Source organism: Mustela lutreola, chromosome 10, assembly GCF_030435805.1.
Source record: "Mustela lutreola isolate mMusLut2 chromosome 10, mMusLut2.pri, whole genome shotgun sequence".
Classification (NCBI taxonomy): domain Eukaryota; kingdom Metazoa; phylum Chordata; class Mammalia; order Carnivora; family Mustelidae; genus Mustela; species Mustela lutreola.
This window is the reverse complement of record NC_081299.1, coordinates 16,558,396-16,825,196: the sequence shown is the minus strand read 5'-3', so window position 1 is coordinate 16,825,196 and position 266,801 is coordinate 16,558,396. Positions and strand designations below refer to the sequence as shown.

Sequence of the window (266,801 nt, the reverse complement as noted above, 5' to 3'; positions counted from 1 at the left end):
GTAGTCTGATTTTGCTTTCTGTATGGTTTACTTATAGCTAACATGAAATGAGTGTTTCCTTCCCTAAGTGTGCAGTTGGGGAAGAAATTGGAAGCCAGTCTGGAGGCACACATTTGCAGCAGATAATCTGTATCCACGTGGCAAAAATGCTTCTAACTGCATTCAGTCCAAGAGCAACAGCCTCTCTAAAGGAAAAAAGCTATAAGTAATCACAAGTCTGATCACCTTCACCATCATCTGCTAACAGATCAGATAAGGCTTCACGAAGGATATTCTGATGGTTTTTAGATTGTCAGGAAAGTATATACAGAAAATGTGCCCAAGACTTGTTTTTTTCTGGCTCCCTATTCTCCTGATAATAGTTAGCATTTCACAACTAAAATAATCTTAACACTTGAGCATAATCTCTTAAAATGCATTTTCATGAGCTGGTGTGGGCACAACTTACACGTGACACTTGTTTACTCTTAGAACAGAGCATCCCCAACCTTGGAGACGATCGCTCTTTTAGACTTGATGACTGTTTTGCCTCAGTGTCAACAAAACCTAGCCTGCACAGCGTTCGATTTTTCTCTTTGGCCATAAGCCTGAATTTAGAATCACGTCAAGAGAAATGAGTGGAAGTATTGGGACAAAGCCAGCAGCTATACTTAAGATACGTTTAAGTCAAGTGTTGTGGAGGGTTTTTTTGTCGTTTTGTTTGTTTGTTTGTTTGTTTTTAGAGATAGTTAATTGAGCCCACCTCTGTTAGGGACACTGAATTTGGGGTTTAAATAAAATGTTACTCATTTTACATTTTGAAAGTAGTATTTCAAAGAACTAAGCAAACACTTAAAAATGTAGCTAGATTTGTTGCAGGCCAGAGAAAATAAGGCTATTATCATGTGATTCTTGATTACTTACATCATAGAGGACAACACAAATACAAATACAGCTCAAGGTAATTTGAAGGGCACTTTTTTATGTGGGCTAGCTGATACCCTTGGACTTTACTTCGAATGAATGATTGGTAGTATCTGTGAAAACTTGGCATGAGGACTTACATTTTTTCTCATCTCCAGTGTCCACTTCTATAAAGCAGGCATGAAGAGAAACAAAAAATAGTTTCGCAGATCACGAGGTTTATTCTGTAAAACCAGTAGAATGGAACAGGTTTAATTAACATTTCTTAGAGTCTTCCCTCCTCACACCCCAACCACCTTTTGAGTCTACAGGAAGAGTTGAGAGGTCGGTCAGGCTCCGAATAAGTGTATTAGGTTATAGTCGAGGATTTTGAATACGGAAGTATTTAGGAGGACAGGGTTTATGACTGACCTTTAAGGTAAGATTTACCATGAAGATTCATAATGAGCAGTTTCAAAATACAGACCGTGAAATTTAAGAATTGTTGGCTATTAAACAGTAACAAAACACTAGAGACCAGGGTATCTAAGAGCAGAGGTCTATTGCTGACTCCCGTCTGTTGGTAACTTTAGCAGATCTAATCCAGATGCTGCTTTAGCCCTATAGCAGACAGCAGTGTTTTATTTTTGCCTTATTTCCAGATAGGAGTTTAACCTGGTGCTTTTGCCACTGTTAAACAGCTTTGAACAGTGTCTTGCTTCAGAACGATTAACCTGTGGATTTGTCTTTTCTTTGAATGTTTTTTTTAACTGCAGACTAAAACATTTAAAATGGCCCCAGCATTCATGTAACTTGTTCTCAAACAGTTTTTACTTAATTTCTCAGGTCATTTGAAATAAGGATTCCTTTTTTTCTTTTTCTCCCCCTGCCCCCCACCGAAACTGAATTTTGCTTTTTTGTCTCTTTATAAGTGAAAACATGAGTCCCTTCTGTGCTTTGCTACCAGAATCTGACATCAGGAGCAGCTGTTGCCATGTCTGATTTTCATGCATGGGTTTTTCTGGGATGGGAAGCCTATCAAATCCAGTGTTTAATAGGACAGCTTGAACAAATTCACTGGCTTTCCTTGCTGCTAGCCAACACCTAACCATTTTATATTCCCTATGTTTCTGGAATGCCAGTCCAAAGGTAGACATTGTGGGCAGGAAAGGAGTGCACTTTGTCCTGTCCGATAAACAGACATTTTGAAGTTGGTTGGTTGGTTTTTCTTTAAAAATCTAACTCTTCCGGACCAGATGTGTTCATTATAGGTTTTTAAAAATTGCTTATTATGTTTATCATTTGTGAATTAGTATTCTGCCCTTGTCCCTAAAGGTAGTTTTTTATGCTAACTTTTGTTTTGCCTTTCTAGCTGCTAAGATAGATAATGGTTATTGCAAAGTGCACGTTTTTAAATGGTCTCCAGTGTCGACTGCTGAGCCAGTGATGGAATGAGTACTTGAGGAAGAATGTGTCATTTGGAATCCAGGACCATTCAGCAAGAGTAACTGCCTGATATATGGTCAGAATGCTCAAACTCTTATGGCGTATCAATGGCTTTCTCTTCCATTCCCCTAAAAGCAAGTTTTCTTTGCCTGAGTTCCCCTCATCTAGCTATCCTCATATCCATTTCCAGAGTAGTGACCTAGTTCTGTCATTTTGAGGTTGAAGTGTCAGTGTGTGAGTAAAGCAAACATATTTAATGATTTATAGAAAGCAGAAAAAAATTGGGAACTACTAAGCGTAGAAAGTTTTAATTTTCAGTTCATGATTTTGCAAAGCATAAAGACATTTCTTGGTTGTTAATTCTACATGAATTTTTCAATACTTTTTGCCTCTTGCCTAGTTAATTTTAATGCTAATTCCCTATAACTAAGAAAGCAGTTGAACAACCTTTTAATTTAAAGCTTGTACTAATGATGGAGAAAGTTCACCTTTTTTCTGATTTAAGTGGTATGTAAATATCAATTTCACATTTGACTGGCAAATTAGAAAATCACTTAGAACAGTTTGGCATTTTTTATTCCGATTGTTAGAACTGTTTCTCCTTTACATTTATACTGCAAAATAAATCAAGGACATGGACTCATGCTAAAATGATCAACTTGTATTTGGTCTTCGTAGGAGTTAGGTCTTTTTTGTTTGTTTTTAAAGTAAGCTCTGTGCCCAATGTGGAGCTTGGACCCATGACCCTGAGATAAGACTTTTGCATGGTCTACTGACTGAGCCATCCGGGTGCCCCTTCTTGGAAGTCGTCTTTTTTCACTCAGCATTTATTAAAGGAGCAAACAAAATTTTAGGCTGTCGTGAACTAATTCCCTTTAGCTTGACTAAGCTGATTTTCATCAAGGGGTAGAACATGTATTTCATTTCCACATACTTTAAGGTATGACTCATCCCTATTGAAGTTGTGAGACTCAAAACTACGCCCGAATCATTTAATTTTATGTCCTTCCCTGTTTACTGTGTCTGACCTTCAAGATTTCGTGGCTGCTGCTGAAATGGAAGCCAACCAGTGCAGAAATTTGGGGGAAAATGAACCTGAAGAATGCAAAGGGAAGTAGGAATTCATTTCTAGCATTTCCAAACCTGCTTTGTCATGTCAACGCCACTGCAGTCAGAGGAAAAGAACTGAGTTCATGGAAATTACCAGCTAAGTCTTACATCTTCTTTAATGTTTTTAGGAAATATTCTGCAAAGGTAAGTGAAATATCTGTTTTGAAGAAAGACTCTATTAGGTATTTTTAAACTAATTGTTTCATATTAGTAAAGACAGACAGCTGCTTAATTCCCAGCTTCAGAAAGTCTTGCTCCGGTTTGGTCTGGTTCCCAGTATTGTGGAGAAGGAGGGGTTCGGCCAACATGGAGCTTTTCCTCTGCTTCTCAGCAGTGAAGCTGAAACTTGCATTGAAATGTACAGAGTGCTGATTTTTGTTATTTTGTGCTCACATTCTTTCTTGAACTGTATCATAGTTTTAATTTTATCCCTCACTGTATCTATAGAAAACTATTTTTTTTAATTTTTAATTTTTTATAAACATATAATATATTTTTATCCCCAGGGGTACAGGTCTGTGAATCACCAGGTTTACACACTTCACAGCACTCACCATAGCACATACCCTCCCCAATGTCCATAACCCCACCCCCCTTCTCCCAAACCCCCTCCCCCCCAGCAATCCTTAGTTTGTTTTGTGAGATTAAGAGTCACTTACGGGAAAACTAATTTTTTTAATAGAAACTTTTTATGCTTCAGAGTTACTATGAGAACTACATTTGCGTTGTATGCAGTGAAATTACAGGTTTTTATAGGTCTCCATTCACCTCCACCTCTACTGGTTTTGTAAATGATTTTTTAAATTGCTAGGGTTAAATTATTTCACATTCATTACACTCCTATATGTCTGGCATTGTGCCAGACACTGGAATACAAAATGGACTAGCACACAGTTCCTGTCTTGAGAAGCTTGTTTTTTACTGATAATGATAGAGATGGAATTCTAGTTTAGGAAATAAAAATCTAACAAACTGAGGCTAGTTAACATTTCTGCATCAAACAGTCCACTCTAGCTTGTGAGTCTGGATATGACAGATTATATTTGAAAGATCCCATGTATGTGTGCCCTTGAGAGAGAGAGAGAGTGTGTGTGTGTGTGTGTGTGTGTGTGTGTGTGAGAGAGAGAGATTTGCAAAAACACTTCATATGTGTTAAATACTCCTCTAAGCTCTTCACATATATTTTTTTAAATTCTCACAACTCTCCTATGAGATAAATGCTACTAAAGCCCATTTTCTAAATCATTAAGGCAGAGAAGTTAATTAACTTGCCTAAGTTGGCACAACTGTGATCTAGGATCCGGTATTTGAACCCAAACAGGCAGATTGCAGAACTTGCACTCTGCAGATTGCCATACCTAGGTGAGTACCCATGGAACATTCCAGTTTTTTTGTTTTTGTTTTTGTTTTTGTTTTTTATTTAATCTCTACACCCAACATGGGGCTCAGGCTAATGACCCTGAGATGAGAAGTCAGTGCTGTACCAACTGAGCCAGCCCGGTACCCCAAAAACATTCCAAATTCTTCATGAAATTTTTGAAAAGGAAAGTTCTAATAGCAATTCTCCCACCCCCAACGGTATGTGCACACGCAAAATTGAAAGACCTGAAACCGAGAAGCAGAGCTTGCCTCAGTTTTATTTTATGTCCGATACCTGTTGTCCCTCGAGTTTACTCCTTTCTTTTTGGAATGTGGACGTTTTCTCTAGCTGCTAAATCATGAGAAAATACAACTGCCAAGACTTTTCCTAGGTTTCTTTAAAAAGTAGATTAGGCTCCAGTGCAAAAGTAGAAAACTGCTCTAAGAACCCCAGGTAGGTAACTTACGTCCTGTTGTTTGCACAGTTTATCTGAAGTTTCTGCACCTCTACCCCCTGTTGTTTTTATACTCCTGTAAATCTGATTTGACCTTTAATAAAGTGTTTTCTGAAGTGAGTGCTTTTTTGGTCTCATTTCCCATTTGGCTTTGTATCTCCTTTGGTCACCTGCTGTATGTTACTGCCACCCGTTTCAAAATCGGTGGTTTCATTAGGCAGAGCTGCTGTATACCCAGTACTGTCGAGAGTTCAGAAATCTGTATGCCAAGGTTTTGCTCTTAGCTCAGTGCAAGTGCTACCCAGTACTAAAACGGACAGATTTGTAGAGAAACCAGATGTTATAACATGAATGTGAACAGTGGTTGAGTATCTGAAGCAATTTCATCAAGAAACATCTGGCCTGGGGAAATCAAGTTAACTATTCCATGATTGATTAACTGGAGAAACGAATTTGATCTTATTCTAGATCAGTGCTTCTCAAACCAGCTTGTGTGTGAATCACCTGTAGTTGTTAAAATACAGATTTTGATTCGCTAGGTCTGGGGTCAGCCTGAGAATCTAGATTTCTTTTCTCAACAAAAGTAAGTTTTATTGAAATAAAATTCATATAAAATTCGCTCCTTAAAAATGTACAATTTGGAGGGTTTTTTGTTTTGTTTTGTTTTGTTTTAAGCATGTAGTTATGCGAGCCATCACCACTGTCTTAATTTCAGGACATTTCTTCCTGCCAGGATAGAGATCCTGTACCCGTTAGCTGCTGTCCCCAGTTACCACCACATCTGCCAAATTTCTGGCAACCACTGATCTACTTTCTGTCTCTGTTTACATTTCACATAAGTGGAATCATAGGTTACATGGACTTCTGTAACTGGCTTCTTTCATTGAGTATGTGTTCAGGGTTCCTCCCAGAAAGGTGTATCAGGTCCTTTGTTCTTTTTACGGCCGAATAATTTTCCATTGCATGGACATAGCCTACCACATTTTGTGTATTTGTCAGTGGATGGACATTTGGGTTGTTCCTTTTGGCTACCATGAACCCTGCTGCTGTGAACATTTGTGTACAAGATTTTGTGTGGACATGTGTTTTTGTTTCTATAAGGACTAGACCTTTAGGAGTGGAATTGTTGGGTCCTATAACTTAAAAAAGTATTGTGGTAAGGACATTTATGAGATTCACTCTCTGGAATTTTTTTGACCTTTTTTTTTTTTTAAGTAATCTCTACACCCAGTGTGGGGCTTGAACTCACAACCCTGAGATCAAGAGTTGCATACTTTACTGACCCAGCCAGCCAGGTGTTCCAGCTCATTTTTTTTTTTTTTTAAGATTTATTTATTTATTTGACAGAGAGATCACAAGTAGGCAGAGAGGCAGGCAGAGAGAGAAAGGAAGAAGCAGGCTCCCCGCTGAGCAGAGAGCCCGATGCAGGGCTCCATCCCAGGACCCTGGGATCATGACATAAGCCAAGGGCAGAGGCTCAACCCACTGAACCATCCGGGCACTCCTAACTCTTCATTTTTAAGTACACGCTTCAGTATTGTTAACTTCAGCACAGTGTTGTGCAGCAGATCGGTCATATGTTAACTTGAGAATTTTGAGGATGTGCTAAACCCCTCTTCTAAAGGGGAGGTACCGTTGGAGAATCTGCATTCCTGGGGAGCTCCCAGCTGATGCTGAATTGCAGGCTCTAGGTTACATCTGGGCACTATCGAGTAAACAGGGACATGGGCTTAGTTCTACCAGCAATATCTGGCCAGCAGCACAGAAGATGTTTGGGCTCTCACGAGGCCTTGGTGCCTCGTCTTGTTCCTTCAGACGTCCGTGTCACCACACTCAGGCTTACTCCTCTAGCCTTTGAACTCTTCATATAAACTGGTACATCTGATCTCTAAGAGGGAAGAGAATATGCATTTTTAGTTTAAAGGCAGCTCTAAGTTGAGAATGCCCATAGAATTTGGCAGAATATTTATAAAGCTCTTGGATGGTGTTCTACAAAATTTCTGGGTGGATCTTCATTTCGGGGAACAGAGACAGAATGAGCGGGGTACGTACATGCCCTTCGAGCTGAGCACCCTAAATGCAGGTCCTTTGTTCGCACAACTAAGATTTGGCGTATTGTGAGAGATTTGGATTCTGGGCTTTGGTTTGCAGTTTGAAAGGTAAGACTAGATGAGCAAAAAAAAAAAAAAAAAAAAAAAAGTAAGTACAACGCCAGAAAGGGGATCAAGGTTAAAGATCTGTGGGAGTTCAGATGAGGTAGGGTGATGCTGGAGGTAGGAGGTGGTAGAAATTAGAAAACATTTCTTAGAGATGACAGTTGAAGTAAGCCAGGATTTTAGAAAGAGCTGTGTATGAGAAAGGTGCATCCTAAGATGCTGTAGGAGAAGGCACCAAACTACTGAGGTCGTCCGTGGTAGCCTGTGTACCAGCTCTTACTGAGTATCTGCCGTACTGAGCCTTGAGTGTACAATAAAGGAACAGAGCAAGGCCTCTGCTCTCATCATTATCGATCAAGTAGATTTCAGGTGTAATACAATGTGATCTGTTTAAAAATAGCATAAGATTTCAGAAGTAGTTTCAGAAAGATGTCATTCTTGGGACTGGCCATTAGTTCTGTTTAGCTGTAGTCAGTGGCGCCTGAAATGAAAGCAGTGAGAAATACAGATGTAAAAAATAATAATAAATGAGCATGTTATTTATTGCCTTCTGCTTTGAAGAAGTGGCCTAAAAGTCTGAGCAGGAGGCTAGTAGTAAGGGGAGACAGCAGCAGTCTGGGTCTGGGCTCTCTTTCTTTAGTGCCTGTGTGGCTCTCCACTGTGACCATAAATGAAAATTAGGGCTTTAGTGGAAACGCAGGGTACTTGGTCTGGTCCTCAGTTTTTTGTTTTTGTTTTTTTAAAGTGAATTATCTAATACACTCTAGGGCCCAACTTCTACACTCCATAGTTGGGGTTTGTCAATTGTCCCACAAAGATTGTTCGATGGGGTACTTTTCAAGTTTGACAGATATTTCAGCCTCAAGAGTCTGATTGCTGTCTCCATTCCAGTGGATTATGAGCTGTATTGAATAGGATTTTCTTGTGCATAGCTGCATTGCAGACTACCCCCAGAACTTAGCAGCTTGTTTGTTTATTAAAATGTAATATAAGGTTAATTTTAGGGGATAGCTATAGACATCCATGCTTCTACTTCAAGAATCCTAAAAATTACCGACCTAGTGGCCCAATCTTAAGAAAGAAGTATCGACAAAAGTAATCCCATAGTCCTAACATTGATACTTTTTAATGCCAGTATACATGATCTGGTGGCCACACAGGGCAGAGCCGAGGCTGAGGCACCCTCCTGTTTATCACGCTCTTGGGATTTCCCTCCAGTGTGAATTCTTGCATGTCTGTAAAGACAGGAACCACTGACAGATTTTTCAGAATTAATATCCTCGTTGGTTTTGCATCCAGGGAGAATTTTCCTAACGTAAGAGACACCATGAAAAGCTTTCGCTCATTCTTGATATTCATAAGTTAACTCGCCACAGGAGTTCTCACAAGTTCCCTAAGGAATGTAGGAAAACGGGAGACTTTCTGATACTGATGCCATTTCATGGGATTGGCTCTCTGAACAAATTCTCACATTCCTTAAAAATCGAGAAAGCATTCAAGGCTTGCCCACAGGCACTCCATTCAGAGTACTCGACCATCATTTGCCCAAGTCATGAGAATCCTTGTGCTGTAGGGCTTTCTTCATTCTTACAGAAGGGCCAGGCCTGTTCAAAACAAACCTTATTATCTCATACGGTTACACTGGGCCAAGAACGCAAGAGTGGCTTAGCGGAGTCATCAGGCTCCGGGTCCTGGGGGGTTGCCATCAGCTGAAGACTCGATGGGCTGGAGATTCTGCTTCCCGTGTGGCTCACTCCCGTGCCTGGCAGTTCATGCTGTTGTTGGCAGATGTCACTCAGTTCTGACCCAAATGGACCTCTTCACTGGACTCATTCGAGTGTTCTCAGGCCGTGCAGAGCTAGCCTCCCGCCCCCCGCCTCTGCCCGAGTGAATAAAGGGACAAGGCTCCTTCACTTTCACAATATTACGTTGATCACCCAGGTCACCCCCATTCAGTGTGGGAAGGGCCTCCAGAGAGGCAAGAATACCAGGAGGCGAGAATCACTGGGGCCCTTTTTGGGGCTGGTTGCCACAACTTGAGACGGATTTTAATATATTTGCTCTTTTACTAAAGCAAGTTTATAAAGCTGGCCCTTGACATGCAGACTTAGAAATGTCTATTAATGACTCCTAGGACATCTTAATACTTTACAGTGAGTTCTCCAAAAGTGTTTTGATCTAAAGGTCAATGTTTAGTAGGTGTATAGCATTTTTGACCAACTGGGTTGGCAGACATTTTTCTAAGATTTATAGGCTGCTTAATATCTACACATTCTAAGTGTGCATAAGGCCCTCTAAGTGTGCATAAGGCCATCCGAGCTGACAGGAGGAGTAAGAATTTTCCTTCCCCCTTGGACTTATTTGATTAGGTAAATACAGGAATTGGGGGAGGGGTGTGACTCAGGTGTGGCTATGGGGTTTCTAATGGGATTATCTACTAGGTCATAGCTCTGCTGATTTAGGGATGCAGGAACATGCCTGGGCTTGAGAGGGAGTGACTTGGGAATCGGACCACAGTTCGTTGGGTGGGTGTGTGGAGATATCAGAAACGAATCCGGACATCTATCTACAGGTAGTCCGAAGCTTGTCAAGTGAGAGTCCAAGGCTGTAAATCAACCTCCAAGAGAATTAGGAAACAGGAGCAACCCTTAGCCGAAGCAGAGGAGTTTCACAGAGAGGAGGCTGACAGGGCCAAATACAGCGTGGAGGGTGCGAAAGGCCAACGAGGCGCATCCACGGAAGTTGGCAACGTGGGTGTCCGAACAGCGCGGGGAGGACAAGGGACGCGCCGAGAAAGAAGTGCGAGGTGAGGGGCGGGAGTGGCGAGGGGTACTCAGGCTTGTTGAAAAAGGAAAGGAGAGAGGAAATGTAGCTGGAGAGGGATGGAGGGAGTTTTGTTGTGTGGGGTTCATCTTTTGTTTTCAAGTTCGCAAGGGCCTGTTGAGAACAGGAAGGGTTAAAAGGGGGAGGGGGTCATGACTCTGGCGCCGAGGCCCCAGGGAAGACGGGAGTGCAGGGGGTTGGGCGGCCCTGGTAAAGCAGCGGGCCTTGGACAAAAAGACATCACATCCTCTGACACCGGAGGTAAGAATGTGTAAGTGCAAGGTAACAAGGAGAGGTTTGAGAGGTTGCCGTGTTTGCAGCTCACTTGCTTTAAAGAATGCCATTTTCAGAAATAATGATTCCACTTTGTTCTACAAGTCCCCAGAAGGAGGAGTGCACCATTGACTGTTGGCATCTTGGGTCAGAAAACCCTGTTACAGTTAAAATTAATGTCTGCAGGCTTCTCAGACTGACGAGCTATGAGGCCTGGGGCATGCCCCTTGCCCTCTGAACCTCTGTGCTGTCGTCCCTAGAAACAGAAATGCACTATGTGCTCCTTGTCCTGTGTGTGATTAGCCCAGCTTCGTCCCCTTTCTCTGTGAATATGCAGCAGACACCCAGCTTGGCTAACTGCTCTCAAGTACATTTCGGTGATACCTCTAGATGACTCTGTAGGGTCGCACTGGCTCTAACATGCCATGTGTGCAATTTGCAAGTCAGACTCATTCCCAGAAACACGAATCTCAGTCGTGCTGTGTGACTGGGCAAGTTATTGAACATGTCTGAGCCTCAGGTGTCTCCTGTGTAAAATGTGAAAGGGTTGATGCCTGCCTTATTTAATTTTGACCACAGGTCTGCTGTAAATGTAAAACAGTCCTAGCGCGAGAAACACTGCAAGAATTCAATAAACAATAGGTCCAGAATCCCATATTCAGTATCCCTGTGGCCAGATGTGTTCAACAATTCAGAAATGTTCCCATTTCAGGGAGCTACCCTGGGGCACAGGTACTTAATATCGTGTATTATGTTACCTCCCATTTGGGTCTGGGCAGCATCCCAGGCCATAGTTCTAAACCACAGCATCCCATAGTCGAACACATGAATATTTCTACAGGGAAATATGATGACTAACTATGACTAACCGCATGTGAGTTCAGGTTTTGCCTCCAAGTAACTTGTATACCAAACTAAAAAAAAGTTTTCTTGGTTTTCCTTAACATTTTGGGTTTGGGATTGGCAATAAGGATTACAGACCTGTGCCAGTCCGGTGTCACGGTAGGCCCCGCTCTGTGGCCGGCTCTGTCTAGTGCTGCGAGTATCACAGAATAACCCTCGCGACCTGTCCTCCCTTTGTGCTGCTTGGGGCGTATCTCGAGCCCCTTGTGAGGTGCAGCATACAAAGAACAGGGTTAACTCAGTAGAAAACGGGGAAAAAGGGGCGCCTGGGGGGCTCAGTGGGTTAAAGCCTCTGCCTTCGGCTCAGGTCATGATCCCAGAGTCCTGGAATTGAGCCCCGCATTGGGCTTGCTGCTCCGCAGAGAGCCTGCTTCCTCCTCTCTCTCTGCCTGCCTCCCTGCCTACTTGTGATCTCTGTCAAATAAATGAATAAAATCTTTAAAAATAAAAAAAAAGAAAGAAAACTGGGGAAAAGACTGAAATCATGAATCCGCACATCATGGAAGCAGCTGTCCCAGTGATTGCCGAACATAGGAAAGTGCTCAACTTCGTTTGTAATCAGGGAAATACTATCAAAACCACCATGACATGCGCCCGACGGGTGCAGAGAAGTCTGACGGTGGCAAGTGTTGGTGATGGAGCCACGAGACTTCACCGGCTGGTGGCAGAGCTAATTAGAACAACCACGTTATAAAACAGTTTGTCTTTTGAAATCAGAGGGAGACAAACTAGAAGAGACTCTAAACTAGGGAACAAACTGGGTGGCTGCAGGGAGGTGGGGGGGTGGGGGGTGAGGGGTACCCAGGGGAGCGGCATGAGGGACGGCACGTGATGGAACGAGCTCTGGGTGTTCTGTGCAACTGATGAGTCACTGACCTGTACCTGTGAAACTAGTCATACACTATATGTTAACTGAATTTTTAAAAAAAAGTTTGTCCTTACCGTGAATTTGAAGACACGTATGGATATGCCCCGTTTTCCAGCATTGCCGCTCCTTAAAGTTAGCCCAGAGAAGCTTGTGCACACGTGTGTCAGAATACATGTATGACAGGTTACAGAACGCACAGAAGGTTCTAGCTCTTGGTCTGTGGTGCTTTCATGGTGGTTTGCTTTATAATTCATTAATCTACTTTTAATGCCCTTTTTTGTATTGGTGTTCTATTTCATGAAGGTATTTTTGAAAAATGTATGGATTTAAAAATATATATATGGGTTTTGGAGCCAGATCTGTGTCTAAACGTACTGTGTGATCTTGAGCAAACTACTTAATGTCCTTGCAGGACCATCGTGATGGAGCCAATCTATCCTCATGCCAAATGTGCTACCAGTGGTAGGGTAGCGGCATCTTTTCGTGTACAGGCATAGTGTAAGCACTTTAAATGAATAATCTAACTTAATCCTTGAAATATCCCTATGGGATTGATGCTATTTATTTATTTACTTTTTTAATTAAAAAAAAAAATCAAAGACTCAGAGAGGTTTTCAGCAAACAGGTCTATTTACTTACTGGCCAGCTCACCAAAATTATTTTTTTTTCCCTAAGAGGTCTTTGCTTTTTTTCTTTTTTTTTTTTTTTTAAGATTTATTTTATTTTATTTATTTGACAGACAGAGATCACAAATAGGCAGAGAGGCAGGCAGAGAGAGAGGGAGAAGCAGGCTCCCTGCTGAGCAGAGAGCCTGATGTGGGCCTCGATCCCAGGACCCTGGGATCATGACCTGAGCCAAAGGTAGAGGCTTTAACCCACCAAGCCACCCAGGCGCCCTTGAGACCCCAAAATTACTTTTTTCCTCCAAACTTTCATTATAAAATTTTATAATAACTCACTTGAGCTCAATAGTTTTAATAACTTTGACCAGTTTTACTTGACCTGCCTTCATTTTAAGTGTTTTGTTTTTGTTTTTGTTTTTTAAGATTTATTTATTTGACAGATCACAAGTAGGCAGGCAGGAAGAGAGAGAGGCAGAAGCAGGCTCCCTGCTAAACAGAGAGCGTGACATGGGGCTCTATCCCAGGACCCTGAGATCATGACCTGAGCTGAAGGCAGAGGCTTAACCCACTGAGCTACCCAGGCACCCCTTTGACCTGCCTTCACTTTTATCTTCAGTCAGCTTTTGAAGGCATCTTCCATGTGTTTCTTCTCTAACTCCCTGCTGTTCTGCCTGCTGCTGTACCCCGAAAGTAACTGAAGCAGTCCTCTGCCCCGGGGAAGAAGGGCGGAGAGTCAAGCTAGGCGAAGGTGTTAACTAGAAGACATAAAAGATTTAGGATCAACAACTTTGTGAAGTAGGGTGGGCCGGTGACCTCTAAACAAAGCTGACTCAAGGGGAGTGATTTCCCAATCACCTGCGTAGTGAACTGACAGGTTTCCGAACCCAGGTCTGGTCCTTTCAGGTACCACTCCTCTCTGGGCATTCCTGTTTTAATCCGAAAACTGTAAGAATGCAGAATCTTACCCTAAGAGAGGAACTGTTTAAAGGTGGGGTTTCCCATGTCCTAACCAAGAGGACTACGGTTGATCCTTGAAAAGCATGGGGAGTTAGGGGTGCCAACCCTGGCACAGTAGAAAATCTGTAAAAATGTCTAACTTTTGACTCTCCCCAAACTTAATTACTAATACCATCCTGTTGACCAGAAGCCTTACTGAAATACATACATACGACCTTTTCACCATGAAGTAAGCTAGAGAAAAAATGTTATTAAAATCATAAGGACAGGAAAATACATATACAGTACTTTAATTTAAAAAAATACCTTTATGGAAAAAAAGTACCTTTATGTGTGTATGTATGTAAGCTATACACCCAACACGGGGGCTCAAACTCACAACCCTGAGATAGAGTTGCATGCTCTACTGAGGGAGCCAGCCAGGCAGCCCTGTACTGAATTTATCAGAAGAAATCCATACAGGAGTGAACCCATGCAGTTCAGACCCATGTTGCTCGAGGGTCAACTACAATCCTCTCACATGAAGGCATAAATGGAAGGTAGTTGGGTCTCTGGGCCTCTTTGTCATCCCCACCCCCAACACTGGCTTTATTGAGATATAATTAACATATAACATTGTGTAGGTTTAAAGTATACAATGTGGTGATTTGATACGCATATATTTTGCAAAATGGTTACCATCATAGGGTCAGCTAACCCCTCCATCACAGCACATGACTGTCATTCTGTGGTCCTTCTGATAACGAGCACGTCCCGGTGAGAACTTAGTTCAAAAATACTTACTAGAAGGGGGCGCCTGGGTGGATGAGTGGGTTAAAGCCTCTGCTTTTCGCTCGGGTCATGATCCCAGGGTCCTGGGATCGAGCCCCGCATTGGGCTCTTTGCTCAGTGGGGAGCCTGCTTCCTTCCCTCTCTCTGCCTGCCTCTCTGCCTGCTTGTGATCTCTATCAAATAAATAAATAAAATCTTAAAAAAAAATATTCTAGGGGGGCGCCTGGGTGGCTCAGTGGGTTAAGCCTCTGGCCTTCGGCTCAGGTCATGATCTCAGGGTCCTGGGATCAAGCCCCACATCTGGCTCTCTCCTCAGCAGGGAGCCTACTTCCCCCTCTCTCTCTCTGCCTATCTGCCAACTTGTGATCTCTCTCTCCATCAAATAAATAAATAAAATCTTTTTTAAAAAATACTACTAGGAACACAAGGGCTATAAAACGGTAGTATGGCAGCAAGTTCTTTTGTCTGCAAGTTCTGCTTTCTTTCTAGTATTCCAGAGGTTCCTTATACATTTTTGTCTGATAACTATAAGGAGTGGAAAAATAAAGGCCTAGTAGACATTCAAAGACAGCATTGCCAGTCTATTCCAGACTCTGGCCACCAGGTGGCACCATTGTCACAGCTACCAGTTGCTTTCTAGCTGAGAGCTATTACTCCGTGCTATTACGGTATGCTTCGGTAGCTCACAGAAAATTCTTGTCTTCAGATTTCAAGGATTTATGTTATTTTGTTTTCTTTTTTTATTATTTTATTTTATTTTTAAAGATTTTATTTCTTTATTTGATAGAGATCACAAGTCGGCGGAGAGGCAGGCCGAGAGAGAGAGAGAGAGAGAGAGAGAGAGAGAGAAGGAAGCAATCTCCCTGCTGAGCCGAGAGCCCGATGCGGGGCTCAATCCCAGGACCCTGGGATCATGACCTGAGCCAAAGGCAGAGGCTTTAACCCGCTGAGCCACCCAGGCATCCCTGTTATTTTGTTTTTACCTTGAGACTCACCGTTTTGAACTTTATAAAGGAATGAGCAGGAGCCTCGAAGTTTTCCGACTATGTATCCCACTAGCCCCAAGTCTGGAATGAGAGGCTCTCACATTCAAAAATCTCTCCGTTTTGGACTTCCTGGTGAAAAGATCCTTGTTTACGTCTACTCTGCCCTTTGTAAATGCTAATTTAACTAAGCAACTGTTAGGACAACCATAACATCAAGTGGCATCAGTAACTTTTTACAAGTTTTTTGGGGTTCCTTTTGACACCAAGATATATTTCAATAATTCTAATGGAGTTCCATCAAAATCCTCTGCTTTAAGCAGCTCTCAGGGCTAAAGGTGAGAAAGAAAAGGAATCAACTTCGGGACAACACTGAAGATCTGGCTCTTCTTTCATCTCCCTTTTTCCCTCTTTTCCTATCACCTTGTTTCTCGATGTTTCCTTTTCTTCCCTGTTCTCTCATAATGTGATAGATACGCCTACAAGTTTACTCCCAACATCAAATTATGAAAAGCTCAAGTTCTGAGAAAAGTGGAAAGAATTTAGAGTGACAACCCCATTCCAACCACTTGGATTCTACAATTATTTGACTATTCCTGCCCGATACATGTCTATGCATCCTGCCATCAATTAGTTAGTCTTATTTCTGTGATCCCTTTCAAAGTAAGTTGCAGACGTCCATACACAAATAATTCGGCATAGGATAGGTCTTCCGGTCTATCTGCCAACATAAATTTCATAGGTTTGCAATGTGCTGTGTGTACTTTTAGTGAAGTTTAATGGAAGTTCCTTAAATTTGATGGAGCTTAAGGTCTTAATTTCTTGCCTTGGTTTGGCCAACCATCAAAAAGCTTCTTGCAACATAAAGAGTCTTTCTTGGCAGAGATCTCTCCTTGGAGCCTACTCAAGATGGCCAAGGACTGGTTAGTCATTCAGTGGTGACCACGTTAGGTTCATTGTCTTTGTCAGGCCAAAGTCCTTCATAACCATCCCGACACTTAACACTCCAGAACGTGTCTTCTCCCACCTGCTGTGAGTTTTCTGGGAGAAGTTCATTTTCCTTCCCACATGGATTAGGGAACAATGGTTTTCAGAACAGAGTGTTGCTATGGGAACCTAAAGTTATTTGGAGTTGCAAAACGATAGCGAGTAATCAGTGACGCTACCTGAAACACTCCGTAATTGTCCCTGGAGAATAATAGGGTAAAATGTTTTATTCTTAGATGAGGGAACTTCTGTGCTTTTGTCCTCTGGAGAGCTCCTGGGAGACAGTGATGAGCTGCTGAGTGAGAAAGACGGGGGTTGGGAGAAGGTGGCTTCTGGTGGCTAAGACAGATACCTCGTTGTCCCTGGATTGTGTCCCTTAGACAAGTCATTTATGCTTACTGAGCAGCAGTGGTCTGTTCTGGAATATGGGACATCAGTCTGAGCGCGGAAAGGGACCTGGGAGATAATCTGATGTGTGATTCACTGAAACAGACAATGCCTGCGCATTTTGGTGGGGAAAACCCTATAAATGAGAACTCAGCAATAAGGGGAAAGTCTGGACACATAATTCTGGACTTTACTGTGCCTTTCACACAACGCACACATTCACAAGCTACACATCGGCGGTCCTTAACATTTTCCTCTCTGTGCAGTCCTCAGGACAGCCTGTGACTAGTGCCATTACACTATGGTGTTCATTATTAAACGTGCAGTCCAAAAAATGGGATGCTTGCATTTGAGAAGATAAGAATGCCTTTTTTCGCAGATAATTTTGTTCCAGTGTAGTTCACAATCTTCATGAACTTAAAGGTACCGGTAGGAGACGAAATCAGGGAGCTAACAAGGGTAAGGTCTCTAGGACCGTCGAGGCTGCTTCGAGGATTTTTGAGAGAAATGGGAAGCCAGGAGAGCATTTTGGGCAGAAATCGGAGATCCTCAGCTCACGGCAGCTGCAGTGGCTTCCTTGCTGCTCCTTGAAACTGGGCAGCACGGCCGTTCCTTCTGTCTGGATCGCCTCCCCTCCACGGATGTCTGGAAAGCTCACTCACCTCTTTTAAGTCTCTGCTTCTCCACGATAAGCCTTTCCTCATGGTTGTTTTTAAATTGGCAGCCTGGCCGACCGTCCCCTGCACCTGCATATCTCATCCCTCATATCCTCCCCTGCTCTCGCTCCAGCACTCCCATAACACGTGATTTAAACCCATAACACATGATTTAATAGTTTAATAGTTATGTCCGCTGTTCCTTGTCTGTGTCCCTCCGCTGGGACATGAGCTCCCCACGGGTAGGGAGCTTTGTCTCTGGTTCACCAAACACCCAGAAAGTGTCTGGCACATAGGAGGCTCCCATTCGTTTACTGAAAGAATGGCTTAAAGGAGTAAGTTTTGATTATGTGGGAAATTTAGCTAAATTTAATTTTTTTTCCCTCACAATGGCTAGATGGTGATTGAACACTCAGGACAGGGAAGAATCTCTGAATCATTTCAGAGACTCAGTTCTGTTCTTCAGAGGTGTTTGCCGCACCAAGAAGGTACACTCCTGTTCAAGCGATAGTTTTAGTGCTGCAGGGGGAGATGAAAGATGCGGGGCCAGCTACTTTGATTATTTACCTTTTTTTTTTTTTTTTAAAGATTTTATTTGACAGAGAAAGAGAGAGAGATCACAGGCAAGGAGAGAGGCAGAGGGAGAGGGAGAAGCAGGCTTCCTGCTGAGCAGAGAGCCCGGACATGGGGCTTGATCCCAGGACCCCGGGATCATTACCTGAGCCCAAAGCAGACATATAACTGACTGAGCCATCCAGGTGCCCTTATTATTTATTTTTATATAATTTCTAACTTACCAAAAAGTTGCAAAAATAGTACAAGGAACTCCCTATAACATCCATCCACATTCCTCAATTGCTTTTGTCCTGTTTGCTCTACTGTTCCCTCTGTGTCTGTGTTCCTGCCACCTGAGAGTTAATTGGAGACACGTTGTCCCTCACCCATAAATATTTCATGTGTATCTTTCAAGAGCAAAGACATTTTCTTGCTTAACCACAGCACAGTTACTGAAATCAGGAAATTGAACATTGATAGAATACTATTGTCTAACCAAAGCTCATTTTCAAATTTCGTCAACACTCCCCAAAATGCCCCTTACGGCTATCTCCCCCACCCCCCGGCCCCCCAGTCTTGGATCGGAGCCAGGATCACACATTACCTTTAGTCATTAGTCTCCTCTCATTTGAAAATGTCCTTTCGCCTTTTTTGTGTGGCGTTTTTGAAGGGTCCAAGAGAGTTATTTCGTTTTTTGTTTGGTTGGGTTTTTCTAAGATTTTTATTTCTTAGGGAGAGAGAATGCACGGGGAGTGGAGGGGCAAAAGGATTGGGAGAGTCCTTTTTTTTTTTTTTTAACAAAGATTTTTATTTATTTATTTGACAGAGATCACAAGTAGACAGAGGCAGGGAAACAGGCTCCCCGCTGGGCTCCATCCCAGGATCCTGAGATCATGACCTGAGCCGAAGGCAGAGGCTTTAACCCACTGAGCCACCCAGGTGCCCCTGGAGCGGGAGAGTCTTAAGAAGACTTCTTGCAGGGCGGGGAGCCTGACCTGGGGCTCAAGCTCTCGACCCTGAGATCATGCAGGACCTGAGCTGAAACCGAGTCAGGTGCTTAACTGACTGCATCACCCGGGCACCCCAAAGCCAGTTATCTTGTAGATTATCCCTCAATTTGGGATGGTCTTGATGTTTCCTTATGGTTAGATTTAGATTATTCATACATATTTGGGAGAAATACCCTAGGAGCAGGGCACCTGGGTGGCTCAGGGGGCTTCCCCCTCTCTTTCTGCCTGCCTCTCTGCCTACTTGTGATCTCTCTGTCAAATAAATAAATAAAATCTTAAAAAAAAAAAAAAAAAAGAAAAGATATACCGCAGAAGTGATCTCATATCCTCAGTGCATCATACCAGGAAGGACATTTGTTGGTTTGTCCCAATATTGCTGATGTTAGCTTTACTCATTTGGTTAAGATGGTGTCTGCAGATTTGTCCGTTGTGGAGTTACTGTTTCTCCCTTTGAAATTAATAAGTAATTTGTGGGGATATCCTTTGAGACTATGCTCCTCATCAAACTTTCATCCACTGGTTTTAGCATATTCCTTTTGTGTTTATTACTTATTAATCTACTATAAGGAAGGGGCGCCTGAGTGGCTCAGTGGATTAAGCCTCTGCCTTCGGCTCAGGCCATGATCCCAGGGTTCTGGGATCGAGCCCCGCATCTGGCTTTCTGCTCAGCGGGGAGCCTGCTTCTCCCTTTCTCTGCCTGCCTCTGCCTGCCTCTGCCTACTTGTGATCTCTCTCTCTCTGTCAAATAAATAAATAAATAAATAAACCCTTTTTAAAAAAATCTATAAGGAAGAAATTTCCCTCCTCCTCTATTAATTTAGTTAGTGTGGACTCACGGATTCTTGCTTTATCTGATGGTTTATAATCCATTACTATCATTCATTATTTTATTGCTCAAATGGTCCCAGGTTTCTGGCCAGCCCTTTGCCTTGAAAACAGTTTTACATAAACTGTAGTCCCTAGTTAAGGATTTTTAAAGAGGAAATGGTAGTCCAGATAGAAAAGGTAGAATTTAGATTACCAGAAGGTAGAAATAATTGCATAAGGAAATATCACCTTGGGCAATGCACAGCCACAAAAGGCCCTATATGCTGGAGTGTGTTAAAGAAAAATAATGTAGCCACTCCACACTGTTCAGAGCAGTGGTAGTCTAGGGGGTGAGGATGGGTGTGTCCCTATTAGAGAGAAGACAGACAAAAGTGCTGCTTGAGTGGGTGGCTTTAGCCCTGGAGCCGTGGGGTGGGGGGCGGGGGATGGGGGTGCACGGAAGCTGCAGGAGGAGTCATGGCCACTCCAAAAATCAGAATGTCAGTGCTAGCGAAAATCTTAAAACCCATCCGGTTCAGCTGTCCTTAAGCTCTTTGAGGAAGCACCCAGCCTCCTTTGAGGGTCTGATGGAAGCTGTGAACCCTGAGTCTTCAAAATGCACACACAGTAACAGGTACAAATTTGAAGCAGCCAGAAATTTATCCAGGGATCTGAGTCTACTCAATTAACTTCCTTTTCGCCTCCCATAACCTTATAATCAAAGAAGAGTGTGGTTTTCACATTCTTAGAACAAGCAGAAGTGTGGTCTGTTTCACCATGAGGTCATCTAGATTTTATTTTACTCTGATGCTTCTCTGAAGGCTCAACAATCAGGTACCAGCCAAGAGTTTATGTCTTCAGAGACTACTCTTTCCACCCAGTGGGAAAGAACTGTACTAGAGCCCTTCAAACTGCTGACACTTTAAAGAACAGCCTCTTTGCCTCTTACAGGCTTCTGGTGCCCCCACTTAAACAGCTTTCACACTGTACCAGGGGGCCACGTTAGGATTTCCAGAACCCTTTAGATAAGAAGGAGACAGCTTCGTGAGATTGCTAATCTAAGATCTAGATGCCATATTGCCGCTGTAACAGATGATCACAAACTTGACAGCCTAAAACAACATAAATGCATTATCTTACAGTTCTGGAGAGAAGTCCAAACTGGGTCTCACTGGGCTAAAATCAAGGTGTCAGCAGGGCTGTGTTCTTCTAGAGACTCCAGGGAAGAAGAAGGCATTTCTTTGCCTTTACCAGCTTCTAGAGGCTGCCTACATTCCTTGGCTCATGGCCCCTCTCCATCTTCAAAGCCAGAAATGGCTGTCGAGTTTTTCCAATGATGCCCCCTCTCTGTTCTGACTCTTGACTAGCTCTTCCCCATTTAAGAACTCTTGGGTGGGGGCGCCTGGGTGGCTCAGTGGGTTAAAGCCTCTGCCTTCGGCTCAGGTCATGGTCCCAGGGTCCTGGGATAGAGCCCCGCATCGGGCTCTCTGCTCCGCGGGGAGCCTGCTTCCTCCTCTCTCTCTGCCTGCCTCTCTGCCTACTTGTGATCTCTGTCTGCCAACTGTCTGTCAAATAAATAAATAAAATCTTTAAAAAAAGAAAAAAACTCTTGGGTGGTTCAGCGGGTTAAAGCCTCTACCTTTGGCTCAGGTCATGATCCCAGGGTCCTGGGATCAAGCCCCACATGGGGCTCTCTGCTCAGGGGGGAGCCTGCCTCCCCCTCTCTCTCTGCCTGCCTCTCTGCCTGCTTGTGATCTCTGTCTGCCAAATAAATAAATAAAAATCTTTTAAAAAAAAATCTTGGGATCCCATGAGGTCCCCCCAACAAAACCCAGAAAGATTTTCCATCTCAAGGTCATCTGATGAGCAACCTTAACCGCCCCCCCCCCCCATGTAACATGATGTATTTATTCCCAGGGGTCCAGGGATGAGAACATGGCCATAGTGGGAGGAGAAGGTCACTCTTCTGCCTACCCCAGGGCAAGGCCTTAGGAGACTTGGTGGTGCGGTAGGAAAGGGCGCCGCCTGGAGCAGGAGTCCGCACACTCCTCCCTCCAGAGCAAGCCCAGCTGCCACCTGGTTTTGCCGCCCTTGGAGTGAATTTTACATTTTCAAAGGGTTGACAAAAATTAAAAGATGGAGACTATCTTGTGATATGAAAATCCACATTTAAAAAAATGTATTTATTTGTCAGAGAGAGTGAGCACAGGCAGACAGAGTGGCAGGCAGAGGCAGAGGGAGAAGCAGGCTCCCCGCCAAGCAAGGAGCCTAATGTGGGACTTGATCCTAGGACGCTGGGATCATGACCTGAGCCCAAGGGAGCCGCTTAACCAACTGAGCCACTCAGGCGTCCCTAAAATTCACATTTTTATGGCGATAAATAAAAATTTTTTTGAACGTAGATAAATAATTTTTTTTTTACCTATTGCCTGAGGCTACTTTCATACCCAAAGGACAGAGCTGAATAGTCAGAACAGAGACAACATAGCCCACAACCTGGCCCTTCAGGGTCAGTTTGCTGAGTCCTGGTCTTCTTGCACACACTCTTCCGGGGTGTCCGAATCTAGCGGTTGCTTGCTTTGAGCTATTTTACAACTCTGTAAATTGTAGAGAACTAAGAGATGGGTAGAACACCGCTTGTCTGTCGACACACAAATTCTGCCCGGCAGAGGTCCTCTGACTTTACTTGCTAACGGCGGAGAAGCTGTTTTGCTTTGCTTTGTACGCTCATCAATATTTCTGATCAATAGCTATGTCTATTCTTTGGATTCCCCTTTGAACAGATTTTAATATCCTACCCGTTCCCTCATGAATAATGAGTTCAATAAAATCTTTAACGTGTGTTCATTTTATCCCCGTGTGCAGATCATGATTTTACCCATTTTTGGAAAATGCTCCTTTAACATGGGCTATTCGGGGAGGGATGCAAACATGAAAGAGGCCCGGGCTCAGCCCCTTCCAGAATCGAAACCATTCTGCTTTGGGGTTTATCAAAGGAGTGGTGTAGCTAATACCTGCACCATGGTGTCCCAGAGAACCACGTGCAGACCAGAACCCATCCAGACGGGACCAGAAGCCTGCGGACCCAAAAGCACAACAGACGAGACTGTGTAAGGAAGCATTTCGCACGGTAGCAAAGCAGATGGCCTCCAGAGTCCAGCAGCCTGGTGCCTGTCCTAGTTCTGTCATCCTGTGATCTTGGACAAGAGGTGTTAACGTCCCTGACCCCATTCCTTCTGGAAGGTAGGCATGACACAGGTGACTTGCAGAGCTGTTCTGAGAACCCCAGAGAGGACACTGCACCTGGTCCCAGGGCTCTCTCATGGCAAACAATAAATACCGATCGATAAACGTTATCACCGTGGGGCTAACAAGCAGCTGACGAGGATGGGAAGCAGGAGTGCTATTTTCCGACGGCACAAATCGTCGGTGGCGGCTCCCGAGTCCTCCCTACAAGGTAGGTGGTCACTCAGTCCTCACCGCGGCGTACCTAGAAATAGGCCCAGCTGCTCTAGAACATCGCTGGTTCAAGCACAGCCTCGGGGAGAAACAGACTGGCCTTATCCGAGTGCCTCCAAAGGCCCACATGAACCCCAGCTGGTGGGAGTTCACGGAGACAAGGGGGAGGTTCCGGGAAATGCTGTGACCTCAACGCTGTTGCGCAACAATGGAAACGGATGTGAGGTCATGAGCTCCCCATCACATGCTGTAATCAAGCAGGGACCGTACAAGCTCCAGAGAACCCTGAAGATGAGGTTTACATGTGCTACAAGGCTTGGAGTTTGGGCTAGCTGACCCCCAAGACCCCTTTCCATTCAAATTCTGGATCACTTTCTTTGCTACCTTGTCACTGATCCCCTTGGCCCCTGTGCCTCGTGCTATACCCTGAGCCTTCTGTACCACTCAGAAGCCTTCTATTCCATGTGGCCTTTAGAAAGTGTCCCAATGTCATGTTCATTCTGTGGTCACAAACTGGAGCACGGGCACCCCGCGTCATGTGTCCCCAGCAGCCTTGCCTGTGACGCCCCCTTTTTTCCAAAACAGGTCTCCTCCCCTGCACCATCATGAGGGGCAGGGTTGACCCCAGCAGCGCCGCTCATGATGCGGTGACAGGCCAGGTCCATCAGTAGACCTCCCCAGATTTTTTTAAAGCTGGAGCTTGGGAGAGAGGTTTTCTTTCTCCCTGGGGACTAAACTAGAAGGCAAGAGCTGAGTTGCTTGTGCCCAGCATCCCGAACACGTGGAAAGAGTCGTGACGGGGTGGGATAGAATATAGCAGTAATGTCGGTGACAAAAAAGGGCAGAAATGCAAGATCCGTGCTGGCACTGGAGGCTCAGAGCCCACTTAGCCCTGCTCTTCCCACAACTGGGTCAAGGGACCCCAGCATCTCAGTTTGGAGCTCCAGCTTTGCTGGGTTACTTCCAGCCAAGGGTTCTCTTCCATGAGCTTACCCTTTGGCATGCCAACCGGATGAACAACAGGCATTAATGTATCTGAAGTCTAACGTGCATTACAGTTCTTTTCTCCGAAAGCGCTGTGGCTGATCTGCTATTCCCTCCTCCATGCTTGACCTTGGGGTCAAGAGCTCAAGTCCCACGTTGGCCCTAGAGTTCACTTACAAAATAAAAAGTCAAAAAAAAATTATAATAGAGGCACCTGGGTAGGTCAGTCATTAAGCATCTGCCTTTGGCTCAGGTCATGATCCCGGGGTCCTGGGATCAAGCCCCGAGTTAGGTTTCCTGCTCAGCAAAGAGTCTGCTTCTCTCTCTCTCTGTGTGTGCCCCTCCCCACCACTCACGCCCTCAAGCAAAATTTTCTAAAAAATTATAATAAAAATGAAATGGAAACTGTAAAGAATTTAAAGTCATCCGTATGAAGGCAAGTCGAGTGTCCCTCAGTGGGTGAATGGATAAGCAAAATGGGGTGTGTCCATACAGCTGTATTTTACTCAGTTAAAAGGGCAGGAAATTCTGACCCCTGTGCCACCGCGGTGGGAACTGAGCATACGACACTAAGTGAGATAAGCCAAGCCCGAAGAGAAATATTGTATGATTCGCCGCTATGAGGCAGAGTGGTTGGATTTGTAAAGACGCAGAGTAGAAGGGAGTTGCCGGGGGCTGGAGGGCGGGGGAGACCAGGGGATTCTTGTTTACTGGGGCAGAGTTTCAGTTTTTATAAGATGAAAAGTTGTGGAGCAGGACGGTGAGGAATGTTTGCACCACATTATAAACGTACTGAATTCCTCTGAACTGTACATTCAAAAATGATTAAGATGACACATTTCACGTTAGGTGTATTTCACTACAATTTTTTTAATTGGAGGGAAAAAAAAAAAAAAGACTGAGTTATCTGAATCATTCCCCATCTGGGCAACTCCGAACATGCAGGTCAAGGAGGTACCACCATTGCCACTTAACCATGCCAAGAACCTCATTTCCGTCTTGACTGTGGCTTTGGCCGTGACTCGGGAACTAGGTTAATTTGCACCCGTCGACAGAAGGCAGAGAGAGGTGGATGTACCAGATCTTTCCCATGCTCTCCTTCCCTAACTCACTGCAAGCTTCCCTCGAGAGAGATGGGCTGTGGCTTCCGATGTTTTTGATGTCTGTGGGCCACCTCCCCCAGAAGGACGCAGGCGGGGCGGGGGACAGAGGGTCTGGGGGTTCCATGCCTCATTCACCCCAAGTGCAGCAAAGAGTGAATGCAAAGCTTCCTGGCGTGGGGCGTGGGAGACGATGCACGGAGGAGGGCAGCCTGAGCAAAGCGAACAGAAACGTAGTCCTCTCCGCACTCCTGGTGAGGGGAGGAGCTGGGGCAGCCACCCTTTTGGGTTTCCTAACTCGAGGGCACAGTGTAATGCGGCTGGAGGGGGGTGGCGGGGGTGTTGGTGGCCTGGAGAATGCCAGTGTCTCACGAGATGAGAGAGGGGGGATCTGCAGGAGGATCCCAGCTCCACGGTGGAGGGGGACTTGCTTTTGGAGAAGCTGAACGTCTCCCACACTAGTCCTGCGGCTGCAGCAGAAGCCCCTGCGGCCCTTTCCCCACCGGTGCAGCGGGGGCCCAGCCTCTGCTCTGTGCAGGGAAGCCCCAAAGAGGGCTGGGACCTGGAGAAGAGAGCAGGGATGGAGTTGGGGAGCACGGGAGTGTCAGTGCGGGACACCCTCTCTTGCCATTCGGGTCACATTTGTAAGCCAAGAGCTGGGCGCCCCATTTCCTGCTTCCCCAACCCCCATCGCCAGGGCCAGAGACCATCTGGCCCAGGAGGACTGTGTTAACTCTTCAGGTTCCCGAACTCTGGTACAATTTCTCTCAGCTGGGACACTATCGACGCGTTGAGCGAGATAAATCCTCCTTGAGAACCCGGCTCTCGCGAAGGCGCGGGTGCATTTACACCATGGCTAGCGACTCCCTGGCCTCAGAGCCCCTGGTTTGCACCAGCTCCTTCCAAAGGCCCGGGAGAGGCCCGCAAAAGGTGTCCACAGAGTAAGTATCTTGTAAAATTTGCAGAAATGAGATACGTTAACTGCGGTTAGTTCAGAATGCTTCCTGTCTCCTTTTCCTCTAACATTTTCCTCCTCAAATTTGTTTTTAATTTTTTATCCTTTTTTTCTAGAGATTTTATTTATTTATTTGACAGCGAGAGCACAAGTAGGCAGAGAGGCAGGCAGAGAGAGAGGCAGAAGCAGGCTCCCCACTGAGCAGAGAGCCCGATGCGGGGCTCGATCCCAGCACCCTGGGATCGTGACCTGAGCCGAAAGCAGCCACTTAACCGACTGAGCCACTCAGGCACCACTCTTTATCCTTTTCTTAAACGCGGTCCCCTGATGAGGTTCAGGACAGGCTACCCCCAAATATAGCATTTGCACCTATTGATTATTTTCAGCTGAAGGAGTTTGGAAAGTGGCAGAGCGGGAAGGTCACTCTGACCTTCCCCTCCTCTTCCTTCTTCTCTGAAACAAGTCGTTGAACCCACCACGGGTGAGAGGTGCCCTCCCCAGACCCGGAGGAAAGGGGCGCCCTGATTCCCCCAAGACAAAGGGATGCCAAGAAGAATCCTGGCATCCTGACCCTGTGGTTCTACCAGACTCAACTCACGCTCCTGAACTTGCATTTCTGCACGACTGCCCGCTCTCCATCCACGTCTGACTTTTCTGCAGGTCGCGCTCTCCCTGCAAAGGCTCCCATGTCCTCTAAGACTTGTCTTTAAAAAAACGTGCACGCTCTTCTGTTAATCTTTGGCAGACCTCGCCAGGGACTCTAAGACGTTTGGGGAAAACTTTTTCCTTCCTTCACCCACCAAATAACCCAAGCTTCAGGCTCCACAAGACTCAGCTCTGACCCTGGAGTTGGCCAACCCTAGGTTCAAGTCCTGACTCCAGTCCCGTCCTAATTCATTCAGGACTTTATCATCTCTTTGAGACTCAGTTTTATCACTTGAAAAACTCATTAATGGTGATTCCTCTTAAAATTCCTGTGAACAGCGGCGCCTGGGTGGCTCAGTTGGTTAAGCCACTGCCTTCGGCTTAGGTCATGATCCCAGTGTTCTGGGATCAAGTCCCATATCGGACTTCCCATGCTCTGCAGGGAGCCTGCTTTTCCCTCTCCCTCTGCCTCTCCCCCTGCTTGTGATCCCTCTCTCTGTCAAATAAACAAAACAAACTCTTTTAAAAAATTCCTATAAACACTGGGAAAATACATGTGAACCTCTTAACCCCCTGCCCAGAACAACAGAACAGCCAGCAAACCGTAATTGTTGGCAGGTGGTCATGTTCGCTCTTCCTCTTGGTGGGAACCAAATGTGGGGACCGTTTGAGGGGGAAGCACTAGCAACTTCCCCACAGTGGGAGACGTGTGACATGGAGGGGCTCAAACATTTGCCAGAAGTGCCACCAAGGAAAATGTCTTTTTCTGAAGATGATGATGGCGTGTTCAAACTTGGTGTCTTGGCTCCACCCAGAGAACCACAGAGAACAGAGAACCGAGAAGACCTTCATGAGTGTCTTACCAGGAAGAACATTCTTTTGATGGATCTCCTCTGTGTTCCATGGGCAGTTGACTCCTCTGCAAACCCCCACTGAGTTATTTACGTATTTTAGAGAGATCGAGGTGGGGAAGGAGCAGAGGGAGAGGGAGACGAGCAGACTCCTGCAGAGCAGGGAGCTGGATGTGGGGCTCGATCCCAGGACCCTGCAATCACGACCTGAGCCCATCATTAGTTAGATGCTCAACTGACTGAGCCGCCCAGGTGCCCCTGGCGGACCCCCATTTAAATAGAGGCAGCAGTAGGGGCTTCAGAGATATTGGTATTAATTCCACTTCTGAAACCAGATGGCGGGTTCAGGGATTTCAATATGATTCTTCCAATAGTAAGAGATAGGGGCATTCAGCTGGCTCAGTGGGTAGAGGCAGTGACTCTTGATCTCAGAGTTGTGAGTTCGAGCCCCACGTAGGGTGTGGGAATGATTTAAAATCTTTTAAAAAGAATAAACAGTAAGATCTATTATATACACTTCCTTTGTGTGTATGGTATATTTTGCTCCTTTTTAAGCTTGAAAAACAAATATGCAGGGGTGCCTGGGTGGCTCAGTCAGTAAAGTGCCCACTCCTGACTTCGGCTCAGGAAATGATCTAGGGTCCTGGGATCAAGTTGCACTTGAGACCCATGTTGGTATTGGTGCTCCCTGCTCAGCGGGGAGTCTGCTGGAGGATTCTCTCCCTCTGCTCCCCCCTCCCCTGACTCACGCTCAACCTCTCTCTCTCTAAAATACATAAGTGAATCTTAAAAAAAAAAAAAAAAAAAATATATATATATATATATATATATATATATATATATGTCATAGTTCTCCCTTGTCTCTGCCTTTGGTTCACCATAATCTCCTGGGCCTCAGTTTCCACTATGTAAAATGGACTCTCTAGGGTCCTCCTGGATTTAACAGTGTCTAAAAGCCTATGAAAGTCCTCACCAAACTGGAAAGAACATTAAGAACTTGAATCTGACAGCCCGTCTGAATGCCTCTCCACTTAGCCGCAAAATGTATTTCTGTCTTGACATCTAAAACGGAGGCTTCATCGCTGATAAGCGGCTGACAGCCGGCAACTGTTTGGGAGGCTCAGGAGAAGTGCGTCTGGAACCGGTGCCCGGCGCTGCTTGCGAAAGTCGGGCTCTCGGGGAGTGAGGTGAGGCGCCTACAGGTGGTCGGAGAAGAGCAGCCTGGTCCTCCCCTGCCCCTCAGCAAGACGGGACAGCAGAGATGAGATGTGCCATTTAGTTATATTATTTTTTGAAGATTTTCTTTATTTGACCGAGAGAGAGAGAACAGAGAGAGAGAGCACAAGCAGGGGGAGTGGGAAAGGGACAAGCAGGCTTCCCACTGAGCAGGGAGCCCAGTGCGGAGCTCCATCCCAGGACCCTGGGATCAGGACCTGAGCCGAAGTCAGATACTTAACAGACTGAGCCACCCAGGCACCCCCATTTATTTATTTTAAAGATTTCTACTTATTTATTTGAGAGAGCCCACACAGGGGGAGGATGGGCAGAGGGAGAGGCAGAGGCAGGGAGCCTGACGCAGGACTTGATCCGAGAACCCCAGGATCACAACAAAAGCAGACGCTTCACCGACTGAGCCAGCCAGACGCCCCAACATGTCCATTTATAGGACGCTTGGCGCCCCCCCCGCCAGCATGGCCCTGACTGCTTTTGTGCTGCGCTCCGACAACCCCATGGTGATCCCCAATGATGAATATCCTTCACTGAGAACTTCATGTGTGTCAGGACTGAGCCTAAGCATTTGATGTAAAATACCTCTTTCAATCCTTACGACTCTATGCACGAGGCTCTCTGTTATCCCCATCTCACAGATGGAGAAACGGAGGCACAGCTGCCAGGCTCTGCCAGTTCAGGCACAGTGCAGCTGGGATTCGAACCTGCTCGTCGCCCATGCTCCCCACTCCTGGACCCCTGTCTTTCTGGAGGAAGTGCTATTATTATTTTCACTTAATGGAAGATGAAACCGAGGCTCACCGAGGTTAGGTGACTCGCCTGTGTGCCCGCAGGCAGGTCACGGCCCCTCTCTGGGCCGAGTGCCATCTATAAATGAGAGGTTTTATTTGTGTGTCTGGGTTGTGGCTGGGACGTGTCCAGAGACATGGCTGAGGAGGTGAGGGTCTGGCACAGAGCAGGAGAGGAAGCTTCGCATGACCCAGCTGCTTCTGACACCGCAGGAGGACAGGGGACCTCCAGGGTGAAGGACGTCCCCTTGCCTCAATCAGGGAAGCCCCTGATCCCAGTCCATCCCTACCTGGAGGAGAAAGACCAGGAAAAGGGATGACAGGTTCATGTCCTGTGACCGCTGTCACACAGAGTGCCACTGACCTGATGGGGTGCCACAGCTGAGCTCAGCCTCTCACAGTTCCTGGAGCCAGAAGGTGCCAGCAGGGCAGTGGAACCTCAGGAGGCGCAGGACAGAAGGCTCCCAAGCTCCAGCTTCCGGCGGCCGTGGCCATTCCCCTGCTGGTGGCTGTTCTCTGCTCCATTTCACATCTACGTGTCTGCCTAGTCTCCGTCTGCCTTTCTTCTTATGTTTTTACAGCTGATTTGTGACTTGGTTGGTTTTTTGTTCGTTTTTTGAAGTAGGCTTTATGCCCCACATGGGGCTCAAACTCACGACCGTGAGATCACCACTCACACGCTCTACAGACTGAGCCAGGCAGGAGCCTCTTATGACTTTATTGTTAATTCCATTGCTGTATTTTTTGCTTATGGATCTTTTCCCCCCAATTTTTTAATTGTGGAAAAATACGCGTAACATAAACTTTAACCATGTGTAAGTGTGCCGTTCAGTGATACGAACGGCACTCGTGGTGTGCAGCCAACCCCACCGGCCATCTCCATTAACCCCTCGTCTTCTACAACTGAAACTGTATGTGTTAGATAATAACTCCCGTTCACTCCTGGCAACCCCATTCTGCTTTCTGTCTCTCTGATGCCGATGGCTCAAGTCCCTCACAGAAGGGAAGCCAGTTGGGGTGCCTGGGTGGCTCAGTGGGTTAAAACCTCTGCCTTCGGCTCAGGTCATGATCTCAGGGTCCTGGGATCAAGCCCCACATCATGCTCTCTGCTCGGCAGGGAGCCTGCTTCCCCCTCTCTCTCTGCCTGTCTCTGTCTACTTGTGATCTCTCTCTCTATGTCAAATAAATAAATAAAATCTTTTTTTAAAAGGGGAGCTAGTCAAATGGTGCTCATCTTTCAGTGGCTGGCTTATTTCACTTAGCATAACGTCTTCCAGTTTCTTCCACATTGTAACAGGTGTCAGAATTTCTTAAAGTTTTAAGGCTGAGTAACATTCCACTGTATGTATACACCACATCTGCTTATCCGTTCCTCCGTCTGTGGACAGCTGGGGTTGCTTCCGTGTTTTTGTTACCAGATGTTACACTGCGATTCTGCCTCTGTCTCTTAGAAGGTCACTTGTGATTGCTTTTAGGGCCCCCGGGATAATCCAGGATCATCACATCAATCTCCAAATCCTAAACTGAATTACATCTGCAAATACCCTTTTTCAGAGCAAAGTTACCTGCAGAGGTTCTGGGGATTAGGGTAGGGACATGCCTCTGGGAGTACTTTGCAGCCTGCCACAGGGTAAGACAAATGAGAAAAGGAGAGTCATGAAGGGTCGGGGGTGTGGTGTCAGGGGTGCGGATTGCAGGGCCCTCATCCACGAATGCCTAAGAACTCTGCTCTACCGCCTTGTCTGCTTCCATGGTGAGTCTGTGCAAATCTCATGACGCTCCTAGTGAAGTGTCCTCATTCTGTCCTTCCAAGGTCCACGGCACGTGGCAGAAATGCCACAGTTCCCTCAGGTTTGGCTTGCTGCTGCTGATGGACTGGGTGGCATGTATATATATAGGGCCTGGGACCTGGGTTCTAGGCCTGCCTGTGTTCCTGGCTTTCTGCAGGACCTTGAGTGAGATACCGGTCTTCTCTGAGCTTCACTCCCCCACATGCTGTTCCCTCTCCTTGGATCTCCTTTCCACCCTCTCTCCTCTCAAATCTCAGCTCACATATCTCTTCCCAAAAGCCTTTTCCTGGCTCTCAGGGTGAAGCTAGCGGCCTCTTCCACGTCTTTGAAATGGACTATTTCCTTGTCTGTCGTCCGCGCAAACACACCAGACTGTGGCCGCTCCAAGGACAGCCATGCAACCAATATGGTGGTATCCAGTCCAGGTTCTGCTGTTTGCTATCCCCACGGCCTTGGGCAAGTTACTGATCATTACTTGCATGCCTCAGTTTCATTATCCGTAAAATGCAGTAATAATAACATCGTCACCTAGCGTGACTGTGATGGTTAACTGAACTATTTTATCCATAATGTGCTGAGAACAGCACCGGATGTAAGGCAAGCACACATTTGGTACCTATGATGATCAGTATCCTTTGCTCCTTGGGGTCAGGCACACAGCGGGCGCTTCTGGAAATGTCGATCAGAACCAGGTGATTCTCACATTCTTCCCGGTTCTCCATATTTTCCGTTTTGTGTCAATGACCATTTGGAGCAGGAGAAGCCAGGCAGGAGCCACAGCGACAGTGATTGGAGCGCGTCCACACTCGGGAGTCTGGCAGGGAGCACCGCCGAGCACATCATCTGGGATCCCAGGTCTGCCCAGAAAGGATTCTGCTTCCTCTGTTTCTCGTTTCAGACTCAGCCACCCCTTTGGATGCCCTCTGAAGAGCCACAGTCTGAAAGCTCTTATGAGCCTGGGCAGGTCTGAGGCTGTCCGCTCCATTTCCTGGGGAGGCCACAGTGGTGAGTAATATGGGAGGAGGGAGGCTAGGCCAAGGGGCCTGCAGCCCTGCAGGGCGGCCTCGGGTCTGCTGCCATGGAACAGTTCCCTGCCTTCTCACGTCTCTGCCCGCCTCCCCGCTACACACACATTTGCCACAGGCTGAAGTTCTTTTTTTCTTTCTGCTCAAATGACAAATCTTGGAAATTATATCAGTGGATGGAGAGCTAGAAACACACATGACTTGAATGACCCATAAGAAGGTTTCTGTTATTTTGGGCACCTGGGTGGCTCAGTGGGTTAAAGCCACTGCCTTCAGCTCAGGTCATGATCTCAGGGTCCTGGGATCGAGCCCCGTGTCAGGCTCTCGGCTCAGCAGGGAGCCTGTTTCCTTCTCTCTCTCTCTGCCTGCCTCTGCCTACTTGTGATCTCTCTGTCAAATAAATAAATAAAATCTTAAAAAAGAAAAGATTGATACATTCAAGGACATTTTTAAAAAAGAAGGTTTCTGTTATTTTACTTATCTTTATATACTCTTCTTTCTTCCAAAAATAGATTTGAAGTGCCATGAGTTTGTTCAGAGGGACCTAGACTAGGCGGGCACTTAGCAAATCTGTGTTTCCATCTTGCTGCCCCCAGCACATATGTGTCCCTGCCCTAGACCCCTAGATTGTGCCCTTCTGAGCTGTAGGTCATCTCAGTCCTGCTGAGGTTTGACCGGTCATGACCTTTCTCGGAGGGGTTTACATTTGAAAAGCAAGTGCAAGGAAGCCCAGGCACCCTAGTTCTTGCAGGCTGTGGTTCCCCGGAGCCCAGTGTTCTGGAAGATGGTCCCAGATAACCTTTCACACATTCGGTCAGCAAATATTCACTAGTGCCACGGTCAGGGATACAGAGGAGGAAATGAGAGTCATGCCTTCAAGAACTAACCAGTTTGGGGGAGACAGGCAAATTACAAATAACGTCATTGCAGCATTGGAAATGGGAACAAAATAACATAGGAAGCCAATAATAGGAGCTGCCATTTCCTGAGCACTTATTATGGTCAGGAGCTCTGCTGTGTGCTTTATTATACATTAATTAGCACCTCAAAACCTCACAAGGACCCTGTGAGGTCCCCTTTTACAGATGAGCAAATTGAGGCTCAGAGAGGTGAAGCAATCTGCCAGGTTCCACAGCTCTGAGCCAGACCTGTCAGACTGAAATCTGCCTGAGAAATCAGGGAGGCTTCACAGAAGAGGCAGCTTTTACACTGATACTTGGAGGGTGAGTCACGAGATGGCCAGGGGGAAAGGCTGCGGGGGTAGGGGGAAAAGATGGCATTTCAGTTGGTAGGAACCAACTAAAGCTCAGCACTTTTAAGGAATGGGGGGCGGGGTAGTGACTGCTTCTCCTTCCTCCCTCCCAAAGCCCCATGCCCTGGGATTCCCTAGCCCCAGTAAGGAATCTACCCGGGATATCCAAACCAACCAGGAAGCTTGTGTCTTCTCAAGAGTAATGTTATTCTCTCTGGCTGGAAGCATTTCTGGGAGACTGACAAGAGCACATGCCTGGGAAATAAACCCACCTGGGTTCAGATCCCAACTTTGTCATGTCCTCGCTGTGTGGGCAAATTGCTTTCCCTTCCTGAGCCTCAGTTTCCCCATCTATCATAGCGGGATAACACCATGTGCTAAGCTTGCTCTAATGATTAATTGAGAGGATGTGGCCAAATCTCCTGGCGGTGGGCATGGTACAGTAAGTGGCAGCTGTTATTCTTATTAGGAAGTACGTGTATGAAAGCTTCAATTCCAACTGGTTAATTTGGGGGCCGAGACATTTTCCATGGGAGCAGATGCCCGATGGTGCTAATGACAATCTGTGGGCAAAAATCTCTGCAGGATGTAACGAGGATGAAATTGAAGGAGGAGATTCATGTATGCAGAGCCCTTAGTCTGATGTCTGGCACGTAGGGGGTGATGCTCCAAACACGAGAGCTCTCCCTGATATTTATAATTCAACAAGCTTCCTTGTGCAGACTTAAGAACGGCTTTAGCGCAATGTACATAACCATGATTTACTGAGGATTTTTTTCAGGAGTCATCTCATGCTCTCTCTCCGGGGACCTCTACCTTGTATAATCATTTTCTCTCTCTTCACAAACCTTGTTAAGTTCTGTGTCCTTTACAGAACAAGTTACTTTTCTGGCAAGCCTGAATTTGTAACTGGAAAAGGGATATGATTGCTTTGGAACCTGAGAGCCCATGTGTGAGGTTGTCATGGAAACGGTTTAATGTAAGTTTTCTTTTATGGTATGCCCGACTAAGTAAGTGATCAGGAGGGAAGGGGAGACTCTAGAAGCCGTTTCCCCCCAAAAAAGAAGAGTTGAAATAACTAAAGAAAGGCTAACAGAATGAAGAGAAGTCTTTTTCTGCTCAGGAAAAAAGAAAAGTTAGAAGGGTCATACCACTGGAGAGGACAGAGACTGCATAACTTGAAGCTTTCTCTTCTCGTTTTTTTTCTTCTGTGTATGGATTGAGATGGTGGGAGTGAGGGTGGGGTGGGGTGGGGTTGGAAAAAAGAGTGAAGGGAAAATAGTAAAGGTAATTAGCACTCCCGACTAAAAGTAGGGGGTATTTATGGCAGTAAGGACACCACTGGCCAGTAGGAAAAAAACACTTGTCAGGGCTACTTAGTAGGGTGTTTGAAAGTCCAACAGAAGTATGTAGATGTACACCCCAGGAAGTTTTAGATGGTTAAGAAATGAAAAGTGAGTTGAAGATATTTTCTCTTGTAGCCAGAGCCCTGAGCCAAGGTTAAAGCTTTTGGTAATAGATAACAGTGAAGGATTAGTGATACCTGGCTACTTGTGTTAGTTAAACTAATTCTTCCTCTAATTGCATGTATTTTAAGATATTATTATATAGAACATTAACATCTTACTAGTGTTTCATTGGTCTTTTTAAAAAATTGCTTCTCAGGGGCGCCTGGGTGTCTCAGTGGGTTAAGCCTCTGCCTTTGACTCAGGTCATGATCCCAGGGTCTGGGATTGAGCCTCACATTGGGATCTCTGCTCAGCAAAGAGTCTGCTTCCTCCTCTCTCTCTCTACCTGCCTCTCTGCCTACCTGTGATCTGTCTGTCAAATAAATAAATAAATAAATCTTAAAAAAAAAAATTGCTTCTCGGGGTACCTGGTTGGCTCAGATGGTGGAGCATGGGACTCTTGGTCTCAGGGTTGTGAGTTCAAGCCCCACATTGGATGTGGAGATTACTTAAAAATAAATCTTAAAAAAAAAGTAAAAAGCAAGGCTTCTCTATTCACTGACCATACCTTCTGTCAAACTTTCAAATTATCTGTCAGTTGACAGAGAGCCACCGAGTGTCTAATGGGCACTAAGCCCCATGCTCGGCCAATGGGTAGTTAGAGATAATCAAAGAAAACAGGATCTCTTCCCTCATGGGTTTTATAGCCTAGTGAGGGACGCAAATATTCAGTGAAAACACACAATGAAGTGCTAAAAAGGACAAGTTCAGCCATGTGCAACTCTGTGTGAGCAGAATAAGAGAAGTACTAAATAATAAAATAATAAATAAAATAATAAAAACAATCAAGTACTAAAATATCACTCATCTGGAACATGAATCCCAAAACTTCAAGGCATGAAAATCAAGAATTAGAACTCGGGGGGGTGGGGGCAGGCACCTGTGTGGCTCAGTTGGTTACGTGACCAACTCTTTATTTTGGCTCAGGGCAGAATCTCGGGGTCCTAGAGGAGAGCCCCAACTTGGGCTCTGCAGATAGTGGGGAATCTGCTTGAGATTCTCTCCCTCTCCCTCTGCCTCTCCCCAACGCACCCACCGCCCCATCCCCTCCTCATATGCACATGTGCACACATGCTTTCTCTCTCAAATACACAAATAAATCTTAAAAAAAAAAATCAGGGCGCCTGGGTGGCTCAGTGGGTTAAGCCGCTACCTTCGGCTCAGGTCATGATCTCAGCGTCCTGGGATCGAGTCCCGCATCGGGCTCTCTGCTCAGCAGGGAGCCTGCTTGCCTCTCTCTCTCTCTCTCCCTCTCTCTCTGCCTGCCTCTCTGTCTACTTGTAATCTCTCTCTCTGTCAAATAAATAAATAAAATCTTTAAAAAAAAAAAAATCAGAATCCTGGCGCACCTGGCTGGTTCAGTCAGTAGATCATATGACTCTTGATCTCAGGGTTGTGAGTCTGAGCTCCACACTGGTCTTAGAGATGACTTAGGGAAGTAAAAGAATTTTTTTTTTTTAAGATCTATTTATTCATTTGGGAGAGAGTGTTCATGTGCGGAGGGGCAGAGGGAAAGGGAGGGAGGTTCTTTTAAGCATGGAGCCCAACGCGGGGCTCAACCCCATGACCCCAAGATAATGACCTGAGCCAAAACCAAGAGTAGGAAGCCCAACTGACTGAGCCACCCAGGGACCCCAAAATTTAAAAAATATATATTTAAAAAAAAAGAATTATAATCCTACTCACATTTCTGAATTCAGCAAATTTAATTTTTTTAACTTTTTTTTTTTTTAGTATCCTTCATAGACAAGGTATCCAACAATTGTGATCTTTGCCCGCAACAAGCTTGCACTGTAAGTGAGGAGACAGATATGTGGTAATGACCTATCTGGTTCTGTTCTTAGCTGACAGTTCTTGAGCCATTATTATGGGCCTGATGCTAAGCATTGACACACATTATCTCAGTTAAACTTCACAATAACCCCATTATATTGGTGTATCATTATCCCCATTTTTCATACGGAGAAACTGAGTCACGTGTTGCTGAAACACCTTACTCAAGGTCACACAACTTGTAAGAGGTAGAGTGGGGATCTGAACCCAGGCAGTGAAGTTCTAGAGCCTAGTTACCAGCCCACGGTCAGCTGCCAATCAGGATGTGGGGGCCTCTATGTGAACCTACTTTAATTCCTTTTTTTTTTTTTAAGATTATATTTATTTGACATAGAGTGAGCGCACTTCTTCAGCAGCAGGCAGAGGGAGAAGCAGACTCCGCACTGAGCAGGGAGCCCCTCATGGGGCTCGATCCCAGGACCCCAGAATCACAACCAGAGAAACAGGCAGATGCTTAACTGACTGAGGCACCCAGGTGCCCCTGTTCGAACCTACTTTAGACACGGATATTGGTCAGGAATTTGGAAACGTCATACTAGGAAGGGTTGGGAATGGCCAGAATTTGGAGCAAAAATTCCCAGAACTCAGAAGGGCTCTGGCTTAAGAAGAGAATCCTTCGCAGTGTTGGGCGCCTCTAGTCCGCCTGCTCTTGCTCAGCGGCACCATCGGGCCTGCTCTGACACGGCTGACAGGCAGAGGGAAGGTATTTATGCGGCCTAAAGTGCTGGAGGGGAAAAGGCTCACGGGGACGCCCGGTCAGCTGGGCAGGGGCCAGTTTCCATGTTTGCAGCAAGAGAGCAGCCACCATGCCCCTGTGGCCGCTGGAAGTGGGCCTGGAGAAAGGAGAGAAACATAAGAGGCTCTGGGAAGGAGGGCACGGAGGTGACAAACCCGGGTTGGGACCCTTGAGAGTCCCGTTCGCCAGTGACCACTGTCCTCCCCTGGGCCTTCTTCTGGAGGTTCCCACTGTTTCCACAGAATGATGTTTCCAAGTTCCTGACCAACAGCCTACGGTGAGGAGATAGAGTCAAGATGTATGACCTTGTTGAAGGTCACACAGCCAAGGTGTGAGGGGCCTGACCGCAAATCCTGTCTTGCCACCCCACTCCCCACCCGGCTGTCACTGCCCTTCCGGGCCTCAAAGGCCCCCACACTGAGCCGGCACCCAGGGAGCAGAGGCCAGAACCAGGCACCGTCCCCTCCCCTCCCATCCTGCCACTGAGCCCTCAGCCAAGTGGGTCTGTGACTGACGGAGGCAACTATTTCTCTGAAAAATAATTAAAGCCAACTGGGCACTTGCGGCCTCAGCTGCTGGGGTGACAAGTGCTGCCTTGGTTATTTCTGAAATAATTAATGACTGTGCTTGTCTAATCTCACTTGAGGTGTGAGGAGAAGGAGCAAGCCGGGGGTGCGGGTGCTGCCTCTGCCCCATGAGGGACTGGGAGGGTTATTTTTATAAACTGAGCCTGGGAGCCTTTGTGGAGACAGCCCCTCCCTTCCACCTGTGCGGGCTACAAGATGGCGGACAGGCTGCCTCCCCGTCTGGCTGAATCCACCTGGGGTGTTATGCCGTCCCAAGAGATGGTTCTAGACACTCTTTCCCTTGTGCTTAGGCCCACAAATTCCCCCACAAAAGCACCTGTGCACTGTCCCTGACCAGCCACACCCATGGGGTCACACCATTGGTCATAGTACAATTAGTGTATCCCTTTCAACAGTCTCACCCCCTTGCCACAGCCCCACAGTGTCACCCTCCTTGCTGTAACCCCACAGCGTCACTCCCCCTCCCCTACTATAATCCCACTGTGCCTAAGGCCAGCGACTTGGCTGTCACGTCTACCACATGCCAGGCCAATAGCATCATTTCCTCTCACAGCATCTTCCTGGAGTGAAGTTTTATCACCCTCATTCCCCTTTTGCAGATGGGGACACTGAGGCTTCGATAATCACTGGCCCAGAATCCCATAGGTCGCATGCAGCAGAAGTGAATTTGAAGGCTGGAACTGTTGGACCCCGGAGCTCTTACCCAGTAAGTTAATCTCAGAGAGCTCACAGGTCGGTGGAAACCAGGCCGCCCAGAAATCCCACCGGGAGGAACCATTTGAAATTCAGCTCTGCCCTTCACACTATGAGAGCAGAGTGTCAGAGGGATGTCACTGGAGAAGAACGTCACCCACGAACTCCTCCAGAGTTCATGAAGATGGGACTGTCAGGAAGACGGAGCAGCTTTCCAGGGGCCATACTCATGCACAGCCCTAGGCAGCTGGAAGGGCCTCTGTGCAGCTCAGAGCCTGGCACAGCTCCCAGAAGCCTCTGCTCCTCACCCTGCTTATGTCTCACATAAATACATGTGAGTGTATGTGTGCATAGTATTAGTGACCACTCTTTCCTTCCCTTCTTCCCTCCCTTCTTCTCTCCCTCCCTTCCATTCTTCTTCCTTTTCTACCAAAAAAAAAAAAAAAAAAAAAAAAAAAATCATTCTTTATTCTTCTGGAACATATTTTTTTCATTCAACAATATATTGTGGACGCCTCTCCAATATATTTGGAACTGCATATCCTTTCGGATTAATCTAAAATGTTAATAAGTAATGCCTTCGCATGGGTCAAAATTCCAAAGATACACGAAAGCATTCAAAGCTGGATTTCCCTCCCACTTCTCTCCTCCGGGCACCCGGTCGGGTCTCCAGATGCAGCTAGTGTTGCCTTTGTCATGGACCGCCTGGAGCTATATGAAGCATGGGTGAGAAAATACTTACTGTCCCTCCCGTTTTCCGTAACAACATATTATCGTATGTACAAAACATACAGTATATCCTGTTCTGCTTCTTTCCTCTTTTACTTAATACCATGTCTAGAGGTCATTCCTACCCATATGCAACACTTTCTTTCTTTGTAGTGGTTAATAACAGCCTATGGTTAATAACATCCTATGGAATGTGGACTAATATAGTCAGCCCTTCTCTCACTGATGGACCTTTAGGTTGCTTCTAGTTTTTTGGTTCTTCTGTTATAAAAAGAGTGTTTCCACGAATCTTCTGTATACCCATCTCCTTGGGTCTCCAATTACTGGGTCAAAAGATGGGTATACTTGGGGGCGCCTGGGTGGCTCAGAGGGTTAAAGCCTCTGCCTTCGGCTCAGGTCATGATCCCAGGGTCCTGGGATCGAGCCCCGCATCGGACTCTCTGCTCAGCGGGAAGCCTGCTTCCTCCTCTCTCTCTGCCTGCCTCTCTGCCTACTGGTGATCTCTGTCTGTCAAATAAATAAATAAAATCTTAAAAAAAAAAAAAAAAGATGGATATACTTTAAATTTCTTTTTTTTTTTGGAAGATTTTATTTATTTATTTGAGAGACAGAGGGAGAGGGCACAGAGGGAGAAGAAGCAGGCTCCCCGATGAGCAGGGAGCCCCATGTGGGGCTCGATCCCACGACCTGAGCCAAAGGCAGACGCTCAACAGATCACCCAGGCGCCCCTGTACTTTAAATTGTAATAAATAGCACCAGATTAAATTTCCAAAGGTTGTAGCAATTTGTGGGTTCACACTTATTTTTACTTATTTATTGTTTTATTAGTTGCTAACATTGTTGGCAATCTGATGAGAGAAAATAGCACTTCTAGTTCTGAATGTGCATTTCCCTGACTTCTCTGCAAGGCTGAGTATCTTTTCTCAAGCACTCTGGCCATTTGCATCACCTTCTGTGACTTGTCTGTGCCCTGAGCCTATTTTTCCAGTGAGTTCTTTGTCCTCCTCCTAGCTACTTCTTGGATATCCTTCCTTTGTTTTATGTAGAAATATGTTCCCCTAATTTGTTATTTTGACTTTGTGTATAGTGTCATGCACCATGGAGAACAGTTTATTTTTTGTGTAGTCAAATCTGCCAAGCATGATCATATTTTGAGGAAAAGAAAGTTATTTTTATCTTAAAAGATAAACATTTTAAATTTGGACAGTATAATTTCAGCGTGAATGCTGATTTCGCTTGCCTGCCAGATGCTTTACTATTCTAGGTATTGTGAAAGAGAAAATAGCAGAGATCAATTGATACATGGAATCTTTTGATACTGTTTTGTTTCAAATGGTCCCCCAACTCCCAGTGCTGGTGTTGGTGCTGGTGCTGGTGGTGCTGGTTCTGGTGGGAAGTTCACCTGTTCTGGGTTAGGGCTATGCTCTCTTCTTAGTTATGCTATACTCTACAGTATCTTGTGTGATCCTTATGACAGCTTTTGGAAGTCAGCTTTTTTCCCCCCTTTTTTTATTGAAATATAATTCACAGGTCATAAAATTTACTTTTTTTAAGTGCACAACTCAGTGTTTTTTTTATTTGTATTTTTATTTTTTAAAAAGATTTTGTTTATTTATTTGACAGACAGAGATTACAAGTAGGCAATAGAGGCAGGCGGTGAGAGAGAGGAGAAGGCAGGCTCTCAAAGAGCCTGATGTGGGGCTCGATCCCAGGACCCAGGGATCATGACCTGAGCCGAAAGCAGAGGCTTTAATCCACTGAGCCACCCAGGTGCCCCAGTCAGTGCTTTTTTTAAAAAAAAATGATTTTATTTATTTATTTGGTAGAGAGAGAGAGACAGCGACAAAGGGAGAGGGAGAAGCAGGGTTCCCGCCCAGCAGGGAGCCCAGTGCGGGACTCCATCCCAAGACCCCGGGATCATGACCTGAGCTGAAGACAGAGGCTTTAACCCACTGAACCACCCAGGCGCCCCAATAGCTTTTTATTTAAAGAGAGGGAAGTGGAAGGGAGGGACAGAGGCAGAGGGAGAGAGAAGATGTCAAGCAGACTCCCTGCTGAGCGTGGAACCCAATGCAGGGCTCAATCTCACCAGCCTGAGATCATGACCTGGACCGAAATCTAAAGTCAGATGCTTAACTGACTGAGACACCCAGGCGCCTCTAAATCCAGATTTTTTTTAAAGATTTTATTTATTCGTTTGACAGGGAGAGATCACAAGTAGGCAGAGAGGCAGGCAGAGAGAGAGAGGAGGAAGCAGGCTCCCTGCTGAGCAGAAAGCCCGATGCAGGGCTCGATCCCAGGACCCTGATCATAACCTGAGCCAAAGGCAGAGGCTTAACCCACTGAGCTACCCAGGCACCCCCAGAATATTTTTAAACCCAAAAAGCAACCTTCTGGTAGATACAGTTCTCATCCCCATTTTACAGACGAGAGAACAGACTCAGGGAGGTGATGTAATCAGGTCTGGATTTGAACTCAGCCCTATCACCGGTCCTGGCCTCCTCTTGACTGAGATCCATGATGCTAGACCAGGGATTGGCAAACTTTTTCTCTTAAGAGCCAGATAGTAAATATTTAAGAGTTTGTGAGTCACTCAATGGGTAAGCGTTTTTGAATTGAATTTAGAGCAAAAATAACTCCATATGAGGAAGTGTTTCTAAATGTCTGGTTGTGGGTGAAGGTTTTGCGGAGGTATTCACTTAGAGGGCAGACAAGTAGAAACAGTTTCATTTTGTTTTAATTGTGGGGGGGGGGTGGCTGGGTGGCTCAGTTGGTTAAGCATTTGCCTTCAGCTCAGGTCATGATCCCAGGGTCCTGGGATCTGACTCATTGCCCATCAGGGAGTCTGCTTCTCCTTCTGCCTGCTGCTCCCCCTGCTTGTGCTCTCTCTCTCTCTCTCGTCTGTCAAATAAACAAATAAAATCTTTTAAGGATTTTTTATTTATTTGACAGAGAGAGAGAGAGAACACAGAGGGAACATGAGAGGGAGAAGTGGACTCCCGCTAAGCAGAGAGCTCCGTGCGGGGCTCAATGCCAAGACACCGAGGCAGATGTTTAATCAACTGAGCCACCCAGATGGCCTAGAAACAGGCCAGGAAAGAGTCGGATCCAGGAAAGACCTAGTGGAGTCAGATTCCAGTTCAAAGTCAGGAGCAGCAAATGTCTGAGACCCCTCCCATCCCAGCAGCTCTAGTGCTGAGGCATGTGGTAGCCCTTTACAGGGTGCGTTACAAGGTCTAAAGTATTCTGTGCCACCCTGGCATCTTTGAGCTCACAGGGCCTCAGAGGCCTGCTCCACTACTCCATATATGCCCCCCATCCAGCAGGAAAGGCTCCCCAGCCTGCTAGTGCCCCCATCAGCAGGGCCAGCTGCCCCCACAGTCCTCAGCCTAATTGATTTCAACTCCCTGCCAGCCTGAGAAATTATTCAAACGAACCAATCACATCCTCTTGAGGAAACCAGGGGTCACTCCACCCTCGGGTTTACTATAAAGCCCGCCTTCCACCGCCCCTGCTCATTCAGTCTGTTCCTGAGTGCAAGCCCTGGGTGGCCCTGGGTGGCCCTAGATGGCAGGCTATGTCTTCCTCTAGGGCTCTGGGAGTATGTTTGATTAATAACTTCCTGTTTGGGTTCATCTGTCTGGTGTCAGGGTCATGGGCTCAGCCGTCTCATACTAGTTAGCATGGGGACCCTCCTTCACCGAGCAGGTGAATAGGAGGCAATCGAAACAGAGATCAGCTGCTGCCCCCTCCCAGCATCCATGTCAGTGACCTGATTTTCCCTTGGGGCAAGGGAAAAATCCCCCTCCCCAAGCCTTGTGGTTCAGGTAGGACTGGCTCCAGCTATTACTCAAGCCTATTTCATGCATTTTGCCTCAGTAACTGGTTCAGAGACAAATACATGACCTAGTTTGATCCACAGAGGGCTACTTTCAGGATTTTTTTCTGAAACGATTGAGAAAGAGGCACTTTTTTTTTTCTGCTGAGGTAGCTAAGCAGGTGAGTCAGTCATCTGATGTTGTTAGTGGCTGCTTTATGGAGGGCCTGTCTGAGATGAACCTGATAGAACAGAAAATAGAGCCTGGATCCAGCTTTACCTGAAGTGGTGCTACTCTTAGACTTTTCCAGTTATGTGAGCCAATAAGTACCCTCCTCACCCTCCATTTGTTTTTTGGTTTTGTTTTGCTTTGTTTTTGTTTTGTTTTGCTTAGCTCAAAAGAGTCTAGACTGACAATACACTCAATAAATATAAATTGAATGACTTCAATTTATACTGAAAGAAAATTTATATTGTAGTGCTTGCTACACTCCTTGGTAGGTCTTAGTCTTTATTAAATGAAGTCTTCCATTTAAGAGAGAAGAAATCGTATCTACTGAAAACAGAGCCAGGACTAAGATTTAAAAAAAAAAAAAATGAAGATGGTCTGAAAAATTGTGGGTTGCATGTTTTCATGCAGTCAAGCCACACACTGAAGCCACCAAGAACCAGAAAGGACAGGTCTACCCAGGTGGGACCTCCATGCATCAGTATCCCATGTCTCTTAGCGGTCCTGTTCCCTTAGATAGATCATTCAAATAAAAGGTATTTTCCCTCAGGTGTGCATAATAGAGTTGGAGAGCATCACACACTTGGTTAAACATTTGCTCTCCAGTGAAATAAGCCATTGGTAAGTTACCAAAGCACGACAGTGTCTGATTTCTGATACAGCTTAATCTAGTGACCATACTTAACAGTTCAGGCAGGGTGTGTTAATTTCAGGACACCCCCCCCCAAGAGCTCCATGGACAGAATTCAAGCAGGACACAGATTCAAATAAAGGAAAATTACATCTATGTTTTCATTATCTTCTATGGGAAAGTTAGAATCAAGTCAGTTATGAATGAAGGCAATAAACTACATATTAGTAGCAATTCCTGTGGCTTTGTTTCCAATAAAAATCATAGATATTTTAGTATCACATTATGGTTATTGCAGATATCTTGAAATATTGTTTATGATCATCACGACTCTGAAATTAGGATGGTTCTTAGACCCGATGCCAGATCTTGTTATTTAATGTGCTCATAAAGAAGTACTTTTATTACATCATGGATTTAAAAAAAATACATTGTGACAACTCCATTTCATTATAACTTGTTTCCTTTGCAATCCTATGTATTTTATTTTTTGCAATAAAATCATGTTCTGAGGAGGAGTCTGTAGGTATCCCCAGATTGCCACAGCCCCAAAACTGGTGTGGACCCCCTAAGCTAGCCCTTCTGTGTTGTTACACCCTGAATCCAGTTCTTAGCCTCGATGAACCTCAGTCTGCCTGTCTATAAAACAGAACATTAATGGCTATGTTACAAGATTTTTGTAATGTTTAAATGAAGTAAATACAGTGTCTCATCCCTGTTGCTTAACACATAGGAGGAAATCTGCATATTTATTTTTCTTTCCACATTTCAAGCAGTTCCCAACTGGTAGTGCAGCATGAAGCATAGAGATCTCATGCCAAAGCTCCCTGGGTTCAAATCTCATTGCTGTCTTGATCTCAGCTCTCTAAATCTGTTTTTTCACCTTTTTTTTTTTAAGTTAAGATTTTATTTATTTATTTGACAGAGAGAATGAGAGCACAAAAAGGGGGGAGCAGCAGGCAGAGGGAAAAGCAGGCCCTCCCCTGAGCAGAGAACATGACACGGGGCTCAATCCCAGGGTCCTGGGATCACGACCTGAGCCAAAGTCAGTTGCTTAACCAACTGAGCCACCCAGATGCCCCTGTTTCCTCATCTTTGAAATGGGGTCATTCCTTTCCAGCAGCATTACAAGAGTGAAAGATTGTATGGATGCAAAATCCCCCACATAGTCCCTGGCCCAGAATGGTTAAAAAAAACAGAAGCTACTGGGTGCCTGAATGACTCATTCAGCTAAACGTCTGTCTTCTGCTCGAGTCATGATCTCAGTGTCCTGGGATTGATCCCGGGTGGGTGGTGGGCTCCTTTCTCAGCAGGAAATCTGCTTCTCCCTTTCCCTCTGCCCCTGCCACCCACTTGTGCTGTCTCCCTCACACAAGTGAATAATAAATAAAATCTTTAGGGGCACCTGGATGGCTCAGTCGGTTAAGCGTCTGCCTTCAGGTCAGGACACGATCCCAAGGATCAAGAGTTGGGCTCTTGAACAGAGTTGGGCTCCCTGCTCAGTGGGGAGCCTGCTTCTCCCTACCCAACCATGCTCCCTGTGGCTCTTTTTCTCAAATAAATAAATAAAATCTTTTTTAAAATCTTGAAAAAATAAAAAAAAAGTACAGAAGCTGCTATTATCATCAACAGTCCCATCAATTTCTGTATGAAAAAAAAAGCTGGACAAGTTGTCCTTTCTTTGCCAGAGAGCTATCCTCATTCTCAGCCCACTCCTTAATAGTCCCAGTCAGACTCTTCCCGTGATGAGCAAGTGTCTGGAGATTTCTACTCCCCTGCAGTCATCCCATCAGGAAGAGCTCTGGAGACAGCCTGGTGGTGTCACCCTGCATCAGATACTAGCTGGCCAGGGAGGAAAATGTCCTTAAGACCTTGTGTTATAGGGGCACCTGCCTGGCTTAGTTGGTAGAGCATGTAACTCTTGGTCTGGGGGTCGTGAGTTCAAGCCCCACATTGGGAGTAGGGTTTACTTAAAACAAAAACAAAAACAAAAACAAAAACAAAAAACCCTGGTGTTCTAACTGGGAACGCTGAGTCCCAGCAGGTGAAGGGACTTCCTCCAAGATCAAGCAGATTTCCTTCAGTGACACAGATTAAGTTGCTGTCCTTTCTAGACACTATTTCACTTCCTCTCTGCATCCTTCCTGCCCGAGAAAGAATGAGGGGGTCAGCGTTTCCGAAGAGGGTGCATGACAATAACGGGAAAAGAAACAAGAGGAGCACGAACTCTCCAGCACATAACCCAGCCTGGCCTTTTGTTGTGGGTTATAGGGATCACCCCACTCCTCCTCACTTCAACCTATGAAGTGAGTATTACTGTCCTCATCTTACAGAGGGGGAAGCCCCAGGGAGGGCTCTATGTCTTGTCCAAGGTCACGTAGCTTGTAAGTGGCAAGACCAGGCTTTGAATGCAGAGCTGCCGGCCCCAGCACGTGTGCTCTTGCCATGATGATATCCCAGCGTCCATTCTGCTTCTCATGTGTATTGGGTTGCACGGGGTCCACACCAACCAGGCAGCGCGCCTCCCCCACCCTGACCTGCCGCCTCTCCCTAGAAGTGCACTAGGCCCTGCACCCCCACCCCGCATGGGAGCGCCCCACGCTCCGCCTGGAACCCCTGCTCTGAGGAGCCCTGGAGCCGAGCCAATCTGCTGCCCACCCGAGGGGCCTGCTCTCCCTCTTCCTCTGGCCGGCAGGGCCCCGCATGGACCTGCTAATTGTGTTTGTATTTGGGCTGATTTGTATCAGTGCTCAGCATGCACCCACACCCCCCACCACGAAAGCAGATGGGCGCGTTGTGCTTTAGAAAGAACCATAATTAAGGCAATTTAGCATCTTCCTCAAAGGACACTCTTCCTCCACATGGAGGAAATGTCTTTGGAGCGTTGCTTTAGAATGTCTGAGGTTGAATTCTGCGGGTGCTTGCAGCTGATCTGATGGCGGGGTTTGGGGGTGTGGAGGGGGTGGGGTGGGGTGTGGAGGGGGTAGGGTGGTTGGGGTGAGGGTGGAGGAGGTGCTGAGGGGGAAGAAAGAGAAAGCTTTCTTTTGCTCCGGGCCTGGGGCGGGAGAATAGGAAACTCCAGGAGTGGGGGAGACCTGCTTTGTGACTTTGAGGTCTCTTTCCCTTCCTGATCCTTTAGGTACCACATTTGTTTAAAAAAAAAAAAAAAAAAAAGTACAAATAAAATAACTCAGCAGTAGCTTGAGAGAAGCCTTTTAGATTCAGAATCCCTGGAGATGTTTGACAAGACTCACAGATGATCCCCACTCCAGGCAGGTTGGAAAACCTTTTGATTAGAAGTATTCTCTGTTTTACTGAAAATGCTTTTTTTGGGGGGTAGAATTTTAGAGCCAGAAGTTACCTTAGTAACCTCTCTTATATAATGTGGAAGGTGAAGTTTGCTGATGTAAAGAAGCAGCTTGCTCAAAAGCCTAACAATTAATTTTTTCTTTTATTCACATATATTCATGTCAATATATTTTATATAAATAAAATCCCATAGTTACACATGCCAACAGGACATGTAAGAGAGTAAAAGTTGGAAGTCGTTCGCCACCACGCCACCCTCCTCCGTCCCCAGCTGACCACTGTGAACAGTCTGGTTCCCTCCCAAGCTACTTTTCTAGCATTTATGTGCATTTTCATACTTGTAAGTGTACACAAATGTAGTTTGAATGAATGCATGAATTAAATACATGAATGGGATCTCACCACACAGACTCTTCTAGAACTTGCTTTTGTCACATAATCTTTTTCCACCCAGAGAGTTTATCATATTGATACCCAGAAATCTACCGAGTTATTTTTAACTGCTCTATAGGAACTCATAATGTAGATATAATAATATCATCGATTGGACCAAATGGAATGGAAAGGCATTTCGGTCATCTTCATTTTCTTCCCCGCTGTGACAAACACACATCCGTGTGCATGGGGGAGAGTACTTTGTTAAGCTGATCATTAACAATGGCGCTGTTAAAAGGCATCCTCGCTTAACCTTTGGAGAGTTGCTGGCAAGTTGTCCCAAGTAAGTTCCGAAAAAGACTATCCCCGTATCTCTTCACCCAAGGACCCCATTTCCCCACATCCTCGCGGATGCTGGATGTGACCAATCGGTTCCAATTTCTCCAGTCAGATGGATGAAAACCAGCTCCAACTCCCCAAAATTGTCTTTCGGGAATGAACTCTGATGTCTACATGGAATTTGGAGGTTCTGTTTTGAAGGGAACACCTGAGATTTCTATTTTTAAGTCATCTCTGCGCCCAACATGGGGCTCGAACTCACGACCCTGAGATCAAGAGTCGCATGCTCCACGGACTGAGCCAGCCAGGTGCCCCAAGGGAACCCCTGAGGTTTTAAAAGGATCTTGGGAACCTCAGATGTGTCTGTCAATTAATTATCCATGCCAGAAAGTTCCCTTAAATTTCAGAGACTGTCAAACTACCTTGTCTTTGGAGAGAGGAAAGCTGTTCTTTCCACAGTCCCCGAAGACTAAATTTGGAAGCAGCACCTATTTTTTATTTTATTTTTATTATTATTATTATTAGGAAACCACGTTTTAGAATTAAATCCTGCCTTTCGGCTTTGCTCAGTCCCAGCGGGCATGGTAGGAGGGTACAGACAGGTATACGAGTAGGATTACGGCATCAGCCCAACTTCTCTCTGTTCAGTTCACATTAAAGAACCCCTACTTACAAGTTTCCTCTCTGTAATGAAAATTAAACACACACACACACACAGAGGAAAAACACTGGAGAACCAAGGGGCTCGTGGGCTTTAATTTAGGGATGCACCTGGGAGAAGGGAAACAACTGTGTGGAGGGAGCCGGCTGTCCGCGCGCCCGGCCCTCTCCTGGCCTCTGCCTCCCATCTTTCCTCTCAGTTCTGCTGTAGCAATCCCCCGCTCCCTACTCCATACCTTTCCTCATGCTTCCCTGAGAATTAGGACCTCACGCATCCCCCTCATCTGAGTTCTGAATCCTGCTTCATAGCTGGACAAATACACAGGCCGAGTCAAGGGGGTGGGCCCTGCACCACTGGCCTCCTGTCACGCATTAGCTGTGAGACCTTGGGCAAGTCACTACTCTGTCTGTGCTGTCTCCTTGCCTGAAAAATGGGACGAATAAGTAAAGACCTCATGCTTCTCTTGGGAATCGTGTATGGAAAGTGCTCTTCACGGTGCCTGAGCGGTTAGCAGACATCTTCCCCTCCTGCTCAAGGGGGGCCTGGGGAGTTATCTCAGCCCTCTGAGCCTCATATTGTCCATCCATAAAATGGGGTTGCTAATTCCCTCCTCAAAGGCTCTTGTGAAAGTTAAGGAATTATTTAAGCACTGTGCCTGGCCCCTGTGGCCAGCCTGGCCTCATCTCCTTCTCTGGCTTTAGCCCCTTCTCTTATTGATTGAAATGTTCCTAGGAGGACTGTCCTGAAATGCTCTGTTAGCTCCGAAGAGGACAGGAATTACGAGCTTGTGGAGGGTTGGCGGGGTTGGCTGACGATGCTCTCTGAGTCTCTCCCTGAGTCAGGGACTGGTCCACTGAGTATCTAATGTGTCTCTCAGAAACGGTCCTAATTTCCCTCCCCTCAGCTACCCCGCAGCTCCTGCCTGCAGTCAGGTCCCACACGTCTTCCCACAGCCTCCCGCCTGGTCTCCTTCATCTTGATCCCTCCTATCTGCTGGTTCTGGAGTTTTCTCCACATACAAACCAAAATATGGAGTAAATCTTTCCTTTCAATCAACTACTGTCTGTTCAAATACTTGATTTTTACTGAGCACGTACTAGGCATCTTGCACTACGCTAAACATAGTCCTCCTCTCAGGTGCTCCTCACGACGCAGGCAGACACTTCTACTGTGCCCACTTTACAGATGAGCAAGGTCACAGAGCTGCAAAGCGGATGAGTGGAATGTAGACACACGGAAATCCTCACCACAGTCTTTGAGGGCAAATCATAGCCTCGCTGTACATCATTTTATTCATTCAAGAAATACCTACCGTGTGTCTTGGGCGCCTGGGTGGCTCAGTGGTTTAAGCCTCTGCCTTCAGCTCAGGTCATGATCTCAGGGTCCTGGGATCGAGCCCCACATATGGCTCTCTGCTCAGCGGGGGGCCTTCTTCCCCTTCTCTCTCTGCCTGCTGCTCTGCCTACCTTGCGATTTCTCTCTGTCTGTCAAATTAAAAAAAAAAAAAAATACCTACCGTGTGTCTAGCATGGACAGCATCCATTAGGTCCCGGGGTAGAGTGGGAAGCAGGGTAGACAATGGTGGATCGAGTACGACAGGGCTGGAGTGTGAGCAGGAGAGGGTGCTGGGAAGGCTGCCTGGAGGAGGAGGTGGCCAGAGGAGAGCTGAGTGACCTCATGGGGACAGGAAATAAGCAGAGAGATGATGGGGTCCTGGCCCCCAGCACCTGGTAAGAACTAAAGGCTGGGTGCACGGAGCTCAAAGCCAGCTTCATGGTGTTCTCTGTGTTTTATCCTGCCTCCGTTGGCCCTAGGAGATTCCTAAGTCTACCTGAGAGGCTAGAGGCTTCCTCCTGGCTATGGGTGGCAGAAACATCAAGACAATTCTCAGATGGCGTTGACCTGAGTTAAGCCGAGATCCCAGAAATTCAACCCCTCTGGGACGGGGGTGCCTACCTCCACTCACAAATCACAAATCCTTTTGGCTGAAATGACCGATCAGTGCTGGCTAAGCTGAATATTGCTTTTTTTTTTTTTTAATTTAATTTTTAAGTCCTCTCTACATCCAACATGGGACCCAGAGATCAAGAGTTGCACCCTCTACTGACTAAGCCGCCAGGCGCCCCACTCCAGATCCCCCACTGCACACTGCACATCCTTTAAAAAAAAAAAAAACAAAACAGAAATGACGAGTGGATTTTTCGAGGGTGACTAACCTGGTGCCAGCCCCAGTCTAAGTTGGCCCCACGGAGGAAAATGTGTCCTCCTCTTCACAAATGTCTAAGTCTCCTGCGCGGCCCCTCCGTGTCTCAGAGAGTAGAGGGGTAGGAAGTTATTCCAGACCACAGACAATCCCTCCTCAGAAACTCCTTCTCCCCATGAAGGATCCCAGGGATCTGGTGGTGGCGGAGCGGGCGAGGGCTGTTCACATTCAGTGAACATTCGAAGAACACCTGGGAAGCCAGGGAAGATGTGAGGCCTTTCCACCTCTTAATTCATTCCGTCCTCACTATGATGCCGTGTAGGGACTAACATCCCCATTTCACAGACAAGAAAACTGTGGCTCAGAGAAGAGCCCCACCTGCCCAGGCTCACCAGCCAAGGAGCAGCAGAGCTAGAATGTTCTACCAACCCCAGGGCCTAACCCCAAGCCCATGCCCTCTTCTCCTTTTCCACATCCTGTCTCTTTTAGTCAACTCTGCAGGAAAGATATTATTCTCATTTTACATGCAGATGGTGTAAGAGTCCGTGGAGTTGTCCCGATTCTACAGATGAGGATTCTGAGGCTCAGGGAGGTAAAAGGTCTGAGTTTGAACTCAGGCCCACGGGCTCGCCACAAATCCCCAGCAGGGCCAGGAAGACAGGGGGAGTGGTTACAAGTGGGAGCCATCCAGAATACCACACTTTGCCTATTTCCTTGGCTGATTTCAACTTTTTTCTATTTGTACCGCAGAATCTAAAATTTCTCCAGTTCCGAGAGGGAAAGAGTCTCGCCTCGGGGTCAGACCAGATGTCCGCTGTGAGCTGAACTTCTCTGCAGCAGCTTAAACCCTTCCCAGAGCTGAGTCAAGGGAGGTGCCTCCCTCCTTTCCTGGCGGCCACCAGCCTCAGCCCTGCTGTCCCCTTGGATTTCTATTCCCTGGGTGAAGCCATGGAGCTCTTAATTAAATTCTCTGGTTAGAAGTCAAGCCCGAGGAAAACAAACAGAAACCTCTCCTTTGGGACCTGTCTTCTCCCTGCTCCGAGGTTTGATGCTGGAGATGGTATCACGGCTGCCCCTAGGACATCCATTCCTCACTGCTCCGGGGAATTTCCTGTTGGCTGATTCCAGAGGAAATTGCCATGGGAGGTACGGGGATGTTATCAGGAGTCTGGGTGCTGTGTTCCAGTTAGGAGTGAAGGGGGATGGTGAGGGGCAGGAAGGAGGCACAGGAAGGAAGAAGAATGGTGGGAGGCAATGAGATATGGGCTCACGGACATCTGGACACTTGTCCCCAAGGACAGCAGACACCTCATCACATGTACCTCCCTTCCTAGGTGACTCCCGTTTTCCCCCTAACCACACTCAGATGGACACAAGGAATAATGGGGCTCTGGAAAGAGCACTGAACTGTGAGTCAGGAAGTGCAAGGTTTACTGGAGATCTGTTACTAACTCAGTGTGTGACGAGTTCATCATAATCACAGCAAAATGTCGTCATGGGGTTATAGGTTTCGTGTTATGCTAAACCCCCTTCATGAATGATCTCACTTAATTCTTGCAATTTGATCCCCTTCCTCAAAGAAACTGAGGCCCAGAGAGGTTAAGTGACCAACCCAAAGTCACACAGCTGATAAGCAGTAGAGCTGAGATTCAAACCCAGTGGTCTGCCTCCAGAGCTCAAAGCTCCCGACCATACTCTCCAGTTAGTTCCTCCTTGCCAGACTTATCTGTAAATTCACAAGATCAATAAGCTTGAACTTCAAAGGTCCTTCCAGCTCTGACAATGCACGCTGCATTCCACATTCATTATATGGCAGGCACTGGGCTGGGAATACAAAGATAAATAAGGCTTCACCTCTGTCCTCAGGTTATAAACTCCTTGAGAGTAGAAATCACATCTGAATTATCCTTGGTGTCCCCTAGACTTACCACGGCCCTGTGCAAAGAGCAGGTGGTCAAAATATTCATTCACTAGATGCGTGATTCATGGTGAGAAGCGTGGGCTTGTGGAATTAGATATAACTGAAGTCCCACTCTGTCCCAACGTTTGCAAGAGAAAGTCACTTAACTTCTGTGTCTGTTTCTTTATCTAGTGGCAGTACAGCAGTCGTTTCCTCTCAGGATTATGGAGACGACAAGGCACATTAAGCCAAATAGTGCTTGGCATGTAAAAACTACTCAGTAAATATTGGTTCCCTTCGTTGGTGGATTCTCCATCCTTCCCTTTGCCCTTGTTCCTACCTGGTGAAGGGCCCCCTCTGTTGTCCGGTGAACCCATTTCCACTGCTGGGAGCAGGCGGCAAACTTGCTCAGCGAACTTGGGAGCAGCAAGAAAGAAAGGAGGGAGAAGGCTGGGCTTCTCGGTCCCTGAAACGCCCTTGCCTGGATGCTGATTCCCATGCAGTCCTCCATCCTCCCTGATGTCCCCTCTGTCTAGACAGATCTCTCCTGAGAAATTACAAACCACAGATTGTCTGATGACAAAGCTTGCCCCGGACACCGGTCCACTGACACAGGATTCATTCAACCCTGTTCAGAAAAGGGCAAACCTGGCTCCCACCTCTCCTAAAGCTGGGGGTCTTCTTCAATCAGTTTGTCCATCCATCCATCCATCCATCCATCCACCCATTCATCAGTCTTTGGCTGAATGCCTACAGTGTTTCAGACCCGATGCTAGCATGGGACATACTGAGCTGAATAACCCCTCCCCTTCCAAAACTCAATGTCGGGGGAGATGGACTCCAAGTAATTCTGAAAGGTATGGCATCCCAACTATGATTACGGTGATAGGAAACACTCGTGGAGGGCTTACTATTTTCCAGGAGCTACACGAAGTACTTTTGGTACATGGTTTCAACCGTCCTCATCATGACCCCATGAAGGGAGTACTACTATTGTGATCATTTTACACACGAAGTCTGCTGAGGCTCGTGCAATTGAAGCCACCTGTCCGGGGTTGCACGGCTACTGAGTGGTGAAATCAGGAGTTAAAACTCGGTCTGATCACTGAGTCGACCCTTTTAACCCCCACTCTGCCATCAGACCTGCTAGGAAGGAACCACCACTTCCGTTCAGGAGGAATGGGATGGCCCCTGCAAAGAAGCGTATCTCAGAGCCGGGCCTGGAGGGGGTGAGTCATGGTAAGTAAGGAGGTATGAAATATTCCGGAAACAAGAGGGATTCTGACTCATGGAAATGGGGATGAAAACTTTGGAAATGGAAGGAAAAGCATGAGCCCGTTACTGAAGGCAGGACATACAGAGGGGGAGCGGAGCGGGAAGAGCTTGGAATGCCCTGGGGCCGGGGGTGGGGGGGCTGGGGAGCGTGGGGGGAAGCTGGGACCTCTTCAGGAGCGGTGGTAGGTGCTGGAGATGTCCCAGTCAGGAATCCACGTGTTTCAGGAAGCCTGTCTTAAGGAAACGTGGAGGATGGTTTGGAGGGGGCAGGAAGCTGTCAGGGAATTGCCGTGGGCTTTCCTCAGTGTAGGAACAGTGACGGGGACTATGATAGAGTTGTCGATGATCCCATCTAGGGATCAGGGTTCAGGGTACAAAGACTGCCCACCTGCCACTGTCCAATCACACCACTTCCTTACTCAGAGCCCTTCTCTGGCTCCCATGGCTCTCAGGATAAATCCTGGTGTCCTCCACCTGCCATTCAAGGTTCTTAATGAGCTGGCCCCTTCCTGCCTCTCCAGCCGCATCCTGACCTCTTCTCCCTACTCTAGCGATATATACCAACACGCCAACACGCCGTTCCCCTAACCAAATTCTTTTTTTTTTTAATTTTTAAAATGGCTTTATTTATTCATTTGAGACAGAGTGATACAGAGAGAGAGAGAGTATGTGTATGAACAGGGGGAGAGGCAGAGGGAGAGGGAGAAGTAGGCTCCCTGATGAGCCGGGAGCCCAACGTGGGGCTCCATCCCAGGACATGGAGACCATGACCTGAGCGGAAGGCAACCACTTAACCATCTGAGCCACCCAGGCAACCCCCCTACAACCGAATTCTTTTCTTAATGTCTGTGCCTTTGCACATGCTGTTCTTTCTACCGGGAAATACCTTTGTTCTCCCTCCCCCTTTGCTCAAACGCCTGCTACTCACTCTTCAGGGTTCAACGCAGGATGCCCCTCCCCCTTCAACCTCTCTCCCTTCCCAGACACCATGCGGAGCTTACCTGCATGCACGTTTCTCTCCTGGACTGTAAGCTTCCTGCAAGTGGAGAATGGGCTTACTTAACACATGGTTTTATTTATTCTTAACGCAGAAGTGTTAAGCATACTTGACACAGAGGGTGCGGGCTGAGAGGCTGCAGTGACCTTCAGCCTTTGCCTTAGACCAACTTTCCAAAGGCAAGATTTACCATCGTGGGCTGCTTTTGGTGTTAAATGCTGTCAGCTGACTAGAGCACACCGAGATGTGACACAAAGTTTGCCCCCCCCCCCTTCGCTGTTTCTCCTCCCTGGTCAGGGCAGCTTCTGGGGCTGTCTGGGTCTTTTCTTTTAAGATTTTATTTATTTATTTGACAGAGAGAGACACACGGCGAAAGAGTGAACACAAGCAGGGGGAGTAGGGGAGGGAGAAGCAGGCTCCCTGCTGAGCAGAGAGCCCAATGCAGGGCTCGACCTGAGATCATGACCTGAGCTGAAGGCAGGTGCTTAACGAATGAGCCACCCAGGCGCCCCCTTGTCTGGGTCTTTTCATTGAGGACACTCCCTAGCTGTAGCTACTCTATGTGGGTTTTCCAAATCAAGGACCTCAGGCCAGGACCCCAGTGGTAGACAGTCACTTCTGCTGTGTAGACAGGTCCCCTTCCTCCTCTAGGACTGTTCCACTTGGGGCAGCAGTAGCAGCAACACCTATTTTGGGAAATGTCTACATATGGCAGCATTCCATCTTCCTATTTCCTATTTGGGAAAATAGCCCAGGACCTGAGTAGAGCGAAGGAGGCTGAGGTGTGGCTGCCCGTAACTTCTGTCTATTTGCCAGTGATTTACTTGCCTGTGATTTGCACTAAGACAAAAAGAACTTTTGCATTATTGACGATCATTGATCACAGCCTTCCAAAAAGAGAGAGAGGTTGAGAGAGATGGAGGCCCCTGGCCAATGGCCCAACAGTAAACCAGGAGGGTGAGGTGTGGAGAAAGGAGGGGAGGGCCAGGTGGGAAGGGAATTTGTGGAGACAGAAGGACACAGAAGGACACCAAGAAGAAAGTCTGGAGGAGGCGCTGAGGGTGGGTGGGCCAGCTGTCAAACCGTCCTGCGGGCTTTGGAATGGGCCCCCCCTATGGCTGGTCTCTCCCTCTCCCCAGCTAAGGACACTTCACGACTGAAACTGTTGGCACGGAGAGTCACTTCATAAAGATAAAAGGGTCAATTCATCAAGAAGACGTAACAGTTTTAATGCTGGATGGACCTAATAACAAGGCGTCCAAATGCATGAAGAACCAAGTAGACAGAAAGCCCGCACGTACATGGAAGGCCAGCTCCCCCCGAGCCGCGTGGAGCGGACACGCGAACGCGCCCAGCTCTGTGTCTCGGCCACGGTCGCTTTTCCATGTCCACTTTGTGCTCAAGCCCTCTCTCAGTCCTGGTTGTCTGGGACGGGGCCCCTGCCTCCCTGAACTCAGCTCCCGTCATTCCCTTAGTCCCCCCACCGACCCTGACCGACCCCGACCGACCACGTGTGTGTGTGTGTGTGTGGGGGGGGTGTCCCTCGCTGGGAATCCCGGTTCCCCACACTGGGGCAGCGCCCAGTCCCCACCTCCCGCCTCCGCTCCTGAGGCCACCTCCTCTCTCTTTCCTTTCCCTACTTCATTTTCTTCCATACCATTTACCTCTACAAACATTTTATGTATTTTACTTATCACGTTCATATAAGCTCCCCTGGGTCCACATCTGTTTAGTGCACCATGTCCCCAGTGTCTAGAACATGCCTGATACACAAAGCAACAGTTATTTGTTAAACGAAAAAAAAAAAAAAACCCAACTAGGGATGAACACCCGAGACGGGCGCGGGAGGACCGAACGGGAGGCTCGGCTCTCAGCCCGGGGCTCTGGGCGTGGCCCCCCCTTGCGGACCCAGCCCTCCTCCTCCCCACTCGGCTCTCGTACAGGTGCGGCGCGGGGAGCGGGGGCGCCGGGCTGGGGCGGCGGCGGGGGCTCGGAGCTCCCCGCGGGGCCGGGGCAGGAGGGGGCCGAGCCTGCGGACCGCGGGCGGGGGGCCGAGAGGGGAGCGAGGCTCGCGGGGGAGGAGCTGGGGGAGGGGAGCGAGGAGGAGCGGCGCGCGCGGGAAGGGGAGCGCGGAGCGGGAGCCGCAGGGCGCCCGCCGGGGCGGAGGGAGGCGGGGATCGCGAGGGCGCGGGCCGGGCAGAGCCCCCGGGGCGGCGGGGCGGGCGGCGCCCGGAGCTCGGCGCGGGTCGCGGCGGAGATGCGGCGGCCGCCGGCGGAGAGACGCGGCGCTGCGCGAGGAAGCAGGACCCTGGCGGGCGAGCGTGGGGTCCGCACCTGCGTGGCCCGGAGCGGGTAAGCTCTCGGAGCCGAGTGCCGCCGGGGGTGGACGCGCCGGGGCCCTGGCGGCTGGGAGTCCGGCCGTGGCGGCCGTCCCGAGGGCGCTGGAGCGGGGAGGGGGCGCCACGGCTTGGGGCCTCCGTGACCCGCGGGGCCCCCTTCTCGGTGCCTTCGGACGGGAAGCGCGCGCGCGCGCAGGACAGAGGGTCTCGGAGGACCAATCCGACCCGCGGGGAGCGTCCGTGAGGGGCGCCGTCCCGGAGCCCCGGGGCGGAGTGGGGGCCGAGGCAGCGCCCGGAGACGGCTGCGGGATCCCAGGAGCGCATTCGGGGCACCCCCGCGCGGGGGCGACGTCTGGCCGGGCGGGGGGCGCGACCCTGGGTCGGGGGCTGTGACGCCCCCACGTGGCCCCGGGCGGCGGAGGGAAGCGGGGCGCTGCCCCCTGCCGGCCAGGTCGCGGTGCGGCGCAGCGCTGGGGCCAGCCCTTTGCCGAGGCGAGTGGAAAGAGCGTCCAGTGTGGAGCCTCGGCTTCCAGACCCGAAGCCCGGCGGGCCCGGACTTGCTTTGTGACCTTGGGCAGGTCACTGCATCTTTTCGAACTTCAGATTGCTCGTCTATCAAATGGAGGGGATACTTCTCCCACCCTGCACGATCCGTGGGAATAAAGGAACTGCTATAAGGATGCCTTTTTTTAGACTGTAAAGTTCTGTATAAATCCTAGCTAATCACAGAATGTCAGAACTGGAAGGGCACTAAGAAATCTGCTTTGCTGCAGACGGGGAGAGTGGAGATTTGATCGCGCCCAAGGTCACATTACTTGTAAGAGGATCTAAGACTTAGCCCCCTGCCTCACTGTTGGAAGTTCAACAGTTCAGCGCAGGTACTCTCCATCAGACTGCATTAGCAAACCGGGCTTGGCTATTTACTAGCTGCCTGACCTTGGGAAAGCCCTTTACCTCTCTGAGCCATGGCTTTCTCCCATGTGAAAAGGGTTAAGAATGCTGCCTTGCAGGCTTCCTTGTGCAAATCCAATGTGGTCATTGCTCAGCACAGCGCCTGGGCACTCAACAACTCAGCCATTAGCGGAAATCATTGCTCTGATTAGTGGGAGTCATCTCTCAATCTCTTCCTTGGAATTAGCCTCCAGTGTTTTCTGATTGAGCACACGTCTCTCCACTGTTCGGGGGCTTAGCCTTCCTCACAGAGACCTGGAGGGACTCTTTACTGACAGCAGCAAGTAAGGCCACTTGGACAGCTGAACCTTCTCCAGCTTTTGGTCCTGTCCAGCAGGTAGGGAGAAACGGGTGGTCTTTACTCTGGAGGCATCCGGGAAGCCAGGATCTAGCCACCGCCTGGAAGGGAGGGGCTGGCCAGCTGGACCTGACTGGTAGGGCTTAGGGCTTCCTCTCCTCCCCCTGGTGCCTAGTAACAGACCCAGAAATACAAGGGTGCTTCTCAGAGTTTGTCAGATGCATGGCGGATAATGAGGGTGAATGGACAGGGTCATCTCTTCTCTCCTAGGCTGCAGATGCATGACAGTTCTTGGTGAAGTGATGTGACTCTGAGTGAAAAGACATTCTCAGAGCTGGGAGTTCCCGGGACCTGAGAGGCCCCTCTCATTGTGGATGGTTAGGGGTCTGGGGCTCATGCAGAAGGGCAGGGGTCTGCCAAGGTCACTGGTGTCCTCCAGCAAGCCGAATTCTACGGACATCGTTCAGTCTTGAACTTTCTCTCTGAGTAGCAGATGACACGGCTGACCCCTCCTTTCCTCTGGACACACTTCTGGCTCCTGCGATGTGGCACTGTCATATTTTCCCTTCTTCATTTCTTCTTTTTGCAGGTTTATCCTTCTTTCTATAGCCATTAGCTGCTCTACTCCCCCAGGCCCTCTGCTCTGCTCATACTAGACACTCTCCCTGGGTGTCTCACCCACCCCCGCTGGCTTTAGTTACCACCTCTGTGCATGTGACTCATACAGATTTGTCCCCAGCAAAGATCTCTCCTCAGGCTGTAGACCTATCTAGGTATTGTCAGCCCCACATTGTTCTAGACACTGGGGATATAGCGATGGGCTTGTCAGAAGGCAAGTTTTGGGAGGGGGTAGGCGTGAGACAAGCAGAGAGGAGCAGAAAATACCAGATTGGGTGAGGTGCTAAAAGGAGCATCGAGCAGGATGATAGCCTAGAGAATGAGAGATCCTCGATTGTATTGGTCGGTCAGAGCTTTGCCAAGGAGGTGATATATATCTTTTAAAGATTTTATTTATTCCTTTGACAGAGATCACAAGTAGGCAGAGAGAGAGGAAGGGAAGCAGGCTCCCTGCAGAGAGCCCCATGCAGGGCTAGATCCTAGGACTCTGCCATCATGACCTGAGCAGAAGCTTTAATCCACTGAGAATTAAAGGCAGAAGCTTTAATACACTGAGTCACCCAGATGCCTCTCGTATATGCATTTGAAGAAGATAATTCAAGGGGCACCTGGGTGGCTCAGTGGGCTAAAACTTCTTTTTTTTTTTTTAAGATTTTTTTTTTTCATTTATTTGACAGACAGAGATCATAAGTAGGCATAAAGAGAGGCAGAAAGAGAGGGGGAAGCAGGTTCCCCACTGAGCAAAGACCCTGATGTGGGGCTTTATCCCAGGACCCTGAGATCATGACCTGAGCCAAAGGCAGAGGCTTCAACCCAGTGAGCCACCCAGGCGGCCCAAGGAGGTGATATTTAAGTGTGGGGTGGGCAGCTGGTAAGAGACAAAGTCAGAGAGGTAGGTGTCTTGGGCAGCAGACAGTGTAGGGCCTTGTGGGCTGTGGTGAGGATTTCGGATTTTGTTCTGACATGGGAGCCACTGGAGAGTTTCAAACTGGAGAGTGCAAATGCTATTATTTCTTCAGGGCTCACTGAAGCCTTACAAAGGAGTTCTCCTATACTGATTGCCATCCTACTGTGTCGTGGTCCCTGGTGGGCTGTGGGAATAGGTAGCTAGCTCTTCAAAGAGCTTCCAGGCATGGGCAGGGAGAGGCACAAACAGTCCTGGAGTCTGGAGAAGACTTCAAGGAGGAAGGTTTCGCATCTGGTTCACCAGAAAAGGCTTCCTGCAGTAAGTAGTTTTTTTTTTTTTTTAAAGATTTCATTTATTTATTTGACAGAGAGATCACAAGTAAGCAGAGAGGCAGGCAGAGAGAGAGGGGGGAGCAGGCTCCCCACTGAGCAGAGAGCCTAATTCGAGGCTCGATCCCAGGACCCTGAGATCATGACCTGAGCTGAAGGCAGCGGCTTAACCCACTGAGCCACCCAGGTGCCCCAGAAGTAAGTGGCTTTCAATAAGGACTTCAGATCAGAAGGCAGATGACATCAGGTATGCCTGAAGGGGAGTGGGATAGATTGTTTTTCCAGGCAGAGGGGAGTCAGCCTGAACCGGGACGTGAATGCCCCAGATGTGTGTGAGGAAGTCAGGGGAGAGGAGATGAGACTTGTAGGGAATTAGAGGTCAGGCTAGGGAAGAAGTCTGAGCTGTTCAGAGCAAGACCCTGGGTCTGCCCATGTATGTGCTGTGTGACCTTGAGCAGATTGCATGATCTTTCTGAGCCTCAACCTGCTCAGACATGAAAGGGAAATAACTGGGTAATTGCTGGGGGAGAAAGGGGCGGGGGAGGATGCCGAGTGCTGCGGGTAGGTGAATGGGAACGGGATTGTGCCTGCCAAGGAGGAAACCGGAGAGGCTGGTGTGGATGAGGAAGATGATGGCTGTATCGAGTTTGGGACCTGCCCAACTCCCATAAGTGGTGGAACGAGTGGACACATTTCAGCAAAGAGGTGACAGTTGAATTCAATCCTGGGAGTGAAGTTGCCTTTGGGTGGGTGGATGAGGGGTCCCCCTCACAGAGGGCGCTGGGCTTCACGACACATGTATACCACTCCCCCCCGCCCCTTGCAGAAATCAAGTCCAACAGGGAGACAGGCAATCAGCAAATGAGCCCACTGCGGTAGGGAGCGGGGAGTAACCAGTTCCATCTCTTGGGTCCAGAGGAACCTGGAGGGAACAGCCTGTGCGAAAGCTCAGAGGAGTGAGAGAACCACAGTGTATTTGCAGGAGGCCTCAGCCACGCTGGAGGTGGGGTTTTCTGCTGAGTGCACACAAAGAGGAGTGGGAAGGACTGGACCGTGCGGCCTCTGGACAGGTCAGCAACGGGAAGTGAAGAAGGATTCAGGGCGCATGAAGGGAAAAGTTCTCCAAGGATTCTTCCGTCTGTGGAATAGCTATCATTGGCCTCAACTACTGCCTTGTCCTCTAGCACTCCATTTCAGGGCTACTTTCCGAAGGGGTCTCAGGGTCACAGCAGGTCTCTCCTACATTCCCAGGGCTCCCTTCATGCTCCAGTGTCATCCTCAGTGATGTCTGTGGACCCAGGTTCCAGGAGCAGTTTTCCCGGGGCCGCCGGAAGTCTTCCGGGAACAGGGTCCACGTGTGCTTGGCACATGGTAAGGCTTTAAGCGAACAGCTGTGGAATGGTTGAAGAAACAGGCTCAGAGAGGTCGAGAAACTTGCCCAGAGTCACAGAGCTAGTAAGTGGCAGAGCAGGGAAGGAAATTCAGTCTACCTGACTCTAAAGCTTGTGTTTGTAACACAGCTGGATTATGGCTCCCAGCAGAGTGAGCAGATGGTGAAGAACAGGTTTTGGATCCCATAAGCACTAACAAATCCCGTGTTTCATTTCTAGGAAATGAATTCCTATTGTTCAAACCTTGTTTATCCAGTCTGGAGAAGACAGCATCTCACTTGTCCTGAAAGTGGTTTATTCACTCCATCAGCTCAAGTGCTGTCTGGGGACCCAGATGTGCAGCAGGGGTGGGGGGGCGGTTAGAGGGGTGGTAGCAGCGGGGTGAGCTCCAGGACCTGGGGATGTAGCCCTAGAGGCTTCTGGCAAAGTGTGGTCTGCCCCTCCAGTCTGCTCCAAGAATCACTCCCCTAGTATGGAAACCCAGACGGAGGTGACTGGGAGATTGGAAAATGTCAAAAATGTATGTGAGTTGGGCACAAGAGCCTCTGGATACTAATGTCCTTAGTCTCAAGTTCCTGCTGCAAATGGGAGGCATCTGAAGGAGCACTGATAGGAATCTGAAGACTTGGTCTTTGCCTATAACTCGCTGTGTGCCCTTGGGCAAGTGTCCTGCCCTCTCTGGGCCTCTCTCCCTGTCAGCACCACAAGGGAGTTGCAGTAAATGATTCCTGAGTCCTTCCTGCTCTGACACTCGGATCTTCTTAAGTCCTGGCGCTGACTTGGCTGTTATCTCCTGCACCGTTCACTGCGGTGCATGGAGCAGCCGCATTTACCTGGGAGCTTGTCGGCAATGCCGAATCTCAGGTCCTGCTCCCGCCCCACGGAATCAGCACCTGCGTGTTTCCTAAGGTCCCTAGGTAGCCCGTGGGTTCATTCCAGTGTGAGATGAGCTGCAGTGAGCGGCTGTTTCTGTCCTCGCTCTGGGCTGTGCTGAAAAGGTAGGTGGAGGATGGCGTGCATGCTTCCCTGGGGTCGGGGCGCATTCAGGTGCGAGTGGTGGAGCAGGTCCCCAGCAAAGAGTCTGTGAGTGTGTGCAGGCTTGCGTGGGCTATTTGTGCAGTGGAGGGCGGAGTGGAACACACTCACCTTTCCTGAGCGGTGGAGCAGGGAGGCGAGCAAGCCGGGTTCCTATCCTAGATCTGCAGGGTCTCAACAAGCCATTTATCTGAGCTGCGCTGGGCAATGGGAATAACACCAGTAAGACTGACTTTAGAGGGTGGGATTAGCCTTAAACGAGTGGATAAAGGAGACGTGCTGAGAACAGTGCCTGGCGCACGGGGAGCTCGTAATAGCGCCTGCCGTTCCTTTGCTGCTACTGCTGTTCCAGCCCCCGCGAGCGCTGCGCCGCAGACCGTCCCAGCCCCGCCCCTGGATTGCGGGAGTTCCCTGAGGACTGAGTCCCAAAATGACCCCTAGGGGGCGATAGCACCCCTTGTCGAGAACCCCTGGCTGGAGAGCACCACTATGCGATATAAACAGGAATCAAGCCACAAAGGTAATTTTAGATTTAGAAAATTTAGAGGTAGCTGTGTTAAAAGGAGAAGGAGAAGAAAGAAAGAAGAAGAAGAAGAAGGGGGGAGGGGGAGGAGGAGAAGGAGAAAGAAGAAGAAAGTGAAATGAATTTCACGTATGTTTTATTTACTCAATATGTCCAAAATATGATCAACTAACTGATAGAAAAAATTATTAGTGAGATATTTTACATTCTTTTTGAAACTCTTTGAAACTCAATACGTTTTACACTCCAGCCCATCTCAAGTAGCCACGTCTCAAGCCCTCAACTTAGACAACTGCCACATGTGGCCAGCAGTGATAGCTATCCGAGAATTTTTTTAGCACTGGCTCTCATTCCCAGCTGTGTCAGATATTACCCACATGGCCCTGGGCTAGTCATTTCACCTCTCTGGACCTCAGTTTTTCCGTCTGTAAAATGGGGGTACTAAGTCTGTCTCCAAGCTGTAGTATGAGAGGCAGATGGAGAGAGTTTAAAACCCCTTTGCCCGCTTTCCCACAAGCAGGGGAGGAAATCCGGTGAGTTGTCAACCACAAAGCCTTTGTGCAAGGCTTAGTCGTTCAAGGTGGTCCCTTCCCTACTGAACACTGGTAATAACTCAGTGCAAAGCCGTAAGTAGGAAGGTGTTGCCTTCTCAGACTTCCCTAGCTGTTGCAAAGGTCTGGAAAACAGGCTTCACCTGTCTTGGATTTTTTATTTTTATTTTTTTAACATTTTAATTATTAGAGAGCGAGAGGGAGCATAAGCAGAGGGGAAGGGCAAGGGGAGAGGGGAGAGGCAGGCTCCCCGAGCTGAGCAGGGAGCCCCAGTCAGGGCTCAATCTCAGGATCATGACCAGAGCTGAAGGTAGATGCTTAACCAACTGAGCCACCAAAGCACCCCAAACCCTTGCATTTTCAAGATGGAGACACTGAGGCACAGAGCAGGAACTGACTTATCCAAGGCCAAAGAGTTTATGGCAGAACGAAGCAAAGATCAGGGCTTCCCACTCAGGTCAAGCTCTGTTAGCGCCCCTTCCTCTTGCTCTGGGCTAGGTGTCTGGGCTCTAGGGGTTAACTAAGCCATGGTCACTGCACTCAAGGTCCAGTGATGGAGACAGTCCAGCATGGTAAGAGCTGTGGTGGTAGGAGTCCAGAAGCGGGGTATCTAACCCAAGCTGGGCTGTGGATAGAAAGTTAGGGAAGGCTTCCTGGGGCGATGCCAGAGCTTAGTCCTAAAGTGTAACAAACCATGTAACAAACCACCCCCAAACTCAGTGGATTAAGAAGGCATTTATTCCTATGAATCCTGCATCTGGAGACCGGCTGATTTAATCTGAAATTGGCTGGGCATTTCTGCTGGTTTAGCAGGGTTCACACAGGCATCTGCTGGTCCACTGAGAGCCTCTGTCCTAGGCTGGCTTTGCCTGGGGGCAGTTGGCTGGAGTGACTCTCTGCTCCATGTATCTTTGCCTCCTCTAGGGACCGGTAGGCTCACTCCTACATGTGTTCATGGCAGTGGCCGAGTGTAAGCAGAAACCTGCACAGCCTCTTGAGGACTAAATTTGGAACTGGCTCACTGTCCCTTCTGCTTCATTCTGTTGACCACAGCTAGTTCACACTGAACCTAAACTTGAGGGACAAGGAAATCTCCCCCTTCTTTTGACGGGTGCTGGTGGAGGCAGCATGAGATAGTAGAAGCACGGAGCTGAGCTGAGAAGGGTGGGAAACCGTACTGTGTGATCTTAGACAAGGCATGTACCTCTCTGGGCATCAGCAATCCCAGCCGATCGGGTTGGATTGCATCATTTAACGTGTTTCTTCTAAATCAGGTTTGCCAGGGAGGGGCTGTTCATTATAACTAACCATGGAGCGTTCACTATATGGCTGGGCTTTCTGTTCAACTCACTCAAACATAACAGCACTTTGAGGTTGGTATTGTTATTGTCCACACTTTCTTTCTTTTTTTAAAGATTGTATTTTATTTTACTTTTTTTTTTTTTTAAAGATTTATTTATTTGACAGACAGAGATCACAAGCAGGCAGAGAGGCAGGCAGAGAGAGAGGAGGAAGCAGGCTCTCTGCTGAACAGAGAGCCCGATGTGGGGCTCGATCCCAGGACCCTGGGACCATGACCTTAGCCGAAGACAGAGGCTTTAGCCCACTGAGCCACCCAGGCGCCCCCATTATTTTACTTTTTTTTTTTTTTAAAGATTTTATTTATTTATTTGACAGAGAGAAATCACAAGTAGATGGAGAGGCAGGCAGAGAGAGAGAGAGGGAAGCAGGCTCCCCGCTGAGCAGAGAGCCCGATGCGGGACTCGATCCCAGGACCCTGAGATCATGACCTGAGCCGAAGGCAGCGGCCTAACCCACTGAGCCACCCAGGCGCCCTACTTTTTTTTTTTTTAGAGGTTTTATTTATTTGAGAGAGAGAGTGTACAAGCAGGGAAAGGGGCAGAGGGACAAGCAGACTCCCCACTGAGTGGGGAGTCCAACAGGAGGCTTGATTGCAGGATGCTGAGATCAGGACCTGAGCCAAAATCAGATGCTTAACCATCTCAGCCATCCAGGCACCGCAGATTTTATTTTTTTTTAAAGCAGTTTTTTTTTTTTTTTTTGGACAGACAGAGATCACAAGTAGGCAGATAGGGAGGAGGAAGCAGGCTCCCTGCTGAGCAGAGAGCCCGATGCGGGGCTTGATCCCAGGACCCTGGGATCATGACCTGAGCCGAAAGCAGAGGCTTTAACCCACTGAGCCACCCAGGCGCCCCTTATTTTTTTTTAATATTTTATTTATTTATTTGACAGAGATGACAAGTAGGCAGAGAGGCAGGCAGAGAGAGAGGAAGGGAAGCAGGCTCCCTGCTGAGCAGAGAGCCCAACATGGGGTTTGATTCTAGGGCCCTGAGATCATGACCAGAGCCAAAGGCAGAGATTTTAACCCACTGAGCCACCCAGGTGTCCTCCAGATTTTATTTTTAGGCAGTCTCTATACCCAGTGTGGTGCTTGAACTCACAACCCTGAGATCAAGAGTTGCACATTCCACTGAGTGACTCAGCCAAGCCCCCCTCATCCCCATCTTCCCTATGAAGAAACAGCGCAAAGAGGTGAAGGGAAAGGCCCCGGGGCTTCCATCAGTGCAGGTCAGTTTTGCCTGTTCTTGAACTTCATGATGTTTAAATCACGTGTGCTGTGTCATAATGTGCAGCTTCTTGGGTTCAGCATGACGCCTGTTCCTTCTACGTGGTTGTGCGAGGCAAGGAGCTGGAGCTCCTTCTCGCTGGTGTGCAGTATTCTACTGCATGAGTCTGCCGCAGCTCATTTCTCCGTTCTACGGCGGCTGTCTGTTGGGATAGTTTTCCGTCTGTGGCTGTTAAACCGTGCCTGTGTGAACGATTCTTGCACAAGTGGTTTGGCGGACATACGTGCAGGTTTTTGTTGGTTATATGGCTGCGAGTAGAAGATTTTCGTAAGAGGTTTGGCTTCTTAAAATTTTTTACATTTTCCAGATTTTATAATTAGAGAAACAGGTGAAGGATAGACTTGCTTGTGAAACGAATTAGAAGTCAGCTCTTGGGCTCAGATACAGACAGACAGACACACCCATGTTAACTCTTTTCCAGTTTTCTCCATATATATTACTTCACACTCACAACACCCCCAGAGAGGTAAACTTGATGCCCTGATTTTACAGAGGAGGAAACTAAGGTTGAGGGAGGTCCCATGCCCTGGAGAGGAGAGGGCCATAGCTGTGGATGCACTTTGTAAAATATAAAGCATTCCTCAGATTTGTGGAGAATGATTTCCCCATCCAGGGCTCACTCAGCCATACCACACGGCTTCTAGAGAAAGCACAGACACAGATTTCTCTGGGTGGGGGGATCTATCCTACCATAACAAATCTTTATCACAGAGCCCAGGGTTTTTTTCTTCCAAAAAGATGAGACTGACTTCTGAGGATACATTAAACCCATATATCCTCTTGGTTTCTGGCAAGGTTTTATGACTCTGTTCAAATAAAGATCCTTCAGAAAGGGGAGGTGACTGATCTTTCTGCAAACGGAATGAGCCCTGGGTAGGAAGCCCTTGTTAAAAGGGCTACAAAGAGCCCCTGCTGTGGACCAGGCTCTCATCCTTCCCACTGAACCCACAGAGCAGTTCTGGGAGAAAGGTGCTATTACCCCAATTTACAGATAGAAGAAGAAAAGCCCAGGAGGTGAAATGACTTGCCTCCACCCCACAGTTGGGACTGTTTGGGGGAAAAGAAACTCAGTCTTATTACCACTTCCCAGGGTCCATTGGACTGTTTCTCAGTCCATTTAAACTGACTCCACCGGGAAAAGCAGGAGCCGGTACCAGTGAGGATTCCTGGGTACAGAGGTTGCTCATGGACATCCAGGAATAGGAAGGAGTGCCATTGGATCTGGAAGGTTCCTTCCACTTCCTCTCTTGGGACAGGGGATTCCCCTGTCTCTCTGCTCTTTTCTCTGTCTACTCCCTTCTCCTACATTTCTCTGCAGACCTGTTTTCTTATTTACCTATGGTTTTTCTGCTGCCCCCAAACCTGCCCTGGCCTTGGTCTTAGCCATGGCCAGATTTCAGCCTCAGGGTCCTTGACTTGCAGGTTGCACCTCCTCCGTTGTCAATCTTCCCAGCTCCTCGCAGTCTCCTTGCTAAATTCCCAGGAGAGAATCTGGATGGCTCATTTGGGGTCATGTGTCCGCTGGTCCAATCAGCGAAGCTCAGAAGTGGTCTGCGCCACAAGCTAAGATTGACACCCTGCTTTTCCCCTCCCTCTCACTGGAGAGATGCTAGCGCTGAGAGTATATGGTATGGCTGGGGTCTGTGCGGTCTAGACTCCGCAGGGAGACACCACTGGGCTGAGGGGAATCCTTGCTGCTGCTGCTGCTGCTGCTGCGGTAGTTTATAGGGGTGCGTTCAACAAGGGAGAATCTCCCTGGTATGGATGGTAGTTCAGACAGTGGCAGACATGACTCACTAAAATGCACAGGGATGGCTTGTTGGACAGTAGACTGAGGAGACCTCATTGCCTGCAGACCTGAATTTGGTTGGACACATCATAGAGAAACCAGAGAAGTCATCACTCACTCTGTCAGGCGTTTGGATCGATGGTCTTACCGGTTCTCCCCAAGCTTCCGTGAGGTCCAGATTATCAGCTCCAATCACAGAGGCAGTGCACGCCCAGAGAGCTTGCATGACTTGCCCAACGGCCATAGCAAGAAAGTGGAGCAACAGGAATTGGAACCTGATCCTACCTGACTTAAAATGTATGCTTTGAGGGGCACCTGGCTGGCTCAGTCCGTTAAGTCTCTGGCTCTTGATTTTGGCTAAGGTCATGATCTCAGGGTCCTAGCATTGGGCTCCCTGCTCAGCAGGGAGTCTGCTTGAGTATTCTGTCTCACTTTCCTTCTTCCCCTTCCCCTGCTCATGCTCTTTCTGTCTCTCAAGCAGATATATATATTTCAGAGGCACCTGGGTGGCTCAGTGGGTTAAGCTTCTGTCTTCAGCTCAGGTTATGATCTCGGGGTCCTGGGACGGAGTCCTGCATCGGGTTCTCTGCTCAGCTGGGAGCCTAATTCCTCCTCTCTCTCTCTCTGACTGCCTCTCTGCCTAGTTGTGATCTCTCTCTGTCAAATAAATAAACAAAATTAAAAAAAAAAAAAAATATATATATATATATATATATATATATATTTTAAAAGATGTATGCTTTTAGCCACTGCCTGCCATCTTTATACCCTTGTTATACTTGCCAAAGTCTCTATAGTTAGTACACATCACATACATGATCTTACTGGAAGTATGAAACATCCTTTGGGGCAGCATACCAATACTTATATTTCCATTTTACCAAGGAAAAAACTAAGGGTCCAAGAGAAGTCATGACTTATCCTTAGTTACCTGATGGTCGGTGGCAGAGCTGGGACCAGAACCCAGATCTTCTGGATTCAAATGTATCAACAGGTATTACTGCATCAAAATGTGTCCGTGTCATTGCTGATAGTATGGTTCTTTTTTTTCAAATGTACAAAATTGATTGTCTAAGAGAAATAATTACAAATATATCATTCCCTATAAAAAATTATGTATTATAATATACATACAGTTCAAAGAATAATCATCAACATTCATGTACCTACCACCACCTTAAAAAACTGCACAATCTCATTCCTGCCTTTTTTCCCCTCCAGGGGTGACCACAATCCTGGATTTTACATTTAACATTTCCTTGCTTTTCCTTATGGCTTCACCAACATATATTTATGTCTCTAAACACTTTGTTTCTCCCTGCGTGTTTGCGACTTTGGCACTCAGTGTTGCTTGTGAAAAGCACCCACTTGAATACAGCTTTGGCTTATTGAGGTTGGCTTCTCCGCGGGGCCCTGGCACAGGGATACGCCACATTCTACCACTCTCCTGTGGATGGACATTTCGGTGGTTTCTAGTTGTTTCTAGTCCGTGCCATGGTGACCATTCTTGTTCCTCTCTGCTGATGAACACAGAGAAGAACCTCCCTGTGATCCACACCTGGGAGCAAAATGACTGGGCCATGAGGTAATCCTTGCATTCTCAGCTTTATGAGATAATATCAGAGTGTTGGCCAACGAGATTCCTCCTCTTTCCACTATGCTGGTGGTAGGTGACCATTCCGTTGGTCCACACCCTCATGGGGTGCCGCGCAGCAGGATCAGATTGAAAACGTCTTCCTTGACTGCTGGTTGAATGTGCTATCTCACTGTTGCTTTCATTTGTATTTTTTTGTTTTATTATCTGAAGTGCGATAGGAGAGGCAGCTGCTTATAGAGCTACAGTCTTTATCGCCAAAGGTAGCAGGATTGTGGGAAATTTCTCCAACGTTGTTGAGGGTGGGGAAGGACAGCAGGCAGGAGAGGAAGGAGAGAGCTTCAGAATCATGTGGCTTCCCTCAAAATTCCAGCCCAGCATTCCCGACCAAGGCAAGCTACCCTGTCCTTCCAAGATGTCACCCACCAGCCTCCCAGGCCTCTCTGAGCCCACGCCTTTCACTGAGTGAGGCCATCGGAATGCCTGGAACCCAAGGGACGGCCACATGGATGGGTTTGTGAGGCAAGCGCACAGCCCTCCATAAGAAATGACTGCACCTGGTCTGTCTGGAAGGAAGAGCATTCCAAACAGTCCAACCCAACTTCACATTTTCCATGTGAACCAAAGTGGGAAGAAAACTTGAGCCAGAGGTGGAGCATGGGGTGAGAGGGTCGGAGAGAGCATCATTTTCACCTATCCCTGTGAGGCCCCAAACCAGTTTCACTCCTGGAAGCACATGTGCCTTAAGGCTTTTCTTCCTGATCCAGGCAGTGTGGAGAAGAATGGAAATCTCAAGAATGACTCCAGACCCAGTTTTTCCACTTCTAGCTGGGTGACCTTGGGCAGATGACATCACCTCTCTGCTCACTTATAAGGTGGGGCCATAATGCCCATGTCACAGTGGGAGACTCTTGGCCCCAGGGCTAGCTCAGTGCCTACAACATAGCAGGAACTTTATAAAAGACCTAATAATAATAATAATATCTTTTCAACTTTGGGAATGTTCTTGAGCAGGCTAAGATTAAGATTGGTTTTCTTGGGGTGCATGGGTGGCTCAGTCACTTAGGTGTCTGACTCTTGATCTCAACTCAGGTCTCAGTCTCAGGGTTATGAGCTCAAGACCTGCATTGGGCTCCGTGCTGGGGTCAAGTCTACATTAAAAAAAAAAAAAAAAAAAAAACCCAACAGATTTGTTTTCTTTTTTTTTTTACTTTTTAAAGATTTTATTTATTTATTTGATGGGGAGATCACAAGTGGGCAGAGAGACAGGCAGAGAGAGAGGGGGAAGCAGGCTCCCTGCTGAGCAGAGAGCCCGATGCAGGGCTCAATCCCAGGACCCTGAGATCATGACCTGAGCTGAAGGCAGAGGCTTTAACCCACTGACACCCAGATGCTCCAGATTTGTTTTCTTAAATTGAGAATGTTTCCCCTCTTCTAGGAATATATATGTTATTAAAGATTTTATTTATTTATTTGAGAGAGAGGGAGACAAAGAAAGAGCATGAGTAGGAGGAAGGGAAGAGGAAGAGGCAGGCTCCCCACTGAGCAGGGAGCCAAGGTGGGGCTCTATCCCAAGATTCTTGGATCATGACCTGAGCTGAAGGCAGACGCCTAACCGACTGAGCCACCCAGGTGCCCTGGGAAGATACATTTTTTTTAAGCTGAAGTTCCCCCAGTTTGAGGACTGGAAGAGAAACTATTGCATTGTTGTGGTTTAGTTTCTTAATGGTTTAAAAACCAGTCAATCAATGGACACAGACTGAACTTTCCCAACAAGTCCCTGAGCCTTTCTGCTGAGTCAGATGGTAATGAGACTTGAGACTTGACATCGCTCAGTGTTTACTGGGTTTCAGAGGCCGGCCTTGCTAGGAGTGATGGAAGCTGTCGAGACAGGTAGGGTGGCTGTCTCGAAGACAAAATCTGAGACTCAGAAAAGGGTAAGGGATTTGCCCAAAGTCATACAGGAGGGTGGGAGAGAGGAGGGATTGTAGCCCAGATTGTCCTACCCAAGCCAAGCTCCCCCCTGCACCCAGCTCCTCCCACCTCTGGTGCCAGCCCCCTCCTGAGCCTTCTCTGCTACCCCGCCTCTGTTCTCTGTGCTCCAGCCAGCTGGGCTCTTTCCCAAGCCTTCACTTTCTGACCTCTGGCCCTTCGCTCTTCCCTTTCCAGCCACCAGGAATGCCATCCTTCCTGACCTTGACTATTGAAATCTTCTTAATGTAGCTACCCATTGGAGCTATATACAGCCCTTAAGAATGATGTTATGGGAATGACTGATGGAACAAAGTTCAAAATATATTAAGTTGCAAAACACACAAACTATGAAATAAATTCATACATAATTATAATCACATTTTTAAAGTGTGTATATATAAATCTGCCTGGCCAGCTCTATCCCAGGGGGCTACCAGTAGGCCCCACAGTCTTCAGCTGGGGTTGTGCGAGAGATGGGCCTTAATAGAGTGCCATCTGCTTTATCTTACCCCTATTATCTTGTACCAGAGGCTCCAAGCTCCAAGAAACCTTTGGCTTGACCATGTTCCAAATCCTGAAACCCAGATTCAAGCACACAGAAGAGAAAATGAGTCTTTAAGGGTTTTTTTTGTGACAACATTGCCAGTTTCCATTTAGAAAGCTGAATATAGGGGCACCTGGGTGGCTTAGTCACTGGGCATCTGCCTTTGGCATGGGTCCTGGTTCCAGGGTCCTGGGATCGAGCCCCAGCATCGGGCTCCCTGCTCTGTGGGAAGCCTGCTTCTCCCTTTCCCACTCCCCCTGCTTGTGTTCCCTCTCTCTCTGTGTCTCTCTCTCTCAAACCAATAAATGGAATCTTAAAAAAATAAAAATAAAAAGATTAGTTTAAAAAAAAAGAAAGCTGAATATATTTTCTGGAGTTGAACTTTCACCATGAAAAATGCTCATTGTTGTAATTTCTGCAATTAACTTCTCTGCTAACCAAAAGGTGTTTTTGTTTTTTTGTCTTTGTGTTTATTTTAAGAATCATGCATGCCCACTCTAGGAAATTTGAAAAATTTTTTAAGAATAGAAGAAAGGGGGCCACTCCTGTAGCTCAGTGTGGGTGAGCATCTGCTTTCAGCTCAGGTCATGATCTCAGAGTCCTGGGATCGAGCCCCACGTCAGGCTCCCTGCTCAGTGGAGAACCTCCTTCTCCCTCTGCCTGCTTCTCCCCCTGCTTGTGTATGCGCGCTCTCTCTCTCTCACTCTCGCTCTATCTCAAATAAATAAATAAAATCTAAAAAAAAAAATAATCGAAGAAAGTCTCTAGGGCAAAATACATTGTAAAAATTTGATATCTTTCCTGGTGACCTTTTTTTTTTCTTCTTCTGTGCACAGAGTTGTTTTGTTTAGTTTTCGTTGTTGCTGAGCAAATAGAATGATGGTTTCTGATTCATAACTTACAAAGCTGATTTCATGTATTTATAACAAGCCTGTGATGCTTCCAGAGGCTCTGCCCCCTCTGGGAATTGTGGGGGTGGGACTTGTTGGTCTCCCCTGTGTTCTCCTGACACTTTTGACAATGCTAGTTTCACTGTGTCACTGCTAGCACTAAGCAGTGTGCTTTTAAACTTAGAGTTCATCTCAAGTGTCTCAATTGTCCTTCTAGAACCTAACTCTTGCCTTCTTTTCTTTATTAAGTCCCAGAGCTCTGGACGTGTGCCCTTCTTGATGAATCCTCAGTGATCGGTTTGTTTTGCCTTCTCTAAGCTCATGCATACTTCAAGTCTTGGGAACCAGAATGTTTTGTCTGTTTGGGCTCAAAGTGATCAGTGGGACGGGAACCAAAGTTAAGTGCCTCATGATGTGTCAAGATGAACTTAGGAAAATGGTGAGCTGTTGACCGGACTACTTCTGAGAATCTGCTGGTACTTCTTTTCGTCTCTGGTTTTAAAAGCTCCCCAGAGGCAACCTGAAACCCTGACTCTTCTCAGAATAGGATGGGGGAAATTCCAAAGTTCTCATTAAACACATTTATCCCTCAAGCTTTGGAAGGAGCCCAAATGCCAAAAGTGAGAATCCCAAAGCAATGTCCACATTAGTGTGAGCTCCTGATAAATGTCTAACAAATTCAGCATGTGTCCTCTGGGCTTGAAGAGTTGCTGGGCAAAGTTCCAGAATAGTGAGACGTCTTGGGATTTATCCAGTTTAGGAAAGACCTTTAATTACCAGCTGTCACCTCACTGTTTTCAAATAGTCAAGTCTTGAGGTCTTTTCACTGTGGGCCATACTGATGGAGGGCCCCCACCAGCGTGAAGCAGAAGGATGACCTTGTCCCATAGGCAAGACAACTGTGAAGGGAGCTGTGTGTGTCCAAGTCTGCGAGAAGAGAGAGCCACCTAGAATGTCCCCGCCAAACCAGTCCCTGGAAGGCCTTCTCCAGGAGGCCTCCAATAGATCCCTGAATGCTACGGAAACCCCAGAGGCTTGGGGTCCAGGGACACTCCGGGCCCTCAAGATCTCCCTTGCTTTGCTCCTTTCCATCATCACAGTGGCCACGGCCCTCTCCAATGCCTTTGTTCTCACCACCATCTTCCTCACCAGGAAGCTCCATACTCCAGCCAACTATCTCATTGGCTCCCTGGCCATGACTGACCTCTTAGTCTCCATCTTGGTCATGCCCATCAGCATCGCCTACACCACCACTCGCACCTGGAGTTTTGGCCAAATCCTGTGTGACATCTGGCTGTCTTCCGACATCACGTGCTGCACGGCCTCCATCCTGCATCTCTGTGTCATTGCTCTGGACAGGTACTGGGCCATCACGGATGCCCTGGAGTACAGTAAACGCCGCACAGCCGGCCGGGCGGCCGCCATGATCGCCACCGTCTGGGTCATCTCCATCTGCATCTCCATCCCGCCACTCTTCTGGCGGCAGGCCAAAGCTCACGAAGAGATGTCGGACTGCCTGGTGAACACGTCTCAGATCTCCTACACCATCTACTCCACCTGCGGGGCCTTCTACATCCCGTCTCTGCTGCTCATCATCCTCTACGGCCGCATCTACGTGGCCGCCCGGAACCGCATCCTGAACCCGCCTTCGCTCTACGGGAAGCGCTTCACCACCGCCCAACTCATCACCGGCTCTGCGCGGTCCTCGCTCTGCTCCCTCAGCCCCAGCCTCCACGAGGGGCACACCCACACAGCTGGCTCCGCTCTCTTCTTCAACCACGTGAAAATCAAGCTGGCCGATAGTGTCCTGGAGCGCAAGAGGATCTCCGCGGCTCGAGAAAGGAAAGCCACGAAGACGCTGGGGATCATCCTGGGGGCCTTTATCATCTGCTGGCTACCCTTCTTTGTCGCATCTCTGGTCCTCCCCATCTGCCGGGACTCCTGCTGGCTCCACCCCGCCGTCTTTGACTTCTTCACCTGGCTTGGCTATCTCAATTCCCTCATTAATCCCATAATATACACTGTCTTTAACAAGGAGTTTCGGCACGCCTTTCAGAAAGTTGTCCACTTCCGGAAAACCTAGTCTTATTTGCGGGTGACTCTTGTGATCTGTTGCATCCTGTAACCCACTGGAATTGTCTTGTTTATTTTTCCTGAGATTTGGGTCCATCCTGATATGTTGGGTTTGGGTTTGACCAATAGAATTGTTCAGCGTTCTTCTTCCTGTTGTCTTCTTGACTTCTGTGCCACCCAAAGTGGGGCAGCTTTGTGAAGGGTGACAAGACTGAAGATTCCACTTAGCATATTTTCACGGCTCATCCATGTTGGGAGAAATGGGATCCCTAGGATTCCCCGTTGATTGAATTCAGATGGGAAACTGTCCGACTCTACAGAGAGACCCTGGGTTCAAATGGGAGGCTTTCTGGTCTACCTAAGTTTTGTATGGAGCTCAGAGGAGGAGAGTATGTGAGGTTATGACCTGAGCTGAAAGAGAATTGGAGTCAGGGTGGAGAGTTCTCCATACAACGAGGCACCTTGATTTGAAAATAACAGGCAGGGGCACCTGGGTGGCTCAGTGGGTTAAAGCCTCTGCCTTCGGCTCAGGTCATGATCCCACGGTCCTGGGATGGATCCCCGTATGGGGGGGGATCTATGCTCAGCAGGGAGCCTGCCTCCTCCTCTCTCTCTGCCTGTCTCTCTGTCTACTTGTGATCTCTGTCTGTCAAATAAATAAATAAAATCTTAAAAAAAAAAAAAAAGAAGAAGAACAGCTACCCCCTCCCCTTCCTCCTTCCCCAGGAGTTGCACCGCCTTAATGTTCTAAAGTTAAAACCCACAATCATCCTCAAAGATGTAGATTGACAGGCTTTGGACCCACCAAGCTTTGAGTGGGACACCATTCTGAATTTTGTTTCATTAATTTTTTTTTAATTTTTTTTTTATTTTTTATTTATTTATTTTTTTTTATATCCTGTTCTCATCAGAGATCTTAAGATGTTGAGTCTTGTCAAATAAAAAGCATGAGATGTCATGGTCAGTGAGGTCTTTGGGTAATTTCCACCCCTCATCCCTGGATGAACCTTTCAATCCACTTCAGTCTCCACCATTTACTGCGCACCCACCGGAGGCCTGGCCCTGTACCATCATACTGGCCTCTCCTCTCTCACTGGAGCCTCATCATAACAATGAAAGCCAGTCTCCTGATGGTTAAAGCTGAGCACCTGATGCCTAAGTTCAAATTCAGTTACTACCAAATTCTAGCTGGGTGGCCTGGGGCAAGTTTTTGAAGACCTCCTTGCCTCACCCTCTTCAGCTCTAAAATGGGGATAATAATAGGTATGTTATCGTATAAAAGCAATACAATGCTTTGTATTGCCCTGCAATGTTTGTGGGGTGCCTACAATGTTCCTTGTGCACATTTTGTTGTTGGCTCTTTATCCCCAATTTACAGATGCAGTAGATAAATGTTCCTATTGTTAGGGAGGATTTCATAAAGAGGGGCCAGACTCCCAAGAGCTGAGCCTTTGTGGCACGGGGAGCTGAGGAAGGGGAGATGAGATGGGCTGAATCCTCTTGGGGGAGATGGAGCAGAGCCGAGGAAGGTAGGCAAGGTCACACCAGGTGGAAGAAAGAGCAGGCACAGAGACATGGAAGGTCTGTAATGCTCAGTGGGGGGTCTCTGGGCACAGAGAGAAGAAGGAGAGGCCGGAATATGGGATATCAGGATGGGAGGGAAAAGACAGATACCAAAATGGGAAGTGGGCAGGGGCCCACAGAGAGGTCTTGTGTTGACCTTGAGTTTCCTGATGGACATTTCACAGAGTGCTCTCGGGACCATCTGCTTTAGATCCAGCAAGCTTGTTAACATTGGATTTGTCCCCGCCTCAGATCCATTAAATCAGATCTCTGACAGTGAGGCCCAGGAATCTGCATTTTTAAAAAGATTTTTTTAATTTATTTATTTGACAGGCAGAGATCATAAGGAGGCAGGGAGGCAGGCGGGGGGCGGGGAGCAGGGCGAAGCAGGCTCTCTGGCTTGATGCAGGACCCTGAGATCATGACCTGAGCTGAAGGTAGAGGCTTTAACCCACTGAGCCACCCAGGCGCCCCATGGAATCTTCATTTTAAATAAGCCTCCCTCTGACTTCTTGCAGTAGATTATTTCTATCTCTCTAAAGTTTGGGAACGTCCATGTTAGTGTCTTGCTCCCCCTGTGAGGTCCCTCCCTGAGCCCAGAGACACCTTTCAGCATACTCCTTGCTCTCCCCTCCACCTGGCATGCCCTTTCCTACCTTCCTACTTGTGCTCTCTTTCCCATCTCCTCCATCTTCATTTGGGCCATCTTCCTGATCTGGGAACCCTTAGGAATTCAGAGACAGGACAGGAAAGTGTTGCTCAGTGGTTAGCTCAGTGGACACAGGCGTTGAAGTCAGAAATAGCCAGAATTGAATCCTAGTTCTGCCATTTATCAGCTGTGTGATGTAGGGCAAGTCGCCTGTCCTCTTTGTACTCCAATTTCTTCATCTGTTAAATGGGGTTGTCAGTATCTAAGCCATAGAGTTTTATGGGGATTTAACGAGGTGGTAATTATAAAATGCTTTTCGCAGTGTCTGCCACATAAGTGCTCAGTAAAATGTCATCTGTTACTGTTTGAGAGCTTTGAGCCAATTACAAAGGGAGCTCAAAAGTCACCTCCTCAGAGGCCTTCCTTGACCATCTAGAACAAAAGTCGATAAACCTTCTAAAAGATGGCTTTATAGGGATGCCTGAGTGGCTCAGTCAGTTCAACCTCGGCCTTCACCTCAAGTCATGATCCCAAGGTCCTGGGATTGAGCCCTGCATCAGGCTCCTTGCTCAGCAGGGAGCCTGCTTTTCCCTCTGCCTGCTGCTCCCCCTGTTTGTGCTCACTCTCTCTGACAAATAAATAAATAAAATCTTTAAAAAGAAAACATGGCTTTATTGGGACATAGGTCATACACCAAATAATTCACCCACTGAAAGTAAACAATTCAGTGCCTTTTAGTATAACCATCACCACAGAGTTGTATAACCATCACCACAACCAATTCATCACCCCAAAAGAAACCCTACACTCTTAGCCAACACTCACCAGCCTCCCTGACCCTAGGCATCACAGATCTATTGTCTGTCTCTATAGACTGCCTATTCCGGACATGTCACACAAACAGAATCAAACAATCTACTCTTTTGTGGCTGGCTTCTTTCATTTAGCATAATGTTTTCACAGCTCATTCATATGATTTATTTTAGATTGTATTTATTTGAGAGAGAGAGAGAGAGCACAAGCCAGGGAGGTAGTCAAGCAGAAGGAGAAGCAGACTCCCCACTGATCGGGGGGCCTGATGCAGGGCTCAATCCCAGGACCCGGGGATCATGACCTGAGCTGCAGGCAGACACTTAGCTGACTGAGCCGCCCAGGTGCCCCCACAGCTCAACCGTATTAGAATGTACACTATTACATTTCTTTCTATTGCCTGCTAATATTCAGTTGTATGTCTAGACCCCATTTTACTTATTCACTCATCCATCGATGGACATAGTCCACTTTTTCCCATTCTAAATAATGCTGCTGTGAACATTGTACAAACTTCTGTATGGTCACATGTTTTTATTTCTGTTGGGCACACACCCAGGGATGGAATTGCTGGGTCATACAGTAACTCTATGTTTACCCTCTGAGGAACTGCCAGACTGTTCTTCAAAACGGCTGCTCCACTTTACGTTCTAGTTAGCAGTGCATGAGGGCTCCAATGGGTCTATATCCTCATTGGTTTTTGATGATGTTTGATGATAGCCATTCTAGTGGGTGTGAAGTGGTATCTCATCGGGAAGGCAGACTGTTTTTTAAGGGCTGGGTAGTGTTTTCATCTTTGTAGATTCTATAATTTCTGTTATGATTATTCATCTCTGCCATTGTGGCACAAAAGCAACCATAGACGATATGTAAATAAATGAGCTTGGCTCTGTTCCAATAAAATTTTATTTACTAGAATAGGTGCCAGCTTGGGTGGCTCAGTCGATTGGGCATCTGCTTTCTGCTCGGGTCATTATGCCAGGGTTCTGGGATCAAGCCCCCGTGGGGGGCTCTCTGCTTGGTGGAGAGCCCACTTCTCCCTCTGCTGCTTCCCCTGCTTGTGCTCTCTCTCTGCTGTCTCTCCTCTGTCAAATAAATAAAAAATAAAAATCTTCAAAAAATAATAATTTTTGGGCGCCTGGGTGGCTCAGTGGGTTAAGCCGCTGCCTTCAGCTCGGGTCATGATCTCGGGGTCCTGGGATCGAGTCCCGCGTCAAGCTCTCTGCTCGGCGGGGAGCCTGCTTCCTCCTCTCTCTCTCTGCCTGCCTCTCTGCCTACTTGTGATCTCTCTCTGTCAAATAAATAAATAAAATATTTAAATAATAATAATAATAATAATTTTTTAAAAAGCAAATACCTCTCCCTGTATCTACCTAGTGATTTTTTATCCCCTTTTCTGGCTTTATTTTTTTTTTTACTATACTTATTACTGATGATGATGTGTATGTGTTAGTTTTGCTTCTTGTCTGTCTGCCACCTCTAGAGTGTCAGCTTGTTCAGGGCAAAGATCTTACTTGTCCTGTTCACTGTTCAATACCCAGTACACCGTATTATGTATTATAGCACATAATACATAATAAATATTATGAATGAAGGTATGAATGAATGGAACACCATTTCCAGGTTTACAAATTATTTCTCAATAACTTCACCTTTAAAATTTTAAGACAAGGTGACAGGCCTGAAGCTGGAACCTCTCAGATCATGAGATCTGTTGTCAGACTAGATCTAGGTCAGGGTGTAGCTGATGCAAAGGTGAGTGAAGAGGCTGGGTGACCTCCGTGTCTCCAAGGAGCCAGGGCTGGGGCTAACCTCTTAGCCTGCACTCAGCCCGGCCCTTCAGTCCTTTTATTCAGATGACCCCCTCCTCCCTAGTCTCCACACACTGACAGTCAAAGACAGCTTAGGAGAGAGATCGGCTGTTTTCTGATCTTTGTTATTACCTGAAAGCGGCCCTCTGGGGTATTATTACTGCACAGTAATTAGGCCACATGAAGGTCAAATTAAAAATAAACTTGTTTCCCATGACCACAGAGGAAGCCTGTATTTGAGGCCTTTCTCCTCCACGCCCCACTCCCCCAACATCCTTGTCATGCTCCTAATTCTTTCCCACTTAGTCACAAACACACGGCGTGATCCTGGTGATGGTGGGGGAGAGTGGAGCCTTGGCTAGGAGGGGACTCTGCTCATTTCTGATTGGAGCAACCTGGGCACCCTTTGCCAGGGATTGGTCAAGGGATAGACACGTGAGCAAGCCCTGGCCAATGGGATGCAAGTAGGGAGACCGACCCGCCAGATTTGCCCAGGACTAAGGGGGTTCCCAGGACCTGCCAATTCCAGTACAAGCCAGGAAAGTACCAGGCAAACCAGAACAGGTTGGTCACGCAGCATATAAGGGGGAGCCGGCAGGGGGCTTTGGGAAAGATACTTCTTGCAGGAAAAGTGCGACAGGAAAGAGGAAAAAAGTTCTTCCCGCTTAAGAGAAGTCCCGTGAGGAGGGGAAGCTTGGGTAGCCTGCCGGGATTCTATAGGAAAACATCACGGATGCCCTGAGAATGGCGAAGGGCAAAGAACAAGCCCCAGGTCCTTGACCACATCTCCGAGGCACTGCTGCCTCCCGGGAGCTACCTGTCTCAGAGTTCTTGCTAACCGAGCAGTAACAACCCTCATGGTTGAAACCCTGTTAGCTGGATTTTTCTGTTACTTGTTCCCGAACACATCCCGACAGATAAGGGAGGGTCTTCCTCTCTCTTGCTACCTCGTCCTTCCGTCGGGGGGAGGGCAGTGAGGCTGGGCGCCATGAGGCACTCTCGGGTTGGCACAGGCTTGACGCCTTGGGCAGGGAAGTAGAGACAGCCAGAAGATGTTCGGGTGTGCCCGCAAGTGTGGTAAGCAGCTTATGCGCAAGGGCTGCTTTGAGAGGTGACCCGGGGAGCCTGGGATTTCCAGTGTGGTGCAAGCGCTCCGTGAGGTCCCCAGGACCATGTGGCAGCAGAGGAAATGAAGGCTCAGAGAGGGTGACTCATCTGAGGGGGCACCAGTCAGTTTGAACCTCCCTCTGTCCCATCCAAAGTGCATGCTCTTTCTTTCCACGGCACTGTCTTGGTTACTCCACCAAGAAGGGATACTTACGGGGCGCCTGCGTGGTTCAGTGGGTTAAAGCCTCTGCCTTCAGCTCAGGTCATGATCTCAGGGTCCTGGGATCGAGTCCCTATTGGGCTCTTTGCTCAGTGGGGAGCCTGTTTCCCTTTCTCTCTTTCTGCCTGCCTCTCTGCCTACTTGTGATCTCTGTCTAATAAATAAATAAAATCTTAAAAAAAGAAAAAAAAAGGGATACTTACTGGAACATTCCTGGTGATGGAGAGATCATTTTCCATGAAACACCCAGCCCATCATGGGTCAGCACTGACTGTTCTTCCCAATGGGCCCAAATCTGATTTTTTTAAAAGATTTATTTATTTTGGAGAGAGAGAGTGGCGGGGGGGGGGGGGGGTAGAGGGAGAGGGAGAGAGAAAACCTCAAGCAGACTCCTTGAGATCATGACCTGAGCCAAAATCATGAGTCCCACACTTAATTGACTGAGTTACCCAGGTGCCCCCAAAATCTAATTTCTTATTTTTTCTTTTTTAAAAGATTTTATTTATTTATTTGACAGAGAGGCAACAAGCGAGAGAGAAAACAAGCTGGGGGGAGTAGGAGAAAAGCAGCCTCCCCACTGAGTAGGGAGCCCGATGTGGGGCTCTATCCCAGGACCCTGCGATCATGACCTGAGCCCAAGGCAGACGCTTAATGACTGAACCACTCAGGCCCCGCCCCCAATATCTGATTTCTAGTGACTTCCACATACATGGCTTAATTCTGATCTGAAACCTGGAGGCCAGGACTGTGCCTACCTAGGCTGATCAGCCTCATCTCAGCCTTCCTTCTCATAACATAACTGAAGAAGGAATTGGTCCATAGTGTACTTGTAGTCAAACTAAAAGCACTAAATCTTTTTTTTTTTTTAAGTAGGCTCCATGCCCAGTTTGGGGCTTGAACTCATGACCCTGAGATCAGGAATCTCATTCTCTACCGACTGAGTCAGCCAGACACCCCTAAAAGCATAAATCTTGTACCCACTTAGTGCTTTTAAGATTGCTCTACTCTTCCGTCCCAGCCCCTAGTTCTACACCTGTGTAATTGAACCCAAGGGCAGGATTTTTTTGGTGATCCACACTGCATTTCTCCTTGCAGTTTCCTACATATTATTTTACAGACTAAGCAGTTTTTTAAAAAGATTTTATTTATTTATTCGACAGAGAGAGAGAAGGAAAGAGAAGCAAGAAAGTGAAAGGAGGGGCAGAGGGAGAAGCAGACTCCCTGCTGAGCAGGCCAGGGTGGGGAGCACCACCGCCATGCAGGGCTGGATCTCAGGAGTCCAAGTTCATGACCTGAGCTGAAGGCAGACATTTCACTGGCCGAGCCACCCAGATGCTCCAGATTAAGCAGTTTTTGAATCCTGATTCTGTCAGCCTCTATACGTGCTATCTCCCAACTTTGTAGGATCCTCGTAGAAAATGCATCCCAGTCTCTGAAGAACTGTTACATCCACTGAGGACGGGGCAGAGCCCTTGGACCACTTCTTCCAAGCCAGCATCGCCAAACATGATAAGGAGGTCTGCTCTACCAGAGGTACTGATGCAACCCCCCACCCTGTGTTAAAGTTCTTCGGAGCGACAAAATATGATGTGCATACATACAGGAAGAGATTTATTTCAAGGACTTGGCTCACATAATTGCAGAGGCTTGATGAAGCTGATGGGCGGGAGGTTCAGAAAATAAGTTACCATCTGAGTCGAAGGCAATCTGCTATAGAACCAGAAAGAGCCAGTATTGCAGATGAAGTCCCAAGGCCATCTTCTGGAGAATACCCTCTTGTTCAGGGGAGGTCAGTCTTTTGTTCTATTCAAGCTTTCACCTGATTGGATGAGGCCCGCCCACATTGTGGAGGGCAATCTGGTCTATTCAAAGTCCATCAACTTAAATGTACATTCATCCAAAAACACCCTCGAAGAAACATCCAGAATCATGTTTGACCAAATATCTGGGCATTGTGGCCCCAACAAGTTGACACATACAATTAATCATCACCCCCCTTCCTGTTCTCACAGCCAGACTTCTTAGAGCACATGTCACTCTGACCTGTGATCTCTCATCAGACCGGGAGCTCCACATGGACTCTCCTTGATCTCTGTATTCTTAGTACCTGGCACACAGCCAGTGCTCAATTAATAATAATAGCATTTATCAAATTCCTACTGTGTACCCAGGTACTGCCTAAGCCTTTTATGAACATTAACTCATTTAACCCACATAAAATTGGTCCTTTTATTATCCTTCAGATAAAGAACTGGAAGTCCCAAGAAATTAAATAATGTGCCCAATGTCATGCTTCTGGTAAGCAGCAGAGCCAAAATTCAAGCCATATAGTTATAGCCTAGAATCCACCATGTTAACCCAAGGGGATGAGGCCAGGGTCAAAACAGCATGAGCTGAGAGGAGCAGCATAAAGCAATGAAAAAAACACAGATTTAGGAATCAGACGGATGGGGCTACCTATCTCAGCTCTTCCATTTACTTGCTTTCTGTCTCTGTGCCTCACCGTGCTCTTACTGTTACCACGTGGTAACAGTAATGTCAGCCTCCTAGGGTGGTTGTACTTGGCACTGTGCCCAGCACTGTAGCATCCAAAAACCAGGGGATGTTCTTTTTTTTTTTTTTTAAAGATTTTTTAAATACTTTATTTGACAGACAGAGATCATAAGTAGGCAGAAAGGGAGGCAGAGAGAGAGGGGGAAGCAGGCTCCCTGCTGGGCAGAGAGCCCGATCTGAAGACCCTGAGATCATGACCTGAGCCAAAGGCAGAGGCTTAACCCACTGAGCCCCCCCCAGGCGCCCCCAGGGGATATTCTTGAATGGGACCCGGCCACAGCTCACACAGGAAGAATTTTGCTGAGCATCGATGATGTTCTAATACTTTACAGACATTTTCTTTAATTTAATCTTCAGATCAGCCCTGGGAGGAGTCTGAGTCCTGATCCCCTTTTCACAGATGGGCAAAGGAAGATTGGAGCACTTACGAGTCCCTTAACTAGCCCACTGTCCCGACACATTGCAAAGCTGGTGCTCTCACCTCTGTCCCAGGAATCATCAGCTCAGGGGGCGTGGGGGCCATTCACAAGCAGACCGGCTGTGATGCAAGGGAGAGATATGGGGACTCTGGTGACCTGGAGCTCACATGCCCTATCTTAAGGTGACGGTCACTACTCATCTCCCACGGACTTCTCTTGTTCAGATATGTGCTAGTGCTGTGGATTTTTTTAACAGAGTGAGGAATTTGGATTTTTCTACCCAGTCCTCTTACTTTGAATGTTGACAACTAATTAAAGAACAGACAAACCACTGCGCTACTATGGCAACCACAAAACAAACCTGTGAGCCAGATTTGGCCCCTGGGCCACCAGTTGGCAACCTCTGATCCTCCCCACACTGCTGGCTCATTTTTGTGCCCTGTATGGCGGTTGGTTCCCTTGAAGAGCTCACCGTTTATCGGAAGACCAAAGTGCACGATCAGATTAGAAAGCCAGACGGTCCATCCTGCAGTGCGCCTATCCTGCACCCTGTCCTGTGCCCCGCCCCCACAGCTACCATTCCAGGCGTCTCCCTGTCACGGGGATGACTGGCGTGGGGGCAAGGGGAGGGACAATGCCCCCGGGTCACACTGCAACCCACAGGGAGCAGAGGCTCGAAGTCCTCTGCATCTGGGAGTCTTAGAACAGTGGAGTTACCTGTTTTACAAGGGCCCCCCAGGGATTCTAGACCGGGAGGCTATCAGAGGGAAGAGGACATTCAAGGTCATTCAGGACAAAACCCATCAGATCACTAATGTCAGAGCAGTAGCTCACACATCTTGATTGCTTTACTTCTTTGATTTCCCCCAACAAGCAGGTTAAATGGGAGCCACTATTATCCCCATTTTTCAGATGGGGAGACTGAGGCTTGGGAGGGTTAAGTAATTGTCCCGAGGTATCACAGCAAATAAAAAGCAAAGCCAAGACTCACATCTAGTCAGTGTGACCCACCCAAGAGCCAGTACCACTAGCTATCAGCCCACACTGCCATCCTGAGCCACACTCCACTGCTTGCTTGATTCCTTGCCATGCTACTGAGTATCCTCAAGTCTCCCCAGCTCACATATCCAGTGACGGGGCTCACTACCTTTCTGTTTTACTAATCATTGCTACACTCACCCAATACTAAGCAGGTGCTAGCCCTTGTACTAGGCATTTTTTTATGATTTTTTTTTTTTTTTGGTTTATTTATTTGTGAGAGAGACAGACAATGAGCGAGTGGGGGAGGGGTAGAGGGAGAGGAAGAGAATCTGAAGCAGACCCCCTGCTGAGTGCAGAGCCTGCGACTCAAAGACTTGGGGTTCCGTCTCAGGACCTTGAGATCAGGACCTGGGCCGAAACCAAAAATTTCAACCAACTGAGCCACCCAGGTTTCTCTGCACTAGGCATTTAAAAAATATTTTATATCATTCCATCCTCATCGGTCCTGCATGCTCCATAGTATACCCATTTCACATATGAGAAAACCAAGTTTTAATGGGATGAAGGAACTTGTCCAAGGTTACAAAATTAGGGACAGACTGAGATTCCAATGTAGCTCTGTTCTTTATCTCAGACTGAAAGCATCTCTTGATTTGGGGGGTAGAAGAAAATTCTGGCCCTTGAAGTAGTAGCCCATAATTCCCAGTTCTCCCAGCCCTCTTCCCCAGATGTTCTCTTCAGACTTTTGAGGGTACACATTTGTACCCTTTGAGTCTTTTTGTATAATGGAGTCAGTGTTCTGGATCCTTCCACTACTCCCCATAAAATGTGGTTTTGTGTTCCTCCCTCAGCCATTATTTCGTTCATTCTTCTATGGATAAATGACAATTTCCCCATGTCCCATTTGGAGTTCTAATCCCAAATGGAACACAGGACGCCCAACATGGGCAGGACTACTACCTCCCTCATGAAACATACAGTGCTTCCATTAATGCAGCTCCAAACCCCATGAAATATCTTCCATGTGTAAAGCACTTGGTATAGAGAGTGGGAAAAGTCCGCAACTTCCCAGCCCTCTGGTAATTTACATCTACCCACTGAGCAATGGAAGGAGGTAGAGTCGCCGGTCACTTGATGAACTTTATAAAGATTTTATTTATAAATTTTAGAGGGTGGGGAGGGGCAGAAAGGGAGGAAGAGAGACAAGCAGATTCCGTGCTAGGTGTGTAGCCTGATGTGGGGCTCAGTCTCACGACCCTGAGATCAAGACCTGAGCCGAAACCAAGAGTCAGACACTGAACCAGCTGGGCTGCCCAGGCACCCCAACTTGGTGAACTTTAGATATAGATCCTAAAACACTAGAGCTGGTAGGGCCCAGTCCCCTCCTGCTCTTATTTTTACTGATGAGGCAACAGGCCAGAGAGGGGCAGCGGACAGACCCAAGATTCCACAGTGAGACAGAATCAACTTCTGCCTTTCTCAGAACCTCAGTTGCAGGAGAGCCCTGGGGAGAGGCTTGATGTAGACTGGGATGAAAATACCCCCCTTTGGAATGTTACTGTTAAGTGGACCGCGCAAGGCCTCTTTCTTCAGAGCTTTGGTCAGAAATCCTGGTCTAGGGGCACCTGGATGGCTCAGTCAGTTAAGCGGCTGCCTTCGGCTCAGGTCATGATCCCAGGGTCCTGGGATCGAGCCCCGCATCAGGCTCCCAGCTCAGCGGAGAGTCTGCTTTTCCCTCTCCCTCTGCGTGCTGCTCTGACTACTCAGGCTCTCTCATCTCTCTCTCATAAAAAAATAAAATCTTAAAAAAAATTAATAAAAATCCTGGTCTATCCCAGGTAAGACCACCAGGTGGCGGAGGGGCACCAGAATGGGGCGCGGGAATCAAAGGTGGGTGGGTACCTTTCTCATTCAGAGCAATTTTCCTTTGCTTGTGGGAATGGTGAGGTGAGAAAAGCTCTGGGCGAGCACTCCGGCAATGGTATACATTAAAAACATGCAGTGGGGGGCGCCTGGGTGGCTCAGTGGGTTGACCCTCTGCCTTCTGCTCAGGTCATGTTCTCAGGGTCTTGGGATGGAGTCCTGCACCAGGCTCTCTGCACAGCGGGGAGCCTGTTTCCGCCCTCTCTGCTTACTTGTGATCTGTCTGTCGAATAAATAAAGAAAAATCTTTTAAAAAGAAATTTAAAAAAATGTATGCAGCAGTGAATTTTGCCTCAAACTTAGGGCAGTTGTTAAAAACTTGAACATCGGTATCCCACAGACTTGTAGGAAACCTCGCTCCTCTTTGACACTTGATCATGTCACCTCCCTGCCATCTGGCCTCTGACACATAGAGTAGTCTCTTCCTGATTGGTCCCCTTCCCAGATGGGCAATTCCCCCCTCCCCAGCAGGGAAGCCTTCCTCAAATGGCAGGAAGTCTTTGCTGCCACCTGGAGAAGAAGGTGAAGGTGAGGCCAATGTCACTTGACAGCCTCACAGCTCAGCTTAGGCCTGGCCGCTCATCCACATGTCCATCCATCTCATATCACACCGGAAGCTACGGGAAGGCTCTGAGGCTGGCAACTGGGAATGTTCCAGGCCCATGGGGGGGTCAAGGACGCCGGAGAGGAAAGAGAGGGTTGGAGGAGTAGGCTGGGCCTTGGGAGCTAAACCAAACTATCGACTTTGAAATTTAAACTGGGAACAACAGGAACTTTTGAAGATTATTCATCAGGGGTATGACTTGGGTAGATAAGTGTGGAGAGCAATCAGTCCGGCTGTATATGAAGGGCGGAATGGAAGTGGGAGAGCCTGGAGGCAGAGAGACCAACCATGAAGCTGAGCAAATAAGAGCTTCAGGCTCAGGGGCACCTGGGTGGCTCAGTGGGTTAAAGCCTCTGCCTTCGGCTCAGGTCATGATCTCAGGTTCCTGGGATCGAGCCCCTCATCGGGCTCTGAGCTCAGCAGGGAGCCTGCTTCCCTCTCCGTCTCTCTCTGCCTGCCTCTCTGCCTACTTGTGATCGTTCTCTGTGTGTCAAATAAATAAATAAAATCTTTTTTTTTTTTTTTTTAAGAAAAAGAGCTTCAGGTTGAACTGAGGTGACAGTGGTGGTGGCCGATATTTCACCCACTCAGAGCTTCTGATCAGCTCGAAGCACCCCAGGGAAACTTGTCTGTCTTGCCCATGAGATAGTTCCCGCACGGTAAGGGCCTGCCCTGACACCAGGCAGGAGGAAGAGGGAGTCCCAGCAGCGGTGTCTCCTACATCCTTGATGAAAACATCCTGGCAAGAGAGAGGTTGGCTGAAAAGAGAGACAAGATCCTGGGTCCGGGTGGAGGGGATAGGCAGTGTAGACTAATGGTTAGGAACACATGATGGAGTCAGACATCTCTTTTATATCCCAGCTCTGCCAGTTCTTAGCTGTGTGACCAGAGACAGGTCATTTTGCTTCTCTGATCTTCAGTTTCCTTATCTTTAAAGTGTGATTCTGAATAGGGCTCCCTCCGTGAAGCTGTTTGGGGGAGGGGGCTGGACAGAGTAATGTGTTTAGTAAGGTTTGGCACAGTGCTTGCTATCCATCACGTGGAAGCCTAAAGTAGGAGCTTTAGGTCCTCAATCACACTTGAAAACAGAGTCTGTTGCTGTGACATGGGCGTCATTCTGGCTCCGTGGCACCTTTCCAGGCCAGGATGGCTCCAAAAATGGGCCAGCCTGGGCTGCACACACCACACTGAATTAAGCCAAGAGCATAGAGCAATGATGATTTGATCAGCCTGGGGCTATATTCTGGGGGAAATGTACCATTTCTGTTCTACTTTTTGAAGCATTGAAGTTATTCTCCTTACTCTAGGGTCTCAGGCAACAATGCTTGTTTTATTTTCTGAGGTTCTTCCTTATTTTGTGGGTGCTTATGCACTACAGTCTTCTTTTTGTACCAGGTATTATGGCAAGTGCTTTGTAGAATTCTTTCATGTAATCTGTATGGCAACTCTCTTAGGCAGGTCCTGTTGGCTATTGTGTCCACTGTGCAAATGAAGGAACTGGCTTAAAGAGTTAACCAAGGGACCTGGATCTGTTTAACACCAGCTCCTTTGCTCCTTGTGTCTGACTCCATCACTTACCTATCCTGTAGACAGTTCAGTAGAAAGAAACCAGGTTACCTTCAAGCAACCTGCCCCAGATATCTCCCATGAGTAGGATGCCAAAGCTTGTCTGGCCCAAAAGCCAGTAAGAGAGATAACCATGTGACTCATGGCCCAACAGATGTCATAAAACAGCTCACCTTATTAGTTGAGTTGAGGGTGTCTCTTGTACAATACATTCCTCTGAGAGTTTAGTGTAGAGAAAAAGTTCTCTCTCAAGTCAAGTCCTATCAGACTATAGTAATAGCTAATTTGTACACAGAATTTACTACACGACAGGTCTGTTATAAGAACTGAATATGCTTTGGCTCATTTAATCCTCCCAATGGCCCAAAGAGAGGGGTTATTCTATTATATCCATTTTTCAGATGAAGAAACAGAAGCACAGAGAAATTAAACAACTGCCTAAGGTCACATGACTAGTATGTGGTAGACTTGCACTTCAAAACAACAGTCAGTCTGGCCCCAGGTTTTGTGTGCTTGACTATGTGTCTGCTACTTCCCATCTTGTTTCCCTTTTTGCCTTGACTGCCGGGAAACTCAGCCATGTTATTCCCCGCCCCCCCTGGAATCTCAGCCATGGTTTTTTGTTTGTTTGTTTGCTGTCCTTAAGATTTTATTTATTTGTGTGTGTGTGTGTGTGAGAAAGAGAGAGAGCACAAGTTGGGGGAGCGGCAGGCAGAGGGAGAAGCAGGCTCCCCACTGAGCAAGAAGCTCAATATGGGACTGGATCCCAGGACTCTGGGATCATGACCTGAGCCAAAGACAAACACTTAACTGACTGAGCCACCTAGGCATCCCTGTTTTGGTTTTTGTTTTGGTGTATCATGATGCTATCCTTAGAAAAGTCAATTTTTCATCTTTCTTCCCTCCTTCCCTACTGGCCTTTGGTCCAGGCCTTCATTCCTCGTTGATTCTTGCTCTTTAATTATCCATCAGATAGTCTTGAGGCTGCAGTGGAAACTACCTCAAAACGCTTTGGGGAATAGGCAGGACAGAATAAATCAATTACATGAACAGAGACAATTTCTGATCAGCTGAGCCTACCGGGCACAGTCGGTACTAGGTGGTTGTCTTTTAAACATCTTCTATGTGACCAACGCCATGCCCCTTGATGTGGCATATATAACAATGAACCCAAGTTAGTCCCAGTGTTAAATTATGCTAACTGCTCTCATAGAGAAATCCTGAAATTTAATGCCTTAATACAGTGGAAGTTATTTCACTGTGTGCCCCATTCAGTCAAGTGATTGAGGGAGACCCAGGCTGACCAAGGCTCTGGCACATTCTGTATGTGTCTTCTGAGGCCACCCTAGTGTAGGCATCCAGTTGGCAGGTGACAGAGAAAAGGTAAAGCTCTGAGAAAGCATACATACTTCTTAGCTTGGATTTGGCCTGGATATGGCCCACATTGTCTCTGCCCACAACCCCTGGGGAACACTAGTCACATACTTAATTACAAGCAGTACTGGAAAATGGAGTCTGGGCTGCTTTTCTCTGAAACAACTCTACCCATGGGAGGTGCCCATCTTCGGTGAACAGCTGATGTTGTTCCAGTTCACAAGGAACTGAACATTTTTGAACCATCAGTCCTTATAAAATGGCCAAGAATACCACGCAGTGTATATTGCAGGCACGAGGAGGAAAATGATCTTCCATTACTTAGAGGGAGCCAGGAGCAAAATGCAGTATTTACATTTTGGACCAAACCTATTTGTCCAACAGGAGAAAGGACTACTATGGGAGAGAGAGAATTCATCATGATGAACGTATGCAAACAGAGGCAGAATTTTCTCTTGGCTGAAGTTTCTTCTCAGAAGGAATCTAGCTAGATGCCTCCTACCAGTCCTTCCAACCTCAAGCTTCCATGCTGGCTCCATAGTCATCTCTAAGCACTTTTTTTTTTTTTTTTTTTTTTTTTTTTTTTTTTTTTTGCCAAGCTCTAGGTGGGGTTTTGGGGAGCCAAAAACAAATGAGACAAGGTCTGGCCCCCAGGTTACTCAGCTGTAATGTGTTGAAGCAGGATATCTGGGAAGAAGAATAAGGAATGGTCTGAGCTTTGGAAAACGGAGGCTGGAGTTTAATTTCTTTCTTTCTTTTTTACTCCCTAAGATTTTATTCCCTTGCACGCCAGAGAGAGAGTGAGAGAGGGCATGAGCAGGGAGGAGAGGGAGAAGCAGGCTCCCCGCGGAGCAGGGAACCCCATGTGGGGCGAGTCCTGGGATCCAGCCCTGAGCCAAAGGCCGACGCTTACGACTGAGCCCCCCAGGCGCACCGGCACGCTTATATTTAGAGCATTTATAGCCCAGTGAAATGCAAGAAGCACTTCATTTTATTCCAAGCAGTATGTTAATGACGACCTTGCGTAGGTCATTTCAATTTTGTAAGCCCCGGCTTTCCCATCCGTCGGATGGAGTTAACGCACTCCCACCGCAGGGCTGGGATCTTGCTGTGTTGCGGGGTCTGCGGTCTGCCGTTTCATCTCTCGGCTTCCTCCCGGGGTAAGTGGGTCACATCACACCCAGTTCCTAAGGACTGAAAGCTTGTGGATGGCAGTCGGCACCTTCCGGCGGAGAGGAGGAACCTGAGTTAACAAGGACGCGATTTCCTGGCCGCGCTCCCCGGGAAGGAGGTCTGTGCTGGGTCCCATCCCCCGGCGGTCCCGCTCAGGAAACGGGGAGAGAAAGCCAGGAACCAGGCCTGCCAGGCCCCGGGCCCCTCAGCGCCTTCCCTCCTCCCTGGCCCTCGACTGCAGGAAGCCGGCTGGTGGGCACGCCCTGCCCGGTGGGTGGGAAAGGCCGCGAGTGCGCCCCGCACTGCCGGCTTCCCAGGCCCGCCGCGGCGCGGAGCTGTCACTGCGGCAGGCGCGCCGCCTCCCCCGCCGCCCGCACTCCCGGCGCAGTGTGCCCGCAGGTCCCCATTCACCAAGGCTGAGTCCCCCAGGCGCCGCCGCCGCGCCCCGCTCGGCTCGGAACCCACGCCGGGGCTGGGCTGCGGAGCGAGAGGTCGCTGAGGCCTGAGGGTTCGTCGGTGAGTGGTCCAAGGTCACGGCTGGCGAACAGCGAGGCCGGGATTCGCCCCGCGGTCTGCAGGACCCTGAAGTGTGCGCCTTCAGTCGGCGGTCCTGGTCCAGGTTCTTGAGGGGTTGCGGGGGGTGGTTAGGATCGAGTGGAAGCTCAAGAACAGGAGGTCTGAATCCCGGGGCTCCTGGAGGTCTGTGAACTTCTTGATTTTGCGTGTAACATGTGTGCTGTATTTTTGCTCCGAGTTTTAAAGGTGTCAGTATCCAAAAAGGGTTAAGCACCGTGGCTTTCCAAGGTCATGGGTTCCTCATTGGGGACCCCAGTTTCATGAGGACTTGAGGTTCCTCAGGTGCCTATAGCACCTTAAAAATCTCACTGCAGGGCCCTGGTGCTACTCCGGTGGGACTGGGGTTCTCTCAGGATCCCAGGATCTTCCGGCTGGATCTTCAGAATCTTTCCATAGAGTTTCTTGGGTCTGTTTGGGGATTTGAGGTGCCTATGGAATCCTGGAGTCTCTTTCCAGAGGTTCTAGAATCTCTAAGGTCCTATGGTCCTCCGTGGTGTGAGTTCTAAACCTGGGCCTCAGGATGCCCTGAAATTGTAGGCAAGATATGGTGGGTGTGTCCTATACATGTAATTCCTGGGAGAGGTTTCACAGATGTCACCAGATTCTCAATAGGGTGTCTGATCCCCAAAGCTGGGAAGAACCTTGCTTCAGAGCATCCAGTGTTAAACAGATCCGACTCCTCTTTCACTAATAAAAGCCAGGGAAGAGTAAGATGGAGGAGACGGAAAGCAGACTTCTCTAGAAGGTACAGCATTGACTTTGGAGTCAGGTGTTCCTAGGTTAAAATCCCAGCTTTTGTGCTTAGCCGCTGTGTGCCCTTGAACAAATTCTTTAGTTTTTCTGAGCCTCAAACCAACCTCCTCCAGGAAGTCTTCCCTGTGTCCTGGATTCAGTTAGGTTCTCACTCCACATCCCCCAAACCTGATGCTCCCTGGTGCTTAATACAATTGTTTTTAAGTAACAAGTTGTGTTTAATGTTATTTTATCTCTCTACCCCAACAGTCATGCTCCAAGAAGGCAGGGCCCTTTGCTGTCTGTGCAGTGCCTGGGGCATCTTAGGCCCTTAGCCATTTATTATGAAATAAATAAAAGAGGGAGGGAGTGGAGGGCTGCATGCCAGATGCTGCATTGGGGGCAGAAAGGGATCAGAAATGACTAAGTGTTGTTTCTGTCCTGGAGGAGGTCCCAGGCTGGTGGCAGTAATGATAGAGTTTGGTAAGGAACCATAAATGTGTTAATGGGGTAAATGTTAATAGGGAAGGCACCAAGAGATCTTAAGATGAGTGAGAGTCCCTCAAGAGCTGGTGGAACCCCTTCCTTTTGTGTTATGTATCATGACTTAGAAAGAGCATAGCTTACATAAAATATCTGGGTAAACCCTTATCTTGCAGGGATGGGGACACTGCTGCTGAGAAGAATTCAGTGACTTGGCCAAGGCCACCCACGCAATAATGGCTGCCCAAGGACATAAGTCAATCGCTTTGGAATTCAGCCCACATCCTTTAGGAAATGGGCTTTGATGTTGTGAAGGTCTTGGTTTGGATCCCACTAGATGTGAGACTTTGGGCAAGTTGCTTTACTTCCCCTGAGCCTTGTTTTCCTAATCTGCAAGGTGGGAATAAGGACCTCCATAACCTGTATGAGATAGAATCTGTAAAGTTCCCAGTATGATGCTTGGTTTACAGTAAAGGATCCGTAAGCGTTTGTTGAATGAATGAATGAAATACAGGTCTTGGTGGGTGGCCTGCTATTTGAAGGGACTGGAAATCACGCCACTGAGGGGGACAGTAGGAGAAATTGAAGGTGATTTTTATTCCTTCCCACTCAAGCTTTCTATGATTCCTATGAAATTTAGCACTAGCCTCAACCACATTGTTATAACTTACTGTTTGCAACCAGCAAAAGTGGACCAACACGAGCTTGGTTAGCTTTCCTTTTATGCCTATTTTTACTGCGTTTTTTCTGATGACCACATAATGTAAGCTCCTTGTAAAAAATTTAATTTGCAGGAGAGATATGGGGAAAAACGAAAGTGCAAGTTTAGGCACAGTAGACAAAAGATGCTGACATATTGTTATTCTTTGGGAGCGGCACAGGGCAGGCAGCAAAAAAATTCTTCTTACTTTAAAGTCTTTTCCTACTGGTCTTGCTATGGCTTCTGGAAATTTTGTTAGGGGTCTTGCCTTTGGCTGTAGCATTGAAAGTTCAAGTGTAGTGAAGGGCTAGAGAGTGGGGTGAGGGAGAATTGTCTGGGTAGGGGCTTTCCCTGGAATGAAATGGAAACTGTGGAACTTTCTATGGGTGTATGCACAGATGGTTCAGATGCCCACTGCTGATTGCCTTGTAGCTGTTTTCATCCCCTCTCCTCTCTTAGAATTTAGCAGAGTCTGTTTGAAAGTTCCTGCTATATACACACACACCACAGAGAAAAAGCAAATCAGAATGAAAAAAAGGTCTATTTCATTCTCTATATTCTCCACTTTTATGCAGGTACTAAGTGCATACCTTAAAACCATGAGATCCCACTGCACCTATAATTCCCAACCCTACTCTTACTCTTTTTCCTTTTTTATAAAGTTTATTTATCTAAGTAATCTCTACCCCCAATGTGGGGCTTAAACTCAAGAGTCACGTCCCTCCCCTACTGAGCCAGCCAGACACCCCAGACTTTTCCTTTTTTCACTAAAATTTCTTCCTTCCTTAAGAGAGGTATCAGTCTCCAAACAGTAGATTGCATATTTGTACCTGAGCTTTCTATTGTGTTGTGGAAGCCTTCTACATTGTTGTCTGGTTTGGGCATTTTGTCCATGTCCCTTGCTCACCATTCCAAAGTGTTCTGGGAAGTGTGGATTCAAAGCTCTATACCACCGTACTGACCATTCTGAGGGTTACAATTTATATAATATAAAAATAGGAGTACTGAGTCAATGGAGAAATGAAACCAACTTATCTACCAGTTTGATGAAACCAAACGATGAAATCAAACTGTCAACCAGTTATTTCGATCTTTTTTGGCAAAACTGCCCGAGGGACAATGGATTACGTGGTGAAAACATTTGCAGCAGAATTGCTTCATAGCCAAAGTGCCTAGAACCAAAAATCTACCCTACTCCTTTTACTGAGCAAGATTGTAGAGGCCAAGACTCCTTGTTCCCCCTACATCCAGCCCAGAGGTAGCACAGGACAGGCCTTACTGGGAAGATGTGTTGGAATAGAACAGCAGCCACCATATTGGGTTGTGAACCAGGTGCTAGGCTCCGAACTAATCTCTTCCACATGTTATTTCATTTAATCCTCTGTAAAGCCACTGTATGAGATAGGTACTATTATTTTTCCCATTTTTCAGATGACAGACTGAGATGCAGAGACTTGAAAGTCCAAGGTCTGGAGATTTGCATCCTGAGCTTTTCTGTGGCAAAACCTTTGCTGTGAATGAATGAAAGAATACATGATTGATGGGCTCGTGGGTCTTGGAGAGAAGGCTCTATCTTCAGAACCTCCCCTGTAGGGTTCTCTCTGCCAATAGTTTGCAATGCCTGGAAATCGGCATCCCCACACAGGAGGAACTCAGTAAAGGCCTTTTCTTTGCCTGCAGCGATCCTGTGGCCATGCCTACTTTTCATGGGAAGTGGCATTTTTGAATCTCTTTTTCTAAAAATAAGCTGCACTTTGTTAAGGGCCCTTAAGAACCAGCCCAGGCATTTCAGGACAGCCGTTTGCCTGTCTGCAGCTCAGGAAATTAATCAGAACCCCAAAGCCTTTTCCCTCTTCCCACAGGCCAGCACTCTGGAAACGCCCAGCGCCTTACTGCAGCTCTCCTCGAAGACTGCAGAGATGCCAAGCGCTGTTGAACACAGATCTATCTCTTTGTCAGGGAAGCTAGAGCGGAAAGGCACGAGGGAGAAATGGGTCAGCTTTGCTGCAAATCACTTGCAGAGAGAACTCAGAGCTGTCCCCCACTTAGAGGGGTGCTGAGTGACACAGATGCCCTGGGGTGTCAGATGTGACTCCGCAGAATCCCCCTGCGGTCTAGAAACTGGAGCGTTGGTCTCTGTTCCGATGGCCCTGTTCTGAGCCTCTTCTCTCGGGACCTCCAAGTCTAACCCGAGGAAATAACTGGGAGGAGTATAACTAGGGATGCTATGTGCTATTAGGAGCTGGAAATAATATTGGTGATTATGATGAAAATAAGAATGACAACCACATCATTTCTAGAACACTGTGCCCGGTGCTTTTCACACAGTATTTTATGTAATTTCAGAACAAACACTGCAAGGACTATATTCATAGCCCCATTTTACACATGAGAAGAATGAAACTCAAAGACAGGTAGCATGGGCCAGAACAAGGGTGTATAATTCCAGGGTTTTCTGACACCATGTGTGGTTTCTGACCTCAAGGAGGTGAGGAAGTGCTAAGAAACAAACAGGAGGTCAATTTGACACAAGTTACAATGTGTTCATTCCCACATGAGAGTTAAACACAGGCACAGGTATTCGGGTATGGAGAGTGGGGAGAGTGGGCTCCTGGTTGGGGGAAAGTAGGAGGAGTTGTAAGTTGAGATGAGACAGCAGGGGAAGAGCATGAGCCATGGGGCAGATGTGGGAAAGCAGTGGGTGTGTGAGTGGAAGTTTGGATAAACTTTACAGTGTGTGTATGTCTGTGTGTGTGTATAAAGGTAGGAAGAGACCAGACCAGGCCAGGGTTTTGGCCCTTATTCCGCAGGCAATAAGGAGCTTACACAAGAGATGTCTCAAGAGACCAGCTATGCTGCTGCAGTCAGAGAAGTAGCAGCCCTCAGTGCATCTGTGTCCTGGCTTGTGAACGCAGCTCTGTGCCAGCACGTGGGAGGGCATCTATGGGGAGAGTGTATCTGTGGCTGGGTGTGGGATTTGAGCTCCCTTCAAAGGCCCCCTCCCCACTTCTCTGGGCCCTAGTTCCCTTGCACGTAGTAGCTTCACTGGAAATGTGTCATAGAACTATTGGAAGGACTTTTGAGATGATCTGGTCATCACTCCTTCCCATCTTAAAGAAGGTAAAAGTCTGGAACATAGATGGAAAAAGAATTGTCTAGGGCCACACAATGAATTAATAGCAGAGCTGGGGACTGGAACCCATGCCTCCACACTGAGTGCCTTTTCCACTTGTGTTGAGTAATAGAAATAGTATTCTTTGAGTGATTACTCCATACCAGGCCCTGGGCTAAACACCTTTAGATGGATTATCTCATTTAATCCTCACAACCTTCCTGGGACTGCCCCTCTTGAAAGCAGGACATCTTCCTCGTCTGCCATTTCGATTTCGCACCGCGCCTAGCACAGGCCCGGGGCACCTAGCTCGTCAACCTATAAAAACTTGGCAAAGTCCAAGTCCGAGGAGAAGGGGGTTGAAGAACGGAGGGGGCGGGACTTCCTATTAGCTCCGCCCCCTCACGAGAGGCCCCGCCTTCCAGGGCTCTGGCGTCACCCAGGCCCCGCCCCTCATTGTCAGTCCCGGGGAGCCGGAGGAGGCGCCGGCTGCCGGGAGCAGAGCGCCGGACCCCTCGGCGGGCGGGAGCGCGGGCCGGAGTCGCCGAGGTGAGGGGTTCGCGGGGAGGCGGCAAGCGCGCGGCGCGGGAGGCTGGGGCGGGCGGCCGGGGCCTGAGGAGGGCGGCCGGAGGGGGCGGCTTGCCCGGGCAAGGGGTCGGGACACCCAGGAGCGACAGGGCAGAACCGGTGGGTGCACCCGGGGAAGGGCTGGGGGGTACGGAGTTGGGGCGGGGGGCGGTTGGAGCGAAATTTTGGAGAAAGGACTCGGAAGGGGAGATTTTTTTTGGGGGGGCGAGACCTTGAGAAATTTTTTTGGAGTTGGAAAATTTTCTGTTGGGGTGGGGGAAGGTTCTGAGAGACTTTTGGTGGGAGCGAGAATCTGAGGAGAAGTGTTTGGGTCAGAGAGCCGAGAGGATATTTTCAGGGGGCGGAGGAGAGTTTCGGGTCGAGTTTGGGCTTCAGCGGGAGGGAGCGCGGGGCGCGGTGGGGGCGGGGAGCGGCTGGCCAGGCGGGGGGCCGGGACCGCCGGGGAGGGGGCTGCGCGGGGCCCGCGGGCACCCGGGAGGAAGGAAGTGATCTTACAGGAAGAGCCCGGGAGCTCCCGAGGTGGAGGAGGAGGACGAGGAGGAGGAGGAGGAGGAGGAGGAGGAGGGAGGTTTGGGAGCGATCGGGCTGGGCTGCTGGACCGGGCTGCGGGGGCGCGGGCCGGCTGGGGAGGGGTCCCGCCGCCGCCGCCGCCGCAGCTGTCGGCCCGCCGCGCCGGCCCGCGTCCCGGCCGATGCTGGCCTCGCAGCCAGACCGCTGGGCCGGGAAGGAATTCGAGGCATTCGCTTTGTTTAAGTTGCCAGTAGACAGTCCTTAGGACTAATTAATGGTGGAATCTGCAGGGGGACGCGGGCGAGTCGGGCCGGGGCCGCCCCCCGCCCGCCGCCGCCGCCGCGGTGAACTTTCCGCAGCGCGCGCGGCCCGCCTCCCTGCGCACCCCCGCCCCTGCCCGGGCCGGGAAGGAGCCATGGCTTCCCGAAGCGCAGGAATGAAGTGCGGTTTCTGGGGCCCGTGGCCTCTGGCTGCGGAGGCTGCCTGCGGGGAAGCCGGCGTCCCGGAGCGGCCGGGCTAGGGGTTCGCAGCCCGCGTGAGAGCTCTCAGAGGTGCCTGCGGTTTCTCTTAATAACCTTGGAGGAGGCTCTGCGAGCCGAGAAAGACCATCTTGCTTTGGAGCATCTGTTTCTTCGTGGCGTCAGCCCCTTTCCTAACACTGCAGAGCTTGTTGTGGCTTGTTTCGGAAATGCCGAGACCAGTGCTCACACTTCAGGGTGGGAGAAGGAGAGAGACTGGCGCCCCCACCCCCACCCCCCCAACCAACAAAAAACCAACCCTGCAGTGTAATCTCCAGAAAGCCAGAGATAGCTTTGCAGATTCTCCTGTCACACCTTCACGGACTTGCATGACCTTGGGAAGGGGCTCGTGCTTCGGAGCTTCTGGTGCCTTATCTTTTGATTGAGGAGAAAATACCCTCTGGACATCCCTGCCTTTTGGGGATATTTTCAGAGGTGGGGTTAATTCAGTGCTTTTTACGGACTGCTGCAGTTCTGGCCTAAGGAGCTGGACTAGAGTCAGAGTGGGGGGAATTCAGATCCCCTAGTAAGATTTTATTGGCTCAGATTAGGTAGGTAAGGAGGGACAGCTTTGGATTTTAGGAGGAGAGTTCCCTTTGGAGAATCTGTACAGTATGTTCCAGATTGGATTCTGTCACTTTGTGTGCAGCTTTGGCGGCATTCGTGTGGTTAAATTAGGTAACTCCCATAGATAGTTCTTCTGTCAGAAATAATTATTTTGCTCAGGATTCCCCTTGGGGCAGATTAAGGTTTTGCTCGATTTACTCAGAAGAATTTTCCAGGTTTCTAAAATTAAATCACTTTTCTAAACATAGTAACTAAAGTTTGAAAAACTGGAAATAGTGGGATGGGGAGGGAGTTGATTAGAATATGAACATGGTAGCATGTACAGCTTCATTGTTGTTCTGTGATTACTAACAGGGATTGTGAATTAGCCTTGATTAACAGGTATTTTTTTACTCCTAAATAATTTAAGAGCAAGAGAGGGAGCTTATTTTTTGAGTTGCCTACTTTGTGCCCAGGAATTGTGCTAGGTGGTATAGATCTCATACAGTTTTCACAACAATGCTGTGAGGTGCTATTTGGTTACCCTGCTTCACAGATGGGCAGACTGAAGGTCGGAAGGGAAAATGACTTCCCCAGGTTTACACATACAGTTAGTTGGTAAGAAGTGGAGCTGGAATTCAAACCCAAGTCTGTTTCTGAGGTCCGTGGTTATCTCCATGAAGCACAATGCATTAGTTCCTAGGCCTCAGACTCAGCCACTGGGTCACCTTGGACTGTAGAATAAGTCCATTAAGTTTATTTCCCAGTAGTGTTGCTTGCTTTTTCTTCCATCAAAGTTGCCAGTATGCTTTTGAGATATTTTTGGTTTTCAAAGAAGTTGTGCTAGTGGTTTGTCCTATATGCAGTAGGTGCCTAATATATATATCTATTTTTTTTTTTAAGATGGAAGCATTTATATGGAAATGCAGACACCTGGGTGATCATAGATTTCATTTATAGAAATGGAAGATGACAGATAGCTAGTGGCCCTTCTATTGTAGAGGCCATCATTTGGGTGACATTCATGATCAGAAGCAGAACCATTTTTCATGTAATACAGCTTTTTGGGACAGGGTCAGCTTCTGAAAACTTCATTACTTACAGGTAAGACCCAGATAGTCAGGCTGAAAGATTTGGTATAAACTTTGAAGCACATAATAGATGCTCAGTAAATATTTGCTGATGAAATACATGCAATCTTTTTTTAAAAATCAGCTTTATCAAGGTGTAATTTACATACAGTAGAATTCATCAATTTCAAGTGTGCAGTTTGATGAGCTTTGACAAATGTATGCAGTTCTGTAATCTCCACGACTGCCATCATTTGTTTAAATTGTGTGTTGTTTTTAAGGTATTGGTTCGCTAAGTGATTCCTGGGAATGTTGTCAAGTTTCTGTGTTCCTAGATTCAAACTGGTGAGATCAGAGTGAGTACTAGAGAGTCAGTATGCCAACTTTGTAGGAAATAGGGAAATCTTAGATATTTATTGGTGAGGTGCATGCGAAGAATAAGACAGGTAGACATAGGGATACTTGGCAGATCAGGAGAAAGAAATTCATGAGGAATCAGGTTTTCATTTTAGGACAAGGATACACATTGTGGGGGATAATTACTCAAAGATTTATTCAGGAGTCGAACTTGTATTTTTGTTTCCGTTTTGATATAGTACCTTCTGCGGTATAAAAATTCAACATCTTTGCCTATTCTAAGGAAGTGTATAGGAAGTATACTTACACCTTATAGTTCTTATAATTCTTAAGGGTGGGGATGCTATAAAATAATTGAAGGCCTTGCCCTTCCACCTATAGCAGAATATCCTTAGTGTTTAACTTATTTTAGCTAATATTCTGCAAAGGGAATACATCAGGTAGATATTGTCTTTCTTGGAAGACTTAAGATTATTTTTTCCTTGTCATAATTTTTTTTTTTTTTAAGATTATTTGAGTTGGGGGAGAGAGACAGAAAACGGGGGACGGAGGAGGAGTAAAGGGGAGAGGAAGAGGGAGAGATGCAGATTCTGTGCTGAACGCGACTTGGGGCTTGATCTTACCACCGAGAGAACATGGACCTGAGTGGAAATTAAGAGTCAGATGCTTAACTGACTGAGCTACCTGGGCACTCCTCCTCCTCATAATTTCTTAGGTTACTGAACCGGTCCCAATCTGCTAAAGCCCAAGTCTTTCTTGGAAAAAGTTGGAAGCCTCTTTTTCCAAGCTTCTAGAAGCAGTCCCATTAAAAATTTTTTTAATTTGTTTAGAGAGCAAGCATGAGTGAGTGTGAGTGGAGGTGGGAGGGGGAGAGGGAGGAAAAGCCTCGGGCAGATTCGGTACTGGTCCAGGGGCTTGACCCTGAGGTCATGGCCTGAGCTGAAATCAAGAGTCCAATGCTTAACCTACTGAGCCATCTAAGTGCCCCTAGAAGCGGCCCCATTTTTATCTCTCATTACTTGTTTCTCTTTATCCATTCTGTTTCTACATGTTGACTACTTTACAACCCTTCTCTCCTACCTGTCAGTCTTGAGAATGGAAACTCATCAGCCATAGGCCCTCCGTATAACATTAGGAAATAATAATTAAATTAAAATACCAGTCTACCAACTCAGTATTTTGGGTGATGGTAGGAAAAAATAATAACTCTGTGCGGTAGTTATTATCCTCTTTAAACATGAGGAAGCTGAGCTCAGAGCAGTTACTGGCGGAGCTAGTGAGGGGAAGAGACCAATGATTTGAGCTCAGAGTGTTTGGTACTCAAGTTTGGGATCCGTTTCGTTATACTCTGTGTATTAGGGTTGAGGGAGCAAGGGAAGAACTTGGAAATACCATATTGAAATATAAGGCAAAGCATAGCAAGCATTGCAGATCTTTTAGGCATCGCTGTGGGTTTGTTTTGTTTTGTTTTGTTTTGAAGATTTTATTCATTTATTTGAGAAACAGAGAGCACAAGCCAGGAAGAGGGTCAGAGGGAGAGGGAGAGGGAGAAGCACTCTTTGCAGAGCAGGGAGCTAGACTTGAGGCTTGACCCCAGCATCCTGAGATCACCACCTGAGCTGAGGGCAGAGGCCCAAGCCACGAAGCCACCTAGGCACCCCTCCCATTTTTTTTTAAAATAAAGATTTTATTGGGATGCCCGGGTGCCTCAGTCCATTAAGCGTCTGCCATTGGCTCAGGTCATGATCCCAGGGTCCTGGGATGGAGTCCTACATTAGGCTCCTTGCTCAGCGGGAGCCTGCTTCTCCCTTTGCCTGCTGCTCCTCCTGCTTGTGCTGTCTCTCTCTCTGACAAATAAAATCTTTAAACAACAACAACAAAAAGATTTTATTTATTTATTTATTTGAGAGAGAGAACACATGTGTGTGCATATATATATATATAGAGAGAGAGAGTACAATTTGATTTTTTCTTTCTTTCTTTCTTTCTTTTTTTTTTTTTACAAATTGAATCTATGGAACCAGCACCTAGATCAAGAAACAGTATTACGTGTACCCAGCGGCCCCCACTGAGCTCCTTTCCAGTTCCTGTCTCCCATCCATCTCCCTCATGACTTCTTTTTTTTTTTTTTTTTTAAATATTTTATTTATTTATTTGACAGAGAGAAATCACAAGTAGATGGAGAGGCAGGCAGAGAGAGAGAGAGAGAGGGAAGCGGGCTCTCTGCTCAGTAGGGAGCCCGATGCGGGACTCGATCCCAGGACCCTGAGATCATGACCTGAGCCGAAGGCAGCGGCTTAACCCACTGAGCCACCCAGGCGCCCTCCCTCATGACTTCTAACAGCATATATTAATTCTGCCTGTTTTGTACTTTTGTTAAAAATGGAATCACATAGTAGATATTCTTTTGGGTCTGATTCCTTTTATTCAACAGTATGCTTGTGAGTATGCAAAAACTTTTAAGGGTTTTCTTTAGGGCTTGGAATAAAATCGAAATTCAAACTCTTTATCTTGGCTTATGATGTCTTATATAACCTGGTCCCGCCTACCTTTTCAGCTTCACCTTATAGCGATCTTGTTGGCCATTATGCTTCAGTCACAGCAGCTTCTTGCTTACCCTTAACAAGCTTTTTCCTACCACAGGGCCTTTATACGTATAAGCTGTGGCTCTCTTTCTGGAACACCCTTTCCCCTGTTCTTTGCCTGGCTGCATCCTTCAAGCCTCAGCATGTGTATCAGAGATACCCTCCCTCATCATTTTATCTTGCCTAGTCCTGTTCCGTTATTCCCTGTTACTCCTTCATAGCACCTATTACAGTTTATAATGATATATCTGCTTCATGATTATTATCTGCCTTCCCCACTAGACTTCACAAGAGCAGGGAACTCCTCTGTTTTGTTCATCAGTGTATCCCTAGTACCTGACACAGTGACTGACGTGTAGTTGGTATTTAATAAATATTTAATGACCACTTTCCCAATTCAGCATCTTTGTTTCCATTATCTTTTGTCCTTTTCTTCTCTTATGCCGTTTAACTATTTAAACTTTTCCATCCTTCAAGGCTCAGCTCAATTCCCTTCTAGGAAGTCTGTGCTGACTTTGCCATAGTAAATCTTTCTTCTCTCAAATTTTGACATTGGTTGCTGATACCTCTCATGTTCTTGGTAAGTCATACTAGCATGTATCTTATCTACCTAGTTGGATCCAAGGCTCCTGTCCTCCAAATCCTGTAGCTTGTAATGCCAGTACCCCTTATATATATATATATTTTAAATATTTTATTTATTTATTTGACAGACAGAGATCACAAGCAGACAGAGAGGCAGGCAGAGAGAGAGGGGAGGAAGCAGGCTCCCCGCGGAGCAGAGAGCCCCGATGTGGGGCTCGATCCCAGGACCCTGAGATCATGAGCCACCCAGGCACCCCTACCCCTTATATTCTTGGTCAGTTTCACTAGTTTGTATCTTTACCTAATTTGATCAGAAGCTAAGTTGTTTTAGCTGGTAACTCCTCTCATTTCTTTCTTTCTTTCTTTTTTTTTTTTTTAAGATTTTATTTATTTATTTGACAGATAGATATCACAAGTAGGCTGAGAGGCAGGCAGAGAGAGAGAGGAGGAAGCAGGCTTCCAGCTGAGCAGACAGCCCGATGTGGAGCTTGATCCCAGGACCTTGGGATCATGACCGGAGCCGAAGGCAGAGGCTTTAACCCACTGAGCCACCCCGGTGCCCCCCCCCCCCCCATTTCTTTTAACTGGGCTTTGCACATGGTAGGCCCTCAGCAGAATTTTTGATGATTGATCATAATGATGCTTACGTATAGGTAGCAATTTTAATTTCTTAGGCTTATTAAAATGGACTCTTTTTTGCTTCTCCCTCTTCCTCTGCCTGCTTCCCCTGTTTGTGCTTTCTGTCAAATAAATAAAATCTTAAAACAACAATACAACCATGGACTCTTTATTAGAATTCTTAGTGTTTTCTCTAACTGGGAGCTCCAGCTGCTTCAGGTTGGTTGGCCGTTATCAGAGTGTAAAAGTACAGAAGTCGAGTCCTGGTATCACAAAGCAGATACTCCTTTGGAATCTGTCACCAGCAAAGAACTAATTATGCACAGTTTTTTCTTAGATGCTTAATCAGTGCTTGTCTAATGCTCTCAGATTGGAGTTATTAACTGAAAGGAGAGACAGGGTAATACCTCACTTGAACTATTTTGTTGAATAACATTTTATTTTGATGTCAAGTGTGAAGACTCCAAGACAATTAACAGTACCTTCTCTGACTTGTCAGTGAGCTCTCAGTAGTAATTCCTCCTCTTTTATTAAAGGCAGAGGGACGTAGGTACTAATATTGTGCATACTTTAAGGCGATTTAAATGCAAATTTAAATTCCTTGTAACTGGGATGATTTAACTTAATATACATGTGGCAAAATGGGGTGAAACATGTAAAGCCTTTTTAAGAGGAGCCTAATTTAAAAAAAAAAAGAGGAGCCTAATATGTATTTTAAAGCAATGATAATTCTGACTTTTTTTTTTAATTAAAATTTTAAGTAACCTCTGCACTCAACATGGGGCTCAAACTCATGACGTGGGGATCAAGAGTTGCACACTCTACTGACTGAGCCAGCCAGGGTACCCCATTTTGACTTTTCTGATGGAATTATATCAGAAGATTGTGGGGTGATTTAGTAGTTGTTTTTGTGGAAACATTGGAGCAGAGGTACTTAAGGAAGTTCCTGAGAGAAGTTGTTGGAATAATTTTGTTCACAATCGTTCCTAATCTCTCACTGTTATTTTTTTTCCATTAACAACTTAGAAATATCTTATGAAACCAGCCTCTTCACTTTTTACCCCAACTAGGTCAAAATAAAAAAGTATAAGTAGAATGCATTTATATATACCCATACTTCATACTATCACTGGACTGTAATAACTGAACTTTTCTTTTGAAATGTGAGGAGACAAATGATAAACTATGGGGAATTCGTTATAAAAAGTGACTCTAAGCATCTGCCTTTGGCTCTGGTCATGAGATCTAGTCCCACATCAGGCTCCTTGCTCAGCAGAGAGTGCTCTTTCTGCCCACTGCTCCCCCTGCTTGTGCGCTCACACTCTCTCTTTCTCTCTCTCTCTCTGACAAATAAATAAATAAGATCTTGTAAAAAGTGACTTTCAGAATGGGTTACAGAGTTAGTATGTACTCAGCCCGGTCTCCTGCACTTTTCATATTCACAATTGTTCATAACATTGGAGTGTTCATAACATTGGCTTCTAGGCATCAGGAGATCTTGGAGTTCCTGAGTCATTTAGTTTTATTCAAGTAAACTTTTACTAAGTGTGATTTATTATATTCTGATTCTTTGGCGTTTGGTTATCTACTTGTGCCTTATTCTCATTCTTTGACCATTTTGGTTAAGTAGCACTTTACCTTATAAGGTCATTTAAAACTATACAGTTTAAACTGCCTGCTGATCTTCCTGCTTGTGCCTTCTCTTCCGTAGTCTCAGAAAGCCTCAATTTTTCTGTCTTTCCGATGGGAAGAGTGGTTGGGAGGATTAAATAATTTAATGTGCAGAAGCATTTAGTTCATAATACCTGGTACATAGCAACTATTGGCCATTATTTCAGTTTTACATATTTGTTTACCCAAAGACTAGAAGAAAAAATGGTCTGTTCTTATTAGTTGTAAAATTAATATGATTTAGTCTAAAGTCAGATAACATCTTTATATATTAGGCAGACTAGAAAAACTCAAGAATATGTACGTATGTATGTATGTATTTATTACTTTATTTATTTATTTATTTGAGAGAGCTCAAGTAGGCAGAGCGACAGGGAGAGGGAGAAGCAGGCTGCCCGCTGAGCAGAGAGCCCGGTGTTGCTCAATTCCAGGACCCCTGGATCATGACGGAGCGAAAAGACAGAGGCTGAACCAACTGAGCCACCCAGGTGGCCCAAGGATTTTTTAAAGCTTAATTTTAACTTTGCTAATTTCTAATGAAGCTAGGGGCTTTCTCAGTGACTAGTTTAATTTCATTTACTAATCTGTTTTTCTTGAATGGCTCATCCTTAGCCCCAAGTGTTGGCTATGTGGTTGGAATTGGTACAAGTGAGAGATAATTTCTGGATGTTCTAGCCAGCTCTTGATCACTTAAAGAGAGACCCTGCAACTGGAAATTGAGACTACTGTTTGTAAGATAATACATGAGACTATTTCAAACCATGGTAATACTTGAAAATTATTTGCCTACTTGAAAATCTCTGAAAAATATTAAGTCTGGCTATAGAATTTTGAGCTTGTGATATTAATATTGTTAGCCATTTACTTTTGCTTTTTCTAGGTAAAGATCTCAAGTGATTTTACGACATTAGTTATATTTGTTAGGTACTATCTTAAGCATTTTATGTGCATTCTTTCATTTACTCGTTCATTTAACAAATATTTATTGAGTACCTGCCGTGTGTCAGGCACATAATCTCATTTAATCCTCACCACACCCATGAAATAGATATATTGTTTATTATTTTAGCTCCATTTCACAGATTAGGAACTGGGACACAGAGAAGCTGTGTATCTTACTCAGTGTCACAAAGCTGTCAAGGGTCAAATTTGGGATTTTTAGAAAATTTTGATTGACAGTTGTTGAAATATTGGCATAAATTACCTCTATGCCAGATTTTTTTTTTTCTTTAGGAGAAAAATATTAACCGAATTTTGAAGTGTGTGCTAAGTAGATTACAGTCCAGGTACTTGGAGCAGGATGTGTCAGGTTTAGGTGAACTAAGCTGGGATAATTTCCCCTCTTACTCCAAATCCAGCTCTCTCTTTTTAAAAAAAGATTTATTTGTTTGACAGAGTGATCACAAGTAGGCAAAGAGGCAGGCAGAGAGAGAGAGGGGGAAGCAGGCTCCCTGCCCAGCATAGAGCCTCATGCAGGGCTCAATTCCAGGACCCTGAGATCATGACCTGAGCCGAAGGCAGAGGCTTAACCCACTGAGCCATCCAGGCGCCCCCAAATCCATCCCTTTAAACAATGAAAAAAAGAACAAAAGACAAGTTTGGTTTTTGTTTGTTTGTTTGTTTTTCCAAAAGATAACTTGGAAGTTCCTTCTTTTGGAGAATTCTAGTTTACCCAAACCAGCATGAACCAAATGTAAATTTTCAAGAAGGATGGATATAAATAACCATATTAAACACTGTTCCTTCAGAGGCACTCTGGGAGCCAGTGTTACGGAAGCAGCATAGTTCAATTGTTTCAATTAAACAATTTCAGTTGTTACCCACAATATCATTTTGTTGCTTTTGTGTAGATCTGGTATGATATTTCAGACTTCCATTTTCATTAACTCTGGTTTTATGATCATCTCTGAGGGGTATCTATAGGGTAATATGACTGCTTTTTTAAAAAAACAAATACCAGGGGCGCCTGGTGGTGCATCTGGTTAAGCAGCTGCCTTCAGCTCAGGTCATGGTCCCAGGGTCCTGGGATCAAGCCCCACATTGGGCTCCCTGCTCAGTGGAGAGCCCGCTTCTCCCTCTCCCTCTGCCTGCCTTTCTGCCAACTTGTGATCTCTCTCTCTGTCAAATAAATAAAATCTTAAAAAAATAAAAATAGAAACAAATGATGTTTCCAAAATGGGAAATAAATATATATTTATTTTAATGAGATTTCTAAGCTGTGCTATATACTTCTTTTGAATTTGCTTTTAGAGCATATTGCACATTCTTAATCCTGATAAGTCTTCATTTCAGGGGAGTTATATTTAACTTTTGAAGATAAGCAAGTCTGGTAAATGAAGTGAGTAATCTGTATGGTTTTTGGTCATAAATGAGATGTAATTCTAAGAGGTGGAGACTAGGAATTTTGTGTGTGAGGTTCATCTTTGAGAATCTGCAAATAGAATTTCAAAAAGGTTTTGAGCCTTGGTGGCATTCCTGGAAGAGATTCTTGGTTCCCAACATGACTTGAGTTAACAGCACTTATTTTGAACCTGTAAATAAAAATCATTGCTTGAATATAACTTGTTTAACTTGTACTCTTGATTGAATTGAAAGTCTAATGAGAACATTATCTTGTATTAATAACAGTATCTTATTTGTAAATTTTAATAGTCTCTTTTTTTCTGTCTAAAAGACAGTTTTTTTTAAAAGGGAAAGAATATTTTTAGTCTGCTGAGAGGCAAATATATATATAGGAACAGATTTGAACTCATTATAATTAAAAGATGAAATATATTTTGCTGACCCGTTTACCCAGGCATTATGTGTGTGGCCTTTCTGTGGAGGCAGAAGAGTTCAGATAGAAAATTGGTACCATCCATCTGGGTCTGACAGCATATCCTTTTTTTTTTTTTTTTTTTAGATTTTATTTATTTGACAGAGAGATCACAAGCAGGCAGAGAGAGAAAGGGAAGCGGGATCCTGGGACCATGAGCTGAGCCGAAAGCAGAGGCTTTAACTCACTGAGCCACCCAGGCGCCCCCATATCCTGTTTCTAAAAGTAAAGAAATACGTGGTTTTATCCAGTTTCAAGTTAACTAAGTTAAATGCTGAGCAAGATAAATGTAGTTAATTTTTGGCTCTTTAAAACCCTGGAACAGCTTTATCACAAATGTATGTCCTTCTGATCACCTGGGGGTGTTTATCTTATTTAGGTCATGTGGTGATTTGTATCCAGTATCAGTGAAAAAGCAGAATTAGAGTTGAAAATTTTCTATGGATTCTGTGTCATTGAGGATGAACAATAAATAATAAAACCTAACATTATTAACTATATGCCAGCTGCTGTATTCAAGTGCATTTTATATCTTTTTTTTTTTTTTTTTTTTTTTTTTTTTAAAGATTTTATTTATTTATTTGACAGAGAGAGATCACAGGTAGGTAGAGAGGCTGGCAGAGAGAGAGAGGGAAGCAGGCTCCCTGCTGAGCAGAGAGCCCGATGTGGGACTCGATCCCAGGACTCTGAGATCATGACCTGAGCTGAAGGCAGCGGCCTAACCCACTGAGCCACCCAGGCGCCCGCATTTTATATCTTTATTTAATCTTCCTCTCAACAGTTCCTTGGGGTAGATACTATTATTATCCCCATTTAATAGATAAAAATTCCTTAAGAAAGGAGATCAGGATGCCTAAAGTAAACACAGCTGATGAATGCCAAGGTGGAATTAGACGCCTGAGCTTGCAACTGAACGTTACAATGAGCATAAGCTTTTATGAACTATGTGCATTTCAGATCATTCTTCCCTAAGTAAATGAGGTCAGTGTTGGCTTATGTTTCCTAGGAGAGGAAGAATATCATTTTTAGATCTTGATTAACCTAAAGAAGTATTAAATATCTTTAAAATGGAAGACTGGGCGTACCTGGGTGGCTCAGTGGGTTAAAGCCTCTGCCTTCGGCTCAGGTCATGATCCCAGGGACCTGGGATCGAGATCTGCATCGGGCTCTCTGCTCAGCAGAGAGTCTGCTTCCTCCTCTCTCTCTCTCTCTCTGCCTGCCTCTCTGCCTACTTGTGATCTCTGCCTGTCAAATAAATACATAAATAAATAAATCTTTAAAAAAAAAAAAAAGGGAAGACTGTTTCAGAGTATACAAAAGCTAACTGAATAGGTAAGATACTGTGGAGGTAGTTTAGGCTGTTTGTGTAACAAAGTAGTAGTTGCTGGTAGGTTTGTATTGGGAATACCAGTTGTTGTATTTTAAAGGTTTATTTGGGAGAGAGAGACAGAGAAGGGGAGGGGGATAGGGGAGAGAGCAGGAATCTTAAAGCAGACTCCTCGTGGAATGTTCAGAACCTGAGGTGGGGCTCTGTCCCAGGACCCCTGAGACCTTGACCTGAGCCAAAACCAAGAGTGGGGGGCACCTGGGTGGCTCAGTGGGTTAAGCCTCTGCCTCTGGCTCAGGTCATGATCTCAGGGTCCTGGGATTGAACCCCATAACGGGCTCTCTGCTCAGCAGGCAGCCTGCTTCCCCCCCCCCCCCTGCCTCCCTCTCTGCCTACTTGTGATCTCTCTCTCTGTGTCAAATAAATTAATAAAATCTTTTTTTAAAAAACCCCCAAAACCAAAAACCAGGAGTGGGGCCCTCAACCAACTGAGCTGCTCGGGCCCTCAGGAATACCAGTTTTTATACTTTCTGCCACAGCTGTACTGGAGTACGATGTGAGATATTCTTAATATAATTTGATAAAATTAGATACTTTCTAGCATATGCTGAAATTTTTTTTGCAGGGAACTTGAAGACTGATGATTATGTTAGACTCGTTTTAAAACTGAATTCCATCATGACTTGAAAGAGACTATCAGGATTGTAAAGCAGTATGATGAAAAAAGAGATGGCTTAGTAGTGAGGTGGTTAATGGAGGAGGGAGGAAAATAATAAGGTAAGGTGGAGGGATAAAATTTCTGATCATAAAAGGCAAGAGGAGTGGATTAGGGCAGAAATAGGAGAAGTAGATGACTGTTAAGTGGGTAAGTTGAGAGGAGTGCAGAGAATCTAGGGAAGAGAGGTAGAGAGGAGACAAGGAACACTGGCTTCATTTACGTATTTGGTCAGTTTCACATCAGATTTAAAGGCCAGTAATTGGGGCGCCTGGGTAGCTCAGTGGGTTAAAGCCTCTGCCTTTGGCTCAGGTCGTGATCCCAGGGTCGTGGGATTGAGCCCTGCATCGGACTCTCCGCTCAGCAGGGAGCCTGCTTCCCCCCTCTCTCTGCCTGCCTCTCTGCCTACTTCTAATCTCTGTCTGTCAAATAAATAAACAAAATCTTAAAAAAAAAAGGCCAGTAATTTAGTCAATTCTATTTAATTTATAGTACCCGTTATGTATTTAACCCAGGGCTAATTAATGTGGACAAAACAAGAAGACAAAAGAAGTGCCATATATAGCCCTTGTTCTAAGGAATTTAACATTCTAACTGGGGAAACAGTACCTGTTTTTTGCAACGGTTCCATGACAATATTGGATTATATGTTAATGCCAGAAGGGGTGATGATACTGGCTGGTGATTCTGGAGTTTTCATTTGATAAGCCATTCATATTTCAGAAGAACTTTTTGTTTTCCAAGTAAGGGCACACAAAGGAAAAACCACCTTTTCATCTGATACAATTGTATCAGAAAAGATAGAACATTTTATTTATTTTTTATTTTATTTTATTTTTTTTAAAGATTTTATTTATTTGAGAGAGAGAGGCGAAAGAATGAGACAGAGAGGATGAGTGGAGAAAGGTCAGCGGGAGAAGCAGACTCCCTGTTGAGCAGGGAGCCCTGTGTGGTACTCCATCCTGGGACTCCAGGATCATGACCTGAGCTGAAGGCAATCACTCAACTAACTGAGCCACCCACGTGCCCCAAGATGGAACATTTTAAAACAGAAGGGAAAGGGCATTCTCTCAGATGAAAGTCTTTATATTGAATAATTTAGCCTTATGGAAAATTTAGTATTCTTTGGTGAAAATGCTACCAAATCTATGGTACAATGAGTGGTAACTGCTCTAGGAGGTCTGTTAAGCTACAGGGAAGAATTTACTGAGATTAGTCTGGGCAGAAGAGGTCTGTGAGGTCTCCATGGAGGCAGTTAGACTAGAGTTTGACGAGGATGGGTGATACGAAGTGGAAAGACAGAAAGGAGGGAATGGTTTTCCAGGCCAGAGCAACAAAACAACAAAGATACTGAGATTGGGAGAAACGTGGGTTATTGATCAGACCTAAGAATATTTGTCTGCTCTACCCCTAAGGATCATTGTTGGGGCTGCCACGAGCTGGCAACTTTGTTTCCCTGCCGCAGACATCTGTAGTTGCTGGTAGCCCCCTACTTGGTCTCTACCAGGCATGCCGACCCCACAGCCAGACTAGAATCTGAAGTAATGGCATTGGGCATGGGGCCTCTGGCTCTCCTTGGATAGTGCCAGTCTCTCTGCTGGCCAGTGTTGCCCACAAAGTAGCTTGGGGCCGTGCCGGCCCTGCCTGTAACACCTAACAAGTAAATACACCTATATAGGTCTCCATCCACCAGAGAGATGCCTGGGAGGGAATGCGGCCTCTCACCTCCTCCTCTCCTATTAAACAGCTACTTTGGCCCCAGGCGAGATCACTAGGGGAGGGGAGGGTGTCCAAAAGTGGGGACTTCCGTTGTGGAAGGGGCATCTGAGGCCACTAGAGGAGGGTCACCATTTTTCCCTGCCTGGATCGGCTTGGGTGTCAGCCAGGCCACTCCGTCCATCCTTCGAGAGCTGTGTCTCAGATTGTGAGGTGAGGGGTGGTAAGGAGCTGCCAGTGGGTAGTGAATGGGGAGCATCGAGGGCCTCAGGGCCAGAAGGTCAGACTTGACACTCTACAGTGGGTGCGAGCGCAAGCCCCGCTTCTAAGCCCTCAGCTGGATCTAATCGGACTCCTCTGGCTCCACAAGCTTGCAGGTGGGAAGCTTTCTGTGCTGAGTGACTACTTCATCAGCTGACAAAATAATGCTTTGAAAAGTTTTCAGCCTTTTTGTTCTAAAAGTTCTAACACTTTTTCACTAATGAGCGTTGTGAAAGCATCATATTTTGTTCTAAAGACAATAAACCACTTTCTGTGGAACTGTGAAAAAAGCAAAAGGATACTTGTCTGCTCCAGTAATAGAGTTTAGATTATGGACAAGGAGGAGATGAGATGAGTGAGGTAAAGCTTGAATTATGAACAGTCTTGAAGACTGTACTGGGGGATTTGGACTTGATCTTGCTACCATTTAGGAACCACTGAAGGTTTATAAAGGTAAGGCACTGATCAGTACAGAATTGTAGACTGATTGATCAAGGAGGTGTTAATTGGAAAGGAGGCCAGTTAAGGATTTTTGTAGAAATTCAGATGTGTACTATCAGGACCTGAATTTAGGAACTTAAAAAAAAAGGAGTATATTAAAAGTTTTGAAGAAGGAAGAGATAGGAGTTAATGATGTGGATAAAGAAAGGTAAATGTAAGATTATGAGTTTGGTGGAACTGGGGGGCATTTGTGATAGCTAGTTAACTGAAGTTGGAGAAGGGGACACTGGGGCATCCTTTCTGCCTCATTCTCTGCTAAATATTACTCTATATCCACATGCTTTTATGACGCCATTTGTTTATTAAAGATTTTATTTATTTTAGAGGGCGTGAGCAGGGGAGGGGCAGAGGGAGAGGGTGAGAATCTCAAGCAAACTCCCTGCTGCACCCTGAGCCAGACATGGGCTCCTTCTCATGATCCCGAGATTGTGATCTGAGCCAAAACCAAGAATCCGGTGCTTAACCGACTGAGCCACCCAGGAACCCCGTGACACCATTTATTTGAGATATGTTGAGAGTCTCTAAAATTGACTTGGGATTGAAATGGGAGTTAAAAGGTTTCTTTTATTTTGGAAACATTCATTTGGGGGTTTTATATATATATATAATGTATATGATACATTTCAAACCATTAAATATTTTGCATAAGTTATTAGTTACAGAAATTGTATCCTAATAAATAATAATGTTGTTAGTTCAATGAGCTGTCAAGTATGGAGGAATTTTGGGGATGCATTGGTGGCTTTAGAATGTTTTCATTTAGGGGAATTTGTCCTGCATACATTGACCAGACAGTGTGGCAATATACTGGTTCGCCTTGGGTGGTTTAATTTATCATGATATAGTTAAAATCGTCTTTCAGTTTTTGTCATTGCAGGATGTTATAGTAGAATATATTATCTATCATTTCGTTAGCATTTTACACCTGATGTCTGCTAACTCTTCAGGGTTTCAAACTGCCTCATGAAATAGGTATTGTTACTCCTCCTTTACAGATGAGGAAACTGAAGCTCATAGGGGTTTAAGAAATGTTCCTCAGGGAGCAGTAGAATTAGGATTCTCTGTTAATGTGACATAAAGTCCATGTTCTTTCTTCTACTCTGTTCTTGGATTAGAGGTCATAAGAATAGGAATAAGGAGAGGGAAAGAAATAATTGATTAGGTGGTAATTCAAATCAGTGATGTGCTAACCACATATTAACTGGTGTTATCTAGCCTTTTCCATCCTGTGTGTGCAAGAGTAGTGGGAGGAGGGCTTCGAAGGCCAATGTGGGGTTCAATCATTAAGTGTCTGCCTTCAGTTCAGGTCATGATCCTGAGGTTCTGGGATTCAGCCCCGTGGGAAACCTGCTCGGTGGGAAACCTGTTTCTCCCTCTCCTACTCCCCCTGCTTGTGTTCCCTTTCTTGCTGTGTCTCTCTCTGTGTCAAATAAATAAATAAATCTGTCTTAAAAAAACAAACAAAAAACGAAGACCAAATATGATCTAGCCCTAGTTCTAGTCAAGGACAGTCACTTATCTTGGATAATGTCTCTCATATCCTTTCGAACAAAGCTTTCAACAAATCCTTCATAAAAATAAATGTCCAATTCAGAAAACAAACAGCCTGCTGATATAATTCGGCAAAGAGCTAGTCTGGCAAATGACATCTAAGGAAGTTTCAGGGTCCAGCTTCTGGGAAAGTGGGATTTGAAGGCCAGTTGGCTTGGAAGCATAGTTAGTGCTGGAGACTAGCGGTCATTGATAACTAGCACTTTTTTGGGCGGGGTGGGTATCTGCCTTTCTTAATTCTCCCCATTATCCACAGCCATAAAAGTTTTTAGCTTTTATTCATGTGCGCTGTTGATAATTTATTTCTTCAATGTTCTCTCTTCTCCGTATTCTAAAGCTCAGCCCCACCCCTCTCCACCACATTCCTGCTGTTTCTTTACCAGCTGCTTGTATTTGGTCTAGTAGAACATGTGCACAAATGTGATTAAAGTCCTAGGTTTTTAACCTTCTCTCCCAACATTTCCTCCATCTCCTAACACACAAGTGAAAACAAGTTTTTTTTTTTTCCTCTAATGAATGCTACTATTCGTATTTTTGCTGATTGAATATTTTTTCATTCCTTGAGCTGGGGAGCAATTAATATACTTCTGGCCCTTCACTGTTGCTTCTAGATCATTTTTTGCCGTTTTTGCATGGCTTCTGATCTTTCAAAGTCTCTACCATTTGCTGTCCTCTGTTCTCATTGTGTTTGGTGACTTTCAGGATCCACAAGGATCGCTTTTCTTTACCACTCCGTTCCCTAGTATGCACTTTGTCTGCAGCCTCACTCTTACTGATTGCTGTCTGTCTTCCATCTGTCGATTGCTTTCCTTGCACTCTTTATTAGTCCTTCCTTTCAGTTTAGGAATACACTGAGGTCTTCTCTATCCTAAGTAAGTAAAATCCCCCTGCCCTTCTGGCTCCTAGATTTATTGCCATATTTTTTTCCTTTTACTCTCAAACATCTAAAACCAGAGCATTCTCTGTGCAGCCTTTTCTTTCGTATTCCTTGTTCTTTAACACCCTTCCTGTCTGGTTTCTGTCTCCAACACTTTACTGTAAATGCCCTTTCAAAAGTCCCAGTGTCCGTATATTCAGTCATTTTCCTAGCCTTTGTCTTCCATAATCTCTTGTCAATATTTAAGGTATTGATCATCTTCCTTGAACCTTCGTTCTTTGACTTGGAGTTAAAAATATGCGTGTTTGCCCCGTTGAGCCTGGTAAGGCCATTTTACCTGCAACTTGGCTGGTGGTTGGACTCTGGTGTTCATCTCGGGGCCTGTACTGACTAGCAGAGAAGGGGTGGAGCAGGTTGGCACTGTGCATCTCATAGTGCTCTGTACCCTGTGGACTTTTAAGTAAATAATTGATTTGACTTGCTAGTCTTCCTGTTCTTTCTCTTCCTCTCTCCCTAATCCTGCTGCGGCTTGTTTGTAAAATGGATTGCCCACTTCTGCTCTTGACTCTGCTTAAACACTGTAGTACACAAAGGCAGACATTTCTTTTTTAGAGCAGACTTTTGGAAAGAGTGTTATGAATTAAGTTCTTTGGTAAACTCATGTGAGATTTGAAATACTCCAGAAAATATGGGAAAGTTTAATGAATATCGGGTAAGTGGCCTTCACAAGAAAACTTTGATGTCTTCTCTCTTATTTAAGTATTTTTATGGAAGGTTATTTCTGGGGAAAAAAAAACCCACATCAGATTCTGTCACAGCAAAAAATAATTACACTGAGAATCTCAGAATAGTAGAATTTCTAAGCCCCACTTATTTTCAGGAGTATTTGCTATAATAACACGGGACGGGGACAGTCCCCTGAAGTTTGTTATTAGGATTTTTTTTTTTTAAGATTTTTTATTTATTAGACAGAGATCACAAGTAGGCAGAGAGGCAGGCACAGAGAGAGAGAGAGGGAAGCAGGCTCCCTGCTGAGCAGAGAGCCCTATGCGGGGCTCGATCCCAGGACCCTGGGATCATGACCCGAGCCGAAGGCAGAGGCTTAACCCACTGAGCCACCCAGGCGCCCCTGTTATTAGGATTTTGACTTGACTTTGCCATGACAGTTTCAGAAAGTTGCAGAGATAGCTCGGAGGAAGTGGTGTTAGCAAATGTGGGGTAGGATAACACAGATATAGGAGAGCGAAGGTTTGAGATGACATGATTTTCTGAGAAGGAAACAGTATTGAGTAATGCCACTTTTTGTTGCTGTTTTGCTCTGTTAAATGGTCATGGAGGCCTTGTATCCCAAACATTTTTTTGGCCTTAGAGATTTGAGTCATTCTCTGTTCTCAGATGTTTATCACTTTCCTGTACAGGAAATGGAATTACTCAGCCCAGAGAGATGATAAAGAGTTCTGGACTAAGTGAGTTTGGAGGTTCTGGTTCAGTTTTTGTCATCTTTAGCTACATAGACTTGAGCGAGTCACTTTATGCTTTGGGCTTCAGATTTGTCAAATGAGGTGAAGTAAGTAACTTCGGAAAAGATACTACTATTTTAATTTGAGGTGTTTTGATAAAAAGCCATTCACAGTGAGTCTCAAAGTCAGTTTACAGATTAGTCAGAAATGTGATAATTCGTATTGAGAGAAGTCTGGCAATTTTTGTTAAGAGAAGAGTTTGTGGTATGTCATTTGACATGTAAGAAATACTGCAGCTATGTCTTCAAAATGGTAGAAGCTACATCACTAGCGTGTTCCCTGGATTATAAATGTACTAGAAAATATTATTGAACTATGGAGATACTGAAATGTGAAAGCCAGTACAGATTGCCTATTTCAAAATGATGTGGCGGCTTTGAAGCACATTTTTTAAAGCGTTTATTTAAATGAAAAATAGGTAAAATGGCAGAGTGAAATGATATTAACAATAGTAGCTAATGACATTCGGTTAGCACTTCCTATAATGCCAGCTGCTATCCTCAGGTGATTTTATAATGCATTTAGTTCTTCTTTAAATAATTCTACGTGGTAGCTGTTATCCCTGTTTTATCAGTGAGGACACTGAAACACAGTTGAGTAACTTGCCCATACTGCTAGCGACATGCTGTCACATATGTGACTAGGTCTGTTTGACTCCAGATCCTCTGTGCCAAATACAAATATCTGTTACATGCGGAGTTCAGAGTGTGTACAGATGAAGGTAAATGGTGGTGAGAACAAAGTAGAATTTGGATATTGATGTTTGGCTAAGTTATTGTGTTTGCTTCTTTAAGCTATATGCCATCCTGTCCTAACATAATTTTCATTATACATTACAATTTTTTTAGTTTAGTAATACCACTCACATTTACTGACTAATGCGACCTGGGTTTGAATTCCAGCTTCTACCATGTGATTTTTGTGTAAACTCAGGAAACTCTACCTCTTTGTGCCTCAGTTTACTCATCTGAAAAATGGGGTTAATAGTATCTGCCTCCTAGTGTTGTGAGAAGTAAGGGAGTTGATGCAGAGGGCTTGGAATGATGCGAAGTAAACATACAATAAATGTTGGCTATTGTTATGTTTTTAACTTTTGCAAGTACTTTCAATACCATTTCCTTCAAATAACATTCCTGTGTGAGAGGTAGAGTCTAGAATTTTGCCTATTTAGTCCCATTTTACAAATGAGAAATCCATGAAGCAACTTGTCTGAAGGACCCAAGAGCAAAATTAAATGGAATTAAATGCAAAAGCTTAGTTAACCCTGGTCTGAAAGAGGAAAAAAAGGTTTGGGATGAGTGTCATGGCATAGTCACTTCTCTTGCTTGTATAAGTAGGACAAGCCTGTGGTGTTTGGACCGGGAAGGAAGATCATTCTCAGCTACTCATTTCTTTTTCTAGTCCCTGATTCCCTTCCTGCTGTTAGAGGGGGTTGTTGCTGCGTCATTCCTATGTCCTGGTGTAGCCATCTAGCAGGCTGAGAAACATTTGAAGGGTATCCGATTCTCTGGGAACTGAGAAAACAGCTTACCTTTTCTATGTGGAAAAAAGGTAAACCGAGTGGGAGGCGTGAGCTGCCCGTACGAGCTGTGCTGTCATGTGAGTCGTTCTATGGATTTAACTCTTAAACTGCTTTAACTGAATCCCACTCTTTTGTCCTGTGTCCGTTTCCTGTGGTTGTTTAGAGGCATGTTAAGGATTTAAGTGCTTCTGGGTTTTTGTTGTTGTTGTTGTTGTTTTTTTTTTTTAAAACAGCTTCATGTGGCCTGCTGTAGCTCAGCTGTCAGCCCGGGATTTTGCTGCAGTGTGAACTGCATGGTCTCTGCATTGCTGTAACCAGATCCTGGGAAGACTTGCCTTTCCATCTCTTTGATGAAAAGATTTCTTTGCATCTCTCCCTCGGGCTAGTCTGCTGTAGCATTGGAGGCTCTCCCCTACTCTTTGGAAAAAAATGAAAAAGAGTTTTTGAGAAGGGACCTTGTGTTGGGTTTCTTTTTGCCAGGATTACTCCAGCTAACGACTGTTCCTTTCCCTTAGCTCTGACACACAGGAACAACGTCTTCAGCAAATGTATATCGGAGCTGCCATGCAAGAGACTACTACTGCTAGTCACTGGGATGCAGAATATAAAAACTGAAACAAGTTGAATTAGACTGAATAATGATTAAGGATAGATAAAATGATATATCCAGGAGAAGACATCATAGAGACTTGGACTGATTTCCCAGTTCTGCCTTTTATTCCCACTGTGAGTCTGGGCAAATTTGTTTAACTTTCCTGAATCTCAGTTTTCTTATCTGTAGACTAGAAGACTGGTAATAACTAGTTCTTAGGATTGTTTTTAGGATTAATTGAGAGAATAAATTGACGACACTGAACAGAAGGCAAGAAACAGTACTGTGAAATGTTACTAACCTTCCTGCAGTTGATTGAATTCCTTGTTAAAATTGGGATATTAGTACTTAGCTCAGGTTGTTGTAAAGATGAAATGAGAATGGAGTGAGTTCGCTAGCTACCCGGCACACAGATGCTACGTGTGCAGAAAAGAACCGGAGCAACTGAAATGCTGGAGGCAATATTTCTTTGGAAGAGACAAATGAAAATAGTACCTAAATCGTACCAACACTAGCAACCCATGAATTTCAGTAGTCTGTGTTACTCTTGCTGTGCTGAGCTAAATATGTGCATTTCCAATTGTATTTTGCCTGTGATTCAGTCCCCCTTTTTTTTTTTTTACACATAATCATGTTCTGCTCATTCTCAAAGATTAGCTTGAATTTTACTGTGAAGCTCTTGTAGATCAGTTTAGAGAAATGATTTGTCCTACTACTAAAATGCCATTGTGATGCTTAGCATGGACTGATTCGTAGTGGTTTTGCTCTCCTGATCTGCCTGGAGAGATTCTATTCCTTCGTAAAGTCTCATTTGGGACTCTTCTGAGAAACCTTTCCTAACTCTCACTATCAATACATTCCTTCTGTATTTTTGTTGTTGTACATCTTGTGAAACACTTGCTGCCTTTACCACGTTGTTACAATTATTTGCTTACTTTTGTCTGCTTATAATGAACTATGAATATCATAAGAACAGAGTATTTTCTCTGTATTCCCATTTTATAGCACATGTCTGGTTCAGTAAGTAATGAATTGAGACTTCGATGCATTAATCTTGTGTTGGTATTTTCTTTTTCCAACACAAAAGGGCATGAGTGAGAAGTTCACTTTGGTGTCTCTGTGTTTTTTAAAATAAAACCAACAGGGGTGCGTGGGTGGTTTAGTTCATTAAGCGACTGACTCTTGATTTCAGCTCAGGTCACGATCTCAGGGTTTTGAGATCAAGCCCTGTATGGGGCTCTGTGCTCGGGAGGAGTCTGCTTGAGATTCTCTCCCTCTCCCTTTGCCCCTCCTCTGCCCCAGCTTGTACACAGTCTCTCACCAAAATAAATAAATATTTATTTTATGTATGAAATTTATTTATGGATAAATAAAATCATTTATTTATGGATAAAATTTACTTATGGATAAATTGTTTTTTTCCTGCTTGTGTTCTAAAAAATAAATTTTTTGAATTTTTTTGTAAAAAAAAAAGATTTCGGGGTGCCTGGGTGGCTCAGTGGGTTAAGCCTCTGCCTTCGGCTTGGGTCACGATCTCAGGGTCCTGGAATCAAGGGCCACATCAGGCTCTCTGCTCGGCGGGGAGCCTACTTCCTCCTCTCTGCCTGCCTCTCTGCCTACTTGTGATCTCTATGTCAAATAAATAAATAAAATCTTAAAAAAAAAAAAAGATTTCATGTGCTTTTCATGTGCTTATTATAAGGCCATTGGTATATATTTCTTTGGAGAAATGCCTATGCAAATCCTTTGCCATTTTAAAAATTGTCTTTTTATTGTTGAATTATAAGAGTTTCTGTATATTTTGGATACTAGTCTCATCAGATAAGTGATTTGCAGATATTTTCTCTGAGTTTTTTTTATCTTTTTTTTTAAATAAATTCTTTTTTTTTAAAGATTTTATTTATTTATTTCAGAGAGACACAGAGAGAAAGAGAGAGAGAGAGCAAGCAAGCATGAGTAGGGGAGAGGGGTGGAAGAGAGAACTAAGCTCCTGGCTGAGCAGGAAGCCCAGTGAGGGGCTTGATCCAGGGCCCAGGCCGAAGGCAGACACTTAACCCACTGAGCCACCCAGATGCCCCTCTTTTTTTTTTTTTTTTTTTTTTAAGATTATTTATTTATTTGACAGAGAGAGAGAGAGAGAGTGAGCACAAGTATGCTGAGTAGTAGGCAGAATGAGAGGGAGTAGCAGGCTCCCCACTGAGCAGAGAGCCTGATTCCAGGTTGGATCCCAGGACCCTTGGATCATGACCTTGAGCCAAAGGTGATGCTTAACTGGCTGAGCCACTCAGGCACCCCTAAATTTTTGGATCTATTTGCCTAAAATTCATTGCCTACCTCCTATGTCTACATGATATAGGAGAGCTAGAGGTCCTAAAAAAGCATATGTTGAGTGAAGGAATTGCTGTACTATGGGTAGCACTGGAGTTCTGCATTATAGAGGCCTTGGGTATAAGAAAGATAGCATTTGACTGGGAATTAGGAAAATTTGGGTTTTAGTCCTAGCGTTGCTATAGCCAGATATTTTGACATTGGGCATATAATGTAATTCTCACTACTAGGTAGTGTTACAGTCATCACTAAAGTTGTTTGAGTTGATAAGGTCCTTGGGTTCACGTGTTATAGGTCAGATTATACTGTCTCATTTGTTCTTAATACAGAACTCTCATGCATGCTGTTACTTTTGCTAGAAAATTTATTTTCTTCTCTTCAGTCAAGAACCCTGTCTTTCGGGGCACCTGGGTGGCTCAGTGGGTTCGGCCTCTGCCTTTGACTCAGGTCATGATCCCAGTGTCCTGGGATTGAACCCTGCATTAGGCTCTCAGCTCACAGGGAGCCTGCTTCCCCTCATCTCTTCGCCTGCCTCTCTGCCTACTTGTGATCTCTCTCTGGCAAATAAATAAATAAATAAATAAATAAAATCTCTGATTTTAGAGGTTTTAAAAAAAAAACCCCTGTCTTTCTTTAAAACATATAGTAAATTCTGACCAGCTCCAGTCATATAAATAAACCTGGATTTTTATTAAAGAATTTATAGCTAAAAGAGACCCTTAAAATTCTTTTAATCCAGTATTGTTTATTACAAGTGATGAATTAGAGGCATAAAATAGTTAGGGCCGTTGATTTAATATCACATTTGCTGCGTGTCTGCTACAAACCTGGTTCAGGCTGTATAACTAGTTGGTGGCAAAATTGAGATGAGAACGGAGATCTTCTGGACTCTCAGTTTGGTATTTCTAGTATACCACTTTGCCATGGATTACTAAATTACAGTCTGTTTAAGAGTAGTATCAGGAATTTGCCAGTGTTTCAGCTAAGGGTTATAATAATTTGCCTCCAAATTCTCATCTTTAATTAATTTTTGGCATTAAGTGGGATTGACATATTTTTTACGTATTTTAGGTATAAGTTGATGGATAGTTTTTTAAATTTTTTTTTTTGTTCAAGGACCTATTTTCAGCCTTAGAGAATTATATGTTGCTCTAAGGTCCCCCGTTGGCTGCCTGTGATTTTATTATAACAATCCCAGTCCAACACTGTTGGTATTATAGTGTCCCTGCCCATGGTCTCTCTGGTCACTGACTTTTGATGAAAATGATTGATTGATCGATTTTTAAGATTATTTATTTATTTATTTATTTATTTGAGAGAGAGCGAGAGAGCATGAGACGGGGGAAGGGTCAGAGGGAGAGGCAGATAAGCTGGGAGCCTGATGCGGTACTTGATCCTGGACATGACCTGAGATGAAAGGCAGTTGCTTAACCAACTGAACCACCCAGGTGCCCCTAATGGAAATGATTTATTTTGGAATTGTGCCTGGTCCTAACCACCTGTTCCTGTTAATGTGGGTTTTCCAGTTCTTCAGTGGAATATGCAACTTTATTGGATCACAAATAAATATAGTTCTCTTGAAAAATCTCGTCTCTACCTAACCTTGCCCCACAAATAGGTACTAGCGTCGGCTGATGGAATTATTTGAGTGGGAGCATAGCATATTCCCAAGGAGCCTGAAGTTAGTTATGTGCAGTATCAAAACTCAGAAAGCACTTAAATGAAAAACATGATTCAGTTGATAGCAAAATCTGACCTGAACTAAAGTGAGGCTTTTTTTTTTTTAAAGATTTTATTTATTTGACAGAGACATAATGAGAAAGGGAACATAAGCAGGGTAAGTGAAGAGGGAGGAGCATGCTTCCCCGCTGAGCGAGGAGCCCGATGTGGGACTTGGTCTCAGGACTCTGGTTCATGACCTGAACTGAAGGCAGACACTTAATGACCGAGCCATACCCAGGCGCCCCTAAAGTGAGGCTCTTTATCTCACTTAGTATGAGTATTCATATATATATGAATACACACAAACACACACACACATTGTTTTTTTTTTTTTTTTTAATAAACTCTACCCCTAGTGTGGGATCTCAACCTTACAACCCCGAGATCAAGAGTGGCGTGCTCTACTGACTGAGCCAGCCAGGCGCCCGAGGATTATTCATATATTTAAGCTGTGGAAATACTGATGTGTTTGCCTATAGCATATTGCCCTGGTCCCTATTAGGTTATCTTTCCAAAATCCAAAGAATCCTGAATTCCAAAATATATTTAGCCCTAAACAAGGGACTGTAGATCTGTATTTGTTTTGTTGTTGGTAGTTCCTTGTTATGTGGATGCTTCTTCTTTTCTTTCTTTTTTTTTTTTTTTAAAGACTTTATTTAATTGACAGAGATTACAAGTAGGCAGAGATAAAGAGGAAGAGAAGCAAGCTTCCCACTGAGTGGAGAGCCTGATGCAGGGCTCCATCCTAAGACCCTGGGATCATGACCTGAGCTGAAGGCAGAGGCTTTAACCCACTGAGCCACCCAGGCGCCCCATGTGGATTCTTCTTGAAATAAACCCCAAGGAGGGTGAATTTTTGTACTGGGTCTTTATTGAGCAGTTAATTTCCACTACTTTTCTTTGATTTTCAAAAGAACATTGCTGTGCCTCCTATTCATTAGTATTGTTGAAGGAGTTTTCTCTTACTCTTTTAAAGTTTTATGGTTTCAGAGTGCCTGGGTGGCTCAGTGGGTTAAAGCCTCTGCTTTCAGCTCAGGTCGTGATCCCAGGGTGCTGGGATCAAGCCCCACTTCAGGCTCTCTGCTCATCAGGGGGCCTGTTTTACCCCTCTCTCTCTGCCTGCCTCTCTGCTTACTTGTGATCTCTGCCTGTCAAATAAATAAATAAAATCTTTATATATATATATAAAAGAAACCATAAAATTTTTTTCTCTTCAATATATTTTTTTGAAAATTTCTAAACTTATTGTAATAGAGTGGATAGTATTATGAACTTTCACCTATATCATTGGTTCTCAAATTGTAATTTACAGATCCCTGGGGGTCCCCAAGACCGCTTAAGGGGATCTGCAAGGTCAGAACTGTTTCCATAATAATACTAAGACATCATTTGCCTTTTTCACTGTGGTGATATTTGTATTGATGCAAAAGCAATGAATGGTGGATAAAACTGTTGGTGCCTTAGCACAAATCAAGGCAGGGGTATCAAATTGTATTAATAATAATTATGCTTGTGACACACTTGGAGTAAAATAACAAATATCAGTTTCATTTAAGAATGTGCTTGGGGTGCCTGGGTGGCTCAGTCAATTAAGCTGCTTCCTTAAGCTCAGGTCATGATCCCAGGGTCCTGGGATGGAGCCATCCATCAGGCTTCCTGCTCAGTCAGGAGCCTGCTTCTCCCTCTCCCTCTGCCTGCTGCTCCCCCTGCTTGTGCGCACGCGTGCGCTCTCTCTCTCTCTTTCTCTGTCAAATAAATAAATAAATAAAATCTTTTAAAAAAATGTTCTTGATGAAGCAGTAAAAAGTTTAACTTCTGAGTACACATCTTTTTATTTAGTCCATGTGTTGAAATGGGGTGAAATACGTCTGCATATCAGGATATAGTGTTTACTTGAAGAGTTGGTTGTTTGAGTTGCAAGCTAAACCTCTTCTTTCATGAAACATCATTTTTACTTGAAAGAATGAGTGACAAATTGGTTACTCAAATTTGGGTATTTGGGTGATTTTTGGAAATGAGTTAGATGAAGTTCACCACTTCAGGGAAGACAACCAAAAGTACCTGTGGCCCATGATAAAATTTTAGATTTCAAGCAAAAATTAGAATTTTGTAACTTATATCTGTCACTGTGAGCTTTTCAGCTTCCTAATACTTAGTCTTTTTTGATGGAATTGGTAGTTTATTAACAATAGTGATTTTTCAATACGTACAATGAAATGTGTCAACATTTTAAAATCTGCATATCTGTCAACTTAGTGAACCAGTATTCACTGGTCACACCTAACTCTCGGTTGTGTTTTCAGTGTTCCTTCCCCCAGGGCCTGTCCCTCAAGCCCTCCAACTGGGGAAGCCTGAGTCGCACCCCATGAGTCCACCTGCCACCCAGGAGGAAACCATGCCTTTTGGAGCTGCAGAAGACCCTCAGAGCGAGAGAAACCTTCATGCCCCCAATGAGGCCATCCCCAAATTCCGTGCCACACAGACGGAAAAGTCGGAGGCAGACGCCCAGCCTCAACCCCTCCCTCAACTCTGCTCTGGGAGAGCTCACCTGTGCAGGGGCCCTCGGGTGGACAGTGTAGTCTCGGCCCATTTTCCGAATGGCTGTGACATGCACCGAGCCAGAAATCACTCTAGCCCACGGGGGACAGTGCTGTCCAAATCACCGCCCAGCGCCGGCCACTTCTCACGAGTGTTCTGCCCAAATCGATACAGATTTGGGAGATTTGAGGGAGGGGTTGTAGCTGCGTGTCAGCCTCCAAGGTTTCAGCTCAGTGTGGCACTGATGGTGGGGGATGGCCTTGTGGCAGGGGCATGCAGGTGTCTCCCACACTGAGGGTTTTCTGCAGCTCCAAAAGGCATGGTTTCCACTTAGGTGGCAGGAGGACTCATGGGGCATGTTTCAGGGTTCACCCAGTTGAGGGCTCGAGGGACAGGGCCCTGGGAAAGAAAGATTGAAAAACCAACCAAGGGTTAGGGCCCGGGCTTAGGGGCACAGCAGACCCCATCTGCCAGCTCCAGGGAGGTTACTCCAGGAGTCTGAGTAGCAGGAGGCCTTAACCTCACATGCGCCTGACTCACTGAGGGCTTTCTGGTAGAGTTGGAGCCGGGACAACTTGGGATCCCAGACCAGGCCCAGGAGGAGACCCTGCAGATGTGTGTTGCAGGAAGCGAGTTTGCTGGGGGTTTTCCGGCCAATTCTCACAAGTGTTCTGCCCAAATCGATACCGATTTCGAGAAGAATGCTCGAAATGATCAAGGTATGGTTTGTTTTTTTTAAGATTTTATTTATTTATTTGACAGACAGAGATCGCAAGTAGGCAGAGAGGCAGGCGGAGAGAGAGAGAGAGGAGGAAACAGGCTCCCCACTGAGCAGAGAGCCCAATGTAGGTCTGGATCCCAGGACGCTGGGATCATGACCTGAGCTGAAGGCAGAGGCTTTAACTCACTGAGCCACCCAGGCGCCCCAAGGTATGATTTTATTAAAAGATCCATTTGAAGTGCAAGAAAGACTAATGGATTTTAATGTAACAGCATATGAAAAGTTCCTATGGTTATGCTTCAGATTCCATATTACATCTAACCTGTGAGAAACTACTGCTTGTCAAGTTATGGTGTAGTATCATAGAAGAATGTCTCATCATCTGAAAATGCCATCAAGGCACTCTTTTTTCAAGTACATAGTATGTGAAGTTATTATTTTCTTCTCATACAACAAAATGCCATATTATAAGCATGATGTAGAAACAGGTGTGATACTGCAACAGAGGTTAAAGAGATTTGCTGAAGTGCAAAACCAATGCCTCTCTTCTTACTAATTTTTTTGATTTTGGAAAATTACTTTTCATAAAAATGTTGCTTATGGGGCACCTGGGTGGCTCAGTGGATTAAGTCTCTGCCTTCAGCTCAGGTCATGGTCTCAGGGTCCTGGGATCGAGCCCCACATAGGGCGCTCTGCTCAGCAGGAGCCTGTTTCCCCTTCTCTCTCTCTGCCTGCCTCTCTGCCTACTTGTGATTTCTTTCTGTCAAATAAATAAATAAAATCTTTTTAAAAAAATGTTACTTATGGTAATATATAATGAGTTTATTGTAATTTGAAAATTAATACCTGTTTTAAAATTTTCTCCGTTTTAATATTTTATATGGCAAATCTAGATTCATATAAACAAAAGCCCTTTGGGGTCTTCAGGAGTTTTTAAGAGTGCAAAGGAGTCCTGAGATCAAAACTTTGGGACCTACTAATCTAGATTCACGATTGTTACTTTTTAGTCATAATTGCTGTTTTCTTTTTGTCTATTTCTTTCTGAAACATTTGAAAGCAAGTTGCATACATCATAGCCTGTAACCACTAAATAATTCTGCATTCAGTTTTAATACAATATTGTCTAATGTTCATATTCAGATATCCCAGTTCCATAAATGTTCTTTATTGCTTCTTCTCCCCTTTAGATTCCAAAGATTTCTTTTTTTTCTTTTTTTAAAAATAAATTATTTTAATTAACATATAATGTATTATTTGCCCCAGGAGCACAGGTCTGTGAATTTTAAGGCTTACACATTTCATAGCACTTACCATATCACATACCCCCCCAATGTCCATAACCCAGCCACCCTCTCCCTACCCCTCTACCCCGCAGCAGCCCTCAGTCTGTTTTGTGAGATTGAGAGTCTCTTATGGTTTGTCTCCCTCCTGATCCCATCTTGTTTTATTTTTTCCTTCTCTACCCACCCTGCTTCTCAAATTCCTCCTATCAGAGAGATCATATGATAATTGTCTTTCTCCAATTGACTTATTTCGCTCAGCATAATACCCTCTAGTTCCATCCATGTCATTGGAAATAGCAAGATTTCATTTCTTTTGGTGGCTGCATAGTATTCTACTGTGTATATATACCACATCTTCTTTATTCATTCATCTGCTGATGGACATCTAGGTTCTTCCCATAGTTTGGCTATTGTGGACATTGCTGCTATAAACATTTGGGTACACGTGCCCCTTTGGATCACTACATTTGTATCTTTAGGGTAAATACCCAGTAGTGCGAGTGTTGGGTCGTAGGGTAGTTCTATTTTCAACTTTTTGAGGAACCTCCATGCTGTTTTCCATAGCGGCTGCACCAGCTTGCATTCCCACCAACAGTGTTAGAAGGGTTTCCCTTTTTCCGCATCCTCGCCAACATCTGTCGTTTCCTGACTTGTTAATTTTAGCCGTTCTGACTGGTGTGAGGTGGTATCTCATTGTGGTTTTGGTTTGTATTTCCTTGATGCCAAGTGGTGTTGAGCACTTTTTCATGTGTCTCTTGGCCATCTGGATGTCTTCTTTGCATAAATGTCTGTTCCTCTACTCTGCTCATTTCTTGATTGGATTATTTATCTTTGGGTGTTGAGTTTGATAAGTTCTTTATAGATTTTGGATACTAGCCCTTTATCTGATGTATCATTTGCAAATATCTTCTCCCATTCTGTTACTTGTCTTTTTGGTTTTGTTGACCGTTCCTTTGCTGTGCAGAAGCTTTTGATCTTGATGAAGTCCTAATAGTTCATTTTAGCCCTTGCTTCCCCTGCCTTTGGTGATGTTTCTAGGAAGAAGTTGCTGCGGCTGAGGTGGAAGAGGTTGCTGCCTGTGTTCTCAAGGATTTTAATGGATTTTTATCTCACATTGAGGTCTTTCATCCATTTTGAGTCTATTTTTGTGTGTGGTATAGAGAAATGGTCCAGTTTCATTTTTCTGCATGTGGCTGTCCAATTTTCCCAACACCATTTGTTGAAGAGATTGTCTTTTTACCATTGGACATTCTTTCCGGCTTTGTCGAAGATTAGTTGACCATAGAGTTGAGGGTCTATTTCTGGGCTCTCTATTCTGTTCCATTGATCTGGTGCCTGTTTTTGTGCCAGTACCATACTGTCTTGATGATTATAGCTTTGTAATAGAGCTTGAAGTCTGAAATTGTGATCCCACCAACTTTGAGCTTACAGTTTTCAACATTCCTCTGACTATTTGGGGTCTTTTCTGTTCCATATAAATTTTAGGATTATTTTTCCATTTCTTTGAAAAAAAAAAAAAGGATGGTATTTTGATGGGGATTGCATTAAATGTGTAGATTGCTTTCAGTATCATAGACATTTTCACAATATTTGTTCTTCCAATCCATGAGCATGGAACGTTTTTCCATTTCTTTGTGTCTTCCTCAATTTCTTTCATGAGTACCTTATAGTTTTCTGAGTACAGATTCTTTGCCTCTTTGGTTGGGTTTATTCCTAGGTATCTTACAGTTTTGGGTGCAATTGTAAATGGGATTGACTCCTTAATTTCTCTTTCTTCTGCTTTGCTGTTGGTATACAGAAATGCAACTGATTTCTGTGCATTGATTTTATATCCTCACACTTTACTGAATTCCTGTAGGAGTTCTAGCAGTTTTGTAGTGGAGTCTTTTGGGTTTTCTACATAAAGTATCGTATCATCTGCAAAGAGTGAGAGTTTGACTTCTTCTTTGCTGATTTGGATGCCTTTTATTTCTTTTTGTTTTCTGATTGCTGAGACTGGGACTTCTAGTACTATGTTGAATAGCAGTGGTGATAGTGGGCATCCCTGCCCTGTTCCTGACCTTAGGGGTAAAGCTTTCAGGTTTTCCCTATTGAGAATGATGCTCACTGTGGGTTTTTCATAGATGACTTTGATGATATTGAGATATGTGCCCTCTATCCCTACACTTTGAAGAGTTTTGATCAAGAAAGGATGCTGTACTTTTCAAATGCTTTTTCAGCATCTACTGAGAGTACCATATGTCTCTTGTTCTTTCTTTTCTTTTCTTTTTTTGTTCTTTCTTTTATTAATGTATTGTATTACATTGATTGATTTGCAGATGTTAAACCAGCCTTGCAGCCCAGGAATAAATCCCACTTGGTCATGGTGAATAATCCTTTTAATGTACTGTTGGATCCTGTTGGCTAGTATTTTGGTGAGAATTTTCATGTCTGTGTTCATCAAGGTTATTGGTCTGTAATTCTCCTTTTTGATGGGGTCTTTGTCAGGTTTTGGGATTAAGGTAATGCTGGCCTCATGAAATGAGTTTGGAAGTTTTCCTTCCAAACTGAGAGACTGGGTATTAATTCTTTTTAAACACTTGGTAGAATTCCCCTGGGAAACTGTCTGGCCCTGGGCTCTTGTTGGGAGATTTTTGATGACTGTTTCAATCTACTTACTAGTTATGGGTCTGTTCAGGTTTTCTATTTCTTCTTGGTTCAGTTTTGGTAGTTTATACGTCTCTCTAGGAATGCATCCATTTCTTCCAGATTGTCAAATTTACTGGCATATAGTTGCTCATAATATGTTCTTATAATTGTTAGTATTTCTTTGGTGTTGGTTGTGATCTCTCCTCTTTCCTCCATGATTTTATTTATTTGGGTCCTTTCTCTTTTTGATAAGTCTGGCAAGGGGTTTATCAATTTTATTCATTCTTTCAAAGAACCAGCTCTTTTGTTGATTTGTTCTACCATTCTTTTGGTTTCTGTTTCATTGGTTGCTGCTCTGATCTTTATTATTTCTCTTCTCCTGCTGGATTCAGGCTTTCTTTGCTGTTCTTTCTCCAGCTCCTTTAGGTGTGTACTTGAGACCTTTCTTGTTTCTTGAGAAAGGCTTGTATCGCTATGTACTTTCTCAGGACCACCTTTGCTGTGTCCCACAGATTTTGAACAGTTGTGTTTTCATTTTCATGAAATTTTAAAATTCTTTAATTTCCTGGTTGACCCATTCATTCTTTAGTAGGATGCTCTTTAGCCTCCATGTATTTGGGTTCTTTCCAACTTTCCTCTTGTGATTGAGTTCTAGCTTCAGAGTATTGTGGTCTGAAAATACGCGGGGAATGATTCTAGACTTTTGGTATGGGTCGAGACCTGATTTGTGACCCAGGATGTGATCTATTCTGGAGAATGTTCCATGTGCACTAGAGAAGAATGTGTATTCTGTTGCTTTGGGATGGAATGTTCTGAATATATATGTGATGTCCATCTGATCGAGTGTGTCATTTAAGGCCTTTATTTCCTTGTTGATCTTTTGTTTGGATGATCTATCCATTTTAGTGAGGGAGGTGTTAAAATCACCTACTATTACTGTATTATTGTTGATGTCTTTCTTTGATTTTATTATTAATCGGTTTATATAGTTGGCTGTTCCTGTGTTAGGGGCAGAGATACTTAAAATTGTTAGATCTTCTTGTTGGACAGACCCTTTAAGTATGATACAGTGTTCTTCCTCATCTCTTATTATAGTCTTTGGCTTAAAAATCTAATTTATCTGATACAAGGATTGTCACCCCAGCTCTCTTTTGATGTCCATTAGCATGGTAAATTGTTTTCCACCCCCTCACTTTAAATCCGGAGGTGTCTTTGGGTCTAAAATGAGTTTCTTGTAGATAGCATATTGATGGGTCTTGTTTTTTTATCCATTCTGATACCCTGTCTTTTGATTGGTGCATTTAGCCCATTTACATTCAGGCTGACTATTGAAAGATATGAATTTAGCGTCATTGTATTGCCTGTAAGGTGGCTGTTACTGTATATTGTCTCTGTACCTTCCTGGTCTACTACTTTTAGACTCTCTCTTTGCTTAGAGGACTCCTCTCAATATTTCCTGTAGGGCTGGTTTGGTGTTTGCAAATTCTTTTAATTTTTGTTTGTCCTGGAAGCTTTTTATCTCTCCTTCCATTTTCAGTGATAGCCTAGCTGGATATAGTATTCTTTTTTTTAAAGATTTTATTTATTTGACAGAGAGAGATCACAAGTAGGCAGAGAGGCAGGCAGAGAGAGAGAGGAGGAAGCAGGCTCCTTGCCTAGCAGAGAGCCCGATGAGGGACTCGATCCCAGGACCCTGAGATCATGACCTGAGCTGAAGGCAGCGGCTTAACCCACTGAGCACTCCAGGCGCCCTGGATATAGTATTCTTGACTGCATATTTTTTCATTGTTTTGAATATATCACGCCAGTTCTTTCTGTCCTGCCATGTCTCTGTGGATAAATCTGCTGCCGGTCTAATATTTCTACCATTGTATGTTACAGACTTCTTGTCCCAAGCTACTTTCATGATTTTCTCTTTTTCATTAAGACTTGTAAGTTTTACTATTAGATGATGGGGTGTGTACCTATTTTTATTCATTTAGAGGGGAGTTCTCTGTGCCTCGTGAATTTTGATGCTTGTTCCCTTTGCCATATTAGGGAAATTCTCTACTATATTTGCTCCAATATACCTTTTGCTTCCCTCTCTCTTTCTTCTTTCTGGAATCCTGATTATTCTAATATTTCATCTTAAGGTATCACTTCTCTCTCATTCTCCCCTCATGGTCCAGTAGCTGTTTGTCTTTTGCTCAGCTTCTTTATTCTCCGTCATTTGGTTTTCTATATCACTTATTCTCTCTTCTGCCTCATTTATCCGAGCAGTAAGAGCCTCCATTTTTTATTGCACCTCATTAATAGCTTTTTAAAATTTCAACTTCGTTAGATTTTAATTCTTTTATTTCTCCAGAAAGGGCTTTTATTTCTCCAGACAGCGTTTCTCTAATACCTTCCATGCCTTTTTTGAGCCCAGCTAGCACCTTGAGAATCGTTGTTCTAAACTCTAGATCTGACATATTACCAATGTCAATATTGATTAGGTCCCTAGCCATTGGTACTGCCCTTTGTTCTCTTTTTTTTTGTGGTGAGTTTTTCCACCTTGTCATTTTATCCTAGCTCTGGAGTTCAGCTGTTCTCCTGGATTGGTTATCTTGATCTTGGCTGGATATTCTTGCTGATCTTCTGGGGGAGAGGCCTATGGCAGTGATTCTCAAGTGTCTTTGCCTGAGGTGGAATTGCACCACCCTTGCCGGGGGCCAGGCCAAGTAATCTGCTTGGGTTCACTCTAGGCAGCTTTTGTTCCCTGAACACTTTCCATAGAGCTTTGGAGGATGGAAATGAAGATGGCGGCCTCCCAATCTCCAGCCTGGAGGAGCCAAGAGCTCAGGGCCCCGCTCCTCGGTGCACCTTCAGAAAAAAAAGCAGTCAATCCCTCTCATCTCTCTGGCCTCTGGCCATGCTCTGTGCTCACCTGGACTGTGAGCAAGCATTTCTGGTGCACAGCCCCACTGAAAGTCTCCAAGCCCAGTAGATTCCTGCTGCACGTTCCTGCACCCTTCCTCCTGGAGGAGGAAGGCAGGGGCCTCTCAGGATTGGCCACTTGTGGGGTCCCTGCTCAAAGAGCAGTGGTATGACTGTGCCTTGGATCACGGTTTAAGGTAACCCGATCTGAAAGCTCACTCCTCGGCTCTATCTCTACTGCTAGCTTCCCCGCTCCAATACCTGGCTGCTCTGTCACCCTCAGACACCCCTGATCTTTCTGTGACCCTGCAGGACCTAAGACCACACTGTCTCCATGAAGGCTCCACCTCCATTTAGCCTCTGAAGCGATGTCCCTCAGTGGAGCAGACTTCTAAGAGTTCTGATTTTGTGCTCTGCTGCTCTACCGCTTGCCGGGAGCCAGGCCTCCCCCCCTCCACCCCCACTGTGGTCTATCTTCCCATCGCTTCGGATTTACTTCTCTGCACGTCCTAACTTTCAGAAAGTGGTCAATTTTCTGTTCCTACAATTGTTGTTCTTCTCTTCTATCTCCTGTTGAGTTTGTAGGTGTTCGGAATGGCTTGATAACTATCTAGCTGAACTCCTGGGACCTGACGTCATTTCAGTCTGCTACTTCTCTGCCCTCTTGACCCCCCCCTGCTCCACTTCAAGGATTTCTTGTTACATTTGGTCCTCATGTCCATTTTAATCTGGGGTGGGGGTTGGCAAACTTTTTCTGTGAAGGACCAAATAGTAAAACTTTCTGGCTTTGTGGGCCATACTATCTCTTGAAGAGAAAAGCACCCAGAGACAATATGTAAATGAATAGGCATGGCTGTACTCTGGTAAAAGTTTAGTTTGAAGACCCTGATCTAGAAAATCTCCACTCTTAACTTTGGTGTGTGTCTTTAATAATACTTTCTCTTTTGAAGAGTCCAGGCCAGTTAAAGTATCCCATAAGTTGGGTTTGTCTGATTGTTTTCTCATGCTGAGATGCACGGTGCACATTTTGGTAAGAAATAGTACATAGACGATGCTGTGAGGTTCCCTTTATATCATATTGCGAGGCACATAATGTTACTCTTCTTCATTATTGTTGATGGTAAATTAGACCTCTTCATTAAAAGGTACTTACCTCCCTTTTGTAAGTAATCAGGGGGGTGACTTTGAGACCTTGTGAATATCTTTTTCTCCTACGCAATGGTTTTAGCTTTCACTAATGGTCCTTTTCTGAGTCGGTTATTACATTGGTGGTTGTGATTATAGTTCTTAACATCTGCTTAAGTAACAATAGCAATAAAAAACAAATTGTATTTTCAGAATAGTACTCCTGAGCTTATTTAGAAAGCCCTATTAATATATGTATATAGTTACTGTGATTCTGTGGTTTCGTTTCCCATCACAGACTGTCTCCCCAGGAGGCTGAGGCTGAAGGATTGGGTCTGCACAGGTTGTACTGAATAGCTGCTTTCTAGAAGCAGGGTTCTAAAATATAGTATCTTCTTCTGAGCCCAAGGCTGCTTAAGAAGGACCTAGCCTAGTCTGCACTGAAAGTTGTCTCTGCCATGGCTAGTTTTTCCGCTTCCTTATCTCTTGTCAGTATTTCACGTGTTTAGTAGTTCCATTCGTGGATCCTATAGTACTGTCTTGATCAATTTTTGTCTAGTTATATGTTAAAGCTTGTGCCAAAACCCAAGTAGTTACAACTTAGAAAAAAAAATTTTTAAGAGGAACATTTTTGCTCACTACCTTTTTTTTTTTTTTAAAGATTTTATTTATTTATTTGACAGAGGGAGATGACAAGTAGGCAGAGAAGCAGACCGAGAGAGAGAGGAGGAAACAGGCTTCCCGCTGAGCAGAGAGCCCAATGTGTGGGGCTCGATCCCAGGACCCTGGGATCATGACCTGAGCCGAAAGCAGAGGCTTTAATCCACTGAGCCACCCAGGCGCCCTCCTCACTACCTTTTAATGAAAAATTTTGAATTTATAGAGAAAGCTGATAATCTAAAAAATACTTATTCTTTTTAGGTGGATTCAGTAATTGTTAACTGTTTGCCTTATCATACTTATGTAATACATGTTTGTATATACAAATATTTTTTTCTTAACTATTTGATAACTGCAGATGTTTAACTCCCTAGAATAAGGATACTCTACTACATAACCACTGTGCTCTCATCACACCTGACAAAAGTATGTTTCTAATATATAACATCAGTTCACATTCTGATGTTTCCAGATATCTCAAGGTTGTCTTTCATAGCTGTTGTTTGAGAAATATTCTCTTGAAGAACAGTAATTGATGGGAGATTGACCTATAATTGAGCAGTGAAGTTCTCTATGTAGTCTCTGACAGAAAGATGACCACAAGTTTGTGTGGTGCCCTGCAGGTAGCTGCAATTAGTTGGATTTCATTGGTCAATAAAATGAGGTCATCTGATTGCAGGGGAGGAGGTTCAGGGCTTCTTTAGCTTATTATGGTCAAGTGTTGGAGCTTCCAGCATGTCCATGAACATGACAAATTGAAAATGAGAATGATGTCTAGCCTAGTGCGTGGCTCATAGTAGGTACTTAAAGAGTGTTTTGTTGACTTAATTGAAGATCTAATTGGAAGCATGTGCCAGAAGACTATAATTGAGCATTTATTTCAGTGCATTTAGTGCCCGTTAGGTGTTTGCAGGAGATAAAGAAGTAGAAAAATGGTATTCATCCTCTTGTGGGGAACTTCACAGTATTAGATGAGAGGAAATACTTTTTCCTTAAAGGGATCTTTACTGAGTAACTGTTATATTTGTAACATCGTACTGGTGGGAGTATAAAGGAATGACAAGTGTATACTAACCTGGAGGACTTTTGCATAATAGTTGGAGTGGTGTATAAACACACAAAAAGGGGCACCTGGGTGGCCCAAATGGTTAAGTGTCTGCTTTCGGCTCAGTCTGTGATCCTAGGGTCTTGGGATTGAACCCCGCGTGGGGCACCTGCTCAGTGGGGAGTCTCCTTCTCCTTCTCTCTCTGCCCACCCCCACTCATGCTCCCCCCCCTCTCAAATAAGTAAAATCTTTACGCACATGCACACACACACCACACGTGAGTGTACTGTAAGAGAATAATACCTCTATCATGATAGTCTATGTTTATATGCTAGACAGCAGTAGGTGCTCAAAAAGGGAAGAATTAATGAGTAGTATGGGAGAGTTCCACCGAAGAGGACATGGCATTGTTTCTTGAACAGATTTGATGAGATGGAGGAAGAGATGATGGCCATTCTGGGCAGGGGAGATGTCCAGGCAAAGGTATAACATGAAGGAATTTGTCCTCAGGAAATTATGAGTAGATCAGTCTGTGCAGGGAAAAGGAAAAGAGAATGACTGGCGTGCCAGGGCCTCAAGTGACAGATAGGAATTTAGGCTTCAGTTTTCAGCTGTAATGGGTGCTCCTCAGAAATCTTATTTGTGCATTAGTGACTTGTACTCTGAATCTGTTAATCAACTAATTCTTATTGCTGTGATGTGCATTGTGTTCTTTGAAATTCTAACAGCCTTGATCACTTGCAGATGTAAAATTGTGATTCTGGCACATGGTTTGTATGTAGATATAGAAACAGATGCAGAAAATCAATGAGCTAGGGAATAAAATTCTTTTAAGTGGTCTTACTTCCTTGGGACAGTTTGGTGGGGTGGGATTTGTATCCCTAGTAGGTGCTGAGTAGTTGGAGGATTTTGTTGTTGAGAGATGGATTGGGGGAAGTGTTGAAACTGTAAGAGAGGCTATGCCGATGTTAAAATTGCAAGTTTGCAAGATTCCAAATCTCATTGTCATCTTTGTAATTTAGATTTTGATAAGGCAGTGGTTACTTTTATGTTTGAGGGCCAAAAATAAGAATGTGAGCCCAAGGGTGAGATTTTCTTATCTTGATCATTATTTAAAAATACAGCCGTCTGGGGGGCCTCTCGGGGGCACTGTTGGTTAAGCTTCTGACTCTTGGTTCTGGCTCAGGTCCTGATCTCAGGGTCTTGATACTGAGCCCCCTTTGGGTTGTGCATCTGCTTGAGACTCTCTTTTTCCCTCTGCCCCTCCCCCACCTCTCAAAGAAATAAATCTTAAAAAAAATACAAGCACATACAATCCAGATAGCTCCTTAACAAATTAATTAACTCACTCTCTGTCTCACCTATCAAACCCCCTGTTTTAAGAAGGATTTTATCATTTCTTACCAATCTCAGCCATGTCATTGATAAATGCGCTTTATGACATTAACTAGGACTAAAGCTATATAGTCTTTTATTTAAGATTAAGATATTTAAGATTATTGAAAATTTTTTCTGTATTCTGCTTATTTTCTCTTTAGCTAATTAATGGAGGACTAAGCCAGTCTATAGACTTAAGCTTTGATAGTGTTTATTGGCTGTGCCCAAGAGTCATCGCTTTTAAATAAGCTGGAAGAAATCATCTAGACTCTTGTTTTAATCACTCTGGTTTATAGATATGATTTATCTGAATACATTAGTGCCTTAGCGTGAAAGGAAGTTATTATTTGGCTATAGAGGAACCCAGGCTCCCCATCCCTCTCCCCTCTGTACATTATGGTGAGATCATTCATGGTCCTTCTCAAAACAAAACAATGTATTGATGTTTATGTCCCAGTTCTTTGCCGTTGAGAGACTTAATGGAACATCTGGAGAAGTAGGACTTCACATCCTTTCCTTTTTTTCTTTTTTACTATATTCCCTGTGCTGTACTTTTTATCCCTGTGATTTATTTTATAACTGGAAATTTTCTCATTTTATAAATTCACCTATTTCTCTACCCCGTCCCCTCTGGCAGTCATTAGTTTATGGTTTGTATTTACGAGTCAGTTTCTCTTTTTGTTGTTTGTTCATTTGTTTTTTAGATTCCATATGTAAGTGAAATCACATGGTATTTGTCTTTATCTGACTTATTTCACTTAACATAGTACTCTCTAGGTCACATCCTTTCTTTAGGAAAGTTTAGGACTAGTTAGAGTTTAGGACATTTACCTCTTACATTGCTTCCACACGTGGTAGGACTTTAAATAACGCTAGCCTTTTAAGTTGAGTCATATCAGATTTTTATTCTGCTGTCAAGGTTCAGATCACAGTAATAGTTATCTCTGTGTAATGCCTTACAGTTTATGAAGTGTTTTTATAAACATTATCACACTTAGATTTTAGGGCACTACTGTTGGGTGGGGAGGCAAGAGGATTTATCACTATTTTATAGCTGAAACAGCTGAAACTTGAACTCAGATTTTACTTCATGTCTGCCTCTGAATGTACTAAACGACATCGCTTTTATGATTTCACTTTATATCCAGATTTCCATAGTAATGAATTATGTTTTGATAGGTTCCATTTTGGAATAACTGAAAAAACTATGTTTTCCATTACTTATTCAAAGGGAGTTGAATGAACGTGTTTTTTTTTTGTTTTTTTTTTTTACCAAAGTTGGACTGAAGAATTTGATCTTAGGCAGATTCTTGACTTTGAGTTAAAACGTCCTATTTAACTCTCAAGAATTCAGCAAACTTTTATCAAATGTGTTCTATATGCCAGGCTTAGTGCAGGGGCTGGGAGACGGTGAGGGGAGCCTGAGGGATGAAAGTGTTAAAATGAAAAAAGCAAGAATTTAAAGTCAAGGAGACTTGAATTCAGAACCTAACCTGCTACTATTTTATTTTATTATTTTAAATACTTTATTTGGTGGTAGAGAGGGCGTGAGCAAGCAAGAGAGCGTGAATGGGGGGCGGAGAGAGTGAGAGAGGGAGGGAGAAGCAGACTCTGTTAAGCTTGCCACAGGGCTTGATCCCAGGACCCTGGACTCATGACCTGAGCCAAACACAAGACACTTAACCCACTGAGCCACCCAGGCCCCCCCTGCTACTTTTTCATTACTTTTAAATTATTTAACTCCTTGGAACTTCAAGTTCCTAATGTATAAAATGGGGATAACAATACCTATTTTGTAGGATTGTTTTGAGGATTACGGTAATGTATATGAACCACTTGGTATAGTCTGTCTTTAATAAGTCATTATGGCCTTTAAACGAAAGAAGAGGCAAATGTGTGTGGTGAGAGATAGCTGCGTCTTGACAGCGAGTGTTTGGCTGACCTAATGCAGAATCGGGTGAAGTATGTTCGGCTGCCAACATACCATGTTCTTCTTTTGTTGAAACATGCATCTCTCACACTGGTGTTTGCCAACATTGCATTTGACTTTTCACATAGTAGAAGCCAAGTCATTCCTATGGAATATAAGTCATTTGGAAACATCTGTAGGCTGGACCTTTAAACCTCTGTTGCAGTGCAGTTGCGGGGGGAAGATTCTCACATTACCATAGGGCGGTGAAAGTCGTGTGGCAGGCCGCCCTTCTGGGCTGTCACCAGATTCAGCTTCTTGAGCCAAGGTATCCATCTAAAGGGTGACACTGCTGGCAGTGCTTATGGAAGGCAAACTGAATGGTTTGAAAGACCAGTAATTTTATTTTGATTTCTGAAATGGTGTTTTATTCATTTGTAAACATTTATTGAGCATCGACTCTATGTCAGGTACTATTCTGGGTGCTGGGAATACAGTGGGGGTCGTGGGGAAAGCCCTTTTTCTAGTAGAGCTTATGATTTAGTAAGGGAGAGTGTAAATAAATGTAAAATACAGTGAATCTCTGGTAATGCTAAGGACCACGAAGAGAAATAAAACAGAAGCAGCAAGGACCAAGTTCAAGACGGGATGCTTGTTTTTAGAGAGGATCTCACTTTAGCTAGGATGGAATGAAAGACTTTTCTGAGAAGTAACACACAGTCGAGAATGAAGCCAGCGAGTGACCATTCAAGAAATGGAGCCCAAATGGTATGTCTCAGTAACCCTTTAGAAGGGTCTTTGGTATGAGGAGTGGAGGTGGCACTGGCTTCGGAAGATGCTTTAGGAGGTGGAAGGGGGATTACCTTATTAAAGTGCTTAATCAGCTGTATGGATTCTCAGTATGGGAGGGAGTAGGTCTGGTACTGTTGAAAATCACTTGGGTGTCCTTGGAACACACAATGTGGGTTACACCTCCCAGAAAATGTACATTTAGGTGTCCAGGAGAGCTAACAATGTCATTCTTCCTCACAGTATTTGAAAAAGCCTAGTCTTTGGACCTTCTTTATCAGAATACAAATGCTAATCTATGGGCTTTATAACAAATCCAATTAGTGAGACTATTGGAGAATGGTCCCAGGGAATCTGCATTTTTAACAAGTAATTCCATATCCATACTGAGGTTTGAAAATTACTGTTTGTAATCTTGTTGATAGAAATCGTCTTTATCCAAGGCTAAGTGGGTGGGCAGGCAAGTACTTGTTTATTTAAGATTCGTTCCTTTTCATAATTTACATTGAACTTGCATTTCCTTTCACATTGATTCAGTTGTTGGCTTTAATCTCTGATACTCTGTAGCCTCTGTATTAAGAAGTTTTGTTGATGAGCCAGCAGAAAACCGAGCTGGTCCTCTTTGCTTACATTATTTGGTGTTTTCAGCACCAGCCCTATCCCTGGGAAGGCGAGGTCTCTGAAAGGGGAATGCTGGCTTGGCTGTGTGACGGAGATGCTGTAGGAAGAAGCCTGCTGACACACAGACGTTTTGTCTTGTTTTGTTTTCTGTTAATTGAAATTTCTAGTTATTTACTTGTGATTAAGCATTTTACATTTTTTCATAGGTCTTTAACATGTAACTGCTAAATCAAAGGGAACATAGAGAATGAGGATATTGGGAAAGTATTTAATATATTTAGTGGTAGACACTCAATAAATACTCAGTTTGATTTCACTGGAGGGGCTGGAAGCAATCAGCAGGGGCAAATTTAAACCATCTGTAGATGGTCAAACCAGATCCTTAAAGGCGTCACAGCCAACATTCTAGTGGGCACACTGTTGAAGAAAGTATGCACTGTTCCGCCATGTTGAATTCTAGTGGCGCCCTTGATGTTTACTGTCAGGTTGTGGGCAGGCTGGCTTTGAAGCCTCTGCAGGGCCCATCTCTAGGCTGGTGGCCCAGCTTAAGACTTTTGTACCTTGCCTCTTGGGTACTATCGTGGTAACAGTCTTTCTTTGGCAGGGTCCTCTTGGACAGAGGTGGAGCCTTCTAGAGCTTGAAAGGGATTTCGAATGAATGAAAGTCTGTATATTTTTATCTTACTGTTAAAGAAACCAAGATTCAGAGAATCAAAATTTCTCCAAGGCCTAGAGACTGGGTACTAGAATATGAAGTCTGGTAATGTAGTTCCCTTCAGTAGGGCCACCCGGTTGAGTCATCTTTTTCAATGTGTCCCTTCCTTCAAGGATGTTCCCGTTTGGCTTTGGGGTTCTTATAGCCCTTCCATTGTAGCGGTTGGTTGTTTTTGACTTTGCCTGGCCAGTGATTGGGAGGCCCAGGGAAGGTGTAGGTGGGAGTTTTTTTAGTTTTGCTTCTTAGTAAATATTACGTAATGTTTAAGAGACAAGCTCTTGAAATTAAGGCGTGTGGAGAAACTGGCCCTGAATCTCACCACAAAGCAGCAGAGGAGAGGAGAGTTCACGGAGCTGTTCTCTTTGATTAGAGCCATAGATTTGCTGGCTTTTCCCTCCCTTTCCTTAGCCACTTGACTCCCATAAACTCAGTCTTAGGAAGAGGTATGGGGGTGGCTTGAGGGGTTTAAGTTGGGATGCTGGACACCTAGCTTTTAGGTCCGGTTTTGCTCTAAGCCTCCGTTTTCCTCTCTTTGCACCTGATTTCCCCCATCCTTAAAATGAAAGGCTGGGTAATTGATCCTCAGAGATCTTTTTAGCACTGATATTTTTTGATTTTATGAATCCTGGAAGGTTCTGACACTGGTCTATGAAGGGCCACAACTTAGTTGCTCTGACACATGGCATAGATTCTGTATAGGAACTTTACCATAGTGTATGGGGGGGGGTATCAAGCTAAATCCCCCCCCCCCCCGTAGGAATGTTTCTGAGAGTGTGGGTTTTCTAGATAAGCCAGTTTTGTTTTTGTTTTTTGTTTTTAGAGAGAATGTAAAAGGTTAAACCAGGAGTGAAACAAGACTTCGAAGTTGGATCTGTGGGGAGTATATTAATATTTATCCCAGGTAACTGTTCTTGACTAGCCAATGCTTTGTTCAGACCATGCAGGGTGGCATAGTACTGTGGCATTCTTCTGATGCTATTGCAGAGAACAAGGGGCTATAAGGAAGTTCAAAGTCCACAGTTAGTTTCCACCTTTGGAAGAGGCGTGCCAGCTTACCTCAGGGCACAGCGGGAGAGCGAGCTACTGAGGACAGGATTTTTAGCTTCTGTCTGAGCTCCCACTTCCTAGTGAAATGGTTTGAGCCCGTCCCTCGGCTCTAGAAAAATCTGTGGCTTAAGCTTGGCTTGTTCAGCTTAAATTATAGAGTTTGTTCCCCCTAAAAATGTCATGGCAACCCGAGGACAGCTTAATGATTCTTGTAGGGTACCCAGAGCTCCTTGGGGATGAGTCTGTCCCCAGAGCTGGCTTGATGGTTGTGTTGTAAGGACCTCAAGCCAGATACAGTCTGACTCTATACTGGAAACCATTCACCTCGTGCTTTCTCCTTCCCAGTGGGTGGGGTTCCCTCCAGTCCTGCTTGAATGAAAAGCGTTTAGCTGACTTCCTGCTCATGCCCTGTCTTGTCCTTCATTTTTCTTTGCTTTTCATTATTTGCTGCAGCGAGCCCATCGGTTGGGGCTTAACACAAGGCAGTAGCCTCCAAGCTTTGTACATGCTTGTAACTGGAAACAAACTTTTAAAGCTTGAGTTCAGGTGAAGGAGTTTAGGTCTCTTGCTCTGTGCAGGGGATTAGGGAGAGGAGTGGGGCAGATGGAGAGGTGGGCGGATGGGGCTCCCCGAAAACACTCTAGGTGAGGGATTTGAGGAAATGGAGCTTTGCGTGGGTGACAGGGCAAAAGCACTTGAGGAATGCTCCTGTTTGATACATAAGCTATTTTTAGTTTGCAGAATAAGGGTAGTTTCACCAGCATAGTAGACTCTTTGGTCATGTTTGTAACTTAAATTAATCAGTCTAGGCTGTGCCAGGGAAGTGTCAGGTGGCATGCTAATTTCCTCCCTTGTTTAGCTCTGCCTGGCTTAACTCTCTAGTCCTGTGGCTGGGCCTCAGGGCCTGTGAGTGGGGAGTAACTGGAGGGAGGGGGAGAGCTGTTGCTGAGTGAGATGCTCCTCTAGGTGAGAGGACCTATGTGCTAGCCTATATACTAGCCGCCCCCCCCCCCCCCCAATGCACGAACTGGGGCTGTAGGTCTCTGTGAAGATGTAATGTGGTGCTTAAGTTTAGAGCGATCCCTTGTGGGACCCCAAGCATGACCTTGGGTGGAACTGCCTTGGAATCTGATTTGATTTTTTTCCAATTCACTTGGCGTTCTGTGCCCATCTTTCTTGGTCCTTAGTTTTTTTATTCTGCCTTAAGTGATTTTTAATGGGCTTTAAGTTATCATTTATTTAGCGTACTTTTATTCAGCACCTCTAAAATGTGTGCGTGGCATTATCGTAGTGCAAAGTGTCCTTTGATCTTTGCTTCTTCGAGATTCTAGATTCTATATGTGTTGTTCTGTTGAAAAAGGTCAGCCTGTTAATCACTTAAAGTCGTTTAATTTTTAATTTTGGGAAAGGCAGTTTATGTCAATTACTGGAACACAAAAACATGTTTAGTGGTCTGATTTTGGGTACTATGTGCTCATTTAGAGAAGTGGGACCTTCCTAACTGGAAGATAGGACCTTTGCTCTGTGAGAATTCTCAGTGGTTTGGAGAAAACATAACAGTCCGAGTTAGTGAGAAAATACTGGAGCAAGTACAGACTGAATCAGCTGTGCATGGCTGGCGGATACCCAGTGCGGCAGGGCTCTTGGGTCAGCAGGATTTAGAGCTTCCCATTGGAGCAAATTTTGCTCTGATTTCTTTAGCTTTATACACAGGGTGGTTAGCGAGCAGCTTTTGACGAAGTGTGGCTGTTTGTAGTCTTGGGATTTTTCTCCCTGGGCTGGCCTTATTTTTTTGCTTAAAACATAATATAAGTAATCTGTAGGGGCCCCTGGGTTACTCAGTTGATGAAATGTCTGATTCTTGATTTCTGTTCAGGTCATGACATCAGGGTTGTAAGATCAAATTCCTTGTGGGGCTCCATACTGGTGGTGGAGACTGCTTAAGATTTTCTCCCACTGTCTCTGCCCTCCCCCCAAAATAAAACAAAATCTGTATAACTGATTCTTATGGGGAGAAGGAAGACTTAAGAGGTAGTTAGCTTAATAAAGCAAAGCTGATAGTAGACTGACTGATCTATCCTAGAGACTGGGGAAGTAGAATTGGTGATGTTCCTATTTCTCGTTCTGGGCACTGAAGACAGGGGCTGCCTATGAAAGCCTTCCTTTTGAAGTTTTCAGCTTGCCTTAGGTTAGCAAATTATTTATTTTATGAACCTGTTTCCTCACGAATAAAATGGGTTTGATAATACCGCCTCATAGAGTTGTGAGCGTTATTTTGGTATATGGGAATGAAAGTGCTTTGAACTATGAGATAAGGTATAAGCATTAGGTATTAGTGTTAGCAGGCATTATTTTTTAGGTAGGAAGAAGCATGGGCTTTTGAGGCCTCTGGCAGGACATCTCAGGGGAGCCTTTCTGATGATTCTGGGCATCCTAGAATCTGGACTTCCTTTAGTTAGTGTTAATAAAGAAAATAATATTATTCAATGTTATTACTCAGTGTTCCATGTGGGAGATGAATTGTTCTTCCTTATGTAAGTACACCTGTGCTTGTAAGAAAATAAGTATAGGCATTTCTCGTAGTGTTCAACTATTTAGCCATTGAGCAGTTCCTGAACTATTCCTATGTGCCAAGTTCTATGCGTGTGCTTGGATTTGGAGATGAAATACTATAATCTTGGCTTTTTTTTTTTTTTTTAAAGATTTTATTTATTTATTTGTTTGACAGAGAGAAATCACAAGTAGATGGAGAGGCAGGCAGAGAGAGAGAGAGGGCGAAGCAGGCTCCCTGCTGAGCAGAGAGCCCGATGCGGGACTTGATCCCAGGACCCTGAGATCATGACCTGAGCCGAAGGCAGCAGCTTAACCCACTGAACCACCCAGGCGCCCTAATCTTGGCTTTTTAAGAGCTCACAGTTTGGTGGGGGGAGATAAACAAGTAGATAATTACAATATAGGATGGTAAGTGCTATCTACATTAGAGGCAATCCTGCCGTCTTCCAGAGGGGCCTGTTCTTACTTGATTCCTCTCACCCTCCTCTCCAGACTTTGTTTAAAAGCTGTACGAAATCATAGGGAGGCCTGGAGAGATGAAGCAGTTTGCCTAAGGTCATACCCATAGCCAGCTGGTAGTGAAGCTAGAACTAAAATAGGAATTGTGAAATTCATTCTCCTACAGCTTTGTTCTTGGTTCCATTCGCACTGGCCTCCGTTTTTCCTCCCTTGCCCTAGATCCCTCCTCTTCTCAAAGAGGTCACTCTGTATGTCCTCTCTGCTCCACCATCTTTTCAAGCTTCTGTTCTTATTACCTTGTCTCACAGTTCTACTGAAATGAAAAGAGGAAGCCTTGGGAGTCTTAAGTTTGAGCTTGCTGAGGTAGAAGAATGGTCCATCCTTTGGCGGCACATTAGAATTTGTTACAGAGCTTTTATAAAATACTGATACCTAGGATTCTGATTTTTACTCCCATATTTGTTTGCTCATTATTGAGGGAGCAAATTTGCTCATTATAAAGGGAATAAATAACACGAGTTAGAAATTATCTCTTCCTCAGAAGACATAAGATTACTTTTTCTTATAATTTCTCAGATCACTGAACTTGTCCTAATCTGCAGTAGCTCAAGAAAGTTTGAAACCTCTGTTGTTGCCAAGCTTCTAGAAGCAGACTCATTTAAAAAAAATTTTTTTTTTTTTTAAATTTTATTTATTTATTTGAGAGAGAGACAGAGTGAGAGAGCATGAGAGGGGAGGTCAGAGGGAGAAGCAGACTCCCCATGGAGCAGGGAGCCTGATGTGGGACTCGATCCCAGGACTCCAGGATCATGACCTGAGCTGAAGGCAGTTGCCTAACCAACTGAGCCACCCAGGCACCCTAAAAAATGTTTTTAAAGATTTTATTTATTTAAAGAGAGAGTGTATGCATGAGTGAGGCGAGGGGAAGAGGGAGAGAGAGAATCTTAAGCAGGCTCCACGCCCAGCAGCTCAGTCTCACAATCCCGAGATCATGACCCGGGCCAAAATCAGGAGTAATGCTTCACTGACTGAATCACCCAGGTGTCCCAATACTCAATTTTTATATAAGGATGCTGTCATGGAAAGGCTGCGCACATCAAGATATGCATCAGGTCAAGATAGAGAATATTTTCAGAACTTCAGAAACTTTCCTTGTGTTTCTTCCTCATGGGTACTGGCTGCCCAAGTAACCACTTATTGTGACTTCTATCTCCTTTGATTAGTTCTGTGTATTCTTGAGTTTCGTGTAATAGAATATAAATAGAATCAGTATGCACTCTTTGGGGCTTTTTTTGCTTAACATTGTTTCTGGGTATTGGATATTCATCCATGTTGTATGTAGGAGTAGGTAATGTTTTATTGTTTGGATGTGCCACAACTATTCTTCTACTGTTGATGGACATTTGGGATCTTTTCTTTTTTAAGATTTTATTTATTTATTTGAGATAGAGTGAGAGTGAGCGAGAGAGAACAGGAGCTGAGGGGAGGGGTAGAGGAAGAGGGAGAAGCAGGCTCCCTGCTGAGCCTAACCTGGAGTTCAATCACAGAACCCGGGGATCACATCTGAGCTGAAAGCAGATGCTTAACTGACTGAGCCATCCAGGCACCCCAGACGTTTGGGATCTTAACAGTTTGGGCTCTATGACAAAGCTGCCATGGATACTCGAAGTCTTTTGGTGAATATGTGCACTCACCTCTCTTGGGTGTGTATACCTAGGAATAAAATTCTGGGCCATATGTCAGCTCTGGTAGATATTGCTAAAGAGTTTGGTTGTACTAGTTGTTAGCATTCATTTTTTTTTTTTTTTTTTTCAAAGTAGGCTCCATGCCCAGTATGGAGCTCAGTGTAGAACTTGAACTCATAACCCTGAGATCAAGCCTCTAGCCAAGACCCAGCCTTGAGCTGAGATTATGAGTCAAATGGTTAACAGACTGAGCCAACCAGGTGTACCTCAATTTAATTAATTAACTAGTTAATTAATTAAAACTTTAAAAAAAATTTATTTATTTATTTGACACAGAGAGAGACAGTGAGAGAGGGAATACTAGCAGGGGAAGCGGGAGAGGGAGAAGCAGGCTTCCCTTGGAGCAGGGAGCCTGATGTTGGGCTCGATCCCGGGACTCTGGGATCATGACCTGAGCCGAAGGCAGAGGCTTTAACCCAGTGAGCCACCCAGTGCCCCATGTATGTCTTCAAACATGGACATTTTCTTATATAACCATAATGCCATTATCACATTTAATGAAATTAACAGGTGCTTAATAATATCTAGATAAGATCATAATCAGATTTCCTGATAGTCTCGAAAACGTCTTTGCAGTTAGTTAGGTAGGGTAAGGCTCTGACCAGACACACAGTATTGTGTTTCCTAAGTTTCTTTGTTTGTAGATTCCTTCTTCTTCTGATCCCCCTTTTTCATATCATTGACTCATTGTAGAAATTGAGTCGGTTGCCAGACAGTAATGATATTTTTAAAAGCTCCTAGGTTTTTCTAATAATTAGCCAAGGTTGAAAACCCGTCGGAGTATAAATCTCGACTGTTCTTTTAGGGAGAAGTGAAGGCTTAGGGGCTAGAATATAGTCATGAAGTTCCCATTTCAATGTCCTGATTTTACTTTGTGCTGTGAATCTTCTTCTTTAGTAGGAACTTCAAAGGTTGATTCTCTAACCTAAGAATCAGAGACTCTGACATGAAAAAGAAGAAATTATGTCTTCCCCGTTGAAGTTCTTTTCTTGTAGAACTGTTGATCATGAGGGTTTTTTTTTTTGTTGTTGTTGTTGTTTTTTAATTAGCTGAACACAATTGGAAATTGGAAAATAGGTCATTCATGGCAATTGAAAGAAAACTTTAAAGGATTAAGAAATTAAGTCTATACATAGCACGCGGAGGTAGGTGGGAGGCTGGAGTGTTCCAAGGCAGGCCACAGTGAATCACAGCAGGGGTGGGTTCCCATACCAGGAAGACCTAGGGTGATTCCTTCTGGTTTGTGCCAAGCATCTTCTAGCAATTAGCCACTGTATCACTCCATCCTCTTTACCTATCTGGGCCAAATTGTACTAATAATCTTAAGTAATTCATCAGCTCTAAGTGCTCAACAGGGTTTTTGTGGGAAAGTTGTTAATGCTGGTCACTGGCATGGACTGGTATATCCAGTGTAGGAAACCTGTGGAACATCAGAGTGGCTGTATAGAAGGCTTTGAGGTACTTTGGGATTAGTACCGAATCCTAGATTGTCATAACTGGAAGGCCCTTCCTTGGGCTCTTGGATTCTGCCCAACCCCTCCCCTTTCTTAGGTTTTTCTGTTAGAGAAAATTTCAAATTTATACAAAAGGAGACTTCATAATGGGACTTCCATGGACCCAACCCCCAGTTTCAACAGTTAGGAGCTCATGCCCAATCTTGTTTCATCCATACCCTTATCTACTTAACCCCATTCTGTATTGTTCTGAAGCAGATTCCAGACATTGTATCATTTTATCTGTAAGCGTTTCATTACATATCTTTAGAAGTTAAGGGCTTCTTAAAATAATAAAAAAAAAACCCTACAATTTTAATAATCACATAAAAAAACTTAAGAATTCTTTAATATCATCAAATACCCAGTCACTCAGATTTTTGTTTTCTCTTCAATGATTCTCATTTGTTTTTTATGGTTTGGTCTGAATCAGGACCCAGTTAAGATCCATGCATTGTGATTGGTCTGTATGTCTTTTTTCTAAGGTGGTTTTTTTTTTTTTTTTAAATTTATTCATGTGACAGACAGAGATCACAAGCAGGCAGAGAGAGAGAATGAGAGGGGGAAGCAGGCTCCCTGCTGAGCAGAGAGCCTGATGCAGGGCTCGATCCCAGGACCCTGGGATCATGACCTGAGCTGAAGGTAGAGGCTTTAACCCACTGAGCCACCCAGGCGCCCCAGGTCTGTATGTCTTTTTAAAGAATCTTTTTAATCCATAGGTTCTCTCTCCACATCCCTTCCCTTCTTTGTTAAAAAAAAATTATTTTTAAAGATTTTAGTTTTGGGGTGCCTGGGTGGCTCAGTGGGTTAAAGCCTCTGCCTTCAGCTCGGGTCATGATCCCAGGGTCCTGGGATTGAGCCCCACATAGGGTTCTCTGCTCAGCAGGGAGCCTGCTTCCTCCTCTCTATCTTTGCCTGCCTCTCTGCCTACTTGTGATCTCTGTCTATCAAATAGATAAATAAAATATTTAGTATATGTGCTGCCGAAGCGAGCACGATAAATAAAATATTTAAAAAAAAAAGATTTTAGTTATTTATTTTAAAGAGAGAAAGTGTTAGCTGGGGTGCCTGGGTGGGTCAGCTGGTTAAGCGACTGCCTTTAGCTCAGGTCATGATCCCGGAGTCCCAGGACCCAGTCCTGCATCAGGCTCCCTGCTCAGCAGAGAGTCTGCTTCTCCCTCTGACTTTCCCCCTCTTGTGCTCTCTCTCTCTCATTCTCTCCCTCTCAAGTCCTCTCAAATAAATAAATAAAATCTTAAAAAAAAAAAAAAAAAAAAAGTGCTAGCTGGAGGAGGGGCAGAGAGCGAGGAAAAGAATTTCAAGCACCCTCCATGCCCAGCGCAGAGCTTGATGCAGGGCTAGATCCTGTAACCTGGAGACCATGATCCAAAATGAAACCAAGAGTTGGATCTTAATATACTCCCAGGTGCACCCCCCTTAATATACAGGGTATGTTGGTTATATGTTGCAGCATAAGACAATACACATTTATTATATCAGTTTCTGTAGGTTAGGAAGGCAGGCATGGTTTTAGCTGGATTGCCTGCTTTAAAGTCTCACACAGGATATGATCAAGATGTCAGCCATCAAGGTGTGACTGGGGAAGGGCCAGCTTCAAGTTCACTCAGAGGTGGTTGGCAGGATTCGGGTCCTTGTGGTTGGATTGAGGGCCTCAAACTCTTGCTGCTTGATAGATGGAGGCCACCTTCAGTTCCTTGCCATAGGGGCCTCTCCACAGCAGCTAGTTTCATCGAAGCGAGAGATGGTGAAAGAGAGAAAGTGCCAGCAAGAAGGAATTCAGTCTTTTATAACCTAGTCTTGGAAATGACATCTCATAATTCTTGCCACGTTCTTGTCGTTAGAAGTCAGTCATGAGGCCTAGACCAATCTCCAGGGGGAGGAGCCCCCTTGAGCCCCTTTTTTTAAAAAAAAGAAGAGAGGCTGCCCATCTTCTAGAGATAAACTCTTTAGTCCAGGTCTGCTATCAATATATTTGCCTTTTTACCATTTTTAAAAAATATTTTATTTATTTGACAGATCACAAGTAGGCAGAGAGGCAGGCAGAAAGAGAGGAAGGGAAGCAGGCTCCCCGCTGAGCAGAGAGCCCGATGCGGGGCTGGATCCCACCGCCCTGGGATCATAACCTGAGCTGAAGGCAGAGGCTTAACCCACTGAGCCACTTGGGTGCCCCTTTACCATATTTTTGTTGCCACTGGGGAGAACAAAGCCCCTCGACCTGTGGATTTCATTTGCTTCTATCTGTGTAATAACTCTGTGCATAACTCTGTTATGCAGTTTCCTTCTGTGACAGTGATAAATGTCATGTTTATATTTGTCAGTAACCAGAGCAAGTTGTTAAAAATCATAGGTAGGATAGGTTGATAGGGCTTTTTCACCTCGGCCAAGAAATAATCCAGTCACCACCAGTCTTTAAAAAAAATATTGACAATGTGTTTCACACTGTGCCAGGCCTGTAGAGGTACCAAAAAAGCATAAAAGAATAAGAGGGTAGTCTATAATTACTGTTTGGTATGGACAATAAGCACAAAAATTAGAAATTAGCATTGAGTCAATCAGCCAATATTTTGGGAGCTCAGAGCTCTGTGTACAAAGTTCCATGTTAAGTGTTATGGGGAACATAAAACTCAGACAACCTTCTGCTCTCTCCTTAGGAGATGGTATAAAATAAAGCTATAATGCAAAGTAAACGAAATTGTGCAAGTAGAGAGATGGACAAAGTACTCTGGGAGCAAAGGATGGAGAGGCTTAGAATGTTAGAGCCACAAAGGGCCCTTAGAGAGCATCAAGGCCAATGGTCTTTACCATTCTGGGGACAAGGAGCCATTTAGTCAGAGAAGTTAAAGAATCCTTGCTAAGAAAAGAGAATCAAGTGAAATTAGAAAGAATATAAATTTTTCAGCTGCCAGGGATGGGAAAACTTGAAGTAGAAACAGGTAGCCATAGATCATGAAACAGACTATTCCAGAACTGAGGACTTCCTTCTTTTTTTCTTTTTCTTTTTTTCTTTCTTTCTTTCTTTTTTTTAAACATTTATTTATTTGTCAGAGAGGTTACAAGCAGGGGGAGGGGCAGCCAGAGGGAGAAGTAGGCTCCCCACTGAGCAAGGATCCTGATGTGGGACTTGATCCCTGGACTCTGGGATTGTGACCCAAGCTGAAGACAGGCACTTAACCGACTGAGCCACCCAGGCGTCCAGGGACTGAGGACTTTCTTAGTAACACACCTAAGCTGGCCAAAGGTAGACTGTGCAGCTGTCTTGTGTACCTGTAATATAACAATAACCGTGTTTTATACCGACCAAAGTACTTCGACATATGTTATTTAATTTCATCCTTATAGTTTTATATAGTCCAGATATATTGGTCATTTCTGTTTTACAAATGAGGAAACTTTTACTCAAGAGAATTTTAATAATCCACAAGGGTCACAGAGCCAGTACATGGGACGGACGGTTCTCAGGAGGTCATTGCCCAGCATTACCGCTCAGTACACGTGTGCTCTCGGTGTGCACGCTTTGTTCAGGGTGTAATACTGAGGATGCTGACTTGAGACTTGCTGGCAGGGAGGACTTACGAAGAGGACAAGATATAGAGACACGTGCAGGGCTACAAGAAGGAAACTTGGACCAGGGGTTGTGGGGTGATGCAGAGAGCCGGGCAGCGCGGCGGCTGAGGTCTTCTGACAGGGGCGTCCTCCCTGCCCTTTCAGATGCTGCCCGGTGACGCCTCTGGCCCTGCCCGCCTCTCTTAGTACTTCTTCAAAATTATTTCTGCTGGACTGAGCTAATGGATTTCTCAAGGTTCCTTTCCTTAGGGCTTCGTGATACACTCGGAGGGAAAGAGAAACTAAATAAAAATGGGCAGGGGATGTAACGCTTTATCAGAATGTGACGAGAAGAAAATCGGATTCACATTTGTAGAATACACTTCTGCCAGGCCTCGTGTGTACACTCAAGGTGTATTTTCCTAAAATCCCGACATCAGCCCCGTGAAGTTTAGATATTATAGTTTCTGTGTACACTTGAGGAACCTGAGATGGGGAAGTGGAATCACCTCAAGTGCTGTGTGACTGGATTGTAGGGGGACCGAGGTGGCCTGGCTCCCGAGACCATGTGGACTCTTTCCATTATAGGGTGTTGCCTGGGCGGCAGGCAAGACAGAGGAGAGGAGTGTGCAATAGAGACCAAGGGAAGCTCTCTAGAGACTACATCTATCTATCTATCTATCTATACATGTATATATATGGAAAGAAATTTCTTGCTGAGGGTAGAAATAATGATGACTCCCCCAAAATGTATCTTGAAATTAAAAGGGCAGAGCAAACCTAAACCCAGGCCCTCCAGTAATAAACAGCCACTTACGTCTTCTGTTCCTGATGCACCAAGGGAAAGTGTAGGGAAGGGCATTTTTATCTCCTGGGGGAGTGAGGAAGAGGAGATACACGTGTGAAAAAGGGCTTCCAGATTGTTACTCTGCACATTTGGGAATCAGTCCAAGGCAAGTGGAATTCTAAGCTGAGGAAAAAGGCTCGAAGCCTTTGGGTGACTTGCAGCCACCAGGACTTACTTGCCTCTCGTACGTGAGGCAAGTGCCCCCTTTAAGCAGAAACAGACGAAACCAGGTGTCCTCCACCCCGCATTCTCTCGAATCCGTCATCTTCACTTGAAATAGCCAGACTTCTCTGAGTAGCTGTCTGCACTCGCTGCCTCCCTCCACCTAGCCTGTCCCAGGCAGCTTTCTGGCACTTCATTGTACACCTCTCAGTAAGGTCACTCATGACCTCCATGAGGCCGAATTCAACAGATTGTTTTTGGGGTTTTTTTTGGTCATTTTCTCGGTGAAGTTGATGCTGTTGACCACGCCTTCCTTCCAGAAACACTCTCTTGTCTTGGCTCTGGTGACGTAACACTGTCCTATTCTTCCTCCTACTTCTGGGCTGTGTTTGTAGGCTCATCCATTCTACAGCTATGAAGTATTCTCCTGTCCCAGGCCCTCCTCTCTGCTCAGAGTCGACACTCTGCCTCGGTGATCTCATCTGTCCCATGGGCTTTAGTAACCACACCTCTGGACGTGACTCATAAGTTTATGTATTGGAGCCTGGATTGCTCCCCTGTGCTCCAGACCCCTCTAGTTATTGTCAGCCAGGCCTGGTTCTAGATGGAAAACCCAGGGGATGTAGTGATGAGATAGAAGGTGAGGGTAGGGGTGGGGAGGAAGAGACAACAATAAGACAGTAAACAAAATACCAGATAAGGTTAAGTGCTACAACTGCACATGAACCCCTGTGATATGTTACAGGTGGAGAGCAACCTTACATTGTCTGGTCAAGTCTTCACAGAGGTGGTAGAATTTAAGCTGACCCTTCAATGACCAAAAGGAGCCAGCTGTACAGAGGGAAGAGGGAACAGCTCGTGCAAGGTCCCCAAGGCTGGAATGAACACTGGGTGCAAGAAGCGGGAAGTGGGGAGGGGACCTGGTGGGAGATGAGGTCAGAGACGTAGGTAAGGGCCGTGTCCCACGGGGCCTTGTAGACTCTGGTGAGGATTTTAGATTATTTTAAGTGAAAGGGAAAGCTGTGAGAGGTGTTTTGTTATGTTGTTTTTAAGCAGAATAGAGTCTTGACTATATCAGATATAGTCTATATCGATCAAGACTCTGATTAAATGTTTATAAATTTAATTTGCCGCTATCGGAGAGTGCCGTATATATAGGAGAGAGTTGGTAGCAGGGAGACTTGACGAGGCTGTTGGAGTAGGTAGGGGGCAAGTCCAGTAGCTTGGACCAGGGTGCCTAATTGGGGATGTAGAAAGCAGGGGGATAGGTTCAAGAAAATTTGGAAGTGGACTTGATAGGACCTGCTGATGGTTTGCAGGTGGGATGTTAGGGAAAGAGACACCCGGCGTGATGGGGTGTTTGGCCTGGGCAGTTGGGTGAATGGCGGTTTTGTGAATTGGGGGAAGGTGTAAAGAGAAATGAGTTTGGGGAAAGGGGGGTGGGGGGTAAATACCATCCAGAGTCTGAGAAGATATGGATATGGGCTATCGGTTACACATCCAGGTAGAGAAGTCAGGAAGGCTGTCCGATATGCTTCTGGAATTCAGGGAGGTCATTGCCGGAGATAAAAATTTGGAGGTCATTGATACTAAGAATCATGGGACTGGAGGAGATTGCCCAAAGGAGGGAGGGTACCGGTAAAGAAGAGAGGCCCCGGGACTGTCTCTGGCCAAGTAGAGGAGAAAGCAGGGTGGACTGAGGCTGACCCGTGGACTAGGAAGATCAAGAAAGTGTGATATCCTGGAACCAAGGAAGGAAGAAAGGGTTTCAATGGAGAAAGAGTGGTTATTTGTGTTAAATGCCATTTGGTGGGTAAGGAAGAGACCACATAGAATTTGGCCTTTGGCCCTGATGAACAGGTTTTGAGGAGCGTTGAGGACAGGGGGCTGATTGGCATGAACTGAGAATGAGGGGTGCAGAAGTGGAGAGCAGAGACCACTCGGTTTTGCTGTGAGAAGAAGCAGAGACACAGGGGCTGGCCCAGCTGGAAGGAGGTGTGAGATCAAGGGAGAGTTTATTGTTTCTGGTTTTTTTTTTTTTTTTTTTTTTTAAGATTTTATTTATTTATTTGACAGAGATCACAAGTAGGCAGACAGGCAGGCAGAGAGAAGGGGGGAAGCAGGCTCCCCGCTGAACAGAGAGTCTGATGCGGGGCTCGATCCCAGGACCCTGGGATCATGACCTGAGCCAAAGGCAGAGGCTTTAACCCACTGAGCCACCTAGGAGCCCCAGTTTCTGTTTTTTTTTTTTTTTTTTAATTAATTATTTTTATTAACATATAATGTATTATTTGCCCCAGGATATAGGTCTGTGAATCATCAGGCTTACATACTTCCCAGCACTCACCATAGCACATACCCTCCCCAGTGTCCATCACCCAGCCACCTTCTGACACCCTTCCTCCCCACAGCAACCCTCAATTTGTTTTGTGAGATTAAGAGTGTCTTATGGTTTGTCTCCCTCCCGATCCCATTTTGTTTCACTTAAGATGAGAAATCCTAGAATCTCGCTTTCCAAATGTGGCCTCTGGATTAATCTGGGAACCTGTTAGAAATACGGACCCTTGGGTCCCATTCCAGACCTACAGAGTCCGAGTCTGCACTTCAGGGCGACCCCCAGCTGATTTGGGTGCACTTTCAAGTTTGAGAAGCACTGTTCTAGAGTGTGGCTTCTCAAGCTATAGGTGCTGCAGGGCCAGTTAATTTTTTCCAGTCTGGGACCTACATGTGGGACTACTGTGTGCATTTTGTCTGTAACTCACTTCCTGTGCGATGCACTGTGTGAGTTGATCAGACCCTCACTGGTCCAGACCCTGTCTGAGAGGTCCTCGATGCCTGTGCTTGGATGCCACTGCCTGGTCAGCTTGCTTCCCAGATGCCCAGGTGCCTGTCTCAGTTCCGTACTCCCACTGGTAGGACTCTGCGGGCCAGGGCTAGCCTGTGTACCGCATGCTTGTTGGGTAGGGGCATTTGAGAATCTGCACAGGAGAAAAATGACGTAAGCTAGCGGGGGACATTGCTTCTGAAGATGAGAGGGAATCTGATCCATCGTACACATGAAAAGTTATATGTCATGTATCAGCAAAGCCTTTTCATTGTAACAAAAGGGAAAGCAGAATGCTGGTGTGTAGTTAGACTTGGAGTTAGGAGATGACTGGTCTGAGTGTTGCCTCTTGGAGACAGAATTATTTAGCTGATAGGGGCTGGAGGTTTATTGAGAACGAAAAAGATGTGCAGGAGTTATTTTGGGGGGAGTCGCAGAGTGAACCTAGCAAGGGAAATGTCGTAGGATTGCTGGCAGTGTGGAGGGTTGTGTTTGAGATTTGTGGTGATAAATTTAAAATGCGGGCACCTGGCTGGCTCAGTTGGTAGAGAATGTGACTCTTGATCTTAGGGTCATGGGTTCAAGCCCCACGATGGGCATGGAGCCTACTTAAAATTTTTTAAGTTGATGCCAATCAGTAGTTGGTATTTTCTCTAGAGACACAGCTTAGTTGGTAACTTAGCTGCTTTGGTGTGGGGCTGGAGAAGTGGTTAGTTTGGTTTAGTGAGAAGAAGTTTAATTAGTTGAAGACTCCGGTGGGGGCAAGTGAATGAAAGATGTTTGCAAGGGACTGATTATGAGGGAAGTGAGCACCTGAAGGGGGTATGTTGTACCATTAAATTACTTAACTTCTCTTTTATAAGACGGGGATAATAGTATGTTTCATAGAGCTGTTGTAAGGATTTAGTGAATTCCTACAAAGTGCCCAGAATGGGGCCTGGGGCCATAGTAGGTGCTGGGTACCCCCGCGTGCGGTTCGCTGTTACCGCACTGTGCCTCCTGGCCCGGGAGCTGGCCTCCCTCTGCATCTTGGCACCATTCTCCTCTCCTTCCATCTGTGGTCCATACTGAAGCTGAAATGACCTTTTTGGAATGTACACACTTTACCCCTACTTAGCACTTAAAGGACATTCTGTAGCTCTGGATCAGGACCCAAATCCGTGATTTGGTCTCCAAATGCCTTGTGTGGCTCTCTCCATGTCTCCATCCTTGTCTCCGGTCATGCGTCTGCTTGTCCCCGCTTCGTCGTCATCCAGTTAGCTCCTGGGGTTCCCTGTGCTCCGCTCCCTCTTCTACTTAGAAATGTCCTGACAACTCGTGGCAGCCTCTTAGACCTCTCTGAGAAATGGGTCACCTTCTGTTAATTTACTCGTGTGATTCTTTAATCAGTGTTTCCTCGCCGGACTGTCCAGTAAACGGCGTGAAGACAGTTCTCTTCCCACTCCCCGTTTTATCCCCGGTGCTCACCTCGGAGCGTGATGCCCGGTAGCCAGTCAGCACCTGTGTGAGTACGTGACTGAGTGAAAGAATGCACAAGCTACCCATCAGCCTCTTGTCCGTTTGTAATATTTGGGATGTGGATCAGGACTGGCTTTCTTGAGGGTCAGAGCTCAAAGAGTCCTTGGGGAGGTCGTTTCATGGAGAGAAGAAAGCAAATTGTGGGTCAGAAATACCTAGGTGAGAGTCCACATACCAGCTACGTGACTTACTCTTTATTTCTTCCTCATTTATAAAATAATCATGTTGGTATTTACCTGAGGGGGCTGCTGTGAAGATTAAATTGGGTAATAAAAGCACTTTCTCGGTTTCTTACTCCTTAGGCTGAGGTTGTGACTTGCTGTTTACATTTGCCATTACCTGCCCTAATCTTTGTGGCCCCTTGATAGCCTAATTAAAGACTCCTAGGAGTGAAAAGGAGCCAGCATGTTCTTCTGATTCAGCCAGCTTTCTAAAGCAGGTCTAAACCCAACAATTTTAGACATGTGGTTCTATTGCTAAGCCCCACAGACACGGGCTAATTGCAAGGAAGCCTAGTCTCAATTATAGCCTACTTGTTGGAAAAGGAAACAGCGGGCAGGTGGCGGTCCTTGAGGGCCTGCTTCTAAATAGATGCCCTAATCACAAGCTAGTCTTATCAATTGTTTATTAATAAGTGGTTCCAAAGTGTTTGAAAGTTCTTAAATCCTTTCTTTCTAATTTTAATCTCGTTTATACTCTGGGTTCTTTGTTAGGTGAAGTTTCTTTGGTAAGCTTGCTTTGGTTTCTTTGGTGAAGCTTGGAAATGGGATTACTGGATTCTAGTCCTGTCTCTGTTACCATAAAAGAGTCCCCGGTCTTAATCTGTTTGCTCATCTGTCCTGTGGGGGATAAGAGTATCTGCCTTCTCCTCCCAAGAGTTACATGGATAAAAGAGTTATCCTGGGAGAGTCAGACATTATTATTATTTTAAACGTTTATTTATTTATTTCAGAAAGAATATGTGAGTGGTGGAGAGGGGCAGAGGGAGATGGAGAGTGAAAGTCAAGCAGGCGTCTGTGCTGAGCGTGGAGCCTGACACAGGGCTCGATCTCATGACCCTGAATCATGTACCTGAGCCTAAACCAAGAGTCGGACGCTTGACCGACTACACCACCCAGGGGGCCCAAATTGAACATTATTTTAGCAGACCTCTATCATAGATAGGTATTGATATCTGTTATTAATGGGAAATTTAAGAATTAATAACAAGACTGTTAATTTATTCTTTAACAATGAATAATCATATAACCCTGAGGTATTCTAATAAGTCATTGACTTGGAATGTCACCACTTTTGCCTTTGGGGCCTATTTATAATTTCTTCAAGGACACATGAAGATAGCATGTTAAAGATTCATACATGTTACTATTGGAAAGGCCCTTAAGTATCATTTTGTCTCGAGTGTTTTGTTTGACTGATGAAACGGAGACCCAGATGAGTATAAAAGACTGGGGTGAACTTGACAGTGTGTCAGGTGTCTGTGAACTCCCTATTCCAGGCTCCTCACCCTTTCCCCAGTTTCCCACTTGCTCCGGATTCTGCCCCATCGTGGGCAGGTGGGCAGGTGGGGTGGGGCGGAGTGGGCATTGAGAAAAAAGCAGGGCTTTCAGACTGGTCTCCTGCAGCCTGTGTTTTTCCCCTAGTCTTGAACTCCAGCATGAGTGACTTGAGTGTGGGATGCTGGTCAGGAGCGGCGTTCAGGTTGAGCTGCTTCTACCAACGTGGGTGGCGCTAGGTTGGCTCTCCCCAAGCTGCTGCCACTTTTCAGCCCCAGACCCAGTAACGGGGCTCACTCCGTCCTGCCGTCAGCCTGTTTACGGGTTGGCTCTTCAGTGAAGAGATTGCAAAGGGCAGAAAAAACATAAAATCCCTCCTCGCTTTTTTTTCCTGAACACTCCTGAGAATGCTTCCTCGACAGTTCTAGCAGAAAAAATGATTGTCTCCTCACTTTCTGCTTCTCAGCAGACACAGTGGGCCACCAGGTTGGACTCCTAGGACTTGGGATAGTATCCCGCCCTCTCATTTTCCACCTTTGTCTTGGTTCCTGGCTCACATTTGGAAGAGCTCAAAAAGTGACTGTGTTGGTAAGAGGGTGACCTGCTGCAGCAGAATTACAGGGTCGTAGTGTCTGCGTGATCCTTAGTCTGGTTCTCTTTGGTGACAGAAAGTCAAGGTGTCACTGTGTACACTCCGGTGAAGGGCTGAGGGGTGTTTCTTCTAGAGACTGTGGATAACCCAGAGGTTTTCAGTTTGGATAATTTCTCTTGATCCGCAGATATCACGGATTCTTTTCTCTGCCATCACCAACCTGTTCTTAAGCCCATTCAAAGGATTTCGTGTGGCTGTTTCAGGTACTACATTTCTGTTCTGAAATTGCCACTTTCCAAATAAAAATGTTTTCACTTCCTCTGCTTAGCTGTAATTGCTGCTTTTTAATATCCTTGTCTGGTAATTCCCGTATTTGGATCATCTTGGAGTTGCCCTCTTCTAATGATCTTTTTTCCTTGCGAATGGATGTAGTTTCTGTAGTTCTTCATGTGATCTGGGACTGTAGCCTGAACAGGAATGCGTGTGGATGTTATGCTGGGGAGACCCTGATTTCTGGTGATGTTTTTATTTTAGCAGACGGTTACATCTGCAGGGTCTGTCTCCTCTGTGGAGAGGGAGGTGTGCGCTCAAACCTTAGTTCAGTGCTTCTGTCCTTGGCTGAAGTGCTGGAGTTCTGCCTGCACGTGTACGGTTCCGGGCTCAGCTAGAGGTTTGGATGGAGTTCACACAGAGCGCCTGGGACTTTGCTTCTCTGGCCCTCTTCTTTCTTATTTCCTCTTACCTGTGGCTGCTCTGGACTCTGTGGTTCCTCCAGAGAGAAAGCCTGGGGTTTGTTTTTTGATTGGCTGTGCCGCCGCTCAGCCCTCTAATGAAAGCTCCGAACCCGGGGAACTGTCCTATCCCAACCCCTTCTCCCAGTTTTTGACTCCTCTCCTAGGTCTGCCAGCCTTTGTTCACTTCAGATAGTTTTCTACATTTTATCCAGAGTGTATCGTTGTTATCTGTTGGAGGATCATACTGGAGCCAGAAATATCTAATAGCATTTTTATCCATTATCAAAGTGTTTTGGGAACAAACGTGATACATATTTAAGAGACTTTCAGTCCGTAGCAGTCAGATAAGGGTGATTGGTCGCATTTTGTTCAGTGCAGCGTATGAGCTCAGGTGAACTCAGCCGAGCCGCGTTCATTTTAACTTGCTTCGCAACCTTGGCCAAGTCTCTTCTCACTTAGAGAGGCGGGTTAGAGAGGCGGGACTCACTTTCTCCTCTGGCACATGAGGCAGCTGGACTGTCCATGAACTGTAAGGGTCCTTTCATCTCTGCTTCTAGACAGAGACAGATAGACACTACCCACATACGCAGACTGCCACCACTGTCTTTAGCAAAAGTAAACAACGAGAAACCGCAGAAGGGGTACCAGAGGGAAGTGGTATGGGCGGGTCTCGCGGGGTGGGTCACAGCACCGCAGCGTCTGAGGAGTCTACAGTCATCGTCTTGTTCTGGGGACAGAAGGCCAGTACGCCAAGGCTGCAAGAAATAAATGACATTCAGAAGCAAAGGAAAGAACTTGTTTGCTGCTTGCTTTCATCCCTTAGAAATAAGGAGAGAATGTAGACAGTTGAAAATAAATCCAGATCATCGGGAGTTCCTGTCTGTTTGATTCTGGGCAGCGCATTCTTTCCTCTTTTGAAAGGAATAGCCCCCTGGGCTTTAGTAGCTTGCCGGGAAATGTGGCAGGAGGCGGTGGGGACAGCAGCTCTCAGCAGCGGTGCTGCTGTCATTGTTGGGCCGCGTGGAGACAAAGCAGATTGAAATAGCAATTATACATGGTGTACTTAGACTGACTTTTTAAAAAGTGTGGGGGGGTGGGGGAGGCTAAAACTTAATCCACATCCACTCAGGCCATCCCTTGGGTGCTGACTCTGGTGTAGATCCTTTTTCCTACTTTTCTATTTTTATTGCCTGTCACTCATTCTTTTTTGTTCTGGTCTTACTGGCTTGAGGCTTCAGGCTCTCCTCTTTCTTTTAAAGATTTAGTTTTTTATTTATTTGAGAGAGCGAGCATGTGCAAGGGTGGGGAGGGGCAGTGGGAGAGAAAAGATCAATGAGGATCCTGATGGGGGACTCGATCTCACAACCCGGAGATCATGATCTGAGCCGAAACCAAGACTTGGATGCTCAACCAACTGAGCCAACCAGGTGGCCCCCTCATGTTTCTTTTAAAGCCATTTGAAAAAGCTATCACTCAGTTATCTCTCTGTTTTCAGCCTTCTCACTCTCTAGGAGCACAGAGGCAGGGATGAACTCTGCCGTGTGTTACGGGGTTGGTAGTGGGGGTGTGGGAGTCAGACTAAAGGAACCAACAGCCTCGGAAAGAGATCACAAGGTAGTCTGTGGGATGTGCCGTCCCGATGAAAGAAGGGGGTTAGTTTGTGTTTAAGATCCAAGTATAAAAGCTTTACTTCCAGTGTAGAAGGTATCTTTCCTTTCTTTGGCAAGATAAAGATAGACAGGGCGCCTGGGTGGCTCAGTGGATTAAGCCGCTGCCTTCGGCTCGGGTCATGATCTCAGGGTCCTGGGATCGAGTCCCGCATCGGGCTCTCTGCTCAGCGGGGAGCTTGCTTCCCTCTCTCTCTCTCTCTCAGGCTGCCTCTCTGTCTACTTGTGATTTCTCTCTGTCAAATAAATAAATCTTTAAAAAAAAAAAAAAAAAAAAAGATAAAGATAGACAGAAGTTTGCCCCAGATCTTCTACCTCCAGTAATTCTTCTGAAACTTTAGGGGTAATACTCCGTGGGTTAGTAAGTCTTTTGGGTCTGGCAGAACGCTCGTTTTAAAACTAGAGGGTAATTTGCAGACAGAGATGCTCTACTTGGTTCTAATTGATACTGGGTGGTTCAAGGGCCTTTTGAAGGACCACATCTAGAAGGCAGCCCGACGAGAGTCAGCCTGGTGAAGGGGCTTTTTTGTCAGACAGGCGTCAGTTTAAATCCTGACGGCCATTTATTAGCAAGCGGTAAGACCTCGGACAAATCACGGACTTCTTGAAATTTAGATTCTTTCTTAGAGGGTGATATTATTGTATTATTGTCTTGTAAAAATATAAAACATATTACTTAGGGTGTGGTAGGTACTCCACAGATGTTTGGGTTTTTCTCCTTACCCATCTTCTAGAACATCGTATTTTTAGTGGAATCCTGGCTTTAGCTCTAAGCAGTTGTGTGACTCACCCTTTCCAAATTTCAGTTTTTTTCCTTAAATTGAGGGTATTTAATTAGTTGATTTCTGAGATCCCTCCCAAGCTGTAAGATGTCATGAGTTTTAGACTTTTGGGGACTGTGGAGGCAGCCCACTTAAGTCACTTAAGAAAGTGCGGTCAGCCTTGAGACCATCTGAAAGGAAAAGGCTCGCTCTTGGTACAGTTCCCGCTTTACCGATGTCTTGCTTTCTGTTTATATTCTGCCCAGGTCAGAAGGCAGCTGCCATTGAAATATAGCGAGTGCCTGTTTCCAAGACAGCGAGGAGACATCAGGGGAGCCCCCAGAGGCATGAACAGAAAGCTTACATTACCTAAATGGTAAGTATATGGTACAGTGAAGCCTGGCCGTCCCGATGGAATCGCACGGTGCCTGCAGTCTCCGTAGCTCCCGCACCGCTGCAGGAGACGGAGGAAAGTTAATACTTGTCGATGAACTAAACACTGTGCTAAGTACTTAATTTTTATTCTTTTTTAAGATTTTATTTGTTCATTTGAGGGAGAGAGAGCCCAAGTTTGGGGGAGGCGCAGAGGGAGAGGGACAAGCAAACTCTGTGCTGAGCAGGGAGCCTGACGTGGGGCTCCATCCCAGGACCCCGAGATCATGACCTGAGCTGGAGGCAGACACTTGAGCCGACTGAGCCACCCAGGCGGCCCCCTTCATGTGTTTGCTAATGTAATCAGCCAACCAGCCAACCTACCCAAGGTAAAAAAAATCCTAGCATTTAGTCAACAGCTTTCAGAAATAGGCCTGGCTAGCACTTTCTGGATGCTTACTGTGCGCCAGACACAGTCCTGTTCGACTTGCATTATCTACCTTAGTATCTACACCGATGCTACAGGTAAGAGCTTTCCTTTAAATTTCACACAAGGAGTGAAGGGGAGGACTGGATTTCACCCTGGGTACTTTTCAATGTACTGGAATGTTTCTCTTTTGAGAAAGTTACTTTTTTTTGGTTGAGACAGTAACTGACTTAATCTTTAGAAAGCAAAGCAAAGGGCGCCTGGGTGGCTCAGTGGGTTAAAGCCTCTGCCTTCGGCTCAGGTCACGATCTCAGGGTCCTGGGATCTAGTCCCGCATAGTGCTCTGCTCGGCGGGGAGCTGCTTCCTCCCCGTTCTCTCTCTCTCTGCCTACTTGTGATCTCTGTCAAATAAATAAATAAAATCTTTAAAAAAAAAAAAAAAAGCAAAGCAAAATAAACAAACACCCCTTATGGTTGACAGCTAGCTCCTTTTCCTGGCTCTTCTGGGTTCTGCACGCTAGTTATTTAGTTGGTTATTTATTTATTTTTATTTTATTGGTTTGTGCTGCCCAAGGCAGAGTGCAGTATGGAAGTAGAAGGAGCTCACACTTGCGTGGCCAAAGGAGGGGTCTAGGTCATCAGTGGTAGCTGGAGAATGGCTAGAAGAAGGTTCTCTGGAAAGGGAAAGCCATGGGGAGGCCGCAGACTGAGTCTGGGACCTGCTTCTAGACAGAGCAGTGACGGAACAGGATGTGGGAAAGGAATCTCAGCAGGAGCTCTCACTCTCAGGGTGACCCCTCCCAGGAAAAGGGGGTACATCACACATAGCTCAGGCTCTTATTAAGGCGGTGGGAAACTTCGAGGCAAACTCTTGTCCTGTTACTTGGCTCACGATTCTTGGCGTGTCTGGGTGGCTCAGTTAAGTAAGTGTCTGCCTTTGGCTCAGGTCATGATCTCCCGGTCCTGGGATTAAGTCCCATGTCAGGCTCTGTGCTCAGAGGGGAGCCTGCTTCTCCCTCTCGCTCTGACTCTCCCCTCTGCTTGTTCTCTCTCCCAAATAAATAAATAAAAACGTTTAAAAAAAATTGGTTCAGGATTCTTGTTCTGTTCCTTTCCCTAGAGCATTTTTCCTATCTCAGGGGACTGGGTTAGGAAACTCGTTCTGGTCGGGTGGTGTGGCAGCCGGCATTCATTGTTCATTGATCTTTCTGATGGTATCACAGTCTCTTTTTATTGGAGCACCGGTGTCTTGTGGTTTTGTTCCTACGTGTGTTTTTATGTTTCAAGTTTTTAGGTAGATTCTACTTTGTTAATATGTAGTGTAATATTAGTTTCAGGGGTAGAATTTAGTGATTCATCACTTACATACAATACCCAGTGCTCACCACAAGCACCCTCCTTACTGCCCATCCCCTGCCCACCTCCTCTCCAGCAGCAGTTTGTTCTCTGTAGTTAAGAAGCACCAGTGGTCGGCGCCTGGGTGGCTCAATGGGTTAAGCCGTTGCCTTCGGCTTGGGTCATGATCTCTGGGTCCTGGGATCCAGTCCCGCATCGGGCTTTCTGCTCAGCGGGGAGCCTGCTTCCCTCTCTCTCTCTCTGCCTGCTGCTCTGTCTACTTGTGATCTCTCTCTGTCAAATAAATAAATAAAATCTTTAAAAAAAAAAAAAAGAAGAAGAAGAAGCACCAGTGGTTTTTAATAAACTTGCTGAATTTGACAGGGCAGGTAGTCATTTTCTTTGACAAAACTTACTCCACATTCCTGTTGTTCATAGAGTACTTTGTTATGTCCCGGGCTTATGTTCTAGTGATACACAATGACCACTTACTCCATGCCTAGCACAATTTTTGGAGCTAAACAGCTCTAAACAAAACAATAATGTAGCACTAAACAAACCAGGCAAAGTCCTTGCTCTCAAGGATTCTATACTGAAGGGTAGAAACATGAAAAAAGAAAATAAATAACTAGGTAGAAACAAACAGGTGAGTAGAGAAATAATGTCCGCTAAGTGATATGTGCTCAGAAGGACAAAAGTGGGGTAAGGTGGCCAAGGGATAAGGGAGCCTGGGGGCTGCTCCTTGACGTAAGGAGATCAGGGAAGGCCTCTGATGAGGTGATGGTTTCAGCCAAGGTCTGAAAGAAGGGAGAGATCCAGCCAGGGGTATCTGGGAGAAATGCCTCCTAGGCAGAGGAACAGCAGGTTTAAGAGCCCCGAGGTGCGAGTGTAACTTGGCCTTGACAAGGAGCCTGTGTGGCTGGAGTGGAGTGGGAGGGAAAGAGTCGTCGGAGGAAGAGCAGCGAAGCAGTGGGGCCCAGGTCAGGTTGCTGCTTAGAGCCCAAGGTAGGACCCCTGGAGCGTGTTTTATTCTAAGTGAGATAGGGGATGCCCTGGAGAGTCAGAGCAGAGGGTGAATGAGCTGACGTCTCTTTTGAAAGGCTTTGTCTGGTTGCTGTGGGAGAATAGACTGGTGAGGCGGTTGCGGGGGGCAACTGATCAGTACAGTCTAGGGGGGATGATGGCTTGGATTAGGGTCCTAGGGTGTGTAGCCAGAAAGCAATGGATTCTGGACATATTTGAAGGTAGAGTCAAATTCTGATTCTCCCTGTAGAAATGTTTGATTTCTCTGGACTTAACCTTTAGGTCACATGAGTTCGAGGGCATCAGTGGACACATGATAGTAATCCCTGGTGAAATTCTAAAACTGTCTGAGCAGAGGATGAAAACACAGTGTCCCCTAGAAGCCACTTGTGTTCCCTAAGGAAGCCGTGCTAACTGATAACAGTTCTTTGTTTTCTTTAAGCTCTGCCTTGTCTTTCTTTCTTTCTTTTTTTTTTTTTTTTTTTTTTTAAAGATTTTATTTATTTATTTGGGAGAGAGAGATTGAGAGAATGAGCAGGGGAGGGGCAGAGGGAGAAGCAGATGCCCCTCGGAGCAGGGAACCCGACATGGGACTTGATTCTAGGACACTGGGATCATGACCTGAGCTGAAGGCAGTTGTTGAACCAACTGAGCCACCCTTGTGCCCATGCTGTGCTTTGTTTTTATTTAAGCTATAGCATCAGTACAAGTTGTAGAAATATAGAAAATAAATATAAATAATAGGAAAAAAAACCCAAACCATCCATAGATGATTACTACATATAACGTTTTGATGTATATCAGGACAATTCATTTTTGCAAGGATTCTAGGCTAGATGGTCCGAAATATGCTACGGAGATACTGTGATGTTAGTACTACAGTTAGGCATTTAATACTTTCTCATGTGATCCCAAAACAGAAATTTGGGCTGGGTTACCTAGTAGGTATTTATAAGTATTAATAATGGATCAATGTTTACCAAGAGGGGCTGCTTTCAGTGGCGTTCCGGACAGCTGTTCTTTGTTATATTTTAACAGTTTGGACATAAGCGTCAGATACAGAAAAGATATGCCCGTCATATTTGCAGTGAATATTTGCAAGCTGGAATGTGTAGAAGTATTTAGAGAATTGGAACTATTGATTGAAGCTATCTTTCAAGTGTTTGAAATGTGAAAAATGGTTAATAAATTAAGCTATAACTGATATGGCACTTAAGATGGACGGGGTACTAGTCTAAGCATGTCATGTATTAACTCATTCGCACTTTCAGTAACCCTCAAAGGTAGGTATTGAAGCACAGAGAAGTCAAGTAACTTATCTGAGATCACACAGCTAGTAAATGGCAAAATCAGAGTTTGAATTTAGGCTGTCTAGCTCCAGTGTCTGTAATCTTTAATCCTTGTATCATACTGCCTATAAAAGATATAAGAAATAAGTCCTATATTTAGGTTATTAAAATTAATTAGACTTAATAGCAGTTTATTTTTTTTTTAAATTCAGCATAGAGGCACCTGGGTGACTCAGTGGGTTAAAGCCTCTGCCTTCAGCTCAGGTCATAATCCCAGGGTCCTGGGATCAAGCCCCACATCGGGCTCTCTGCTCAGCAGGGAGCCTGCTCCCCCCACCCCCCGCCTGTCCCTCTGCCTACTTGTGATCTCTCTCTGTCAAATAAATAAATAAAATCTTAAAAAAAAAAAATTCAGGGGTGTCTGGGTGGCTCAGTGGGTTAAACCCTCTGCCATTGGCTCAGGTCATGATCCCAGGGTCCTGGGATCAAGCCCCACATCAGGCTTTCCACTCAGCGGAGAGCCTGCTTCTCTCTCTCTCTCTCTGCCTGCCTCTCTACCTACTTGTGATCTCTGTCAAATAGATAAATAACATATTTTTTAAAAATTTCAGTATGAACCTACAAACTGGTAGTGTGGTTGCCAGATTAGCTCATGCAGTCTTAGGTTCATTATTAAAACTGGATTAACCAGGTCATCTTTCAAATCCTCCCCCACTCCTTTACTCCACTGGTACTGCCTTAGTTCAGGCCTTTTTCTGTCTCTTGCCTTGACTATTACAGTAGCTGCCTAGTTTATCCTGTTAGACTGATCTTTCATGAATGCAGCTCTTTTTTTGTTTGTTTGTCTTGTTTTAGATCTTTTTATTTATTAGAGAGAGAGTGTGTGAGCTCGTGGTGTGGGGAGGAGCAGAGGCAGAGGGAGAGAGAATTTGCATGGAGTCGAGTGTGGGGCTCTGTCTCGTGATGGTGAGATCACGACCTGAGCCAAAACCAAGAGTTGAATGCTTAAGGGACCTCTCCCCAGGCCCCCCACAAATGCAGCTCTCATTGTGTGGCTCCCTTGCTGAAGTCCTTTTGTCCCAAGCATGTTGCTTCCCATGGCCACTTGTAGACATGTAGGATGTGATGAGAAGAGTCTGTACAGCGGTGGTCTTTTTATTTCCCTTTTGAATGAGTTGGCCACATTTAAGAGACTGAGATATAAGTAGAGCATGATTTCCCCTTTTAGCCAGTATCCTGCCGGGCCCTGTTACTCATTGACATTCCTGGCCTGACCTCTTTGACATTTGCCTTTGTAACCTCTGGCATAAAGTCTGGGTTTCTTTCCTTGACTGTGGTGGCCAGATCTGGAGACAATTCCTTAGCTGTAGTTTGGTCAGTATAGGACATAGTCAGACCAGCAGCTTCATTGATTTTCCAGACATTCGTAAGGTTCCTTGCCTGGCTCCATCAGTGTTGCGCGCCCACGAAGGGAGAATAAGGATGACACAGTCCCTGGTCTCGGAGCCCCGAGCCCAGGAGAGGAGTACAAGCGTCGAGCAAGGGAGTGTGGTGGGCGCCACGGCGGGAGCTCCCACGCGGCTTCGGGCGCTGCACTGTGTTGCGGGCCGGGGGGGGGGGCTGTCTGAAGAGGCATGAGAGGACTGGCCCCTCCGTGAGAGATGGTCTCATGGCAGCGAGGCGGAGGCCACCCAGAGGAAGGGGAGAAGCTGAGAGCGCACTCACACACTCGTTCCTCAGACATGGCCACCCGAGCCTATGTGCCTGCTGGCGGGTCACGCCGCTCCATCCTGTGGGGAGAAGCTTCCCAGATGCAGTGATGTATTGTCCCTCTCTCCTTCTGTCTCCCTCCCTCCTTCTTTCTTTACTTCCAAAAACAGTTATTTTATACCCTTTATGCACCAGACACCGTTCAGAGTTTGAAGAGACAGCAGTTAAAAGCATCTGCAAATGAAAAGCTGCGTTTCTGGCATCATGGAGTCTACATTCTAGTAGAAAGGTCAGGCAGTAACGAAGTGGTTAAGTGTGCTTAAAAAGAAAGAAAGAAAGAAAAGGAGCTGTCCAAAGATGGAATGATTGCCTGGGGAAGAAAGACATGTCCTGTCTGTTGTTCTAGGTGTTTGAACAGCAGTGGAGTGGCTACTCGGAAGGCACTTTCTGCAGAGAGCGGGAGGTTGGGTCACAGGGTCTCTCAGACCTTTTCCACCTGGAGAATCTTTCTGTGCTAGGTCGGCTCCTAATGTTTGAGGTTTGCATATTGAAAAGACATGAATTTGTGCTTCTGGGAAAAATAATCGAAGCCCAGTCATGCCATAGAAGCCCCGAGGAAGAAGTGGAGATGTGGACAGCCCAAGGGTTTAAGGCAGGGGACCAGAAGTGGTTGGGAGGAAGCTGCTTAAACGTACTCTTCCCATTGTCCTTTCCGTCAGGAGTGGGCAAACGGTAGTCCACAGGCCCCCTGCCTGTTGTTGTAACTCAAATTGATTACAAATTTACAACAATTAGAAATATACAATGATTTACATCGTTGAAAACAGCGATGCCAAGCACTTACACATTGGGTACGGCTGCTCCATGCCAAAGTGGCAGAATTGAGTAGTTGGGACAGACCCCAACTTCAGTCTTAAAAAACCTAAACTATTTACTATCAAACTAAGCTGTCTCCTTCTGTAGATACTATCCTACTTTCCAAAGTTGAAGTATAATTAACACACAGCACGGTGTTAGTTTTGGGTGTACTGCGTATCGGCTCCGCCCTTCTACTCGGTGCTCCCCATGGTTGGTCCTGGCCGACTCCAAAGACAGAGCTTGCCGACCCCTCCTTTCAGGGACTGTTGGGAAGAGGAAGTGTGAATCATGGTAGCTGTGTTGGGGGAAAGGGCAGGGCAGGTTTGATTATGTTCTATTTCAGACTTTCCTGGTCAGAAGAAGAGCCAGCCTCCGAGGTGCTGGATAGAGCTATTGGAAACCGGGTTCAAGAGCTTTGGCAGAAAGGAACCCTGAGTGTGCGGGAATTGGCGCTGGATCCTTCTAGTGTGAACTGGAACTGAGTTAGACACTGGCAGGGGGCATGTTGGCATTAAAGGATGGGACTACCCTTCCCTCTGTTCACTTTCCTATGATTCCTGAGGTTTACTGTCAATCATTTCCTTCCCAGAACCCACCCTTGGGCACAGTCAGTCAGTTCTTCCGGCTTCCAGTGCAGCATGTGTCAAGTGGTAAACTGTGCACAGTAGGAGGACAGTAAGCAGGAGGATTGGTGCTGTGTGGTTGGTCTAGGACTGTCCAGGAGGCTGCTTTGTTCTTGTTTTATGATCGGTTCTCTTTTGTCCAAGGGCCAGGCAAGGGTCAGGTCGTGATAATCTCTCTAGCACTTGGCAAAATACTAGGTGCATCATAGATGTTCCATAGATGTCTACTTAAATAAATGAATTTTACCTGGATGAACTAGGGCATGTGGGAGGCACTGGGAAGAGAGGCATCTACCGCTTCCTTTTGGATGGTGTTGGAGGTAGCAAAGCATTTCTAACTCCAGTTATGCTTAGGGCCAAAAGATCAGAGAAAAGTGACATTCTGACCCCATTTTCAGTCAATATTCTTGTTTTCCCTGGGTGAAGAAGGGCTGATTTTGGTGAGAGGCTATTTATAGGAGGATTTTCCAGATGAAACTTAACCTTAGGTCTGCACAGGACTTTTCAGAATTCTTTAGCTGGACTGTTTTTTGTTTTTTGCTGTGAGGTAGGTCAGGTTGGTATTTTATTTGCTCAGAGGAAGGTTGGAGCACAGAGATCACTGATTTGCCAACAGGGTAACATTCTTAAAAGAATACTGATTATGGAAGTAGACTTGGGTTCAACATCTGGCCGTTGTCCATGTGACCTTCGGAGGTCAGAAGTCCCAATCCCATAATGTTATTGTGAAGGCTGAGTAGAATAGTAGTGATAGCTCCTGTTGGTTGTGACTTATGCACAGGGCATTCTGCTAAGCCCTTTATATCTCCTGGGATTACCATAGTTTATGGAAGGGAAAGTCTCCGAGAGGTAATTTGTTTAAGAAAAAGTAAGTGGTAGATCTGGGATTCTTAGAGAAAGCATGTATGTTATATATATTATTAATTATTTAATATTGTCTGTAGCACAGTAGTGCTCCACTGGGGTTGTCCTCTGCATCTTTTTGTTACTGGTCTGTGTATAATCAGAACTCCTCACTTTGTAAAAATGCTTAAGAGTTTTCAGGAAGGTGATTCTACACAATGGGAAGAATCCTGAAGAGACAGTCAGGAGAATCAAGTCCTTACCTTTATTGAGTTGCTAGAGAAACCACAGTATTTACCTCTGAGTCTCAGTTTGCTCATTTTTAAAATAAGGGGATTGGGCCAAATGGGTGGTTTTATTATAAATCAAAGCAGTGGAACTCTTTATTGTCATGTGGGGGAACCCAGTACATTAAGGAGTTGCTTTGGTTGATGAAGTGAATGAAGGAGCCTGAAGCTTGGCCCTCTCAGATCTTCTCCCTTGTTGTCTTTGCCCTGGATGACCTCTGAGGGGATTCGCTGAGCCCAGTTGGAAAACCAGCGGACTAAATGATCTTTGAACTATATTTTGGCTCTGAAATCCCATTCTAAGGAGTGGAAGAAGATCCAGATTTTCTTTTTCCCCTTCTTTCCAACATGTGGTCCAATAACTAGAGCTAGAAAGCCTATGAGTGATGTGGGTTTTTTGGTATTTAGGCCCCATTTCCATGCATAGACCTGAAAGCCAGAAGGGGCAGATTTCGAGCAGGGAAAAGCCCCGGGAGGGAGACACTGCAGGTGGCCCTGGGCTTGGGATGAGGTCATTCAGAGCATCACCGCAGGACCTGATACCCCTGCGGCTGTATCTGCTCTTGGCAATTGTTTTTGCCTTTGTAATCCATGAGTAGCCTGTTGACATCATTTTTATTATTTTGTGTTAATGGTTAGTGGCAAAGGGCTAAATCATTTAATAATTGGGGGGCTTCTTCAGCCATTCATTCATCAAATTTTAAGCATTAATTATGTGCTAGGCTTCCTGCTGGGTACTCTGGATACCGTTTGAATAAGGAACAAGTTGGAGAGACAGAAGGGGTCGATACCACTTGAATACCGCATTGTGTGCTGTGATGGGACCAGTACAGCACACTCACTGGAAGAGGGAGGAGGAGAGGCCCCTATCGGGCCTGCGATTTAGGGAGGGAGGTGCTCCAGGAGCTTCCAGGAGGAGGTAATTGTCTAAGGTGGGATTTGGAGACGCGAGAGAGATGACCAGTCAAGCTAGTGAAGGACCGAAGGGGAGGGAGGGCGAGGTTTGTGGGCTGCAGGAGTCACGCGGACTTCGGAGAGGAGCGAAAGGAGGTACAGGGCCGGAGCCTTCGGGGCTTCCCAGGCTTCCCTGGGGACTTTGGTCTTTATCCCGAGAGCAGCTAGGACCTTGAAAGGGTTTTGAGTCGCAACGTGTAAGAGCTCCTTTTTGCGTCGCCAGTAAGTATTTTCTAGATAGTTATTGGGATTATCATTTTTAGTTCTTGTGCTCTGCTGTCTGGTTCCCGTCCGAGTTTTGACCAGAACATGTAAAACTGGAACTAAAAGCAAAATGAATAAACAAGCAATAGGATTCCTGGATTCTGTTAATTCAGAATTAGAATTTGTAGACAGGCTGTACTAAAAGTAACATTTCTCTCTTCTGGAAAAGGAAATTTGTTTATGAAAACTATAGTGTAAGTGAGAGTTGCTGAGGGAGATGTTTTAAGTTTGGGGTAAGCTTTTTTTTTTAAATTTTTTAAAAATTATTTTATTTTTTAAAAAATATTTTATTTATTCATTTGACAGACAGAGATCACAAATAGGCAGAGAGGCAGGCAGAGAAAGAGGGGGAAGCAGGCATCCCGCTGAGCAGAGAGCCCCATGCGGGGCTTGATCCCAGAACCCTGGGATCATGACCTGAGCCAAAGGCAGAGGCTTTAACCCACTGAGCCACCCAGGTGCCCCTGTTTTGTTTTTTAAACAGCTTTATTGAGACCTAATTTACATATCAAAGTTTATCTTTTAAAAGTGTACAATGTAATGGCTTTCTAGCATATTTATGAGGATGAGCTGATTCAATGTACTTAGTAGAAACATCATGTATCATTTGTTTTCTAGTAAGTTATGCCAGTACAGATCCTTTTAAAAATCAGTATGGCCCGTATTTATTCAGCTCCCATTTCCTTCACCCTGTGTGTACACTGGTCAGGTGTTTTGTTTTGTGTTTTTACCGGACTTCTAGGCAAAAGGCCAAAAACAAGTGGCACTTGAAGTAGGAAAAGTAGACGGGAAGAAGGGAAAAGGTTTTTTTCTTATAAAAATATATAAATAAAAACATAAAAATATATTTAAAAATAAAAAATATATTAAAAATAAAAAAATTCTTATAAAATATATATAAATATAAAAATATATAATTTTTTAAAAAAGTTCCATTTTTGAGAGTGAGGAAGCATATAAACTAGAAAGAGAAAGGAGACCAAAAGAAGCAGAGAGAAGGAGCAAGGAAATATGGACCCAGGAAGCAGAGTGGTGGAGAGGGAGAACCAGCCAGGGGGAGGGCAGGGTCCCGGAGGCGGAGCCGGGGGACAGAGGCAGGGAGGCCCTGTACCTCCAGCACCTTCCCTGCCTTGCCAGGTGGTTGTTTTTTTTTTTAGGACTGTGCATGGGCTCCATCTGGTGGCCGGTAGCTTACAGTGCGGCCAGGGAGCAGGATCTTGGGGTGGCTTTTGGCATTCCCTCAAGTCTTTCTCTTTGGTCCTGGGTTTTCTTGTGGGATCACTGTTGAGTCAGTCCTTCGCTTCTGAGTGGTAGCTGCTTTTCTGTTGCAGCTCAGACCGTGTTCCCTCCCTCCTTCTGCCTAGTCTTAAATCTAATCTCATCAGACCATCACCCCACACACACCCTTAGCCCCGCTGTCGCCTTCTGACGCCCCAGCCCCTGAAGTGCCTCTGAGTTCTCAGTGACTTTAGCTTTTTATTTAATGTCACTCTTTCTAGCTCTGGTCCTGTTAATTTGTGGTGCTTTCAAGGTACAGTTCTCTGGTCTTTGCAGTGCCTTTGCCTCGTGGTTATTTCTCTCTTTCCAGGGATCTTCCTAGCCCATCCCTGTTCCTAGCAGTCCCATGATCATGGTCATCTATGACCAAAAACTTTAGGATTTTTATTTTATTTTATTTTTTTAATTAAGACTCTCTTGGGTGGTGCCTGGGTGGCTCAGCTGGTTAAGCATCTGCTTTCAGCCCAGGTCTGGGATTGAGCCCTCTGTCAGGTGCTTCTCCCTTTCCCCCTGCCTGCCACTTCCCCTTGCTTGTGCATGCTTTTTGTCAAATAAATAAAATCTTAGAAAAGACTATCTTGGGGGGCACCTGGCTGGCTTAGTTGGTGAAGCATGCAATTCTTGACCTTGAGGTTGCAAGTTGGAGCCCCGTGTGGGCATAGAGATTACTTACAAAAACAAAATATTTTTAAAAAGGAAAAAGGCTATTTTAGAGTATTTTTTGGTTCACAGATGAAGTGATGGGGAGAGATTTCCCATATGCTTCTGCCTGTCTGCCTTCCCCATTACCAGTACTCCTCACCAGAGCCTGTGTATGTTACGACCAACAAACCTACACTCACATGCTGTAATCCCCCCGAGTCTAGTTGTGTTATGGGTCACTCTTGCTGGAGCACATCCAGTGGGTTCGGACACACGCATAATATGTGTCCACCGTTACCGTGTCCGGTAGAGTAGTGTCACTGCCCTAAACGTCCTTTGCCACCTATTCCTACCTTGGTTTTTGGCATTCTCCATTACTGCAACCCCTGGGTCATTTCAGCTCCTAGAGATAGCTCCCTCTCTGATGACCACCTCCCGTCTTTCAAGGTCACTGCTGCTAGTACCCCGACTCCAGTGGTCCTTCCGTCATTTGTTGGTACGTTCAGTTCATCTGGTCCGATGGCATTTTCACTGTTCACGTGTTCTCGGCCCTCTCTACTGAACGAGCGTATGTTCTCTTGCCCGTGCCTGCAGTTCTGGGGCCTTCTCTTGCTTTGTTACCTTCATGGAGCTCCAGCAGGGTTCCGTCCAGCTCAGTCTCCTCTGTGCCTTCCTCTGGTCGGTGAGTAAGATACGGAAATACAGCCTTGCCGATGGGATTCACTTTAAATCCTAACCGTGAATTTAAGTGGGCCCGTAAGGCTGCCTGGACGTCTTGCACTGTTTCCCGCTCACCCGGCTGACCAGATCTGAAACTGGCGATGCTTCTTCTCCCACTGCCACTTCTAGATGATGACCTTGCTTTCTTCATCAGTGAAGACACACAACCACCTGAAGAGAACCTGGCTGGACTCCTACCACCACACCCGCCTTCCCACCTGCCCACGAGCACACGCGCGCGTCCTCTGCCTGCCTGTCAGCGCGCATGCGCTGGAGCAGCGCTGCTGCTGGTACCTAATGCCGCGGGCCCGTTTGCTCTCTCCTACCCAAGAACGTTGTTCTAGAATGTTTCCCCCTGTCTTTCAGAACTTGTCCAACTTTCTCTTTTTTCCTGGATCATACTCTTTATCAATATGCCAACATATTTTTTGTTCCATCTGTTAAAAAAAAAACAAACCCAAAAAGCCTAAATACCACTTTTTCTGTCAGTGGCCTCCCTGCCGATTTTGCTCTGCTTATTTATTTACGTATTCATTTTTATTTTTACTTGCTCTGCTTTTAACAGAATACAGAAATCATCTAATACTTGTTTTCTTTAATTCATCACCTTATTGTGTCTCTTAACCTCGTTCTGATAGAACTTTTGCTTTCATCACTTCACAGTGCTGCTCTTGGCAGGGGGACTTCCAAGTTGGGAAATTCTGGTCTGGTCGGGGCTTCTTTTCACTTGAGCCATTAGCTTCCCTCAACAGAACTGAGCACGCTTCTTCCTTGAAAGGCTTCCTTTGCTGGGCCTCCGTGGGCCTGTATTCTCTCCAGTGTTCCTCACCTCACAGCTTTGTCCTGGGTCTTTGCTGCTTCCTCTACATTTCCACCTGTACAAAATATTGGCCACCTCGGGGCTAAGACTTCGGACTTCTTGATTTCTCTGTGTTCACTCATTCCTTAACCGTCTCACCAGATCACGGCTTTCTCAGCCGTCCATTCATTCTTGACTCACAGATTGGTACAGTCACCGCGTTCTCTCCTGAAATCCAGCCTTGTATATTCCGACAGCCTTTGAATGTCTCCATTTGGATGACTAATTCATATTTCATAAATAATATGTCCCAAACCAAATTCCTCATCTTCCTTCTCAGACTGCTCCATCCGGTCATCCCTGTTTGAATTGATAACAGCTCAGTCCTACAAAATCAGACTAAAACCCTTGGAGTCTCATTCTTTTTGTTTTGTTTTTTTGTTTTTTTAAGAGCTTTTATTCTATTTTCAAGACTTAATTATTTATTTAGAGAGAGCATGAGCAGGAGGGGCTGAGCCCGGAGCCTGGCTTGATCTCACAACCTTGAGGTCATGACCTGAACTGACTGAAACCTAGAGCTGGATGCGCAGCGGACCACATGCTTCCCCCCCCCGCCCCCCCCCCCCCCCCCCCCAGCGCGGGACCTTCAGAGTCATTCTTAATCCCTTGTCTCACACCTCACGTGCAGCCTAAGAGCAGGTGCTGTGATTCTCCTTTCCTTTAAAGTGACCGGAGTTGGACCACTTCTTACCATGTGGCTGCTGCCATCCTGGGCCGGGCCACAGCTGCCTTTTGCCTGGATTACTGTTCTCACCCTTAACCGCTGTGGTCTGTTTTGAGCACAGCAGTCATGGCGATCTGTATCTTGTTTCACAGGTCCTCTGTCTCTGTTTTTTGTTATTGAGGTGTAACATAGGATCTACAAACCTTAAGTTATATAGCTCAATGACAGGAACCTGCCATCCCTAATGACCCTTCTAGTCATGGTCTCCCCAGAGGTAGCCACAATCACCATGGATTAGTTTTTGCCTGTTTTTCAACTACGTGTAAGTGAAACAATATAGTCCAGATTAATCACTTTAAAGCCGTGTCAGAATATGTTACTCTTCTGCTCAGATGATGGACGGGTCTCCATTTCATAGAGGAGAAATCGAAGTCCTCTCTGGGGCCTACAAGGTATATGGTCGTATTCAGATGATCTATTTGTTTCTTTGTGTGAATTCTGGGATAGTATATCTTTCAAGCAATTGGTCCATTTCATCTAGGTTGTAACATTTGTGGGTATACAGTTGTTCATAATCCTTTATTATCCTTTTACTGTCCATGGGATCTGTAGTGCTGTCCCCTCTTTAACTGCTGGTACTAATAATTTCTGGTGTTTTTTTTTTTTCCCTTCATTAGCCTGGCTAGAGGCTTACTGATTTTGTTGCTCTCTTCAAAGAGTCAGTTGATTACTGCTTCAATTTTACTTTTCTTTAGTTTACTTTTTTTTTTCTTTTTTAAAAGATTTTATTTATTTACTCGTCAGAGAGAAAGCAGCATGCACAAGCAGGGGAAGTGGCAGGCAGAGCAGGCAGAGGGAGAAGCAGGCTCCCGGCTGAGCAAGGAGCCCCATGTGGGACTTGATCCCAGGATTCTGGGATCATGACCTGAGCTGAAGGCAGACACTCAACAGACCGAGCCACCCAGGCATTCCTACTTTTTTTTTTTTTTTTAAATAGATTTTATTTATTTGACAGAGAGAGACAGTGAGAGAGGGAATACAAGCAGGGGGAATAGGAAAAGGAGAAGCAGACTCCTCACTGAGCAAGGAGCCCGACGTGGGCCTTGATTCCAGGACCCCAGAATCATGATCTGAGCCAAAGGCAGGTGCTTAACTGACCAAGCCACCCACATGCCCCACTGTTCCGTTTACTTTGGTTTTAATTTGCTTTTCTTTTTCTGTTTGCTGAGGATGGAAGCTTAGCTTATTGCTTGTAGATCTTTTTTCTTTCCTGATATATGCATGCCTCTAAACATTGCTTTTGGTATACCCCACAAATCTTGATAAAAGTTGTATTTTCATTTAGTTCAAAATATTTAAAATTTCTCAAGATTTTTTCTTTGACCCATGTATTATTTAGAAATGTATTGTTTAATCTGCAAATATTTGGGTATTTTTCAGCTGTCTTTCTGGTACTAGCTTAATTCCATGATGGTCTGATAGTACACAGGATATCATTTCTGTTTTGTTCAAGTTGTTAATTGTGTTTTATGGCCCAGAATGTGGTCTCTCTTGGTGAATGTTCCATCTGAACTTGAGAATGTGTACTCTGCTGTTGCTGGAGGAAATAGTCTACACACGTGTATCATATCCAGTTGATTGATGGTGGTGTTGACTTCAGCTCTGTCCCTGCTGATCTTCTGCCTGCCGGGTCTGTCCATTTCTGACAGGGGAGTGCCGAAGGCTTCAGCTGTAGTAGTGGATTCATCTGTTTCTCTTTGCAATTCTGTAAGTTCATGCCTCATCTATTTTGATGCTCCATTGTTAGGTGCATATACATTAAGGATTGTTATGGCTTCTTGGAAAATTTAGACTCTTCTATCATGATGTTTTTACAACCCTGATAAATTCACTTGCTCTAAAATCTGCTGTCTGAAATGAATGAAGCTACTCCAACTTCCTTTGGATTAGTTAGCATGGCGGATCCTTCTCCGTCCCTTTACTTTTAACCATTAAAAGTAAATTAAATTGTAAATCAATTACAATCAATATTTTAAGCATGATTTTCTAAAAAAGATTAGTTTATTTTAGAGATCCTGAGATTATGAACTGAGTTGAAATCAAGAGTCACATACATGCTTAACCTACTGAGCAGCCCAGCAGCCCCTAGTCATTATGTATCTTTCTTAAAATTTTTAGTGAATAAGCACTGAGTAGGGCTTCGTATTGTTGATTCACTGTATCATACATTTGAAACTAATATAATGCTGTACACTAATTATACTGGAATTAAAAGAAATTATTGGAGCACCTGGGTGGCTCATTCGGTAGAGTGCATGACTGTTGTTGATCTTGGGGTTGTAAGTTAGAGTATCACCTTAGGTGCTGAGATTACTTAAAGATAAAATCTTTTAAAAAAAAATTTTAAGTAGGTTTTTGTAAATGTATAGTTGGGTCCTGATTTTTTTTATCTACTCTGACCAATTCTTTTTTATAATTGGTTTATTTTGACTGTTGATGTTTAGAGTGAGTATATGCTCTTTGTTTTTGTTCCATTTTGTCTTTTTTTCCGGCCTTTTGTGGTTTTAGTTGGGCATTTTTATGGATCCAGTTTCTGTCCTTAGCATATTAATTAAACATTTTTTTTTTAGTGTTTGACCTTCAGTTTGCAATGTGCATTTATAGTAGTACAAGTATCTTATAATTATTTCTACTTCCTCTTGGGTCCCTTTCACTGCTTTATTAATTTTATTTATACATAAGCTGTAACCATTGAATACATTGTTGCTGTTTTTTTTTTTTAAAAAGATTTTATTTATTTATGAGAGAGACAGAAAAAGAGCACACAAGCAGGGGGAACAGCAGAGGGAGAGGGAGAAGCAGGGAGTGCTGGGGCTCAATCCCAGGACCCTGGGATAATGACCTAAGCTGAAGGCAGATGCTTAACCGACTGAGCCACCCAGGCGCCCTCATGGTTGCTCTTCTTTTCTACAAACTGTTACCTGTTAGATCAATTAAGAGTAAGAAAAATTAAAAGTGCTATTTTACTTTCACTTTAATGTTCTTCCTTTCTTCATGTGATCTGAATTTTTAATTTAACTGAAGAACTCTTTTAACATTTTTAACGAGGTAGGTCTACTGGCAGCAGATCTCAATTTTTATTTGTGTGAGGTCTTTATTTTTTTCTTCATCTTTGAAGTGGTATAAGAATTTGTTTTCCGCATTTGTAGGGGACAGAATTGTAGATTGGTGGTGTTCTTTTCCTCTGTTGACATTGTTAAATATTTCACTCCACTCTTTTCTGGCTTACATGACTTCTGAGAAGTCAGATGTAATGCTAGTCTTTGTTCCTCTATAGATAAGGTAGTTTTTTTCCCCTTGGCTTCTTTCAAGATTTTTTCTTTGTCTTTGATATTATGCAGTGTGAATTTGCTATGTCTAGGTGTTGATTTTTGTTTTACTTTTTGACATTTATCCTGCTTGGTGTTATTTGGAAATTCTCAGTCATTATTGCCTCAAATTTTTTCTAATTCTGTTATTCCCATTAAATGTTATAAACTTTGTAGTTGTCCGACACTTAATGGATGTTCTGGTTTTTGTTGTTGTTTTTTTAAGTAATTTTTCTCTTTACTTTACAGGTTTAGAAGTTTCTATTGACATACCCTCAAGCCCAGAGGTTCTTTACCCAGCTCTGTTAGTGTACTAATGAGATAATCAAAGGCATTCTTCATTTGTTACAGTGTTTTTGATTTCTAATATTTTTTTTGGTTCCTAGAATTTCCATTTCTGTTCTTGTATGAGGTCTACTTTTTCCATTAGAGCCCTTATTGTATTAATCATTGTTTTAAATTTTTGGTAATTCCAAAATCTCTGCCATATCTGAGTTTGGTTCTGATGCTTGCTGTGTTTCTTCAAACCGTGTTTTTTGCCTTTTAGTATGCCTTGTAATTTTTTGATGAAAGCAGGACATGATGTCCTGGATAAAAATGACTGAGGTAAGTAGGCCTTTGCTGGTGGTCCTCTCCCCTTCTCCCCTCAAACTCTCCTGCCCCTTAGGTGGTACAGGATAGCTAGAGTTGGGTATTTCCTTTCGCCCAGGCTCTGGTTTCAAAATACCTGTTTTAATCCTCCCCTGCTGGGTGCACGAGGGAGTTTCCTCTCATCCTCACTGTGAGAGCCTCTGGAGGTAAAGCTCATCAAGCGGGCTGTGCTGTTTCCCTCAAGACTGACACTCCCTCTTGCTCTTGGCACACGGAGCTGTCCTCGCTGAGCTTCCAGCAAGTTGTCAGTCCTAGTTCAGGTTTGCCGGCTCTCGTGCCAGTTCCCGTGGGCACTCGTGAATTTCTGTTGTGTTAAATTAGGACTCCCTGCATCTACTTAGGTCTAAGTTTTGGATCAGTCGTTTTTGTGACCTCATTTCTCTCATGGAGCTAAGAAGAGTTGTGAATTTTCAGTCTGTTCTGCTTTTTATATGTTAAGACACAGTGAGGACTTCCTTACATGCTGGGCTAGAAACTGGAGGTCTGCCATACCTTCTCTCTACTTTTTACTGCCGTAAGATAGTTTTGTTTTTTTTAATTGTTATTTATTATTTATGTGTAACATAAAATCTATCATATGCACCATTTATAGTTCAGTAGTAAGTATGTATTCACATTGTTGTACAGACCAATCTCTGGAACATTTTTTATCTTGCATGACTGAAATTCCATACTTGTTAAATAACAGTCCCATTTCCACCTCCCCCAGCCTATGGCAATTACCATTCTACTGCATTTATGTGAACTGGAATATTCTAGGTACGTCATGAGTGAAACATACAGTATTTGTCTTTTGTGATTGAATTATTTCACTTAGCACAGTGTCCTCAAGCTTGATCCAGGTTGTACCAGGTGACAGAATCGCCCTTTTTTTTTTTTTTTTTTTTAAGATTTTATTTATTTATTTATTTGACAGACAGAGATCACAGAGAGCTAGGCAGAGAGAGAGAGAGAGGAGGAAGCAGGCTCCCCGCTGAGCAGAAAGCCCCACACGGGGCTGATCCCAGGACTCTGGGATCATGACCTGAGCCGTAGGTAGAGGCTCAACCTACTGAGCCACCCAGGCACCCCAAGAATCGCCTTTTTTAAGATGAATATTTCACTGTAGCATATGCTACATTTTGTGTTTCCATCCATCCTCCGATGGACCCTTTGGGCTGCTTCCACTTCTTCGCCATTGTAAATAGTGCTTTCATGAACACAGGCATTCAGATATCTCTTCAAGATCCTGTTTTGAATTTTTTTTGTACTTCTACCCAGAAGTGAAATTGCTGGGTCATGTGGTAATTCTTTTTTTAATCTTTAGAAGAGCTGCCATGCTGTTTTCCAATAAGTTTTACCATTTTATTTTTGCACCAACAGTGTACAAGGCTTCCAGTTTCTCCATATTCTCACCGACACTGGTTTTGGGGATAGTAGCCGTCCTGATGGGTGTGAAGTGATCTCCCATTGTGATTTTGATTTGCATTTCCCTCGCGTCAGTGAGGTCGAGTATCTTTTCATATGCTTGTAGGCCATATTATCTTTGGAGCAATGTCTTTTCAAGTCCTTTGCCCAGCTTTAAATCATGTTACTTTTTTTTTGTTAAGTTGTAGGAGTTCTTGATATATACTCTGCTTACTAATGCCTTATCAGACACGTGATTAATAGTCACTCTTAACAAGTTCTAAATTTGGTCATAATTACTCTGTCCTCTTCCCTCAAACTACAGCTTTTTAAGAACACTTGAATCCTGATTTCTTTCTTTATGACTTACATGTTATTACCCGGCATTTTAGTTCGGTTTTATCCTGCCCTAGCCCTCCTATCCCCAGTTAATTTTTGTTTACTGTTTAACTGAACCAGTCCTTGTGTGGGTTAATTTCTTTGCTTTCCTGGAGCGCGCGTGGGTGGCTCATTTGGTTAAGCCTCTGCCTTCAGCCCAGGTCATGATCTCAGGGTCCTGGGATCCAACCCTGGGTCGGACTCCCTGCTCAGTGGGGAGTCTGCTTCTTCCCCTCTGACTCCCCACACCCCCCACCACTCACTCTCATGTGCTGTCTCTCTCAAATAAAATCTTTTTTTTTTTTTAATTTATTAATTTGACAGACAGAGATCATAATTAGGCAGAGAGGCAGGAAGGGAAGCAGGCTCCCCGCTGAGCAGGAGCCCGATGCGGGGCTCGATCCCAGGACCCTGGGACCATGACCTGAGCCGAAGGCAGAGGCTTTAACCCACTGAGCCACCCAGGCGCCCCTCAAATAAAATCTTTAAAAAACCTCTTTGCTTTCCATTGCTTCTTGCATATCATGCCTGCCTTAAGTGATCAATTTCTATATTCACTTTTTTTTTTTTAGATTTTTTTTGAGAGGACATGTCCAAGAGCAGGGGGTGGGGCTGAGAGAGGGGGAGAAGCAGACTCCCCGTTTGAGCATGGCATCCAAAGTGGGGCTTGAGCCAAAATAAAGAGTCCGACATGACACTTAATTGACTGAGCCGCCCAGGTGCCCCAGTTTCTATACTCTGAAGTACATCCATAAATAGCTTTTTCAGTGAAGGTCTATTAATAATAAACACTTAGGTTTTTATTTTCCTTTTTTGTTGTTGTTGTTCTGAAAGGGTTTCTAATTGTATCTTGTTTCATACTTTGCCTTGGTATTTTCTTCTAGGTTACGATTATTTTCCTTTTTGTTACTTCTCTTCTCTTGGTGGTATCCTGCTGTATCCTTACTTACGTGTCTAGGTGCAGATTTAACTTTACTACGCTGCTTGGTTGGGACTTCACTTCCCAAGTGTAAGGCTTCCCATCTTTCATCAACTCTTGAAGATACCGGTAGTTCTTCAAACATTACATCACCTTCATTCTCTCTGTTCCTTCCTTTTGGGTCGCACATGAAAAACTTCCTCATTTTTAGACATCTTTATTTTACTCCCCATCTATTAACCTTTCTTTCTTGTCTTTCCTTCCTTTCTTCTTCAAGTAGGCTTAATGCCCAGCATGGAGCTGAATAGGGGGCTTGAACTCAGGAAGCTGAGATCAAGACCTGAGCTGAAATCAAGAGTCAGGTGCTTAACCGACTGAGCCACCCAGGTGCCACATGAGACTTTCTTTCACAAAATCTTTTTACGTTTGTGCTGCCCTTTGTAATCTTGTATCTCTTCTCAAGCACTGTACTCTCTTCATTTGCACTGAATTTGCTATTTTTCTTTCCATTTGTTAGTGATTCTTTTTGGTTAATTTAAAAATCTTCTGATCTTAGTTAATGCCATCTCTTTCTAATCTGGTTTGGATGCCTTCCTTTTTTTTTTTTTAACTCTAAACACTAGAATGTGCTTAATTTAGGGTCTCTATCTTATGAACTTTTGTTCTTATTGGTATAAATATCCTTTGTTCAGTCATAGTAAAAGAGCGGTCCTTATGGTTTTTTGTGGGTTTTTTAAAGGTTTTTGAGAGAAAGCAGTAGAGAGAGAGAGCATAAGTGGGGTGCAGAGAGAGAGGGAGAAGCAGGCTCCCCGCTGAGCAGGGAGTGTGACGCTGGGCTTGATCCCAGGACCCAAAGGATCATGACCTGAGCCAAAGGCAGATGCTTAACTGACGGAGCCACCCAGGTGCCTGTCTTTGTAATTTAGAATTGTAAACCCAGGGTTCAGCAGGACTTTGTGTGGAACTCTTGTGTGACCTGAGTAGAGGGTGTATCTCTCCAGAGTATTTCTGTTTACCTCTGGTAGGTTTCCCAGGGATTTTACCAGGCTGAGACCATTTTAGGTTAGATTGTCAGCAAGGACAAGTTGATACCAGACCACTCAAGGCAGTCTAAATTTGAACTCAGAACTCAAGTGAAGGCACGACCCAAATTAGAAATTCTCTAGGGATACAACCCTTTCTTTCTTCTCTCCCAGAGCCTAGGTCCTATTATCTCCCTAATGTCAGTGAGGTGATTTTCTTTTTCACTAATCTATTTTTTCTTTTTAAAGATTTTATTTATTTGACAGAGAGATCACAAGTAGGCAGAGAGGCAGGCAGAGAGAGAGGGGGAAGCAGGCTCCCTGCTGAGCAGAGAGCCCCATGTGGGGCTCGATCCCTGAGATCATGACCCGAGCCGAAGGCAGAGGCTTCACCCACTGAGCCACCCAGGCGCCCCATTCACTAATCTATTTGTTCCCTGAAGCTGTCATAGTTCTTGATAATCTTACGATTATTTACTGCTTCGTTACCAAGAGGTTTCTACACATTATCTCGGAACAGTAATGGGGAGAGATATGGTAAGGATCATTATACCCATTTTACAACTCAGTAAAACTGAAGCTGTTTACTTAGTGATTTGCAGAAACGTAAGGACAGTCCTGGGATTGGGTAGGTGGCACACGGTAAAGATGAGAAATAAGGCATCCCTCTCCTCTGTATTGTTGCCATGTGGCCACGGATAACATTCTTCATTAGGATTAAACTAGATAATCACCTCAGTACTGGTCATTCCTGCGGGATTATTAAAATTCATTCAACACACTTGAGCACCTGCTATGTTCTAGGCACAAGAATTAAAAGAACGGGGGGCTGAAGTACAGATGTTAGATCTGCTGCCTGACATGCTTTCTGCTTTTCCTTCTGTAGACTGATAATGGTCTCCAGCTGCCAAAGAAGGCTGTGGACACCAAGAGAAAGGTAACCATTTCTCGTCCCCGCGAGTGGAACTGGATGCCTCTCGGGGCGCACAGCAGCTGGCAGCAGGCATGGCTGAACTTACAAGCTACAAGGATACCGCCTCCAGCCGCCACCTGCGGTTTAAGTTACAGAGTCTAAGCCGCCGTCTCGATGAGCTGGAGGAAGCCACGAAAAACCTCCAGAAAGCAGAGGATGAGCTCCTGGACCTCCAGGACAAGGTGATTCAGGCGGAAGGCAGCAACTCCAGCATGCTGGCGGAGATCGAAGTGCTGCGCCAGCGAGTGCTGAGAATCGAGGGCAAAGATGAGGAAATCAAGAGAGCGGAGGACCTGTGTCGGCTGATGAAGGAGAAGCTGGAAGAGGAGGAAAACCTCACGCGGGAGCTGAAGTCCGAGATCGAGCGGCTTCAGAAGCGAATGGCCGAGCTGGAGAAGCTGGAGGAGGCCTTCGGCAGGAGCAAGAATGACTGCACCCAGCTCTGTCTGAGTCTGAATGAGGAGAGGAACCTGACCAAGAAGATCTCCTCCGAGCTGGAAATGCTCAGGGTCAAAGTGAAAGAACTGGAATGTTCCGAGGACCGCCTGGATAAAACGGAGCAGAATTTAGTGTCAGAGTTAGAAAAGCTAAAGTCGTTGACTCTGAGCTTTGTGAGTGAGAGAAAATACTTGAATGAAAAGGAGAAAGAAAACGAGAAGCTGATCAGAGAGCTCACCCAGAAACTGGAGCAGAACAAAAAGATGCACCGAGATTATACCAGGAACGCTTCTAATCTTCTGGAAAGGAACGACCTGCGGATTGAGGACGGGGTCTGCCCCACGCCGCCCTGCAAAGAATCCAGGAGGAAGGGCGCTCTGGACTATCTCAAGCAGGTCGAGAATGAAGCCAGAAACAAATCCGAAAACGAGAAGAACCGGAATCAGGAAGACAACAAAGTGAAAGACCTTAACCAAGAGATCGAGAAACTTAAGACACAGATCAAACATTTTGAATTTTTGGAAGAAGAGCTTAAGAAAATGAGGGCCAAAAATAATGACCTTCAGGATAATTACCTAAGTGAACAAAATAAGAACAAACTCTTGGCCAGCCAGCTGGAGGAGATAAAGCTACAGATCAAGAAACAGAAGGAGTTAGAGAACGGGGAGGTGGAAGGGGCGGAGGCTTTCCTGCCCGGCAAAGGCAGGCACGAGAGGACGAAGTTGAGAGGCCACGGGACTGAGGCGCCTGTGTCCAAGCACACGGCCCGGGAACTGTCCCCTCAGCACAAGCGGGAGAGGCATCGCAACAGGGAGTTTGTGCTCAACAATGACTGTTCTCTGGGCAGCAGGCAGGTCTCCTCTCCTAGCTTCGCCAACAGGAGGGCCGCCAAAGCTTCCAACGCGGGGGCAGCTGCGGACAGCGGGGCTCAGGAGACGAGGAGGACCGAGGAGCGATACGCGTCGGGCTCTTCTCAGAGCGAAGGCAGGAAGGCCAGGGAGCAGCCGTCGGTGCTGAGCCGCTACCCGCCCGCGGCGCAGGAGCACAGCAAGGTTTGGAAGGGCGCTCCCAAGCCAGGAGCCGAGAGTGGGTTGAAGGGAAAAGTGGAGAAGACAACACGAACGTTCAGTGACAATACCACTCATGGGGCTGTTCCCAGTGACGTACCGGGTAGAGGTGACAAGGCTTCTGACACCTCCGCGGAGGCCCCCTTTGGCAAGAGGGGGCAGGGAGCCGGCAACGGAAGTCCGTTAAATCAGGCTGCAGACTGCGGCAGTCCGAAGGGGATCGGATCCCTGGCCTCGTCTCGGAGATCTTCCTCAGAAGGGCTCTGCAAGGGCAAAAAGGCTGCCAGCGGCCCAGAGGCGGATAGCAGTGCCCCAAATTCTAAGCCTCCACTCTTATCAAAATATCCCTATAGCTCCAGAAGCCAAGAGAACATCCTTCAGGGCTTCTCAACCCCAAATAAAGAAGGCATCGATCAACCCGTAGCCGTTGTGATGGAAGACAGCAGTCAGCACGAGGCCCTGAGGTGCCGCGTCATCCGATCCGGCGGCAGAGAGAAGGCGGACTCCGATGACGACGGGGATGCGGCCTCTCTGGTTACTGCCAAGTTGGTAAACACAACCATCACGCCGGAGCCGGAGCCCAGGCACCAGCCCAGCTCGAGGGAAAAAGCCAAATCGCGAGGAGGACTTAGAACCTCCCTGTTTGAGAATGATAAAGATGTCGGGACAGAAAATGAATCCGAGAAGCCCGTCAGAGCCTCCGCCAATGCCGTCGAGTTCCCAGATGCCAACGGTGCTGGGGTCAAAAGCCAACGGCCCTTCAGCCCCAGAGAGGCCTTGCGGTCCAGAGCCATCATCAAACCCGTCATCATTGATAAGGATGTGAAAAAAATTATGGGGGGATCTGGAACCGAGGCCGCCACGGAGAAGCAGAAATCCACCTCGAAACCAGGCCCCAACAAGGTGACGAGCAGCATAACCATTTACCCCTCTGACAGCAGCAGCCCGCGATCCAGCCCGGGCGAGGCCTCCCGGGAGAGGCACACGTCCACCAGCAACATCCAGGTGGGGCCGGCAGAGCTCACGGCACTCGGCAACCACGTCAGCTCCCCCTTCGAGCTCTCCATTCACAAACACGACATCGCCCTGCAGTTCGCCGAAGCAGAAAGGACGGCAGATGGGCCCCCGAAGAACAGGCCCGAAACCGTGGTGTCTCGGAGCAGCATTATAATCAAGCCCTCGGATCCCTCGGAGAGAAACAGCCACGCAGCCCCAGCGGAGACAATCCGGTGGAAAAACCACAGCGCCCCTTCCGAAGCGGGCTCTGCGGACGCCAGGCACGTCACGGTGCGCAACGCCTGGAAGAGCAGGCGGGACTTGAACTCCTCAGAGGACCCCCCAGCCCGAGGAGGGAGAAGCGCGGAAGCTGCCAACGCCTACACCCAGAGGGCCGCCACGGACTGCTCGGACCTCGGGCAGCCCAGGTCGCACGTCTGTGAGCAGGGCACTCAGAGGGCAGGAAATTCAGGGGACGCCCCCGAGCTCGCCTCCAGAAGGACCCAGAGTAGCCTCACCGTGTCCGAGGTGCTCAGTCGTCGGAATCGGGTGGGAGATGCCGCCACTGGGGCAGCCTGGAACCACGCGGCCGGCGCGGTGAGCCCCCCCACCCCACTTCCCCTCTCCCTCCCCTCCTGGCGCTTTCCTTTTCTCAGGCCAGCGGGACTCAGGACTATGGGGCCGGGAAATACCGGGGAGAGCCGGGCTGCTCTGAGAGTCGCAGAAGGTATTTGGGCAGGGAGCAGCTTGAGTTTCCCAAACCCTTTTCCCAGGCTGTCTCTTCTGTACTCAAGGCCACACAAAAGGAAGAGATCTGGCCTCCTTCCCCTGGGTTTGCCAGAGTAGCCAAAGGAACTCCCCTTAAAGCCCCACAGAGCAGCATCTAGAAGCCCAGGAAGCTGCGGCCCGAGAGGAGAGCCGGGGAGAGGGTCTCCCCAGCGGAGCCCGGCTGGCTGCTGGCACGCGCGGCATGAGCACGAGGGCTTTTCCTGGGCCCCGCTGACATTCTTGTGCCCTCGGGTCGGTCACTTTTGCCCCAGACACGCGTCTAAGTGATCGTATCCTCCGTCTTGAGGGCAGCGCTGGCACAGTAGGCTCGTTCCAGGAGCGAGAAAGCACAACCGCCGCCTCGTGTGAGGGTCGGAGCGTCAGGTGAAGGGGCGGCCTCTGCGAGTGGCTGGATCCGGAGCCTGCGAGGACGCAGGACGTTTTGGACGCAGATGTTGTTTCCTTTTTAGAGGGCACGTGACGGTGCGCTAACGCGAAATGCCCTGAAAGCCCTCACTGAGCGTCTGACACGCACCTCCCCACCGTCTCAGTCTCTCCAGGAGCCCCGCGGGCAGGTGTTAGCCCCGTTTTTTAGATCTAGAAATGGAGGGTCAGAGACCCAAAGTGCCTTACCTAAGGCCACCTGAGTGAATTACTGGAAGAGCTGAGATGTGAATCGAAGGTTCCGGTTTCTGAATCACGCACTTTCTACCCTGCCAGCTTGAAACTTGCTCACTCATACTTGAGTTCTTCGATCTGCATTTGCTCGAAGGACCAATGAGAACACTGAAAAGGCAGAGTTTTGGTACAAGAGGAGTGAAGGGGAGGGGGTATGTGTTTAGGTCCCCGAAGCTTTGGATATCAGAGAGGATGAGAGATATGTACGGACCTGAAAGGGAAGGGCCCTGGCTTTTTGGTAGTTTATAGGTGGGAAGTAGGAGGAGCCTGACCTGGCCTCCTTTTCAGGGTACTTTCTTGCTCCCCAAGCAGGGAAATGGCTCACCCCAGAAGCACGCAGCCTGCCCATGCGGAACGCAAGGAGTGCCGGGCCCCTGCTTATGGGGCTGGCCCCGTGCCCCCATCCCAGGCCCTGTCCTACCCTACAAGCCCCAGCAGCCTGGGGTTGTGGTCTCTCCTCGTTTCCAAGGGATGTTTAAATTGGCCCGTCCTGTGGTCTGTCTGCACTCTGCTGGGCTGGAGAGGACCCCGGGGTAGGGAATGAGCGGGTCTGGTCACTAGCTGTTGTCCTCCACAGCTCACTTCTGTCCTTTTTGGCACAGGAGGACGGGGACGACTGCTCACCCGGTGTCCACAGGCGACCGCACAACCCCCTGGAGCGGTGTGAGCTGCCTGCGAAGCCAGGGCCGCCCGAGTCGGGGCGCGCCCGGGCCGAGGAGCGGTTACGGCCAGCCCGGCCCTGCGCCGAGGACAACTGAGCCGGCTGGGTGAGGTCTGCTGTCTCCTCTGCTCCCGCTTCTCCACTCTCCTGCCTTCCTGCCCTACGAAGGATGCAAGGCCCGTTTACCCGGCTGGACGCCGGGCCTTGGCTGGGAGACCACGGCAGACCAGGCTGCGGCTCAGGTCGTTTTGCCACCTGGCCAGGGGGGCTCCGAAACTACAAGCTGGACATAAGTCACGCAGGCCCAGCCTTCCCCGATGCATGAGTCCTCTCTCCTCATCCCTGTCCCCAGGTCGCGTGGGCCCCGCTGGCCCCCAGTGGGGAAAGCTATAGAAAGCCCTCGTGCCCTCACCACACAACCGCAGCCGAAGGCCCTTCTCTGCTCCTCGGGGGGGCAGAGGGCAGCCCTTCCGCGCGGCTAGTTTCTTAGTCTCTTCACCGCACCCCGTTTGCTCCTTGTCGGCTCTAGGGGCCCGAGTACCCGCTGAGACTCAGCAGCCGTGGGCTCCACCAGGGCGGGGGGCGGGGCACCCGCTCCTCTCCCCTTGGGCGTTCCTCAGACTTGGACAGCGGGAGGTCTGTGCTGCCTCTAAGGGACCGTGGGGGCCACCTTCAGGCTGCCGCTTCTCGGACTTGGCCCCCTGGGGCGGAACACACGGGTACCCACCTATCGGAATGATGTCCTCCCGCCCCTCCCCTGGCTCTCCGCTCACCTTCCAAAGGCACCTGGAAGCGCACAAGCCTCACGCATCTCCTTTCCTGGGCACCAATAATGCTGCTGGCACTGCCTGCCCCTCTCCCTCAGCTGGAGACTTCAGGCCAACTCCGTCATTTCCACCCTTTGGAATATTCCGGAACTAAACTGGGCCTGACCCAGCGGACTCTGCCTTCTAGAAGTGCCCAGCAAGGGGGAAAGTGGGCAGGGAGAAGCGTCTCCCGTCACTCCACAAAGCAATATTTCCATGAGAGGCATGGACTCGTTCCTCTCTTCGCGTCCGGGGAGGAGGTGTTGCACTTTACCAGGCTGCGGCATTCCTACAGAAGCGGGCCCTTGGCTTCTGCGGACGGTCATTAGGACTTCACTGGAGGACAGCTCATACTAAATGCCTATCGAGGGCCCCAGGTTTGTACAGTGCAAAATGCGGCAAAGCTTTCAGGAAGCCACACAAACAAACAATTGATTAGTTTTCTTATACCATTCACGGGGGGTGGCGGGGGGAGACAGTTACAAAGAACCATATATTCTTGGCACGGCTTTTTGTGTAACAGTTCGAAGAAGGGGTCCCTTTCCAAAGGCTGCTTGTAATGACGCAGACACTGTTCCTTCCTAGGGGAAGAGCATAGCTAGGAGTCAGGAAAGCTGAGTTTTCTTCATGGCTTTGTACTGTGTTGCTGTGTGACTTTGGACAGGTCACTGTCTGTCCTCTTGGGGCCTCTAGTTTCCATATCTGTAAAATGAATTCTTTGAAATGGTCTCTAAGGGTCCTAAGTGTGACATTCTGAGATTATTCTGTTTACACTGTCCTGTGGGGGCTCCCTCTGCTTCTGGAAGGTAGCATCCAGATGGGTTCAGGGAAGGGGTCTTCTCTCCTGCCACGTTTTCGAGGGCCTTGTTCTTTCCGCGTTCTAACATCATGCGGATGGACTCCACGAAGCTCGGCCGGCCTCAATCTTCTGGTCTGTGAGAGGAGGGACTGGATCAGATGGCTTCTGGGTCCACGCAGCTCACAGCGCTCCCTGGCTTTCGGGACCCCCCGTCGGCCCTCTCGTGTTGCTGGCTTTGCGAGCGTCTTCCCGGCCTGCACTCGGTGGGAACCAGTGCTCCTCATGCCCGCGTCTGCCATCAGACCTGGCGACCCTGGCGACGGCGCGGGGCACACCTAGCTTCCTTTCGGGGGCAGGAAAGTTGTGCGCCGACTTCCATTTTTGGGAGTGTTGCCAGTCGAAGGGCATTGCCGTGTAGCTTCTCTCTCGTCCACTGTGCTGCCTCACACGCTTAGTTCAAGATGCTCTTTCCAGAACCTCTTCCTGCTGCTGCTCCCCGGAGCACTGGCTAGAAACTAGCTTACCCAAGGCTGCAACCTCTCACGTGCAGCCTCCCTACCGTTCCTCTTCACTGGATGGCAACCTGGAGAGTCCGAAGGAAACGGGCCTCTCGGCGGTCCGCTGAGGTTACAGGAAACGAATTCTGCGGCTCTTCTCTGCTGGTGGAAACAAAAGGGTGCCAAGCCATGCCTACAGGGATGTCGCCAATAATTCTCGTCTTCGGGCGTTGGAGCCCTGGATTCTGGTGCTGTAGCTCCTGGAGCCAAAGTCTGGATCTTTCCACATTGCAGCAGCATCAACACCTGCCACTCCCCAGAATGCTCTGTGGAAGGGGGACAGCTGTGGTGCCCTCTTGCTGGGGGCTGCTGTCTTAAAAATCTGAGTGCAATAGGGTTTGATTGTAACGATTATTTCAGGATAAATATTGTGTTTCCTTACTCTGCATACTTTCTAGAACCATTATAAAATAGATTTTATTTTTAAGTGTCCTCAGCATTGCAGACGATACCATGTATAATAGCAAACGAAGGCCGGAGGCTCGGTTCCTCTGGGTTTCAAGTGGCTGGCAAGGCTGGCTCTCAAATTCCAAAGTTCGAAGGCCCCTTTCTGAAAAGCAGCCTGTGTGGGACCATCTGGAGTTCACGGTCAGGGGTCCTGGGGGAAACCTCACCAAATAGGGGAGACCTAGTAATTAAATAGCTGTCCGATCAGCCAAACAGCCCTGCTGTCCCAGCCGACAGACCCACTTTCAGTGCCTCTAACTCCAGCTCTCACTGGCCGGCCGCTAGCTGCGGGAGGGCTCCCGGGGCGCCTGTGCTCAGAGCTGCGCGGTTGGAGAAAGTACGGGAGGTGGCTGAAGGCCAGAGGCCGCGCGCTCACCACTCTGGCACTCAAACCACCCGAGGAAGCTGTAGGGGTGGCGGGCGAGGAAGCCGTGGCTGTTTCTGCTTTAGCCTGACAGTGAGCCAGCGCGGGCGGACGGGGATCTGCAGCGGGGCCGCCGCTCTGGCCTCGGTCACCGGCGAGTCCGCACAGAAATCCTCCTCCCCCTCCTCTGTCGTCTAGGACCTGGGACCCTGGGGCAGCTTTCGTGCTCTACGTGTGGTGGGTCAGTGGCCAGCGCTACCCCCGCCCAGTAAGGAACAGGGACCCAGAGCCTCTGTGGATGTGGGATTTGTTGTTACTCTGACAGGACTGCTTTTAGGAATTATCTTTTGACAACCCCTGGGGGGGCCCAGGGTTCTCCTCGAAGCCTCACAGCCAAGACCATAGGAAAGGGGCCCTATTTTCCTGCTGCTTCACAGCTCAGAACATGTACTGAAAGGAATGTATTTTTAAGAGAATAAAGTCTATTTTTTTGTATTTTAAAGACTGGGAGGGCTGGGAGAGTGGCCCTCACAAAACTGCCGATGCGTCAGAGACCCCTCTGCTGGGGGGCTCCGTCTCTCAGTTCACGAGTCCCTCTGCTCGTTTCGGCAGGCGCTCTGGCCTCAGCCCTGCCCCTTGGGAGTCCAGGTGCAGCAGCTTCTACGTTCCTGCTCCAAGCCTGGGACCAAGGAGGCCGGACCCTGTTGCTGGAAACCAGGGCGACGCCATAAGCAGGGACTCGGGGCGCCTTGGGTGCATGTGTATTAGTGGAAGCTGCCTGTCTGCACGTATCCTCGGGCTCGAATGCTGGCTGCTGGCTCTGCTGTTGGCTCTGCGGCACAATATGTAACAATAAAGCTCCCTAGTTTCCATGTGCTCGTGTGTGAGTCCCTGGTGCTATTTCTGTCGTCACCTGAGTACAGCTGTTGTCTGTCCTCACGTGGAACGGTCCTCTGTCTCAAGGTGCCTATGCCATTTATTTAAAAAACAAATGTTTTAAAGCACCTAATGCTGGACCACCCACCTGCGGTAACAGTATGAGGGCATTGTTTTATTTTAAACACAGGTCGTAGGTCAAAGTCTATACACTTTCCACCACTCACCCCGGTCCTGGTGTACAGATTCGTCCGCCATTATTACTCGAAGACTCCATTTTCATCCTGTCGTTAGCCCACCTGTATAACAACCCTCAAATCTAAGAATAAACCTCATTTAGGCTAATTATAAGGAAGAACTGACAACACAAGTAAAAGCAAACAGATAATGTGCGTGTTTTTTTTTTTTTTTTTTAAGATTTTTTTATTTATTTATTTGACAGAGAGAGACCACAAGTAGGCAGAGAGGCAGGCAGAGAGAGAGAGGAGGAAGCAGGCTCCCTGCCGAGCAGAGAGCCCGATGTGGGACTCGATCCCAGGACCCTGAGATCATGACCTGAGCCGAAGGCAGCGGCGTAACCCACTGAGCCACCCAGGCGCCCCAAATGTGCGTGTTTTTGTAGTAAAAGTGTTAAGAGCCCTTGAGAAGGAACAGTTACTGTTCCCTTGTAAAAATGTTTTTACCTCGTATGGCAAAAGGGAATTCGCAGACATGAGTAAGGATTTTGATTACGAATGAGGAGAGGATCTGGGTGGGCCTTAAATGAAATCACAAGTATCCTTGTACGAGACAGGACTGGAGAACAAGCGAAGCAGGGACTGGAGTGATGTGCTCTGAAGAGTGAGGAAGGGGCCACAAGAAAGCTAAAAAGGCAAGGAACTGGAATCTTCCCTCAGCGCCTGCTGTGGTCCTCCACTAGCAGCAGTGACAGGAGACTGACAGTGGTAGCTAAGTCACCTCAACCCTTGACCTCCTTGCGTAACACCTCCTCAAACTTCTATGCCAGTGTGCTGGACCCAAGAGTGGAAAGTTAGCACAGACCCATGGAGGGAACCTGGGGAGTAAAGCCAGAATGGTCTCTCAGAGATCCACCCAAACTCTGTGCCTTGTTTTATTTTAAATTTAAAAATTTTAAATATTTAAAAATTCCTCTGATTTCTTAGGCTTGACCTGTAGCTTCACGCTCTTGGCGCAGTGACCCCACAGTCCCAATGGGGAACACCCTCGTTCCAAGGATCACGAAGCCTTTGCTTCTGCGGGGCTCCCCTCAACCCTACCTTCAGACCTGGCCAAACCATCTGTTGCCTTTGTATAAACATCCTCCTTATTTAAACATGGAGAAAACTGGCATTTCTAAAGGCACAGCACCCGTTATATAAATCTAAAGGGGAAACAATGAGAGAGAATTTTATATGAAGTTTTATTTTTAAAATATAAAAAACCACCACACACCAAGAGACTACGACATCCTCTCACAACGCCTGCTTACCTCAGTCTTGAGGAAGAACACCGACTTCCACACTAACGGACAACTGCCCCTCTAGCCCTAAGTCACTCAAAGGAGGCCACCACCTTGGCCACCTGGCATCATGAGTTCCTTAGTGGGATCCAGTATTGCTCCAAGAGCTCTGCTCACACGGCAGAAGACTCACAGTGTCTGCTTCCCTCAGAACCCATCAATCAGTCTCACATGCTTGGGGACTGCTGTGCGGGGACGCCTGGTGTGGCCTGGCGAGGCAGAGTGTACATGGCCCCCAGGAACTGGTCTGCAATCCTTCCTGCTTCTCGCAGCCCACTCAGCAGAGCGCCGTGGACGGTGGCTGGATAATTCCGGATCGTATGCTCTCCAGCGAAGAACAGTCGTGGAATCGGCTATTGCAGGTAAACAAATGGAGAGAAGGATCAGCCAGTCGCAAACAGGAACTTTTCTTTTTGTTGTGTTTTAACTGCCAGATTCCTATCGGCCTTCGAAGGCTACCCCGCCAGTCACAGATCATTGTTCTACCAAAAAGGATCTCCCTCATCAGCAAGTATTCTAGAAATGACCAGTAGAAATGCAACAGTAAACCTCAGCCAAGCCAGCCTTAGTCCTAGGGTAAAGCAGGACTGGACCTGTTCTTATCACTGGATGCTGGGGGACACCCAGTTCTAGAGCTTCCTTTGCCTCCTACAGTACCTCCTGGGGCACAGAGGTTCCTGATTACTCTGCCACTGAAGCCAGTGTCTAACTCAGGACACCCCTGCTTCTCAGCTCCGGAGTGGGCTCACAGGGTCCTGAGCTCTGGAGCTGGGTCTGGCACTAAACAAGGACCCCTTAGGGGCATGTCCTGGAATCTGACATGTTCCTAGTGTTGGACACCCTGCAATAATCCTGTGAGCCATTACAGAACGGGGTGCAACTAAAAAAATGTGGGTTTTTTTGTTTTTTGGTTTTTTTTTGTTTTTTTTAAGGGGAAAAAGTTTGAATAAGGGAAAAGTAATTGGCTTAGCCTATGGATTTTTCCATTCTGAATATGGACTGCCCAGATTTAACAGAGCCGGAATGTGAGGAATCAGACACAAGTAATATTGGTCCTCCCTTTGATGCTGCTCTTGGTTATTTGAAAGGGTCCAAGGAGAGAACAACTAAAATCTAACCACCAACACCAGAACCTCCCCTACCCCATAAGAAAATAAGGAAATCCTTATTTGGGCTTATTCCCAAATAAGCCCAGGTAGTTTGCCAGTTTCTTACCTGTGGAGCACCTGGAATTGAGGGGCCAGGAGTGATTGGCTGAGCCATTAAGTCATAGTCATTTCCAGAAGATCCTGCAGCGACATATGAATAGGAGCCCCGGGCCCAGGGATCAGCACGCCAGCGAGATACCACAGTTTCCTTGGGCTGAAGAAAAAAGCACGAACAGAAGTTACTCCAGGGCAGAGGACAAGCCAGTCCTCTCTGAAAGGTGGGAAAGCTGTGGTGGGGGGAATACAACAGAGCAGCAAAGGCGAAGAGGCAGGAGACATGAGTTAGCCAAGGAATTGATGCTTCCACTGTCAAACACACAAATGGCTTCCAACTAAGCATCCACGTTCCCCTGCCAGGGAAATCTATACATCTACCCAGGACTTGACCTTTATAAGGTCAATGAAAGCACTAATGTGCCTTCTTTCAAAGGAATCATAAGGATCTAGTGCTTCTTTCAGTGGGCCTAAAGAACAGAACAAAGTACCAAGCTACTCTTCCATGAGGGAGTCTGACCCTTTCAACTCAAAGGCAGGAGTGGCAGGACTCCACACGCAAGCGATGATGGATGGGGCCGGCAGGGATATGCAGCAAACCCTTCTCAGTCCCCTAGGCCAGGTACTGGGCGGGGGGCTTTCCTGAATCCCACATTGACACACAGACTCCAAACACTCGCATTCCTGGAAACTCAGCACACCTCTCAATTCTGGCTGAAACTGTGCTGTGTCAGACCCCGCTTCAGTGTGAACCTTGATCCCCACTTGGCCCTTCCCACTTACTTACCTGCGGCACTGCACTGCTGCCAAAAATTCCTTTGAGGATGGCCAGGCACCGGCCGACAATCACATCATCGCTTATGTTTTCCATGATGCCGGCAGCTTCTCCTGCCACTAGTGCCAGTAGTATTGGAGCTAGAGAAACAGAGAGAACAATTCCAGGGTTTTCCTACAGACTTTTCTCAAGAACTTCTTGATCAGGCCCTACATTATTCTGGGCACCCGGAAATAGGACCCCCCACAGACAGACATGCAACACTCCTGCAAGAGACAAGTTAGGTTTCCGAAATTGCAACTCAAAATCTATCCCTTAGAAGGCAGCTGGCAAAACTCTAGTCAGTAGAGTGTGACTCGTGTACTGAACCGCCTTATAATTTTGCAGATACAGAAATCTTGAAGACCTAACTTCAGATCCTGCTAAAAAAAAAACCCAAAAGGTAATACTGTATTTTAGGCATAGAGTCCTTAGCTCTGACCACTCTTAGTTTGCTCCATGACAAGAGCTACATCCTTTCAACTACTCCAAACCCCTCTCAGCTCATCACCACCTTCGCCCACTCATTCGGAGACTATTTAGGCAACAGACTTGTGTAACAGGCACAGTATGAGATGCTGGGACACAAAAGCTAGGAACTAGACTGAACAACCCCATGGATCAATAGAGATGTATCACATAGCTGTAATTATGAACTGCTAAAAGCAAATGAAGAAAAACAAAAGAGAAAAGAATACAGGGACTTAATTTAGTTTGAGGCAGCAGAAGTATGTGTGTCCTGGAAGGCCTCTCTGAAAGCACGGCAGGTTAAGGCCAGAAAGGCTGGGCAGGGCATGCCACGCTGGGGGGAAAGAGAAGAAGAAAAAAATCTCCGTAGGCCCAGAACACACAGAACATGCAGACGCCCTGAGGTAGAAGACAGGAGATCCACTTGTATACACACACACAAACGTTTTAAGCACCCACAGAGAAGAGCAATCCAGTTGTAGAAGAAATTAAAATAGGAGGCAGGGGTTTGATACATAGGTTCTAAAGGAAGTAGTCCAAAGATTCAGGGGCCAGTCAGATACAAAAGTCTGAGAATTAGGAATAAAAAGTTTCCCCTATGGAAGCTTCCCTGGTTCTGCGCCTCCTGGCTGGGTTGATTCTTCTTTTTACATTCCTTATGCAGTGCCCTGGGCTTTCACTCTGGTCCTCTACTAACAGCCCCATTCCGAGAAGGCTCACCTTCTTAGTGTACTTCCCACTAGGATGTGAGCTCTTTGATGAGGGGTATTTTTTTTTTCTTCCATATCCCCAGCACCTAGCAGGAATTTCTGGGATTGCTGGTTTAATCAGTGAAAAAAAAAGCCATACAATATGTATTTGAGAAAACCCAGAATATTTCTAATTCTCTATTCCTATAAGAATATGAAAAACATTAAAACCAGGAAGCAGTTGGGGCGCCTGGGTGGCTCAGTGGGTTAAGCCGCTGCCTTCGGCTCAGGTCATGATCTCAGGGTCCTGGGATCGAGTCCCGCATCGGGCTCTCTGCTCAGCAGGGAGCCTGCTTCCCTCTCTCTCTCTCTGCCTGCCTCTCCATCTACTTGTGATTTCTCTCTGTCAAATAAATAAATAAAATCTTTAAAAAAAAAAAAAAAAAAACAGGAAGCAGTTACCTTTATAGAGGTTCCAGAAGAGGAAGAGCTCACCCCTGCTGGCCGTCGTGCTGCCAACGTGCCCGAACAAATTGACGCTTGGGTCCCAGAACACACGGTCAAAACACAGCACCACCTGTTGTAAGAGGAGCCCGTGAGCTGATGACAGGGCTCAGAGAGCAGGGCTTGAAGCAGAGCTGTGCCTCGACAGGAACTACTGCTTCTCAGGCCTTACCAAAGTTTCCTCTCATCTACTCTCTGCATAAGCCCAGAAATCCCTGTCACGAATGTATTATTGAAGACAACATTAGAGCTGTTTTTGTGGGCTGAGGTCTGTAAAATGATCCCAGAAGAGTCAGACCTCATCTGTGTGTGTGTGTATTTATTAAAAAAAAAAAAAAATCAGGGGCGCCTGGGTGGCTCAGTGGGTTAAGCCGCTGCCTTCAGCTCAGGTCATGATCTCAGAGTCCTGGGATCGAGTCCCACATCGGGCTCTCTGCTCAGCGGAGAGCCTGCTTCCCTCTCTCTCTCTCTCTGCCTGCCTCTCCATCTACTTGTGATTTCTCTCTGTCAAATAAATAAATAAAATCTTTAAAAAAAAAAAAAAAAAAAAAAAAACAGGCACCGAAATGAACAGAAATGAGCGAACGGACAGGCCTCTCCCCCTCACCTCTCAGAGCCGAGAGCACAGCACAATGTGCAGAAACGCAAACCCCGATGATCCTCGCCGACCACACCACGGGCACGTGGAGAGATGCCCAGGGCCAGTACCTTGTTCAGGTTGCCGAATCCCATCCTCTGGACGGCGGACGTCTTCCACTCGGGAAGGGGCGGCACAAACTGGACGGCGGGGGGCTGCTGCTTCAGCACCCCCAGGGGCAGCGTGCACAGAACGGCGTCACACTTGTAGATGAACGTCTGGCTCGTGGAGCGGGTGTTCACAGCTATCACTTCACACCCTAGAGACGGTGGAGGGAAAAGACTTGACTGGCAATAAGGATGGTACAGAACATTCTATGCGTGGGAGCATCAACATATGATCCCATGAATATCCTGTTCTCTTCACTTTTTAATACAAGAAAACCAAGGTGGCGGCGAAGTGACTAGACGGGCCCCTGCAGGTACGAATCGCCAGGACTCAAGCGCTAACAGTCAGCTCCGGAGTCCCGGCTCCCCACCACCGCACTTTTCTGCCCTTCCTCATTCACTGGTCATCCAGGCTAACAGCCTTATTAGTTACCAAGGGTTAAGTAAATTGCAACCAAAGTGAAGAATAAAGGTCTATAACAGTAGAAGCAGTGCCGCCCCACGGTGGTTATGTGCTTGCTAAGGACCGAGAGGGATGACCCCAGAAGACCGTGGTGCAGACTGACGGATGCCACTGGCGCGCAGGGCGTGCCCTACCAGAGATGGCACCGGGAGGCCTCGCTTGCCAGAGTCTGCAGAAAGCTCAGAGTGGACCACAGCAAAGGCACTGAAAAGAGTGCCTTTTCCTCATTTGTGTTTTCTTTTTCAGTACGTACCCATTTATTTCAGAAGATTTCAGAAAATACATAAACAGCTCAAAACTGGTAGAAAAGCTCAGTTCATGTCCCCTTTCCCACTGCTCTTCTTCACGTGCCTGCAAAAGGCTATTCAAAGGCTACAGACCTCAACATCAGCTAGAAGCTTCAAATGAGGGGAATCAAATGGAAAATGGTCTCGGGGGCTGTAAAAGTTAAGAACATCTGCGGTCGTCTCTGCAATTCTAGAAGAGCGGCCATGAAGGGCAAGCAAGGTTGACGGCCACAGCGCCACTTGTGGCCACGAGGGCCCTGGAGGCAGGAGAGTGCGGTGATTCGCTTTCATCAAGATTCTCGACTACTGATTCCAGAGGTGGGTGGACAGCAGGTTCTCTGAGCTCCACGTTAAATATGCCCTGAAACCAGCAACAGTGAGCACTGAGCCTTCGGACTGTGGGAATCGGGGTAACGCCACCTCTAAGTGTGATGCTCCCAGTATGAGAAACCAACCCGAGCGGTTAGCCCCTCTGCACGGGAAAGGCTAGAATGGATCCGAAGAGGAAGACCCAGACGGTAAAATACAAGGAGTGGGTCCCATTGTGCCCAGAGGCCCAAATCCCAGTCTTTAAGAATATACTTTGTGGGGCACCTGGGTGGCTCAGTCAGTTAAGCATCCGCCTTTGGCTCAGGTTGTGATCCCGGGGTCCTGGAATCGAGCCCATATGGGGGTCCCTGCTCAGCAGAGAGTCTGCTTCTCCCTCTTCCCCTCTGCCTTGTGCTTGCTCTCTCTCACACATAAATGAATCTTTAAAAAAAAAAAAAAAAATCCAAACTCACCGGCAGTTGTTATATCAAAGTAATTCACACACCAATTGGAAACCTGCCTCAATTTTTTGATTTATGTAACGATGGATCAGACTGCCCAAAGGCTCTACAGGTCAATCCTTTTGTCATTACAGATTTTCAAAATTACAAGTCATAGTTTATATGATACAACATTTTATCAGGAAATGTACCTAATGTTTTTTTCTGTAAGTCAAACTCAACAAAAGATTGGTACCATGTTTCAGAGTAAGAGACTTATCACCCCAGTGAAGCAGGGACATACCCGAAGCCGTGTAGCGAACCTGCCGCACCGCTGTGTTCAGTTTAATGTCTAGGCCTTCCGCTAAAGCCACAGGGACACACGAGTAGCCATTCCTCACTGTCAGGTGGCTGCCAGTAAACTCAAAGTCATCATCCTAAAGAGGACAGAAAAGTCCATCCATATTTCCTTAATTTATGCCATACATCCTGAATTCTGTAAGATTTACACTGAAAAACAACTGTTTGTGGAAAACAGTCAATATTCTAAGGCAGAAACCAAAGAACCACCATTCAGTATTCGGTGACAGCTATCCCAGGAAACTAGAGGGAGAAGACAAAATGCTTACATGTCCCTAATGGTCATCTCTTCCCTAGACTGAGTTTTCTCCTCACAGTCTCACACCCAACCCCTCAGGCGGATTACCTGGGGGGGGGGGGGATCTCTCAGAGAAAGAGGATTCAATAAATTCAGATGTTTGGCTTTTGAATGCACTACAGATTTGGTAGAATATCAGATTCACCACCCTAATTATGTTTTCTTTTACCTGAGAGCAAAATCGGTTTTTATTTCTTAAACTTACAGACTTGAAGGATGAGAAAGGCTTCCAAAACTAAAGTTAGTCAAACTAGATAAAAACAATCCAGGATTATAAAGACTGGCCCAAGAGGCTCCCTATAGTAAAGAAGTCAGCATTTGGCCTGGAAGGAGCCCCAAATGATCTTACTTCTTTGAATTTACTGAAAAATTTTCTCTGTAGAGAAAATTTTGAAGGCTAGTCAGTATTTTCTAATCTCATGAAATTTCTGGGAGAAAATAAGCATGATTCTTTTGAATTAGATAAAAATATTGGGTTGGCAGAACTCTCACTACTTAGTGACTGATTCATCTACTCCCCATACTGATCAGTTCAAATCACCGACACCCGGACTTTTAATAAGATGACGAATGGATATATATTGAAACTTCAAATGATAAAATCAGTGACAAGGGTCTAATTTAGTAATACATGGAAAAACTATAGCAACTGTAGACAATTACAATTGTAACTGTCTATTCTGTAACTGGAATTCTTTAAGATTTTTACCACTAATAGGTCCAATCCTCACTCTAAGTCAAACACTAAAGAATATGGAAGTAGGGGCGCCTGGGTGGCTCAGTGGGTTAAGCCGCTGCCTTCGGCTCAGGTCATGATCTCAGGGTCCTGGGATCGAGTCCCGCATCGGGCTCTCTGCTCAGCAGGGAGCCTGCTTCCTTCTCTCTCTCTGCCTGCCTCTCAATGTACTTGTGATTTCTCTCTGTCAAATAAATAAATAAAATCTTTAAAAAAAAAAAAAAAAAAAAAAAAAAAAAAAAAAGAATATGGAAGTATAACCTGAAGATTAAGAATTCGAACTAATTTTATGAGCAAAATGTACAATGGAAATGAAAATACGTGAGTAAAAGTCTAATATTTACTTCTGTAGTCTTAGGTCTGGTCAAAGTCTCAGATTTAGAGATTGAGCCATTTAATTTCTAAGAAGCTCTGTGACTTCTCACCAGGTCAAGAGTAACTCACACTTGCAATACTTAACAGTAATTTGACGAAAGACTAGTGTAAAACCTGTACACTGAGAACTGTAAAACATTAAAGAAAACCTAAATAAATGGAGATATACCAATACCAATCAAAATCCCAGAAGGCATTTTTTAATAGAAACTGATAAGCTGATTCTAAAATTTTTATGGAAATACAGAAGACCTAAAGTAGACAAAAAGATTAAAAAAAAAAAAAAAACTGAAGAACGTACACTACCTAATTTCAAGACATACCATAAAGGAACAGTAATCGAGACCACATGATAGTTGCATGTGGACAAATGAGTGAGTAGAAGGAATAACCATGAACAGCCTCATCCATGGTCAAGCGATTTTCTAAAAAGGTGCCAAGACAAATGAAGAAAAAGGATGGTGCTAGAATAATTAGAAAACCATATGGAAAAATATGAACCCTAACCTCATATCTCATTGTACACAAAAATTAACTCAAAATGAATCAGAGACCTAACATTAGGGCTAAGTCCATAAAACTTCAGGAAGAAAACAAGAGAAAATATAGTGATCTAAATTTAGACTTTCAGGATACAAAAAGCACAAAGCTTATAAAAGAGAGTTGAGGAAATACGAAATTCATAAAAATAAAAAGTTTTGCTCTGTGAAAAATACCATTTAGAAAATTGGGGGGGGGGGGGACCAGAAGAAAATATTTACAAAACAAATCTGACAAAATATATCAACGATCGAAGGAACATAATGAACTCTTACACAATTTAATGAGAAGACAACTAGATTTGAAAATAATGGGCAAAAGATCAGGGGCACCTGGGTGGTTCAGCAAGTAGAGCCTCTGCCTTCGGCTCAGGTCATGGTCTTGGGGTCCTAAGATGGAGCCCCGCATCAGGCTCTCTGCTCAGCGGGGAGCCTGCTTCCCTTCCTCTCTCTCTGCCTGCCTCTCTGCCTACTTGTGATCTCTGTCTGTCAAATCAATCAATATTTTAAAAAATAAAATAATGGGCAAAAGATCTAAACAGACTCTTCAAAGAACTGACACACAAATGGCCAGTAAGTACAAGAAAAGGTGTTTCACATCACCCACCATTCGGGAAATGCAAATTACCACCACAATGAAATGTACTCTACACCCATTAGAATGGCTGAATTTTTTTAAAAACTGCCAGTACCAAGTGTTCATGTGGACGTGGAACAACTAGAATTTTCATACACTGCTGGTGGGAATGCAATTTGGAATAGTTTGGAGTTTCTTATAAAGTTAAAAATCTATACTTAAGACCCAGCAGTCTCACTCCTAGACATATACCCAAAAGATGGATGTGACTGTTCACAGCAGCTCCAGTCACTTACAGCCAAAAAGCCTGGAAGCAATCCGAGTGGCCACCAGCGCACCCGCGAACGGACAAGCCATCTCCAGCGCACCACACGACAGACTAAACGATGAAAAGAAACCAACCACTAATATGCCAACAACACACGTGAATCTCAGCAACTCTGCTAAGTGAAAGAACTCAGACACACAAGGCTATATTCTGTATGGTCATATGCCATATGGTTCAACGTATAGGCAATTCAAGGAAAATTAAAACTACAGTGACAGAAAGGAAACCAGGGGCCGTCTTGGGCCAGGAGTGGGAGGGCTGGGTGGGGACTGACTGCAAAGAGTCAAGGGAGAACCTTCCAGGATGGAAATGTTCTGTATCTTGATTATGGTGGTGATTTAAGACTATGTACGTTTGGCAAAACTTGAACTTGTTTGCTTAAAATAGGTAAATTGTACTGTAATGTAAATCCTCTCTTAACAAAGCTGTTTAAACACACACACACACAAATTAAGTTTCTCCTAAGACCCCTCTCAAAGACACATGCAACAAAATAAATGATAAAGGAATTTTACCTGGTCCCAGTGTTTAAGGGAGAGTGTAGAGAGAGGCGTAGCATTAGCAAATTCAAGATTTGCAAAATGCCAATCAAGTATTTGTCTATCTCTTGAGGAGAGATACACGTCACTGCAAAATGAAAACAGAGAGGCACAGGTCACTAAAGGACTACTATCCTCAGCGGACGGATGGAGACCATCTCAGTAACAGGAAACCTAAGCCTGGTACTGTGTGCCTTATACAAAGAAAATACAAGTCAAAAAGTAGGACCTTATCTGTCTCATAAACTCCTTTATTACTGGTGCTGAGAGCAGTGCCAAGCACACTACCTAAAGCAAATTACTATCAGGCTTCATTTGCGTGGGGGGTGCGGCGGTGGTGGAGACAAGGCACCTGAGGGGCTCAATTAAGCATCTGCCTTCGGCTCTGTCCTGATCCCAGGTTCCTGGGAATGAGTCTGCCTCTCCTTCTCCCTCTCCCCCTGCTTGTGCTCACTCGCTCTCTCACTCACTTTGTCAAATAAATAATTAAAAATCTTAAAAAGAAAAAACTTCTTCATATCAGTACCTGGCATTATAAAAGCTTATTTGTTTTATAAAGAAAGCAAAAAAAAAAAATTTTTTTTAAAGCAAGAGTGGGTAGCATCCCCAGCTCCAGAGTAGAAATACTGGAGGGCAGATGCACCATGGAGCACAGACAGTATCAGCATTTAAGTTCTCATTATCAAAAATCCAATAGAAACAAAGTAGAATACTTTCCTAGTCCTCAGAATTAGGGGGATTTAAAGCAATACCACCTTCTATTCCACTCACAGGAAGATGGTATATTTTATTCAAATACCGTATCTTATGGAGAAAGGTTATCTTTTCAAAACCAAGTGTATTTAAATAGGACACTCCTACCCATTAAAATCACAATCCATTCACTGGACATAAATAAAAGCCCACACTGCTTTGTAATTTTCCCTCTAAATATGACAGAGAACCGCAAAAGCTATCCTTCTGAACATTTGTGTGTTTTCCTCACCTTGGGGGATTGGCTTCCAATTCTTGAAGTTTTTCTTCTAGCTTTCCTTGTGTTTCAGCTAATTCGTCATATTCCTGGTAAAATTCAGAGAACTGGGTTGATCTTAATGGGTCAGAGACGAATCTTGTTTATACCTCAAAGTGTAAGGCCTGGACCACCTCCCTGTCCAGGTCACCTCTGCGGTGTGCCTCGGCTTAAGGCTGGATCAGGGCTCAGGGATGGTGGTTCTTGGAGACCAGTTACAATGTGAGCCCGGAATGAAGGCAGGACGCAGCGGAGGGAGAGGGCGTGCAGGAGGAGGAGATAAAGGAAGACTAGCTCACTAGTGCGCTACAAAGAAAGAGTGAAAAAGACCAGCAACTACGACTTCCTGTGCATTTCCCATGTCCCTAGCACAGGATAAAGCATTTTAGATCTCTTACAAAGGAAAAGTATTAACACTGTGTCACATAGGAGATGATTATGGAATCTAAGATCCCACGGCTGAGAGATACTAAGGGATTTCGACCAGAGAGTTCCAGTATCAAATGACTGCAGTCTATGTTAGTACTCTAAGCTGACAGGGACAAACTACGACAGGGAGCTACACTGAGATGTAAGTTAAAGCACAAGACTGTGAAAACAAGGAGAAATTCTGCAGAAAAAGCAGATCTCAAACCACACTAACCCATTCAGTCCCCTTGGTTCCCGTGTATTAAATCCTCTTCTTCCTACCACAGGCACCTGTGATTGGTCAGTGGCTCTCCCTTTTCCAAAGCTTCCCAGATCTATACTCTTTCTTAGGATTCCAAGGAAAACCGTCCAGGCAAATATGAATACCCTACCTTGCACAGAGCAGTCAGATCTCTGTGTTTGCTTTTCACTAAGAACTCGGCAGTGATATCTCTGGGTGGCTTGACCTCAGATGCTTCTTTGTATTGCTGATGGAGTTCTTTAATTTTCTCTTTCAAATTTACCATCTAAGAGGGAAAAAGACATATTTACCATTTCAGATAGTGATGTAAGCCATCTCCAAATCACATGTGTCGGTTCCCCCTAAACTGCTAGTATACCTAAACAGGATACAACGCGAGGTCCTTGAAACTCCTCAGTACCTCTTCTACGTCATGACATTTTAGAATAGGAAAAAAATCCTATACAGTTCAACACACAGGAATCACAACATTATCAGAGAAGTAAGATCATCTCTGCCTTCTAAAACAAACAGAGAACCAGGAGTGTTCCATTAATTTAAAAATGTGTATGTATATGTGTGTGTGTATATCAAATTCCAGGACAAAGCACCACTTAAACTTATTGTTTTGGGGAACAAATGGTCATGATTTGTTTTCTAAATAATGTAAAGGCTATACCACCACACAGAACCTTCCAGAGCCATTCCTAATGTTAGCCCCTCAGCTTTCTGGCAGTACTGGGCCCCACAGCTATCCTGCCAGCTGGCTGTCCTCCAGCCTCTGCTCAATTCACACGTGCCACACACAGTCCATGAAGAAGGTGGGCACAGACCTCTTCTCACTGGACAGGAGGAAGAAACAAAGCCCAGTGAGAGAGTGAGGCAAGAGTGTGGTCACAAGATGCACCCAGATTTTGCATTAAAAAGCTCCCCGCAAGGGCCGTCCCACTTCATGTTTTCTCCCTAAGCTGACACTACATTCGCAGCTGGCAGTATCAGGAGAGAACCAAGTGGTTTCCCAGTCTGGAACCAGGCCTCTGCGAAGTGGTGGGAAGGAGAGCCCTGAGCAGACACACCACTGAGGACTATCCCCATAACTGGCACCTCAAGCGAAGTAATTATGGCAATGAATTATGGTCCCGGATGCAGACTCGTCGTCCTCCTCAGTGGGAATTCGACCCCGGCACGGCTGATCTGCCTCTCATCACAGAAGCCAGCAGAGGGCACTGGGCTAGCTTTGCCAAAGGGAACCTGACACAGGAAAGATCTACTTCCCCTGGCAACAACTTGCCAATAATACCATACTGAAAGACGGACAAATAAAACCATGTCTTTTATTAGTCACTTTTTTTTTTCTTTTTTTAAAGAATAATGAGTCCCAGCTGCATGGACCTTCTCTCCCCGCAGAGGGAAAAAAACAAAACTGGAAAATTTCTCAAGCCCCCCCAACCTGCACTAATACATCTTCAGCTATGAAGAAAATATAAAACCTCACCTTATTAAGAAGTTCTTTCAACTCCTCTTGAGTCTTCACTATCTTCTTCCAATGCTCAATTTGTTCATCTTTGACATGCTTTTCTTGTAACCTAAAATTGGGAGACAATAAATACGACCTGGGCACACAGCCAGCTTTGCAGCCCAAGACAGGAACGCATCAAAAACATTCAAGGACATCAAAGCCCATTGAAATTTCTAATACTTTGGAATGAGAAAGATGGCAGGTGGCAAATTATTTTCTTGGCTATATAGTTCAATGCCATAAAAGCTGTGAATTTTAGAACTGAGAGGGGTCTTAAGGATCATTTTAAAAAATGGTTTAACTTCGAGAGTTCATTAATTCACATAAAAATATGTGAAAACTAGCTCAAATAAGGCTTGCTGAAAACATCAAAGCATAAACAGCAAATCTCTAAGTAGAATTCACTATACAATAAGCAGTATCAAAATACTTACTGAATGACGACTTCCAGTGCCTGGCCAAGGGACACAGGCTTATTATTGAGGACATTGAAGTCTAGCTGATGACTAAGGTAAGATGTAGCTTCTAGCAACCGGTTAAACTCTTGCTCTACCATTTCATCTTTTTCTTTAGGAACCTGAAAATCCGAAGTATAGCAGAGTTGGTCCTTATAATAAGACTGAACATAATCATCCATGAAAACACAAATGCTCCACAGTTTCAAAGGTCAAAATATGCACCTCAAAGGGGGAACCTTTGAGGACAATGATGCCAACTTTCTTTTCTATGAAGTGGTCAACTCCATTGAATGAGGTATGAAATGTTTGGTCCTGATATTTTCTATGCTCCCAATTTTGGCCTCCGAGCTGGCACTCCACCTCTATTAATGGCCACAGGATTCACACTGGTGCTAGCTAGTGCTAACTGAAATCGCATGGGGCACAAGGTGTCCTGGCACTGACATGCACTGAGAGAAGCTGGGCCGACATGCAAACGACACACTGGAAAAGTCTCAAGGAACAAAAACTATGTCAACACACCTGAGGACCTTCCAGAAAAAAGGGCAGGATGTAAAAATAAGAAGCCCAAGTATTGCCTTTCCCTCAAGATGAATTTTGGGTGGGAGTAGGAAGAGAGAAGTGAAACTCACGACGATGAGTAAGAACACAATAGCACCTTCATGCTTCTGCAGAGTAACAGTGTGTTTTATGGCACCAATTAAGTTCAGAGCTGAATGTCCGAAGTGCTGAGACTATGCGTGACTGAGGTACCAGGTCTGGCTCATTACTGTGCAGGAAGAGAGCAGACTGCAAAGCAGATCATCAAGCTGCAAGATCACATTCCTAGTCCCTGCTGTGCCCCTGCTTGTTGATACCATCAGCTGGTTGACACAAATCCCTCTGCTATTGTTTAATTCAGTCCTAAAGGAAACTGCATCTGCAATTTTATTGCCGAATTCACAGCAGTAGCAAGAAGGAAAAGGCAAATCCAAAGCAAGTATGTCTAAAGCAAGCATCTCTTGCTAGAATAAACTGGGCATCAACTGGGAAATGGGATTCAAAATATGGAATTTCACTTTACAGCCAACCCAAAATTGGTAATAAGAAGACAGCATTAAAGAACATTCTAATAAACACTAAGGCCAAGGAGGAGTGATGTTTTACAATCAGGGGTAACTTGTGGATGAGATCACCACAGTAAGATTCTACCTCTCCTTTGAAATGCCTGTGTTTTTGCCCTTTGCAATTAAACAGACAACTTTTAAGGACCTAGTCTCTGCCCCTTCACTGAGGGGTCACATGAGTATCTCTACATGATGAGCCATGGTGTGGCAAAAGAATATGGCAAGAAGTATAATCTGCACCCAAAAAAGAAAGGGAAAAGAACTGCAACTCTCTTTTGGAACTGTAAATACGACACCATAACTGACCCAAACAGAATCCCATTCTAAAGCATCAAATTCTAAAAGGCCAAAGATGGGAGCGATTAGGAAATCTTTATGAATTAGAGAATCCCCCTTGGCCTAAGAAATACAAATCCCTCAGAATCTTCTGGTTGAGAAATAAGGCAGAGAATCGGTCTTGGGATACTTGGTGCACTTTCTATACGAGTGGTACCTGAGACTTGGTGGATCAAACACATCTGACCTACCCATTCAGCTCCATGGCCAAAGGAAGGAGGTCCTGGTGACATCCCTAATTGTGCTGATTACACAGCTATCACAGCTGATGGAAGAGACCCTTCTGTCAGGAATTTCATTTACTTTCTTGTCAGCTGCTTTTCCTCACTGATGTGATGGGTCATATGCAGAGCAGCTCACAGCAATGCTGAAATTTTGCTCAGTGTGATTCCTGCAATGATGTTACCAAAGATGGTTCCAGAAACTCCAAATTTGGTGTTTCTTTTAAAAAGGAAACAATTGCATTTTTAACGTGAGAGCTATACAGTTATGAGATCTGAACTGATCCCAGATGCAGTGTGCATGACTGCTTTTCCTGGAGTATAAATAGTGATATTTCTATGTGTGGCTTCAAAAAAGCCTAGCAAGAGGATGATGCTACAGAAGCAAGAGGGACCAGATCACATGTGCCTCTGCAATAGGGCAGAATGTGCCAATATACAGTGTGCAAATGATACAGATTAAAGCTCTCCCAGTGTCAACCGGATGACTTGCTTCAGACAAGCTTTAATCTTTGTAGCTAGGGTGACAGTCACATAGGGAAGTTCATACTGAAAAAGTACGCAGCGCTCAGGCTCAGTAACTGGGGTCCAGGGTGTGTGGAAGAGAAACATTTAAAGGGACACTGTCAAGGTTAGAGGGACCAAATTTGACCGTTTGTTTCTTCCCTCTGTTTGCTGAACAGCCCACTTGATTCGTAACACTTTCCCCTTTAGTCCACCCACGCCCCACCCCACAAAAAACCTTTTTACATGCGCTTTCAATGACAAAAACTCAAATGGCACAGCCCAACATATAGGCGCAACTCTACAACAACAAACCAGTGTGAATGTATGATGGAGAGGATCTTTGGAAGGGAAAGATCTAAGTTTCAAGCTTTTAATGGGTTATTGTAAACAGTGAAGAAAATGATTTGAAAAATTATAAAAAAAATACCTTGACAGTGTCCTTTTAACCAGTGCAGCAGAGAGAGAAATAAACTGTAAATAACAGCCCAACAGCCACGTCAAATTTAGTTTCGTATGACAGCAGTAAAATCAAGGCTTTAAACACACAGCATGACACAAGCATTCTGTTAGCTCGGAAGCTGCAACCACCAGAGAAACAAGAACAAACTGTATAGAAACCGAAATGGGAAAGTCAAGGCACAGAAATGGGCAAAAGAAAGGCAGTTTGCGGGGTGGGGTGTGAGGGTGGTAAAGGGAGATGGTGTTGGAAAGCAGTGAGGAACAAAGCAAAACTCAAGAGAAAAGGAAAAACACAGAACAGTAACAGGAACAACAACAAAAACAAACAAAAAGATGACTGCTCATCTGACAGACACCAGGACGGCAGGCTGCGTCTCTGGCCGGCTGACTGGGTCCCCTGCTCTGACTGGAGACTCCACTCTCCAGAACACGAGAGAAGAGTACTGAGGCCACACCCATTTTCCACCTAGGTAAGCAGATTTTAGAACTGCTGCCAAAGAGCCCAGGGGTAGCTTTCAAACCTGGATTTTAATCCCATTAACTTCATAATCCCACTTTGAAATGAAAATATTTGGAAAATAGCAAATAGTTGTCCGTTAGGAAACCAACACTGGGGAAAAAACCAAAATATATTTTTGGTATTTTTAAATCTAGAATCTGTTTCTAAAATTAAGCTAGCCAGGTATGCTCTATTTGACTTACTCACACAGTAAAAACAAGTTTAGCAACTGACTAGCCCCTGCGCACTTCTTAAGTACCTGTTTCAGGTCACTGCCCTCCCCTTGGTGAGAACTCCTCAACTGTTAGTTCCATAAATAATTACGGAAAGGAGCCGAAATATTGGCAATCTTTAAACACAAGCCGCAATAATTTTCACTTTTACCTGACTATTCTATGCTAGCTTCTCAAACGGCATCCTGAGAAAGGAATTCAGCAAACGACTACCGGGGCTAACCAGCAAGTCTTCTGGCAGCTGGGTTTCTATGGCGTCCTGAGAACAGAACAGCCAACTAAGAAGGGAAAGTATCTTTAATGTTGTTCTCTAGCAAAGACTCACAAAAAGGATATCACTGAAACAGACCTTTTTTGAAACAAATTTTGATTATGACTTTTCAAAGCCATTTATTTCTCTATGAAAGACTCCGAACAGTTGCTTCAAACTAAGAATCTGGCATGTCCCACTGCTCTAAACAGGTACAATGCTAAGTGCTCTGGTCCTGTAGAGAGGACATGGAGCATCCCTGAGCATGGGCGGGGAACAGCAGCCTGGGTATGTAGCCCACGCAGAATAAATTTAGGGAGAGCCAAGTGATTTTCTGGACAGGGTCCTAATCCTACAGGAAGTCATCTCAGAGGAAGGACAGCTCTCCTCAGTTCTACCTCTGGTTACATTCTATCATCACAAACCCTTTAAGTCTTCAAAACCCTGTCCATTTCTCTTGCTTCCAGTGTGCATAAGCTCTCCAGCAGCACAGCAAAAGGGAGTTAGGTGCAGCTAGGTTCCGGGCACCCAAAGGCTGGAAATTTAGCCAGAGAAAGCCTCAGGAAGAGTTATGCAATGAAAAACAGCTGTAATGGCCAAATCTGGCCAACAGAAGCTACAATAAATCTATCTCTCCCCCTCCCATGCACTTCTAGAATTATGATAAAACGAAAGATTAAGATTAGTTCCTTTGGGGGGTGCCTGGGTAGCTCAGTTGTTAAGCGTCTGCCTTCAGCTCACGTCATCTGCCTGCCACTCCCCCTGCTTGTGTGCTTTCTATCTCTGTCTGTCAAATAAAAAAGTAAAATTAAAAAAAAAAAAAATTTAGTTCCTTTGGTAAAACCTGGAAGAAAAATTTACATCGGAAGTCTCTGATTCAGATTCTCAAATAAAGGAAATGAGATAGGCGATTATCCTTAAAGGCAGAAAAAGGACAACAGGTATATCCTTAATCCAAATAAAATTCATTGTGACTTCATAAATGGAGACAGTTGTCCACCCCCACTTTCTCATTTCATTAGAATCTTTTAGGGGATATAAATAACAGAGTTCTCTAAAGCAGTAACTATGCTGAGTGGAGACAGCATACGCATGTCCAAGGAGTTCACTCTAGCAGTTTCTAGCGCACAGCAGAGGTGCTCTGTAAATTCTTATGAATGAATAAATTAGTAAAGTTTAGAAAAGCAAAGTCAGCATTATAATTATATTTGAAAGTAAAGTACTATTTTGCAACTTTAGGAACACAGAAGTCACAGTATTTTTACATTGATAAAAAGCAGGGATTGGAAGATTTTAAAAGGTAGAGAAAAACAACCTTTAAAATACCAAAACTCGGGGTGCCTGGGTGGCTCAGTAGGTTAAGCTTCTGCCTTTGGTTCAGGTCATAATCTCAGGGTCCTGGGATGAAGCCTCACATCGGCAGGAGGGGGGGTCCCTATTCAGCGGGGCGTCTGCTTCTCCCTCTCCCTCCCCCTCCACAGCTCATACACTCGCACTCAAATAAATAAAATCTTAAAAACAACAACAACAAAAAAAAAAAAAACAAAAAAAACCCACCAAAACTGTTTCCACAAAAGAATAGGAAAACGGAAAGGGCCAGCAGGCCTGTGTCAAAAGTGTAACTAACCTAAGAGTCACTCCATATGAGTGCAAATGACAACCTGCTGAACTGAGGTAGGTATGGAGTGTACCCATTAACAGCCTTCGTAAAAGGCCGATTACTTGAAAGGCACTCTTTACCTTTCAAGTGTTCTTTCTTCCTCATAACAGATGAGCTATTCCCAAGAAGAAAATCAGGATCTGTTTTCTCCAAGTTGTTACTGAGCCTTTGTGCCTCATGTGGTAAAAAAACAAAACAAAGACTACAAAAAAACCCAAAAAAACAAAAAACCCAACTCCCTCCCCTCAATGGAGACCAGAGATTTTATAATGCAAAATACTACAGGACTGAAGTAATTTGATTAAGATGCTGTTTCATTACTCAAAAAAGCCAAAACAAAACTAGAATTTAAAGCCCCTGAGTTACTAGCTGTCTAGGAGATACGCTGACAACACTTACCCCATCTCCCCGCCAATCCATTTTTCAGCCTCCTCACTGATGACTCCCAAAATAGTCCTGAAATATGAATTACCCTATTTCCCAACTATCTCCATTTCCAGTTAAAGCTGATCACTGCAGAGTTCAGAGTATAACTCCAGCAGGTCAGTCTGAGGGCAGCTGCTGTGTTAGCTCTGCTTTTACAGGTTTAGAAGATAACCTCTATTTATAGGGACATCCTATATTAGAACCAAATAAGAAAGCCCTTGTTCTAGTCATCTGGAGCCATAAAAGCACCTTCTGTCAAAAACAAACACAGAAGCTCAACATTCTACCTGCCAGCGCAGGGCTGGAGAATAAGGAAGGGAACTCATCCAGGGATTCTTTTGATTGTGTTTAAAACAATAACAAGGTAACAGAACAAAAATCACTTGCTGTGCAATTTTTGTGTGTGTACCAGCCAAATGACTAGGTTTGGTGACAGGTCCTAAAGACAGTATTACAAATGGTATTTGTCACTCTGGTTTAACTGCTGACTTTGTGCAAGATGAGGGAACTGATTTCTGTGTACTAACAACAGAACCATCGAATCACCCTCTTTTGCACCGAGGCCGTGCACGAAGAATGGAGGAAGACAATCCCATTTCATTCAACAGTTGATTAAAGAAAAATCAATGACTGAGTGAATGTCCACTCTGTGGGGACAGGGCGGGGGGCCGGGCTTGTTGCCTCCTTAGAGTAACTATGAAAAGAAAGCTCTTGGAGAACGACTCAGCTGATGAAGTCACACAGGCAGCAGGATTGAATGCACTGACTCCAGTCCCCATCTTCTCTGAAATGTCGCCAGATATGTAGCACAAGGGCCGGCACATCTCAGAGATACTGCAGTCTGGTTCCAGAACACCGTAATAAAGTCAGTCAAATGGATTTTCTGGTTTTCCGGTGCATATAGAAGTTATGTTTACACTGTACTGTAGTCTAAGTGTGCAACAGTACTATGTCTAAAAAACAATGTACATGCCTGAAGTAAAGTAAAAAATGCTATCAGCCAAGCTCTCAGTAAGTTGAATCACTGATGACGTATTACCATAATAAGTAATAATGAAAAAATCTGAAATATTGTGAGAATTACCAAAATGTGACACAGAGACTCTAAGTGAGCAAATACTGTTGGAAAAATGGTGCTGAGAAACTTGGCTCTATGCAGGGCTGCCACAGATCTTTCATTTGTATAAAAAGGCAGGGACCAATTTCTGCAAAATGCAATAAAGCAAAGCACAATAAAACGTGTGTCTGGGGGCGCCTGGGTGGCTCAGTGGGTTAAGCCGCTGCCTTCGGCTCAGGTCATGATCTCAGGGTCCTGGGATCGAGTCCCGCATCGGGCTCTCTGCTCAGCGGGGAGCCTGCTTCCCTCTCTCTCTCTCTCTCTGGCTGCCTCTCTGTCTACTTGTGATTTCTCTCTGTCAAATTAATAAATAAAATCTTAAAAAAAAAATAAATTAATTTAAAAAAACAAAAAAACAAAAAAAAAACGTGTGTCTGTCAGGGAACCCGATCTGGGCTAGCAGGCAATGTATTCCAGGCTCTACAAATTACTGACTGGAGTGACCCTGTCTGAGCTTTAGATGCTTCCCCTGCGAAATCAGAGAATGAAGTAACTAACCTACATACTTAGTCCTCAGGTTTCCAAAGTGAAGAAACATATTTGTAATTATAAACAAAATTAATGGAACGGTAAGCTTTTAGTTCTTGTCCTATAAGCCAAAAGCCAATCTACTGGTTAAGAGTTGTCCATTTCTACTCTGAACTAGACTATAGAAACATTAACATGACTTCTTCTGTTTGATTAACTTAAGGTAAACAGAACTCAAAGCTGTGACAAATCTTCTCCTAAATTTGAGAGTGCTTGAAGAATCATCCTCACCACTTGGCTATGGCACCAAATACAAACAAACTGACTTAGAGACCTCCTCTTGTAAAGATCAGAGTTGAGGGACAACTGCAAATTTCACCTGGAAAAATACTCCTGCGTATATAAAATGCTGAAAACCGCACACCACCTCAACAGAGGTTTCCTACAGTGCTACTCAAAGGGCTGGTCCTGGTGAGAGGAGCTTATGCCAGATAGTAACTGGAGCATCACTTCTTTTACTCAAGTCTTGCTATGCATCCCCACTTCCCCAAGTCATCATTTGAACTAGCCGTGATTGATGATGTAGTTAATTTTACATTCTGGCACAAACTATGTATTTATCTCATCCCGTACTGGTAACCAGCAGTTAGTTCATGAATTAGCAGCTGGTTGCGGGCTACACTTGAGATTACTGGTATATTATTTAGAAACGAACGTTTTTAAAATGTGTTAAAGTTCCTCTAATACCAAGAAAGGAAGAGACAATTCCTCTGGATATTTCTATTAGAAAAGAACTTTTTACTGTTAGACTAAATAAACCTGTTCTATATTCAGGAAAGTCTGAAGAAAAAGACAGTGTCTCAATGATCAGTGATATCCTTTGGCTTAGATTCCGTTACTTCTTGAGGACTACCGTAATACCCATTTCAGAGGCCTTGGACTACCGTAATACCCACTTCAGAGGCCTTGGACTACCATAATACCCACTTCAGAGGCCTTGCTCCAGTGCAGTTCTATACAGTTCCGCCTGCCTACCTGTAACACCCATCTGGTCACGTTACTTCTCTTGCTCTCAACCCTCTGAGGTCCCAGCCTACACGTCAGCCCAGTGAGCAACATCCTTCGCCCTCCACAGCAGTCTGCATCTCAGTCCCGCCACTCTGACCCCACCCTCCTTCACAGACTTCTCTCAAGTCTGAAACCTTCCTCCACAACCACATTAAGTCTTAGGCCACCTTCACAAATGCTCTTGCCCTCCAAATCTCTCCGTGCTCTTGCCCCTCCCACTTTCAGAGACCTTGACTCTTTCTCTCTCCCTGGCCCCACTGGTTCTTCCAATGCAATTTATCCTTTTATCTAACCCTTAGCAAATCTGCCTTGTGTTCTGGTATATGGATGAGTAGTAGGTTTCTGGTTGGGATGTGTTTTTTTAGGGTAGGGGGTGTACCACAGAATTTAATGATCCCGTAATTCCTGACCTTCTTGGGTTCATAAGATATCTAGAGTCACTAGAATTTAAGACCCTTGAGAGCAGGGAATACATAGTTATTGCTGAGAACAATGCCTATATTTTAGCACATATTTAATAAATACCTGCTGGTTGACTGTGATTTGCTTTAAAATACTCCAGACCAAAAACACCTCAAAGGGACTGAATAGATGCAACAAGACTAGAATAAATCAAAGTCCATTATTACACTATTCTTTCTACTTTTGTATAGATTTAAAAATTTCCATAATAAAAAGTTGGGAAAAAATTATCTATGTATAAGTCCCACTAGACTGGGGGTCTCCTATGGCAGGGACTGTCTTATTCATCTCTATAGCCTTTACAGATCTTTGCAGAGTAACAAAATTTTATTGAATTGTTGAGTTAAGCTCTACTTCTTCCTTTTTCTCTTGTTCATTCTATTTTGTTTACTCTGACAGAAGGATGTCTCACCCCCAAAGCAAGACCTGGGAGGAATTTGAATCCAGAACGGGGAGGATAAGAGCCAAAGCATTCCCTTAAGTCTGTCCTCCTCTGGTATGAACCCCACAAAGTCTAAGGGCTTTAGTGAGGATGTCCATCGGACATAGCAGACTAAATTCAAGAGCTGGGATCTTACCACCTTTAGCAATAATAGCTAAACTGTCATATGCATCTTGAATCTTCCCTTCCTCAAAATACAAAGATGGTAATATGTTTATATCCTGAGAATGGTCAACTTGCTCATTCCTGATAGGGGGAGGTTGGTAAAATTCTGAATATGACCTTTTGAATTGCACCCAACCCCCCAAAATTAGGACTGACTTGCATAGTCTAAGCCTCTCAACATAGCTGTTGCTAAACTTACTCTCCCACAGCAAACATCACTGCCATGCTACTGCCTACTAAGTGTGGGAAACTTCTCTGCCTCTGGTCAACAAATACTTTCATCTACCTAAACATCTGGGTTCAGTATTATCATCTGGCTATTAGCTCATCAAAATCTTGAACCTACACACACAAAACTGAAGTCATAAAGAGCACACAGAGCTAAAGCACAGGATGGGAAGCACAATACAAAGAAATGAAGAATCAGGTGTCAATTCCACAGGTCTCTTCGAGTAGGCGGCCGCAGCCAAATATTTAAAAAAAAAAAAAAAAAAAATCAACTGTCTAGATAGCCTTCATTAAGTGTCTAAAGATAAATGCCTAAACAGGAGTTAAATTTGTATATATGCAATAATAATCTCTTCACATAATTTCTACCCTCAGTTCTTACTGATATGTGTATATATTCATCCACATTTTCCCCCTAAATTGCTGTTTCAACTGAACCAAAGAAATTTTGAAAAGTTCTGTTTGTCCTCAACTTACAGCTTGTCCATTGGCTTCATAAAGTGGGCATTTTTGCTTGATCTTGGCCAATTCCATATTTACTTGTTTGCTGACCACAGCCATGGGATTCCCTCCTAAAAAAAAAACTCAAAACTATTAAATTCAACATATCTATGAAAAGAGAACACATCAAAGCAAAAATATATTTTTTTAATTTTTTATTTTTTATAAACATATATTTTTATCCCCAGGGGTACAGGTCTGTGAATCGCCAGGTTTACACACTTCACAGCACTCACCAAAGCACATACCCTCCCCAATGTCCATAACCCCACCCCCCTTCTCCCAACCCCCAAAGCAAAAATATTTTTACTCAAAATTTAAAATACTCAAAGAGGGGCGCCTGGGTGGCTCAGTGGGTTGAGCCGCTGCCTTAGGCTCAGGTCATGATCTCGGGGTCCTGGGATCGAGCCCCGCGTCGGGCTCTTTGCTCAGCGGGGAGCCTGCTTCTCTCTCTCTGCCTGCCTCTCTGCCTACCTGTGATCTTTCTCTGTCAAATAAATAAATAAAATCTTTAAAAAAAAAAAAAATACTCAAAGCTTAGGGTATGTGAATTATAGGTAAAAAAATGCTTAGTAAAATAATATGTAATATATTAAATATGTAAGATAAGCATAAAGAAGCAAAAAATTACCTATAACCCCACATGTTAACATTTTATTATAGATTCTAGGGGCACATGGGTGACTCAGTCAGTTGGGCATCTGCCTTTGGCTAGGGTCATAAGCCCAGGGGTCCTAGGACTGACCCCCATGTTGGGATTCCTGCTCAGTGGGGAGCCTGCTTCTCCTCCTCCCCGCTCATGCTTTTCTTGTTATCTCGCTCGCTCTCAAATCAATCTTAAAAAACAAAACATTTTATAATAGATCCTTCTAGATTTTACAGGCATAAAATTATAGACAGACACACACACACGCACACACAAAAGGATCATAGCGCATGTATTGTCTTGTCATCTTTTTTCAACTTAGCAATAAACCATGGCCATCATTTCATGTTAATATAAAGCTACACAATTTTTAGTGGCTGTATGGTTCTCTTTGTATAACAATATAATCACTGGAACCATAGGTTCTAATGTTTCGCTACATGCCACAGTTAAAAAGCTCCAGGGGCACCTGGGTGGCTCAGTTGGTAAGCATCAGGCTCTTGGTTTCGGCTCAGGTAGTGATCTCCAGGTTAAGAAATAAAGCCCGGCGATGAACTTTGTGCTCAACTCGGAGTCTGCCTAAGATTCTCTCTCCCCTCTGCGCCTCCCCATTTGTGCACGTGCAGGCATCCCGCATGTGCTCTCAAACAAATAAATAAAATCTTTTAACATAAAATAAATAAAATTTAAAAATTAAAAGCTCCATACAGCATGATCCACCTCGTCTATTTTCTAAGGATAATTTCCTAGAAGTCAAAACATTGTACAATTTAAGTTTTGCACATATTGATGTATCTTTTCAGGAAGACAGTATTTGTCAATTCACCTCTTACTAAGAACAGTATCTTAAACCAAATTATTTTAAAACCACATTGATGGCTTTAAAACATTAGCTTAATCACAATCTCATATAATGGCACAAAACGAAGGACTACTTACCAAGACCTGTTACTACCATAGCTCCAAGATCAGCTACATAGTTTCCTTTGCGAAATGTAGCAACTCGTCCACCCACTCGATCCTGTTTTTTAGAAATTAAATGGCTAAAATCATCAATTTTATTTTAACCATAAGAACCTGGCATGTACCACCCCAGGCCTCTGTCTCTTATAATTTAAAAAGAAAAGTATAGTTTAGAGTATATTTGGTGTGCAGTGTGGGAACAACTATTTGAGGGAGTGGTAGGGTAATGAATGACACAGAATTAAGTGATAGGAGATAGGAAACAATTCGGCAACCAGACATATTTAGCCACAGGTACTATTATCTCTCTACTCAGCTGTCTCTAATACCATTTACTGTACAGGCTGAGCAAGGGCCACTCATATAGAAAATATCGGCTCACGAATTGCAACACTTAATGCCATCTTTCTATCACCATGTTCTGACTTTTGCCCCCATCCCCAAAGTCACCTGTGAATGACAGATGATTTCTTGACAAATGGTCCTCTAGTGCAGCCCCATGCCCAGGGGCCGAGTGTGTACAGAGCATAAACTTTTGACAGTATCTCTCATTCCTCAACCGGCCCAAGTTTATCTGTGCTGACTAGGGATTTTCAAATATGGGGAAAAATTACTGAGCTGTAGTGACACTTTAGTCATGGATATTTTGACACTACTCCAAATAAATGAAAGCAAAACAAAACTAAAAACCTGTAGATTAAGAGTCACATGGGTAGGGATCATAATGGTCCCATTATTCATTACTGTATTGCTAGTGCACAGAATAAGAGAACACACACGTTTCCTAAATTACCTACGAAATATTTTTAGCAAGATTATATTAAAAATTATTTTGATTTCCCATACTTTATTTGAAAAAATATTTTTAAAATTTACAATTTATAAAAAAGCAACTTAGAAGTACTGCACAAAACATTCTGAAAGCCTCTAAAAATTTTAGATTGTTTAAGTTATCCGAGAAGTGTTGTTTTTTAAATGTTGTTAAGTCCAGGGAAGCCTATAAGTCACTGGAAGAATACAAAATGTCAAAAATCACTCATGAAAATAATTTGAATAGTACCAACTTAACATGATGTTCTTTTTCTCCACTCTGTGCCATCATCCCTTTCCTCCTTTAATTTCCATTTCTCTTTCAAGGACTGATGATAAGGGAACCAACATATCTTGGCTGCATCAGGCACTAAGAAATGGCTAGGGGCGCCTGGGTGGCTCAGTGGTTTAAGCCTCTGCCTTCGGCTCAGGTCATGGTCCCAGGGTCCTGGGATTGAGCCCCGCATCAGGCTCTCTGCTCAGCGGGGAGCCTGCTTCCCCCTCTCTCTCTGCCTACTTGTGATCTCTTTCTCTGTCAAATAAATAAATAAAATCTTTAAAAAAAAGGCTGCTGCCCAAGACCATTCCTTTTCTTTTACTATCTAAAAGAGAATACAATCCACTCTGTTCCACCACTAAAAATAACTGCCACCTACAAAGGGCATGTCCATGAAGGCCCCAAATTTGAAAATTAACTGCAAGAAGCAATAACCTCCATCAAAGGGCTATAGGGATCATTTACAAACTCTTAATACTCACTGAGCACCTTCCAAAGTTTCATTGTCAAAAATGCTTTATCCAATATAAGTAACATTATCCAAAATACTCTGAGTAGTATACAAATCAGTTTGGTGTATTTCAAGCTATAGGATTCATTAATTTGCAATAGAGAGTTTCTTATTACATTGATAAAAAACCTATTTCCATTAGGTCCAGCTTCTAAATACAATATAAAATTCTTACCCTGGCTTCCAGAAGTGTGACATCCATTCCGAAACTTTGTAATTGACGAGCTGCTGCCAAGCCTGAGACCCCAGAACCTATAATAATTACCTTTCCTGTCTTTTTAGCTAAAAGTAAAAAACGAACAAAAATTACAGTATTTTGTTGTAGGTTTTAAGAGTTTGTTTTACCATTTTTTACATCATGAAAACCTCTAGGTTCTCAATGTGTCATGATGTGTTACAAAGTAAACAGCTCACTTATTTTCCAAATAAAGAAACTACGTAAATACAAATTAGCACATAACTGAGGCTTACAAAATTTAATTCAATGTTAAAAACCTATAAATGAAATCCTTTATCTTTAAAGATTTACTTTCTCATTACACTGCGGTCATGTGCTTTGGTATCTGTGACTGAGTCTCTTCATTTATCTCATAGTTCTACTAGGACAACCTGACAGCCAAATTATTCTTAAAGCCATTTTCTTTAATCTCTACTTCTGCTGTCCTTACTATCCCTTTCTGAAGAACTATTAAAATTATTAAAGCATCAAAAATAAATTAAAAACAAATAGAAGTGCTACTTCTCAAAATACCCCTAACTCCTGGATTCCTCACAGGATAAAGAACTGGTCAATGAAAGAAAACCTCAAATCTCTGCTTTCATACCAGACTTCTCTCGTTTTTAACAAATTCTGTTTTCTGACTAATTTTTTTTATATTGGAAATTCAGTATCTTTTACTAAAGAACACTTATCAAACCAGAAATCACAGGCAATGCATATTTACGAAGAGGTTTTACTTTAAATCTGACATATAATGAGATAAGCTTGCGAATATCGGACTCCAAATTTAGACTTAGAAATCAAAATAAAATGCTACGAGCCTCCTGAAAATAAGAGAGAGTGCTAGAACTCTAAGTTAAAACTATGAAGTCCATCTGCCAGGTCCTTACTTGGTAGGGGTTTTATCCTCTTGTAGATGCCGAAGTTGATCAGACCGTGACGCTCTAGGTAACTGTGAACTCGGTGGACAAGCACAGTATCACCTACAGAACAGAGGAATTTTAAAACATGTTCATATTTTTAGCAATTTAAACAGAAAGCTCCTTAACTCTGTTTTGCCGTCATGAAATTATTCTATACATATTTTCCATAAGCTTCAGATCATGTGACTCCTTTAGAAAGGTGATTCCTAAAACTTTTAGTCTGTGATGAAGTCCCAAATGCCTATTGGGAGTTTTTAAGAATGACATTCCATTACAGATGAAATAAAGGATAAAACCAACCCCTTTTAAAGCAGTATTATAATCAGTTACTTTGGCAGAAACTTCTCAAGACTTTATGGGTGGTAAGTGGAAAATGAGAAAGCCAGCCAGCCAGCCAAATGGCAACAAAGTACCCCGGGGATTAAAGCCGGAACACAGTCCTGGTATAGCAATCTCCTGAACTCACAACTTAAAAAAACAAGAAAATAATTACAAAGACACATAATAGTTTTTTATAAGGCTTATTTCTGGATAGCACAAGGTAAAGTAAGATGATAACATGAACTGAAAAAATTCATTATCAATGAACCATGAGCCAAAACCAGTCCCACAGAAAACACTACTTACTGTTGTAAGGCGCTTCTAATTGCTGAAGAGTAGCCTCAAAGGTCAGCTGAATCTTTGGATTATCCAACCACAACTGCAACTGTATTTAAATGACAAATTTTTTTTACACAAGTAAGATGCAGACCACGTGACCACTTTAAAATCTTTTCAACTTGAAGGCCTCAACTACAGGCTTTCCTTTCACTGACGCAAAGGGTTATACTCCCGACAAACTGATGAAACGCAAAACCATGTCAAACGAGTAAATAACTGAAGAAGCTGGAAGATAGCCTAAAACAAAACCCAAAAAACCCTAGTAACTTGCCAGTATCATACAGCTGGCAGGGACCAACTAGGATTTAAACTGGGTTACTTGACTCCAGAGATACTGAGTAGATAAAAATCCACGAAATCAAACGATCAGTTAGATACGCAAAGATGGAAGGGAGGTTAACAGGTCCCAAGGATAACTCTACAGTTTGTAGCCTACACAGCTAAATGAGTTGGTATGCTATTCACTAAATGAGGGTCACTGAAAGAAGAGGTGGGTTTAGTTTCAAGAAAACCAAGAGATGCAAGATTGGCATCTGGATACAGAGCTAGGGTTCTGAGGGGAAAAAAAAAGTCTGGAGCCATTTGCTTATGGATGATAACTGAAGCCGAAGTGCAGAAGAGGCCTCCTTGGGACAATACACAGCAGAGGGAGGAAAAGACCATAAGGAGCCTTAAGGAATTCCAATCAGTTCACATAATGCCCGGGGCGCCTGGGTGGCTCAGCTGGGTAAGCGTCTGCCTTCGGCTCAGGTCACGATCTCAGGGTTCTGGGATCGAGCTTCACATTGGGCTCCCTGCTCAGCAGGGAGCCTGCTTCTCCTGTTCTCTCTGCCTGACACTCCCCCTGCTTATGCTCCCTCACTTTCGGTCAAATAAATAAAATCTTTAAAAAAAAATAGAGATAAGCCTACAAAGCGGTCAGAAAAGACAACCACCAGGGAGGCAGAAGAACAAGAATACCATCTTAAGCTAAGGGAAGGGAAGTTTAAGAGTTTAAGAAGAAAGTAGTCAGTTATTTCAAATACTGCTGAAAAAGCATTAAGATAAGGAATGAAAAATATTATGGTACAATCAATAGGCTCTAACACAAATGCTCTTCAAACTGAATAGGCCAGACCAACTAAATGCCACTATATTTAAGTCCTAGCTAAAAATTAACTGCTCCATAGACAAGTGTCAACAAAGACATGTGGCTGTGTGTAAATAAACCCAATTACAAAAAGATATGACCAAATTCATAAGCACCCTCTACTTTTCTCTATGGCCACTGTCAGGGCAAAATGGAATTCCTCAAGTACACACTAGGCCCAAACTCCTCACCCCTCAATACAAGCCTTCTTCCTCTGCCCATCCTATAAAAAAATAATAAAGTGCAGGTCATAGTTTTTAGCTCAATAATCCTAAAGTTGTTGTGGTTTCAAAATTTGGAAGCAAAAGAATGGACACAATTCTTGTAAGAGAATGATTTATGTTCAGTTTTACAGCTAGAGGCCCACAACTCTAACCTGAGCCAGTCCTTCCTTCTCCCAATCTAGATTTTGGTCACAGAATATAAATCAGAGAAAACAGACATCACTGTAAATCCACCACTCAAATTCAAGTAAAGAGTGAAAACTTTTCTCAGATGAAACAAAAAATGACCTTATCTAAACAAATACACTTCTAAAAGAATTTAATCAATCAATTTTAAGTAAGCTCTATACTCAACATGGGACTTGAACTCAAAATCCTGAGATCAAGAGTTGCATGCTCTACTGACTGAGCCAGCCAGCTGCCCCTAAAAAATCCATTCAGATCAAACAAATATTGATGTTATACACAGAAGCTGATTCTAAGACAAGTAAGCGTCAGAAATATACATTAAAAATTTTCCATTCACTTTTTAAAAAATCACCCTGTTTTTTCTTCATTCAAAAATCCGTTTATTCTGTACTATGAAAACCCAATATAACCCACCACCCACTCTAGCTAATAATCTAAATTCAGCAGGGGTTTTGCAAACTAATAGCCAAAGTAAAGAAGTTAGTGGTAGCTAAAAGCAGACATGCTAAAATGACATCTGAGCTATACTCAAAGTAGCCGAAATTACAATATAAATTTACTTTGTATCACCCTAGACTACACTGAATATGTTCTGAATAGTATCTTGTCTTCCTCTACTCTGTGGCTTAAAATTTGATGAATAAAGGCCATGAAAGAAAAATTCAAAGACATAAAAAATGACTAATAAATGTGGGGAAAAAATCAGTCTTTTGGAAATAGAAAAGAAATGAAAAACTTTAAGTCTATTACAGCAGCACAAATTATCATTGTTTTAACAACCAAAGCACGGGCAGAGCAATAGGGATGCTGACTGATTCAGTCTTCTCTGGGAAGCTATGTGACCATATCCATCTATCATCTATCTATCATTTATCTATATCAATTGATATATATGTATGTATTGTATTCGGGTTTTTATACATACATGCACATGTGTGTGTGTGTGTGTGTGTGTGTGTGTCATAAGGAAATAATAACCAGAGATAGTCAAGATGTATAAAGCTGTTCAGAGCTTAATAAAGCACAAATGGACATATAAATGCCTAACTTACAGTATGACCCAACTATCAGACAAAATATCATGCAGACATTAAAATCAAGCACTTAGCCAGAAGAGGAGGTTGAAGCAGAGGAGCAGAACAGAATAAGAGTTTGTCTTATCCTGGGAAAGACAGACAAAATGATTATTAAAAATTTGAAAAACATGGGGGGAGGGGGTGGCACAGTTCAGTCACTGAGCACTCAACTCTTGGTTTTAGCTCAGGATCTGATCTCAGGGTCATGGATTAAGTCCCACAATGGGCTCAGGGTGGAGTCTGCTTGACATTCTTTCCCCCCTCTCTCCCCCCTGCTCCTCCCCCAATTCACGCTCTCTAGAATAATGAAATCGTAAGGGGGGGGGGAGGCAGGGTGTGGGGAGGCACCTGTGTGGCTCCGTCAATTAGTCAATTAAGTGTCTGACTCTTGGTTTCAGCTCAGGTCAGGCTCTCAGGGTTGTGAGACTGAGCCCTACATCTGGCTCTGCGCTGGGTGTGGAGCCTGCTTAAGATTCTTTCTCTCCTCCTCCCTCTGCCCTTCCTCTGCTTTAAAAAAAAAAAAAAAAAGTTTCAGGGCACCTGGCTGGCTCAGTCAGTAGAGCACGCAACTCTTGATCTCAGGGTTGTGAGTTTGAGCCCCACATGTGGCCTGGTTTAGTTAAAAAATTAAAAGTCTGAATGAAGATTCTTTGGGTTTATGAGATTATGAAAAACAAAAAGAATCCAAAGGATATATGGGAACAGCATTTCAATTTTTAAAAACAAAAAGTAAATACATATTAAAAAAAATAACTGGGGGTACCTGGGTGGCTCAGTGAGTTAAAGCCTCTGCCTTCGGCTCAGGTCATGATCCCAGGGTCCTGGGATCGAGCCCCACATTGGGCTCTCTGCTCAGCAGGGAGCCTGCTTCCCCTTCTCTCTCCGCCTGCCTCTCTGCCTACTTGTGATCTCTATCAAAATATATAAAATCTTAAAAAATAATAACTGAAGGGAAAAAACTAATTTTTTTAACAATGGTTATCTCTGGGTAATGGTACATGTTATAGCTAATTTTGTAATTCTTCCCTTTCTTTTTTTGCCATTATTGTCCATAAAAGTAATATGCACTTTTTAATAATCCAAATGGAAAAAAGGCTGACATGGAAACTTACTGTGCGGTTTCGAATGAACAGAAAAACCTTCTGAGTCTGCTGCGGTCCACTGATGATATCTGGAAAACAGGCTGCTTCTTGAGAAGTCATCCGGTCGTGAGGAAGTCTACTCTGGAAAGCTGCACCCTCCACACCTAGCAAAGAAAGCAAAGGACTTCTGGGAAAAGTGCAAGTGAATACAAAACCAGGGATAATGAAACTCCTGAAGAACCTCTGTAAAGCTCTGCCTCATTCACAGAGCAATCTCACCTCCTTCAAAAATCTTTTATTTTTTGCTCAAAAGCCAAAACATCTTTAGAATTTACTTTACTCTTGAGCATAATGTTCCAAAAATTACATTCTACCAATGAGCAGAACAATGTACCTCTGAAAACAGAATAGAGTTTGCAGCACATTTTCTTCATCCACAAAACAGCTTTGTAATACTGGAAGATAATCTAATTAAAATTAGCATCACTGACGGTGTTCCCAAAATCTGAAAACTAGGGAACCAGAATAAAGGAAAACATACTAAAAGGAAAGCAAAAGAGACTACAGAATGAAAAACACAACCACATGTCTTCTTTCAAGATTACAGCAGGGAACCTGGAGAGGACTTTAAGATTTAATCACCAACAGTAAGAAACGCGTGATTATCTGGTCCGTGGTATACCATCCGCTAGTTCCCACAATGCAATGCTGGCAAAGGTGAGGTCAGTTAGGCGGACTACAGTGAGGACACAGAAGCAAGGAATTTACCTTCCCTGCGAAAACATTAGCAACCCTTTACTATACTACACAAGTATGTCACTGCAGATACTATACACTACATATACATACAATGTATACATATTCTCTGTGCAAGTAAAATATATATTGTTTTGAAACTTTTAAAATTGGGTATTAAATCAATTCTTTTTTATAAGCTGATAGTTAAGTACATCTTCATAAGATGTCCTTAAAACATATTTACATGTATTCTACCTGTATTTCTGAGATCACTTTATAAAAGACATATTTAACCACTAGCTTATGAAAATATCAAGACAAAGTTTCAAAATTCACTATCACTGAAATAGTTATATATAAGTAACAAAACAGGCACCAGATATCCATATTTAATCATTTAAAGCACATAAAACAAGAAGTCAGAAACACTGATAATGGAAACAAAATTAAAGGAAAGGCAAAGTAAGATTAAGAAAATAAAAAGTACAAGGTAGGTAAAGATATAACTTAGAAAATGACACCTAAGTTATTAAGGAGCGGTCTCCACAAAGACATTTATAAGCAATAACTCAGACAAAAGTCGTTAACAAGAGGTCAAGCAAAAATGCCTAATGCTAATATGGGTGGCACATTAAGAAACGATATTTTTGAGAGAAGGAAAAAATATCTATCCACTCACAGTAGATAATGAAGGCACATGTACTCTATTCACATTACAAAATCAAATCAGCAAGTCTCTCATTCAGTGAATCTCAACCTAAAATTAAAGACTGTCAGGACAATTAATTATTCCCTAAGAAAAAACAAAATCAGTAAGAGCCATATTATTGGGAGTGGAACATGAAATTAAGGCAAGGAGAGAAGAAATGCTGGCAACAGGGGTAGGTTATTTCAGTAGTGTGAAATTTTCTAAAACTGTACATAGCTTTGATGTTCCTAGTCCCCTACCCCCAATCAAATAAACAAAAAACAAAACCAAGAACAAAATCATGTCACATTATAATAACAATTACCTACATATCCCAAGTACTCAGAACAAGTTTCTTAAAATAGGTTACCTTCATAAGTGTATACTATTAACATGAAAATCAATTTGTTCTATAAACTGAACTCCTCCCTCCCCCAAACAGGGGTAGTTTTCTTAGCTATACCTTCTACATGCTTATTAAGTTATCACTGAACATCAATCCTACTACAAAATACTGCCAATGACAGTAAAAAAAAAAAAAAAAAAAACATGTAGGGAAAGACACTAAATTTTGAATTCTATTTGGCTCCTCATTCCAAGTGCTCTAAAAATCACTCTAAATTAGTTGGCTAACTTTGGGAATCTTGAGACTATGTAACAATTAAGAAATGTGATCTACATAAGTCATGTGGCAGTTTTAGGAGGATCTTTAAATCAAATAACAAAAGATTACCAAAAGGAATTAAAGAAGCCAAATATTGTGACACTAATGTATGTGCAGAATAATAATCTTCTCCATCTCTATCTTTCACATAAGATCCGAAAACACCTATTCTTAAATACTTGTCAATTTTTAAGAATGAAAAAGTTTCTAAAAACTCAATTATTTTTCCCCTTTTGGTTTTTAGGTTTGAAGACATTATTTCAAGGAAGGAAGACCATTATCAATATAAAGGTGAAAATTTTAAGAAAAGGTCTAACCTTTATCAAAGGAACAAAAAATGTTAACTTGGAACCCAAGCTTCAGAAGCTCAATCAATGCACTCTTTTAATAGGATTATTTCCAAAATGAACTAACAGGCCATTCTGGACAACAGAACTTGTAAGTATCTCCTTTAGAGGGAAAAACCTTAAAGAATACAATTAACTTTAATAATATCCTTATTACAAGGGAAGTACCAGTAGTACATTTCATTCAAAAGTAATTTATACTGCTGTTTGTGTGGATTTAACACAGTCTGGTATTCTGGAAATTAAGAATGTTTCAAAGAGGCAACCTTAATTTTTTAAAAGCCCCAAGGCTGCCTATGTATCTCTCTTGCCCCCTCCGTTCAATTCCTTTTTCCCTACACTTCACACAGGAAGTTCCAGCATCATCCTTCAAAATGCAGTCATGCTAAACCAGAAATGCCCTTTCTAATGGTCTGACCAGCTCACACTTTCTCTGAAAACACAGTAAAAGTCATAAAATATTTAAGGGACCAAAAAGACCTTTTTGATAGATTAGAGACGCAGATAAGGAGCAGGGGATGGGAAGGCCAGAACTCCTCTATTCCATGAAACCACTTCCTCCCTGATTCTGATGATACGGGTAGCATCTTGACTAGAGTGAGAAACAGAGATATAAAAATCAACAGAAAAGAAGGCCTCCATGAAACTTGTCTTTTTTTTTTCATGAAGTAAATAAATTAACTAGAAAAACTAGATTTCTAGTTGATGAGTAAAAACAAAAGCTTGACAAGAATCTACGTATAAGATGACTTCAAATTAGTACCTATATATACACCATATCCAGTCCTATAATGGTTTAAAAAGACAAACAGAATAAAGAACAGAGGGAAAGGAGAGAAAAAGAAAAAAAAAGAGAGAGAATTATGCTTTACATCTTTTATTTCTAGGGTAAACATACACTTAAAATGACTCTGACGGAGGGTATAAGGACTAGTCTATGCATAAGAGAAGACCCCTGGGTTCTCACTCCTCCGAACTGTTGGTGTATCCTCCGTCATATTGTTTTAATTGTATTTTGGGTCCTAATCCATAAAACAGGGATGGGTGCAATATTATCCGTTTGACAGCAGGAAGCTAGAGAAAAATGACCTTAAGTTCCCTTCTAATTTTTAAGATGTAGGATGAATACACCAGCTTGATGTGGATTTATAGAAGTTAAGATATGATCCTGGTCCCAAGATACTCATGAAGGTCATTTGGTTTATTAAAAACAGAATGTTGACTGCTTATAAGCACATCCTTCTAACTAACCATCTCACAAATGCATGCTTCTGAACATGGCAAAGATCTGAAGAGAGATCCTGAAGGGTTAAGAATAGTCACCACCATGCTTGGAAACACTTAAAAAAACAAAACAAAACACCTCATGTTCTACTGAACAGTAAGTCAGAAGCACCACAGTTCTATATGGAAGTCTGTTTTTACTTTCAGCAATACAGCATATTGTTTACTAAAGCAAAAGAGTAAATTTAACCATGTTAAAACAAAAAGCAGTAAGAAAACTCAGTTTATTTCTTTAAGATTCAAGCTTTAAAGGCTATCTATCCCCTGATCCCCAACAGTTCCTGGAAGAGCTGATCGTGCATCATGTGATGAGTAGCATTCTTGAACATTTATCTGCCACATTGACTCTGAACGAGGATTTTAACTCCTCAAGAGAAACCCCATGTACTGATTGTCAACCTCCAATCCTTGGGACAGCATTTAAACAAGTTTACTTCTAACATTCTGGATCCCCTATATACTAATTTCTGCACTAACAGTGAACTTTGACCCAAGAGTAAAATACAAATATTTCCCAGACCCGCTGTACACAACTGCAAAAGACAAACAATTTTAAAGTAGACATAACAGTTGAAAAGTGACAAACTCCAAAAGTGAAGTAATACCTATTCCAGTTCTTTCAAAATGTATTAGCTTTGAGCACTGAACCACACAAAAACATCCAGGGCAAAGGATGAAATCCAGCCATATCACTTTGGATTCCTGGAACAAACTTTAATAGCTCTAGATGGGCCCTATCAATCATTTAACCCTTTACTTCTTCCTAGAAGTAAAAATATCATAGTTTGATCTGGAAAGAAACAGCATTTCAACTTAAAAAATAAAAAAGCAAACAATTTTCACATGACAAATGTTTAAACTATTAAATAATTAACTATATAATGTTAATTGAAAAACTATCCAACACTATCTGACAACCACCTCTGAAGAGTGCCTTGCCTGAATAATTCCTCTGACTAGTCCTGGAATGACTTTCTGTCCTTCCTTTTTTTTTTTGAAGGCTTTCAGCCTATGGCTTCTCCTCTCTGTATATGTAGCTGTATTTCTTTTTAAAGGTCCCATGATTCCTAAACCTATGTTCTATAACATGTTTCCTAGCACTGTAAAAGCTGCCAGGAAGAAAAGGACCCGCCATCTCCTCAAACACGTGAAGAGTGGAGGGCTGAGATCGGCCTGAGGACTTCAAAAGGTTTTGCTTGCCTTTGCTCTGGCTACACGCTCTCCTATGCTGCTACTCTGTCCTGATGGCTCTGTTTGCCCTGCGCTCCTGGCTACCATGCGGAAACCACAGCCAAAAACACTTGCAAGCATCAATCCCTGACTTGGCGGCTCTTGCTCCTAAGTGGCAAGCATCTAATGCCACCCTCACCTGATGCTTGGCCGTCTCCATACCCTCCAGAACTGTCGTCTTGAAGTCCTCCTGCTTGCCCTGTGGAAGGAAAGAGGAGAACTCAGGGACCTTACTCCATAAATTAAGATAATATCTGGACATAAAGGCCTAATAGTTGGCGACTCACAGATTCACCACCAACTAGTAAAACCGTATTGAGAGAGCTCCTTCTTCTCGAATCAGGCCCAGGGAATCACATCATAGTCTTCCAAGTTCTGGTCAGAAAATTTCAACTTTACACACTGATTCTTGTTGAAAGGTAGCAGAACAAAGTACACGGTATTTCTAATCACTAAATCCTTGCTGTCGGTCTTATTAAATCAAGGTTGGATGGGGGGAAGAAACGAATTCCAAACGTCTTCTACTACTTGTTGCTAGACTGAGTTAGGTGTCACACGGGCTCTAGGGTCTAGAGCCTCAACAATTCAGCATATGCTCAATCTCCCTTTATCTTTACCTTTCTATCCACAGAGAATATACTTAAGTAACAGGCAAAAGATATAGTTTTAGTGAAAAATTCTCCCATTGACTTCAAAGCAGGGACTGTAAAGATTCAGCTCCAAAACAAGTTTCATTTACTATACATGCCAGACAGCACCAGGTCTGAAGACGCAGTGCTTCCTTAGTAAAACTTTCAAACACACCACAAGACACCCTGCAGTCATATGCCAAGTAATGTAGAGAGACACACACACAGGAGGGGCTGGGGGAAGGCAAGATATGGGGGAGCTTCTACTTCAAGCTACGTAATAAGCCAGCTAAGAGATTGTCCTCATTGACTAATACGTAGAAATAACTTCAAGAAAGGTATCACAGCTTGAAAGTTCCATCTGACGAAGTCCAAATAGATCATCTTCCAGACTCTTCCAAAATCTATCACCAAGACAGATGCTATGATCTTCTTAAGGTTTTAGCTACCTAGTAAACTATGAGAAAACTACAGCATGATCTTTAAAAGATGTGAAAATACTCTCCAATGATCTAAAACTAGACAAGCATCACTAAAAAGTTTATTTTAGAAGAACTCAATGAGAAAGCAGACTGATTAACCACTATTTGAGTTAAAAGGGAGCAAGAAAGTAAAAATGACATCTCTATCTTCACATATTTGAAGGTATTTAGATAGAAATGATTTCTGACATTAGAATGTGTTACTAGAAGGTATATGTTCTGAGGATAGGACAGAATCTCATTCTAAAATTATTTCACTATGCTCCTGTCTTAATGACCCTTGAGGTTTTAGAAGGATATGGCTCTCAGACAAGGCTCAAGATACAGGATTCGTTTACAGTCTTTGGAAAAGGGCATATAATTATAAGGAGATGACTCCTTACAAAATCTAGTCTGCAAACATCTTGAAAATGCAGGCCCTCCATTTTTTATTTTACTTTTAAAATTTAAATAAGGGATGCCTGAGTGGCTCAGTCAATTGAGCATCTGCCTTCAGCTCAGGTAATGATCCCAGGGTCCTGGGATGGAGACCCACATTGGGCTCTCTGCTCAGTGGGGAGACCGCTTTCCCTCTGCCTCTGCTCTCTCAATCACTCTCTCTCAAATAAACAAAAAATTTTTTTAAAAGTTTAAATAAAAATACTGCTTAACTTCTAGATTTATTCATAAAAAAATCTTACAGATTTTTTTTTTTGAAGTTGTCATTGTTCTGTTTGATTCCAAACAGAACCAACCTAGACCAAAAGTTGAATCATATTTTAAAAAGGGGGAGAGGTGGGCGCCTGGGTGGCTCAATTGGTTAAGGTCCTGGGATCAAGTCCCACACCCGGCTCCCTGCTCATGGGGAGTCTCCTCCCTCCCGTCTGCCCTCCCCGCTGCTTGTGTGCTCCCTCACTCTCAAAATCTTTATGTGGGCAGGGAGAAAGAGGCTCAGAACAATGAAATAAATACAGTTTCCAAGAATAACATTCAAGCACTATGAACAATATCGCTCCTGACTCTCTCAAATTATGTAGCCCAACTGGCAAAGAATGAAAGCTACAGTCTCCTGTCAGGAAGGCATCTCACCAATTCTAAAAATAAAAACAAACACCACTTTCAAACTAGCCATTAAGTCCTGAATTATTTTATCCTTCCTATTTCTCTCATTTGCTTTCTTCCCCCACTATATGTCATAGAATATGCTAAAATAATTTATCTTAATCTACAGGTAGCCCTTGGCTGACTGTTGACTGTCACAGTCTTTAGACAAAAATTCCATACAAATGTAGATTTCTTAAGCCTGACTTCTGTGCTCAAAAGCTTAAAAACGTTGCTCTTTTACAAGATAGGGAGGTCTTTTTTGACTTCTGCTTTTGAAAAAAGGAACAAAACTCAGATACTGTTCCTCGATAAAAATATGTAAAAGTAATATGAAAAATACTCAATACCCTGCAATAGTTTTTTAAAGGGATCCCTTTTAACCGCAGAAAGTCAAAATAGAAATGAAACTCCAAAGTACTGCATAAACAGAGAAATAGGAGAAAACCAAATAGGTGATATAAACATGCAAGAAATGATGAGAAACAAAACAAAAAGTGCTTATAATTAAGTAAAGAAACAACGTGTCTCTTAACTTGATGAACGTTTAGAGATAAGATCGCTACTTTCTAATCATAATACTCCAATATCTGGAGAATGCCTATTTCTCCAAAGACAGATAACAGCATCATCTTTATTAGTGGTATTCCAGACCAATTCTTCCATCATCTTAAAAACAACACACATACAAATGTTTGTAGCTAACTTTCCATCCAGGATTGCCTCTGATCTGATTAGAACATATAAAATGCCATATTCACTTGTTCTTTGGGTCCTTCTGGCCTGGGACTCTGCTTCTGACAGTGGCATAGGGACAAGGAACAGCAGGCAAGTATAGTTATTATCCTACATGAGTTCAAATTCAAGATAGAAAATGAAAATATACAAAAGCAACTCTTTCATATCACCTTGATTTTGGCACTACTGCGCAGGAGACCTTTGGTTTTCATTCCCACCATATACACACACACTCCTCAAGACCCTTAACACCTGTATTTGTGCATATCTTCTACAAGTTGAAAATAAAATTTTTGGTTTAGCTTACACAGCAGCCTTTCAGCTGCTCTCTAATAAACTCCCACAGACCTGGTAGATCATTATTGAAGAATAGTGAAATATTTTAGTTACAGTCACACTACTGGATGCTTTCTCATTTTGATTCAAATCCCTAGCAGACCAATATCTTAAAAGGAAATCTATGATGTCTTTCACATATTTTCATCTGACAAGCATGAAGGACAGGATCACTGATATGCTATTCCCAGGAACACACTGACCAACAAATTCACATTTTGACTTCAGTTTGTAGAAAGCACACTCAAATCAATAACTTTTGTAGACAATTTGACAAACTTCTAAGTCTTCTGGGAAGCAACGATTTTTAAACAGAAAATCAACTTATCAAAATTTAACCAAAATCGTACAAATTTATAGAATAAAAGTGACTGCCAAGCTAATGGTTTCAATTAAACCTGACAAATTAGCAGAGAAAAAAAAAAAAAAAAAAAACCTTGAAAGTTTAAATCACCTGTGAACACATAAGTTTCTACTCTAATAACACTTCAGTTTAGTTTATATTTTAAATAATCTCACTAATTCAGTGTTCACCAAATACCTATTCCAAAACAGTTGAGCACAAGTAGAAAGTTGAACACATTAAGTACCTATTTTCAAAGGGCTTATAATCTAATTGGGGAAAGATGAAAAATATCCAGAAAGAAACGTTATTTTTTAGGGAAACAAGAAACAAACACAGACTTGAGGAATCAAGAAAGCTTTTCTGAACAAATCCAGAGATTTGGCAAAAACCACCAGCATGGTCCAGAACACTTATAAAAGCAAGGAGAAAAGCACAGTCAGGGAATATATAGAGAACCACACAGCACTTGCAGATGTGGAAGAGCAAGGTAAGTAAAATGGCCCATTTTTTTGGCCCATTCAGTGCCAAAACCTAAACTTGATCTTAACAGTAATGGGGCAGAACTGGCAGCAAAACAAGCGATATTTTAATGAATCTAATGTGGTCACTTTGTACCAGATGGATCACAGGGAAAAGGTGACCTGGATAAAAGAGAGCCAACTGAAAGACTGTTTAAATAATTTAGATATGAAGTGAAATTCACTAGAACAGAAAGGTAACAATGAAAATGGATAAGGCACAGCAAGTCAAAGAAGTTGTTCGCAGGTACATACAGGGCTTTAAAAAACACTTGATCAAAGGGTAAGGGACAATCAAGATGACTCCAAGGTTTTAAAAGTTCAAGAATGGTAATACAATGCACAAAATGGGAAATTTGGGGAAAATTTAGGCAAACTAAATTAAAAAGAAATACTCCTTACTTAATTAGTCTTTAAAGTAATTAAAAGACTACACTCCAGGGGCACCTGGGTGGCACAGCTGGTTAAGCAGCTGACTCTTAATTTTGGCTCAGGTTATGATCTCAGGGTTCTGGGATCAAGCCCTTTATCAGGCTCAGAGGTTTCTCTCTCTCTTCTCCTCCCCCAGCCCTGCCAAATAAATAAATAAATCTTAAAAAAAAAAAAAAAAGAAAGAAAGAAAGAAAAAAGAAAACAAAAAAGACTAGAACTCCCAAGTTAGGATGGGTCAAAACTTTAAAATAACATGGAGATAATAATACGGTCAGAGAAGGATGCCTGGGTGGCTCAGAAGATTGTCTGCCTTCAGCTCAGGTCATTATCCCAGGGTCCTGGGATGGAGTCCCACATCAGGCTCCTTGCTTAGGGTCCCTGCTTCTCCCTCTGCCTGCTGCTCCCCCTGCTTGTGTTCTCATGCTCTCTCTTTCTGACAAACAAAAATTAAAATTAAAATTAAAAATAGTAATAGGCTCAGAGAGTTTGAATCAGTTGTAAATGTAGGACTAATCTCAAAAGGAAAGTCACAGCTTCAAAAAGGAATTGGTCAACATAGACAAATAATAAGAAAAAGTTAAAATAATTGAAAGGTAGTGAGTTATTGGTGACTGTCTCCACTTCATGCTGCCTTCTAGTCCTCTCTTTAGTGAAAGGTGGCTTTAAAAACATCCTCCGGGCGCCTGAGTGGCTCAGTGGGTTAAAACTCTGCCTTTAGCTCAGGTCATGATCCCAGAGTCCTGGGATCCAGCCCCCCCACCCCCCACTCCCCCCCACCCCCGCATCATATTGGGCTCTCTACTCGGCAGGGAGCCTGCTTCCCCACCACCCCCACGCCCACCCCGCACCTGCCTTTCTGCCTACTTGTGATCACTGTCTGTCAAATAAATAAAATCTTTAAAATAAAATTTAAAACATCCTCAAGTATACTGACTGCTCTTAATGTATCTCCTTCCTAACTTTTTGACTATGAATCTGGACAGAAGAATAAATGATCTACAGCAGTTCAAAGAAATGCAAAGGCAAATGAACTGAGCTCATAGAAATAGATAAAACTAGCCTGAAGGAAAAGCCTCAGGTGTTCTTTGAAGCACATCAGAGGCATTTTAACACCGCTAACACTGACCAATACTTTCCAACAAAATTATCCAGAATGAATGGAATCTAAGAATTCCAACTAAAACAGCAATTTTAAGATTAAACTGTCAATAAGGTCTAGAATGCAAGAAAATGGGTGTTGCTTGAGGGAGAAGCAGGACTAAAATTTTCTCATTTTGTCCCCCAGGAGGAGCAGTAGTTCTGCTGATTTGCACCAAAAGACAACAATGGGGCAGAAGTGAGAAACTCAGTAGCAGAAACCCTATACAAAGTAAAAGCCCTATAAACCAAAGAGGAAAACAAAGATTTTAGAAGCCAATGGGAAGAATTAACTTTTTTAACATACTGTTTCCTTCCACATTCCGTAGCAGGATATTTCTCACCTATTTTGTTGTAAAATCTTGGTTTGTAGTTAACTTTTCAAAGTGTTCCAAAGTCTACAATTTACATGCTGTTACTGCTTAACTACCAAGCTTAAAGTGAGTTTGAGTAATTAACAACAAAGCTTACTTTTTTAAAAAAGTTAGTTTGTTTACATATCATATGTAATCTCTACACCCACGTGGGGCTCAAATTCACAACTCAAGAGATCAAGTCTTCTGACTGAGTCAGCCAGGCAGTCTTCACCTGTTTCTAAAAAGGCCAATACTGAAGTTTACCCTGGACCTATTAAAAGAACCATAGTAACTTTTTATAACTGATGATAACCACGAAAGATTCCAACAAAAGAATCCCTTTTTCCTGCTCAACTAAGTTTTTCAGAATGCTAGCTATCTCTACATCTCAGATCATGATTAGGGGCTCTTCCCATCCTCAATATGATTTGAGTCTACACTGCTCCGAGGAAGATACAACTTCTTAGGCATTAATTAATCACATGTTTCTTCTACTTTCACATATCAGAAGATGCAAAACAAACAAACAAAAGCAAAAACACCACTCTATCTTCAAATGTTTAAGACCACTGTGATTAGGAAATACTGCAAAAATGTTAACATTAGCTTATCTCAGTATTTGATATATCAAATGGATTTTGATTAGGTTACTCTGAGGAGAGAAAATTTATATTAGGAAAGTACCAAGATTTGCCATTCTTCCTATGATTTAACATACAAAAGCTTAAATGATTTTGCAAGTGACATGTTACTGAAAATGGGTTACCACAAATACTTTCCAGTTTCCAAAAGTGATAAGGTGTCAACCAACCCTCATTTTTTCCTGAATAAGACACCAGCCCAGGCTATTCCTAGTTCAACTCTTTGTTTAATAAATAGACAAAGACAGAATTCTCTTTTGATCCCCATACCAAGCCCCATTTTGGAGATGAGCAAGTCCTCACAGCCCAAGTACCCTATTCTTCCAGTACACCATGACCATACCAAATAAAGGATGGTAGCAAAAAGAACTCAAGGAAATTCTACAAAAAAGTTGTCAGCTAACCAAACTACCATTTTGTCTTAATAAAAAACAAAACAATGAGTGAAATGGAATCATTAAGAAAAGCAGCTCAATCTGTTGAAGACAGAACATAAAACTGGTAGCATCTGATTCAATGGTTATCAGCCAAAAGCAGTAAACAGTTAAAAATCAAGGATATTAACTGCTTCATAAGGGTCTAATTGAATTCCTTCATGTTTAATATAAAACTTCCAAAATCCAATTTTAGGAAAAACACTTAAAAACTACTTCTGGATTCTCACCATACTTTGAATACACGTTTAGTGTACTGTTTCTTCACTGTAGCCAAATATTAAACCCGTAAACCCAAAGTGGACTATGAATTCTTTGCAGGAAGACCCAGTCTTTAGCTCTGAACTCTAAGAACCCAGCACCACACCTGGAACAGAGCACTGTACTTTTACAATTAATGTGTAGAATAAAGTAAATGAGGAACTGCCAAATTTGGGGCAATTTTACTTTGTGAAGAAAATGTCTCTTTTTTTTTCCCCCAATTTCCTCTCAATCTGGAGGCTGTGAGTTCAAGCCCTGAGCTGGGTGTACAGATTACTTAAAAATAAAATCTTTAAGAAAAAAATTCCTTCCACACTAATTCTTAAAAAATTCTTCCATTAAGCCAAGGATTTAGGAAGACTTACTTCCCTTCCACTCTTTCTGCCTATAAGTCCCTCCAAATGTTTATACTAGAATGTGGTATTTAAGAGTTATTTCACCTTCTATGGGATTTATGTATGCATTTATAACTCATATTAGGCCATAAATTATCTGTGAGTGGGGACCATGTGTTGCATAGTGCTATGTATCTTGACCCATTTTTAGTTACCTCTTAAAATATAAAAATGTTGAATTAACCTAGATTACACCTTTTCAGCCTGTGACTTTTATACTTAGCTCTCCAGTAAATTATTCTGGGGCACAGTTCCAAATCAGAACACTGAAATGATGCTATGCAAGAAAATTACTCCTAGGTCTGCTTTCTAAATGTATGCACCACCATACTTCATACAATGAGAACTCACATGACTTCTAGGCACTTACTTGACACAAGCAGAACAAAATGGCAACATAAACAACTCTGTTAGGAATGAATTTCTAGCAACTTCTAGTAAATCTACAAAAGAGGGTCTCCTGCTGGGTATAGGGATGTAACAGAACTCTATAATCCTCCCCATGGACACCTGAATCCATTCTCATGAAATCTGAAAGCTATTCCTGCTATCTGACTGTATTTGAAGGCATGGCAAGGGAAATCAAGAGAAAGCCTGGGAGAAACCATCTGAAAATAGTTATGGCACGATAAATTAAATTCTTCACTGAACACGGACCATAACCATCCATGCTGCCAACCAAACCCAGGACGTCTACTATTATCAGTACAACTGCCTCAAACAGGATCCTAAGAACAAAGAACTATAAAAATGTAAAGGCCATTATACAAATATTAGGACCACTGATTTTCTTTTCTTCTAAAGTAAGGAAATTCATCTTCAACTCTTCTCTGGTCAAATTCTATTATACTAAGTTCTAAAGACTAGTCCAAAAGATTCTGCCTTTTCGATTTTTGCTATACTGAATAATCAATTAAGTATTTAGTCATCAATCTTTTTTCATAAGTATTTTCACTATAATAGTATTTGTGATCAAATTTAATTGCATTTTAGGGGCGCCTGGGTGGCTCAGTGGGTTAAAGCCTCTGTTTTCAGCTCGGATCATGATCCTAGGGTCTTGGGATAGAGCCCCTCGTCGGGCTCTCTGCTCAGCGGGGAGCCTGCTTCCTCCTCTCTCTCTGCCTGCCTCTCTGCCTACTTGTGATCTCTGTCAAATAAATACATAAAATCTTTTTTAAAAAATTTAATTGCATTTTAAACTAAATTCTTCTATCCATACACATTATTTTGTATATTTTCTGTTATTTGGACTTTTACTAATTCATGTTGCATCTCCTTTCATGTGCTTTTTAAAAATATTCTTTCAACCTATAGTATAAGTATTACATGAACAGAGTCCCAAAATTATTAAAAACCACCAATTTTTTTGGTCATACCAATCTCTCACATCAATGATTTTTGTAAACTAACAGTCTACATCTCTTTCAGATACACATACCACATACACATCCATAATTACCATGCATAACAGAGACCAGGTACTTTCCTTTGTTTACATTCTTATAAGAATTCCTATATATTCTTGGGATCAGGCTCAGTGGGTTAAGCCTCTGCCTTCAGCTCAGGTCATGATCTCAGGATCCTGGGATCTGCTCAGCAGGGAGTCTGCTTCCCCTCTCTCTCTCTGCCTGCCTGTCTGTCAAATGAATAAATAAATCAGATCTTAAAAAAAAAAAAGAATTCTTATATATTCTTAAAAGAATATAAACAAGGAGATGAAGTGATTCTTCCTACAGTCATTCAACAGAATCAATAAAATAGATTATTATACAGAGCTGTCATCAATCAGCTAACCATATCTAACAAAATTAACCAATGATTTGATGGAGCTTCATTACAGTAAAGAGCACAGCACCTATTTAGAAAAATAGTACATGAGGGGCACCTGAGTGGCTCAGTGGGTTAAAGCCTCTGCCTTCAACTCAGGTCATGATCCCAGGATCCTGGGATCTGCTCAGCAGGGAGCCTGCTTCCTCCTCTCTCTCTGCCTGCCTCTCTGCCTACTTGTGATCTCTGTCAAATAAATAAAAATCTTAAAAAAAAAAAAAAAAAAGAAAAATGGTACATGAGACACAGGCACCTGCTTTTACGTTATTTTTTTTTTAAGATTTATTTATTTATTTGACAGACAGAGATAACAAGTAGGCAGAGAGGCAGGCAGAGAGGGAGAGGGGAGGAAGCAGGCTCCCTGCGGAGCAGAGAGCACGATGCAGGGCTCGATCCCAGGACCCTGAGATCATGACCTGAGCTGAAGGCAAAGGCTTTAAACCACTGAGCCACCGAGGCGCCCCTACATATGTATTTTTAAACATACTTCTGATATTTCTGAAATTCATTAACTTGAAGAAATCTTGAGAAAGCATCTTAATAGCCCATTTCAAATTTCATTTTATTATTTTAAAGCAAGTTTCCATAAGTCTTTTTTTTTTTTAAGTATTTTATTTATCTTAAATAGATCACAAGTAGAGAGAGAGGCAGGCAGAGAGAGAGAGGGAAGCAGGCTCCCTGCTGAGCAGGAGAGCCAGATTCCAGGCTCAATCCCAGTACCCTGAGATCATGACCTGAGAGGAAGGCAGAGGCTTAACCCACTGAGCCACCCAGGCGTCCCTAAGTTTCCATAAGTCTTAAGCTTTACACAACTAAGCTACTTCTAACCCCAGATATCTTTCCAAACCAGAGATCCTAAATAGCTATCCTACAAAAATTTAAATTCAGAAACTACTAAGACTTTTCTGAAAATGTTCAACTATTGTAAGGCAACGGAATGAGGGAAAAAAATGTTTTTGTATGAAAATAAAAAAGCTAAGTGCTAGCAAACCATTAATATGTAAAACCTCTTTGAAGAATCAATGGCACACAGGGTACCAACTGAACCAAGAAAGGAAAAAAGCAATTCTCTAAAAGAAGGTTACTGTAACAGAGGTTATTATTCTAAACCAATAAAACCCAACAGAGATTTTTACTGTTTTACAGATGCTCCACTACTCTGTGACACACTAATAACCACTCAATTCCAAAAACTTTCCAGGTTTAGTTGGCATGACTTTAAGAAAATTTTATCTTTTTATCTTAATAGAAGAAGTACTAGGAAACCAAATAAACCCATCATTCGTTAAAACAAATATATTCGGACGTGTACAGTAAATGTAAAAATACACGGAAATGTTAAGGAAAACAAATCATTTTAATTTTAAATATAAGCAGCAATACTTAGTATGAAAAATACATTATTTACTCATGTAACTACCACAGACTACAGGCCACATCCAGTTATCATCAAAAACAGACAAATCTAAAAATAATTTTTAAGCCACAACAAAACTTCTTCCCAATTACATAAATCCAAGCAAACAAAAAACCCAAACATCTTGTTACCATAAAAATTCAACTTTCATATTGAGAACATTTTTCCATTGACCAGAATTCACTAAACTTGATTATCAAAACAACCTAAATCATCTCTCCAAGCCAGTCTCTTTACTCCTTTTAGTTCACTCTTAGAGACCACATCAGATTCATTTTTCCCAAAAAAGTATTTTGGTACAATGCCTCTCACTCAAAATACAAAATACCTCAGTGCTACCCCAGCCAGATCCTCCCAGTGTTTAAAGGACACACAGTTCAAATTCCTTAGCCTGGTAACAAAGGCTCCAACCTTCCTTTCTCGCCTCCTCTCAGAATTCTCCTAAAGGAATCTTCTCCAGTAATACTGTCTAACCCAACAGACTTTGGAATACCTAGCGCTAAAAAAAAAAAAAAATTATTCTTAGGAATAACATTGTGGAAAGCCAAGCAAAATTTTCTAAGCAAACTTAAAAATTGGTAAAAATGCAATGTATTCAAACCTTACTTATATAAAGTTTTATATCTTTATACTTATATAAAGAGTAAGTAACTTTCTCGTTATTACCTAAAATGATTAAGATAAAAATATTTGGTAAAGAATGAGATCCACGTCTTCTCTCAAAAATTTTAAGATACCGATATGACAATGGTTCTATTCAATCTTTGAATGAAAGCTCAAGTGAAAGAGCTGGTTCTGATAAGACAAGAGATTTGGAAACTCTGGACAGCCTTTAAACGCCTGAACTTACTTGACAGTATTTTATGATTCACTAATAGGGCCCAATTTGTTTCAATTAAAAAGGCCAGTAGGTTGCCACTACTTTTCTAAGGAAAATACTTCCCTAATTCACCCTGGAAATCTTTTTTTAAATTTCAAATTGTTTTAAAAGAAAAATCACTTTATTTTCATAATCACAAATAATATATTGCAAGTTTTGGCTGTTATCAAAACATCTCTGAGCACTGAAGATAGTCTAAACTTCAACTTTCCCCCAAAATACTAAGATAACTTATTTAAACCACTGGATGAAAATTTAACAACATAATAGCATAAAGATGGTTCCCCAAATCCTAAATCTCTTTAATAAGATATTTACTTCTTGTAGCAACAGCGCTACATTCCACATTAATGGAAAAATAAACATATAAAAACAATATAAAAACCTTTTTCTTTTTCATGGAAAAGAAAATATCAACACCAGGTTTAAAATGTTGAGAGGAACAAGAAAGTGTAAGTCAGTTAGTTGTTCACTGGAGAAGGACAACTACTCAACACACCAAGAGGATGAGCAGCATCTGAACTATCCGATCACATACTGAAGAACACTCAGAGCCAAGAAAACAGAAACCTCTTGAACTATGACAGATGTCAAGGCTTATCCCCATATACCTAATTCATCAGTAAGTCCACAGCAAAGGTAGAAGAAAAGAAAGGCAAGAATCACAGAAGAAAAAGGAATAGAGAATCAAGGGAGAAGTTGAAGGCAAGGACAGAAAGAAGGGATGAGAGCTAAATATAAAAGACTAGAAAGAAAAAAAAAAATCAACAAAAAGAGAGGTGGTGATTTGCCGTGTGAAGACTACATTTGCGTCAGGGACATCTGTCCCAGAGGTAACAGATCACTGCTAGTAATTCCCCAAGAAGTCATTTTAACAAAGTTTTAGGGAAACCATTCTTAGAAAACCCTTGATTCCCGAGATAAATTGAACCCAGAATCTAATCATCTGGCTTAAATGTTTTCAAACCATGTTTTTATTACATTTTACAATAATTACTGAAATTATAAATTTTAATTTTTGAGAGTTTCGGCCAGAATCTGTTTGGTAAATTGTAAATCTAAATATAAATTAACACCTGACCTGTAATTCTCTCAAGTGATACATCAGTAAGAATCCTTTAAAAAAATAATAATAATAACATCTGGTGATTTATATGACATCACAGGAGAGAACCACCCCCCAAAAACTAAAACAAAAGATAAAATTTCTCAAATTAAATATGTCTCTATTTGGGTACCTATGAAAGTCATGCAAGACACAGCAGACAGGATCTGAAACAAACATTTTGTTTTTAAAAGATGCAGGACTAGAAGAATTAGAGAGATAAATGAGCCTGGAGCTATTAGAAATACAAAAAGAACGTTAAGGAGAAGGACTCAGTAAAAATTCCAAATCAAGAAGTTAATGAAAAGCCATTAAGGACAGACAATATGAAAAATTAATTAAGACTCTGCTTTTGTTTGGTCTCTCCAAACCAGAAGGGTACCCGTACTTGGTCTGGGTATCCTCAGTAGGACTTAGTCTTGGGGAATGTTAGTGAGAATTCTTCGAAGATGTTTGAAGATCTAAAACCAGTACCACAGTCTCCAATAATCCTCCCACTGTCATAGGAAGACTCAGTTTAGAATCTCTTCATAACCTTCTCTTCTACCATTCCTTTGAAAAGCCACTTAGTCCTTTTCTTCTTGACTTTATAATGTATTTTAACATTTGTTCACCAGGAAATTGTTCTCAAAACTAACCCTGACTCTGAAGGTTTTATCAGAAAGTATCTAACTATGTAGTAAATGCATAATTTGACCAGAATAATCTACAAATTCTGAATCAGAGATAAATCTGAGGGGTTTGGTCTTTAGATTTGGCTTTCTGTATGTTTTCTCGAATTGTTTATTTCTCCAACTTCCAAGTGCCTTACACTGTCACTATCCTTCCATCCCCATCTTTTACTTTCCTTCTACATGTGTACACACACACAAAATGTCAGTACCACTGTATATGTATGCAAGTGTGCGTATAAAAATACACACATAAATACACTACAGACACACACGGTCAACAGACTATAAACCGAAGATAAAGACATAAACAACGCAGCAGAATAGGAATTAATCCATTTTTTCTTATTTCCAAGATAAAACAAAACTAGTTGGTTACTATAACTCACCAGATGGTTCTTCAGGCTCGCTTTCGTTTTCTTCCTCAGGTGGGGCTTGAGGGGGTGGTGGGGGAAGCTTCTTTTCTTTTTCTGCTTTAGCATTTCTCTCTTCTTCTGAATAATACTCATCTTCTGAGAGGTTGGCCAAGCTTTCATCCATCTCTCTGTACTCTACCTATATGGAGATTACACCAGGGAAAGCTAAATACAGTGAACATCTAAACCAGGGACTCAATTTGGAACCATCAGTGAAAGTGAACTGCCTTTTAACTTCAAATTTTAAGGGAAACAAGCAAATAACAAGGAACAAGCTAGTTCATAATAAGTAGCTATTAAAAACAGAATCTCGGGAGTACCTGGCTGGCTCAGTCGCAAGAGCACATGACTCCTGATCTTAGGGTCATGAGTTTGTGCGTAACCCATGCTGGGTGTAGAGATTACATAAATAAATAAAAACAAAACAAAGCCAAACCCCTAAAATCTCTCATGAAACAATCTCGTGTCAGTTCAGATTTAGCTTAATCTATCAATTTTACATCACAGTACTGACATTTAGATGAATCTGAGGCTCTCTACAACTCCTGAGAACTCTTTCAAAATATGTGTATGTATATACAGGTATGTTTGTATGTGCTTATGTATTCACATGTACATATACATCATGTTCAACATGATGTTTCAACAAAGACTAAAATAGCCTGAGATAAAAATACAGTTAACCAGGGGTGCCTGGGTGGCTCAGTGGGTTAAAGCCTCTGCCTTCAGCTGAGGTCATGATCCCAGGGTCCTGGGATCAAGCCCTGCATCAGGCTCTCTGCTCAGCAGGAAGCCTGGTTCCCCCTGCCTACTTGTGATCTCTGTCAAATAAATAAGTAAAATCTTTAAAAAAAAAAAAAAAAAAAAAAAAACAGCTACCAAAATAACAAAAGACTGTCAGGCAGGCCAGGCCTGTACTTCTACTATTGAATGGTAGAACAGCAAAATCCCAGAAACCAAATGGGGAGAAATGGCAGTTAATAAAAACTGCAAATGGCAGCAGCCAAATTAAAACTACGAATAAGTACATTTGCTTCAAAAATAACTGGTGACCTAAGAGAGTTGAATGATGAAAGCAAAGAATCTTTACTACAACAAATTAAGTGAAACAGAAATGGAGACCACAGATCTTACTACTAATTCACACTCTGGTTATAAAAGGAGAGAACTAGGTAATAAGTATAAAGAGGAAACAATCTTGGCTATTGTCTTATTGGGGATAAAGCAACTTAAGATAGGAAAGATTATAATGAACCTATTTGCCTGAATGTATAATATAGTATCACAAATAGTCACCAGCCTTAGAACATTAACTGTCACTGTAACTCCTACCCTAGAAAGATTCCAGGAAGCCAGAGCAACAACCACTCTCTATTTCAGATTCAATGAAACAATAAAATGAATGAAATAAAAATTCATTAGATCTGGAGACAGAGCAAAGACATTATGATTTCCACATGTAACGTACCTAATTTATTTGGTTTCTGAAATTAATAGTTCTGCAGATCACAAGTGTAATCTCCTTTAATTTTTGAAATATCTTTGAAACAGCTCCATATTCGGCCAGCTTTTATTTGCCTCTTTCTTTTCTTTTCTTTCTATGACATGAATACACTCAGGCAGGGGAGTGGGTGGCTAGGGGTGGTAACACGGATTGTGTCAGAAAATGGAAACAAAAAATTAAGGATAAATTAAACAGTTCTGATCCATACTCTAAGATTCTTATTTATAACACATGAATAATAGTTTCATCTATCAAATACAGAACACTGAGTACATGGCCACAACAGAGAAAACAATTATAAATGAAAGTCTCCGTGCCCTTAATAAGCTGAAATTCTAGTTAAAAACTATCTGTCCTTATCAGGTAAATCGAGAGACTTTACAATAAAACCTCTAGAAATCTCGATACTAAACTTCACCCTACTTAACTGAGATACACTTTAAGAACAGACCTCAGGACAACAGGCAAAAAAGCTGCAAGAAGGGAAAAGTTTCAAAGAGGGAGAGGGGTCAGAAAATGTAACACATGTTACAGGAGTATGCAGTTTCCTTTCTTTTAGCCCTCAACAGTGCTTGACCCCGTCCCTACCCCCAAAGATTTGGCCCTTTAAGCCTCTGTTCATCAATCTCATCCATTTAATCAATAATCACTTAACAAATGCCTATTGTAGAACTGGGCAATGTGCAAATTCTGAAATAACGTAAGATCCTTTCTACTGCAGTAGTTCAGCTCTTTCCAAAGGATGTTCCACAGGACTGTATACCCTTCGAAGAAAAACCCACGATCAAGTCTGGGAAACACTGCAGGACCCCTCTAGGACAATCACATGCACATTAAAGCTACTGAGAAGTTGTGCAGCAAAAACACTTTTTAACATTGTTTAACCCAATCTTTTCATGAAGTAGTAGCTACTAAGAAGGAATACAGAGTTCTTAGTTTTCAGGGAAAGAAAGAGATCAGAAAAACACCTAGAAGTAGGAGCAAAAATATCTATAGGTAGTATTTAAAAACAGCAATAACAAGGAAAAAAAAATAATGTGTGTTTCACAGAACCCTAAGATTCTTCATGATTCATTTAAATACACATTTATATGTATTCCACCAAACCATAATCCTTTGGAGACCAACAACAAACACATGAACTTGTAATGCTTGGGTAATAATTCTGGGGTAGACCTAACAATGAAATTTCTTCTGCAATCTGTTCAACCAAGACAGTGTCCTGAGATGACAAGACAAGCTAAAAAAACAACCATTTGCACTACTTATCAATCACTGGATCTTATCAAGCACTGGGTCTTACAAGACTTCATAAACAACTGAAATAATAAAACTGGATTCTGAGACCAAAATAAGATGGCAACAATAAAGCTTAATCTCCATTGTCAAATTTGGTGATCTCTCTATAAAAGAAAAGCCTCATTTTCTCAAAGACTGACAACTAAAATAAAGGTTATAAAATTAAACTTCTTAATACAGGGTGTCTGGGTGGCTCAGTTGATTAAGCATCTGCCTTCGACTCAGGTCATAATCCCAGGGTCCTGGGATCGAGCCCTGCATCAGGCTCACTGCTTGGCGGGGAACTGCTTCTCCCTCTCCTGCTGCTGCTCACCCTGCTTGTGCTCTCTCACTCTCTCTGTCAAATAAATAAAATCTTTAATAAATAAATAAATAAAAATTAAATTAAATTTTAAAAAACTTCTTAATATAAAACAGGCAAGGGGCGCCTGGGTGGCTCAGTGGGTTAAAGCCTCTGCCTTCAGCTCAGGTCGTGATCCTGGGGTCCTGGAATTGAGCCCCGCATCGGGCTCTCTGTTCGGCGGGGAGCCTGCTTCCCCCTCTCTCTCTGCCTGCCTCTCTGCCTACTTGTGATCTCTGTCAAATAAATAAATAAAATCTTTAAAAAATATATATATATTATATATATATATATATATATATATAAAACAGACAAATACTACTTGATTTTGGATAAAGTTTTATTTTGTAAAAAAAAAAAGTTTCTCCACTTAATAAAAAGTTAAACCATCTGAAAGAATCTTAAAAACTCTAAAAAATTAAAAACTGTTCCCCCGAGAAAAACAATACTCACAAAGTACTGAGGCCCTCTCATCCCTAAGTAAAATCCTCCAAGACTTTGGAGGTTCTTTTTTTTTTTTTTTTTTTTTTTTTTGACTTTGGAGGTTCTACAACTACTTACAACCAAGGACATAAAGATGTCTGTCAGGCAGATGTACGTCAGATGACTCTGAAATTTACACCTCTAGTCTCTCCCTTCTCTTCCTCACCCTTGCCACAACGCTTCATTCATTTTCCAATCATCTTAAGGCTCCAGTCTTCTTAATCTTTCTTCCTTTTAAGTCACCTAGGGCACAACTGCCATACTGATTTCCCAAACACGTGATATTTTTAGATAGTTTAAAGGTGAATGCCAAGTTTTTCAAACCAGCATAGAAACTTTCTGGCTCTAACCAGATGAACTTACTTTTAGCCATTTTCTAACACACTTATCAAAAAGTCCTCAGTGTTGGGCGCCTGGGTGGCTCGGTGGTTAAGCCGCTGCCTTCGGCTCAGGTCGTGATCTCAGGGTCCTGGGATCGAGTCCCGCATCGGGCTCTCTGCTCAGCAGGGAGCCTGCTTCCTCCTCTCTCTCTCTCTGCCTGCCTCTCTGCCTGCTTGTGATTTCTCTCTGTCAAATAAATAAATAAAATCTTTAAAAAAAAAAAAAAAAAAAAAAAAAGTCCTCAGTGTTATTCTATGGATTCCCACCTGCTTCTGTTAATCCAATGCCAGAATTCAAAGCTCATCCCGATTGCAAATTATTTCCTAACTATTCCAAACTTGCAAGTACTATCTTTTCTTTCTCTGAATTGTTACAGCACTTTAGGTCTGCACTTCTCAGTCTAGTACAGTGCTGTCTGATACCATTTTTTGTGATAATGGCAACGTTTGGATCTGTGCTTCCAATATGGCAGCAATAGCCACATGTTGCTATTGAGCACTTAGCCATGTGATTCAAGTTTAAAAGAAAAACTCCGTTTCCTCAGTCATACTAGTAACATGGGCTACTGGTTACCATATTGACTAGCACAGGTTTAGTGTTTGGCTCTCTCTATAACCTGGACATGACTCTACAACCTAAATACTACTGATCCCTCCAGTTTATCTTGCTCCTAGAAAAATGTCATTTTCAGTTAAATTCATTTGCCCCTTGTTCCCAATATTCAACTGTCCATTCTGGACTCCTGCTGCTTCTCAAACCACAGAATATATTAAGCATGTTTCACTACCTTTTTCCACTGGTAGTACTTAATTACTGGGTTTCTTACTCTAAGCCAAACACCATAATAAGTACTTTGTTTACATTATATCTAAACCTAAAAACCTTACAAGTTTATTTTCCTGAGGAAAATGAATCATAGGGAGAAAAATTAACTCCTTTTCCGAATATTTTTCTAAATTCTGTGCTTTTTCAAGGCCCAGTTGAAGGCCACCATTCCTCAAGTCCCAACCCTAAAGTTCCTAACTAAAGTTCCAATCCAACTTAACAAATCCAAACCTTAAATATTTGCCATAATATTAGCATACACAGTCAGAGATGACTATATTCTGGAACTAATGCAACTTAACCTTTAGGGACCTCCCAACTGCATGGACCCCTCCCAATACCCTGAACCTTGTTTTAGTTACAAAACTATATAAAAAACATCTGTATCCATGTCCCCTATTGAATCTACATTTCTACATACAGATATACCCACCTGCATATACCTCAGAACTCTTGAGGCAAGACTAGTCTATACTGGACTCAGCTTGCTTTTTCCTCCTTTAATGCATACTCTATCCCTTGAGGTCTGTTTCCTCTGGCTCCCAAGGCTGGTGAGGAATAGATCAGTTTCCCTAGTACCTTACTTCCTAGTTGCTCCCCCAAATAAACAGGTAACCCACTTTTCTCTTGAGAGTTTCAGAGCTAATCACAATGGAAAAACAGTGTAACAGGAATTAAACCCAGGAAAATTATAAAGACAGAAATCTTATGATATGTCCCAAATTGATCTACAGATTCAAGGCAATCCCAATCAGAATATCAGTTGCCTTTTTTTCAGATACTGATAATCTGATTCTAAAATTCATGTGGAAATAAAAGGGTCACAGAATATCCAAAAGAATCTTGAAAAAAGAGCACAGTTGAAGAAATCAAACTTCCTGATTTCACAAAGAAAAAACTTATTATTTCACATACACACACACACACACACACCCCTTACTACACAAAGTCACAGTAATCAGGACAATGTGGTACTGGCATAGAACAAAAATACAGATCAGTGGGACAGCAATGATGGTCCAGAAACAAACCTTTACATTTATGGCCAACCAATGAGGGTGCCAACCATTCAAAGGGGGAGAGAATAGTCTTCAATAAAATGTGCTGGGACAAGGGGATATCCACATAAAAAAGAATGCAGTTGAACTCCTACTTTATACCATATACAAAAATTAACTCCAAAATGATCATAGATCCAATAAACCTAAACTCTTAGAAGAAAACACGGAAGCAGATCTTCATGACATGGGGTTAGACAATGGTTTCTTGGATATAACCCCAGAAGCAAAAGGAACAAAAGAAAAATAAACAAACTGGACATCAAAATAAAAAGCTTTCATAATCACCATATAAAAATACAACCCAGTTTAAAAACAAGCCAAGGATCTGAACAGACATTTCATCACAGATATACAACTAACTAATGACCAATAAGCATAAGAAAAGATGTTCAGTATCATCAGTCATTAGGGAAATGCATATCAAAACCATCATGAGATACCACTTCACATCCACTAGAATGGCTATAATAAAAAAGAGTATCAGGGCGCCTGGGTGGCTCAGTCGTTAAGCATCTGCCTTCAGCTCAGGTCATGATCCTGGGGTCCTGGGATGGAGCCCCCCACCAGGATCCCTGCTCAGCAGGGAGGCTACTTATCCCTCTCCCTAGGCCACTCCCAAGCTCTTTCTCTCAAACAAATAAAATCTTTTTTAAAAAGGGCGGGGGGTGGGATAACTGGGTGATGGGCATTAAAGAGGGCACATGATAGGGGTGCCTGGGCGGCTCAGTGGCTTAAAGCCCCTGCCTTTAGCTCAGGTCATGGTCCCGGGCTCCTGGGATTGAGCTCTGCATCGGGCTCTCTGCTTGGCGGGGAGCCTGCTTCCCCTTCTCTCTCTGCCTGCCTCTCTGCCTACTTGTGATCTCTGTCTGTCAAATAAATAAACAAAAAACAACAAAAAAGGGGCGCCTGTGTGGCTCAGTGGGGCTCAGGCATGGTCCAGGGTCCTGGGATGGAGCCCCACATTCTGTCTGCACAGCAGGGAGCCTGCTTCCGTTCCTCCCTCTGCCTCCTTGTGATCTCTGCCTGTCAAATAAATAAAATCTTAAAAAATATCATTCACAAAAAAAAAAAAAAAGAAAGAAAAAAAAAATCTTATCACATGGTTTCTGGCCATACTTCCTATTAAAATAGTAAAATGAAAACCCTTTACATGGGTGGCTCAGTGGGTTAAGCCTTGGCTCCAGTCGTGATCTCAGGGTCCTGGGATCAGGCATTGCCTCTCTGCTCTCTCAGCCGGGAGCCTGCTTCCCCCTCCCTCTCTGCGTACTTGTGATAGCTCTCTCTCTCTCTGTCAAATAAATAAAATCTTAAAAAAAAAAAAAAAGAATGGAAAAGAAAACCCTTGGGCTTCTGCCCTCTATTTCTGAGAGTTGGGAGTCTCCAACCTATGTCTTTTCTAACCCATGCGTTGATAAAAGCCCCCCAAAACCTTTCCTTTTTTTGGCAAAGGGTTTTTTATTCTTGGAGAGATGTCTTGAGTGGGCAGTTGAATCTGAGGGCTCAGTCTGGCTAATGCTCTTCTCAAGAAGCTCTTCCCACACAGACTTGACATACCCATTTAAAAATTACATACAGGGGCGCCTGGGTGGCTCAGTGGTTTGGGCTGCTGCCTTCGGCTCCGGTCATGATCTCAGGGTCCTGGGATCGAGCCCCGCATCCGGCTCCCTGCTCCGCAGGAAGCCTGCTTCCCTCTCTCTCTCTCTCTGCCTGCCTCTCTGCCTACTTGTGATCTCTGTCTGTCAAATAAATAAATAAAATCTTAAAAAAAAAAAAAGTTACATACAGACAGAAAACTTGTTATATGCATAAACGATACGAATTGCATGATTTTCAGTATTTATTTTAAAAGTATACATCTCCAGAAAACACCCAAGTCTAAAAAGTCCATGCCCTAATTCTGCCGTAGGGCCCTGCACAGCTGGTGTTCCATGTGGTCCTTTGTCTGAGGCCGAGGCTACCTTCTCCCAACTTAAACCTAGATTCCCGTTCCACCACGGACTGAGTTATGCGACTCTGGGCAAGTTTGCTTCCACTGTGTGCCTCTGCTTGCTCACTTCCTAAAGCGGGGCTAACAATACCTGCCCACTGGTGTTTAGCAAAAATAAAATGTTAGTGACGCCCTGAACACAGCCTCTGGCGCCCGGAGATGTGAGGCAGCTGTTGTCTGTATACACTGTTCGGGTGACAAGTCTTTTTCTTTCCCTATCTTTTTGCACCCTGACTAGCTGACATTAGCTCTCTTCATCAGGTTCCTCAATCTGTAAATATTCTATGTCAAGAGATCGTTGAGAGAATAAAAGAGGAAAACTAGCGCACAGCAGGCCTTAAAAAAAAAAAAAAATGTTCTTTTCCGTCTCCATAGCTAAAGCCATTTCTTTAGCATAACCCCCACAGCCTCAACGCGCGCCCAGTTGAAACTCCTCAAACACAGCCCGGGGGCCTCCAGACACATCTGCGGACAAACAAGCCGTGCCTGTCTCCAGCAACGCCGGCCAGAACTCCACGTCAGGGAGCCATGTTTCCCAGCCCAGGACAGAAAAGGTGTACAGATGTAAGGAGTCTACCACCCCTCCCATCGGGGCCCCTTTCCCGAGACGCCCGGGTCCCCGCACAAAGAGCGCATTCAGCCGGCGCGAGCCCTCCGCCTCCCTCACCCCACACACCCACCCACCCAGCTGGTGGGGAGGTGGGGGTGGCCGGGGGCCTGCAACCTCGAGGGAGCCGGGCACCCGGGGCTAAGGCGCGCGGGACGGGGTCGCGGCTCACCTTCGCTCGCTTGCGCCGGCTGGTCCGTCGCCCCTCCGGAGTCTCGGCGATTCCCGTTTCCATGGGGGTCGCAGATCCAGGCACGACGGTAGGCCCGGCTTGAGGCCCGGCGGACCCCGGCGGCTCCGCCAGGCCCCCGGGAGGCGAAGCCCGCGGAGGCTCTTTCTTGCGGGGAGTGCGCTCCCCGGCCACCCCCGGGCCGGCCTCGGCAGGGCCCGACAGGCCCGTGGGCTGCGCGGCCACCTCAGAGCCGTTCTCCGCGCCGCCCGCCGCCCCGGGGCCAGCCTCATTCCCGGCCGCCGCCGCGGCTGCCGCCGCCGCCGCCGCCGCGGCCTTCTTCCCAGACAACATCTCTGGCCGCCTGGCCGCCGACGGCCGGAGGGGCCGCTCGGTCTGTCGGTCCGTGGGTCCGGAGGCGCCTCGCCTTGCCTCACTTCACACGGGAGCTCGCTGCCAACCGCCGCCGCGTACGCACGCGCTGAGCGCGCTCCAGCCGCGTCGGGACAAAAAGGCCCGGGACGTCCACCGCCCCGCCTTCCCCGGCTGCCATAGAGCGGCGCCCTCGCGGCTAGAGCGACACCACCGCACGGAGCGCAATGCTCTCCTAGAGCGTCGCCTTGGCCTTTGGAGTCGGCCCCCGCACCTTCCTGGTCCTGGGGCTTCTGGGCCATACTGCACCTCCGAAGGCGCTCATTTTTTCCAGGGGCTTGCATACACCCACGAATTCGTTCGTTCGTTCGTTCTTTCATTCGTCAGTTCGACCAATATTAATGCTTACTACGTGGCAAAAGTTTAATTATGAAGTTTTTCTTTCAAAGAGTTTACAGTTTAGTGAGTGGAAAACATTGAACCGTGACTGGGACGTCATCTTATTGTTTCATAATTGTCCTGCTTGCACTGGGGAAATCTTGGAGAGTAAATGAATTTCGTGGTGATATAATGGACAGAAGTTAGGAAATCCACGCTTGAGTCCGAACTGGATTGCTGTTGCCTCCAGGGCCGTGTTCCTGCGCTTCCTTCTGTCTGGACCTCCTTCCCATTAGCACTCCCTGTCTTCCATGCATAACACCTCTTTCTATTCCAGGTTAATTCTAACTAGTGCTGCAGATGGTGATGGTGGTTTGTTTTTTTAATTCCTCCAAGACTCCTTTAGTGACCCAACACTGGAACGACTTGTGTTCTTCAAGCTTGTTTCTACTTATTACACACAACTATAATTGCTTTTGTATATACCTCTCTCTTCAAGCTATAATTCTCTTTTTTAAAAAAGTTTTTTTGTTTTGTGTTTTGTTTCTTTAAGTAATCTCTACACCCAACGTGGGGTCGAACTCAAGAGTCACATGCTTTCCTGGCTGAACCACCCAGGCACCCCTTCAAACTGTAATTTTGCAAAAAATTATCCCATTTACATGAACTTCAAGAACTGGTAAAACTAATGTCTAGTGATAGAATCCCCAGATCAGTGATCACTTGGGATGAGAGTGAGGGCTGACTGCAAAACAGGAGGGAATTTGCTGGGGTTGATGGAAATTTTTTTTTTTTTAATCTTGATTATGTGGTGTACATGTTAGTCAAAACTCACTGTCCTGTACACATAAAATATTTTCATATTTTACTTTATGTCAATTTTACGTCAATTAAGTTGAAATTTTTTTTATACTAGGCAAACAGGAAAAAGGAGACAAGTCCAGGAAATTTAGAAGCTGTGCAAGAAAAAAAAATGTAATCATAGTTCAACATATGGCTCAGCTATGAACTACACTGACATAGCTATAATAACATAAGGATTAATATTGTTTTAACCAAATCGATAGAATTATACTGAAAGGGTGGGGAAAAGAGGTGTGTGGAGGAGAGGAATGAGAGGGGTTTACAGAATCAGAGACGAAATGGGAATGGGAGAGATTCTGCCTGGGAGCTAAATTCTCATCTTCCATCATAAAAAGATAATATAAAACATCAAAATTGAAAAATCAAGAACTAACAGTACAAGCATACAATTTAGATATATCAAGATAAATACCAGAAGAAACAGTTAAAAAGCTGGAATGAGTTGTCTGGGTCCTATAACTTGAGCATGGAAAGGGACAGATATAAAGCAAAGATTGCTTGTTTCAAACCCTATAGATCTTATTGTGCATTTAACAATTTGATAAAACTTAAAATTAGATTTTTAAAAATATGTATATCTTTTAATCCAGCAATTCCACTTTCCAGAGGATATTCTAGGAAACTATTTAAGTATGTGTACAAAGATTTAACTTTAGTCCTGTTTACCTCAAATAATATATAATAGCAATAAAGAAGAATTAACCTAAAGGCCCAACAATGGCCACTAATTGAATATCTTAGAGTATTATAGCCATTAAAATTGACACTTCAACATGAAGAACTCTCATACAAAATACTGAGCATATGTCAAAGATTTATCTAACTCATTATTGAGAGAACCAGTAAGATGACAATGCTGGTTCAAGGGAAAACATGAAAATCTGATATATGGTCACTAGTCAGTGGAAAACAATGCTGGGATAAAATTGTAAAGTTAAATAAGAAACATGGTTTCAATGTCTTCCAAGGACATAAAACTATAGACTTTGAGGTTATCTTTTCTATCAGACACAACTCATTTGCCTCTATTTCCAACAACAACAAATGATTTGCAACTTAACGCATTATAAAAATTTTATGGCAAAAGACACATAATATAAAATGTATCACCCATCGCTTCTCGGCCTTTTGGCTAAGATCAAGTGTAGTATCTGTTCTTATCAGTTTAATAAAATGTATCACCTTGACCATTTTTAAGTGTATAACTCACTGCAGTTAATTACATTCTCATGTTTGTACAATCTCCAGAACTCTCATTTTATAAAATTCTGTGCCCATTAAACCATGATTCGTCATTTCTCCCTGCCTCCTCCTGCCTCCTCCTGGCAAACACCATGCTACTTTCTATCTCTGTAACTTTAACTACTCTGGGTATCTCACTTAAGTGGAGTCAGATGACTTTTGTGTTTTGGTGACTGGCTGCTTTCACTGAACATAATCGCCTCAAAGTTAACCCATGTTGTAGCATATGTCAGAATTTCCTTCTCTCTCTCTTTTTTTTTTTAAGATTTTGTATTTATTTGACAGAGATGGAGAGATCACAAGTAGGCAGAGAGGCCAGCAGAGAGAGAAGGGGAAGCAGGCTCCCCGCTGAGCGGAGAGCCCTATTCGGAGCTTGATCCCAAGACTCTGGGATCATGACCTGAGCTGAAGGCAGAGGCTTCACCCACTGAAGCCCTTCCTCTTTTTTTTTTAATTTAATGTTAGTTCACGTCTTTTTTCAACCCCTATACAATTACGTATACTCTGGTCTGTCGAAGCGGTAGGTCAGACAACATTTGCTACAATAACATCTGTTAAAGTGCTAGCCATAAGAACACCAGCATCACATCCATTTGAAGGGCACACCCAGCAAAGGTAACTGATGTAGCCCCGTCTCATTTACCTCAGAGATAGTATTTCAGGATGGCTGGCTTAATCTTCTTTCTCTTATGCTTATTCTTCTTGGGCGTGGTCTCAGACTTCTGTCTTTTCTTTGTGCCACCACAAAGTCTCAACATAAGATGAAGAGTGGACTCCTTTCGAACATCATAGTCAGACATAGTATGTCCACCCTCCAGGTGCTTGCCGGTGAGAATCAGCCTCTGCCGATTGGGAGAATTCCTTCCTTCTCCTGGTTCTCCGCCTTTGTATTTTCTAATGTATTTGAGGGTTCAGCCTCAAGGGTGATGGTCTTTCCCATAAGGGTTTTCATGAAAATCTGCATCTTGGCAGCAGTTCTACGTTGGATGGTGGATGGGAAAGGAGAACATGGCAACACCCCTCAGGGTTTTCTGGATTTCCTTCCTTTTTAAGGATGAGTAATTTCATTGTCTGTGCACACACATTTTGTTTATCCATTCATCTGTTGTTGGATTTCAGGGTTGCTTCTACCTTTTAGCTATTGTGAATAATGCTGTTATGAACATGGGTGTGCAAATAGCTCTTTAAGACCCAGATTTTGAGGGGCGCCTGAGTGGCTCAGTGGGTTAAAGCCTCTGCCTTCGGCTCAGATCATGATCCCAGGGTCCTGCAATGGAGCCCCGCATCGGGCTCTCTGCTCAGCGGGGTGCCTGCTTCCTTCTCTCTCTCTGTCTGCCTCTCTGCCTACTTGTGATCTCTGTCTGTCAAATAAATAAACAAAATCTTAAAAAAAAAAAAAGACCCAGATTTTGGGGTGCCTGGGTGGCTCAGTTGGTTAGGCCTCTGCCTTTGGCTCAGGTCATGATCCCAGGGTCTTGGGATTAAGCCCCATATTGGACTCTGCTCAGCAAAGAGACTACATCTCCCTCTCCCTCACCACCCCCACTCCCACTTGTGCTCACTCTCTGTCAAACAAAAAAGTAAAATCCTTAAAAAAAAAAGGAAAAGAAAAAGATCCAGCTTTCAATTATTTTAGATCTATATTCCAAAGTGTAATTGCTAGAGCGACTTATCCAACTTTTACAAAGGTAACATCTGACTTCACAGAGTCAGGACTCTATCCGATATTAAACAGTACTGTCAAAGTTACCTTCCCCTAAAGCATCAGATGACCAACAGGTAGACCAACTGGACAATATTCTAATATGACTGCATAGACAAGCTTGGAGTAATCTCTTCGTCTTATTTCCAGATCTGGGGTAGTTTTCCTTTGCAGTCTTCCTCACAATGAGGGTAAGGGCTCTGTGCTGCTGACCATTTTATTCCCAAGGGTGAGGCCCAGAAGTACTGTTGAATAAATGAAGTATCACTCTAGCCAACATCACCTGGCTGTTGTGAGGACATCATGAGATGTTGCTTACAATCTGCCTGTCAAAGTCTGGCACATAGTGGCTGCTTAAGACATAGGAGTAGTTAATATTATTGTTATGCGGCAGCAGGGCGGCTGGTTATGACTCAGAGGAGGGGGCAGCCACGGCTCCTGTCATGGAGGGCAACTGTCCTAGAGGGGTCACCAAGGCTGGGTCTTGGGGCCTGGGTGCCTCCAAGCCATAATGCTGGGGGAAATAATGTCTCTTTTTAGGTATCTCCATGGGATACTTGCTTCCTCTGGCACCGTAGGAGCACTGGTGGCTTGGCTGATAGGCTATAAGCCAGCCTTGTTTGGCTTCCTATTCCTTCTGCTGTTGCTTAGCAACTGGCTGGTCAAGCATGAACTCAAGCCCACTCCCCCAGAGCCCCCGAAGGTGAGCAAGAGGGGCCTTAGCTTCAGCTAAGGATGATGGGATATTTACAGCTAGACTGGGGGGGGGGCAGGGAAGATGTCAGGATAATGGGTACAGGACTGAAATATCCACAGCTCTGGGTCTAAGCCCCTGTTCCACAACTCCCACTTGGGGGATGGAGGACAAAGCACTTCTTTTACAAGGTGTCAGTTGCCTGGTCAGTTGCCTGGGCTGTGAAATAGAGACCATCCCTAGATGAAAAGCAAAACAAAACAAAGAACTGGTGGTTGCCAGGGGGGTGGTAGGTGGGAAACAAATGAAATATGTAAAGGGCGTTAAGAGTACACTTATCTTGATGAGCACTGAAAAATGTATTTATACAGTCATAGAATCACCATGTTGTATACCCGAGTATACAACAATTAGTATACACTGTATACTAGTCATACTTCAATAGAAAGAAAACAAAGAGAAAAAAACTTGTTAAAAAAAAATGGGGGACCATCCCAGACTCTCCTACTTCATGTCTGACATCAACATGGTTTGGCAACAGTAACCATTACTTTAAAGTGGAAAAATCTTAAATGGATGAACTAAAGATACCGGCAGAACATAGACGCTTCTCTAGAATGGCTTAAGGAAGACCGTGGAAATGTATGCAGATTGCTATACCTTTTATGGAAAGATAAAAAAGCACATGAGACCATACACCGCCTTGTCTGTGGATGCCTGTGCATAGGGAAAATATATTAAGGTTGGATCTCTCCACCTCTGGGCGTTTGATATTTTGAGTGAGATAATTCTTGATTGTGAGGGCCTGTCCTGTGGATTGTACCATGTTTAGTGACATCCTTAGCTTCTACCCACAGATGCTAAGAGCACCTCCCGGCCCCCCTATTGTGACAACCAACAATGTCAGACATTGCCAAATGTCCAGTGGGGGAGGCAAAAGAGCCTCCCACTGAGAACCACTATGGTAAAGAAATATATGGGAAAAATAACTTCTGAGTTCAAGATTGCCATTGAGATGAGGTTCAGAGGGAGAGGGAACTCTATGAGAAGGACCCACAGGGGACTCCAGTTACATTTGTCATATTTTATTCCTCATACTGGTATGGGAATGTGAGTATTTGCTGTAATATTCACCTTTTTTTGCATGTCTGAAATTAATTTTTTTTAAAGATTTTATTTATTTATTTGACAGACAGAGATCACAGGTAAGCAGAGAGGCAAGCAGAGAGAGAGGAGGAAGCAGGCTCCCTGCTGAGCAGAGAGCCCGATGTGGGGCTCGATCCCAGGACCCTGGGATCATGATCTGAGCTGAAGGCAGAGGCTTTAACCCACTGAGCCACCCAGGCGCCTCTGAAATTAATTTTTTTAAGATTTTTTAATTTTTATTTATTTGACAGAGAGAGAGAGATCACAAGCAGGCAGAGAGGCAGGCAGAGAGAGTGGGGGAAGCAGGCTCCCCGCTGAGCAGAGAGCCCGACGCGGGACTTGATCCCAGGACCCTGAGACCATGACTCGAGCTGAAGGCAGAGGCTTCACCCACTGAGCCACCCAGGCGCCCCTGAAATTAATTTTTTTAAGATTTTTGTTTATTTATTTGACACAGAGAGAGAGAGAGACAGCACACAAGCAGGGGGTAGCAGCAGGCAGAGGGGGAGGGAGAAGCAGGCTCCCCGCTGAGCAGGGAGCCCGATATGGGACTCGATCCCAGGACGACCTAAGCTGAAGGCAGATGCTTAACTAACTGAGCCACCCAAGTGCCCCTGCATGCCTGAAATATTTAAACTGGTTTTAATGATGAGGATCTTGTAGCTGACTCCACAAAGGAAAAAAAAAGTATTATTAATGGCATAGAGAAAGATGAGGATGACAAAGATCAGACAGTGTCATGAGACCACAGGAAAAGTTGGCAGGTGGTGATTTTTATGAGGCCTGACAACAGTCTCAGGCACACTGGGAGAAACACACTCTCCAGGAGACAGCTATATCTTGGTTAAGTGCTTTCTGTCCCCTGTGGGTACAGATGAGCAGGCCATTTCATTTATTCCTAGGAACCAAAGGCAAGTATGGGCCCTAGGAGTTCAGGGACTCCCAAACTGAGAAGAGGACCTTTCCTCACTGGACCCCAACTCTCTCAACCACAAGATGTGGCAAAGATGCTCTCCTTGAAGGCTGCTTGTGTGGACTGATTAATGGGCTGTTTGTAAATCACTATTAACCAATGTTTCCTTTTCTGGGATGTGGGGAGCCTAGGAAGAAGCAGAGAAACCAAAGCCTCCTGAAGTCAAACCCAACAGCCACGTCTTGAACACAAAAGAAGTCGAGAGATTGCACGCCTGCTTTGCCCTCCAGGACAAGGTCCTTGAACGGCTTATGTTCAGTGAAATGAAGCTGAAGGTCTTAGAAAATCAGATGTTCATCGTATGGAATAGAATGAGTCATCACAAGAGGTCGAGCAGGCAGCGGACTTTCCCCATGAGGAAACACAGAGTAAGGAGACATGACTCAGTTTTCTCCATCATCTCGGACTGCACTTCAAATTCCCCCTAAAGAGGTCAGACAGACTGGGGTGGGCTGTTCTCTTCAGATGTTACCTTTACTCAGTAAAACCCAGTCAGAGACTATTGAATTTTCTTAGTAAATCACACTGGAGAGCAGGATTGGAGGCTGAAAGTCCAATCGCCTTTGGGAAAGAAAGCTGTCCTCACTCGGTCAGCTGTGTTACGTTCTAAGAACAACCTGAGGGGGCTCCAGAACCTGGCTCCTCCTCTCTTTTGGCTGACCACATTAACCTAGTCCAGGGCCCTGTCCCTGTTCATCTAGAGTCTTACAATGGCCTCTCCTGGGCTGCCGTAGCTCCCAGTCTTCCCCTTCCCCTCTGCTCGAGGCCAGAGCCAAGCTCTGCCAAGTGGGCAAGTTCACGCCTGTTCTTGAGCCTACACCTGCTGTGGTTGACAGAAGAAAGGCCACACTCCTTACCGTGGTGTTCAGACCCTCCATGATCTGACCCCTTTCCCAGGCTTGCCCCCGATCACCTTACTCTCCCTCATTTGCTTTATACCTTGTGCTGAAATATCCTAAACTTCAGTCATCAGGTACCCCCTTTGTGATTTTTTGCCAGAGCCACGAACCACCTGAATGTTTAACTCAATATCGTCCCTTTAAATGGACTCATTTCCTTAAATAAATGTACCTGTGAAAGAAAAGTCATAATAAACATAACTAACTGTACATTTAAAAGCTGTATCGTGGGGCGCCTGGGTGGCTCAGTGGGTTAAGCCGCTGCCTTCGGCTCAGGTCATGATCTCAGGGTCCTGGGATCGAGTCCCGCATCAGGCTCTCTGCTCAGCAGGGAGCCTGCTTCCTCCTCTCTCTCTCTCTGCCTGCCTCTCTGCCTACTTGTAATCTCTGTCAAATAAATAAATAAATCTTTAAAAAAAAAAAAAAGCTGTATCGTTTGGCTAAAATAGAACATAACTGTCAAAAAAAAAAAAAAAAAAAGGAAGAAGAAGCAGACAGTGAAGACAGATCCATGTTACTAAAGTTCCAATCAGAGCTTGGTTGCCCACCGGAAAAGTCTGAGCCTGGGAATTTGGGGTTAAAAAGAGAGATTAGTAACTATTAGTGTTTGAGAGATATGTTAGCACCAAGCTAAGAGTTTTCTCCATAAGGAGAACTAGAAGGAAATCACTACCTCACCATGGGATCTGGTGTGGCTTAATGCCTTGTTGGGGCCCCACCTAAAAGCATCTCTAATCAAACCAGATGGCTGGTCATCCCCCAAATGCATCGGCATCTTTGCTTGCATGATTTATTCCCCTGGAACTCCTTATCTTCCCCCCTCCTTTTTAAAAAAAAGAGTTTATTTATTT

The 266,801-nt window shown here is 44.5% G+C and overlaps 4 protein-coding genes and 2 pseudogenes across 7 annotated transcripts; 4 read left to right on the top strand and 2 right to left on the bottom strand.

The window, feature by feature from the left end:
- The first annotated feature begins 58,124 nt into the window (after nt 1-58,124).
- On the top strand, nt 58,125-76,512 carry HTR1D (5-hydroxytryptamine receptor 1D). Of its 2 annotated transcripts, none has more exons than XM_059137399.1 (2): nt 58,125-58,264; nt 74,543-76,512. In XM_059137399.1, exon 2 carries the CDS (start codon nt 75,246-75,248, stop codon nt 76,374-76,376), a length of 1,131 nt encoding a protein of 376 aa, XP_058993382.1. In that variant the 5' UTR covers nt 58,125-58,264; nt 74,543-75,245; the 3' UTR covers nt 76,377-76,512. The 2 variants fall into 2 exon arrangements, with proteins under 2 accessions (XP_058993382.1, XP_058993383.1); XM_059137400.1 differs by lacking the exon at nt 58,125-58,264 and adding an exon at nt 70,196-70,285.
- Nucleotides 76,513-93,510: 16,998 nt separating this feature from the next.
- On the top strand, nt 93,511-196,288 carry LUZP1 (leucine zipper protein 1). 2 transcript variants are annotated; one of them, XM_059134982.1, is made up of 4 exons: nt 93,511-93,635; nt 165,253-165,362; nt 187,745-190,929; nt 192,381-196,288. In XM_059134982.1, exons 3-4 carry the CDS (start codon nt 187,864-187,866, stop codon nt 192,534-192,536), a joined length of 3,222 nt encoding a protein of 1,073 aa, XP_058990965.1. In that variant the 5' UTR covers nt 93,511-93,635; nt 165,253-165,362; nt 187,745-187,863; the 3' UTR covers nt 192,537-196,288. The 2 variants fall into 2 exon arrangements, with proteins under 2 accessions (XP_058990965.1, XP_058990964.1); XM_059134981.1 differs by lacking the exon at nt 93,511-93,635 and adding an exon at nt 99,157-99,271.
- Nucleotides 196,289-197,690: 1,402 nt separating this feature from the next.
- KDM1A (lysine demethylase 1A) lies at nt 197,691-258,197 on the bottom strand. Of its 2 annotated transcripts, XM_059135453.1 has the most exons (20): nt 257,684-258,197; nt 248,998-249,163; nt 235,063-235,122; nt 230,003-230,136; nt 226,240-226,318; nt 225,580-225,672; nt 224,645-224,751; nt 222,848-222,929; nt 221,239-221,333; nt 211,091-211,233; nt 210,633-210,723; nt 209,289-209,423; nt 208,465-208,538; nt 207,456-207,567; nt 204,032-204,164; nt 202,193-202,380; nt 201,443-201,557; nt 199,797-199,924; nt 199,023-199,169; nt 197,691-198,160 (listed from the first exon to the last, which is right to left on the bottom strand). In XM_059135453.1, the coding sequence occupies exons 1-20, from the start codon at nt 258,032-258,034 to the stop codon at nt 197,975-197,977; spliced, it is 2,619 nt and encodes an 872-aa protein (XP_058991436.1). In that variant the 5' UTR covers nt 258,035-258,197; the 3' UTR covers nt 197,691-197,974. The 2 variants fall into 2 exon arrangements, with proteins under 2 accessions (XP_058991436.1, XP_058991437.1); XM_059135454.1 differs by lacking the exon at nt 235,063-235,122 and having other exon boundaries at nt 257,684-258,196.
- Nucleotides 258,198-260,406: 2,209 nt separating this feature from the next.
- On the top strand, nt 260,407-260,505 carry LOC131810730 (U2 spliceosomal RNA; annotated as a pseudogene).
- A 524-nt stretch (nt 260,506-261,029) lies between these two features.
- Nucleotides 261,030-261,505, bottom strand: LOC131809935 (ubiquitin-ribosomal protein eS31 fusion protein-like; annotated as a pseudogene).
- Nucleotides 261,506-262,605: 1,100 nt separating this feature from the next.
- Nucleotides 262,606-266,129, top strand: TEX46 (testis expressed 46). The gene is made up of 2 exons (XM_059137103.1): nt 262,606-262,941; nt 265,183-266,129. The coding sequence occupies exons 1-2, from the start codon at nt 262,750-262,752 to the stop codon at nt 265,477-265,479; spliced, it is 489 nt and encodes a 162-aa protein (XP_058993086.1). The 5' UTR covers nt 262,606-262,749; the 3' UTR covers nt 265,480-266,129.
- The last annotated feature ends 672 nt before the right edge of the window (nt 266,130-266,801 follow it).

Coding starts and splice junctions, on each gene's coding strand:
- HTR1D (XM_059137399.1), top strand. CDS start 75,246: ATGTCCCCGCCAAACCAGTCCCTGGAAGGCCTTCTCCAGGAGGCCTCC.
- LUZP1 (XM_059134982.1), top strand. CDS start 187,864: ATGGCTGAACTTACAAGCTACAAGGATACCGCCTCCAGCCGCCACCTG. Junction 190,930..192,380: donor GGAACCACGCGGCCGGCGCG/GTGAGCCCCCCC, acceptor TTTTTGGCACAG/GAGGACGGGGACGACTGCTC.
- KDM1A (XM_059135453.1), bottom strand. CDS start 258,034: ATGTTGTCTGGGAAGAAGGCCGCGGCGGCGGCGGCGGCGGCAGCCGCG. Junction 199,925..201,442: donor CTTCTGGAACCTCTATAAAG/GTAACTGCTTCC, acceptor CTGTTTCTCTAG/CTCCAATACTACTGGCACTA. Junction 199,170..199,796: donor GCAGCAGTGCAGTGCCGCAG/GTAAGTAAGTGG, acceptor TTTTTTCTTCAG/CCCAAGGAAACTGTGGTATC.
- TEX46 (XM_059137103.1), top strand. CDS start 262,750: ATGCTGGGGGAAATAATGTCTCTTTTTAGGTATCTCCATGGGATACTT. Junction 262,942..265,182: donor CTCCCCCAGAGCCCCCGAAG/GTGAGCAAGAGG, acceptor TGGGGAGCCTAG/GAAGAAGCAGAGAAACCAAA.